We start from the raw sequence: 288,358 nt of genomic DNA on the forward strand, positions 1-288,358 counted from the left end.
AAATGTAGCTCTTCTTACTGGCCGATTGCATCAACTTAGATGCTTCTCCTGTGTTCTACTGTGCTGCTTGTATTGTCCCCACATAACCCAGCACGCGACAAGGGCTGGCAGACCATAAATGTAACCGTTTCAGAGAGAAATGCGACCAATGTGACGATCTCGCGTTATATCGATTCGATGGTGAATGACGAAACACGGAGATTTTCTAAGGTTTTTCTACATATTAACACTTTTCACATTTTCTCGTGTTACGTGGGTACCAGTCCTCGGTTCATGCAAAATCTTAAGGTCCTCGGTCATGTCCAAGGCACCAAACCGACCAATAATTCAATAATCGATAACTAAAACTATAAATGTAGCTCTTCTTACTGGGCGATTGCATCAACTTAGATGCTTCTCCTGTGTTCTACTGTGCTGCTTGTATTGTCCCCACATACCGCGGCACGCGACAAGGGCTGGCAGACCATAAATGTAACCGTTTCAGAGAGAAATGCGACCAATGTGACGATCTCGCGTTGTATCGATTCGATGGTGATTGACGAAACACGGAATTTTCTGAGGTTTTTACTACATATTAACACTTTTCACATTTTCTCGTGTTACGTGGCTGCCAGTCCTCGGTTCATGCAAAATCTTAAGGTCCTAGGTCATGTCCAAGGCACCAAACCGACCAATAATTCAATAATCGATAACTAAAACTATAAATGTAGCTCTTCTTACTGGGCGATTGCATCAACTTAGATGCTTCTCCTGTGTTCTACTGTGCTGCTTGTATTGTCCCCACATACCGCAGCACGCGACAAGGGCTGGCAGACCATAAATGTAACTGTTTCAGAGAGAAATGCGACCAATGTGACGATCTCGCGTTATATCGATTCGATGGTGAATGACGAAACACGGAGATTTTCTAAGGTTTTTACTACATATTAACACTTTTCACATTTTCTCGTGTTACGTGGCTGCCAGTCCTCGGTTCATGCAAAATCTGAAGGTCCTCGGTCATGTCCAAGGCACCAAACCGACCAATAATTCAATAATCGATAACTAAAACTATAAATGTAGCTCTTCTTACTGGGCGATTGCATCAACTTAGATGCTTCTCCTGTGTTCTACTGTGCTGCTTGTATTGTCCCCACATACCGCGGCACGCGACAAGGGCTGGCAGACCATAAATGTAACCGTTTCAGAGAGAAATGCGACCAATGTGACGATCTCGCGTTATATCGATTCGATGGTGAATGACGAAACACGGAGATTTTCTAAGGTTTTTACTACATATTAACACTTTTCACATTTTCTCGTGTTACGTGGCTGCCAGTCCTCGGTTCATGCAAAATCTTAAGGTCCTCGGTCATGTCCAAGGCACCAAACCGACCAATAACTCAGTAATCGCTAACTAAAACTATAAATGTAGCTCTTCTTACTGGGCGATTGCATCAACTTAGATGCTTCTCCTGTGTTCTACTGTGCTGCTTGTATTGTCCCCACATACCGCAGCACGTGACAAGGGCTGGCAGACCATAAATGTAACCGTTTCAGAGAGAATTGCGACCAATGTGACGCTCTCGCGTTATATCGATTCGATGGTGAATGACGAATCACGGAGATTTTCTAAGGTTTTTACTACATATTAACACTTTTCACATATTCTCGTGTTACGTGGCTGCCAGTCCTCGGTTCATGCAAAATCTTAAAGTCCTCGGTCATGTCCAAGGCACCAAACCGACCAATAATTCAATAATCGATAGCTAAAACTATAAATGTAGCTCTTCTTACTGGGCGATTGCATCAACTTAGATGCTTCTCCTGTGTTCTACTGTGAGCTTGTTTTGTCCCCACATACCGCATCACGCGACAAGGGCTGGCAGACCATAAATGTAACCGTTTCAGAGAGAAATGCGACCAATGTGACGATCTCGCGTTATATCGATTCGATGGTGAATGACGAAACACGGAGATTTTCTAAGGTTTGCTACATATTAACACTTTTCACATTTTCTCGTGTTACGTGGCTGCCAGTCCTCGGTTCATGTAAAATCTTAAGGTCCTCGGTCATGTCCAAGGCACCAAACCGACCAATAATTCGATAATCGATAACTAAAACTATAAATGTAGCTCTTCTTACTGGGCGATTGCATCAACTAAGATGCTTCTCCTGTGTTCTACTGTGCTGCTTGTATTGTCCCCACATAACCCAGCACGCGACAAGGGCTGGCAGACCATAAATGTAACCGTATCAGAGAGAAATGCGACCAATGTGACGATCTCGCGTTATATCGATTCGATGGTGAATGACGAAACACGGAGATTTTCTAAGGTTTTTACTACATATTAACACTTTTCACATTTTCTCGTGTTACGTGGCTGCCAGTCCTCGGTTCATGCAAAATCTTAAGGTCCTCGGACATGTCCAAGGCACCAAACCGACCAATAATTCAATAATCGATAGCTAAAACTATAAATGTAGCTCTTCTTACTGGGCGATTGCATCAACTTAGATGCTTCTCCTGTGTTCTACTGTGAGCTTGTATTGTCCCCACATACCGCATCACGCGACAAGGGCTGGCAGACCATAAATGTAACCGTTTCAGAGAGAAATGCGACCAATGTGACGATCTCGCGTTATATCGATTCGATGGTGAATGACGAAACACGGAGATTTTCTAAGGTTTTTACTACATATTAACACTTTTCACATTTTCTCGTGTTACGTGGCTGCCAGTCCTCGGTTCATGCAAAATCTTAAAGTCCTCGGTCATGTCCAAGGCACCAAACCGACCAATAATTCAATAATCGATAACTAAAACTATAAATGTAGCTCTTCTTACTGGGCGATTGCATCAACTTAGATGCTTCTCCTGTGTTCTACTGTGCTGCTTGTATTGTCCCCACATACCGCATCACGCGACAAGGGCTGGCAGACCATAAATGTAACCGTTTCAGAGAGAAATGCGACCAATGTGACGATCTCGCGTTATATCGATTCGATGGTGAATGACGAAACACGGAGATTTTCTAAGGTTTTTACTACATATTAACACTTTTCACATTTTCTCGTGTTACGTGGCTGCCAGTCCTCGGTTCATGCAAAATCTTAAAGTCCTCGGTCATGTCCAAGGCACCAAACCGACCAATAATTCAATAATCGATAACTAAAACTATAAATGTAGCTCTTCTTACTGGGCGATTGCATCAACTTAGATGCTTCTCCTGTGTTCTACTGTGCTGCTTGTATTGTCCCCACATACCGCAGCACGCGACAAGGGCTGGCAGACCATAAATGTAACCGTTTCAGAGAGAAATGCGACCAATGTGACGATCTCGCGTTATATCGATTCGATGGTGAATGACGAAACACGGAGATTTTCTAAGGTTTTTACTACATATTAACACTTTTCACATTTTCTCGTGTTACGTGGGTACCAGTCCTCGGTTCATGCAAAATCTTAAGGTCCTCGGTCATGTCCAAGGCACCAAACCGACCAATAATTCAATAATCGATAGCTAAAACTATAAATGTAGCTCTTCTTACTGGCCGATTGCATCAACTTAGATGCTTCTCCTGTGTTCTACTGTGCTGCTTGTATTGTCCCCACATAACCCAGCACGCGACAAGGGCTGGCAGACCATAAATGTAACTGTTTCAGAGAGAAATGCGACCAATGTGACGATCTCGCGTTATATCGATTCGATGGTGAATGACGAAACACGGAGATTTTCTAAGGTTTTTACTACATATTAACACTTTTCACATTTTCTCGTGTTACGTGGCTGCCAGTCCTCGGTTCATGCAAAATCTGAAGGTCCTCGGTCATGTCCAAGGCACCAAACCGACCAATAATTCAATAATCGATAACTAAAACTATAAATGTAGCTCTTCTTACTGGGCGATTGCATCAACTTAGATGCTTCTCCTGTGTTCTACTGTGCTGCTTGTATTATCCCCACATACCGCGGCACGCGACAAGGGCTGGCAGACCATAAATGTAACCGTTTCAGAGAGAAATGCGACCAATGTGACGATCTCGCGTTGTATCGATTCGATGGTGATTGACGAAACACGGAATTTTCTGAGGTTTTTACTACATATTAACACTTTTCACATTTTCTCGTGTTACGTGGCTGCCAGTCCTCGGTTCATGCAAAATCTTAAGGTCCTAGGTCATGTCCAAGGCACCAAACCGACCAATAATTCAATAATCGATAGCTAAAACTATAAATGTAGCTCTTCTTACTGGGCGATTGCATCAACTTAGATGCTTCTCCTGTGTTCTACTGTGAGCTTGTTTTGTCCCCACATACCGCATCACGCGACAAGGGCTGGCAGACCATAAATGTAACCGTTTCAGAGAGAAATGCGACCAATGTGACGATCTCGCGTTATATCGATTCGATGGTGAATGACGAAACACGGAGATTTTCTAAGGTTTTTACTACATATTAACACTTTTCACATTTTCTCGTGTTACGTGGCTGCCAGTCCTCGGTTCATGCAAAATCTTTAAGTCCTCGGTCATGTCCAAGGCACCAAACCGACCAATAATTCAATAATCGATAACTAAAACTATAAATGTAGCTCTTCTTACTGGCCGATTGCATCAACTTAGATGCTTCTCCTGTGTTCTACTGAGAGCTTGTATTGTCCCCACATACCGCATCACGCGACAAGGGCTGGCAGACCATAAATGTAACCGTTTCAGAGAGAAATGCGACCAATGTGACGATCTCGCGTTATATCGATTCGATGGTGAATGACGAAACACGGAAATTTTCTAAGGTTTTTACTACATATTAACACTTTTCACATTTTCTCGTGTTACGTGGGTACCAGTCCTCAGTTCATGCAAAATCTTAAGGTCCTCGGTCATGTCCAAGGCACCAAACCGACCAATAATTCAATAATCGATAACTAAAACTATAAATGTAGCTCTTCTTACTGGGCGATTGCATCAACTTAGATGCTTCTCCTGTGTTCTACTGTGCTGCTTGTATTGTCCCCACATAACCCAGCACGCGACAAGGGCTGGCAGACCATAAATGTAACCGTTTCAGAGAGAAATGCGACCAAAGTGACGATCTCGCGTTATATCGATTCGATGGTGATTGACGAAACACGGAGATTTTCTGAGGTTTTTACTACATATTAACACTTTTCACATTTTCTCGTGTTACGTGGCTGCCAGTCCTCGGTTCATGCAAAATCTTAAGGTCCTCGGTCATGTCCAAGGCACCAAACCGACCAATAATTCAATAATCGATAACTAAAACTATAAATGTAGCTCTTCTTACTGGGCGATTGCATCAACTTAGATGCTTCTCCTGTGTTCTACTGTGCTGCTTGTATTGTCCCCACATACCGCAGCACGCGACAAGGGCTGGCAGACCATAAATGTAACCGTTTCAGAGAGAAATGCGACCAATGTGACGATCTCGCGTTATATCGATTCGATGGTAAATGACGAAACACGGAGATCTTCTAAGGTTTTTACTACATATTAACACTTTTCACATTTTCTCGTGTTACGTGGCTGCCAGTCCTCGGTTCATGCAAAATCTTAAGGTCCTCGGTCATGTCCAAGGCACCAAACCGACCAATAATTCAATAATCGATAACTAAAACTATAAATGTAGCTCTTCTTACTGGGCGATTGCATCAACTTAGATGCTTCTCCTGTGTTCTACTGTGCTGCTTGTATTGTCCCCACATACCGCAGCACGCGACAAGGGCTGGCAGACCATAAATGTAACCGTTTCAGAGAGAAATGCGACCAATGTGACGATCTCGCGTTATATCGATTCGATGGTGAATGACGAAACAAGGAGATTTTCTAAGTTTTTTACTACATATTAACACTTTTCACATTTTCTCGTGTTACGTGGCTGTCAGTCCTCGGTTCATGCAAAATCTTAAGGTCCTCGGTCATGTCCGAGGCACCAAACCGACCAATAATTCAGTAATCGCTAACTAAAACTATAAATGTAGCTCTTCTTACTGGGCGATTGCATCAACTTAGATGCTTCTCCTGTGTTCTACTGTGCTGCTTGTATTGTCCCCACATACCGCAGCACGTGACAAGGGCTGGCAGACCATAAATCTAACCGTTTCAGAGAGAATTGCGACCAATGTGACGCTCTCGCGTTATATCGATTCGATGGTGAATGACGAAACACGGAGATTTTCTAAGGTTTTTACTACATATTAACACTTTTCACATTTTCTCGTGTTACGTGGCTGCCAGTCCTCGGTTCATGCAAAATCTTAAAGTCCTCGGTCATGTCCAAGGCACCAAACCGACCAATAATTCAATAATCGATAGCTAAAACTATAAATGTAGCTCTTCTTACTGGGCGATTGCATCAACTTAGATGCTTCTCCTGTGTTCTACTGTGAGCTTGTTTTGTCCCCACATACCGCATCACGCGACAAGGGCTGGCAGACCATAAATGTAACCGTTTCAGAGAGAAATGCGACCAATGTGACGATCTCGCGTTATATCGATTCGATGGTGAATGACGAAACACGGTGATTTTCTAAGGTTTTTACTACATATTAACACTTTTCACATTTTCTCGTGTTACGTGGCTGCCAGTCCTCGGTTCATGCAAAATCTTAAGGTCCTCGGTCATGTCCAAGGCACCAAACCGACCAATAATTCAATAATCGATAGCTAAAACTATAAATGTAGCTCTTCTTACTGGCCGATTGCATCAACTTAGATGCTTCTCCTGTGTTCTACTGTGCTGCTTGTATTGTCCCCACATAACCCAGCACGCGACAAGGGCTGGCAGACCATAAATGTAACCGTTTCAGAGAGAAATGCGACCAATGTGACGATCTCGCGTTATATCGATTCGATGGTGAATGACGAAACACGGAGATTTTCTAAGGTTTTTCTACATATTAACACTTTTCACATTTTCTCGTGTTACGTGGGTACCAGTCCTCGGTTCATGCAAAATCTTAAGGTCCTCGGTCATGTCCAAGGCACCAAACCGACCAATAATTCAATAATCGATAACTAAAACTATAAATGTAGCTCTTCTTACTGGGCGATTGCATCAACTTAGATGCTTCTCCTGTGTTCTACTGTGCTGCTTGTATTGTCCCCACATACCGCGGCACGCGACAAGGGCTGGCAGACCATAAATGTAACCGTTTCAGAGAGAAATGCGACCAATGTGACGATCTCGCGTTATATCGATTCGATGGTGAATGACGAAACACGGAGATTTTCTAAGGTTTTTACTACATATTAACACTTTTCACATTTTCTCGTGTTACGTGGCTGCCAGTCCTCGGTTCATGCAAAATCTTAAGGTCCTCGGTCATGTCCAAGGCACCAAACCGACCAATAACTCAGTAATCGCTAACTAAAACTATAAATGTAGCTCTTCTTACTGGGCGATTGCATCAACTTAGATGCTTCTCCTGTGTTCTACTGTGCTGCTTGTATTGTCCCCACATACCGCAGCACGTGACAAGGGCTGGCAGACCATAAATGTAACCGTTTCAGAGAGAATTGCGACCAATGTGACGCTCTCGCGTTATATCGATTCGATGGTGAATGACGAATCACGGAGATTTTCTAAGGTTTTTACTACATATTAACACTTTTCACATATTCTCGTGTTACGTGGCTGCCAGTCCTCGGTTCATGCAAAATCTTAAAGTCCTCGGTCATGTCCAAGGCACCAAACCGACCAATAATTCAATAATCGATAGCTAAAACTATAAATGTAGCTCTTCTTACTGGGCGATTGCATCAACTTAGATGCTTCTCCTGTGTTCTACTGTGAGCTTGTTTTGTCCCCACATACCGCATCACGCGACAAGGGCTGGCAGACCATAAATGTAACCGTTTCAGAGAGAAATGCGACCAATGTGACGATCTCGCGTTATATCGATTCGATGGTGAATGACGAAACAAGGAGATTTTCTAAGGTTTTTACTACATATTAACACTTTTCACATTTTCTCGTGTTACGTGGCTGCCAGTCCTCGGTTCATGTAAAATCTTAAGGTCCTCGGTCATGTCCAAGGCACCAAACCGACCAATAATTCGATAATCGATAACTAAAACTATAAATGTAGCTCTTCTTACTGGGCGATTGCATCAACTAAGATGCTTCTCCTGTGTTCTACTGTGCTGCTTGTATTGTCCCCACATAACCCAGCACGCGACAAGGGCTGGCAGACCATAAATGTAACCGTATCAGAGAGAAATGCGACCAATGTGACGATCTCGCGTTATATCGATTCGATGGTGAATGACGAAACACGGAGATTTTCTAAGGTTTTTACTACATATTAACACTTTTCACATTTTCTCGTGTTACGTGGCTGCCAGTCCTCGGTTCATGCAAAATCTTAAGGTCCTCGGACATGTCCAAGGCACCAAACCGACCAATAATTCAATAATCGATAGCTAAAACTATAAATGTAGCTCTTCTTACTTGGCGATTGCATCAACTTAGATGCTTCTCCTGTGTTCTACTGTGAGCTTGTATTGTCCCCACATACCGCATCACGCGACAAGGGCTGGCAGACCATAAATGTAACCGTTTCAGAGAGAAATGCGACCAATGTGACGATCTCGCGTTATATCGATTCGATGGTGAATGACGAAACACGGAGATTTTCTAAGGTTTTTACTACATATTAACACTTTTCACATTTTCTCGTGTTACGTGGCTGCCAGTCCTCGGTTCATGCAAAATCTTAAAGTCCTCGGTCATGTCCAAGGCACCAAACCGACCAATAATTCAATAATCGATAACTAAAACTATAAATGTAGCTCTTCTTACTGGGCGATTGCATCAACTTAGATGCTTCTCCTGTGTTCTACTGTGCTGCTTGTATTGTCCCCACATACCGCATCACGCGACAAGGGCTGGCAGACCATAAATGTAACCGTTTCAGAGAGAAATGCGACCAATGTGACGATCTCGCGTTATATCGATTCGATGGTGAATGACGAAACACGGAGATTTTCTAAGGTTTTTACTACATATTAACACTTTTCACATTTTCTCGTGTTACGTGGCTGCCAGTCCTCGGTTCATGCAAAATCTTAAAGTCCTCGGTCATGTCCAAGGCACCAAACCGACCAATAATTCAATAATCGATAACTAAAACTATAAATGTAGCTCTTCTTACTGGGCGATTGCATCAACTTAGATGCTTCTCCTGTGTTCTACTGTGCTGCTTGTATTGTCCCCACATACCGCAGCACGCGACAAGGGCTGGCAGACCATAAATGTAACCGTTTCAGAGAGAAATGCGACCAATGTGACGATCTCGCGTTATATCGATTCGATGGTGAATGACGAAACACGGAGATTTTCTAAGGTTTTTACTACATATTAACACTTTTCACATTTTCTCGTGTTACGTGGCTGCCAGTCCTCGGTTCATGCAAAATCTTAAGGTCCTCGGTCATGTCCAAGGCACCAAACCGACCAATAATTCAATAATCGATAGCTAAAACTATAAATGTAGCTCTTCTTACTGGCCGATTGCATCAACTTAGATGCTTCTCCTGTGTTCTACTGTGCTGCTTGTATTGTCCCCACATAACCCAGCACGCGACAAGGGCTGGCAGACCATAAATGTAACTGTTTCAGAGAGAAATGCGACCAATGTGACGATCTCGCGTTATATCGATTCGATGGTGAATGACGAAACACGGAGATTTTCTAAGGTTTTTACTACATATTAACACTTTTCACATTTTCTCGTGTTACGTGGCTGCCAGTCCTCGGTTCATGCAAAATCTGAAGGTCCTCGGTCATGTCCAAGGCACCAAACCGACCAATAATTCAATAATCGATAACTAAAACTATAAATGTAGCTCTTCTTACTGGGCGATTGCATCAACTTAGATGCTTCTCCTGTGTTCTACTGTGCTGCTTGTATTGTCCCCACATACCGCGGCACGCGACAAGGGCTGGCAGACCATAAATGTAACCGTTTCAGAGAGAAATGCGACCAATGTGACGATCTCGCGTTGTATCGATTCGATGGTGATTGACGAAACACGGAATTTTCTGAGGTTTTTACTACATATTAACACTTTTCACATTTTCTCGTGTTACGTGGCTGCCAGTCCTCGGTTCATGCAAAATCTTAAGGTCCTAGGTCATGTCCAAGGCACCAAACCGACCAATAATTCAATAATCGATAGCTAAAACTATAAATGTAGCTCTTCTTACTGGGCGATTGCATCAACTTAGATGCTTCTCCTGTGTTCTACTGTGAGCTTGTTTTGTCCCCACATACCGCATCACGCGACAAGGGCTGGCAGACCATAAATGTAACCGTTTCAGAGAGAAATGCGACCAATGTGACGATCTCGCGTTATATCGATTCGATGGTGAATGACGAAACACGGAGATTTTCTAAGGTTTTTACTACATATTAACACTTTTCACATTTTCTCGTGTTACGTGGCTGCCAGTCCTCGGTTCATGCAAAATCTTTAAGTCCTCGGTCATGTCCAAGGCACCAAACCGACCAATAATTCAATAATCGATAACTAAAACTATAAATGTAGCTCTTCTTACTGGGCGATTGCATCAACTTAGATGCTTCTCCTGTGTTCTACTGAGAGCTTGTATTGTCCCCACATACCGCATCACGCGACAAGGGCTGGCAGACCATAAATGTAACCGTTTCAGAGAGAAATGCGACCAATGTGACGATCTCGCGTTATATCGATTCGATGGTGAATGACGAAACACGGAGATTTTCTAAGGTTTTTACTACATATTAACACTTTTCACATTTTCTCGTGTTACGTGGCTGCCAGTCCTCGGTTCATGCAAAATCTTAAGGTCCTAGGTCATGTCCAAGGCACCAAACCGACCAATAATTCAATAATCGATAACTAAAACTATAAATGTAGCTCTTCTTACTGGGCGATTGCATCAACTTAGATGCTTCTCCTGTGTTCTACTGTCAGCTTGTATTGTCCCCACATAACCCAGCACGCGACAAGGGCTGGCAGACCATAAATGTAACCGTTTCAGAGAGAAATGCGACCAATGTGACGATCTCGCGTTATATCGATTCGATGGTGAATGACGAAACACGGAGATTTTCTAAGGTTTTTACTACATATTAACACTTTTCACATTTTCTCGTGTTACGTGGCTGCCAGTCCTCGGTTCATGCAAAATCTTAAAGTCCTCAGTCATGTCCAAGGCACCAAACCGACCAATAATTCAATAATCGATAACTAAAACTATAAATGTAGCTCTTCTTACTGGGCGATTGCATCAACTTAGATGCTTCTCCTGTGTTCTACTGTGCTGCTTGTATTGTCCCCACATACCGCATCACGCGACAAGGGCTGGCAGACCATAAATGTAACCGTTTCAGAGAGAAATGCGACCAATGTGACGATCTCGCGTTATATCGATTCGATGGTGAATGACGAAACACGGAGATTTTCTAAGGTTTTTACTACATATTAACACTTTTCACATTTTCTCGTGTTACGTGGCTGCCAGTCCTCGGTTCATGCAAAATCTTAAAGTCCTCGGTCATGTCCAAGGCACCAAACCGACCAATAATTCAATAATCGATAACTAAAACTATAAATGTAGCTCTTCTTACTGGGCGATTGCATCAACTTAGATGCTTCTCCTGTGTTCTACTGTGCTGCATGTATTGTCCCCACATACCGCAGCACGCGACAAGGGCTGGCAGACCATAAATGTAACCGTTTCAGAGAGAAATGCGACCAATGTGACGATCTCGCGTTATATCGATTCGATGGTGAATGACGAAACACGGAGATTTTCTAAGGTTTTTACTACATATTAACACTTTTCACATTTTCTCGTGTTACGTGGCTGCCAGTCCTCGGTTCATGCAAAATCTTAAAGTCCTCGGTCATGTCCAAGGCACCAAACCGACCAATAATTCAATAATCGATAACTAAAACTATAAATGTAGCTCTTCTTACTGGGCGATTGCATCAACTTAGATGCTTCTCCTGTGTTCTACTGTGCTGCTTGTATTGTCCCCACATACCGCAGCACGCGACAAGGGCTGGCAGACCATAAATGTAACCGTTTCAGAGAGAAATGCGACCAATGTGACGATCTCGCGTTATATCGATTCGATGGTGAATGACGAAACACGGAGATTTTCTAAGGTTTTTACTACATATTAACACTTTTCACATTTTCTCGTGTTACGTGGCTGCCAGTCCTCGGTTCATGCAAAATCTTAAGGTCCTAGGTCATGTCCAAGGCACCAAACCGACCAATAATTCAATAATCGATAACTAAAACTATAAATGTAGCTCTTCTTACTGGGCGATTGCATCAACTTAGATGCTTCTCCTGTGTTCTACTGTGCTGCTTGTATTGTCCCCACATACCGCAGCACGCGACAAGGGCTGGCAGACCATAAATGTAACCGTTTCAGAGAGAAATGCGACCAATGTGACGATCTCGCGTTATATCGATTCGATGGTGAATGACGAAACACGGAGGTTTTCTAAGGTTTTTACTACATATTAACCCTTGTCACATTTTCTCGTGTTACGTGGCTGCCAGTCCTCGGTTCATGCAAAATCTTAAGGTCCTCGGTCATGTCCAAGGCACCAAACCGACCAATAATTCAATAATCGATAACTAAAACTATAAATGTAGCTCTTCTTACTGGGCGATTGCATCAACTTAGATGCTTCTCCTGTGTTCTACTGTGCTGCTTGTATTGTCCCCACATACCGCAGCACGCGACAAGGGCTGGCAGACCATAAATGTAACCGTTTCAGAGAGAAATGCGACCAATGTGACGATCTCGCGTTATATCGATTCGATGGTGAATGACGAAACACGGAGATTTTCTAAGGTTTTTACTACATATTAACACTTTTCACATTTTCTCGTGTTACGTGGCTGCCAGTCCTCGGTTCATGCAAAATCTTAAGGTCCTAGGTCATGTCCAAGGCACCAAACCGACCAATAATTCAATAATCGATAACTAAAACTATAAATGTAGCTCTTCTTACTGGGCGATTGCATCAACTTAGATGCTTCTCCTGTGTTCTACTGTGCTGCTTGTATTGTCCCCACATAACCCAGCACGCGACAAGGGCTGGCAGACCATAAATGTAACCGTTTCAGAGAGAAATGCGACCAATGTGACGATCTCGCGTTATATCGATTCGATGGTGAATGATGAAACACGGAGATTTTCTAAGGTTTTTACTACATATTAACACTTTTCACATTTTCTCGTGTTACGTGGGTACCAGTCCTCGGTTCATGCTAAATCTTAAGGTCCTCGGTCATGTCCAAGGCACCAAACCGACCAATAATTCAATAATCGATAACTAAAACTATAAATGTAGCTCATCTTACTGGGCGATTGCATCAACTTAGATGCTTCTCCTGTGTTCTACTGTGCTGCTTGTATTGTCCCCACATACCGCGGCACGCGACAAGGGCTGGCGGACCATAAATGTAACCGTTTCAGAGAGAAATGCGACCAATGTGACGATCTCGCGTTATATCGATTCGATGGTGAATGACGAAACACGGAGATTTTCTGAGGTTTTTACTACATATTAACACTTTTCACATTTTCTCGTGTTACGTGGCTGCCAGTCCTCGGTTCATGCAAAATCTGAAGGTCCTCGGTCATGTCCAAGGCACCAAACCGACCAATAATTCAATAATCGATAACTAAAACTATAAATGTAGCTCTTCTTACTGGGCGATTGCATCAACTTAGATGCTTCTCCTGTGTTCTACTGTGCTGCTTGTATTGTCCCCACATACCGCAGCACGCGACAAGGGCTGGCAGACCATAAATGTAACCGTTTCAGAGAGAAATGCGACCAATGTGACGATCTCGCGTTATATCGATTCGATGGTGAATGACGAAACACGGAGATTTTCTAAGGTTTTTACTACATATTAACACTTTTCACATTTTCTCGTGTTACGTGGCTGCCAGTCGTCGGTTCATGCAAAATCTTAAGGTCCTCGGTCATGTCCAAGGCACCAAACAGACCAATAATTCAATAGTCGATAGCTAAAACTATAAATGTAGCTCTTCTTACTGGGCGATTGCATCAACTTAGATGCTTCTCCTGTGTTCTACTGTGAGCTTGTATTGTCCCCACATACCGCATCACGCGACAAGGGCTGGCAGACCATAAATGTAACCGTTTCAGAGAGAAATGCGACCAATGTGACGATCTCGCGTTATATCGATTCGATGGTGAATGACGAAACACGGAGATTTTCTAAGGTTTTTACTACATATTAACACTTTTCACATTTTCTCGTGTTACGTGGCTGCCAGTCCTCGGTTCATGCAAAATCTTAAAGTCCTCGGTCATGTCCAAGGCACCAAACCGACCAATAATTCAATAATCGATAACTAAAACTATAAATGTAGCTCTTCTTACTGGGCGATTGCATCAACTTAGATGCTTCTCCTGTGTTCTACTGTGCTGCTTGTATTGTCCCCACATACCGCAGCACGCGACAAGGGCTGGCAGACCATAAATGTAACCGTTTCAGAGAGGAATGCGACCAATGTGACGATCTCGCGTTATATCGATTCGATGGTGAATGACGAAACACGGAGATTTTCTAAGGTTTTTACTACATACTAACACTTTTCACATTTTCTCGTGTTACGTGGGTACCAGTCCTCGGTTCATGCAAAATCTTAAGGTCCTCGGTCATGTCCAAGGCACCAAACCGACCAATAATTCGATAATCGATAACTAAAACTATAAATGTAGCTCTTCTTACTGGGCGATTGCATCAACTAAGATGCTTCTCCTGTGTTCTACTGTGCTGCTTGTATTGTCCCCACATAACCCAGCACGCGACAAGGGCTGGCAGACCATAAATGTAACCGTTTCAGAGAGAAATGCGACCAATGTGACGATCTCGCGTTATATCGATTCGATGGTGAATGTCGAAACACGGAGATTTTCTAAGGTTTTTACTACATATTAACACTTTTCACATTTTCTCGTGTTACGTGGCTGCCAGTCCTCGGTTCATGCAAAATCTTAAGGTCCTCGGTCATGTCCAAGGCACAAAACCGACCAATAATTCAATAATCGATAACTAAAACTATAAATGTAGCTCTTCTTACTGGGCGATTGCATCAATGCTTCTCCTGTGTTCTACTGTGCTGCTTGTATTGTCCCCACATAACCCAGCACGCGACAAGGGCTGGCAGACCATAAATGTAACCGTTTCAGAGAGAAATGCGACCAATGTGACGATCTCGCGTTATATCGATTCGATGGTGAATGACGAAACACGGAGATTTTCTAAGGTTTTTACTACATATTAACACTTTTCACATTTTCTCGTGTTACGTGGGTACCATTCCTCGGTTCATGCAAAATCTGAAGGTCCTCGGTCATGTCCAAGGCACCAAACCGACCAATAATTCAATAATCGATAACTAAAACTATAAATGTAGCTCTTCTTACTGGGCGATTGCATCAACTTAGATGCTTCTCCTGTGTTCTACTGTGCTGCTTGTATTGTCCCCACATACCGCGGCACGCGACAAGGGCTGGCGGACCATAAATGTAACCGTTTCAGAGAGAAATGCGACCAATGTGACGATCTCGCGTTATATCGATTCGATGGTGAATGACGAAACACGGTGATTTTCTGAGGTTTTTACTACATATTAACACTTTTCACATTTTCTCGTGTTACGTGGCTGCCAGTCCTCGGTTCATGGAAAATCTTAAGGTCCTCGGTCATGTCCAAGGCACCAAACCGACCAATAATTCAATAATCGATAACTAAAACTATAAATGTAGCTCTTCTTACTGGGCGATTGCATCAACTTAGATGCTTCTCCTATGTTCTACTGTGCTGCTTGTATTGTCCCCACATACCGGAGCACGCGACTAGGGCTGGCAGACCATAAATGTAACCGTTTCAGAGAGAAATGCGAGCAATGTGACGATCTCGCGTTATATCGATTCGATGGTGAATGACGAAACACGGAGATTTTCTAAGGTTTTTACTACATATTAACACTTTTCACATTTTCTCGTGTTACGTGGCTGCCAGTCCTCGGTTCATGCAAAATCTTAAAGTCCTCGGTCATGTCCAAGGCACCAAACCGACCAATAATTCAATAGTCGATAGCTAAAACTATAAATGTAGCTCTTCTTACTGGGCGATTGCATCAACTTAGATGCTTCTCCTGTGTTCTACTGTGCTGCTTGTATTGTCCAAACATACCGCAGCACGCGACAAGGGCTGGCAGACCATAAATGTAACCGTTTCAGAGAGAAATGCGACCAATGTGACGATCTCGCGTTATATCGATTCGATGGTGAATGACGAAACACGGAGATTTTCTAAGGTTTTTACTACATATTAACACGTTTCACATTTTCTCGTGTTACGTGGCTGCCAGTCGTCGGTTCATGCAAAATCTTAAGGTCCTAGGTCATGTCCAAGGCACCAAACCGACCAATAATTCAATAATCGATAACTAAAACTATAAATGTAGCTCTTCTTACTGGGCGATTGCATCAACTTAGATGCTTCTCCTGTGTTCTACTGTGCTGCTTGTATTGTCCCCACATACCGCAGCACGCGACAAGGGCTGGCAGACCATAAATGTAACCGTTTCAGAGAGAAATGCGACCAATGTGACGATCTCGCGTTATATCGATTCGATGGTGAATGACGAAACACGGAGATTTTCTAAGGTTTTTACTACATATTAACACTTTTCACATTTTCTCGTGTTACGTGGCTGCCAGTCCTCGGTTCATGCAAAATCTTAAGGTCCTCGGTCATGTCCAAGGCACCAAACAGACCAATAATTCAATAGTCGATAGCTAAAACTATAAATGTAGCTCTTCTTACTGGGCGATTGCATCAACTTAGATGCTTCTCCTGTGTTCTACTGTGAGCTTGTATTGTCCCCACATACCGCATCACGCGACAAGGGCTGGCAGACCATAAATGTAACCGTTTCAGAGAGAAATGCGACCAATGTGACGATCTCGCGTTATATCGATTCGATGGTGAATGACGAAACACGGAGATTTTCTAAGGTTTTTACTACATATTAACACTTTTCACATTTTCTCGTGTTACGTGGCTGCCAGTCCTCGGTTCATGCAAAATCTTAAAGTCCTCGGTCATGTCCAAGGCACCAAACCGACCAATAATTCAATAATCGATAACTAAAACTATAAATGTAGCTCTTCTTACTGGGCGATTGCATCAACTTAGATGCTTCTCCTGTGTTCTACTGTGCTGCTTGTATTGTCCCCACATACCGCAGCACGCGACAAGGGCTGGCAGACCATAAATGTAACCGTTTCAGAGAGAAATGCGACCAATGTGACGATCTCGCGTTATATCGATTCGATGGTGAATGACGAAACACGGAGATTTTCTAAGGTTTTTACTACATATTAACACTTTTCACATTTTCTCGTGTTACGTGGGTACCAGTCCTCGGTTCATGCAAAATCTTAAGGTCCTCGGTCATGTCCAAGGCACCAAACCGACCAATAATTCGATAATCGATAACTAAAACTATAAATGTAGCTCTTCTTACTGGGCGATTGCATCAACTAAGATGCTTCTCCTGTGTTCTACGGTGCTGCTTGTATTGTCCCCACATAACCCAGCACGCGACAAGGGCTGGCAGACCATAAATGTAACCGTTTCAGAGAGAAATGCGACCAATGTGACGATCTCGCGTTATATCGATTCGATGGTGAATGTCGAAACACGGAGATTTTCTAAGGTTTTTACTACATATTAACACTTTTCACATTTTCTCGTGTTACGTGGCTGCCAGTCCTCGGTTCATGCAAAATCTTAAGGTCCTCGGTCATGTCCAAGGCACAAAACCGACCAATAATTCAATAATCGATAACTAAAACTATAAATGTAGCTCTTCTTACTGGGCGATTGCATCAATGCTTCTCCTGTGTTCTACTGTGCTGCTTGTATTGTCCCCACATAACCCAGCACGCGACAAGGGCTGGCAGACCATAAATGTAACCGTTTCAGAGAGAAATGCGACCAATGTGACGATCTCGCGTTATATCGATTCGATGGTGAATGACGAAACACGGAGATTTTCTAAGGTTTTTACTACATATTAACACTTTTCACATTTTCTCGTGTTACGTGGGTACCATTCCTCGGTTCATGCAAAATCTGAAGGTCCTCGGTCATGTCCAAGGCACCAAACCGACCAATAATTCAATAATCGATAACTAAAACTATAAATGTAGCTCTTCTTACTGGGCGATTGCATCAACTTAGATGCTTCTCCTGTGTTCTACTGTGCTGCTTGTATTGTCCCCACATACCGCGGCACGCGACAAGGGCTGGCGGACCATAAATGTAACCGTTTCAGAGAGAAATGCGACCAATGTGACGATCTCGCGTTATATCGATTCGATGGTGAATGACGAAACACGGTGATTTTCTGAGGTTTTTACTACATATTAACACTTTTCACATTTTCTCGTGTTACGTGGCTGCCAGTCCTCGGTTCATGGAAAATCTTAAGGTCCTCGGTCATGTCCAAGGCACCAAACCGACCAATAATTCAATAATCGATAACTAAAACTATAAATGTAGCTCTTCTTACTGGGCGATTGCATCAACTTAGATGCTTCTCCTATGTTCTACTGTGCTGCTTGTATTGTCCCCACATACCGGAGCACGCGACTAGGGCTGGCAGACCATAAATGTAACCGTTTCAGAGAGAAATGCGACCAATGTGACGATCTCGCGTTATATCGATTCGATGGTGAATGACGAAACACGGAGATTTTCTAAGGTTTTTACTACATATTAACACTTTTCACATTTTCTCGTGTTACGTGGCTGCCAGTCCTCGGTTCATGCAAAATCTTAAAGTCCTCGGTCATGTCCAAGGCACCAAACCGACCAATAATTCAATAGTCGATAGCTAAAACTATAAATGTAGCTCTTCTTACTGGGCGATTGCATCAACTTAGATGCTTCTCCTGTGTTCTACTGTGCTGCTTGTATTGTCCCCACATACCGCAGCACGCGACAAGGGCTGGCAGACCATAAATGTAACCGTTTCAGAGAGAAATGCGACCAATGTGACGATCTCGCGTTATATCGATTCGATGGTGAATGACGAAACACGGAGATTTTCTAAGGTTTTTACTACATATTAACACTTTTCACATTTTCTCGTGTTACGTGGCTGCCAGTCGTCGGTTCATGCAAAATCTTAAGGTCCTAGGTCATGTCCAAGGCACCAAACCGACCAATAATTCAATAATCGATAACTAAAACTATAAATGTAGCTCTTCTTACTGGGCGATTGCATCAACTTAGATGCTTCTCCTGTGTTCTACTGTGCTGCTTGTATTGTCCCCACATACCGCAGCACGCGACAAGGGCTGGCAGACCATAAATGTAACCGTTTCAAAGAGAAATGCGACCAATGTGACGATCTCGCGTTATATCGATTCGATGGTGAATGACGAAACACGGAGATTTTCTAAGGTTTTTACTACATATTAACACTTTTCACATTTTCTTGTGTTACGTGGGTACCAGTCCTCGGTTCATGCAAAATCTTAAGGTCCTCGGTCATGTCCAAGGCACCAAACCGACCAATAATTCAATAATCGATAACTAAAACTATAAATGTAGCTCTTCTTACTGGGCGATTGCATCAACTTAGATGCTTCTTCTGTGTTCTACTGTGCTGCTTGTATGGTCCCCACATACCGCAGCACGCGACAAGGGCTGGCAGACCATAAATGTAACCGTTTCAGAGAGAAATGCGACCAATGTGACGATCTCGCGTTATATCGATTCGATGGTGAATGACGAAACACGGAGATTTTCTAAGGTTTTTACTACATATTAACACTTTTCACATTTTCTCGTGTTACGTGGCTGCCAGTCCTCGGTTCATGCAAAATCTTAAGGTCCTCGGTCATGTCCAAGGCACCAAACCGACCAATAATTCAATAATCGATAACTAAAACTATAAATGTAGCTCTTCTTACTGGGCGATTGCATCAATGCTTCTCCTGTGTTCTACTGTGCTGCTTGTATTGTCCCCACATAACCCAGCACGCGACAAGGGCTGGCAGAACATAAATGTAACCGTTTCAGAGAGAAATGCGACCAATGTGACGATCTCGCGTTATATCGATTCGATGGTGAATGACGAAACACGGAGATTTTCTAAGGTTTTTACTACATATTAACACTTTTCACATTTTCTCGTGTTACGTGGGTACCAGTCCTCGGTTCATGCAAAATCTGAAGGTCCTCGGTCATGTCCAAGGCACCAAACCGACCAATAATTCAATAATCGATAACTAAAACTATAAATGTAGCTCTTCTTGCTGGGCGATTGCATCAACTTAGATGCTTCTCCTGTGTTCTACTGTGCTGCTTGTATTGTCCCCACATACCGCGGCACGCGACAAGGGCTGGCGGACCATAAATGTAACCGTTTCAGAGAGAAATGCGACCAATGTGACGATCTCGCGTTATATCGATTCGATGGTGAATGACGAAACACGGTGATTTTCTGAGATTTTTACTACATATTAACACTTTTCACATTTTCTCGTGTTACGTGGCTGCCAGTCCTCGGTTCATGGAAAATCTTAAGGTCCTCGGTCATGTCCAAGGCACCAAACCGACCAATAATTCAATAATCGATAACTAAAACTATAAATGTAGCTCTTCTTACTGGGCGATTGCATCAACTTAGATGCTTCTCCTATGTTCTACTGTGCTGCTTGTACTGTCCCCACATACCGGAGCACGCGACTAGGGCTGGCAGACCATAAATGTAACCGTTTCAGAGAGAAATGCGACCAATGTGACGATCTCGCGTTATATCGATTCGATGGTGAATGACGAAACACGGAGATTTTCTAAGGTTTTTACTACATATTAACACTTTTCACATTTTCTCGTGTTACGTGGCTGCCAGTCCTCGGTTCATGCAAAATCTTAAGGTCCTCGGTCATGTCCAAGGCACCAAACCGACCAATAATTCAATAGTCGATAGCTAAAACTATAAATGTAGCTCTTCTTACTGGGCGATTGCATCAACTTAGATGCTTCTCCTGTGTTCTACTGTGAGCTTGTATTGTCCCCACATACCGCATCACGCGACAAGGGCTGGCAGACCATAAATGTAACCGTTTCAGAGAGAAATGCGACCAATGTGACGATCTCGCGTTATATCGATTCGATGGTGAATGACGAAACACGGAGATTTTCTAAGGTTTTTACTACATATTAACACTTTTCACATTTTCTCGTGTTACGTGGCTGCCAGTCCTCGGTTCATGCAAAATCTTAAGGTCCTCGGTCATGTCCAAGGCACCAAACAGACCAATAATTCAATAGTCGATAGCTAAAACTATAAATGTAGCTCTTCTTACTGGGCGATTGCATCAACTTAGATGCTTCTCCTGTGTTCTACTGTGAGCTTGTATTGTCCCCACATACCGCATCACGCGACAAGGGCTGGCAGACCATAAATGTAACCGTTTCAGAGAGAAATGCGACCAATGTGACGATCTCGCGTTATATCGATTCGATGGTGAATGACGAAACACGGAGATTTTCTAAGGTTTTTACTACATATTAACACTTTTCACATTTTCTCGTGTTACGTGGCTGCCAGTCCTCGGTTCATGCAAAATCTTAAAGTCCTCGGTCATGTCCAAGGCACCAAACCGACCAATAATTCAATAATCGATAACTAAAACTATAAATGTAGCTCTTCTTACTGGGCGATTGCATCAACTTAGATGCTTCTCCTGTGTTCTACTGTGCTGCTTGTATTGTCCCCACATACCGCAGCACGCGACAAGGGCTGGCAGACCATAAATGTAACCGTTTCAGAGAGAAATGCGACCAATGTGACGATCTCGCGTTATATCGATTCGATGGTGAATGACGAAACACGGAGATTTTCTAAGGTTTTTACTACATATTAACACTTTTCACATTTTCTCGTGTTACGTGTCTGCCAGTCCTCGGTTCATGCAAAATCTTAAGGTCCTAGGTCATGTCCAAGGCACCAAACCGACCAATAATTTAATAATCGATAACTAAAACTATAAATGTAGCTCTTCTTACTGGGCGATTGCATCAACTTAGATGCTTCTCCTGTGTTCTACTGTGCTGCTTGTATTGTCCCCACATACCGCAGCACGCGACAAGGGCTGGCAGACCATAAATGTAACCGTTTCAGAGAGAAATGCGACCAATGTGACGATCTCGCGTTATATCGATTCGATGGTGAATGACGAAACACGGAGATTATCTAAGGTTTTTACTACATATTAACACTTTTCACATTTTCTCGTGTTACGTGGGTACCAGTCCTCGGTTCATGCAAAATCTTAAGGTCCTCGGTCATGTCCAAGGCACCAAACCGACCAATAATTCAATAATCGATAACTAAAACTATAAATGTAGCTCTTCTTACTGGGCGATTGCATCAACTTAGATGCTTCTTCTGTGTTCTACTGTGCTGCTTGTATTGTCCCCACATACCGCAGCACGCGACAAGGGCTGGCAGACCATAAATGTAACCGTTTCAGAGAGAAATGCGACCAATGTGACGATCTCGCGTTATATCGATTCGATGGTGAATGACGAAACACGGAGATTTTCTAAGGTTTTTACTACATATTAACACTTTTCACATTTTCTCGTGTTACGTGGCTGCCAGTCCTCGGTTCATGCAAAATCTTAAGGTCCTCGGTCATGTCCAAGGCACCAAACCGACCAATAATTCAATAATCGATAACTAAAACTATAAATGTAGCTCTTCTTACTGGGCGATTGCATCAATGCTTCTCCTGTGTTCTACTGTGCTGCTTGTATTGTCCCCACATAACCCAGCACGCGACAAGGGCTGGCAGACCATAAATGTAACCGTTTCAGAGAGAAATGCGACCAATGTGACGATCTCGCGTTATATCGATTCGATGGTGAATGACGAAACACGGAGATTTTCTAAGGTTTTTACTACATATTAACACTTTTCACATTTTCTCGTGTTACGTGGGTACCAGTCCTCGGTTCATGCAAAATCTGAAGGTCCTCGGTCATGTCCAAGGCACCAAACCGACCAATAATTCAATAATCGATAACTAAAACTATAAATGTAGCTCTTCTTACTGGGCGATTGCATCAACTTAGATGCTTCTCCTGTGTTCTACTGTGCTGCTTGTATTGTCCCCACATACCGCGGCACGCGACAAGGGCTGGCGGACCATAAATGTAACCGTTTCAGAGAGAAATGCGACCAATGTGACGATCTCGCGTTATATCGATTCGATGGTGAATGACGAAACACGGTGATTTTCTGAGGTTTTTACTACATATTAACACTTTTCACATTTTCTCGTGTTACGTGGCTGCCAGTCCTCGGTTCATGCAAAATCTTAAGGTCCTCGGTCATGTCCAAGGCACCAAACCGACCAATAATTCAATAATCGATAACTAAAACTATAAATGTAGCTCTTCTTACTGGGCGATTGCATCAACTTAGATGCTTCTCCTATGTTCTACTGTGCTGCTTGTATTGTCCCCACATACCGGAGCACGCGACTAGGGCTGGCAGACCATAAATGTAATCGTTTCAGAGAGAAATGCGACCAATGTGACGATCTCGCGTTATATCGATTCGATGGTGAATGACGAAACACGGAGATTTTCTAAGGTTTTTACTACATATTAACACTTTTCACATTTTCTCGTGTTACGTGGCTGCCAGTCCTCGGTTCATGCAAAATCTTAAGGTCCTCGGTCATGTCCAAGGCACCAAACCGACCAATAATTCAATAGTCGATAGCTAAAACTATAAATGTAGCTCTTCTTACTGGGCGATTGCATCAACTTAGATGCTTCTCCTGTGTTCTACTGTGAGCTTGGATTGTCCCGACATACCGCATCACGCGACAAGGGCTGGAAGACCATAAATGTAACCGTTTCAGAGAGAAATGCGACCAATGTGACGATCTCGCGTTATATCGATTCGATGGTGAATGACGAAACACGGAGATTTTCTAAGGTTTTTACTACATATTAACACTTTTCACATTTTCTCGTGTTACGTGGCTGCCAGTCCTCGGTTCATGCAAAATCTTTAAGTCCTCGGTCATGTCCAAGGCACCAAACCGACCAATAATTCAATAATCGATAACTAAAACTATAAATGTAGCTCTTCTTACTGGGCGATTGCATCAACTTAGATGCTTCTCCTGTGTTCTACTGTGCTGCTTGTATTGTCCCCACATACCGCGGCACGCGACAAGGGCTGGCGGACCATAAATGTAACCGTTTCAGAGAGAAATGCGACCAATGTGACGATCTCGCGTTATATCGATTCGATGGTGAATGACGAAACACGGAGATTTTCTGAGGTTTTTACTACATATTAACACTTTTCACATTTTCTCGTGTTACGTGGCTGCCAGTCCTCGGTTCATGCAAAATCTTAAGGTCCTCGGTCATGTCCAAGGCACCAAACCGACCAATAATTCAATAATCGATAACTAAAACTATAAATGTAGCTCTTCTTACTGGACGATTGCATCAACTTAGATGCTTCTCCTGTGTTCTACTGTGCTGCTTGTATTGTCCCCACATACCGGAGCACGCGACAAGGGCTGGCAGAACATAAATGTAACCGTTTCAGAGAGAAATGCGACCAATGTGACGATCTCGCGTTATATCGATTCGATGGTGAATGACGAAACACGGAGATTTTCTAAGGTTTTTACTACATATTAACACTTTTCACATTTTCTCGTGTTACGTGGCTGCCAGTCCTCGGTTCATGCAAAATCTTAAGGTCCTCGGTCATGTCCAAGGCACCACACCGACCAATAATTCAATAGTCGATAGCTAAAACTATAAATGTAGCTCTTCATACTGGGCGATTGCATCAACTTAGATGCTTCTCCTGTGTTCTACTGTGAGCTTGTATTGTCCCCACATACCGCATCACGCGACAAGGGCTGGCAGACCATAAATGTAACCGTTTCAGAGAGAAATGCGACCAATGTGACGATCTCGCGTTATATCGATTCGATGGTGAATGACGAAACACGGAGATTTTCTAAGGTTTTTACTACATATTAACACTTTTCACATTTTCTCGTGTTACGTGGCTGCCAGTCCTCGGTTCATGCAAAATCTTAAAGTCCTCGGTCATGTCCAAGGCACCAAACCGACCAATAATTCAATAATCGATAACTAAAACTAAAAATGTAGCTCTTCTTACTGGGCGATTGCATCAACTTAGATGCTTCTCCTGTGTTCTACTGTGCTGCTTGTATTGTCCCCACATACCGCGGCACGCGACAAGGGCTGGCGGACCATAAATGTAACCGTTTCAGAGAGAAATGCGACCAATGTGACGATCTCGCGTTATATCGATTCGATGGTGAATGACGAAACACGGAGATTTTCTGAGGTTTTTACTACATATTAACACTTTTCACATTTTCTCGTGTTACGTGGCTGCCAGTCCTCGGTTCATGCAAAATCTTAAGGACCTCGGTCATGTCCAAGGCACCACACCGACCAATAATTCAATAGTCGATAGCTAAAACTATAAATGTAGCTCTTCTTACTGGGCGATTGCATCAACTTAGATGCTTCTCCTGTGTTCTACTGTGAGCTTGGATTGTCCCCACATACCGCATCACGCGACAAGGGCTGGCAGACCGTAAATGTAACCGTTTCAGAGAGAAATGCGACCAATGTGACGATCTCGCGTTATATCGATTCGATGGTGAATGACGAAACACGGAGATTTTCTAAGGTTTTTACTACATATTAACACTTTTCACATTTTCTCGTGTTACGTGGCTGCCAGTCCTCGGTTCATGCAAAATCTTAAAGTCCTCGGTCATGTCCAAGGCACCAAACCGCCCAATAATTCAATAATCGATAACTAAAACTATAAATGTAGCTCTTCTTACTGGGCGATTGCATCAACTTAGATGCTTCTCCTGTGTTCTACTGTGCTGCTTGTATTGTCCCCACATACCGCAGCACGCGACAAGGGCTGGCAGACCATAAATGTAACCGTTTCAGAGAGAAATGCGACCAATGTGACGATCTCGCGTTATATCGATTCGATGGTGAATGACGAAACACGGAGATTTTCTAAGGTTTTTACTACATATTAACACTTTTCACATTTTCTCGTGTTACGTGGCTGCCAGTCCTCGGTTCATGCAAAATCTTAAGGTCCTAGGTCATGTCCAAGGCACCAAACCGACCAATAATTCAATAATCGGTAACTAAAACTATAAATGTAGCTCTTCTTACTGGGCGATTGCATCAACTTAGATGCTTCTCCTGTGTTCTACTGTGCTGCTTGTATTGTCCCCACATACCGCAGCACGCGACAAGGGCTGGCAGACCATAAATGTAACCGTTTCAGAGAGAAATGCGACCAATGTGACGATCTCGCGTTATATCGATTCGATGGTGAATGAAGAAACACGGTGATTTTCTGAGGTTTTTACTACATATTAACACTTTTCACATTTTCTCGTGTTACGTGGCTGCCAGTCCTCGGTTCATGGAAAATCTTAAGGTCCTCGGTCATGTCCAAGGCACCAAACCGACCAATAATTCAATAATCGATAACTAAAACTATAAATGTAGCTCTTCTTACTGGGCGATTGCATCAACTTAGATGCTTCTCCTGTGTTCTACTGTGCTGCTTGTATTGTCCCCACATACCGGAGCACGCGACTAGGGCTGGCAGACCATAAATGTAACCGTTTCAGAGAGAAATGCGACCAATGTGACGATCTCGCGTTATATCGATTCGATGGTGAATGACGAAACAGGGAGATTTTCTAAGGTTTTTACTACATATTAACACTTTTCACATTTTCTCGTGTTACGTGGCTGCCAGTCCACGGTTCATGCAAAATCTTAAGGTCCTCGGTCATGTCCAAGGCACCAAACCGCCCAATAATTCAATAATCGATAACTAAAACTATAAATGTAGCTCTTCTTACTGGGCGATTGCATCAACTTAGATGCTTCTCCTGTGTTCTACTGTGCTGCTTGTATTGTCCCCACATAACCCAGCACGCGACAAGGGCTGGCAGACCATAAATGTAACCGTTTCAGAGAGAAATGCGACCAATGTGACGATCTCGCGTTATATCGATTCGATGGTGAATGACGAAACACGGAGATTTTCTAAGGTTTTTACTACATATTAACACTTTTCACATTTTCTCGTGTTACGTGGCTGCCAGTCCTCGGTTCATGCAAAATCTTAAGGACCTCGGTCATGTCCAAGGCACCACACCGACCAATAATTCAATAGTCGATAGCTAAAACTATAAATGTAGCTCTTCTTACTGGGCGATTGCATCAACTTAGATGCTTCTCCTGTGTTCTACTGTGAGCTTGTATTGTCCCCACATACCGCATCACGCGACAAGGGCTGGCAGACCGTAAATGTAACCGTTTCAGAGAGAAATGCGACCAATGTGACGATCTCGCGTTATATCGATTCGATGGTGAATGACGAAACACGGAGATTTTCTAAGGTTTTTACTACATATTAACACTTTTCACATTTTCTCGTGTTACGTGGCTGCCAGTCCTCGGTTCATGCAAAATCTTAAAGTCCTCGGTCATGTCCAAGGCACCAAACCGCCCAATAATTCAATAATCGATAACTAAAACTATAAATGTAGCTCTTCTTACTGGGCGATTGCATCAACTTAGATGCTTCTCCTGTGTTCTACTGTGCTGCTTGTATTGTCCCCACATACCGCAGCACGCGACAAGGGCTGGCAGACCATAAATGTAACCGTTTCAGAGAGAAATGCGACCAATGTGACGATCTCGCGTTATATCGAGTCGATGGTGAATGACGAAACACGGAGATTTTCTAAGGTTTTTACTACATATTAACACTTTTCACATTTTCTCGTGTTACGTGGCTGCCAGTCCTCGGTTCATGCAAAATCTTAAGGTCCTAGGTCATGTCCAAGGCACCAAACCGACCAATAATTCAATAATCGGTAACTAAAACTATAAATGTAGCTCTTCTTACTGGGCGATTGCATCAACTTAGATGCTTCTCCTGTGTTCTACTGTGCTGCTTGTATTGTCCCCACATACCGCAGCACGCGACAAGGGCTGGCAGACCATGAATGTAACCGTTTCAGAGAGAAATGCGACCAATGTGACGATCTCGCGTTATATCGATTCGATGGTGAATGACGAAACACGGAGATTTTCTAAGGTTTTTACTACATATTAACACTTTTCACATTTTCTCGTGTTACGTGGGTACCAGTCCTCGGTTCATGCAAAATCTTAAGGTCCTCGGTCATGTCCAAGGCACCAAACCGACCAATAATTCAATAATCGATAACTAAAACTATAAATGTAGCTCTTCTTACTGGGCGATTGCATCAACTTAGATGCTTCTTCTGTGTTCTACTGTGCTGCTTGTATTGTCCCCACATACCGCAGCACGCGACAAGGGCTGGCAGACCATAAATGTAACCGTTTCAAAGAGAAATGCGACCAATGTGACGATCTCGCGTTATATCGATTCGATGGTGAATGACGAAACACGGAGATTTTCTAAGGTTTTTACTACATATTAACACTTTTCACATTTTCTCGTGTTACGTGGCTGCCAGTCCTCGGTTCATGCAAAATTTAAGGTCCTCGGTCATGTCCAAGGCACCAAACCGACCAATAATTCAATAATCGATAACTAAAACTATAAATGTAGCTCTTCTTACTGGGCGATTGCATCAACTTAGATGCTTCTCCTGTGTTCTACTGTGCTGCTTGTATTGTCCCCACATACCGCGGCACGCGACAAGGGCTGGCGGACCATAAATGTAACCGTTTCAGAGAGAAATGCGACCAATGTGACGATCTCGCGTTATATCGATTCGATGGTGAATGAAGAAACACGGTGATTTTCTGAGGTTTTTACTACATATTAACACTTTTCACATTTTCTCGTGTTACGTGGCTGCCAGTCCTCGGTTCATGGAAAATCTTAAGGTCCTCGGTCATGTCCAAGGCACCAAACCGACCAATAATTCAATAATCGATAACTAAAACTATAAATGTAGCTCTTCTTACTGGGCGATTGCATCAACTTAGATGCTTCTCCTGTGTTCTACTGTGCTGCTTGTATTGTCCCCACATACCGGAGCACGCGACTAGGGCTGGCAGACCATAAATGTAACCGTTTCAGAGAGAAATGCGACCAATGTGACGATCTCGCGTTATATCGATTCGATGGTGAATGACGAAACAGGGAGATTTTCTAAGGTTTTTACTACATATTAACACTTTTCACATTTTCTCGTGTTACGTGGCTGCCAGTCCACGGTTCATGCAAAATCTTAAGGTCCTCGGTCATGTCCAAGGCACCAAACCGACCAATAATTCAATAATCGATAACTAAAACTATAAATGTAGCTCTTCTTACTGGGCGATTGCATCAACTTAGATGCTTCTCCTGTGTTCTACTGTGCTGCTTGTATTGTCCCCACATAACCCAGCACGCGACAAGGGCTGGCAGACCATAAATGTAACCGTTTCATAGAGAAATGCGACCAATGTGACGATCTCGCGTTATATCGATTCGATGGTGAATGACGAAACACGGAGATTTTCTAAGGTTTTTACTACATATTAACACTTTTCACATTTTCTCGTGTTACGTGGGTACCAGTCCTCGGTTCATGCAAAATCTTAAGGTCCTCGGTCATGTCCAAGGCACCAAACCGACCAATAATTCAATAATCGATAACTAAAACTATAAATGTAGCTCTTCTTACTGGGCGATTGCATCAACTTAGATGCTTCTCCTGTGTTCTACTGTGCTGCTTGTATTGTCCCCACATACCGCAGCACGCGACAAGGGCTGGCAGACCATAAATGTAACCGTTTCAGAGAGAAATGCGACCAATGTGACGATCTCGCGTTATATCGATTCGATGGTGAATGACGAAACACGGAGATTTTCTAAGGTTTTTACTACGTATTAACACTTTTCACATTTTCTCGTGTTACGTGGCTGCCAGTCCTCGGTTCATGTAAAATCTTAAGGTCCTCGGTCATGTCCAAGGCACCAAACCGACCAATAAATCGATAATCGATAACTAAAACTATAAATGTAGCTCTTCTTACTGGGCGATTGCATCAACTAAGATGCTTCTCCTGTGTTCTACTGTGCTGCTTGTATTGTCCCCACATACCGCGGCACGCAACAAGGGCTGGCAGACCATAAATGTAACCGTTTCAGAGAGAAATGCGACCAATGTGACGATCTCGCGTTATATCGATTCGATGGTGAATGACGAAACACGGAGATTTTCTAAGGTTTTTACTACATATTAACACTTTTCACATTTTCTCGTGTTACGTGGCTGCCAGTCCTCGGTTCATGCAAAATCTTAAGGTCCTCGGTCATGTCCAAGGCCCAAACCGACCAATAATTCAATAATCGATAACTAAAACTATAAATGTAGCTCTTCTTACTGGGCGATTGCATCAACTTAGATGCTTCTCCTGTGTTCTACTGTGCTGCTTGTATTGTCCCCACATACCGCAGCACGCGACAAGGGCTGGCAGACCATAAATGTAACCGTTTCAGAGAGAAATGCGACCAATGTGACGATCTCGCGTTATATCGATTCGATGGTGAATGACGAAACACGGAGATTTTCTAAGGTTTTTACTACATATTAACACTTTTCACATTTTCTCGTGTTACTTGGGTACCAGTCCTCGGTTCATGCAAAATCTTAAGGTCCTCGGTCATGTCCAAGGCACCAAACCGACCAATAATTCAATAATCGATAACTAAAACTATAAATGTAGCTCTTCTTACTGGGCGATTGCATCAACTTAGATGCTTCTTCTGTGTTCTACTGTACTGCTTGTATTGTCCCCACATACCGCAGCACGCGACAAGGGCTGGCAGACCATAAATGTAACCGTTTCAGAGAGAAATGCGACCAATGTGACGATCTCGCGTTATATCGATTCGATGGTGAATGACGAAACACGGAGGTTCTCTAAGGTTTTTACTACATATTAACACTTTTCACATTTTCTCGTGTTACGTGGCTGCCAGTCCTCGGTTCATGCAAAATCTTAAGGTCCTCGGTCATGTCCAAGGCACCAAACCGACCAATAATTCAATAATCGATAACTAAAACTATAAATGTAGCTCTTCTTACTGGGCGATTGCATCAACTTAGATGCTTCTCCTGTGTTCTACTGTGCTGCTTGTATTGTCCCCACATACCGCAGCACGCGACAAGGGCTGGCAGACCATAAATGTAACCGTTTCAGAGAGAAATGCGACCAATGTGACGATCTCGCGTTATATCGATTCGATGGTGAATGACGAAACACGGAGATTTTCTAAGGTTTTTACTACATATTAACACTTTTCACATTTTCTTGTGTTACGTGGCTGCCAGTCCTCTGTTCATGCAAAATCTTAAGGTCCTCGGTCATGTCCAAGGCACCAAACCGACCAATAATTCAATAATCGATAACTAAAACTATAAATGTAGCTCTTCTTACTGGGCGATTGCATCAACTTAGATGCTTCTCCTGTGTTCTACTGTGCTGCTTGTATTGTCCCCACATAACCCAGCACGCGACAACGGCTGGCAGACCATAAATGTAACCGTTTCAGAGAGAAATGCGACCAATGTGACGATCTCGCGTTATATCGATTCGATGGTGAATGACGAAACACGGAGATTTTCTAAGGTTTTTACTACATATTAACACTTTTCACATTATCTCGTGTTACGTGGCTGCCAGTCCTCGGTTCATGCAAAATCTTAAGGTCCTAGGTCATGTCCAAGGCACCAAACCGACCAATAATTCAATAATCGATAACTAAAACTATAAATGTAGCTCTTCTTACTGGGCGATTGCATCAACTTAGATGCTTCTCCTGTGTTCTACTGTGCTGCTTGTATTGTCCCCACATACCGCAGCACGCGACAAGGGCTGGCAGACCATAAATGTAACCGTTTCAGAGAGAAACGCGACCAATGTGACGATCTCGCGTTATATCGATTCGATGGTGAATGACGAAACACGGAGGTTCTCTAAGGTTTTTACTACATATTAACACTTTTCACATTTTCTCGTGTTACGTGGCTGCCAGTCCTCGGTTCATGCAAAATCTTAAGGTCCTCGGTCATGTCCAAGGCACCAAACCGACCAATAATTCAATAATCGATAACTAAAACTATAAATGTAGCTCTTCTTACTGGGCGATTGCATCAACTTAGATGCTTCTCCTGTGTTCTACTGTGCTGCTTGTATTGTCCCCACATACCGCAGCACGCGACAAGGGCTGGCAGACCATAAATGTAACCGTTTCAGAGAGAAATGCGACCAATGTGACGATCTCGCGTTATATCGATTCGATGGTGAATGACGAAACACGGAGATTTTCTAAGGTTTTTACTACATATTAACACTTTTCACATTTTCTTGTGTTACGTGGCTGCCAGTCCTCTGTTCATGCAAAATCTTAAGGTCCTCGGTCATGTCCAAGGCACCAAACCGACCAATAATTCAATAATCGATAACTAAAACTATAAATGTAGCTCTTCTTACTGGGCGATTGCATCAACTTAGATGCTTCTCCTGTGTTCTACTGTGCTGCTTGTATTGTCCCCACATACCGCAGCACGCGACAACGGCTGGCAGACCATAAATGTAACCGTTTCAGAGAGAAATGCGACCAATGTGACGATCTCGCGTTTTATCGATTCGATGGTGAATGACGAAACACGGAGATTTTCTAAGGTTTTTACTACATATTAACACTTTTCACATTTTCTCGTGTTACGTGGGTACCAGTCCTCGGTTCATGCTAAATATTAAGGTCCTCGGTCATGTCCAAGGCACCAAACCGACCAATAATTCAATAGTCGATAGCTAAAACTATAAATGTAGCTCTTCTTACTGGGCGATTACATCAACTTAGATGCTTCTCCTGTGTTCTACTGTGCTGCTTGTATTGTCCCCACATACCGCAGCACGCGACAAGGGCTGGCAGACCATAAATGTAACCGTTTCAGAGAGAAATGCGACCAATGTGACGATCTCGCGTTATATCGATTCGATGGTGAATGACGAAACACGGAGGTTCTCTAAGGTTTTTACTACATATTAACACTTTTCACATTTTCTCGTGTTACGTGGCTGCCAGTCCTCGGTTCATGCAAAATCTTAAGGTCCTAGGTCATGTCCAAGGCACCAAACCGACCAATAATTCAATAATCGATAACTAAAACTATAAATGTAGCTCTTCTTACTGGGCGATTGCATCAACTTAGATGCTTCTCCTGTGTTCTACTGTGCTGCTTGTATTGTCCCCACATACCGCAGCACGCGACAAGGGCTGGCAGACCATAAATGTAACCGTTTCAGAGAGAAATGCGACCAATGTGACGATCTCGCGTTATATCGATTCGATGGTGAATGACGAAACACGGAGATTTTCTAAGGTTTTTACTACATATTAACACTTTTCACATTTTCTTGTGTTACGTGGCTGCCAGTCCTCTGTTCATGCAAAATCTTAAGGTCCTCGGTCATGTCCAAGGCACCAAACCGACCAATAATTCAATAATCGATAACTAAAACTATAAATGTAGCTCTTCTTACTGGGCGATTGCATCAACTTAGATGCTTCTCCTGTGTTCTACTGTGCTGCTTGTATTGTCCCCACATAACCCAGCACGCGACAACGGCTGGCAGACCATAAATGTAACCGTTTCAGAGAGAAATGCGACCAATGTGACGATCTCGCGTTATATCGATTCGATGGTGAATGACGAAACACGGAGATTTTCTAAGGTTTTTACTACATATTAACACTTTTCACATTATCTCGTGTTACGTGGCTGCCAGTCCTCGGTTCATGCAAAATCTTAAGGTCCTAGGTCATGTCCAAGGCACCAAACCGACCAATAATTCAATAATCGATAGCTAAAACTATAAATGTAGCTCTTCTTACTGGGCGATTGCATCAACTTAGATGCTTCTCCTGTGTTCTACTGTGCTGCTTGTATTGTCCCCACATACCGCAGCACGCGACAAGGGCTGGCAGACCATAAATGTAACCGTTTCAGAGAGAAATGCGACCAATGTGACGATCTCGCGTTATATCGATTCGATGGTGAATGACGAAACACGGAGGTTCTCTAAGGTTTTTACTACATATTAACACTTTTCACATTTTCTCGTGTTACGTGGCTGCCAGTCCTCGGTTCATGCAAAATCTTAAGGTCCTCGGTCATGTCCAAGGCACCAAACCGACCAATAATTCAATAATCGATAACTAAAACTATAAATGTAGCTCTTCTTACTGGGCGATTGCATCAACTTAGATGCTTCTCCTGTGTTCTACTGTGCTGCTTGTATTGTCCCCACATACCGCAGCACGCGACAAGGGCTGGCAGACCATAAATGTAACCGTTTCAGAGAGAAATGCGACCAATGTGACGATCTCGCGTTATATCGATTCGATGGTGAATGACGAAACACGGAGATTTTCTAAGGTTTTTACTACATATTAACACTTTTCACATTTTCTTGTGTTACGTGGCTGCCAGTCCTCTGTTCATGCAAAATCTTAAGGTCCTCGGTCATGTCCAAGGCACCAAACCGACCAATAATTCAATAATCGATAACTAAAACTATAAATGTAGCTCTTCTTACTGGGCGATTGCATCAACTTAGATGCTTCTCCTGTGTTCTACTGTGCTGCTTGTATTGTCCCCACATAACCCAGCACGCGACAACGGCTGGCAGACCATAAATGTAACCGTTTCAGAGAGAAATGCGACCAATGTGACGATCTCGCGTTATATCGATTCGATGGTGAATGACGAAACACGGAGATTTTCTAAGGTTTTTACTACATATTAACACTTTTCACATTTTCTCGTGTTACGTGGCTGCCAGTCCTCGGTTCATGCAAAATCTTAAGGTCCTCGGTCATGTCCAAGGCACCAAACCGACCAATAATTCAATAATCGATAGCTAAAACTATAAATGTAGCTCTTCTTACTGGGCGATTGCATCAACTTAGATGCTTCTCCTGTGTTCCACTGTGCTGCTTGTATTGTCCCCACATACCGCGGCACGCGACAAGGGCTGGCGGACCATAAATGTAACCGTTTCAGAGAGAAATGCGACCAATGTGACGATCTCGCGTTATATCGATTCGATGGTGAATGACGAAACACGGAGATTTTCTGAGGTTTTTACTACATATTAACACTTTTCACATTTTCTCGTGTTACGTGGCTGCCAGTCCTCGGTTCATGCAAAATCTTAATGTCCTCGGTCATGTCCAAGGCACCAAACCGACCAATAATTCAATAATCGATAACTAAAACTATAAATGTAGCTCTTCTTACTGGGCGATTGCATCAACTTAGATGCTTCTCCTGTGTTCTACTGTGCTGCTTGTATTGTCCCCACATACCGGAGCACGCGACAAGGGCTGGCAGACCATAAATGTAACCGTTTCAGAGAGAAATGCGACCAATGTGACGATCTCGCGTTACATCGATTCGATGGTGAATGACGAAACACGGAGATTTTCTAAGGTTTTTACTACATATTAACACTTTTCACATTTTCTCGTGTTACGTGGCTGCCAGTCCTCGGTTCATGCAAAATCTTAAGGTCCTCGGTCATGTCCAAGGCACCAAACCGACCAATAATTCAATACTCGATAGCTAAAACTATAAATGTAGCTCTTCTTACTGGGCGATTACATCAACTTAGATGCTTCTCCTGTGTTCTACTGTGAGCTTGTATTGTCCCCACATACCGCATCACGCGACAAGGGCTGGCAGACCATAAATGTAACCGTTTCAAAGAGAAATGCGACCAATGTGACGATCTCGCGTTATATCGATTCGATGGTGAATGACGAAACACGGAGATTTTCTAAGGTTTTTACTACATATTAACACTTTTCACATTTTCTCGTGTTACGTGGCTGCCAGTCCTCGGTTCATGCAAAATCTTAAAGTCCTCGGTCATGTCCAAGGCACCAAACCGACCAATAATTCAATAATCGATAACTAAAACTATAAATGTAGCTCTTCTTACTGGGCGATTGCATCAACTTAGATGCTTCTCCTGTGTTCTACTGTGCTGCTTGTATTGTCCCCACATACCGCAGCACGCGACAAGGGCTGGCAGACCATAAATGTAACCGTTTCAGAGAGAAATGCGACCAATGTGACGATCTCGCGTTATATCGATTCGATGGTGAATGACGAAACACGGAGATTTTCTAAGGTTTTTACTACATATTAACACTTTTCACATTTTCTCGTGTTACGTGGCTGCCAGTCCTCGGTTCATGCAAAATCTTAAGGTCCTAGGTCATGTCCAAGGCACCAAACCGACCAATAATTCAATAATCGATAGCTAAAACTATAAATGTAGCTCTTCTTACTGGGCGATTGCATCAACTTAGATGCTTCTCCTGTGTTCTACTGTGCTGCTTGTATTGTCCCCACATACCGCAGCACGCGACAAGGGCTGGCAGACCATAAATGTAACCGTTTCAGAGAGAAATGCGACCAATGTGACGATCTCGCGTTATATCGATTCGATGGTGAATGACGAAACACGGAGATTTTCTAAGGTTTTTACTACATATTAACACTTTTCACATTTTCTCGTGTTACGTGGGTACCAGTCCTCGGTTCATGCAAAATCTTAAGGTCCTCGGTCATGTCCAAGGCACCAAACCGACCAATAATTCAATAATCGATAACTAAGACTATAAATGTAGCTCTTCTTACTGGGCGATTGCATCAACTTAGATGCTTCTTCTGTGTTCTACTGTACTGCTTGTATTGTCCCCACATACCGCAGCACGCGACAAGGGCTGGCAGACCATAAATGTAACCGTTTCAGAGAGAAATGCGACCAATGTGACGATCTCGCGTTATATCGATTCGATGGTGAATGACGAAACACGGAGATTTTCTAAGGTTTTTACTACATATTCTTTTCACATTTTCTCGTGTTACGTGGCTGCCAGTCCTCGGTTCATGCAAAATCTTAAGGTCCTCGGTCATGTCCAAGGCACCAAACCGACCAATAATTAAATAATCGATAACTAAAACTATAAATGTAGCTCTTCTTACTGGGCGATTGCATCAACTTAGATGCTTCTCCTGTGTTCTACTGTGCTGCTTGTATTGTCCCCACATACCGCAGCACGCGACAAGGGCTGGCAGACCATAAATGTAACCGTTTCAGAGAGAAATGCGACCAATGTGACGATCTCGCGTTATATCGATTCGATGGTGAATGACGAAACACGGAGATTTTCTAAGGTTTTTACTACATACTAACACTTTTAACATTTTCTCGTGTTAGGTGGCTGCCAGTCCACGGTTCATGTAAAATCTTAAGGTCCTCGGTCATGTCCAAGGCACCAAACCGACCAATAATTCAATAATCGATAACTAAAACTATAAATGTAGCTCTTCTTACTGGGCGATTGCATCAACTTAGATGCTTCTCCTGTGTTCTACTGTGCTGCTTGTATTGTCCCCACATACCGCAGCACGCGACAAGGGCTGGCAGACCATAAATGTAACCGTTTCAGAGAGAAATGCGACCAATGTGACGATCTCGCGTTATATCGATTCGATGGTGAATGACGAAACACGGAGATTTTCTAAGGTTTTTACAACATATTAACACTTTTCACATTTTCTCGTGTTACGTGGCTGCCAGTCCTCGGTTCATGTAAAATCTTAAGGTCCTCGGTCATGTCCAAGGCACCAAACCGACCAATAATTCGATAATCGATAACTAAAACTATAAATGTAGCTCTTCTTACTGGGCGATTGCATCAACTAAGATGCTTCTCCTGTGTTCTACTGTGCTGCTTGTATTGTCCCCACATAACCCAGCACGCGACAAGGGCTGGCAGACCATAAATGTAACCGTTTCAGAGAGAAATGCGACCAATGTGACGATCTCGCGTTATATCGATTCGATGGTGAATGTCGAAACACGGAGATTTTCTAAGGTTTTTACTACATATTAACACTTTTCACATTTTCTCGTGTTACGTGGCTGCCAGTCCTCGGTTCATGCAAAATCTTAAGGTCCTCGGTCATGTCCAAGGCACCAAACCGACCAATAATTCAATAATCGATAACTAAAACTATAAATGTAGCTCTTCTTACTGGGCGATTGCATCAACTTAGATGCTTCATCTGTGTTCTACTGTGCTGCTTGTATTGTCCCCACATAACCCAGCACGCGACAACGGCTGGCAGACCATAAATGTAACCGTTTCAGAGAGAAATGCGACCAATGTGACGATCTCGCGTTATATCGATTCGATGGTGAATGTCGAAACACGGAGATTTTCTAAGGTTTTTACTACATATTAACACTTTTCACATTTTCTCGTGTTACGTGGCTGCCAGTCCTCGGTTCATGCAAAATCTTAAGGTCCTCGGTCATGTCCAAGGCACCAAACCGACCAATAATTCAATAATCGATAACTAAAACTATAAATGTAGCTCTTCTTACTGGGCGATTGCATCAACTTAGATGCTTCATCTGTGTTCTACTGTGCTGCTTGTATTGTCCCCACATACCGCGGCACGCGACAAGGGCTGGCGGACCATAGATGTAACCGTTTCAGAGAGAAATGCGACCAATGTGACGATCTCGCGTTATATCGATTGGATGGTGAATGACGAAACACGGAGATTTTCTGAGGTTTTTACTACATATTAACACTTTTCACATTTTCTCGTGTTACGTTGCTGCCAGTCCTCGGTTCATGCAAAATCTTAAGGTCCTCGGTCATGTCCAAGGCACCAAACCGACCAATAATTCAATAATCGATAATTAAAGCTATAAATGTAGCTCTTCTTACTGGGCGATTGCATCAACTTAGATGCTTCTCCTGTGTTCTACTGTGCTGCTTGTATTGTCCCCACATACCGGAGCACGCGACAAGGGCTGGCAGACCATAAATGTAACCGTTTCAGAGAGAAATGCGACCAATGTGACGATCTCGCGTTATATCGATTCGATGGTGAATGACGAAACACGGAGATTTTCTAAGGTTTTTACTACATATTAACACTTTTCACATTTTCTCGTGTTACATGGCTGCCAGTCCTCGGTTCATGCAAAATCTTAAGGTCCTCGGTCATGTCAAAGGCACCAAACCGACCAATAATTCAATAGTCGATAGCTAAAACTATAAATGTAGCTCTTCTTACTGGGCGATTACATCAACTTAGATGCTTCTCCTGTGTTCTACTGTGAGCTTGTATTGTCCCCACATACCGCATCACGCGACAAGGGCTGGCAGACCATAAATGTAACCGTTTCAGAGAGAAATGCGACCAATGTGACGATCTCGCGTTATATCGATTCGATGGTGAATGACGAAACACGGAGATTTTCTAAGGTTTTTACTACATATTAACACTTTTCACATTTTCTCGTGTTACGTGGCTGCCAGTCCTCGGTTCATGCAAAATCTTAAAGTCCTCGGTCATGTCCAAGGCACCAAACCGACCAATAATTCAATAATCGATAACTAAAACTATAAATGTAGCTCTTCTTACTGGGCGATTGCATCAACTTAGATGCTTCTCCTGTGTTCTACTGTGCTGCTTGTATTGTCCCCACATACCGCAGCACGCGACAAGGGCTGGCAGAACATAAATGTAACCGTTTCAGAGAGAAATGCGACCAATGTGACGATCTCGCGTTATATCGATTCGATGGTGAATGACGAAACACGGAGATTTTCTAAGGTTTTTACTACATATTAACACTTTTCACATTTTCTCGTGTTACGTGGCTGCCAGTCCTCGGTTCATGCAAAATCTTAAGGTCCTAAGTCATGTCCAAGGCACCAAACCGACCAATAATTCAATAATCGATAACTAAAACTATAAATGTAGCTCTTCTTACTGGGCGATTGCATCAACTTAGATGCTTCTCCTGTGTTCTACTGTGCTGCTTGTATTGTCCCCACATACCGCAGCACGCGACAAGGGCTGGCAGACCATAAATGTAACCGTTTCAGAGAGAAATGCGACCAATGTGACGATCTCGCGTTATATCGATTCGATGGTGAATGACGAAACACGGAGATTTTCTAAGGTTTTTACTACATATTAACACTTTTCACATTTTCTCGTGTTACTTGGGTACCAGTCCTCGGTTCATGCAAAATCTTAAGGTCCTCGGTCATGTCCAAGGCACCAAACCGACCAATAATTCAATAATCGATAACTAAAACTATAAATGTAGCTCTTCTTACTGGGCGATTGCATCAACTTAGATGCTTCTTCTGTGTTCTACTGTACTGCTTGTATTGTCCCCACATACCGCAGCACGCGACAAGGGCTGGCAGACCATAAATGTAACCGTTTCAGAGAGAAATGCGACCAATGTGACGATCTCGCGTTATATCGATTCGATGGTGAATGACGAAACACGGAGATTTTCTAAGGTTTTTACTACATATTAACACTTTTCACATTTTCTCGTGTTACGTGGGTACCAGTCCTCGGTTCATGCAAAATCTTAAGGTCCTCGGTCATGTCCAAGGCACCAAACCGACCAATAATTCAATAATCGATAACTAAAACTATAAATGTAGCTCTTCTTACTGGGCGATTGCATGAACTTAGATGCTTCTCCTGTGTTCTACTGTGCTGCTTGTATTGTCCCCACATACCGCGGCACGCGACAAGGGCTGGCAGACCATAAATGTAACCGTTTCAGAGAGAAATGCGACCAATGTGACGATCTCGCGTTATATCGATTCGATGGTGAATGACGAAACACGGTGATTTTCTGAGGTTTTTACTACATATTAACACTTTTCACATTTTCTCGTGTTACGTGGCTGCCAGTCCTCGGTTCATGCAAAATCTTAAGGTCCTCGGTCATGTCCAAGGCACCAAACCGACCAATAATTCAATAATCGATAACTAAAACTAAAAATGTAGCTCTTCTTACTGGGCGATTGCATCAACTTAGATGCTTCTCCTGTGTTCTACTGTGCTGCTTGTATTGTCCCCACATACCGGAGCACGCGACTAGGGCTGGCAGACCATAAATGTAACCGTTTCAGAGAGAAATGCGACCAATGTGACGATCTCGCGTTACATCGATTCGATGGTGAATGACGAAACACGGAGATTTTCTAAGGTTTTTACTACATATTAACACTTTTCACATTTTCTCGTGTTACGTGGCTGCCAGTCCTCGGTTCATGCAAAATCTTAAGGTCCTCGGTCATGTCCAAGGCACCAAACCGACCAATAATTCAATAATCGATAACTAAAACTATAAATGTAGCTCTTCTTACTGGGCGATTGCATCAACTTAGATGCTTCTCCTGTGTTCTACTGTGCTGCTTGTATTGTCCCCACATACCGCAGCACGCGACAAGGGCTGGCAGACCATAAATGTAACCGTTTCAGAGAGAAATGCGACCAATGTGACGATCTCGCGTTATATCGATTCGATGGTGAATGACGAAACACGGAGATTTTCTAAGGTTTTTACTACATATTAACACTTTTCACATTTTCTCGTGTTACGTGGCTGCCAGTCCTCGGTTCATGCAAAATCTTAAGGTCCTCGGTCATGTCCAAGGCACCAAACCGACCAATAAATCAATAGTCGATAGCTAAAACTATAAATGTAGCTCTTCTTACTGGGCGATTGCATCAACTTAGATGCTTCTCCTGTGTTCTACTGTGAGCTTGTATTGTCCCCACATACCGCATCACGCGACAAGGGCTGGCAGACCATAAATGTAACCGTTTCAGAGAGAAATGCGACCAATGTGACGATCTCGCGTTATATCGATTCGATGGTGAATGACGAAACACGGAGATTTTCTAAGGTTTTTACTACATATTAACACTTTTCACATTTTCTCGTGTTACGTGGCTGCCAGTCCTCGGTTCATGCAAAATCTTAAGGTCCTCGGTCATGTCCAAGGCACCAAACCGACCAATAATTCAATAATCGATAACTAAAACTATAAATGTAGCTCTTCTTACTGGGCGATTGCATCAACTTAGATGCTTCTCCTGTGTTCTACTGTGCTGCTTGTATTGTCCCCACATAACCCAGCACGCGACAACGGCTGGCAGACCATAAATGTAACCGTTTCAGAGAGAAATGCGACCAATGTGACGATCTCGCGTTATATCGATTCGATGGTGAATGACGAAACACGGAGATTTTCTAAGGTTTTTACTACATATTAACACTTTTCACATTTTCTCGTGTTACGTGGCTGCCAGTCCTCGGTTCATGCAAAATCTTAAGGTCCTCGGTCATGTCCAAGGCACCAAACCGACCAATAATTCAATAATCGATAACTAAAACTATAAATGTAGCTCTTCTTACTGGGCGATTGCATCAACTTAGATGCTTCTCCTGTGTTCTACTGTGCTGCTTGTATTGTCCCCACATACCGCAGCACGCGACAAGGGCTGGCAGACCATAAATGTAACCGTTTCAGAGAGAAATGCGACCAATGTGACGATCTCGCGTTATATCGATTCGATGGTGAATGACGAAACACGGAGATTTTCTAAGGTTTTTACTACATATTAACACTTTTCACATTTTCTCGTGTTACGTGGGTACCAGTCCTCGGTTCATGCAAAATCTTAAGGTCCTCGGTCATGTCCAAGGCACCAAACCGACCAATAATTCAATAATCGATAACTAAAACTATAAATGTAGCTCTTCTTACTGGGCGATTGCATCAACTTAGATGCTTCTCCTGTGTTCTACTGTGCTGCTTGTATTGTCCCCACATACCGCGGCACGCGACAAGGGCTGGCGGACCATAAATGTAACCGTTTCAGAGAGAAATGCGACCAATGTGACGATCTCGCGTTATATCGATTCGATGGTGAATGACGAAACACGGTGATTTTCTGAGGTTTTTACTACATATTAACACTTTTCACATTTTCTCGTGTTACGTGGCTGCCAGTCCTCGGTTCATGCAAAATCTTAAGGTCCTCGGTCATGTCCAAGGCACCAAACCGACCAATAATTCAATAATCGAAAACTAAAACTAAAAATGTAGCTCTTCTTACTGGGCGATTGCATCAACTTAGATGCTTCTCCTGTGTTCTACTCTGCTGCTTGTATTGTCCCCACATACCGGAGCACGCGACTAGGGCTGGCAGACCATAAATGTAACCGTTTCAGAGAGAAATGCGACCAATGTGACGATCTCGCGTTATATCGATTCGATGGTGAATGACGAAACACGGAGATTTTCTAAGGTTTTTACTACATATTAACACTTTTCACATTTTCTCGTGTTACGTGGCTGCCAGTCCTCGGTTCATGCAAAATCTTAAGGTCCTCGGTCATGTCCAAGGCACCAAACCGACCAATAATTCAATAATCGATAACTAAAACTATAAATGTAGCTCTTCTTACTGGGCGATTGCATCAACTTAGATGCTTCTCCTGTGTTCTACTGTGCTGCTTGTATTGTCCCCACATACCGCAGCACGCGACAAGGGCTGGCAGACCATAAATGTAACCGTTTCAGAGAGAAATGCGACCAATGTGACGATCTCGCGTTATATCGATTCGATGGTGAATGATGAAACACGGAGATTTTCTAAGGTTTTTACTACATATTAACACTTTTCACATTTTCTCGTGTTACGTGGCTGCCAGTCCACGGTTCATGCAAAATCTTAAGGTCCTCGGTCATGTCCAAGGCACCAAACCGACCAATAATTCAATAATCGATAACTAAAACTATAAATGTAGCTCTTCTTACTGGGCGATTGCATCAACTTAGATGCTTCTCCTGTGTTCTACTGTGCTGCTTGTATTGTCCCCACATACCGCAGCACGCGACAAGGGCTGGCAGACCATAAATGTAACCGTTTCAGAGAGAAATGCGACCAATGTGACGATCTCGCGTTATATCGATTCGATGGTGAATGACGAAACACGGAGATTTTCTAAGGTTTTTACTACATATTAACACTTTTCACATTTTCTCGTGTTACGTGGGTACCAGTCCTCGGTTCATGCAAAATCTTAAGGTCCTCTGTCATGTCCAAGGCACCAAACCGACCAATAATTCAATAATCGATAACTAAAACTATAAATGTAGCTCTTCTTACTGGGCGATTGCATCAACTTAGATGCTTCTCCTGTGTTCTACTGTGCTGCTTGTATTGTCCCCACATACCGCAGCACGCGACAAGGGCTGGCAGACCATAAATGTAACCGTTTCAGAGAGAAATGCGACCAATGTGACGATCTCGCGTTATATCGATTCGATGGTGAATGACGAAACACGGAGATTTTCTAAGGTTTTTACTACATATTAACACTTTTCACATTTTCTCGTGTTACTTGGGTACCAGTCCTCGGTTCATGCAAAATCTTAAGGTCCTCGGTCATGTCCAAGGCACCAAACCGACCAATAATTCAATAATCGATAACTAAAACTATAAATGTAGCTCTTCTTACTGGGCGATTGCATCAACTTAGATGCTTCTTCTGTGTTCTACTGTACTGCTTGTATTGTCCCCACATACCGCAGCACGCGACAAGGGCTGGCAGACCATAAATGTAACCGTTTCAGAGAGAAATGCGACCAATGTGACGATCTCGCGTTATATCGATTCGATGGTGAATGACGAAACACGGAGATTTTCTAAGGTTTTTACTACATATTAACACTTTTCACATTTTCTCGTGTTACGTGGGTACCAGTCCTCGGTTCATGCAAAATCTTAAGGTCCTCGGTCATGTCCAAGGCACCAAACCGACCAATAATTCAATAATCGATAACTAAAACTATAAATGTAGCTCTTCTTACTGGGCGATTGCATGAACTTAGATGCTTCTCCTGTGTTCTACTGTGCTGCTTGTATTGTCCCCACATACCGCGGCACGCGACAAGGGCTGGCAGACCATAAATGTAACCGTTTCAGAGAGAAATGCGACCAATGTGACGATCTCGCGTTATATCGATTCGATGGTGAATGACGAAACACGGTGATTTTCTGAGGTTTTTACTACATATTAACACTTTTCACATTTTCTCGTGTTACGTGGCTGCCAGTCCTCGGTTCATGCAAAATCTTAAGGTCCTCGGTCATGTCCAAGGCACCAAACCGACCAATAATTCAATAATCGATAACTAAAACTAAAAATGTAGCTCTTCTTACTGGGCGATTGCATCAACTTAGATGCTTCTCCTGTGTTCTACTGTGCTGCTTGTATTGTCCCCACATACCGGAGCACGCGACTAGGGCTGGCAGACCATAAATGTAACCGTTTCAGAGAGAAATGCGACCAATGTGACGATCTCGCGTTACATCGATTCGATGGTGAATGACGAAACACGGAGATTTTCTAAGGTTTTTACTACATATTAACACTTTTCACATTTTCTCGTGTTACGTGGCTGCCAGTCCTCGGTTCATGCAAAATCTTAAGGTCCTCGGTCATGTCCAAGGCACCAAACCGACCAATAATTCAATAATCGATAACTAAAACTATAAATGTAGCTCTTCTTACTGGGCGATTGCATCAACTTAGATGCTTCTCCTGTGTTCTACTGTGCTGCTTGTATTGTCCCCACATACCGCAGCACGCGACAAGGGCTGGCAGACCATAAATGTAACCGTTTCAGAGAGAAATGCGACCAATGTGACGATCTCGCGTTATATCGATTCGATGGTGAATGACGAAACACGGAGATTTTCTAAGGTTTTTACTACATATTAACACTTTTCACATTTTCTCGTGTTACGTGGCTGCCAGTCCTCGGTTCATGCAAAATCTTAAGGTCCTCGGTCATGTCCAAGGCACCAAACCGACCAATAAATCAATAGTCGATAGCTAAAACTATAAATGTAGCTCTTCTTACTGGGCGATTGCATCAACTTAGATGCTTCTCCTGTGTTCTACTGTGAGCTTGTATTGTCCCCACATACCGCATCACGCGACAAGGGCTGGCAGACCATAAATGTAACCGTTTCAGAGAGAAATGCGACCAATGTGACGATCTCGCGTTATATCGATTCGATGGTGAATGACGAAACACGGAGATTTTCTAAGGTTTTTACTACATATTAACACTTTTCACATTTTCTCGTGTTACGTGGCTGCCAGTCCTCGGTTCATGCAAAATCTTAAAGTCCTCGGTCATGTCCAAGGCACCAAACCGACCAATAATTCAATAATCGATAACTAAAACTATAAATGTAGCTCTTCTTACTGGGCGATTGCATCAACTTAGATGCTTCTCCTGTGTTCTACTGTGCTGCTTGTATTGTCCCCACATACCGCAGCACGCGACAAGGGCTGGCAGACCATAAATGTAACCGTTTCAGAGAGAAATGCGACCAATGTGACGATCTCGCGTTATATCGATTCGATGGTGAATGACGAAACACGGAGATTTTCTAAGGTTTTTACTACATATTAACACTTTTCACATTTTCTCGTGTTACGTGGCTGCCAGTCCTCGGTTCATGCAAAATCTTAAGGTCCTCGGTCATGTCCAAGGCACCAAACCGACCAATAATTCAATAATCGATAACTAAAACTATAAATGTAGCTCTTCTTACTGGGCGATTGCATCAACTTAGATGCTTCTCCTGTGTTCTACTGTGCTGCTTGTATTGTCCCCACATAACCCAGCACGCGACAACGGCTGGCAGACCATAAATGTAACCGTTTCAGAGAGAAATGCGACCAATGTGACGATCTCGCGTTATATCGATTCGATGGTGAATGACGAAACACGGAGATTTTCTAAGGTTTTTACTACATATTAACACTTTTCACATTTTCTCGTGTTACGTGGCTGCCAGTCCTCGGTTCATGCAAAATCTTAAGGTCCTCGGTCATGTCCAAGGCACCAAACCGACCAATAATTCAATAATCGATAACTAAAACTATAAATGTAGCTCTTCTTACTGGCCGATTGCATCAACTTAGATGCTTCTCCTGTGTTCTACTGTGCTGCTTGTATTGTCCCCACATACCGCAGCACGCGACAAGGGCTGGCAGACCATAAATGTAACCGTTTCAGAGAGAAATGCGACCAATGTGACGATCTCGCGTTATATCGATTCGATGGTGAATGACGAAACACGGAGATTTTCTAAGGTTTTTACTACATATTAACACTTTTCACATTTTCTCGTGTTACGTGGGTACCAGTCCTCGGTTCATGCAAAATCTTAAGGTCCTCGGTCATGTCCAAGGCACCAAACCGACCAATAATTCAATAATCGATAACTAAAACTATAAATGTAGCTCTTCTTACTGGGCGATTGCATCAACTTAGATGCTTCTCCTGTGTTCTACTGTGCTGCTTGTATTGTCCCCACATACCGCGGCACGCGACAAGGGCTGGCGGACCATAAATGTAACCGTTTCAGAGAGAAATGCGACCAATGTGACGATCTCGCGTTATATCGATTCGATGGTGAATGACGAAACACGGTGATTTTCTGAGGTTTTTACTACATATTAACACTTTTCACATTTTCTCGTGTTACGTGGCTGCCAGTCCTCGGTTCATGCAAAATCTTAAGGTCCTCGGTCATGTCCAAGGCACCAAACCGACCAATAATTCAATAATCGATAACTAAAACTAAAAATGTAGCTCTTCTTACTGGGCGATTGCATCAACTTAGATGCTTCTCCTGTGTTCTACTCTGCTGCTTGTATTGTCCCCACATACCGGAGCACGCGACTAGGGCTGGCAGACCATAAATGTAACCGTTTCAGAGAGAAATGCGACCAATGTGACGATCTCGCGTTATATCGATTCGATGGTGAATGACGAAACACGGAGATTTTCTAAGGTTTTTACTACATATTAACACTTTTCACATTTTCTCGTGTTACGTGGCTGCCAGTCCTCGGTTCATGCAAAATCTTAAGGTCCTCGGTCATGTCCAAGGCACCAAACCGACCAATAATTCAATAATCGATAACTAAAACTATAAATGTAGCTCTTCTTACTGGGCGATTGCATCAACTTAGATGCTTCTCCTGTGTTCTACTGTGCTGCTTGTATTGTCCCCACATACCGCAGCACGCGACAAGGGCTGGCAGACCATAAATGTAACCGTTTCAGAGAGAAATGCGACCAATGTGACGATCTCGCGTTATATCGATTCGATGGTGAATGATGAAACACGGAGATTTTCTAAGGTTTTTACTACATATTAACACTTTTCACATTTTCTCGTGTTACGTGGCTGCCAGTCCACGGTTCATGCAAAATCTTAAGGTCCTCGGTCATGTCCAAGGCACCAAACCGACCAATAATTCAATAATCGATAACTAAAACTATAAATGTAGCTCTTCTTACTGGGCGATTGCATCAACTTAGATGCTTCTCCTGTGTTCTACTGTGCTGCTTGTATTGTCCCCACATACCGCAGCACGCGACAAGGGCTGGCAGACCATAAATGTAACCGTTTCAGAGAGAAATGCGACCAATGTGACGATCTCGCGTTATATCGATTCGATGGTGAATGACGAAACACGGAGATTTTCTAAGGTTTTTACTACATATTAACACTTTTCACATTTTCTCGTGTTACGTGGGTACCAGTCCTCGGTTCATGCAAAATCTTAAGGTCCTCTGTCATGTCCAAGGCACCAAACCGACCAATAATTCAATAATCGATAACTAAAACTATAAATGTAGCTCTTCTTACTGGGCGATTGCATCAACTTAGATGCTTCTCCTGTGTTCTACTGTGCTGCTTGTATTGTCCCCACATACCGCAGCACGCGACAAGGGCTGGCAGACCATAAATGTAACCGTTTCAGAGAGAAATGCGACCAATGTGACGATCTCGCGTTATATCGATTCTATGGTGAATGACGAAACACGGAGATTTTCTAAGGTTTTTACTACATATTAACACTTTTCACATTTTCTCGTGTTACGTGGCTGCCAGTCCTCGGTTCATGCAAAATCTTAAGGTCCTCGGTCATGTCCAAGGCACCAAACCGACCAATAATTCAATAATCGATAACTAAAACTATAAATGTAGCTCTTCTTACTGGGCGATTGCATCAACTTAGATGCTTCTCCTGTGTTCTACTGTGCTGCTTGTATTGTCCCCACATACCGCAGCACGCGACAAGGGCTGGCAGACCATAAATGTAACCGTTTCAGAGAGAAATGCGACCAATGTGACGATCTCGCGTTATATCGATTCGATGGTGAATGACGAAACACGGAGATTTTCTAAGGTTTTTACTACATATTAACACTTTTCACATTTTCTCGTGTTACGTGGGTACCAGTCCTCGGTTCATGCAAAATCTTAAGGTCCTCGGTCATGTCCAAGGCACCAAACCGACCAATAATTCAATAATCGATAACTAAAACTATAAATGTAGCTCTTCTTACTGGGCGATTGCATCAACTTAGATGCTTCTCCTGTGTTCTACTGTGCTGCTTGTATTGTCCCCACATACCGCGGCACGCGACAAGGGCTGGCGGACCATAAATGTAACCGTTTCAGAGAGAAATGCGACCAATGTGACGATCTCGCGTTATATCGATTCGATGGTGAATGACGAAACACGGTGATTTTCTGAGGTTTTTACTACATATTAACACTTTTCACATTTTCTCGTGTTACGTGGCTGCCAGTCCTCGGTTCATGCAAAATCTTAAGGTCCTCGGTCATATCCAAGGCACCAAACCGACCAATAATTCAATAATCGATAACTAAAACTAAAAATATAGCTCTTCTTACTGGGCGATTGCATCAACTTAGATGCTTCTCCTGTGTTCTACTGTGCTGCTTGTATTGTCCCCACATACCGGAGCACGCGACAAGGGCTGGCAGACCATAAATGTAACCGTTTCAGAGAGAAATGCGACCAATGTGACGATCTCGCGTTATATCGATTCGATGGTGAATGACGAAACACGGAGATTTTCTAAGGTTTTTACTACATATTAACACTTTTCACATTTTCTCGTGTTACGTGGCTGCCAGTCCTCGGTTCATGCAAAATCTTAAGGTCCTCGGTCATGTCCAAGGCACCAAACCGACCAATAATTCAGTAATCGATAACTAAAACTATAAAAGTAGCTCTTCTTACTGGGCGATTGCATCAACTTAGATGCTTCTCCTGTGTTCTACTGTGCTGCTTGTATTGTCCCCACATACCGCAGCACGCGACAAGGGCTGGCAGACCATAAATGTAACCGTTTCAGAGAGAAATGCGACCAATGTGACGATCTCGCGTTATATCGATTCGATGGTGAATGACGAAACACGGAGATTTTCTAAGGTTTTTACTACATATTAACACTTTTCACATTTTCTCGTGTTACGTGGCTGCCAGTCCACGGTTCATGCAAAATCTTAAGGTCCTCGGTCATGTCCAAGGCACCAAACCGACCAATAATTCAATAATCGATAACTAAAACTATAAATGTAGCTCTTCTTACTGGGCGATTGCATCAACTTAGATGCTTCTCCTGTGTTCTACTGTGCTGCTTGTATTGTCCCCACATACCGCAGCACGCGACAAGGGCTGGCAGACCATAAATGTAACCGTTTCAGAGAGAAATGCGACCAATGTGACGATCTCGCGTTATATCGATTCGATGGTGAATGACGAAACACGGAGATTTTCTAAGGTTTTTACTACATATTAACACTTTTCACATTTTCTCGTGTTACGTGGGTACCAGTCCTCGGTTCATGCAAAATCTTAAGATCCTCGGTCATGTCCAAGGCACCAAACCGACCAATAATTCAATAATCGATAACTAAAACTATAAATGTAGCTCTTCTTACTGGGCGATTGCATCAACTTAGATGCTTCTCCTGTGTTCTACTGTGCTGCTTGTATTGTCCCCACATACCGCAGCACACGACAAGGGCTGGCAGACCATAAATGTAACCGTTTCAGAGAGAAATGCGACCAATGTGACGATCTCGCGTTATATCGATTCGATGGTGAATGACGAAACACGGAGATTTTCTAAGGTTTTTACTACATATTAACACTTTTCACATTTTCTCGTGTTACGTGGCTGCCAGTCCTCGGTTCATGTAAAATCTTAAGGTCCTCGGTCATGTCCAAGGCACCAAACCGACCAATAATTCGATAATCGATAACTAAAACTATAAATTTAGCTCTTCTTACTGGGCGATTGCATCAAGTAAGATGCTTCTCCTGTGTTCTACTGTGCTGCTTGTATTGTCCCCACATACCGCAGCACGCGACAAGGGCTGGCAGACCATAAATGTAACCGTTTCAGAGAGAATTGCGACCAATGTGACGATCTCGCGTTATATCGATTCGATGGTGAATGACGAAACACGGAGATTTTCTAAGGTTTTTACTACATATTAACACTTTTCACATTTTCTCGTGTTACGTGGCTGCCAGTCCTCGGTTCATGCAAAATCTTAAGGTCCTCGGTCATGTCCAAGGCACCAAACCGACCAATAATTCAATAATCGATAACTAAAACTATAAATGTAGCTCTTCTTACTGGCCGATTGCATCAACTTAGATGCTTCTCCTGTGTTCTACTGTGCTGCTTGTATTGTCCCCACATACCGCAGCACGCGACAAGGGCTGGCAGACCATAAATATAACCGTTTCAGAGAGAAATGCGACCAATGTGACGATCTCGCGTTATATCGATTCGATGGTGAATGACGAAACACGGAGATTTTCTAAGGTTTTTACTACATATTAACACTTTTCACATTTTCTCGTGTTACGTGGCTGCCAGTCCTCGGTTCATGCAAAATCTTAAGGTCCTCTGTCATGTCCAAGGCACCAAACCGACCAATAATTCAATAATCGATAACTAAAACTATAAATGTAGCTCTTCTTACTGGGCGATTGCATCAACTTAGATGCTTCTCCTGTGTTCTACTGTGCTGCTTGTATTGTCCCCACATACCGCAGCACGCGACAAGGGCTGGCAGACCATAAATGTAACCGTTTCAGAGAGAAATGCGACCAATGTGACGATCTCGCGTTATATCGATTCGATGGTGAATGACGAAACACGGAGATTTTCTAAGGTTTTTACTACATATTAACACTTTTCACATTTTCTCGTGTTACGTGGGTACCAGTCCTCGGTTCATGCAAAATCTTAAGGTCCTCGGTCATGTCCAAGGCACCAAACCGACCAATAATTCAATAATCGATAACTAAAACTATAAATGTAGCTCTTCTTACTGGGCGATTGCATCAACTTAGATGCTTCTTCTGTGTTCTACTGTGCTGCTTGTATTGTCCCCACATACCGCAGCACGCGACAAGGGCTGGCAGACCATAAATGTAACCGTTTCAGAGAGAAATGCGACCAATGTGACGAACTCGCGTTATATCGATTCGATGGTGAATGACGAAACACGGAGATTTTCTAAGGTTTTTACTACATATTAACACTTTTCACATTTTCTCGTGTTACGTGGCTGCCAGTCCTCGGTTCATGCAAAATCTTAAGGTCCTAGGTCATGTCCAAGGCACCAAACCGACCAATAATTCGATAATCGATAACTAAAACTATAAATATAGCTCTTCTTACTGGGCGATTGCATCAAGTAAGATGCTTCTCCTGTGTTCTACTGTGCTGCTTGTATTGTCCCCACATAACCCAGCACGCGACAAGGGCTGGCAGACCATAAATGTAACCGTTTCAGAGAGAATTGCGACCAATGTGACGATCTCGCGTTATATCGATTCGATGGTGAATGACGAAACACGGAGATTTTCTAAGGTTTTTACTACATATTAACACTTTTCACATTTTCTCGTGTTACGTGGCTGCCAGTCCTCGGTTCATGCAAAATCTTAAGGTCCTCGGTCATGTCCAAGGCACCAAACCGACCAATAATTCAATAATCGATAACTAAAACTATAAATGTAGCTCTTCTTACTGGGCGATTGCATCAACTTAGATGCTTCTCCTGTGTTCTACTGTGCTGCTTGTATTGTCCCCACATACCGCAGCACGCGACAAGGGCTGGCAGACCATAAATATAACCGTTTCAGAGAGAAATGCGACCAATGTGACGATCTCGCGTTATATCGATTCGATGGTGAATGACGAAACACGGAGATTTTCTAAGGTTTTTACTACATATTAACACTTTTCACATTTTCTCGTGTTACGTGGCTGCCAGTCCTCGGTTCATGCAAAATCTTAAGGTCCTCTGTCATGTCCAAGGCACCAAACCGACCAATAATTCAATAATCGATAACTAAAACTATAAATGTAGCTCTTCTTACTGGGCGATTGCATCAACTTAGATGCTTCTCCTGTGTTCTACTGTGCTGCTTGTATTGTCCCCACATACCGCGGCACGCGACAAGGGCTGGCAGACCATAAATGTAACCGTTTCAGAGAGAAATGCGACCAATGTGACGATCTCGCGTTATATCGATTCTATGGTGAATGACGAAACACGGAGATTTTCTAAGGTTTTTACTACATATTAACACTTTTCACATTTTCTCGTGTTACGTGGGTACCAGTCCTCGGTTCATGCAAAATCTTAAGGTCCTCGGTCATGTCCAAGGCACCAAACCGACCAATAATTCAATAATCGATAACTAAAACTATAAATGTTGCTCTTCTTACTGGGCGATTGCATCAACTTAGATGCTTCTCCTGTGTTCTACTGTGCTGCTTGTATTGTCCCCACATACCGCAGCACGCGACAAGGGCTGGCGGACCATAAATGTAACCGTTTCAGAGAGAAATGCGACCAATGTGACGATCTCGCGTTATATCGATTCGATGGTGAATGACGAAACACGGAGATTTTCTAAGGTTTTTACTACATATTAACACTTTTCACATTTTCTCGTGTTACGTGGCTGCCAGTCCTCGGTTCATGTAAAATCTTAAGGTCCTCGGTCATGTCCAAGGCACCAAACCGACCAATAATTCGATAATCGATAACTAAAACTATAAATATAGCTCTTCTTACTGGGCGATTGCATCAACTAAGATGCTTCTCCTGTGTTCTACTGTGCTGCTTGTATTGTCCCCACATAACCCAGCACGCGACAAGGGCTGGCAGACCATAAATGTAACCGTTTCAGAGAGAATTGCGACCAATGTGACGATCTCGCGTTATATCGATTCGATGGTGAATGACGAAACACGGAGATTTTCTAAGGTTTTTACTACATATTAACACTTTTCACATTTTCTCGTGTTACGTGGCTGCCAGTCCTCGGTTCATGCAAAATCTTAAGGTCCTCGGTCATGTCCAAGGCACCAAACCGACCAATAATTCAATAATCGATAACTAAAACTATAAATGTAGCTCTTCTTACTGGCCGATTGCATCAACTTAGATGCTTCTCCTGTGTTCTACTGTGCTGCTTGTATTGTCCCCACATACCGCAGCACGCGACAAGGGCTGGCAGACCATAAATGTAACCGTTTCAGAGAGAAATGCGACCAATGTGACGATCTCGCGTTATATCGATTCGATGGTGAATGACGAAACACGGAGATTTTCTAAGGTTTTTACTACATATTAACACTTTTCACATTTTCTCGTGTTACGTGGCTGCCAGTCCTCGGTTCATGCAAAATCTTAAGGTCCTCTGTCATGTCCAAGGCACCAAACCGACCAATAATTCAATAATCGATAACTAAAACTATAAATGTAGCTCTTCTTACTGGGCGATTGCATCAACTTAGATGCTTCTCCTGTGTTCTACTGTGCTGCTTGTATTGTCCCCACATACCGCAGCACGCGACAAGGGCTGGCAGACCATAAATGTAACCGTTTCAGAGAGAAATGCGACCAATGTGACGATCTCGCGTTATATCGATTCGATGGTGAATGACGAAACACGGAGATTTTCTAAGGTTTTTACTACATATTAACACTTTTCACATTTTCTCGTGTTACGTGGGTACCAGTCCTCGGTTCATGCAAAATCTTAAGGTCCTCGGTCATGTCCAAGGCACCAAACCGACCAATAATTCAATAATCGATAACTAAAACTATAAATGTAGCTCTTCTTACTGGGCGATTGCATCAACTTAGATGCTTCTTCTGTGTTCTACTGTGCTGCTTGTATTGTCCCCACATACCGCAGCACGCGACAAGGGCTGGCAGACCATAAATGTAACCGTTTCAGAGAGAAATGCGACCAATGTGACGAACTCGCGTTATATCGATTCGATGGTGAATGACGAAACACGGAGATTTTCTAAGGTTTTTACTACATATTAACACTTTTCACATTTTCTCGTGTTACGTGGCTGCCAGTCCTCGGTTCATGCAAAATCTTAAGGTCCTAGGTCATGTCCAAGGCACCAAACCGACCAATAATTCAATAATCGATAACTAAAACTATAAATGTAGCTCTTCTTACTGGGCGATTGCATCAACTTAGATGCTTCTCCTGTGTTCTACTGTGCTGCTTGTATTGTCCCCACATACCGCGGCACGCGACAAGGGCTGGCAGACCATAAATGTAACCGTTTCAGAGAGAAATGCGACCAATGTGACGATCTCGCGTTATATCGATTCTATGGTGAATGACGAAACACGGAGATTTTCTAAGGTTTTTACTACATATTAACACTTTTCACATTTTCTCGTGTTACGTGGGTACCAGTCCTCGGTTCATGCAAAATCTTAAGGTCCTCGGTCATGTCCAAGGCACCAAACCGACCAATAATTCAATAATCGATAACTAAAACTATAAATGTAGCTCTTCTTACTGGGCGATTGCATCAACTTAGATGCTTCTCCTGTGTTCTACTGTGCTGCTTGTATTGTCCCCACATACCGCGGCACGCGACAAGGGCTGGCGGACCATAAATGTAACCGTTTCAGAGAGAAATGCGACCAATGTGACGATCTCGCGTTATATCGATTCGATGGTGAATGACGAAACACGGTGATTTTCTGAGGTTTTTACTACATATTAACACTTTTCACATTTTCTCGTGTTACGTGGCTGCCAGTCCTCGGTTCATGCAAAATCTTAAGGTCCTCGGTCATATCCAAGGCACCAAACCGACCAATAATTCAATAATCGATAACTAAAACTAAAAATATAGCTCTTCTTACTGGGCGATTGCATCAACTTAGATGCTTCTCCTGTGTTCTACTGTGCTGCTTGTATTGTCCCCACATACCGGAGCACGCGACTTGGGCTGGCAGACCATAAATGTAACCGTTTCAGAGAGAAATGCGACCAATGTGACGATCTCGCGTTATATCGATTCGATGGTGAATGACGAAACACGGAGATTTTCTAAGGTTTTTACTACATATTAACACTTTTCACATTTTCTCGTGTTACGTGGCTGCCAGTCCTCGGTTCATGCAAAATCTTAAGGTCCTCGGTCATGTCCAAGGCACCAAACCGACCAATAATTCAGTAATCGATAACTAAAACTATAAAAGTAGCTCTTCTTACTGGGCGATTGCATCAACTTAGATGCTTCTCCTGTGTTCTACTGTGCTGCTTGTATTGTCCCCACATACCGCAGCACGCGACAAGGGCTGGCAGACCATAAATGTAACCGTTTCAGAGAGAAATGCGACCAATGTGACGATCTCGCGTTATATCGATTCGATGGTGAATGACGAAACACGGAGATTTTCTAAGGTTTTTACTACATATTAACACTTTTCACATTTTCTCGTGTTACGTGGCAGCCAGTCCTCGGTTCATGCAAAATCTTAAGGTCCTCTGTCATGTCCAAGGCACCAAACCGACCAATAATTCAATAATCGATAACTAAAACTATAAATGTAGCTCTTCTTACTGGGCGATTGCATCAACTTAGATGCTTCTCCTGTGTTCTACTGTGCTGCTTGTATTGTCCCCACATACCGCGGCACGCGACAAGGGCTGGCAGACCATAAATGTAACCGTTTCAGAGAGAAATGCGACCAATGTGACGATCTCGCGTTATATCGATTCTATGGTGAATGACGAAACACGGAGATTTTCTAAGGTTTTTACTACATATTAACACTTTTCACATTTTCTCGTGTTACGTGGGTACCAGTCCTCGGTTCATGCAAAATCTTAAGGTCCTCGGTCATGTCCAAGGCACCAAACCGACCAATAATTCAATAATCGATAACTAAAACTATAAATGTAGCTCTTCTTACTGGGCGATTGCATCAACTTAGATGCTTCTCCTGTGTTCTACTGTGCTGCTTGTATTGTCCCCACATACCGCGGCACGCGACAAGGGCTGGCGGACCATAAATGTAACCGTTTCAGAGAGAAATGCGACCAATGTGACGATCTCGCGTTATATCGATTCGATGGTGAATGACGAAACACGGTGATTTTCTGAGGTTTTTACTACATATTAACACTTTTCACATTTTCTCGTGTCACGTGGCTGCCAGTCCTCGGTTCATGCAAAATCTTAAGGTCCTCGGTCATATCCAAGGCACCAAACCGACCAATAATTCAATAATCGATAAGTAAAACTAAAAATATAGCTCTTCTTACTGGGCGATTGCATCAACTTAGATGCTTCTCCTGTGTTCTACTGTGCTGCTTGTATTGTCCCCACATACCGGAGCACGCGACTTGGGCTGGCAGACCATAAATGTAACCGTTTCAGAGAGAAATGCGACCAATGTGACGATCTCGCGTTATATCGATTCGATGGTGAATGACGAAACACGGAGATTTTCTAAGGTTTTTACTACATATTAACACTTTTCACATTTTCTCGTGTTACGTGGCTGCCAGTCCTCGGTTCATGCAAAATCTTAAGGTCCTCGGTCATGTCCAAGGCACCAAACCGACCAATAATTCAGTAATCGATAACTAAAACTATAAAAGTAGCTCTTCTTACTGGGCGATTGCATCAACTTAGATGCTTCTCCTGTGTTCTACTGTGCTGCTTGTATTGTCCCCACATACCGCAGCACGCGACAAGGGCTGGCAGACCATAAATGTAACCGTTTCAGAGAGAAATGCGACCAATGTGACGATCTCGCGTTATATCGATTCGATGGTGAATGACGAAACACCGAGATTTTCTAAGGTTTTTACTACATATTAACACTTTTCACATTTTCTCGTGTTACGTGGCAGCCAGTCCTCGGTTCATGCAAAATCTTAAGGTCCTCTGTCATGTCCAAGGCACCAAACCGACCAATAATTCAATAATCGATAACTAAAACTATAAATGTAGCTCTTCTTACTGGGCGATTGCATCAACTTAGATGCTTCTCCTGTGTTCTACTGTGCTGCTTGTATTGTCCCCACATACCGCAGCACGCGACAAGGGCTGGCAGACCATAAATGTAACCGTTTCAGAGAGAAATGCGACCAATGTGACGATCTCGCGTTATATCGATTCGATGGTGAATGACGAAACACGGAGATTTTCTAAGGTTTTTACTACATATTAACACTTTTCACATTTTCTCGTGTTACGTGGCAGCCAGTCCTCGGTTCATGCAAAATCTTAAGGTCCTCTGTCATGTCCAAGGCACCAAACCGACCAATAATTCAATAATCGATAACTAAAACTATAAATGTAGCTCTTCTTACTGGGCGATTGCATCAACTTAGATGCTTCTCCTGTGTTCTACTGTGCTGCTTGTATTGTCCCCACATACCGCGGCACGCGACAAGGGCTGGCAGACCATAAATGTAACCGTTTCAGAGAGAAATGCGACCAATGTGACGATCTCGCGTTATATCGATTCTATGGTGAATGACGAAACACGGAGATTTTCTAAGGTTTTTACTACATATTAACACTTTTCACATTTTCTCGTGTTACGTGGGTACCAGTCCTCGGTTCATGCAAAATCTTAAGGTCCTCGGTCATGTCCAAGGCACCAAACCTACCAATAATTCAATAATCGATAACTAAAACTATAAATGTAGCTCTTCTTACTGGGCGATTGCATCAACTTAGATGCTTCTCCTGTGTTCTACTGTGCTGCTTGTATTGTCCCCACATACCGCGGCACGCGACAAGGGCTGGCGGACCATAAATGTAACCGTTCAGAGAGAAATGCGACCAATGTGACGATCTCGCGTTATATCGATTCGATGGTGAATGACGAAACACGGTGATTTTCTGAGGTTTTTACTACATATTAACACTTTTCACATTTTCTCGTGTTACGTGGCTGCCAGTCCTCGGTTCATGCAAAATCTTAAGGTCCTCGGTCATATCCAAGGCACCAAACCGACCAATAATTCAATAATCGATAACTAAAACTAAAAATATAGCTCTTCTTACTGGGCGATTGCATCAACTTAGATGCTTCTCCTGTGTTCTACTGTGCTGCTTGTATTGTCCCCACATACCGGAGCACGCGACTTGGGCTGGCAGACCATAAATGTAACCGTTTCAGAGAGAAATGCGACCAATGTGACGATCTCGCGTTATATCGATTCGATGGTGAATGACGAAACACGGAGATTTTCTAAGGTTTTTACTACATATTAACACTTTTCACATTTTCTCGTGTTACGTGGCTGCCAGTCCTCGGTTCATGCAAAATCTTAAGGTCCTCGGTCATGTCCAAGGCACCAAACCGACCAATAATTCAGTAATCGATAACTAAAACTATAAAAGTAGCTCTTCTTACTGGGCGATTGCATCAACTTAGATGCTTCTCCTGTGTTCTACTGTGCTGCTTGTATTGTCCCCACATACCGCAGCACGCGACAAGGGCTGGCAGACCATAAATGTAACCGTTTCAGAGAGAAATGCGACCAATGTGACGATCTCGCGTTATATCGATTCGATGGTGAATGACGAAACACGGAGATTTTCTAAGGTTTTTACTACATATTAACACTTTTCACATTTTCTCGTGTTACGTGGCAGCCAGTCCTCGGTTCATGCAAAATCTTAAGGTCCTCTGTCATGTCCAAGGCACCAAACCGACCAATAATTCAATAATCGATAACTAAAACTATAAATGTAGCTCTTCTTACTGGGCGATTGCATCAACTTAGATGCTTCTCCTGTGTTCTACTGTGCTGCTTGTATTGTCCCCACATACCGCAGCACGCGACAAGGGCTGGCAGACCATAAATGTAACCGTTTCAGAGAGAAATGCGACCAATGTGACGATCTCGCGTTATATCGATTCGATGGTGAATGACGAAACACGGAGATTTTCTAAGGTTTTTACTACATATTAACACTTTTCACATTTTCTCGTGTTACGTGGGTACCAGTCCTCGGTTCATGCAAAATCTTAAGGTCCTCGGTCATGTCCAAGGCACCAAACCGACCAATAATTCAATAATCGATAACTAAAACTATAAATGTAGCTCTTCTTACTGGGCGATTGCATCAACTTAGATGCTTCTTCTGTGTTCTACTGTGCTGCTTGTATTGTCCCCACATACCGCAGCACGCGACAAGGGCTGGCAGACCATAAATGTAACCGTTTCAGAGAGAAATGCGACCAATGTGACGATCTCGCGTTATATCGATTCGATGGTGAATGACGAAACACGGAGATTTTCTAAGGTTTTTACTACATATTAACTCTTTTCACATTTTCTCGTGTTACGTGGGTACCAGTCCTCGGTTCATGCAAAATCTTAAGGTCCTCGGTCATGTCCAAGGCACCAAACCGACCAATAATTCAATAATCGATAACTAAAACTATAAATGTAGCTCTTCTTACTGGGCGATTGCATCAACTTAGATGCTTCTCCTGTGTTCTACTGTGCTGCTTGTATTGTCCCCACATACCGCGGCACGCGACAAGGGCTGGCGGACCATAAATGTAACCGTTTCAGAGAGAAATGCGACCAATGTGACGATCTCGCGTTATATCGATTCGATGGTGAATGACGAAACACGGTGATTTTCTGAGGTTTTTACTACATATTAACACTTTTCACATTTTCTCGTGTTACGTGGCTGCCAGTCCTCGGTTCATGCAAAATCTTAAGGTCCTCGGTCATGTCCAAGGCACCAAACCGACCAATAATTCAATAATCGATAACTAAAACTAAAAATATAGCTCTTCTTACTGGGCGATTGCATCAACTTAGATGCTTCTCCTGTGTTCTACTGTGCTGCTTGTATTGTCCCCACATACCGGAGCACGCGACTAGGGCCGGCAGACCATAAATGTAACCGTTTCAGAGAGAAATGCGACCAATGTGACGATCTCGCGTTATATAGATTCGATGGTGAATGACGAAACACGGAGATTTTCTAAGGTTTTTACTACATATTAACACTTTTCACATTTTCTCGTGTTACGTGGCTGCCAGTCCTCGGTTCATGCAAAATCTTAAGGTCCTCGGTCATGTCCAAGGCACCAAACCGACCAATAATTCAGTAATCGCTAACTAAAACTATAAAAGTAGCTCTTCTTACTGGGCGATTGCATCAACTTAGATGCTTCTCCTGTGTTCTACTGTGCTGCTTGTATTGTCCCCACATACCGCAGCACGCGACAAGGGCTGGCAGACCATAAATGTAACCGTTTCAGAGAGAAATGCGACCAATGTGACGATCTCGCGTTATATCGATTCGATGGTGAATGACGAAACACGGAGATTTTCTAAGGTTTTTACTACATATTAACACTTTTCACATTTTCTCGTGTTACGTGGCAGCCAGTCCTCGGTTCATGCAAAATCTTAAGGTCCTCGGTCATGTCCAAGGCACCAAACCGACCAATAATTCAATAATCGATAACTAAAACTATAAATGTAGCTCTTCTTACTGGGCGATTGCATCAACTTAGACGCTTCTCCTGTGTTCTACTGTGCTGCTTGTATTGTCCCTACATACCGCAGCACGCGACAAGGGCTGGCAGACCATAAATGTAACCGTTTCAGAGAGAAATGCGACCAATGTGACGATCTCGCGTTATATCGATTCGATGTTGAATGACGAAACACGGAGATTTTCTGAGGTTTTTACTACATATTAACACTTTTCACATTTTCTCGTGTTACGTGGCTGCCAGTCCTCGGTTCATTGAAAATCTTAAGGTCCTCGGTCATGTCCAAGGCACCAAACCGACCAATAATTCAATAATCGATAACTAAAACTATAAATGTAGCTCTTCTTACTGGGCGATTGCATCAACTTAGATGCTTCTCCTGTGTTCTACTGTGCTGCTTGTATTGTCCCCACATACCGGAGCACGCGACAAGGGCTGGCAGACCATAAAAGTAACCGTTTCAGAGAGAAATGCGACCAATGTGACGATCTCGCGTTATATCGATTCGATGGTGAATGACGAAACACGGAGATTTTCTAAGGTTTTTACTACATATTAACACTTTTCACATTTTCTCGTGTTACGTGGCTGCCAGTCCTCGGTTCATGCAAAATCTTAAGGTCCTCGGTCATGTCCAAGGCACCAAACCGACCAATAATTCAATAATCGATAACTAAAACTATAAATGTAGCTCTTCTTACTGGGCGATTGCATCAACTTAGATGCTTCTCCTGTGTTCTACTGTGCTGCTTGTATTGTCCCCACATACCGCAGCACGCGACAAGGGCTGGCAGACCATAAATGTAACCGTTTCAGAGAGAAATGCGACGAATGTGACGATCTCGCGTTATATCGATTCGATGGTGAATGACGAAACACGGAGATTTTCTAAGGTTTTTACTACATATTAACACTTTTCACATTTTCTCGTGTTACGTGGCTGCCAGTCCTCGGTTCATGTAAAATCTTAAGGTCCTCGGTCATGTCCAAGGCACCAAACCGACCAATAATTCGATAATCGATAACTAAAACTATAAATGTAGCTCTTCTTACTGGGCGATTGCATCAACTAAGATGCTTCTCCTGTGTTCTACTGTGCTGCTTGTATTGTCCCCACATAACCCAGCACGCGACAAGGGCTGGCAGACCATAAATGTAACCGTTTCAGAGAGAATTGCGACCAATGTGACGATCTCGCGTTATATCGATTCGATGGTGAATGACGAAACACGGAGATTTTCTAAGGTTTTTACTACATATTAACACTTTTCACATTTTCTCGTGTTACGTGGCTGCCAGTCCTCGGTTCATGCAAAATCTTAAGGTCCTCGGTCATGTCCAAGGCACCAAACCGACCAATAATTCAATAATCGATAACTAAAACTATAAATGTAGCTCTTCTTACTGGCCGATTGCATCAACTTAGATGCTTCTCCTGTGTTCTACTGTGCTGCTTGTATTGTCCCCACATACCGGAGCACGCGACAAGGGCTGGCAGACCATAAATGTAACCGTTTCAGAGAGAAATGCGACCAATGTGACGATCTCGCGTTATATCGATTCGATGGTGAATGACGAAACACGGAGATTTTCTAAGGTTTTTACTACATATTAACACTTTTCACATTTTCTCGTGTTACGTGGGTACCAGTCCTCGGTTCATGCAAAATCTTAAGGTCCTCGGTCATGTCCAAGGCACCAAACCGACCAATAATTCAATAATCGATAACTAAAACTATAAATGTAGCTCTTCTTACTGGGCGATTGCATCAACTTAGATGCTTCTCCTGTGTTCTACTGTGCTGCTTGTATTGTCCCCACATACCGCAGCACGCGACAAGGGCTGGCAGACCATAAATGTAACCGTTTCAGAGAGAAATGCGACCAATGTGACGATCTCGCGTTATATCGATTCGATGGTGAATGACGAAACACGGAGATTTTCTAAGGTTTTTACTACATATTAACACTTTTCACATTTTCTCGTGTTACGTGGCAGCCAGTCCTCGGTTCATGCAAAATCTTAAGGTCCTCGGTCATGTCCAAGGCACCAAACCGACCAATAATTCAATAATCGATAACTAAAACTATAAATGTAGCTCTTCTTACTGGGCGATTGCATCAACTTAGACGCTTCTCCTGTGTTCTACTGTGCTGCTTGTATTGTCCCTACATACCGCAGCACGCGACAAGGGCTGGCAGACCATAAATGTAACCGTTTCAGAGAGAAATGCGACCAATGTGACGATCTCGCGTTATATCGATTCGATGTTGAATGACGAAACACGGAGATTTTCTGAGGTTTTTACTACATATTAACACTTTTCACATTTTCTCGTGTTACGTGGCGGCCAGTCCTCGGTTCATGCAAAATCTTAAGGTCCTCGGTCATGTCCAAGGCACCAAACCGACCAATAATTCAATAATCGATAACTAAAACTATAAATGTAGCTCTTCTTACTGGGCGATTGCATCAACTTAGATGCTTCTCCTGTGTTCTACTGTGCTGCTTGTATTGTCCCCACATACCGGAGCACGCGACAAGGGCTGGCAGACCATAAATGTAACCGTTTCAGAGAGAAATGCGACCAATGTGACGATCTCGCGTTATATCGATTCGATGGTGAATGACGAAACACGGAGATTTTCTAAGGTTTTTACTACATATTAACACTTTTCACATTTTCTCGTGTTACGTGGCGGCCAGTCCTCGGTTCATGCAAAATCTTAAGGTCCTCGGTCATGTCCAAGGCACCAAACCGACCAATAATTCAATAATCGATAACTAAAACTATAAATGTAGCTCTTCTTACTGGGCGATTGCATCAACTTAGATGCTTCTCCTGTGTTCTACTGTGCTGCTTGTATTGTCCCCACATAACCCAGCACGCGACAAGGGCTGGCAGACCATAAATGTAACCGTTTCAGAGAGAAATGCGACCAATGTGACGATCTCGCGTTATATCGATTCGATGGTGAATGACGAAACACGGAGATTTTCTAAGGTTTTTACTACATATTAACACTTTTCACATTTTCTCGTGTTACGTGGCAGCCAGTCCTCGGTTCATGCAAAATCTTAAGGTCCTCGGTCATGTCCAAGGCACCAAACCGACCAATAATTCAATAATCGATAGCTAAAACTATAAATGTAGCTCTTCTTACTGGGCGATTGCATCAACTTAGACGCTTCACCTGTGTTCTACTGTGCTGCTTGTATTGTCCCTACATACCGCAGCACGCGACAAGGGCTGGCAGACCATAAATGTAACCGTTTCAGAGAGAAATGCGACCAATGTGACGATCTCGCGTTATATCGATTCGATGTTGAATGACGAAACACGGAGATTTTCTGAGGTTTTTACTACATATTAACACTTTTCACATTTTCTCGTGTTACGTGGCGGCCAGTCCTCGGTTCATGCAAAATCTTAAGGTCCTCGGTCATGTCCAAGGCACCAAACCGACCAATAATTCAATAATCGATAACTAAAACTATAAATGTAGCTCTTCTTACTGGGCGATTGCATCAACTTAGATGCTTCTCCTGTGTTCTACTGTGCTGCTTGTATTGTCCCCACATACCGCAGCACGCGACAAGGGCTGGCAGACCATAAATGTAACCGTTTCAGAGAGAAATGCGACCAATGCGACGATCTCGCGTTATATCGATTCGATGGTGAATGACGAAACACGGAGATTTTCTAAGGTTTTTACTACATATTAACACTTTTCACATTTTCTCGTGTTACGTGGCTGCCAGTCCTCGGTTCATGCAAAATCTTAAGGTCCTCGGTCATGTCCAAGGCACCAAACCGACCAATAATTCAATAATCGATAACTAAAACTATAAATGTAGCTCTTCTTACTGGGCGATTGCATCAACTTAGATGCTTCTCCTGTGTTCTACTGTGCTGCTTGTATTGTCCCCACATACCGCAGCACGCGACAAGGGCTGGCAGACCATAAATGTAACCGTTTCAGAGAGAAATGCGACCAATGTGACGATCTCGCGTTATATCGATTCGATGGTGAATGACGAAACACGGAGATTTTCTAAGGTTTTTACTACATATTAACACTTTTCACATTTTCTCGTGTTACGTGGGTACCAGTCCTCGGTTCATGCAAAATCTTAAGGTCTTCGGTCATGTCCAAGGCACCAAACCGACCAATAATTCAATAATCGATAACTAAAACTATAAATGTAGCTCTTCTTACTGGGCGATTGCATCAACTTAGATGCTTCTTCTGTGTTCTACTGTGCTGCTTGTATTGTCCCCACATACCGCAGCACGCGACAAGGGCTGGCAGACCATAAATGTAACCGTTTCAGAGAGAAATGCGACCAATGTGACGATCTCGCGTTATATCGATTCGATGGTGAATGACGAAACACGGAGATTTTCTAAGGTTTTTACTACATATTAACACTTTTCACATCTTCTCGTGTTACGTGGGTACCAGTCCTCGGTTCATGCAAAATCTTAAGGTCCTCGGTCATGTCCAAGGCACCAAACCGACCAATAATTCAATAATCGATAACTAAAACTATAAATGTAGCTCTTCTTACTGGGCGATTGCATCAACTTAGATGCTTCTCCTGTGTTCTACTGTGCTGCTTGTATTGTCCCCACATACCGCGGCACGCGACAAGGGCTGGCAGACCATAAATGTAACCGTTTCAGAGAGAAATGCGACCAATGTGACGATCTCGCGTTATATCGATTCGATGGTGAATGACGAAACACGATGATTTTCTGAGGTTTTTACTACATATTAACACTTTTCACATTTTCTCGTGTTACGTGGCTGCCAGTCCTCGGTTCATGCAAAATCTTAAGGTCCTCGGTCATGTCCAAGGCGCCAAACCGACCAATAATTCAATAACCGATAACTAAAACTAAAAATGTAGCTCTTCTTACTGGGCGATTGCATCAACTTAGATGCTTCTCCTGTGTTCTACTGTGCTGCTTGTATTGTCCCCACATACCGGAGCACGCGACTAGGGCTGGCAGACCATAAATGTAACCGTTTCAGAGAGAAATGCGACCAATGTGACGATCTCGCGTTATATCGATTCGATGGTGAATGACGAAACACGGAGATTTTCTAAGGTTTTTACTACATATTAACACTTTTCACATTTTCTCGTGTTACGTGGCTGCCAGTCCTCGGTTCATGCAAAATCTTAAGGTCCTCGGTCATGTCCAAGGCACCAAACCGACCAATAATTCAGTAATCGCTAACTAAAACTATAAATGTAGCTCTTCTTACTGGGCGATTGCATCAACTTAGATGCTTCTCCTGTGTTCTACTGTGCTGCTTGTATTGTCCCCACATACCGCAGCACGCGACAAGGGCTGGCAGACCATAAATGTAACCGTTTCAGAGAGAAATGCGACCAATGTGACGATCTCGCGTTATATCGATTCGATGGTGAATGAAGAAACACGGAGATTTTCTAAGGTTTTTACTACATATTAACACTTTTCACATTTTCTCGTGTTACGTGGCTGCCAGTCCTCGGTTCATGCAAAATCTTAAGGTCCTCGGTCATGTCCAAGGCACCAAACCGACCAATAATTCAATAATCGATAGCTAAAACTATAAATGTAGCTCTTCTTACTGGGCGATTGCATCAACTTAGATGTTTCTCCTGTGTTCTACTGTGAGCTTGTATTGTCCCCACATACCGCATCACGCGACAAGGGCTGGCAGACCATAAAGGTAACCGTTTCAGAGAGAAATGCGACCAATGTGACGATCTCGCGTTATATCGATTCGATGGTGAATGACGAAACACGGAGATTTTCTAAGGTTTTTACTACATATTAACACTTTTTACATTTTCTCGTGTTACGTGGCTGCCAGTCCTCGGTTCATGCAAAATGTTAAGGTCCTCGGTCATGTCCAAGGCACCAAACCGACCAATAATTCAATAATCGATAACTAAAACTATAAATGTAGCTCTTCTTACTGGGCGATTGCATCAACTTATATGCTTCTCCTGTGTTCTACTGTGCTGCTTGCATTGTCCCCACATACCGCAGCACTCGACAAGGGCTGGCAGACCATAAATGTAACCGTTTCAGAGAGAAATGCGACCAATGTGACGATCTCGCGTTACATCGATTCGATGGTGAATGACGAAACACGGAGATTTTCTAAGGTTTTTACTACATATTAACTCTTTTCACATTTTCTCGTGTTACGTGGCTTTCAGTCCTCGGTTCATGCAAAATCTTAAGGTCCTCGGTCATGTCCAAGGCACCAAACCGACCAATAATTCAATAATCGATAACTAAAACTATAAATGTAGCTCTTCTTACTGGGCGATTGCATCAACTTAGATGCTTCTCCTGTGTTCTACTGTGCTGCTTGTATTGTCCCCACATACCGCAGCACGCGACGAGGGCTGGCAGACCATAAATGTAACCGTTACAGAGAGAAATGCGACCAATGTGACGATCTCGCGTTATATTGATTCGATGGTGAATGACGAAACACGGAGATTTTCTAAGGTTTTTACTACATATTAACACTTTTCACATTTTCTCGTGTTACGTGGCTGCCAGTCCGCGGTTCATGCAAAATCTTAAGGTCCTCTGTCATGTCCAAGGCACCAAACCGACCAATAATTCAATAATCGATAACTAAAACTATAAATGTAGCTCTTCTTACTGGCCGATTGCATCAACTTAGATGCTTCTCCTGTGTTCTACTGTGCTGCTTGTATTGTCCCCACATACCGCAGCACGCGACAAGGGCTGGCAGACCATAAATGTAACCGTTTCAGAGAGAAGTGCGACCAATGTGACGAACTCGCGTTATATCGATTCGATGGTGAATGACGAAACACGGAGATTTTCTAAGGTTTTTACTACATATTAACACTTTTCACATTTTCTCGTGTTACGTGGCTGCCAGTCCTCGGTTCATGCAAAATCTTAAGGTCCTCGGTCATGTCCAAGGCACCAAACCGACCAATAATTCAATAATCGATAACTAAAACTATAAATGTAGCTCTTCTTACTGGGCGATTGCATCAACTTAGATGCTTCTCCTGTGTCCTACTGTGCTGCTTGTATTGTCCCCACATACCGCAGCACGCGACAAGGGCTGGCAGACCATAAATGTAACCGTTTCAGAGAGAAATGCGACCAATGTGACGATCTCACGTTATATCGATTCGATGGTGAATGACGAAACACGGAGATTTTCTAAGGTTTTTACTACATATTAACACTTTTCACATTTTCTCGTGTTACGTGGCTGCCAGTCCTCGGTTCATGCAAAATCTTAAGGTCCTCGGTCATGTCCAAGGCACCAAACCGACCAATAATTCAATAATCGATAAGTAAAACTATAAATGTAGCTCTTCTTACTGGGCGATTGCATCAACTTAGATGCTTCTCCTGTGTTCTACTGTGCTGCTTGTATTGTCCCCACATACCGGAGCACGCGACAAGGGCTGGCAGACCCTAAATGTAACCGTTTCAGAGAGAAATGCGACCAATGTGACGATCTCGCGTTATATCGATTCGATGGTGAATGACGAAACACGGAGATTTTCTAAGGTTTTTACTACATATTAACTCTTTTCACATTTTCTCGTGTTACGTGGCTTTCAGTCCTCGGTTCATGCAAAATCTTAAGGTCCTCGGTCATGTCCAAGGCACCAAACCGACCAATAATTCAATAATCGATAACTAAAACTATAAATGTAGCTCTTCTTACTGGGCGATTGCATCAACTTAGATGCTTCTCCTGTGTTCTACTGTGCTGCTTGTATTGTCCCCACATACCGCAGCACGCGACGAGGGCTGGCAGACCATAAATGTAACCGTTTCAGAGAGAAATGCGACCAATGTGACGATCTCGCGTTATATTGATTCGATGGTGAATGACGAAACACGGAGATTTTCTAAGGTTTTTACTACATATTAACCCTTTTCACATTTTCTCGTGTTACGTGGCTGCCAGTCCTCGGTTCATGCAAAATCTTAAGGTCCTCTGTCATGTCCAAGGCACCAAACCGACCAATAATTCAATAATCGATAACTAAAACTATAAATGTAGCTCTTCTTACTGGGCGATTGCATCAACTTAGATGCTTCTCCTGTGTTCTACTGTGCTGCTTGTATTGTCCCCACATACTGCAGCACGCGACAAGGGCTGGCAGACCATAAATGTAACCGTTTCAGAGAGAAATGCGACCAATGTGACGATCTCGCGTTATATCGATTCGATGGTGAATGACGAAACACGGAGATTTTCTAAGGTTTTTACTACATATTAACACTTTTCACATTTTCTCGTGTTACGTGGCTGCCAGTCCTCGGTTCATGCAAAATCTTAAGGTCCTCGGTCATGTCCAAGGCACCAAACCGACCAATAATTCAATAATCGATAACTAAAACTATAAATGTAGCTCTTCTTACTGGGCGATTGCATCAACTTAGATGCTTCTCCTGTGTTCTACTGTGCTGCTTGTATTGTCCCCACATACCGCAGCACGCGACAAGGGCTGGCAGACCATAAATGTAACCGTTTCAGAGAGAAATGCGACCAATGTGACGATCTCGCGTTATATCGATTCGATGGTGAATGACGAAACACGGAGATTTTCTAAGGTTTTTACTACACATTAACACTTTTCACATTTTCTCGTGTTACGTGGGTACCAGTCCTCGGTTCATGCAAAATCTTAAGGTCCTCGGTCATGTCCAAGGCACCAAACCGACCAATAATTCAATAATCGATAACTAAAACTATGAATGTAGCTCTTTTTACTGGGCGATTGCATCAACTTAGATGCTTCTCCTGCGTTCTACTGTGCTGCTTGTATTGTCCCCACATACCGCAGCACGCGACAAGGGCTGGCAGACCATAAATGTAACCGTTTCAGAGAGAAATGCGACCAATGTGACGATCTCGCGTTATATTGATTCGATGGTGAATGACGAAACACGGAGATTTTCTAAGGTTTTTACTACATATTAACTCTTTTCACATTTTCTCGTGTTACGTGGCGGCCAGTCCTCGGTTCATGCAAAATCTTAAGGTCCTCGGTCATGTCCAAGGCACCAAACCGACCAATAATTCAATAATCGATAACTAAAACTATAAATGTAGCTCTTCTTACTGGGCGATTGCATCAACTTAGATGCTTCTCCTGTGTTCTACTGTGCTGCTTGTATTGTCCCCACATACCGCAGCACGCGACAAGGGCTGGCAGACCATAAATGTAACCGTTTCAGAGAGAAATGCGACCAATGCGACGATCTCGCGTTATATCGATTCGATGGTGAATGACGAAACACGGAGATTTTCTAAGGTTTTTACTACATATTAACACTTTTCACATTTTCTCGTGTTACGTGGCTGCCAGTCCTCGGTTCATGCAAAATCTTAAGGTCCTCGGTCATGTCCAAGGCACCAAACCGACCAATAATTCAATAATCGATAACTAAAACTATAAATGTAGCTCTTCTTACTGGGCGATTGCATCAACTTAGATGCTTCTCCTGTGTTCTACTGTGCTGCTTGTATTGTCCCCACATACCGCAGCACGCGACAAGGGCTGGCAGACCATAAATGTAACCGTTTCAGAGAGAAATGCGACCAATGTGACGATCTCGCGTTATATCGATTCGATGGTGAATGACGAAACACGGAGATTTTCTAAGGTTTTTACTACATATTAACACTTTTCACATTTTCTCGTGTTACGTGGGTACCAGTCCTCGGTTCATGCAAAATCTTAAGGTCTTCGGTCATGTCCAAGGCACCAAACCGACCAATAATTCAATAATCGATAACTAAAACTATAAATGTAGCTCTTCTTACTGGGCGATTGCATCAACTTAGATGCTTCTTCTGTGTTCTACTGTGCTGCTTGTATTGTCCCCACATACCGCAGCACGCGACAAGGGCTGGCAGACCATAAATGTAACCGTTTCAGAGAGAAATGCGACCAATGTGACGATCTCGCGTTATATCGATTCGATGGTGAATGACGAAACACGGAGATTTTCTAAGGTTTTTACTACATATTAACACTTTTCACATCTTCTCGTGTTACGTGGGTACCAGTCCTCGGTTCATGCAAAATCTTAAGGTCCTCGGTCATGTCCAAGGCACCAAACCGACCAATAATTCAATAATCGATAACTAAAACTATAAATGTAGCTCTTCTTACTGGGCGATTGCATCAACTTAGATGCTTCTCCTGTGTTCTACTGTGCTGCTTGTATTGTCCCCACATACCGCGGCACGCGACAAGGGCTGGCAGACCATAAATGTAACCGTTTCAGAGAGAAATGCGACCAATGTGACGATCTCGCGTTATATCGATTCGATGGTGAATGACGAAACACGATGATTTTCTGAGGTTTTTACTACATATTAACACTTTTCACATTTTCTCGTGTTACGTGGCTGCCAGTCCTCGGTTCATGCAAAATCTTAAGGTCCTCGGTCATGTCCAAGGCGCCAAACCGACCAATAATTCAATAACCGATAACTAAAACTAAAAATGTAGCTCTTCTTACTGGGCGATTGCATCAACTTAGATGCTTCTCCTGTGTTCTACTGTGCTGCTTGTATTGTCCCCACATACCGGAGCACGCGACTAGGGCTGGCAGACCATAAATGTAACCGTTTCAGAGAGAAATGCGACCAATGTGACGATCTCGCGTTATATCGATTCGATGGTGAATGACGAAACACGGAGATTTTCTAAGGTTTTTACTACATATTAACACTTTTCACATTTTCTCGTGTTACGTGGCTGCCAGTCCTCGGTTCATGCAAAATCTTAAGGTCCTCGGTCATGTCCAAGGCACCAAACCGACCAATAATTCAGTAATCGCTAACTAAAACTATAAATGTAGCTCTTCTTACTGGGCGATTGCATCAACTTAGATGCTTCTCCTGTGTTCTACTGTGCTGCTTGTATTGTCCCCACATACCGCAGCACGCGACAAGGGCTGGCAGACCATAAATGTAACCGTTTCAGAGAGAAATGCGACCAATGTGACGATCTCGCGTTATATCGATTCGATGGTGAATGAAGAAACACGGAGATTTTCTAAGGTTTTTACTACATATTAACACTTTTCACATTTTCTCGTGTTACGTGGCTGCCAGTCCTCGGTTCATGCAAAATCTTAAGGTCCTCGGTCATGTCCAAGGCACCAAACCGACCAATAATTCAATAATCGATAGCTAAAACTATAAATGTAGCTCTTCTTACTGGGCGATTGCATCAACTTAGATGTTTCTCCTGTGTTCTACTGTGAGCTTGTATTGTCCCCACATACCGCATCACGCGACAAGGGCTGGCAGACCATAAAGGTAACCGTTTCAGAGAGAAATGCGACCAATGTGACGATCTCGCGTTATATCGATTCGATGGTGAATGACGAAACACGGAGATTTTCTAAGGTTTTTACTACATATTAACACTTTTTACATTTTCTCGTGTTACGTGGCTGCCAGTCCTCGGTTCATGCAAAATGTTAAGGTCCTCGGTCATGTCCAAGGCACCAAACCGACCAATAATTCAATAATCGATAACTAAAACTATAAATGTAGCTCTTCTTACTGGGCGATTGCATCAACTTATATGCTTCTCCTGTGTTCTACTGTGCTGCTTGCATTGTCCCCACATACCGCAGCACTCGACAAGGGCTGGCAGACCATAAATGTAACCGTTTCAGAGAGAAATGCGACCAATGTGACGATCTCGCGTTACATCGATTCGATGGTGAATGACGAAACACGGAGATTTTCTAAGGTTTTTACTACATATTAACTCTTTTCACATTTTCTCGTGTTACGTGGCTTTCAGTCCTCGGTTCATGCAAAATCTTAAGGTCCTCGGTCATGTCCAAGGCACCAAACCGACCAATAATTCAATAATCGATAACTAAAACTATAAATGTAGCTCTTCTTACTGGGCGATTGCATCAACTTAGATGCTTCTCCTGTGTTCTACTGTGCTGCTTGTATTGTCCCCACATACCGCAGCACGCGACGAGGGCTGGCAGACCATAAATGTAACCGTTACAGAGAGAAATGCGACCAATGTGACGATCTCGCGTTATATTGATTCGATGGTGAATGACGAAACACGGAGATTTTCTAAGGTTTTTACTACATATTAACACTTTTCACATTTTCTCGTGTTACGTGGCTGCCAGTCCGCGGTTCATGCAAAATCTTAAGGTCCTCTGTCATGTCCAAGGCACCAAACCGACCAATAATTCAATAATCGATAACTAAAACTATAAATGTAGCTCTTCTTACTGGCCGATTGCATCAACTTAGATGCTTCTCCTGTGTTCTACTGTGCTGCTTGTATTGTCCCCACATACCGCAGCACGCGACAAGGGCTGGCAGACCATAAATGTAACCGTTTCAGAGAGAAGTGCGACCAATGTGACGAACTCGCGTTATATCGATTCGATGGTGAATGACGAAACACGGAGATTTTCTAAGGTTTTTACTACATATTAACACTTTTCACATTTTCTCGTGTTACGTGGCTGCCAGTCCTCGGTTCATGCAAAATCTTAAGGTCCTCGGTCATGTCCAAGGCACCAAACCGACCAATAATTCAATAATCGATAACTAAAACTATAAATGTAGCTCTTCTTACTGGGCGATTGCATCAACTTAGATGCTTCTCCTGTGTCCTACTGTGCTGCTTGTATTGTCCCCACATACCGCAGCACGCGACAAGGGCTGGCAGACCATAAATGTAACCGTTTCAGAGAGAAATGCGACCAATGTGACGATCTCACGTTATATCGATTCGATGGTGAATGACGAAACACGGAGATTTTCTAAGGTTTTTACTACATATTAACACTTTTCACATTTTCTCGTGTTACGTGGCTGCCAGTCCTCGGTTCATGCAAAATCTTAAGGTCCTCGGTCATGTCCAAGGCACCAAACCGACCAATAATTCAATAATCGATAAGTAAAACTATAAATGTAGCTCTTCTTACTGGGCGATTGCATCAACTTAGATGCTTCTCCTGTGTTCTACTGTGCTGCTTGTATTGTCCCCACATACCGGAGCACGCGACAAGGGCTGGCAGACCCTAAATGTAACCGTTTCAGAGAGAAATGCGACCAATGTGACGATCTCGCGTTATATCGATTCGATGGTGAATGACGAAACACGGAGATTTTCTAAGGTTTTTACTACATATTAACTCTTTTCACATTTTCTCGTGTTACGTGGCTTTCAGTCCTCGGTTCATGCAAAATCTTAAGGTCCTCGGTCATGTCCAAGGCACCAAACCGACCAATAATTCAATAATCGATAACTAAAACTATAAATGTAGCTCTTCTTACTGGGCGATTGCATCAACTTAGATGCTTCTCCTGTGTTCTACTGTGCTGCTTGTATTGTCCCCACATACCGCAGCACGCGACGAGGGCTGGCAGACCATAAATGTAACCGTTTCAGAGAGAAATGCGACCAATGTGACGATCTCGCGTTATATTGATTCGATGGTGAATGACGAAACACGGAGATTTTCTAAGGTTTTTACTACATATTAACCCTTTTCACATTTTCTCGTGTTACGTGGCTGCCAGTCCTCGGTTCATGCAAAATCTTAAGGTCCTCTGTCATGTCCAAGGCACCAAACCGACCAATAATTCAATAATCGATAACTAAAACTATAAATGTAGCTCTTCTTACTGGGCGATTGCATCAACTTAGATGCTTCTCCTGTGTTCTACTGTGCTGCTTGTATTGTCCCCACATACTGCAGCACGCGACAAGGGCTGGCAGACCATAAATGTAACCGTTTCAGAGAGAAATGCGACCAATGTGACGATCTCGCGTTATATCGATTCGATGGTGAATGACGAAACACGGAGATTTTCTAAGGTTTTTACTACATATTAACACTTTTCACATTTTCTCGTGTTACGTGGCTGCCAGTCCTCGGTTCATGCAAAATCTTAAGGTCCTCGGTCATGTCCAAGGCACCAAACCGACCAATAATTCAATAATCGATAACTAAAACTATAAATGTAGCTCTTCTTACTGGGCGATTGCATCAACTTAGATGCTTCTCCTGTGTTCTACTGTGCTGCTTGTATTGTCCCCACATACCGCAGCACGCGACAAGGGCTGGCAGACCATAAATGTAACCGTTTCAGAGAGAAATGCGACCAATGTGACGATCTCGCGTTATATCGATTCGATGGTGAATGACGAAACACGGAGATTTTCTAAGGTTTTTACTACACATTAACACTTTTCACATTTTCTCGTGTTACGTGGGTACCAGTCCTCGGTTCATGCAAAATCTTAAGGTCCTCGGTCATGTCCAAGGCACCAAACCGACCAATAATTCAATAATCGATAACTAAAACTATGAATGTAGCTCTTTTTACTGGGCGATTGCATCAACTTAGATGCTTCTCCTGCGTTCTACTGTGCTGCTTGTATTGTCCCCACATACCGCAGCACGCGACAAGGGCTGGCAGACCATAAATGTAACCGTTTCAGAGAGAAATGCGACCAATGTGACGATCTCGCGTTATATTGATTCGATGGTGAATGACGAAACACGGAGATTTTCTAAGGTTTTTACTACATATTAACTCTTTTCACATTTTCTCGTGTTACGTGGCTTTCAGTCCTCGGTTCATGCAAAATCTTAAGGTCCTCGGTCATGTCCAAGGCACCAAACCGACCAATAATTCAATAATCGATAACTAAAACTATAAATGTAGCTCTTCTTACTGGGCGATTGCATCAACTTAGATGCTTCTCCTGTGTTCTACTGTGCTGCTTGTATTGTCCCCACATACCGCAGCACGCGACGAGGGCTGGCAGACCATAAATGTAACCGTTTCAGAGAGAAATGCGACCAATGTGACGATCTCGCGTTATATTGATTCGATGGTGAATGACGAAACACGGAGATTTTCTAAGGTTTTTACTACATATTAACACTTTTCACATTTTCTCGTGTTACGTGGCTGCCAGTCCTCGGTTCAGGCAAAATCTTAAGGTCCTCTGTCATGTCCAAGGCACCAAACCGACCAATAATTCAATAATCGATAACTAAAACTATAAATGTAGCTCTTCTTACTGGCCGATTGCATCAACTTAGATGCTTCTCCTGTGTTCTTCTGTGCTGCTTGTATTGTCCCCACATACCGCAGCACGCGACAAGGGCTGGCAGACCATAAATGTAACCGTTTCAGAGAGAAATGCGACCAATGTGACGATCTCGCGTTATATCGATTCGATGGTGAATGACGCAACACGGAGATTTTCTAAGGTTTTTATACATATTAACACTTTTCACATTATCTCGTGTTACGTGGCTGCCAGTCCTCGGTTCATGCAAAATCTTAAGGTCCTAGGTCATGTCCAAGGCACCAAACCGACCAATAATTCAATAATCGATAACTAAAACTATAAATGTAGCTCTTCTTACTGGGCGATTGCATCAACTTAGATGCTTCTCCTGTGTTCTACTGTGCTGCTTGTATTGTCCCCACATACCGCAGCACGCGACAAGGGCTGGCAGACCATAAATGTAACCGTTTCAGAGAGAAATGCGACCAATGTGACGATCTCGCGTTATATCGATTCGATGGTGAATGACGAAACACGGAGATTTTCTAAGGTTTTTACTACATATTAACACTTTTCACATTTTCTCGTGTTACGTGGCTGCCAGTCCTCGGTTCATGCAAAATCTTAAGGTCCTCGGTCATGTCCAAGGCACCAAACCGACCAATAATTCAATAATCGATAACTAAAACTATAAATGTAGCTCTTCTTACTGGGCGATTGTATCAACTTAGATGCTTCTCCTGTGTTCTACTGTGCTGCTTGTATTGTCCCCACATACCGCAGCACGCGACAAGGGCTGGCAGACCATAAATGTAACCGTTTCAGAGAGAAATGCGACCAATGTGACGATCTCGCGTTATATCGATTCGATGGTGAATGACGAAACACGGAGATTTTCTAAGGTTTTTACTACATATTAACACTTTTCACATTTTCTCGTGTTACGTGGCTGCCAGTCCTCGGTTCATGCAACATCTTAAGGTCCTCGGTCATGTCCAAGGCACCAAACCGACCAATAATTCAATAATCGATAACTAAAACTATAAATGTAGCTCTTCTTACTGGGCGATTGCATCAACTTAGATGCTTCTCCTGTGTTCTACTGTGCTGCTTGTATTGTCCCCACATACCGCAGCACGCGACAAGGGCTGGCAGACCATAAATGTAACCGTTTCAGAGAGAAATGCGACCAATGTGACGATCTCGCGTTATATCGATTCGATGGTGAATGACGAAACACGGAGATTTTCTAAGGTTTTTACTACATATTAACACTTTTCACATTTTCTCGTGTTACGTGGGTACCAGTCCTCGGTTCATGCAAAATCTTAAGGTCCTCGGTCATGTCCAAGGCACCAAACCGACCAATAATTCAATAATCGATAACTAAAACTATAAATGTAGCTCTTATTACTGGGCGATTGCATCAACTTAGATGCTTCTCCTGTGTTCTACTGTGCTGCTTGTATTGTCCCCACATACTGCAGCACGCGACAAGGGCTGGCACACCATAAATGTAACCGTTTCAGAGAGAAATGCGACCAATGTGACGATCTCGCGTTATATCGATTCGATGGTGAATGACGAAACAAGGAGATTTTCTAAGGTTTTTACTACATATTAACACTTTTCACATTTTCTCGTGTTACGTGGCTGCCAGTCCTCGGTTCATGCAAAATCTTAAGGTCCTCGGTCATGTCCAAGGCACCAAACCGACCAATAATTCAATAATCGATAACTAAAACTATAAATGTAGCTCTTCTTACTGGGCGATTGCATCAACTTAGATGCTTCTCCTGTGTTCTACTGTGCTGCTTGTATTGTCCCCACATACCGCAGCACGCGACGAGGGTTGGCAGACCATAAATGTAACCGTTTCAGAGAGAAATGCGACCAATGTGACGATCTCGCGTTATATTGATTCGATGGTGAATGACGAAACACGGAGATTTTCTAAGGTTTTTACTACATATTAACACTTTTCCCATTTTCTCGTGTTACGTGGCTGCCAGTCCTCGGTTCATGCAAAATCTTAAGGTCCTCGGTCATGTCCAAGGCACCAAACAGACCAATAATTCAATAATCGATAACTAAAACTATAAATGTAGCTCTTCTTACTGGGCGATTGCATCATCTTAGATGCTTCTCCTGTGTTCTACTGTGCTGCTTGTATTGTCCCCACATACCGCAGCACGCGACAAGGGCTGGCAGACCATAAATGTAACCGTTTCAGAGAGAAATGCGACCAATGTGACGATCTCGCGTTATATCGATTCGATGGTGAATGACGAAACACGGAGATTTTCTAAGGTTTTTACTACATATTAACTCTTTTCACATTTTCTCGTGTTACGTGGCTTTCAGTCCTCGGTTCATGCAAAATCTTAAGGTCCTCGGTCATGTCCAAGGCACCAAACCGACCAATAATTCAATAATCGATAACTAAAACTATAAATGTAGCTCTTCTTACTGGGCGATTGCATCAACTTAGATGCTTCTCCTGTGTTCTACTGTGCTGCTTGTATTGTCCCCACATACCGCAGCACGCGACGAGGGCTGGCAGACCATAAATGTAACCGTTTCAGAGAGAAATGCGACCAATGTGACGATCTCGCGTTATATTGATTCGATGGTGAATGACGAAACACGGAGATTTTCTAAGGTTTTTACTACATATTAACCCTTTTCACATTTTCTCGTGTTACGTGGCTGCCAGTCCTCGGTTCATGCAAAATCTTAAGGTCCTCTGTCATGTCCAAGGCACCAAACCGACCAATAATTCAATAATCGATAACTAAAACTATAAATGTAGCTCTTCTTACTGGGCGATTGCATCAACTTAGATGCTTCTCCTGTGTTCTACTGTGCTGCTTGTATTGTCCCCACATACTGCAGCACGCGACAAGGGCTGGCAGACCATAAATGTAACCGTTTCAGAGAGAAATGCGACCAATGTGACGATCTCGCGTTATATCGATTCGATGGTGAATGACGAAACACGGAGATTTTCTAAGGTTTTTACTACATATTAACACTTTTCACATTTTCTCGTGTTACGTGGCTGCCAGTCCTCGGTTCATGCAAAATCTTAAGGTCCTCGGTCATGTCCAAGGCACCAAACCGACCAATAATTCAATAATCGATAAGTAAAACTATAAATGTAGCTCTTCTTACTGGGCGATTGCATCAACTTAGATGCTTCTCCTGTGTTCTACTGTGCTGCTTGTATTGTCCCCACATACCGCAGCACGCGACAAGGGCTGGCAGACCATAAATGTAACCGTTTCAGAGAGAAATGCGACCAATGTGACGATCTCGCGTTATATCGATTCGATGGTGAATGACGAAACACGGAGATTTTCTAAGGTTTTTACTACACATTAACACTTTTCACATTTTCTCGTGTTACGTGGGTACCAGTCCTCGGTTCATGCAAAATCTTAAGGTCCTCGGTCATGTCCAAGGCACCAAACCGACCAATAATTCAATAATCGATAACTAAAACTATGAATGTAGCTCTTTTTACTGGGCGATTGCATCAACTTAGATGCTTCTCCTGCGTTCTACTGTGCTGCTTGTATTGTCCCCACATACCGCAGCACGCGACAAGGGCTGGCAGACCATAAATGTAACCGTTTCAGAGAGAAATGCGACCAATGTGACGATCTCGCGTTATATTGATTCGATGGTGAATGACGAAACACGGAGATTTTCTAAGGTTTTTACTACATATTAACTCTTTTCACATTTTCTCGTGTTACGTGGCTTTCAGTCCTCGGTTCATGCAAAATCTTAAGGTCCTCGGTCATGTCCAAGGCACCAAACCGACCAGTAATTCAATAATCGATAACTAAAACTATAAATGTAGCTCTTCTTACTGGGCGATTGCATCAACTTAGATGCTTCTCCTGTGTTCTACTGTGCTGCTTGTATTGTCCCCACATACCGCAGCACGCGACGAGGGCTGGCAGACCATAAATGTAACCGTTTCAGAGAGAAATGCGACCAATGTGACGATCTCGCGTTATATTGATTCGATGGTGAATGACGAAACACGGAGATTTTCTAAGGTTTTTACTACATATTAACACTTTTCACATTTTCTCGTGTTACGTGGCTGCCAGTCCTCGGTTCAGGCAAAATCTTAAGGTCCTCTGTCATGTCCAAGGCACCAAACCGACCAATAATTCAATAATCGATAACTAAAACTATAAATGTAGCTCTTCTTACTGGCCGATTGCATCAACTTAGATGCTTCTCCTGTGTTCTACTGTGCTGCTTGTATTGTCCCCACATACCGCAGCACGCGACAAGGGCTGGCAGACCATAAATGTAACCGTTTCAGAGAGAAATGCGACCAATGTGACGATCTCGCGTTATATCGATTCGATGGTGAATGACGCAACACGGAGATTTTCTAAGGTTTTTACTACATATTAACACTTTTCACATTATCTCGTGTTACGTGGCTGCCAGTCCTCGGTTCATGCAAAATCTTAAGGTCCTAGGTCATGTCCAAGGCACCAAACCGACCAATAATTCAATAATCGATAACTAAAACTATAAATGTAGCTCTTCTTACTGGGCGATTGCATCAACTTAGATGCTTCTCCTGTGTTCTACTGTGCTGCTTGTATTGTCCCCACATACCGCAGCACGCGACAAGGGCTGGCAGACCATAAATGTAACCGTTTCAGAGAGAAATGCGACCAATGTGACGATCTCGCGTTATATCGATTCGATGGTGAATGACGAAACGCGGGGATTTTCTAAGGTTTTTACTACATATTAACACTTTTCACATTTTCTCGTGTTACGTGGCTGCCAGTCCTCGGTTCATGCAAAATCTTAAGGTCCTCGGTCATGTCCAAGGCACCAAACCGACCAATAATTCAATAATCGATAACTAAAACTATAAATGTAGCTCTTCTTACTGGGCGATTGTATCAACTTAGATGCTTCTCCTGTGTTCTACTGTGCTGCTTGTATTGTCCCCACATACCGCAGCACGCGACAAGGGCTGGCAGACCATAAATGTAACCGTTTCAGAGAGAAATGCGACCAATGTGACGATCTCGCGTTATATCGATTCGATGGTGAATGACGAAACACGGAGATTTTCTAAGGTTTTTACTACATATTAACACTTTTCACATTTTCTCGTGTTACGTGGCTGCCAGTCCTCGGTTCATGCAACATCTTAAGGTCCTCGGTCATGTCCAAGGCACCAAACCGACCAATAATTCAATAATCGATAACTAAAACTATAAATGTAGCTCTTCTTACTGGGCGATTGCATCAACTTAGATGCTTCTCCTGTGTTCTACTGTGCTGCTTGTATTGTCCCCACATACCGCAGCACGCGACAAGGGCTGGCAGACCATAAATGTAACCGTTTCAGAGAGAAATGCGACCAATGTGACGATCTCGCGTTATATCGATTCGATGGTGAATGACGAAACACGGAGATTTTCTAAGGTTTTTACTACATATTAACACTTTTCACATTTTCTCGTGTTACGTGGGTACCAGTCCTCGGTTCATGCAAAATCTTAAGGTCCTCGGTCATGTCCAAGGCACCAAACCGACCAATAATTCAATAATCGATAACTAAAACTATAAATGTAGCTCTTATTACTGGGCGATTGCATCAACTTAGATGCTTCTCCTGTGTTCTACTGTGCTGCTTGTATTGTCCCCACATACTGCAGCACGCGACAAGGGCTGGCACACCATAAATGTAACCGTTTCAGAGAGAAATGCGACCAATGTGACGATCTCGCGTTATATCGATTCGATGGTGAATGACGAAACAAGGAGATTTTCTAAGGTTTTTACTACATATTAACACTTTTCACATTTTCTCGTGTTACGTGGCTGCCAGTCCTCGGTTCATGCAAAATCTTAAGGTCCTCGGTCATGTCCAAGGCACCAAACCGACCAATAATTCAATAATCGATAACTAAAACTATAAATGTAGCTCTTCTTACTGGGCGATTGCATCAACTTAGATGCTTCTCCTGTGTTCTACTGTGCTGCTTGTATTGTCCCCACATACCGCAGCACGCGACGAGGGTTGGCAGACCATAAATGTAACCGTTTCAGAGAGAAATGCGACCAATGTGACGATCTCGCGTTATATTGATTCGATGGTGAATGACGAAACACGGAGATTTTCTAAGGTTTTTACTACATATTAACACTTTTCCCATTTTCTCGTGTTACGTGGCTGCCAGTCCTCGGTTCATGCAAAATCTTAAGGTCCTCGGTCATGTCCAAGGCACCAAACAGACCAATAATTCAATAATCGATAACTAAAACTATAAATGTAGCTCTTCTTACTGGGCGATTGCATCAACTTAGATGCTTCTCCTGTGTTCTACTGTGCTGCTTGTATTGTCCCCACATACCGCAGCACGCGACAAGGGCTGGCAGACCATAAATGTAACCGTTTCAGAGAGAAATGCGACCAATGTGACGATCTCGCGTTATATCGATTCGATGGTGAATGACGCAACACGGAGATTTTCTAAGGTTTTTACTACATATTAACACTTTTCACATTTTCTCGTGTTACGTGGCTGCCAGTCCTCGGTTCATGCAAAATCTTAAGGTCCTCGGTCATGTCCAAGGCACCAAACCGACCAATAATTCAATAATCGATAACTAAAACTATAAATGTAGCTCTTCTTACTGGGCGATTGCATCAACTTAGATGCTTCTCCTGTGTTCTACTGTGCTGCTTGTATTGTCCCCACATACCGCAGCACGCGACAAGGGCTGGCAGACCATAAATGTAACCGTTTCAGAGAGAAATGCGACCAACGTGACGATCTCGCGTTATATCGATTCGATGGTGAATGACGAAACACGGAGATTTTCTAAGGTTTTTACTACATATTAACACTTTTCACATTTTCTCGTGTTACGTGGCTGCCAGTCCTCGGTTCATGCAAAATCTTAAGGTCCTAGGTCATGTCCAAGGCACCAAACCGACCAATAATTCAATAATCGATAACTAAAACTATAAATGTAGCTCTTCTTACTGGGCGATTGCATCAACTTAGATGCTTCTCCTGTGTTCTACTGTGCTGCTTGTATTGTCCCCACATACCGGAGCACGCGACAAGGGCTGGCAGACCATAAATGTAACCGTTTCAGAGAGAAATGCGACCAATGTGACGATCTCGCGTTATATCGATTCGATGGTGAATGACGAAACACGGAGATTTTCTAAGGTTTTTACTACATATTAACACTTTTCACATTTTCTCGTGTTACGTGGCTGCCAGTCCTCGGTTCATGCAAAATCTTAAGGTCCTAGGTCATGTCCAAGGCACCAAACCGACCAATAATTCAATAATCGATAGCTAAAACTATAAATGTAGCTCTTCTTACTGGGCGATTGCATCAACTTAGATGCTTCTCCTGTGTTCTACTGTGCTGCTTGTATTGTCCCCACATACCGCAGCACGCGACAAGGGCTGGCAGACCATAAATGTAACCGTTTCAGAGAGAAATGCGACCAATGTGACGATCTCGCGTTATATCGATTCGATGGTGAATGACGAAACACGGAGATTTTCTAAGGTTTTTACTACATATTAACAATTTTCACATTTTCTCGTGTTACGTGGCTGCCAGTCCTCGGTTCATGCAAAATCTTAAGGTCCTCGGTCATGTCCAAGGCACCAAACCGACCAATAATTCAATAATCGAAAACTAAAACTATAAATGTAGCTCTTCTTACTGGGCGATTGCATCAACTTAGATGCTTCTCCTGTGTTCTACTGTGCTGCTTGTATTGTCCCCACTTACCGCAGCACGCGACAAGGGCTGGCAGACCATAAATGTAACCGTTTCAGAGAGAAATGCGACCAATGTGACGATCTCACGTTATATCGATTCGATGGTGAATGACGAAACACGGAGATTTTCTAAGGTTTTTACTACATATTAACACTTTTCACATTTTCTCGTGTTACGTGGCTGCCAGTCCTCGGTTCATGCAAAATCTTAAGGTCCTCGTTCATGTCCAAGGCACCAAACCGACCAATAATTCAATAATCGATAAGTAAAACTATAAATGTAGCTCTTCTTACTGGGCGATTGCATCAACTTAGATGCTTCTCCTGTGTTCTACTGTGCTGCTTGTATTGTCCCCACATACCGCAGCACGCGACAAGGGCTGGCAGACCATAAATGTAACCGTTTCAGAGAGAAATGCGACCAATGTGACGATCTCGCGTTATATCGATTCGATGGTGAATGACGAAACACGGATATTTTCTAAGGTTTTTACTACATATTAACACTTTTCACATTTTCTCGTGTTACGTGGGTACCAGTCCTCGGTTCATGCAAAATCTTAAGGTCCTCGGTCATGTCCAAGGCACCAAACCGACCAATAATTCAATAATCGATAACTAAAACTATAAATGTAGCTCTTTTTACTGGGCGATTGCATCAACTTAGATGCTTCTCCTGCGTTCTACTGTGCTGCTTGTATTGTCCCCACATACCGCAGCACGCGACAAGGGCTGGCAGACCATAAATGTAACCGTTTCAGAGAGAAATGCGACCAATGTGACGATCTCGCGTTATATCGATTCGATGGTGAATGACGAAACACGGAGATTTTCTAAGGTTTTTACTACATATTAACACTTTTCATATTTTCTCGTGTTACGTGGCTGCCAGTCCTCGGTTCATGCAAAATCTTAAGGTCCTAGGTCATGTCCAAGGCACCAAACCGACCAATAATTCAATAATCGATAACTAAAACTATAAATGTAGCTCTTCTTACTGGGCGATTGCATCAACTTAGATGCTTCTCCTGTGTTCTACTGTGCTGCTTGTATTGTCCCCACATACCGCAGCACGCGACAAGGGCTGGCAGACCATAAATGTAACCGTTTCAGAGAGAAATGCGACCAATGTGACGATCTCGCGTTATATCGATTCGATGGTGAATGACGAAACACGGAGATTTTCTAAGGTTTTTACTACATATTAACACTTTTCACATTTTCTCGTGTTACGTGGCTGCCAGTCCTCGGTTCATGCAACATCTTAAGGTCCTCGGTCATGTCCAAGGCACCAAACCGACCAATAATTCAATAATCGATAACTAAAACTATAAATGTAGCTCTTCTTACTGGGCGATTGCATCAACTTAGATGCTTCTCCTGTGTTCTACTGTGCTGCTTGTATTGTCCCCACATAACCCAGCACGCGACAAGGGCTGGCAGACCATAAATGTAACCGTTTCAGAGAGAAATGCGACCAATGTGACGATCTCGCGTTATATCGATTCGATGGTGAATGACGAAACACGGAGATTTTCTAAGGTTTTTACTACATATTAACACTTTTCACATTTTCTCGTGTTACGTGGCTGCCAGTCCTCGGTTCATGCAAAATCTTAAGGTCCTAGGTCATGTCCAAGGCACCAAACCGACCAATAATTCAATAATCGATAACTAAAACTATTAATGTAGCTCTTCTTACTGGGCGATTGCATCAACTTAGATGCTTCTCCTGTGTTCTACTGTGCTGCTTGTATTGTCCCCACATAACCCAGCACGCGACAAGGGCTGGCAGACCATAAATGTAACCGTTTCAGAGAGAAATGCGACCAATGTGACGATCTCGCGTTATATCGATTCGATGGTGAATGACGAAACACGGAGATTTTCTAAGGTTTTTACTACATATTAACACTTTTCACATTTTCTCGTGTTACGTGGGTACCAGTCCTCAGTTCATGAAAAATCTTAAGGTCCTCGGTCATGTCCAAGGCACCAAACCGACCAATAATTCAATAATCGATAGCTAAATCTATAAATGTAGCTCTTCTTACTGGGCGATTGCATCAACTTAGATGCTTCTCCTGTGTTCTACTGTGCTGCTTGTATTGTCCCCACATACCGCAGCACGCGACAAGGGCTGGCAGACCATAAATGTAACCGTTTCAGAGAGAAATGCGACCAATGTGACGATCTCGCGTTATATCGATTCGATGCTGAATGACGAAACACGAAGATTTTCTAAGGTTTTTACTACATATTAACACTTTTCACATTTTCTCGTGTTACGTGGCTGCCAGTCCTCGGTTCATGCAAAATCTTAAGGTCCTCGGTCATGTCCAAGGCACCAAACCGACCAATAATTCAATAATCGATAACTAAAACTATAAATGTAGCTCTTCTTACTGGGCGATTGCATCAACTTAGATGCTTCTCCTGTGTTCTACTGTGCTGCTTGTATTGTCCCCACATACCGCAGCACGCGACAAGGGCTGGCAGACCATAAATGTAACCGTTTCAGAGAGAAATGCGACCAATGTGACGATCTCGCGTTATATCGATTCGATGGTGAATGACTAAACACGGAGATTTTCTAAGGTTTTTACTACATATTAACACTATTCACATTTTCTCGTGTTACGTAGCTGCCAGTCCTCGGTTCATGCAAAATCTTAAGGTCCTCGGTCATGTCCAAGGCACCAGACCGACCAATAATTCAATAATCGATAACTAAAACTATAAATGTAGCTCTTCTTACTGGGCGATTGCATCAACTTAGATGCTTCTCCTGTGTTCTACTGTGTTGCTTGTACTGTCCCCACATAACCCAGCACGCGACAAGGGCTGGCAGACCATAAATGTAACCGTTTCAGAGAGAAATGCGACCAATGTGACGATCTCGCGTTATATTGATTCGATGGTGAATGACGAAACACGGAGATTTTCTAAGGTTTTTACTACATATTAACACTTTTCACATTTTCTCGTGTTACGTGGCTGCCAGTCCTCGGTTCATGCAAAATCTTAAGGTCCTCTGTCATGTCCAAGGCACCAAACCGACCAATAATTCAATAATCGATAACTAAAACTATAAATGTAGCTCTTCTTACTGGCCGATTGCATCAACTTAGATGCTTCTCCTGTGTTCTACTGTGCTGCTTGTATTGTCCCCACATACCGCAGCACGCGACAAGGGCTGGCAGACCATAAATGTAACCGTTTCAGAGAGAAATGCGACCAATTTGACGATCTCGCGTTATATCGATTCGATGGTGAATGACGAAACACGGAGATTTTCTAAGGTTTTTACTACATATTAACACTTTTCACATTTTCTCGTGTTACGTGGCTGCCAGTCCTCGGTTCATGCAAATTCTTAAGGTCCTAGGTCATGTCCAAGGCACCAAACCGACCAATAATTCAATAATCGATAACTAAAACTATAAATGTAGCTCTTCTTACTGGGCGATTGCATCAACTTAGATGCTTCTCCTGTGTTCTACTGTGCTGCTTGTATTGTCCCCACATACCGCAGCACGCGACAAGGGCTGGCAGACCATAAATGTAACCGTTTCAGAGAGAAATGCGACCAATGTGACGATCTCGCGTTATATCGATTCGATGGTGAATGACGAAACACGGAGATTTTCTAAGGTTTTTACTACATATTAACACTTTTCACATTTTCTCGTGTTACGTGGCTGCCAGTCCTCGGTTCATGCAAAATCTTAAGGTCCTAGGTCATGTCCAAGGCACCAAACCGACCAATAATTCAATAATCGATAACTAAAACTATAAATGTAGCTCTTCTTACTGGGCGATTGCATCAACTTAGATGCTTCTCCTGTGTTCTACTGTGCTGCTTGTATTGTCCCCACATACCGCAGCACGCGACAAGGGCTGGCAGACCATAAATGTAACCGTTTCAGAGAGAAATGCGACCAATGTGACGATCTCGCGTTATATCGATTCGATGGTGAATGACGAAACACGGAGATTTTCTAAGGTTTTTACTACATATTAACACTTTTCACATTTTCTCGTGTTACGTGGCTGCCAGTCCTCGGTTCATGCAAAATCTTAAGGTCCTAGGTCATGTCCAAGGCACCAAACCGACCAATAATTCAATAATCGATAACTAAAACTATAAATGTAGCTCTTCTTACTGGGCGATTGCATCAACTTAGATGCTTCTCCTGTGTTCTACTGTGCTGCTTGTATTGTCCCCACATACCGCAGCACGCGACAAGGGCTGGCAGACCATAAATGTAACCGTTTCAGAGAGAAATGCGACCAATGTGACGATCTCGCGTTATATCGATTCGATGGTGAATGACGAAACACGGAGATTTTCTAAGGTTTTTACTACATATTAACACTTTTCACATTTTCTCGTGTTACGTGGCTGCCAGTCCTCGGTTCATGCAAAATCCTAAGGTCCTCGGTCATGTCCAAGGCACCAAACCGACCAATAATTCAATAATCGATAACTAAAACTATAAATGTAGCTCTTCTTACTGGGCGATTGCATCAACTTAGATGCTTCTCCTGTGTTCTACTGTGCTGCTTGTATTGTCCCCACATACCGCAGCACGCGACGAGGGCTGGCAGACCATAAATGTAACCGTTTCAGAGAGAAATGCGACCAATGTGACGATCTCGCGTTATATTGATTCGATGGTGAATGACGAAACACGGAGATTTTCTAAGGTTTTTACTACATATTAACACTTTTCACATTTTCTCGTGTTACGTGGCTGCCAGTCCGCGGTTCATGCAAAATCTTAAGGTCCTCTGTCATGTCCAAGGCACCAAACCGACCAATAATTCAATAATCGATAACTAAAACTATAAATGTAGCTCTTCTTACTGGCCGATTGCATCAACTTAGATGCTTCTCCTGTGTTCTACTGTGCTGCTTGTATTGTCCCCACATACCGCAGCACGCGACAAGGGCTGGCAGACCATAAATGTAACCGTTTCAGAGAGAAATGCGACCAATTTGACGATCTCGCGTTATATCGATTCGATGGTGAATGACGAAACACGGAGATTTTCTAAGGTTTTTACTACATATTAACACTTTTCACATTTTCTCGTGTTACGTGGCTGCCAGTCCTCGGTTCATGCAAAATCTTAAGGTCCTAGGTCATGTCCAAGGCCCCAAACCGACCAATAATTCAATAATCGATAACTAAAACTATAAATGTAGCTCTTCTTACTGGGCGATTGCATCAACTTAGATGCTTCTCCTGTGTTCTACTGTGCTGCTTGTATTGTCCCCACATACCGCAGCACGCGACAAGGGCTGGCAGACCATAAATGTAACCGTTTCAGAGAGAAATGCGACCAATGTGACGATCTCGCGTTATATCGATTCGATGGTGAATGACGAAACACGGAGATTTTCTAAGGTTTTTACTACATATTAACACTTTTCACATTTTCTCGTGTTACGTGGCTGCCAGTCCTCGGTTCATGCAAAATCTTAAGGTCCTCGGTCATGTCCAAGGCACCAAACCGACCAATAATTCAATAATCGATAACTAAAACTATAAATGTAGCTCTTCTTACTGGGCGATTGCATCAACTTAGATGCTTCTCCTGTGTTCTACTGTGCTGCTTGTATTGTCCCCACATACCGCAGCACGCGACAAGGGCTGGCAGACCATAAATGTAACCGTTTCAGAGAGAAATGCGACCAATGTGACGATCTCGCGTTATATCGATTCGATGGTGAATGACGAAACACGGAGATTTTCTAAGGTTTTTACTACATATTAACACTTTTCACATTTTCTCGTGTTACGTGGCTGCCAGTCCTCGGTTCATGCAAAATCTTAAGGTCTTCGGTCATGTCCAAGGCACCAAACCGACCAATAATTCAATAATCGATAACTAAAACTATAAATGTAGCTCTTCTTACTGGGCGATTGCATCAACTTAGATGCTTCTCCTGTGTTCTACTGTGCTGCTTGTATTGTCCCCACATACCGCAGCACGCGACAAGGGCTGGCAGACCATAAATGTAACCGTTTCAGAGAGAAATGCGACCAATGTGACGATCTCGCGTTATATCGATTCGATGGTGAATGACGAAACACGGAGATTTTCTAAGGTTTTTACTACATATTAACACTTTTCACATCTTCTCGTGTTACGTGGCTGCCAGTCCTCGGTTCATGCAAAATCTTAAGGTCCTCGGTCATGTCCAAGGCACCAAACCGACCAATAATTCAATAATCGATAACTAAAACTATAAATGTAGCTCTTCTTACTGGGCGATTGCATCAACTTAGATGCTTCTCCTGTGTTCTACTGTGCTGCTTGTATTGTCCCCACATACCGCAGCACGCGACAAGGGCTGGCAGACCATAAATATAACCGTTTCAGAGAGAAATGCGACCAATGTGACGATCCCGCGTTATATCGATTCGATGGTGAATGACGAAACACGGAGATTTTCTTAGGTTTTTACTACATATTAACACTTTTCACATATTCTCGTGTTACGTGGCTGCCAGTCCTCGGTTCATGCAACATCTTAAGGTCCTCGGTCATGTCCAAGGCACCAAACCGACCAATAATTCAATAATCGATAACTAAAACTATAAATGTAGCTCTTCTTACTGGGCGATTGCATCAACTTAGATGCTTCTCCTGTGTTCTACTGTGCTGCTTGTATTGTCCCCACATACCGCAGCACGCGACAAGGGCTGGCAGACCATAAATGTAACCGTTTCAGAGAGAAATGCGACCAATGTGACGATCTCGCGTTATATCGATTCGATGGTGAATGACGAAACACGGAGATTTTCTAAGGTTTTTACTACATATTAACACTTTTCACATTTTCTCGTGTTACGTGGCTGCCAGTCCTCGGTTCATGCAAAATCTTAAGGTCCTAGGTCATGTCCAAGGCACCAAACCGACCAATAATTCAATAATCGATAACTAAAACTATAAATGTAGCTCTTCTTACTGGGCGATTGCATCAACTTAGATGCTTCTCCTGTGTTCTACTGTGCTGCTTGTATTGTCCCCACATACCGCAGCACGCGACAAGGGCTGGCAGACCATAAATGTAACCGTTTCAGAGAGAAATGCGACCAATGTGACGATCTCGCGTTATATCGATTCGATGGTGAATGACGAAACACGGAGATTTTCTAAGGTTTTTACTACATATTAACACTTTTCACATTTTCTCGTGTTACGTGGCTGCCAGTCCTCGGTTCATGCAACATCTTAAGGTCCTCGGTCATGTCCAAGGCACCAAACCGACCAATAATTCAATAATCGATAACTAAAACTATAAATGTAGCTCTTCTTACTGGGCGATTGCATCAACTTAGATGCTTCTCCTGTGTTCTACTGTGCTGCTTGTATTGTCCCCACATACCGCAGCACGCGACAAGGGCTGGCAGACCATAAATGTAACCGTTTCAGAGAGAAATGCGACCAATGTGACGATCTCGCGTTATATCGATTCGATGGTGAATGACGAAACACGGAGATTTTCTAAGGTTTTTACTACATATTAACACTTTTCACATTTTCTCGTGTTACGTGGGTACCAGTCCTCGGTTCATGCAAAATCTTAAGGTCCTCGGTCATGTCCAAGGCACCAAACCGACCAATAATTCAATAATCGATAACTAAAACTATAAATGTAGCTCTTATTACTGGGCGATTGCATCAACTTAGATGCTTCTCCTGTGTTCTACTGTGCTGCTTGTATTGTCCCCACATACCGCAGCACGCGACAAGGGCTGGCAGACCATAAATGTAACCGTTTCAGAGAGAAATGCGACCAATGTGACGATCTCGCGTTATATCGATTCGATGGTGAATGACGAAACACGGAGATTTTCTAAGGTTTTTACTACATATTAACACTTTTCACATTTTCTCGTGTTACGTGGCTGCCAGTCCTCGGTTCATGCAAAATCTTAAGGTCCTCGGTCATGTCCAAGGCACCAAACCGACCAATAATTCAATAATCGATAACTAAAACTATAAATGTAGCTCTTCTTACTGGGCGATTGCATCAACTTAGATGCTTCTCCTGTGTTCTACTGTGCTGCTTGTATTGTCCCCACATACCGCAGCACGCGACAAGGGCTGGCAGACCATAAATGTAACCGTTTCAGAGAGAAATGCGACCAATGTGACGATCTCGCGTTATATCGATTCGATGGTGAATGACGAAACACGGAGATTTTCTAAGGTTTTTACTACATATTAACACTTTTCACATTTTCTCGTGTTACGTGGCTGCCAGTCCTCGGTTCATGCAAAATCTTAAGGTCCTCGGTCATGTCCAAGGCACCAAACCGACCAATAATTCAATAATCGATAACTAAAACTATAAATGTAGCTCTTCTTACTGGGCGATTGCATCAACTTAGATGCTTCTCCTGTGTTCTACTGTGCTGCTTGTATTGTCCCCACATACCGCAGCACGCGACAAGGGCTGGCAGACCATAAATGTAACCGTTTCAGAGAGAAATGCGACCAATGTGACGATCTCGCGTTATATCGATTCGATGGTGAATGACGAAACACGGAGATTTTCTAAGGTTTTTACTACATATTAACACTTTTCACATTTTCTCGTGTTACGTGGCTGCCAGTCCTCGGTTCATGCAAAATCTTAAGGTCTTCGGTCATGTCCAAGGCACCAAACCGACCAATAATTCAATAATCGATAACTAAAACTATAAATGTAGCTCTTCTTACTGGGCGATTGCATCAACTTAGATGCTTCTCCTGTGTTCTACTGTGCTGCTTGTATTGTCCCCACATACCGCAGCACGCGACAAGGGCTGGCAGACCATAAATGTAACCGTTTCAGAGAGAAATGCGACCAATGTGACGATCTCGCGTTATATCGATTCGATGGTGAATGACGAAACACGGAGATTTTCTAAGGTTTTTACTACATATTAACACTTTTCACATCTTCTCGTGTTACGTGGCTGCCAGTCCTCGGTTCATGCAAAATCTTAAGGTCCTCGGTCATGTCCAAGGCACCAAACCGACCAATAATTCAATAATCGATAACTAAAACTATAAATGTAGCTCTTCTTACTGGGCGATTGCATCAACTTAGATGCTTCTCCTGTGTTCTACTGTGCTGCTTGTATTGTCCCCACATACCGCAGCACGCGACAAGGGCTGGCAGACCATAAATATAACCGTTTCAGAGAGAAATGCGACCAATGTGACGATCTCGCGTTATATCGATTCGATGGTGAATGACGAAACACGGAGATTTTCTTAGGTTTTTACTACATATTAACACTTTTCACATATTCTCGTGTTACGTGGCTGCCAGTCCTCGGTTCATGCAACATCTTAAGGTCCTCGGTCATGTCCAAGGCACCAAACCGACCAATAATTCAATAATCGATAACTAAAACTATAAATGTAGCTCTTCTTACTGGGCGATTGCATCAACTTAGATGCTTCTCCTGTGTTCTACTGTGCTGCTTGTATTGTCCCCACATACCGCAGCACGCGACAAGGGCTGGCAGACCATAAATGTAACCGTTTCAGAGAGAAATGCGACCAATGTGACGATCTCGCGTTATATCGATTCGATGGTGAATGACGAAACACGGAGATTTTCTAAGGTTTTTACTACATATTAACACTTTTCACATTTTCTCGTGTTACGTGGCTGCCAGTCCTCGGTTCATGCAAAATCTTAAGGTCCTAGGTCATGTCCAAGGCACCAAACCGACCAATAATTCAATAATCGATAACTAAAACTATAAATGTAGCTCTTCTTACTGGGCGATTGCATCAACTTAGATGCTTCTCCTGTGTTCTACTGTGCTGCTTGTATTGTCCCCACATACCGCAGCACGCGACAAGGGCTGGCAGACCATAATTGTAACCGTTTCAGAGAGAAATGCGACCAATGTGACGATCTCGCGTTATATCGATTCGATGGTGAATGACGAAACACGGAGATTTTCTAAGGTTTTTACTACATATTAACACTTTTCACATTTTCTCGTGTTACGTGGCTGCCAGTCCTCGGTTCATGCAAAATCTTAAGGTCCTCGGTCATGTCCAAGGCACCAAACCGACCAATAATTCAATAATCGATAACTAAAACTATAAATGTAGCTCTTCTTACTGGGCGATTGCATCAACTTAGATGCTTCTCCTGTGTTCTACTGTGCTGCTTGTATTGTCCCCACATACCGCAGCACGCGACAAGGGCTGGCAGACCATAAATGTAACCGTTTCAGAGAGAAATGCGACCAATGTGACGATCTCGCGTTATATCGATTCGATGGTGAATGACGAAACACGGAGATTTTCTAAGGTTTTTACTACATATTAACACTTTTCACATTTTCTCGTGTTACGTGGCTGCCAGTCCTCGGTTCATGCAACATCTTAAGGTCCTCGGTCATGTCCAAGGCACCAAACCGACCAATAATTCAATAATCGATAACTAAAACTATAAATGTAGCTCTTCTTACTGGGCGATTGCATCAACTTAGATGCTTCTCCTGTGTTCTACTGTGCTGCTTGTATTGTCCCCACATACCGCAGCACGCGACAAGGGCTGGCAGACCATAAATGTAACCGTTTCAGAGAGAAATGCGACCAATGTGACGATCTCGCGTTATATCGATTCGATGGTGAATGACGAAACACGGAGATTTTCTAAGGTTTTTACTACATATTAACACTTTTCACATTTTCTCGTGTTACGTGGGTACCAGTCCTCGGTTCATGCAAAATCTTAAGGTCCTCGGTCATGTCCAAGGCACCAAACCGACCAATAATTCAATAATCGATAACTAAAACTATAAATGTAGCTCTTATTACTGGGCGATTGCATCAACTTAGATGCTTCTCCTGTGTTCTACTGTGCTGCTTGTATTGTCCCCACATACCGCAGCACGCGACAAGGGCTGGCAGACCATAAATGTAACCGTTTCAGAGAGAAATGCGACCAATGTGACGATCTCGCGTTATATCGATTCGATGGTGAATGACGAAACACGGAGATTTTCTAAGGTTTTTACTACATATTAACACTTTTCACATTTTCTCGTGTTACGTGGCTGCCAGTCCTCGGTTCATGCAAAATCTTAAGGTCCTCGGTCATGTCCAAGGCACCAAACCGACCAATAATTCAATAATCGATAACTAAAACTATAAATGTAGCTCTTCTTACTGGGCGATTGCATCAACTTAGATGCTTCTCCTGTGTTCTACTGTGCTGCTTGTATTGTCCCCACATACCGCAGCACGCGACGAGGGCTGGCAGACCATAAATGTAACCGTTTCAGAGAGAAATGCGACCAATGTGACGATCTCGCGTTATATTGATTCGATGGTGAATGACGAAACACGGAGATTTTCTAAGGTTTTTACTACATATTAACACTTTTCACATTTTCTCGTGTTACGTGGCTGCCAGTCCTCGGTTCATGCAAAATCTTTAGGTCCTCGGTCATGTCCAAGGCACCAAACAGACCAATAATTCAATAATCGATAACTAAAACTATAAATGTAGCTCTTCTTACTGGGCGATTGCATCAACTTAGATGCTTCTCCTGTGTTCTACTGTGCTGCTTGTATTGTCCCCACATACCGCAGAACGCGACAAGGGCTGGCAGACCATAAATGTAACCGTTTCAGAGAGAAATGCGACCAATGTGACGATCTCGCGTTATATCGATTCGATGGTGAATGACGCAACACGGAGATTTTCTAAGGTTTTTACTACATATTAACACTTTTCACATTTTCTCGTGTTACGTGGCTGCCAGTCCTCGGTTCATGCAAAATCTTAAGGTCCTCGGTCATGTCCAAGGCACCAAACCGACCAATAATTCAATAATCGATAACTAAAACTATAAATGTAGCTCTTCTTACTGGGCGATTGCATCAACTTAGATGCTTCTCCTGTGTTCTACTGTGCTGCTTGTATTGTCCCCACATACCGCAGCACGCGACAAGGGCTGGCAGACCATAAATGTAACCGTTTCAGAGAGAAATGCGACCAATGTGACGATCTCGCGTTATATCGATTCGATGGTGAATGACGAAACACGGAGATTTTCTAAGGTTTTTACTACATATTAACACTTTTCACATCTTCTCGTGTTACGTGGCTGCCAGTCCTCGGTTCATGCAAAATCTTAAGGTCCTCGGTCATGTCCAAGGCACCAAACCGACCAATAATTCAATAATCGATAACTAAAACTATAAATGTAGCTCTTCTTACTGGGCGATTGCATCAACTTAGATGCTTCTCCTGTGTTCTACTGTGCTGCTTGTATTGTCCCCACATACCGCAGAACGCGACAAGGGCTGGCAGACCATAAATGTAACCGTTTCAGAGAGAAATGCGACCAATGTGACGATCTCGCGTTATATCGATTCGATGGTGAATGACGCAACACGGAGATTTTCTAAGGTTTTTACTACATATTAACACTTTTCACATTTTCTCGTGTTACGTGGCTGCCAGTCCTCGGTTCATGCAAAATCTTAAGGTCCTCGGTCATGTCCAAGGCACCAAACCGACCAATAATTCAATAATCGATAACTAAAACTATAAATGTAGCTCTTCTTACTGGGCGATTGCATCAACTTAGATGCTTCTCCTGTGTTCTACTGTGCTGCTTGTATTGTCCCCACATACCGCAGCACGCGACAAGGGCTGGCAGACCATAAATGTAACCGTTTCAGAGAGAAATGCGACCAATGTGACGATCTCGCGTTATATCGATTCGATGGTGAATGACGAAACACGGAGATTTTCTAAGGTTTTTACTACATATTAACACTTTTCACATTTTCTCGTGTTATGTAGCTGCCAGTCCTCGATTCATGCAAAAGCTTAAGGTCCTCGGTCATGTCCAAGGCACCAAACCGACCAATAATTCAATAATCGATAACTAAAACTATAAATGTAGCTCTTCTTACTGGGCGATTGCATCAACTTAGATGCTTCTCCTGTGTTCTACTGTGCTGCTTGTATTGTCCCCACATAACCCAGCACGCGACAAGGGCTGGCAGACCATAAATGTAACCGTTTCAGAGAGAAATGCGACCAATGTGACGATCTCGCGTTATATCGATTCCATGGTGAATGACGAAACACGGAGATTTTCTAAGGTTTTTACTACATATTAACACTTTTCACATTTTCTCGTGTTACGTGGCTGCCAGTCCTCGGTTCATGCAAAATCTTAAGGTCCTCGGTCATGTCCAAGGCACCAAACCGACCAATAATTCAATAATCGATAACTAAAACTATAAATGTAGCTCTTCTTACTGGGCGATTGCATCAACTTAGATGCTTCTCCTGTGTTCTACTGTGCTGCTTGTATTGTCCCCACATACCGCAGCACGCGACGAGGGCTGGCAGACCATAAATGTAACCGTTTCAGAGAGAAATGCGACCAATGTGACGATCTCGCGTTATATCGATTCGATGGTGAATGACGAAACACGGAGATTTTCTAAGGTTTTTACTACATATTAACACTTTTCACATTTTCTCGTGTCACGTGGCTGCCAGTCCTCGGTTCATGCAAAATCTTAAGGTCCTCGGTCATGTCCAAGGCACCAAACCGACCAATAATTCAATAATCGATAACTAAAACTATAAATGTGGCTCTTCTTACTGGGCGATTGCATCAACTTAGATGCTTCTCCTGTGTTCTACTGTGCTGCTTGTATTGTCCCCACATACCGCAGCACGCGACAAGGGCTGGCAGACCATAAATGTAACCGTTTCAGAGAGAAATGCGACCAATGTGACGATCTCGCGTTATATCGATTCGATGGTGAATGACGCAACACGGAGATTTTCTAAGGTTTTTACTACATATTAACACTTTTCACATTTTCTCGTGTTACGTGGCTGCCAGTCCTCGGTTCATGCAAAATCTTAAGGTCCTCGGTCATGTCCAAGGCACCAAACCGACCAATTATTCAATAATCGATAACTAAAACTATAAATGTAGCTCTTCTTACTGGGCGATTGCATCAACTTAGATGCTTCTCCTGTGTTCTACTGTGCTGCTTGTATTGTCCCCACATACCGCAGCACGCGACAAGGGCTGGCAGACCATAAATGTAACCGTTTCAGAGAGAAATGCGACCAATGTGACGATCTCGCGTTATATCGATTCGATGGTGAATGACGAAACACGGAGATTTTCTAAGGTTTTTACTACATATTAACACTTTTCACATTTTCTCGTGTTACGTGGCTGCCAGTCCTCGGTTCATGCAAAATCTTAAGGTCCTCGGTCATGTCCAAGGCACCAAACCGACCAATATTTCAGTAATCGATAACTAAAACTATAAATGTAGCTCTTCTTACTGGGCGATTGCATCAACTTAGATGCTTCTCCTGTGTTCTACTGTGCTGCTTGTATTGTCCCCACATACCGCAGCACGCGACAAGGGCTGGCAGACCATAAATGTAACCGTTTCAGAGAGAAATGCGACCAATGTGACGATCTCGCGTTATATCGATTCGATGGTGAATGACGAAACACGGAGATTTTCTAAGGTTTTTACTACATATTAACACTTTTCACATTTTCTCGTGTTACGTGGCTGCCAGTCCTCGGTTCATGCAAAATCTTAAGGTCCTCGGTCATGTCCAAGGCACCAAACCGACCAATAATTCAATAATCGATAACTAAAACTATAAATGTAGCTCTTCTTACTGGGCGATTGCATCAACTAAGATGCTTCTCCTGTGTTCTACTGTGCTGCTTGCATTGTCCCCACATACCGCAGCACGCGACAAGGGCTGGCAGACCATAAATGTAACCGTTTCAGAGAGAAATGCGACCAATGTGACGATCTCGCGTTATATCGATTCGATGGTGAATGACGAAACACGGAGATTTTCTAAGGTTTTTACTACATATTAACACTTTTCACATTTTCTCGTGTTACGTGGCTGCCAGTCCTCGGTTCATGCAAAATCTTAAGGTCCTCGGTCATGTCCAAGGCACCAAACCGACCAATATTTCAGTAATCGATAACTAAAACTATAAATGTAGCTCTTCTTACTGGGCGATTGCATCAACTTAGATGCTTCTCCTGTGTTCTACTGTGCTGCTTGTATTGTCCCCACATACCGCAGCACGCGACAAGGGCTGGCAGACCATAAATGTAACCGTTTCAGAGAGAAATGCGACCAATGTGACGATCTCGCGTTATATCGATTCGATGGTGAATGACTAAACACGGAGATTTTCTAAGGTTTTTACTACATATTAACACTATTCACATTTTCTCGTGTTACGTAGCTGCCAGTCCTCGGTTCATGCAAAATCTTAAGGTCCTCGGTCATGTCCAAGGCACCAGACCGACCAATAATTCAATAATCGATAACTAAAACTATAAATGTAGCTCTTCTTACTGGGCGATTGCATCAACTTAGATGCTTCTCCTGTGTTCTACTGTGCTGCTTGTACTGTCCCCACATAACCCAGCACGCGACAAGGGCTGGCAGACCATAAATGTAACCGTTTCAGAGAGAAATGCGACCAATGTGACGATCTCGCGTTATATTGATTCGATGGTGAATGACGAAACACGGAGATTTTCTAAGGTTTTTACTACATATTAACACTTTTCACATATTCTCGTGTTACGTGGGTACCAGTCCTCGGTTCATGCAAAATCTTAAGGTCCTCGGTCATGTCCAAGGCAGCAAACCGACCAATAATTCAATAATCGATAACTAAAACTATAAATGTAGCTCTTGTTACTGGGCGATTGCATCAACTTAGATGCTTCTCCTGTGTTCTACTGTGCTGCTTGTATTGTCCCCACATACCGCAGCACGCGACAAGGGCTGGCAGACCATAAATGTAACCGTTTCAGAGAAAAATGCGACCAATGTGACGATCTCGCGTTATATCGATTCGATGGTGAATGACGAAACACGGAGATTTTCTAAGGTTTTCACTACATATTAACACTTTTCACATTTTCTCATGTTACGTGGCTGCCAGTCCTCGGTTCATGCAAAATCTTAAGGTCCTCGGTCATGTCCAAGGCACCAAACCGACCGATAATTCAATAATCGATAACTAAAACTATAAATGTAGCTCTTCTTACTGGGCGATTGCATCAACTTAGATGCTTCTCCTGTGTTCTACTGTGCTGCTTGTATTGTCCCCACATACCGCAGCACGCGACAAGGGCTGGCAGACCATAAATGTAACCGTTTCAGAGAGAAATGCGACCAAGGTGACGATCTCGCGTTATATCGATTCGATGGTGAATGACGAAACACGGAGATTTTCTAAGGTTTTTACTACATATTAACACTTTTCACATTTTCTCGTGTTACGTGGCTGCCAGTCCTCGGTTCATGCAAAATCTTAAGGTCCTCGGTCATGTCCAAGGCACCAAACCGACCAATAATTCAATAATCGATAACTAAAACTATTAATGTAGCTCTTCTTACTGGGCGATTGCATCAACTTAGATGCTTCTCCTGTGTTCTACTGTGCTGCTTGTATTGTCCCCACATAACCCAGCACGCGACAAGGGCTGGCAGACCATAAATGTAACCGTTTCAGAGAGAAATGCGACCAATGTGACGATCTCGCGTTATATCGATTCGATGGTGAATGACGAAACACGGAGATTTTCTAAGGTTTTTACTACATATTAACACTTTTCACATTTTCTCGTGTTACGTGGGTACCAGTCCTCAGTTCATGAAAAATCTTAAGGTCCTCGGTCATGTCCAAGGCACCAAACCGACCAATAATTCAATAATCGATAGCTAAATCTATAAATGTAGCTCTTCTTACTGGGCGATTGCATCAACTTTGATGCTTCTCCTGTGTTCTACTGTGCTGCTTGTATTGTCCCCACATACCGCAGCACGCGACAAGGGCTGGCAGACCATAAATGTAACCGTTTCAGAGAGAAATGCGACCAATGTGACGATCTCGCGTTATATCGATTCGATGCTGAATGACGAAACACGAAGATTTTCTAAGGTTTTTACTACATATTAACACTTTTCACATTTTCTCGTGTTACGTGGCTGCCAGTCCTCGGTTCATGCAAAATCTTAAGGTCCTCGGTCATGTCCAAGGCACCAAACCGACCAATAATTCAATAATCGATAACTAAAACTATAAATGTAGCTCTTCTTACTGGGCGATTGCATCAACTTAGATGCTTCTCCTGTGTTCTACTGTGCTGCTTGTATTGTCCCCACATACCGCAGCACGCGACAAGGGCTGGCAGACCATAAATGTAACCGTTTCAGAGAGAAATGCGACCAATGTGACGATCTCGCGTTATATCGATTCGATGGTGAATGACTAAACACGGAGATTTTCTAAGGTTTTTACTACATATTAACACTATTCACATTTTCTCGTGTTACGTAGCTGCCAGTCCTCGGTTCATGCAAAATCTTAAGGTCCTCGGTCATGTCCAAGGCACCAGACCGACCAATAATTCAATAATCGATAACTAAAACTATAAATGTAGCTCTTCTTACTGGGCGATTGCATCAACTTAGATGCTTCTCCTGTGTTCTACTGTGCTGCTTGTACTGTCCCCACATAACCCAGCACGCGACAAGGGCTGGCAGACCATAAATGTAACCGTTTCAGAGAGAAATGCGACCAATGTGACGATCTCGCGTTATATTGATTCGATGGTGAATGACGAAACACGGAGATTTTCTAAGGTTTTTACTACATATTAACACTTTTCACATATTCTCGTGTTACGTGGGTACCAGTCCTCGGTTCATGCAAAATCTTAAGGTCCTCGGTCATGTCCAAGGCAGCAAACCGACCAATAATTCAATAATCGATAACTAAAACTATAAATGTAGCTCTTGTTACTGGGCGATTGCATCAACTTAGATGCTTCTCCTGTGTTCTACTGTGCTGCTTGTATTGTCCCCACATACCGCAGCACGCGACAAGGGCTGGCAGACCATAAATGTAACCGTTTCAGAGAAAAATGCGACCAATGTGACGATCTCGCGTTATATCGATTCGATGGTGAATGACGAAACACGGAGATTTTCTAAGGTTTTTACTACATATTAACACTTTTCACATTTTCTCATGTTACGTGGCTGCCAGTCCTCGGTTCATGCAAAATCTTAAGGTCCTCGGTCATGTCCAAGGCACCAAACCGACCAATAATTCAATAATCGATAACTAAAACTATAAATGTAGCTCTTCTTACTGGGCGATTGCATCAACTTAGATGCTTCTCCTGTGTTCTACTGTGCTGCTTGTATTGTCCCCACATACCGCAGCACGCGACAAGGGCTGGCAGACCATAAATGTAACCGTTTCAGAGAGAAATGCGACCAATGTGACGATCTCGCGTTATATCGATTCGATGGTGAATGACGAAACACGGAGATTTTCTAGGGTTTTTACTACATATTAACACTTTTCACATTTTCTCGTGTTACGTGGCTGCCAGTCCTCGGTTCATGCAAAATCTTAAGGTCCTCGGTCATGTCCAAGGCACCAAACCGACCAATAATTCAATAATCGATAACTAAAACTATTAATGTAGCTCTTCTTACTGGGCGATTGCATCAACTTAGATGCTTCTCCTGTGTTCTACTGTGCTGCTTGTATTGTCCCCACATAACCCAGCACGCGACAAGGGCTGGCAGACCATAAATGTAACCGTTTCAGAGAGAAATGCGACCAATGTGACGATCTCGCGTTATATCGATTCGATGGTGAATGACGAAACACGGAGATTTTCTAAGGTTTTTACTACATATTAACACTTTTCACATTTTCTCGTGTTACGTGGGTACCAGTCCTCAGTACATGAAAAATCTTAAGGTCCTCGGTCATGTCCAAGGCACCAAACCGACCAATAATTCAATAATCGATAACTAAAACTATAAATGTAGCTCTTCTTACTGGGCGATTGCATCAACTTAGATGCTTCTCCTGTGCTCTACTGTGCTGCTTGTATTGTCCCCACATACCGCAGCACGCGACAAGGGCTGGCAGACCATAAATGTAACCGTTTCAGAGAGAAATGCGACCAATGTGACGATCTCGCGTTATATCGATTCGATGGTGAATGACGAAACACGGAGATTTTCTAAGGTTTTTACTACATATTAACACTTTTCACATTTTCTCGTGTTACGTGGCTGCCAGTCCTCGGTTCATGCAAAATCTTAAGGTCCTCGGTCATGTCCAAGGCACCAAACCGACCAATAATTCAATAATCGACAACTAAAACTATAAATGTGGCTCTTCTTACTGGGCGATTGCATCAACTTAGATGCTTCTCCTGTGCTGCTTGTATTGTCCCCACATACCGCAGCACGCGACAAGGGCTGGCAGACCATAAATGTAACCGTTTCAGAGAGAAATGCGACCAATGTGACGATCTCGCGTTATATCGATTCGATGGTGAATGACGCAACACGGAGATTTTCTAAGGTTTTTACTACATATTAACACTTTTCACATTTTCTCGTGTTACGTGGCTGCCAGTCCTCGGTTCATGCAAAATCTTAAGGCCCTCGGTCATGTCCAAGGCGCCAAACCGACCAATAATTCAATAATCGATAACTAAAACTATAAATGTAGCTCTTCTTACTGGGCGATTGCATCAACTTAGATGCTTCTCCTGTGTTCTACTGTGCTGCTTGTATTGTCCCCACATACCGCAGCACGCGACAAGGGCTGGCAGACCATAAATGTAACCGTTTCAGAGAGAAATGCGACCAATGTGACGATCTCGCGTTATATCGATTCGATGGTGAATGACGAAACACGGGGATTTTCTAAGGTTTTTACTACATATTAACACTTTTCACATTTTCTCGTGATACGTGGGTACCAGTCCTCGGTTCATGCAAAATCTTAAGGTCCTCGGTCATGTCCAAGGCACCAAACCGACCAATAATTCAATAATCGATAACTAAAACTATAAATGTAGCTCTTCTTACTGGGCGATTGCATCAACTTAGATGCTTCTCCTGTGTTCTACTGTGCTGCTTGTATTGTCCCCACATACCGCAGCACGCGACAAGGGCTGGCAGACCATAAATGTAACCTTTTCAGAGAAAAATGCGACCAATGTGACGATCTCGCGTTATATCGATTCGATGGTGAATGACGAAACACGGAGATTTTCTAAGGTTTTTACTACATATTAACACTTTTCACATTTTCTCATGTTACGTGGCTGCCAGTCCTCGGTTCATGCAAAATCTTAAGGTCCTCGGTCATGTCCAAGGCACCAAACCGACCAATAATTCAATAATCGATAACTAAAACTATAAATGTAGCTCTTCTTACTGGGCGATTGCATCAACTTAGATGCTTCTCCTGTGTTCTACTGTGCTGCTTGTATTGTCCCCACATACCGCAGCACGCGACAAGGGCTGGCAGACCATAAATGTAACCGTTTCAGAGAGAAATGCGACCAAGGTGACGATCTCGCGTTATATCGATTCGATGGTGAATGACGAAACACGGAGATTTTCTTAGGTTTTTACTACATATTAACACTTTTCACATTTTCTCGTGTTACGTGGCTGCCAGTCCTCGGTTCATGCAAAATCTTAAGGTCCTCGGTCATGTCCAAGGCACCAAACCGACCAATAATTCAATAATCGATAGCTAAAACTATAAATGTAGCTCTTCTTACTGGGCGATTGCATCAACTTAGATGTTTCTCCTGTGTTCTACTGTGCTGCTTGTATTGTCCCCACATACCGCATACGCGACAAGGGCTGGCAGACCATAAATGTAACCGTTTCAGAGAGAAATGCGACCAATGTGACGATCTCGCGTTATATCGATTCGATGGTGAATGACTAAACACGGAGATTTTCTAAGGTTTTTACTACATATTAACACTTTTCACATTTTCTCGTGTTACGTGGCTGCCAGTCCTCGGTTCATGCAAAATCTTAAGGTCCTCGGTCATGTCCAAGGCACCAAACCGACCAATAATTCAATAATCGATTACTAAAACTATAAATGTAGCTCTTCTTACTGGGCGATTGCATCAACTTAGATGCTTCTCCTGTGTTCTACTGTGCTGCTTGTACTGTCCCCACATAACCCAGCACGCGACAAGGGCTGGCAGACCATAAATGTAACCGTTTCAGAGAGAAATGCGACCAATGTGACGATCTCGCGTTATATTGATTCGATGGTGAATGACGAAACACGGAGATTTTCTAAGGTTTTTACTACATATTAACACTTTTCACATATTCTCGTGTTACGTGGGTACCAGTCCTCGGTTCATGCAAAATCTTAAGGTCCTCGGTCATGTCCAAGGCAGCAAACCGACCAATAATTCAATAATCGATAACTAAAACTATAAATGTAGCTCTTGTTACTGGGCGATTGCATCAACTTAGATGCTTCTCCTGTGTTCTACTGTGCTGCTTGTATTGTCCCCACATACCGCAGCACGCGACAAGGGCTGGCAGACCATAAATGTAACCGTTTCAGAGAAAAATGCGACCAATGTGACGATCTCGCGTTATATCGATTCGATGGTGAATGACGAAACACGGAGATTTTCTAAGGTTTTTACTACATATTAACACTTTTCACATTTTCTCATGTTACGTGGCTGCCAGTCCTCGGTTCATGCAAAATCTTAAGGTCCTCGGTCATGTCCAAGGCACCAAACCGACCAATAATTCAATAATCGATAACTAAAACTATAAATGTAGCTCTTCTTACTGGGCGATTGCATCAACTTAGATGCTTCTCCTGTGTTCTACTGTGCTGCTTGTATTGTCCCCACATACCGCAGCACGCGACAAGGGCTGGCAGACCATAAATGTAACCGTTTCAGAGAGAAATGCGACCAATGTGACGATCTCGCGTTATATCGATTCGATGGTGAATGACGAAACACGGAGATTTTCTAGGGTTTTTACTACATATTAACACTTTTCACATTTTCTCGTGTTACGTGGCTGCCAGTCCTCGGTTCATGCAAAATCTTAAGGTCCTCGGTCATGTCCAAGGCACCAAACCGACCAATAATTCAATAATCGATAACTAAAACTATTAATGTAGCTCTTCTTACTGGGCGATTGCATCAACTTAGATGCTTCTCCTGTGTTCTACTGTGCTGCTTGTATTGTCCCCACATAACCCAGCACGCGACAAGGGCTGGCAGACCATAAATGTAACCGTTTCAGAGAGAAATGCGACCAATGTGACGATCTCGCGTTATATCGATTCGATGGTGAATGACGAAACACGGAGATTTTCTAAGGTTTTTACTACATATTAACACTTTTCACATTTTCTCGTGTTACGTGGGTACCAGTCCTCAGTACATGAAAAATCTTAAGGTCCTCGGTCATGTCCAAGGCACCAAACCGACCAATAATTCAATAATCGATAACTAAAACTATAAATGTAGCTCTTCTTACTGGGCGATTGCATCAACTTAGATGCTTCTCCTGTGCTCTACTGTGCTGCTTGTATTGTCCCCACATACCGCAGCACGCGACAAGGGCTGGCAGACCATAAATGTAACCGTTTCAGAGAGAAATGCGACCAATGTGACGATCTCGCGTTATATCGATTCGATGGTGAATGACGAAACACGGAGATTTTCTAAGGTTTTTACTACATATTAACACTTTTCACATTTTCTCGTGTTACGTGGCTGCCAGTCCTCGGTTCATGCAAAATCTTAAGGTCCTCGGTCATGTCCAAGGCACCAAACCGACCAATAATTCAATAATCGACAACTAAAACTATAAATGTGGCTCTTCTTACTGGGCGATTGCATCAACTTAGATGCTTCTCCTGTGCTGCTTGTATTGTCCCCACATACCGCAGCACGCGACAAGGGCTGGCAGACCATAAATGTAACCGTTTCAGAGAGAAATGCGACCAATGTGACGATCTCGCGTTATATCGATTCGATGGTGAATGACGCAACACGGAGATTTTCTAAGGTTTTTACTACATATTAACACTTTTCACATTTTCTCGTGTTACGTGGCTGCCAGTCCTCGGTTCATGCAAAATCTTAAGGCCCTCGGTCATGTCCAAGGCGCCAAACCGACCAATAATTCAATAATCGATAACTAAAACTATAAATGTAGCTCTTCTTACTGGGCGATTGCATCAACTTAGATGCTTCTCCTGTGTTCTACTGTGCTGCTTGTATTGTCCCCACATACCGCAGCACGCGACAAGGGCTGGCAGACCATAAATGTAACCGTTTCAGAGAGAAATGCGACCAATGTGACGATCTCGCGTTATATCGATTCGATGGTGAATGACGAAACACGGGGATTTTCTAAGGTTTTTACTACATATTAACACTTTTCACATTTTCTCGTGATACGTGGGTACCAGTCCTCGGTTCATGCAAAATCTTAAGGTCCTCGGTCATGTCCAAGGCACCAAACCGACCAATAATTCAATAATCGATAACTAAAACTATAAATGTAGCTCTTCTTACTGGGCGATTGCATCAACTTAGATGCTTCTCCTGTGTTCTACTGTGCTGCTTGTATTGTCCCCACATACCGCAGCACGCGACAAGGGCTGGCAGACCATAAATGTAACCTTTTCAGAGAAAAATGCGACCAATGTGACGATCTCGCGTTATATCGATTCGATGGTGAATGACGAAACACGGAGATTTTCTAAGGTTTTTACTACATATTAACACTTTTCACATTTTCTCATGTTACGTGGCTGCCAGTCCTCGGTTCATGCAAAATCTTAAGGTCCTCGGTCATGTCCAAGGCACCAAACCGACCAATAATTCAATAATCGATAACTAAAACTATAAATGTAGCTCTTCTTACTGGGCGATTGCATCAACTTAGATGCTTCTCCTGTGTTCTACTGTGCTGCTTGTATTGTCCCCACATACCGCAGCACGCGACAAGGGCTGGCAGACCATAAATGTAACCGTTTCAGAGAGAAATGCGACCAAGGTGACGATCTCGCGTTATATCGATTCGATGGTGAATGACGAAACACGGAGATTTTCTTAGGTTTTTACTACATATTAACACTTTTCACATTTTCTCGTGTTACGTGGCTGCCAGTCCTCGGTTCATGCAAAATCTTAAGGTCCTCGGTCATGTCCAAGGCACCAAACCGACCAATAATTCAATAATCGATAGCTAAAACTATAAATGTAGCTCTTCTTACTGGGCGATTGCATCAACTTAGATGTTTCTCCTGTGTTCTACTGTGCTGCTTGTATTGTCCCCACATACCGCATACGCGACAAGGGCTGGCAGACCATAAATGTAACCGTTTCAGAGAGAAATGCGACCAATGTGACGATCTCGCGTTATATCGATTCGATGGTGAATGACTAAACACGGAGATTTTCTAAGGTTTTTACTACATATTAACACTTTTCACATTTTCTCGTGTTACGTGGCTGCCAGTCCTCGGTTCATGCAAAATCTTAAGGTCCTCGGTCATGTCCAAGGCACCAAACCGACCAATAATTCAATAATCGATTACTAAAACTATAAATGTAGCTCTTCTTACTGGGCGATTGCATCAACTTAGATGCTTCTCCTGTGTTCTACTGTGCTGCTTGTATTGTCCCCACATACCGCAGCACGCGACAAGGGCTGGCAGACCATAAATGTAACCGTTTCAGAGAGATATGCGACCAATGTGACGATCTCGCGTTATATCGATTCGATGGTGAATGACGAAACACGGAGATTTTCTAAGGTTTTTACTACATATTAACACTTTTCACATCTTCTCGTGTTACGTGGCTGCCAGTCCTCGGTTCATGCAAAATCTTAAGGTCCTCGGTCATGTCCAAGGCACCAAACCGACCAATAATTCAATAATCGATAACTAAAACTATAAATGTAGCTCTTCTTACTGGGCGATTGCATCAACTTAGATGCTTCTCCTGTGTTCTACTGTGCTGCTTGTATTGTCCCCACATACCGCAGCACGCGACAAGGGCTGGCAGACCATAAATGTAACCGTTTCAGAGAGAAATGCGACCAATGTGACGATCTCGCGTTATATCGATTCGATGGTGAATGACGAAACACGGAGATTTTCTAAGGTTTTTACTACATATTAACACTTTTCACATTTTCTCGTGTTACGTGGCTGCCAGTCCTCGGTTCATGCAAAATCTTAAGGTCCTCGGTCATGTCCAAGGCACCAAACCGACCAATAATTCAATAATCGATAACTAAAACTATAAATGTAGCTCTTCTTACTGGGCGATTGCATCAACTTAGATGCTTCTCCTGTGTTCTACTGTGCTGCTTGTATTGTCCCCACATACCGCGGCACGCGACAAGGGCTGGCGGACCATAAATGTAACCGTTTCAGAGAGAAATGCGACCAATGTGACGATCTCGCGTTATATCGATTCGATGGTGAATGACGAAACACGGAGATTTTCTAAGGTTTTTACTACATATTAACACTTTTCACATTTTCTCGTGTTACGTGGCTGACAGTCCTCGGTTCATGCAAAATCTTAAGGTCCTCGGTCATGTCCAAGGCACCAAACCGACCAATAATTCAATAATCGATAACTAAAACTATAAATGTAGCTCTTCTTACTGGGCGATTGCATCAACTTAGATGCTTCTCCTGTGTTCTACTGTGCTGCTTGTATTGTCCCCACATACCGCAGCACGCGACAAGGGCTGGCAGACCATAAATGTAACCGTTTCAGAGAGAAATGCGACCAATGTGACGATCTCGCGTTATATCGATTCGATGGTGAATGACGAAACACGGAGATTTTCTAAGGTTTTTACTACATATTAACACTTTTCACATTTTCTCGTGTTACGTGGCTGCCAGTCCTCGGTTCATGCAAAATCTTAAGGTCCTCGGTCATGTCCAAGGCACCAAACCGACCAATAATTCAATAATCGATAACTAAAACTATAAATGTAGCTCTTACTACTGGGCGATTGCATCAACTTAGATGCTTCTCCTGTCTTCTACTGTGCTGCTTGTATTGTCCCCACATACCGCGGCACGCGACGAGGGCTGGCGGACCATAAATGTAACCGTTTCAGAGAGAAATGCGAACACTGTGACGATCTCGCGTTATATCGATTCGATGGTGAATGACGAAACACGGAGATTTTCTAAGGTTTTTACTACATATTAACACTTTTCACATTTTCTCGTGTTACGTGGCTGCCAGTCCTCGGTTCATGCAAAATCTTAAGGTCCTCGGTCATGTCCAAGGCACCAAACCGACCAATAATTCAATAATCGATAACTAAAACTATAAATGTAGCTCTTCTTACTGGGCGATTGCATCAACTTAGATGCTTCTCCTGTGTTCTACTGTGCTGCTTGTATTGTCCCCACATACCGGAGCACGCGACAAGGGCTGGCAGACCATAAATGTAACCGTTTCAGAGAGAAATGCGACCAATGTGACGATCTCGCGTTATATTGATTCGATGGTGAATGACGAAACACGGAGATTTTCTAAGGTTTTTACTACATATTAACACTTTTCACATTTTCTCGTGTTACGTGGCTGCCAGTCCTCGGTTCATGCAAAATCTTAAGGTCCTAGGTCATGTCCAAGGCACCAAACCGACCAATAATTCAATAATCGATAACTAAAACTATAAATGTAGCTCTTCTTACTGGGCGATTGCATCAACTTAGATGCTTCTCCTGTGTTCTACTGTGCTGCTTGTATTGTCCCCACATACCGCAGCACGCGACAAGGGCTGGCAGACCATAAATGTAACCGTTTCAGAGAGAAATGCGACCAATGTGACGATCTCGCGTTATATCGATTCGATGGTGAATGACGAAACACGGAGATTTTCTAAGGTTTTTACTACATATTAACACTTTTCACATTTTCTCGTGTTACGTGGCTGCCAGTCCTCGGTTCATGCAAAATCTTAAGGTCCTCGGTCATGTCCAAGGCACCAAACCGACCAATATTTCAATAATCGATAACTAAAACTATAAATGTAGCTCTTCTTACTGGGCGATTGCATCAACTTAGATGCTTCTCCTGTGTTCTACTGTGAGCTTGTATTGTCCCCACATACCGCAGCACGCGACAAGGGCTGGCAGACCATAAATGTAACCGTTTCAGAGAGAAATGCGACCAATGTGACGATCTCGCGTTATATCGATTCGATGGTGAATGACGAAACACGGAGATTTTCTAAGGTTTTTACTACATATTAACACTTTTCACATTTTCTCGTGTTACGTGGCTGCCAGTCCTCGGTTCATGCAAAATCTTAAGGTCCTCGGTCATGTCCAAGGCACCAAACCGACCAATAATTCAATAATCGATAACTAAAACTATAAATGTAGCTCTTGTTACTGGGCGATTGCATCAACTTAGATGCTTCTCCTGTGTTCTACTGTGCTGCTTGTATTGTCCCCACATAACCCAGCACGCGACAAGGGCTGGCAGACCATAAATGTAACCGTTTCAGAGAGAAATGCGACCAATGTGACGATCTCGCGTTATATCGATTCGATGGTGAATGACGAAACACGGAGAGTTTCTAAGGTTTTTACTACATATTAACACTTTTCACATTTTCTCGTGGTACGTGGGTACCAGTCCTCGGTTCATGCTAAATCTTAAGGTCCTCGGTCATGTCCAAGGCACCAAACCGACCAATAATTCAATAATCGATAACTAAAACTATAAATGTAGCTCTTCTTACTGGGCGATTGCATCAACTTAGATGCTTCTCCTGTGTTCTACTGTGCTGCTTGTATTGTCCCCACATACCGCGGCACGCGACAAGGGCTGGCAGACCATAAATGTAACCGTTTCAGAGAGAAATGCGACCAATGTGACGATCTCGCGTTATATCGATTCGATGGTGAATGACGAAACACGGAGATTTTCTAAGGTTTTTACTACATATTAACACTTTTCACATTTTCTCGTGTTACGTGGCTGCCAGTCCTAGGTTCATGCAAAATCTTAAGGTCCTCGGTCATGTCCAAGGCACCAAACCGACCAATAATTCAATAATCGATTACTAAAACTATAAATGTAGCTCTTCTTACTGGGCGATTGCATCAACTTAGATGCTTCTCCTGTGTTCTACTGTGCTGCTTGTATTGTCCCCACATACCGCAGCACGCGACAAGGGCTGGCAGACCATAAATGTAACCGTTTCAGAGAGATATGCGACCAATGTGACGATCTCGCGTTATATCGATTCGATGGTGAATGACGAAACACGGAGATTTTCTAAGGTTTTTACTACATATTAACACATTTCACATTTTCTCGTGTTACGTGGCTGCCAGTCCTCGGTTCATGCAAAATCTTAAGGTCCTCGGTCATGTCCAAGGCACCAAACCGACCAATAATTCAATAATCGATAACTAAAACTATAAATGTAGCTCTTCTTACTGGGCGATTGCATCAACTTAGATGCTTCTCCTGTGTTCTACTGTGCTGCTTGTATTGTCCCCACATACCGCAGCACGCGACAAGGGCTGGCAGACCATAAATGTAACCGTTTCAGAGAGAAATGCGACCAATGTGACGATCTCGCGTTATATCGATTCGATGGTGAATGACGAAACACGGAGATTTTCTAAGGTTTTTACTACATATTAACACTTTTCACATTTTCTCGTGTTACGTGGCTGCCAGTCCTCGGTTCATGCAAAATCTTAAGGTCCTCGGTCATGTCCAAGGCACCAAACCGACCAATAATTCAATAATCGATAACTAAAACTATAAATGTAGCTCTTCTTACTGGGCGATTGCATCAACTTAGATGCTTCTCCTGTGTTCTACTGTGCTGCTTGTATTGTCCCCACATACCGCGGCACGCGACAAGGGCTGGCGGACCATAAATGTAACCGTTTCAGAGAGAAATGCGACCAATGTGACGATCTCGCGTTATATCGATTCGATGGTGAATGACGAAACACGGAGATTTTCTAAGGTTTTTACTACATATTAACACTTTTCACATTTTCTCGTGTTACGTGGCTGACAGTCCTCGGTTCATGCAAAATCTTAAGGTCCTCGGTCATGTCCAAGGCACCAAACCGACCAATAATTCAATAATCGATAACTAAAACTATAAATGTAGCTCTTCTTACTGGGCGATTGCATCAACTTAGATGCTTCTCCTGTGTTCTACTGTGCTGCTTGTATTGTCCCCACATACCGGAGCACGCGACAAGGGCTGGCAGACCATAAATGTAACCGTTTCAGAGAGAAATGCGACCAATGTGACGATCTCGCGTTATATTGATTCGATGGTGAATGACGATACACGGAGATTTTCTAAGGTTTTTACTACATATTAACACTTTTCACATTTTCTCGTGTTACGTGGCTGCCAGTCCTCGGTTCATGCAAAATCTTAAGGTCCTCGGTCATGTCCAAGGCACCAAACCGACCAATAATTCAATAATCGATAACTAAAACTATAAATGTAGCTCTTATTACTGGGCGATTGCATCAACTTAGATGCTTCTCCTATCTTCTACTGTGCTGCTTGTATTGTCCCCACATACCGCGGCACGCGACGAGGGCTGGCGGACCATAAATGTAACCGTTTCAGAGAGAAATGCGAACAATGTGACGATCTCGCGTTATATCGATTCGATGGTGAATGACGAAACACGGAGATTTTCTAAGGTTTTTACTACATATTAACACTTTTCACATTTTCTCGTGTTACGTGGGTACCAGTCCTCGGTTCATGCAAAATCTTAAGGTCCTCGGTCATGTCCAAGGGACCAAACCGACCAATAATTCAATAATCGATAACTAAAACTATAAATGTAGCTCTTCTTACTGGGCGATTGCATCAACTTAGATGCTTCTCCTGTGTTCTACTGTGCTGCTTGTATTGTCCCCACATACCGGAGCACGCGACAAGGGCTGGCAGACCATAAATGTAACCGTTTCAGAGAGAAATGCGACCAATGTGACGATCTCGCGTTATATTGATTCGATGGTGAATGACGAAACACGGAGATTTTCTAAGGTTTTTACTACATATTAACACTTTTCACATTTTCTCGTGTTACGTGGCTGCCAGTCCTCGGTTCATGCAAAATCTTAAGGTCCTAGGTCATGTCCAAGGCACCAAACCGACCAATAATTCAATAATCGATAACTAAAACTATAAATGTAGCTCTTCTTACTGGGCGATTGCATCAACTTAGATGCTTCTCCTGTGTTCTACTGTGCTGCTTGTATTGTCCCCACATACCGCAGCACGCGACAAGGGCTGGCAGACCATAAATGTAACCGTTTCAGAGAGAAATGCGACCAATGTGACGATCTCGCGTTATATCGATTCGATGGTGAATGACGAAACACGGAGATTTTCTAAGGTTTTTACTACATATTAACACTTTTCACATTTTCTCGTGTTACGTGGCTGCCAGTCCTCGGTTCATGCAAAATCTTAAGGTCCTCGGTCATGTCCAAGGCACCAAACCGACCAATATTTCAATAATCGATAACTAAAACTATAAATGTAGCTCTTCTTACTGGGCGATTGCATCAACTTAGATGCTTCTCCTGTGTTCTACTGTGAGCTTGTATTGTCCCCACATACCGCAGCACGCGACAAGGGCTGGCAGACCATAAATGTAACCGTTTCAGAGAGAAATGCGACCAATGTGACGATCTCGCGTTATATCGATTCGATGGTGAATGACGAAACACGGAGATTTTCTAAGGTTTTTACTACATATTAACACTTTTCACATTTTCTCGTGTTACGTGGCTGCCAGTCCTCGGTTCATGCAAAATCTTAAGGTCCTCGGTCATGTCCAAGGCACCAAACCGACCAATAATTCAATAATCGATAACTAAAACTATAAATGTAGCTCTTCTTACTGGGCGATTGCATCAACTTAGATGCTTCTCCTGTGTTCTACTGTGCTGCTTGTATTGTCCCCACATAACCCAGCACGCGACAAGGGCTGGCAGACCATAAATGTAACCGTTTCAGAGAGAAATGCGACCAATGTGACGATCTCGCGTTATATCGATTCGATGGTGAATGACGAAACACGGAGATTTTCTAAGGTTTTTACTACATATTAACACTTTTCACATTTTCTCGTGTTACGTGGCTGCCATTCCTCGGTTCATGTAATATCTTAAGGTCCTCGGTCATGTCCAAGGCACCAAACCGACCAACAATTCGATAATCGATAACTAAAACTATAAATGTAGCTCTTCTTACGGGGCGATTGCATCAACTAAGATGCTTCTCCTGTGTTCTACTGTGCTGCTTGTATTGTCCCCACATACCGCAGCACGCGACAAGGGCTGGCAGACCATAAATGTAACCGTTTCAGAGAGAAATGCGACCAATGTGACGATCTCGCGTTATATCGATTCGATGGTGAATGACGAAACACGGAGATTTTCTAAGGTTTTTACTACATATTAACACTTTTCACATTTTCTCGTGTTACGTGGCTGCCAGTCCTCGGTTCATGCAAAATCTTAAGGTCCTCGGTCATGTCCAAGGCACCAAACCGACCAATAATTCAATAATCGATAACTAAAACTATAAATGTAGCTCTTCTTAGTGGGCGATTGCATCAACTTAGATGCTTCTCCTGTGTTCTACTGTGCTGCTTGTATTGTCCCCACATACCGCAGCACGCGACAAGGGCTGGCAGACCATAAATGTAACCGTTTCAGAGAGAAATGCGACCAATGTGACGATCTCGCGTTATATCGATTCGATGGTGAATGACGAAACACGGAGATTTTCTAAGGTTTTTACTACATATTAACACTTTTCACATTTTCTCGTGTTACGTGGCTGCCAGTCCTCGGTTCATGCAACATCTTAAGGTCCTCGGTCATGTCCAAGGCACCAAACCGACCAATAATTCAATAATCGATAACTAAAACTATAAATGTAGCTCTCCTTACTGGGCGATTGCATCAACTTAGATGCTTCTCCTGTGTTCTACTGTGCTGCTTGTATTGTCCCCACATACCGCAGCACGCGACAAGGGCTGGCAGATCATAAATGTAACCGTTTCAGAGAGAAATGCGACCAATGTGACGATCTCGCGTTATATCGATTCGATGGTGAATGACGAAACACGGAGATTTTCTAAGGTTTTTACTACATATTAACACTTTTCACATTTTCTCGTGTTACGTGGCTGCCAGTCCTCGGTTCATGCAAAATCTTAAGGTCCTCGGTCATGTCCAAGGCACCAAACCGACCAATAATTCAATAATCGATAACTAAAACTATAAATGTAGCTCTACTTACTGGGCGATTGCATCAACTTAGATGCTTCTCCTGTCTTCTACTGTGCTGCTTGTATTGTCCCCACATACCGCAGAACGCGACAAGGGCTGGCGGACCATAAATGTAACCGTTTCAGAGAGAAATGCGAACAATGTGACGATCTCGCGTTATATCGATTCGATGGTGAATGACGAAACACGGAGATTTTCTAAGGTTTTTACTACATATTAACACTTTTCACATTTTCTCGTGTTACGTGGCTGCCAGTCCTCGGTTCATGCAAAATCTTAAGGTCCTCGGTCATGTCCAAGGCACCAAACCGACCAATAATTCAATAATCGATAACTAAAACTATAAATGTAGCTCTTCTTACTGGGCGATTGCATCAACTTAGATGCTTCTCCTGTGTTCTACTGTGCTACTTGTATTGTCCCCACATAACCCAGCACGCGACAAGGGCTGGCAGACCATAAATGTAACCGTTTCAGAGAGAAATGCGACCAATGTGACGATCTCGCGTTATATCGATTCGATGGTGAATGACGAAACACGGAGAGTTTCTAAGGTTTTTACTACATATTAACATTTTTCACATTTTCTCGTGTTACGTGGGTACCAGTCCTCGGTTCATGCTAAATCTTAAGGTCCTCGGTCATGTCCAAGGCACCAAACCGACCAATAATTCAATAATCGATAACTAAAACTATAAATGTAGCTCTTCTTACTGGGCGATTGCATCAACTTAGATGCTTCTCCTGTGTTCTACTGTGCTGCTTGTATTGTCCTTACATACCGCGGCACGCGACAAGGTCTGTCGGACCATAAATGTAACCGTTTCAGAGAGAAATGCGACCAATGTGACGATCTCGCGTTATATCGATTCGATGGTGAATGACGAAACACGGAGATTTTCTAAGGTTTTTACTACATATTAACACTTTTCACATTTTCTCGTGTTACGTGGCTGCCAGTCCTAGGTTCATGCAAAATCTTAAGGTCCTCGGTCATGTCCAAGGCACCAAACCGACCAATAATTCAATAATCGATAACTAAAACTATAAATGTAGCTCTTCTTACTGGGCGATTGCATCAACTTAGATGCTTCTCCTGTGTTCTACTGTGCTGCTTGTATTGTCCCCACATACCGGAGCACGCGACAAGGGCTGGCAGACCATAAATGTAACCGTTTCAGAGAGAAATGCGACCAATGTGACGATCTCGCGTTATATCGATTCGATGGTGAATGACGAAACACGGAGATTTTCTAAGGTTTTTACTACATATTAACACTTTTCACATTTTCTCGTGTTACGTGGCTGCCAGTCCTCGGTTCATGCAAAATCTTAAGGTCCTCGGTCATGTCCAAGGCACCAAACCGACCAATAATTCAATAATCGATAACTAAAACTATAAATGTAGCTCTTCTTACTGGGCGATTGCATCAACTTAGATGCTTCTCCTGTGTTCTACTGTGCTGCTTGTATTGTCCCCACATACCGCAGCACGCGACAAGGGCTGGCAGACCATAAATGTAACCGTTTCAGAGAGAAATGCGACCAATGTGACGATCTCGCGTTATATTGATTCGATGGTGAATGACGAAACACGGAGATTTTCTAAGGTTTTTACTACATATTAACACTTTTCACATTTTCTCGTGTTACGTGGCTGCCAGTCCCCGGTTCATGCAATATCTTAAGGTCCTCGGTCATGTCCAAGGCACCAAACCGACCAATAACTCGATAATCGATAACTAAAACTATAAATGTAGCTCTTCTTACTGGGCGATTGCATCAACTAAGATGCTTCTCCTGTGTTCTACTGTGCTGCTTGTATTGTCCCCACATACCGCAGCACGCGACAAGGGCTGGCAGACCATAAATGTAACCGTTTCAGAGAGAAATGCGACCAATGTGACGATCTCGCGTTATATCGATTCGATGGTGAATGACGAAACACGGAGATTTTCTAAGGTTTTTACTACATATTAACACTTTTCACATTTTCTCGTGTTACGTGGCTGCCAGTCCTCGGTTCATACAAAATCTTAAGGTCCTCGGTCATGTCCAAGGCACCAAACCGACCAATAATTCAATAATCGATAACTAAAACTATAAATGTAGCTCTTCTTACTGGGCGATTGCATCAACTTAGATGCTTCTCCTGTGTTCTACTGTGCTGCTTGTATTGTCCCCACATACCGCAGAACGCGACAAGGGCTGGCAGACCATAAATGTAACCGTTTCAGAGAGAAATGCGACCAATGTGACGATCTCGCGTTATATCGATTCGATGGTGAATGACGAAACACGGAGATTTTCTAAGGTTTTTTCTACATATTAACACTTTTCACATTTTCTCGTGGGCTGCCATTCCTCGGTTCATGTAATATCTTAAGGTCCTCGGTCATGTCCAAGGCACCAAACCGACCAATAATTCAATAATCGATAACTAAAACTATAAATGTAGCTCTTCTTACTGGGCGATTGCATCAACTAAGATGCTTCTCCTGTGTTCTACTGTGCTGCTTGTATTGTCCCCACATACCGCAGCACGCGACAAGGGCTGGCAGACCATAAATGTAACCGTTTCAGAGAGAAATGCGACCAATGTGACGATCTCGCGTTATATCGATTCGATGGTGAATGACGAAACACGGAGATTTTCTAAGGTTTTTACTACATATTAACACTTTTCACATTTTCTCGTGTTACGTGGCTGCCAGTCCTCGGTTCATGCAAAATCTTAAGGTCCTCGGTCATGTCCAAGGCACCAAACCGACCAATAATTCAATAATCGATAACTAAAACTATAAATGTAGCTCTTCTTACTGGGCGATTGCATCAACTTAGATGCTTCTCCTGTGTTCTACTGTGCTGCTTGTATTGTCCCCACATACCGCAGCACGCGACAAGGGCTGGCAGACCATAAATGTAACCGTTTCAGAGTGAAATGCGACCAATGTGACGATCTCGCGTTATATCGATTCGATGGTGAATGACGAAACACGGAGATTTTCTAAGGTTTTTACTGCATATTAACACTTTTCACATTTTCTCGTGTTACGTGGCTGCCAGTCCTCGGTTCATGCAAAATCTTAAGGTCCTCGGTCATGTCCAAGGCACCAAACCGACCAATAATTCAATAATCGATAACTAAAACTATAAATGTAGCTCTTATTACTGGGTGATTGCATCAACTTAGATGCTTCTCCTGTCTTCTACTGTGCTGCTTGTATTGTCCCCACCTACCGCGGCACGCGACAAGGGCTGGCGGACCATAAATGTAACCGTTTCAGAGAGAAATGCGAACAATGTGACGATCTCGCGTTATATCGATTCGATGGTGAATGACGAAACACGGAGATTTTCTAAGGTTTTTACTACATATTAACACTTTTCACATTTTCTGGTGTTACGTGGCTGCCAGTCCTCGGTTCATGCAAAATCTTAAGGTCCTCGGTCATGTCCAAGGCACCAAACCGACCAATAATTCAATAATCGATAACTAAAACTATAAATGTAGCTCTTCTTACTGGGCGATTGCATCAACTTAGATGCTTCTCCTGTGTTCTACTGTTCTGCTTGTATTGTCCCCACATACCGGAGCACGCGACAACGGCTGGCAGACCATAAATGTAACCGTTTCAGAGAGAAATGCGACCAATGTGACGATCTCGCGTTATATTGATTCGATGGTGAATGACGAAACACGGAGATTTTCTAAGGTTTTTACTACATATTAACACTTTTCACATTTTCTCGTGTTACGTGGCTGCCAGTCCTCGGTTCATGCAAAATCTTTAGGTCCTAGGTCATGTCCAAGGCACCAAACCGACCAATAATTCAATAATCGATAACTAAAACTATAAATGTAGCTCTTCTTACTGGGCGATTGCATCAACTTAGATGCTTCTCCTGTGTTCTACTGTGCTGCTTGTATTGTCCCCACATACCGCAGCACGCGACAAGGGCTGGCAGACCATAAATGTAACCGTTTCAGAGAGAAATGCGACCAATGTGACGATCTCGCGTTATATCGATTCGATGGTGAATGACGAAACACGGAGATTTTCTAAGGTTTTTACTACATATTAACACTTTTCACATTTTCTCGTGTTACGTGGCTGCCAGTCCTCGGTTCATGCAAAATCTTAAGGTCCTCGGTCATGTCCAAGGCACCAAACCGACCAATATTTCAATAATCGATAACTAAAACTATAAATGTAGCTCTTCTTACTGGGCGATTGCATCAACTTAGATGCTTCTCCTGTGTTCTACTGTGAGCTTGTATTGTCCCCACATACCGCAGCACGCGACAAGGGCTGGCAGACCATAAATGTAACCGTTTCAGAGAGAAATGCGACCAATGTGACGATCTCGCGTTATATCGATTCGATGGTGAATGACGAAACACGGAGATTTTCTAAGGTTTTTACTACATATTAACACTTTTCACATTTTCTCGTGTTACGTGGCTGCCAGTCCTCGGTTCATGCAAAATCTTAAGGTCCTCGGTCATGTCCAAGGCACCAAACCGACCAATAATTCAATAATCGATAACTAAAACTATAAATGTAGCTCTTCTTACTGGGCGATTGCATCAACTTAGATGCTTCTCCTGTGTTCTACTGTGCTGCTTGTATTGTCCCCACATAACCCAGCACGCGACAAGGGCTGGCAGACCATAAATGTAACCGTTTCAGAGAGAAATGCGACCAATGTGACGATCTCGCGTTATATCGATTCGATGGTGAATGACGAAACACGGAGATTTTCTAAGGTTTTTACTACATATTAACACTTTTCACATTTTCTCGTGTTACGTGGCTGCCATTCCTCGGTTCATGTAATATCTTAAGGTCCTCGGTCATGTCCAAGGCACCAAACCGACCAACAATTCGATAATCGATAACTAAAACTATAAATGTAGCTCTTCTTACGGGGCGATTGCATCAACTAAGATGCTTCTCCTGTGTTCTACTGTGCTGCTTGTATTGTCCCCACATACCGCAGCACGCGACAAGGGCTGGCAGACCATAAATGTAACCGTTTCAGAGAGAAATGCGACCAATGTGACGATCTCGCGTTATATCGATTCGATGGTGAATGACGAAACACGGAGATTTTCTAAGGTTTTTACTACATATTAACACTTTTCACATTTTCTCGTGTTACGTGGCTGCCAGTCCTCGGTTCATGCAAAATCTTAAGGTCCTCGGTCATGTCCAAGGCACCAAACCGACCAATAATTCAATAATCGATAACTAAAACTATAAATGTAGCTCTTCTTAGTGGGCGATTGCATCAACTTAGATGCTTCTCCTGTGTTCTACTGTGCTGCTTGTATTGTCCCCACATACCGCAGCACGCGACAAGGGCTGGCAGACCATAAATGTAACCGTTTCAGAGAGAAATGCGACCAATGTGACGATCTCGCGTTATATCGATTCGATGGTGAATGACGAAACACGGAGATTTTCTAAGGTTTTTACTACATATTAACACTTTTCACATTTTCTCGTGTTACGTGGCTGCCAGTCCTCGGTTCATGCAACATCTTAAGGTCCTCGGTCATGTCCAAGGCACCAAACCGACCAATAATTCAATAATCGATAACTAAAACTATAAATGTAGCTCTCCTTACTGGGCGATTGCATCAACTTAGATGCTTCTCCTGTGTTCTACTGTGCTGCTTGTATTGTCCCCACATACCGCAGCACGCGACAAGGGCTGGCAGATCATAAATGTAACCGTTTCAGAGAGAAATGCGACCAATGTGACGATCTCGCGTTATATCGATTCGATGGTGAATGACGAAACACGGAGATTTTCTAAGGTTTTTACTACATATTAACACTTTTCACATTTTCTCGTGTTACGTGGCTGCCAGTCCTCGGTTCATGCAAAATCTTAAGGTCCTCGGTCATGTCCAAGGCACCAAACCGACCAATAATTCAATAATCGATAACTAAAACTATAAATGTAGCTCTACTTACTGGGCGATTGCATCAACTTAGATGCTTCTCCTGTCTTCTACTGTGCTGCTTGTATTGTCCCCACATACCGCAGAACGCGACAAGGGCTGGCGGACCATAAATGTAACCGTTTCAGAGAGAAATGCGAACAATGTGACGATCTCGCGTTATATCGATTCGATGGTGAATGACGAAACACGGAGATTTTCTAAGGTTTTTACTACATATTAACACTTTTCACATTTTCTCGTGTTACGTGGCTGCCAGTCCTCGGTTCATGCAAAATCTTAAGGTCCTCGGTCATGTCCAAGGCACCAAACCGACCAATAATTCAATAATCGATAACTAAAACTATAAATGTAGCTCTTCTTACTGGGCGATTGCATCAACTTAGATGCTTCTCCTGTGTTCTACTGTGCTACTTGTATTGTCCCCACATAACCCAGCACGCGACAAGGGCTGGCAGACCATAAATGTAACCGTTTCAGAGAGAAATGCGACCAATGTGACGATCTCGCGTTATATCGATTCGATGGTGAATGACGAAACACGGAGAGTTTCTAAGGTTTTTACTACATATTAACATTTTTCACATTTTCTCGTGTTACGTGGGTACCAGTCCTCGGTTCATGCTAAATCTTAAGGTCCTCGGTCATGTCCAAGGCACCAAACCGACCAATAATTCAATAATCGATAACTAAAACTATAAATGTAGCTCTTCTTACTGGGCGATTGCATCAACTTAGATGCTTCTCCTGTGTTCTACTGTGCTGCTTGTATTGTCCTTACATACCGCGGCACGCGACAAGGTCTGTCGGACCATAAATGTAACCGTTTCAGAGAGAAATGCGACCAATGTGACGATCTCGCGTTATATCGATTCGATGGTGAATGACGAAACACGGAGATTTTCTAAGGTTTTTACTACATATTAACACTTTTCACATTTTCTCGTGTTACGTGGCTGCCAGTCCTAGGTTCATGCAAAATCTTAAGGTCCTCGGTCATGTCCAAGGCACCAAACCGACCAATAATTCAATAATCGATAACTAAAACTATAAATGTAGCTCTTCTTACTGGGCGATTGCATCAACTTAGATGCTTCTCCTGTGTTCTACTGTGCTGCTTGTATTGTCCCCACATACCGGAGCACGCGACAAGGGCTGGCAGACCATAAATGTAACCGTTTCAGAGAGAAATGCGACCAATGTGACGATCTCGCGTTATATCGATTCGATGGTGAATGACGAAACACGGAGATTTTCTAAGGTTTTTACTACATATTAACACTTTTCACATTTTCTCGTGTTACGTGGCTGCCAGTCCTCGGTTCATGCAAAATCTTAAGGTCCTCGGTCATGTCCAAGGCACCAAACCGACCAATAATTCAATAATCGATAACTAAAACTATAAATGTAGCTCTTCTTACTGGGCGATTGCATCAACTTAGATGCTTCTCCTGTGTTCTACTGTGCTGCTTGTATTGTCCCCACATACCGCAGCACGCGACAAGGGCTGGCAGACCATAAATGTAACCGTTTCAGAGAGAAATGCGACCAATGTGACGATCTCGCGTTATATTGATTCGATGGTGAATGACGAAACACGGAGATTTTCTAAGGTTTTTACTACATATTAACACTTTTCACATTTTCTCGTGTTACGTGGCTGCCAGTCCCCGGTTCATGCAATATCTTAAGGTCCTCGGTCATGTCCAAGGCACCAAACCGACCAATAACTCGATAATCGATAACTAAAACTATAAATGTAGCTCTTCTTACTGGGCGATTGCATCAACTAAGATGCTTCTCCTGTGTTCTACTGTGCTGCTTGTATTGTCCCCACATACCGCAGCACGCGACAAGGGCTGGCAGACCATAAATGTAACCGTTTCAGAGAGAAATGCGACCAATGTGACGATCTCGCGTTATATCGATTCGATGGTGAATGACGAAACACGGAGATTTTCTAAGGTTTTTACTACATATTAACACTTTTCACATTTTCTCGTGTTACGTGGCTGCCAGTCCTCGGTTCATACAAAATCTTAAGGTCCTCGGTCATGTCCAAGGCACCAAACCGACCAATAATTCAATAATCGATAACTAAAACTATAAATGTAGCTCTTCTTACTGGGCGATTGCATCAACTTAGATGCTTCTCCTGTGTTCTACTGTGCTGCTTGTATTGTCCCCACATACCGCAGAACGCGACAAGGGCTGGCAGACCATAAATGTAACCGTTTCAGAGAGAAATGCGACCAATGTGACGATCTCGCGTTATATCGATTCGATGGTGAATGACGAAACACGGAGATTTTCTAAGGTTTTTTCTACATATTAACACTTTTCACATTTTCTCGTGGGCTGCCATTCCTCGGTTCATGTAATATCTTAAGGTCCTCGGTCATGTCCAAGGCACCAAACCGACCAATAATTCGATAATCGATAACTAAAACTATAAATGTAGCTCTTCTTACTGGGCGATTGCATCAACTAAGATGCTTCTCCTGTGTTCTACTGTGCTGCTTGTATTGTCCCCACATACCGCAGCACGCGACAAGGGCTGGCAGACCATAAATGTAACCGTTTCAGAGAGAAATGCGACCAATGTGACGATCTCGCGTTATATCGATTCGATGGTGAATGACGAAACACGGAGATTTTCTAAGGTTTTTACTACATATTAACACTTTTCACATTTTCTCGTGTTACGTGGCTGCCAGTCCTCGGTTCATGCAAAATCTTAAGGTCCTCGGTCATGTCCAAGGCACCAAACCGACCAATAATTCAATAATCGATAACTAAAACTATAAATGTAGCTCTTCTTACTGGGCGATTGCATCAACTTAGATGCTTCTCCTGTGTTCTACTGTGCTGCTTGTATTGTCCCCACATACCGCAGCACGCGACAAGGGCTGGCAGACCATAAATGTAACCGTTTCAGAGTGAAATGCGACCAATGTGACGATCTCGCGTTATATCGATTCGATGGTGAATGACGAAACACGGAGATTTTCTAAGGTTTTTACTGCATATTAACACTTTTCACATTTTCTCGTGTTACGTGGCTGCCAGTCCTCGGTTCATGCAAAATCTTAAGGTCCTCGGTCATGTCCAAGGCACCAAACCGACCAATAATTCAATAATCGATAACTAAAACTATAAATGTAGCTCTTATTACTGGGTGATTGCATCAACTTAGATGCTTCTCCTGTCTTCTACTGTGCTGCTTGTATTGTCCCCACCTACCGCGGCACGCGACAAGGGCTGGCGGACCATAAATGTAACCGTTTCAGAGAGAAATGCGAACAATGTGACGATCTCGCGTTATATCGATTCGATGGTGAATGACGAAACACGGAGATTTTCTAAGGTTTTTACTACATATTAACACTTTTCACATTTTCTGGTGTTACGTGGCTGCCAGTCCTCGGTTCATGCAAAATCTTAAGGTCCTCGGTCATGTCCAAGGCACCAAACCGACCAATAATTCAATAATCGATAACTAAAACTATAAATGTAGCTCTTCTTACTGGGCGATTGCATCAACTTAGATGCTTCTCCTGTGTTCTACTGTTCTGCTTGTATTGTCCCCACATACCGGAGCACGCGACAAGGGCTGGCAGACCATAAATGTAACCGTTTCAGAGAGAAATGCGACCAATGTGACGATCTCGCGTTATATTGATTCGATGGTGAATGACGAAACACGGAGATTTTCTAAGGTTTTTACTACATATTAACACTTTTCACATTTTCTCGTGTTACGTGGCTGCCAGTCCTCGGTTCATGCAAAATCTTTAGGTCCTAGGTCATGTCCAAGGCACCAAACCGACCAATAATTCAATAATCGATAACTAAAACTATAAATGTAGCTCTTCTTACTGGGCGATTGCATCAACTTAGATGCTTCTCCTGTGTTCTACTGTGCTGCTTGTATTGTCCCCACATACCGCAGCACGCGACAAGGGCTGGCAGACCATAAATGTAACCGTTTCAGAGAGAAATGCGACCAATGTGACGATCTCGCGTTATATCGATTCGATGGTGAATGACGAAACACGGAGATTTTCTAAGGTTTTTACTACATATTAACACTTTTCACATTTTCTCGTGTTACGTGGCTGCCAGTCCTCGGTTCATGCAAAATCTTAAGGTCCTCGGTCATGTCCAAGGCACCAAACCGACCAATATTTCAATAATCGATAACTAAAACTATAAATGTAGCTCTTCTTACTGGGCGATTGCATCAACTTAGATGCTTCTCCTGTGTTCTACTGTGAGCTTGTATTGTCCCCACATACCGCAGCACGCGACAAGGGCTGGCAGACCATAAATGTAACCGTTTCAGAGAGAAATGCGACCAATGTGACGATCTCGCGTTATATCGATTCGATGGTGAATGACGAAACACGGAGATTTTCTAAGGTTTTTACTACATATTAACACTTTTCACATTTTCTCGTGTTACGTGGCTGCCAGTCCTCGGTTCATGCAAAATCTTAAGGTCCTCGGTCATGTCCAAGGCACCAAACCGACCAATAATTCAATAATCGATAACTAAAACTATAAATGTAGCTCTTCTTACTGGGCGATTGCATCAACTTAGATGCTTCTCCTGTGTTCTACTGTGCTGCTTGTATTGTCCCCACATACCGCGGCACGCGACAAATGCGACCAATGTGACGATCTCGCGTTATATCGATTCGATGGTGAATGACGAAACACGGAGATTTTCTAAGGTTTTTACTACATATTAACACTTTTCACATTTTCTCGTGTTACGTGGCTGCCAGTCCTAGGTTCATGCAAAATCTTAAGGTCCTCGGTCATGTCCAAGGCACCAAACCGACCAATAATTCAATAATCGATAACTAAAACTATAAATGTAGCTCTTCTTACTAGGCGATTGCATCAACTTAGATGCTTCTCCTGTGTTCTACTGTGCTGCTTGTATTGTCCCCACATACCGGAGCACGCGACAAGGGCTGGCAGACCATAAATGTAACCGTTTCAGAGAGAAATGCGACCAATGTGACGATCTCGCGTTATATCGATTCGATGGTGAATGACGAAACACGGAGATTTTCTAAGGTTTTTACTACATATTAACACTTTTCACATTTTCTCGTGTTACGCGGCTGCCAGTCCTCGGTTCATGCAAAATCTTAAGGTCCTCGGTCATGTCCAAGGCACCAAACCGACCAATAATTCAATAATCGATAACTAAAACTATAAATGTAGCTCTTCTTACTGGGCGATTGCATCAACTTAGATGCTTCTCCTGTGTTCTACTGTGCTGCTTGTATTGTCCCCACATACCGCAGCACGCGACAAGGGCTGGCAGACCATAAATGTAACCGTTTCAGAGAGAAATGCGACCAATGTGACGATCTCGCGTTATATCGATTCGATGGTGAATGACGAAACACGGAGATTTTCTAAGGTTTTTACTACATATTAACACTTTTCACATTTTCTCGTGTTACGTGGCTGCCAGTCCCCGGTTCATGTAATATCTTAAGGTCCTCGGTCATGTCCAAGGCACCAAACCGACCAATAATTCGATAATCGATAACTAAATCTATAAATGTAGCTCTGCTTACTGGGCGATTGCATCAACTAAGATGCTTCTCCTGTGTTCTACTGTGCTGCTTGTATTGTCCCCACATACCGCAGCACGCGACAAGGGCTGGCAGACCATAAATGTAACCGTTTCAGAGAGAAATGCGACCAATGTGACGATCTCGCGTTATATCGATTCGATGGTGAATGACGAAACACGGAGATTTTGTAAGGTTTTTACTACATATTAACACTTTTCACATTTTCTCGTGTTACGTGGGTGCCAGTCCTCGGTTCATGCAAAATCTTAAGGTCCTAGGTCATGTCCAAGGCACCAAACCGACCAATAATTCAATAATCGATAACTAAAACTATAAATGTAGCTCTTCTTACTGGGCGATTGCATCAACTTAGATACTTCTCCTGTGTTCTACTGTGCTGCTTGTATTGTCCCAACATACCGCAGCACGCGACAAGGGCTGGCAGACCATAAATGTAACCGTTTCAGAGAGAAATGCGACCAATGTGACGATCTCGCGTTATATCGATTCGATGGTGAATGACGAAACACGGAGTATTTCTAAGGTTTTTACTACATATTAACACTTTTCACATTTTCTCGTGTTACGTGGCTGCCAGTCCTCAGTTAATACAAAATCTTAAGGTCCTCGGTCATGTCCAAGGCACCAAACCGACCAATAATTCAATAATCGATAACTAAAAGTATAAATGTAGCTCTTCTTACTGGGCGATTGCATCAACTTAGATGCTTCTCCTGTGTTCTACTGTGCTGCTTGTATTGTCCCCACATACCGCAGCACGCGACAAGGGCTGGTAGACCATAAATGTAACCGTTTCAGAGAGAAATGCGACCAATGTGACGATCTCGCGTTATATCGATTCGATGGTGAATGACGAAACACGGAGATTTTCTAAGGTTTTTACTACATATTAACACTTTTCACATTTTCTGGTGTTACGTGGCTGCCAGTCCTCGGTTCATGCAAAATCTTAAGGTCCTCGGTCATGTCCAAGGCACCAAACCGACCAATAATTCAATAATCGATAACTAAAACAATAAATGTAGCTCTTCTTACTGGGCGATTGCATCAACTTAGATGCTTCTCCTGTGTTCTACTGTGCTGCTTGTATTGTCCCCACATACCGCAGCACGCGACAAGGGCTGGCAGACCATAAATGTAACCGTTTCAGAGAGAAATGCGACCAATGTGACGATCTCGCGTTATATCGATTCGATGGTGAATGACGAAACACGGAGATTTTCTAAGGTTTTTACTACATATTAACACTTTTCACATTTTCTCGTGTTACGTGGCTGCCAGTCCTCGGTTCATGCAAAATCTTAAGCTCCTCGGTCATGTCCAAGGCACCAAACCGACCAATAATTCAATAATCGATAACTAAAACTATAAATGTAGCTCTTCTTACTGGGCGATTGCATCAACTTAGATGCTTCTCCTGTGTTCTACTGTGCTGCTTGTATTGTCCCCACATAACCCAGCACGCGACAAGGGCTGGCAGACCATAAATGTAACCGTTTCAGAGAGAAATGCGACCAATGTGACGATCTCGCGTTATATCGATTCGATGGTGAATGACGAAACACGGAGATTTTCTAAGGTTTTTACTACATATTAACACTTTTCACATTTTCTCGTGTTACGTGGCTGCCAGTCCTCGGTTCATGCAAAATCTTAAGGTCCTCGGTCATGTCCAAGGCACCAAACCGACCAATAATTCAATAATCGATAACTAAAACTATAAATGTAGCTCTTCTTACTGGGCGATTGCATCAACTTAGATGCTTCTCCTGTGTTCTACTGTGCTGCTTGTATTGTCCCCACATACCGCAGCACGCGACAAGGGCTGGCAGACCATAAATGTAACCGTTTCAGAGAGAAATGCGACCAATGTGACGATCTCGCGTTATATCGATTCGATGGTGAATGACGAAACACGGAGATTTTCTAAGGTTTTTACTACATATTAACACTTTTCACATTTTCTCGTGTTACGTGGCTGCCAGTCCTCGGTTCATGCAAAATCTTAAGGTCCTCGGTCATGTCCAAGCCACCAAACCGACCAATAATTCAATAATCGATAACTAAAACTATAAATGTAGCTCTTCTTACTGGGCGATTGCATCAACTTAGATGCTTCTCCTGTGTTCTACTGTGAGCTTGTATTGTCCCCACATACCGCAGCACGCGACAAGGGCTGGCAGACCATAAATGTAACCGTTTCAGAGAGAAATGTGACCAATGTGACGATCTCGCGTTATATCGATTCGATGGTGAATGACGAAACACGGAGATTTTCTAAGGTTTTTACTACATATTAACACTTTTCACATTTTCTGGTGTTACGTGGCTGCCAGTCCTCGGTTCATGCAAAATCTTAAGGTCCTCGGTCATGTCCAAGGCACCAATCCGACCAATAATTCAATAATCGATAACTAAAACTATAAATGTAGCACTTCTTACTGGGCGATTGCATCAACTTAGATGCTATTCCTGTGTTCTACTGTGCTGCTTGTATTGTCCCCACATAACCCAGCACGCGACAAGGGCTGGCATACCATAAATGTAACCGTTTCAGAGAGAAATGCGACCAATGTGACGATCTCGCGTTATATCGATTCGATGGTGAATGACGAAACACGGAGATTTTCTAAGGTTTTTACTACATATTAACACTTTTCACATTTTCTCGTGTTACGTGGGTACCAGTCCTCGGTTCATGCTAAATCTTAAGGTCCTCGGTCATGTCCAAGGCACCAAACCGACCAATAATTCAATAATCGATAACTAAAACTATAAATGTAGCTCTTCTTACTGGGCGATTGCATCAACTTAGATGCTTCTCCTGTGATCTACTGTGCTGCTTGTATTGTCCCCACATACCGCGGCACGCGACAAGGGCTGTCGGACCATAAATGTAACCGTTTCAGAGAGAAATGCGACCAATGTGACGATCTCGCGTTATATCGATTCGATGGTGAATGACGAAACACGGAGATTTTCTAAGGTTTTTACTACATATTAACACTTTTCACATTTTCTCGTGTTACGTGGCTGCCAGTCCTCGGTTCATGCAAAATCTTAAGGTCCTCGGTCATGTCCAAGGCACCAAACCGACCAATAATTCAATAATCGATAACTAAAACTATAAATGTAGCTCTTCTTACTGGGCGATTGCATCAACTTAGATGCTTCTCCTGTGTTCTACTGTGCTGCTTGTATTGTCCCCACATACCGGAGCACGCGACAAGGGCTGGCAGACCATAAATGTAACCGTTTCAGAGAAAAATGCGACCAATGTGACGATCTCGCGTTATATCGATTCGATGGTGAATGACGAAACACGGAGATTTTCTAAGGTTTTTACTACATATTAACACTTTTCACATTTTCTCGTGTTACGTAGCTGCCAGTCCTCGGTTCATGCAAAATCTTAAGGTCCTCGGTCATGTCCAAGGCACCAAACCGACCAATAATTCAATAATCGATAACTAAAACTATAAATGTAGCTCTTCTTACTGGGCGATTGCATCAACTTAGATGCTTCTCCTGTGTTCTACTGTGCTGCTTGTATTGTCCCCACATACCGCAGCACGCGACAAGGGCTGGCAGACCATAAATGTAACCGTTTCAGAGAGAAATGCGACCAATGTGACGATCTCGCGTTATATCGATTCGATGGTGAATGACGAAACACGGAGATTTTCTAAGGTTTTTACTACATATTAACACTTTTCACATTTTCTCGTGTTACGTGGCTGCCATTCCTCGGTTCATGTAATATCTTAAGGTCCTCGGTCATGTCCAAGGCACCAAACCGACCAATAATTCGATAATCGATAACTAAAACTATAAATGTAGCTCTTCTTACTGGGCGATTGCATCAACTAAGATGCTTCTCCTGTGTTCTACTGTGCTGCTTGTATTGTCCCCACATACCGCAGCACGCGACAAGGGCTGGCAGACCATAAATGTAACCGTTTCAGAGAGAAATGCGACCAATGTGACGATCTCGCGTTATATCGATTCGATGGTGAATGACGAAACACGGAGATTTTCTAAGGTTTTTACTACATATTAACACTTTTCACATTTTCTCGTGTTACGTGGCTGCCAGTCCTCGGTTCATGCAAAATCTTAAGGTCCTCGGTCATGTCCAAGGCACCAAACCGACCAATAATTCAATAATCGATAACTAAAACTATAAATGTAGCTCTTCTTAGTGGGCGATTGCATCAACTTAGATGCTTCTCCTGTGTTCTACTGTGCTGCTTGTATTGTCCCCACATACCGCAGCACGCGACAAGGGCTGGCAGACCATAAATGTAACCGTTTCAGAGAGAAATGCGACCAATGTGACGATCTCGCGTTATATCGATTCGATGGTGAATGACGAAACACGGAGATTTTCTAAGGTTTTTACTACATATTAACACTTTTCACATTTTCTCGTGTTACGTGGCTGCCAGTCCTCGGTTCATGCAACATCTTAAGGTCCTCGGTCATGTCCAAGGCACCAAACCGACCAATAATTCAATAATCGATAACTAAAACTATAAATGTAGCTCTCCTTACTGGGCGATTGCATCAACTTAGATGCTTCTCCTGTGTTCTACTGTGCTGCTTGTATTGTCCCCACATACCGCAGCACGCGACAAGGGCTGGCAGACCATAAATGTAACCGTTTCAGAGAGAAATGCGACCAATGTGACGATCTCGCGTTATATCGATTCGTTGGTGAATGACGAAACACGGAGATTTTCTAAGGTTTTTACTACATATTAACACTTTTCACATTTTCTCGTGTTACGTGGCTGCCAGTCCTCGGTTCATGCAAAATCTTAAGGTCCTAGGTCATGTCCAAGGCACCAAACCGACCAATAATTCAATAATCGATAACTAAAACTATAAATGTAGCTCTTCTTACTGGGCGATTGCATCAACTTAGATGCTTCTCCTGTGTTCTACTGTGCTGCTTGTATTGTCCCCACATACCGCAGCACGCGACAAGGGCTGGCAGACCATAAATGTAACCGTTTCAGAGAGAAATGCGACCAATATGACGATCTCGCGTTATATCGATTCGATGGTGAATGACGAAACACGGAGATTTTCTAAGGTTTTTACTACATATTAACACTTTTCACATTTTCTGGTGTTACGTGGCTGCCAGTCCTCGGTTCATGCAAAATCTTAAGGTCCTCGGTCATGTCCAAGGCACCAAACCGACCAATAATTCAATAATCGATAACTAAAACAATAAATGTAGCTCTTCTTACTGGGCGATTGCATCAACTTAGATGCTTCTCCTGTGTTCTACTGTGCTGCTTGTATTGTCCCCACATACCGCAGCACGCGACAAGGGCTGGCAGACCATAAATGTAACCGTTTCAGAGAGAAATGCGACCAATGTGACGATCTCGCGTTATATCGATTCGATGGTGAATGACGAAACACGGAGATTTTCTAAGGTTTTTACTACATATTAACACTTTTCACATTTTCTCGTGTTACGTGGCTGCCAGTCCTCGGTTCATGCAAAATCTTAAGGTCCTCGGTCATGTCCAAGGCACCAAACCGACCAATATTTCAATAATCGATAACTAAAACTATAAATGTAGCTCTTCTTACTGGGCGATTGCATCAACTTAGATGCTTCTCCTGTGTTCTACTGTGAGCTTGTATTGTCCCCACATACCGCAGCACGCGACAAGGGCTGGCAGACCATAAATGTAACCGTTTCAGAGAGAAATGCGACCAATGTGACGATCTCGCGTTATATCGATTCGATGGTGAATGACGAAACACGGAGATTTTCTAAGGTTTTTACTACATATTAACACTTTTCACATTTTCTCGTGTTACGTGGCTGCCAGTCCTCGGTTCATGCAAAATCTTAAGGTCCTCGGTCATGTCCAAGGCACCAAACCGACCAATAATTCAATAATCGATAACTAAAACTATAAATGTAGCTCTTCTTACTGGGCGATTGCATCAACTTAGATGCTTCTCCTGTGTTCTACTGTGTTGCTTGTATTGTCCCCACATAACCCAGCACGCGACAAGGGCTGGCAGACCATAAATGTAACCGTTTCAGAGAGAAATGCGACCAATGTGACGATCTCGCGTTATATCGATTCGATGGTGAATGACGAAACACGGAGATTTTCTAAGGTTTTTACTACATATTAACACTTTTCACATTTTCTCGTGTTACGTGGCTGCCAGTCCTCGGTTCATGCAAAATCTTAAGGTCCTCGGTCATGTCCAAGGCACCAAACCGACCAATAATTCAATAATCGATAACTAAAACTATAAATGTAGCTCTTCTTACTGGGCGATTGCATCAACTTAGATGCTTCTCCTGTGTTCTACTGTGCTGCTTGTATTGTCCCCACATACCGCAGCACGCGACGAGGGCTGGCAGACCATAAATGTAACCGTTTCAGAGAGAAATGCGACCAATGTGACGATCTCGCGTTATATCGATTCGATGGTGAATGACGAAACACGGAGATTTTCTAAGGTTTTTACTACATATTAACACTTTTCACATTTTCTCGTGTTACGTGGCTGCCAGTCCTCGGTTCATGCAAAATCTTAAGGTCCTCGGTCATGTCCAAGCCACCAAACCGACCAATAATTCAATAATCGATAACTAAAACTATAAATGTAGCTCTTCTTACTGGGCGATTGCATCAACTTAGATGCTTCTCCTGTGTTCTACTGTGAGCTTGTATTGTCCCCACATACCGCAGCACGCGACAAAGGCTGGCAGACCATAAATGTAACCGTTTCAGAGAGAAATGTGACCAATGTGACGATCTCGCGTTATATCGATTCGATGGTGAATGACGAAACACGGAGATTTTCTAAGGTTTTTACTACATATTAACACTTTTCACATTTTCTCGTGTTACGTGGCTGCCAGTCCTCGGTTCATGCAAAATCTTAAGGTCCTCGGTCATGTCCAAGGCACCAATCCGACCAATAATTCAATAATCGATAACTAAAACTATAAATGTAGCACTTCTTACTGGGCGATTGCATCAACTTAGATGCTATTCCTGTGTTCTACTGTGCTGCTTGTATTGTCCCCACATAACCCAGCACGCGACAAGGGCTGGCAGACCATAAATGTAACCGTTTCAGAGAGAAATGCGACCAATGTGACGATCTCGCGTTATATCGATTCGATGGTGAATGACGAAACACGGAGATTTTCTAAGGTTTTTACTACATATTAACACTTTTCACATTTTCTCGTGTTACGTGGCTGCCAGTCCCCGGTTCATGTAATATCTTAAGGTCCTCGGTCATGTCCAAGGCACCAAACAGACCAATAATTCGATAATCGATAACTAAAACTATACATGTAGCTCTTCTTACTGGGCGATTGCATCAACTAAGATGCTTCTCCTGTGTTCTACTGTGCTGCTTGTATTGTCCCCACATACCGCAGCACGCGACAAGGGCTGGCAGACCATAAATGTAACCGTTTCAGAGAGAAATGCGACCAATGTGACGATCTCGCGTTATATCGATTCGATGGTGAATGACGAAACACGGAGATTTTCTAAGGTTTTTACTACATATTAACACTTTTCACATTTTCTCGTGTTACGTGGCTGCCAGTCCTCGGTTCATGCAAAATCTTAAGGTCCTAGGTCATGTCCAAGGCACCAAACCGACCAATAATTCAATAATCGATAACTAAAACTATAAATGTAGCTCTTCTTACTGGGCGATTGCATCAACTTAGATACTTCTCCTGTGTTCTACTGTGCTGCTTGTATTGTCCCAACATACCGCAGCACGCGACAAGGGCTGGCAGACCATAAATGTAACCGTTTCAGAGAGAAATGCGACCAATGTGACGATCTCGCGTTATATCGATTCGATGGTGAATGACGAAACACGGAGATTTTCTAAGGTTTTTACTACATATTAACACTTTTCACATTTTCTCGTGTTACGTGGCTGCCAGTCCTCAGTTCATACAAAATCTTAAGGTCCTCGGTCATGTCCAAGGCACCAAACCGACCAATAATTCAATAATCGATAACTAAAACTATAAATGTAGCTCTTCTTACTGGGCGATTGCATCAACTTAGATGCTTCTCCTGTGTTCTACTGTGCTGCTTGTATTGTCCCCACATACCGCAGCACGCGACAAGGGCTGGCAGACCATAAATGTAACCGTTTCAGAGAGAAATGCGACCAATGTGACGATCTCGCGTTATATCGATTCGATGGTGAATGACGAAACACGGAGATTTTCTAAGGTTTTTACTACATATTAACACTTTTCACATTTTCTCGTGTTACGTGGCTGCCATTCCTCGGTTCATGTAATATCTTAAGGTCCTCGGTCATGTCCAAGGCACCAAACCAACCAATAATTCGATAATCGATAACAAAAACTATAAATGTAGCTCTTCTTACTGGGCGATTGCATCAACTAAGGTGCTTCTCCTGTGTTCTACTGTGCTGCTTGTATTGTCCCCACATACCGCAGCACGCGACAAGGGCTGGCAGACCATAAATGTAACCGTTTCAGAGAGAAATGCGACCAATGTGACGATCTCGCGTTATATCGATTCGATGGTGAATGACGAAACACGGAGATTTTCTAAGGTTTTTACTACATATTAACACTTTTCACATTTTCTCGTGTTACGTGGCTGCCAGTCCTCGGTTCATGCAAAATCTTAAGGTCCTCGGTCATGTCCAAGGCACCAAACCGACCAATAATTCAATAATCGATAACTAAAACTATAAATGTAGCTCTTCTTACTGGGCGATTGCATCAACTTAGATGCTTCTCCTGTGTTCTACTGTGCTGCTTGTATTGTCCCCACATACCGCAGCACGCGACAAGGGCTGGCAGACCATAAATGTAACCGTTTCAGAGAGAAATGCGACCAATGTGACGATCTCGCGTTATATCGATTCGATGGTGAATGACGAAACACGGAGATTTTCTAAGGTTTTTACTACATATTAACACTTTTCACATTTTCTCGTGTTACGTGGCTGCCAGTCCTCGGTTCATGCAAAATCTTAAGGTCCTCGGTCATGTCCAAGGCACCAAACCGACCAATAATTCAATAATCGATAACTAAAACTATAAATGTAGCTCTCCTTACTGGGCGATTGCATCAACTTAGATGCTTCTCCTGTGTTCTACTGTGCTGCTTGTATTGTCCCCACATACCGCAGCACGCGACAAGGGCTGGCAGACCATAAATGTAACCGTTTCAGAGAGAAATGCGACCAATGTGACGATCTCGCGTTATATCGATTCGTTGGTGAATGACGAAACACGGAGATTTTCTAAGGTTTTTACTACATATTAACACTTTTCACATTTTCTCGTGTTACGTGGCTGCCAGTCCTCGGTTCATGCAAAATCTTAAGGTCCTAGGTCATGTCCAAGGCACCAAACCGACCAATAATTCAATAATCGATAACTAAAACTATAAATGTAGCTCTTCTTACTGGGCGATTGCATCAACTTAGATGCTTCTCCTGTGTTCTACTGTGCTGCTTGTATTGTCCCCACATACCGCAGCACGCGACAAGGGCTGGCAGACCATAAATGTAACCGTTTCAGAGAGAAATGCGACCAATGTGACGATCTCGCGTTATATCGATTCGATGGTGAATGACGAAACACGGAGATTTTCTAAGGTTTTTACTACATATTAACACTTTTCACATTTTCTGGTGTTACGTGGCTGCCAGTCCTCGGTTCATGCAAAATCTTAAGGTCCTCGGTCATGTCCAAGGCACCAAACCGACCAATAATTCAATAATCGATAACTAAAACAATAAATGTAGCTCTTCTTACTGGGCGATTGCATCAACTTAGATGCTTCTCCTGTGTTCTACTGTGCTGCTTGTATTGTCCCCACATACCGCAGCACGCGACAAGGGCTGGCAGACCATAAATGTAACCGTTTCAGAGAGAAATGCGACCAATGTGACGATCTCGCGTTATATCGATTCGATGGTGAATGACGAAACACGGAGATTTTCTAAGGTTTTTACTACATATTAACACTTTTCACATTTTCTCGTGTTACGTGGCTGCCAGTCCTCGGTTCATGCAAAATCTTAAGGTCCTCGGTCATGTCCAAGGCACCAAACCGACCAATAATTCAATAATCGATAACTAAAACAATAAATGTAGCTCTTCTTACTGGGCGATTGCATCAACTTAGATGCTTCACCTGTGTTCTACTGTGCTGCTTGTATTGTCCCCACATACCGCAGCACGCGACAAGGGCTGGCAGACCATAAATGTAACCGTTTCAGAGAGAAATGCGACCAATGTGTCGATCTCGCGTTATATCGATTCGATGGTGAATGACGAAACACGGAGATTTTCTAAGGTTTTTACTACATATTAACACTTTTCACATTTTCTCGTGTTACGTGGCTGCCAGTCCTCGGTTCATGCAAAATCTTAAGGTCCTCGGTCATGTCCAAGGCACCAAACCGACCAATAATTCAATAATCGATAACTAAAACTATAAATGTAGCTCTTCTTACTGGGCGATTGCATCAACTTAGATGCTTCTCCTGTGTTCTACTGTGCTGCTTGTATTGTCCCCACATACCGCAGCACGCGACAAGGGCTGGCAGACCATAAATGTAACCGTTTCAGAGAGAAATGCGACCAATGTGACGATCTCGCGTTATATCGATTCGATGGTGAATGACGAAACACGGAGATTTTCTAAGGTTTTTACTACATATTAACACTTTTCACATTTTCTCGTGTTACGTGGCTGCCAGTCCTCGGTTCATGCAAAATCTTAAGGTCCTCGGTCATGTCCAAGGCACCAAACCGACCAATAATTCAATAATCGATAACTAAAACTATAAATGTAGCTCTTCTTACTGGGCGATTGCATCAACTTAGATGCTTCTCCTGTGTTCTACTGTGCTGCTTGTATTGTCCCCACATAACCCAGCACGCGACAAGGGCTGGCAGACCATAAATGTAACCGTTTCAGAGAGAAATGCGACCAATGTGACGATCTCGCGTTATATCGATTCGATGGTGAATGACGAAACACGGAGATTTTCTAAGGTTTTTACTACATATTAACACTTTTCACATTTTCTCGTGTTACGTGGCTGCCAGTCCTCGGTTCATGCAACATCTTAAGGTCCTCGGTCATGTCCAAGGCACCAAACCGACCAATAATTCAATAATCGATAACTAAAAGTATAAATGTAGCTCTTCTTACTGGGCGATTGCATCAACTTAGATGCTTCTCCTGTGTTCTACTGTGCTGCTTGTATTGTCCCCACATAACCCAGCACGCGACAAGGGCTGGCAGACCATAAATGTAACCGTTTCAGAGAGAAATGCGACCAATGTGACGATCTCGCGTTATATCGATTCGATGGTGAATGACGAAACACGGAGATTTTCTAAGGTTTTTACTACATATTAACACTTTTCACATTTTCTCGTGTTACGTGGCTGCCAGTCCTCGGTTCATGCAAAATCTTAAGGTCCTCGGTCATGTCCAAGGCACCAAACCGACCAATAATTCAATAATCGATAACTAAAACTATAAATGTAGCTCTTCTTACTGGGCGATTGCATCAACTTAGATGCTTCTCCTGTGTTCTACTGTGCTGCTTGTATTGTCCCCACATACCGCAGCACGCGACAAGGGCTGGCAGACCATAAATGTAACCGTTTCAGAGAGAAATGCGACCAATGTGACGATCTCGCGTTATATCGATTCGATGGTGAATGACGAAACACGGAGATTTTCTAAGGTTTTTACTACATATTAACACTTTTCACATTTTCTCGTGTTACGTGGCTGCCAGTCCTCGGTTCATGCAAAATCTTAAGGTCCTCGGTCATGGTCAAGCCACCAAACCGACCAATAATTCAATAATCGATAACTAAAACTATAAATGTAGCTCTTCTTACTGGGCGATTGAATCAACTTAGATGCTTCTCCTGTGTTCTACTGTGAGCTTGTATTGTCCCCACATACCGCAGCACGCGACAAGGGCTGGCAGACCATAAATGTAACCGTGTCAGAGAGAAATGTGACCAATGTGACGATCTCGCGTTATATCGATTCGATGGTGAATGACGAAACACGGAGATTTTCTAAGGTTTTTACTACATATTAACACTTTTCACATTTTCTCGTGTTACGTGGCTGCCAGTCCTCGGTTCATGCAAAATCTTAAGGTCCTCGGTCATGTCCAAGGCACCAAACCGACCAATAATTCAATAATCGATAACTAAAACTATAAATGTAGCTCTTCTTACTGGGCGATTGCATCAACTTAGATGCTATTCCTGTGTTCTACTGTGCTGCTTGTATTGTCCCCACATAACCCAGCACGCGACAAGGGCTGGCAGACCATAAATGTAACCGTTTCAGAGAGAAATGCGACCAATGTGACGATCTCGCGTTATATCGATTCGATGGTGAATGACGAAACACGGAGATTTTCTAATGTTTTTACTACATATTAACACTTTTCACATTTTCTCGTGTTACGTGGGTACCAGTCCTCGGTTCATGCTAAATCTTAAGGTCCTCGGTCATGTCCAAGGCACCAAACCGACCAATAATTCAATAATCGATAACTAAAACTATAAATGTAGCTCTTCTTACTGGGCGATTGCATCAACTTAGATGCTTCTCCTGTGATCTACTGTGCTGCTTGTATTGTCCCCACATACCGCGGCACGCGACAAGGGCTGTCGGACCATAAATGTAACCGTTTCAGAGAGAAATGCGACCAATGTGACGATCTCGCGTTATATCGATTCGATGGTGAATGACGAAACACGGAGATTTTCTAAGGTTTTTACTACATATGAACACTTTTCACATTTTCTCGTGTTACGTGGCTGCCAGTCCTCGGTTCATGCAAAATCTTAAGGTCCTCGGTCATGTCCAAGGCACCAAACCGACCAATAATTCAATAATCGATAACTAAAACTATAAATGTAGCTCTTCTTACTGGGCGATTGCATCAACTTAGATGCTTCTCCTGTGTTCTACTGTGCTGCTTGTATTGTCCCCACATACCGGAGCACGCGACAAGGGCTGTCGGACCATAAATGTAACCGTTTCAGAGAGAAATGCGACCAATGTGACGATCTCGCGTTATATCGATTCGATGGTGAATGACGAAACACGGAGATTTTCTAAGGTTTTTACTACATATTAACACTTTTCACATTTTCTCGTGTTACGTAGCTGCCAGTCCTCGGTTCATGCAAAATCTTAAGGTCCTCAGTCATGTCCAAGGCACCAAACCGACCAATAATTCAATAATCGATAACTAAAACTATAAATGTAGCTCTTCTTACTGGGCGATTGCATCAACTAAGATGCTTCTCCTGTGTTCTACTGTGCTGCTTGTATTGTCCCCACATACCGCAGCACGCGACAAGGGCTGGCAGACCATAAATGTAACCGTTTCAGAGAGAAATGCGACCAATGTGACGATCTCGCGTTATATCGATTCGATGGTGAATGACGAAACACGGAGATTTTCTAAGGTTTTTACTACATATTAACACTTTTCACATTTTCTCGTGTTACGTGGCTGCCAGTCCTCGGTTCATGCAAAATCTTAAGGTCCTCGGTCATGTCCAAGGCACCAAACCGACCAATAATTCAATAATCGATAACTAAAACTATAAATGTAGCTCTTCTTACTGGGCGATTGCATCAACTTAGATGCTTCTCCTGTGTTCTACTGTGCTGCTTGTATTGTCCCCACATAACCCAGCACGCGACAAGGGCTGGCAGACCATAAATGTAACCGTTTCAGAGAGAAATGCGACCAATGTGACGATCTCGCGTTATATCGATTCGATGGTGAATGACGAAACACGGAGATTTTCTAAGGTTTTTACTACATATTAACACTTTTCACATTTTCTCGTGTTACGTGGCTGCCAGTCCTCGGTTCATGCAAAATCTTAAGGTCCTCGGTCATGTCCAAGGCACCAAACCGACCAATAATTCAATAATCGATAACTAAAACTATAAATGTAGCTCTTCTTACTGGGCGATTGCATCAACTTAGATGCTTCTCCTGTGTTCTACTGTGCTGCTTGTATTGTCCCCACATACCGCAGCACGCGACAAGGGCTGGCAGACCATAAATGTAACCGTTTCAGAGAGAAATGCGACCAATGTGACGATCTCGCGTTATATCGATTCGATGGTGAATGACGAAACACGGAGATTTTCTAAGGTTTTTACTACATATTAACACTTTTCACATTTTCTCGTGTTACGTGGCTGCCAGTCCTCGGTTCATGCAAAATCTTAAGGTCCTCGGTCATGGTCAAGCCACCAAACCGACCAATAATTCAATAATCGATAACTAAAACTATAAATGTAGCTCTTCTTACTGGGCGATTGAATCAACTTAGATGCTTCTCCTGTGTTCTACTGTGCTGCTTGTATTGTCCCCACATACCGCAGCAGGCGACAAGGGCTGGCAGACCATAAATGTAACCGTGTCAGAGAGAAATGTGACCAATGTGACGATCTCGCGTTATATCGATTCGATGGTGAATGACGAAACACGGAGATTTTCTAAGGTTTTTACTACATATTAACACTTTTCACATTTTCTCGTGTTACGTGGCTGCCAGTCCTCGGTTCATGCAAAATCTTAAGGTCCTCGGTCATGTCCAAGGCACCAAACCGACCAATAATTCAATAATCGATAACTAAAACTATAAATGTAGCTCTTCTTACTGGGCGATTGCATGAACTTAGATGCTATTCCTGTGTTCTACTGTGCTGCTTGTATTGTCCCCACATAACCCAGCACGCGACAAGGGCTGGCAGACCATAAATGTAACCGTTTCAGAGAGAAATGCGACCAATGTGACGATCTCGCGTTATATCGATTCGATGGTGAATGACGAAACACGGAGATTTTCTAATGTTTTTACTACATATTAACACTTTTCACATTTTCTCGTGTTACGTGGGTACCAGTCCTCGGTTCATGCTAAATCTTAAGGTCCTCGGTCATGTCCAAGGCACCAAACCGACCAATAATTCAATAATCGATAACTAAAACTATAAATGTAGCTCTTCTTACTGGGCGATTGCATCAACTTAGATGCTTCTCCTGTGATCTACTGTGCTGCTTGTATTGTCCCCACATAGCGCGGCACGCGACAAGGGCTGTCGGACCATAAATGTAACCGTTTCAGAGAGAAATGCGACCAATGTGACGATCTCGCGTTATATCGATTCGATGGTGAATGACGAAACACGGAGATTTTCTAAGGTTTTTACTACATATTAACACTTTTCACATTTTCTCGTGTTACGTGGCTGCCAGTCCTCGGTTCATGCAAAATCTTAAGGTCCTCGGTAATGTCCAAGGCACCAAACCGACCAATAATTCAATAATCGATAACTAAAACTATAAATGTAGCTCTTCTTACTGGGCGATTGCATCAACTTAGATGCTTCTCCTGTGTTCTACTGTGCTGCTTGTATTGTCCCCACATACCGGAGCACGCGACAAGGGCTGGCAGACCATAAATGTAACCGTTTCAGAGAGAAATGCGACCAATGTGACGATCTCGCGTTATATCGATTCGATGGTGAATGACGAAACACGGAGATTTTCTAAGGTTTTTACTACATATTAACACTTTTCACATTTTCTCGTGTTACGTGGCTGCCAGTCCTCGGTTCATGCAAAATCTTAAGGTCCTCAGTCATGTCCAAGGCACCAAACCGACCAATAATACAATAATCGATAACTAAAACTATAAATGTAGCTCTTCTTACTGGGCGATTGCATCAACTTAGATGCTTCTCCTGTGTTCTACTGTGCTGCTTGTATTGTCCCCACATACCGCAGCACGCGACAAGGGCTGGCAGACCATAAATGTAACCGTTTCAGAGAGAAATGCGACCAATGTGACGATCTCGCGTTATATCGATTCGATGGTGAATGACGAAACACGGAGATTTTCTAAGGTTTTTACTACATATTAACACTTTTCACATTTTCTCGTGTTACGTGGCTGCCAGTCCCCGGTTCATGTAATATCTTAAGGTCCTCGGTCATGTCCAAGGCACCAAACCGACCAATAATTCGATAATCGATAACTAAAACTATAAATGTAGCTCTTCTTACTGGGCGATTGCATCAACTAAGATGCTTCTCCTGTGTTCTACTGTGCTGCTTGTATTGTCCCCACATACCGCAGCACGCGACAAGGGCTGGCAGACCATAAATGTAACCGTTTCAGAGAGAAATGCGACCAATGTGACGATCTCGCGTTATATCGATTCGATGGTGAATGACGAAACACGGAGATTTTCTAAGGTTTTTACTACATATTAACACTTTTCACATTTTCTCGTGTTACGTGGCTGCCAGTCCTCGGTTCATGCAAAATCTTAAGGTCCTCGGTCATGTCCAAGGCACCAAACCGACCAATAATTCAATAATCGATAACTAAAACTATAAATGTAGCTCTTCTTACTGGGCGATTGCATCAACTTAGATGCTTCTCCTGTGTTCTACTGTGCTGCTTGTATTGTCCCCACATACCCGAGCACGCGACAAGGGCTGGCAGACCATAAATGTAACCGTTTCAGAGAGAAATGCGACCAATGTGACGATCTCGCGTTATATCGATTCGATGGTGAATGACGAAACACGGAGATTTTCTAAGGTTTTTACTACATATTAACACTTTTCACATTTTCTCGTGTTACGTAGCTGCCAGTCCTCGGTTCATGCAAAATCTTAAGGTCCTCGGTCATGTCCAAGGCACCAAACCGACCAATAATTCAATAATCGATAACTAAAACTATAAATGTAGCTCTTCTTACTGGGCGATTGCATCAACTTAGATGCTTCTCCTGTGTTCTACTGTGCTGCTTGTATTGTCCCCACATACCGCAGCACGCGACAAGGGCTGGCAGACCATAAATGTAACCGTTTCAGAGAGAAATGCGACCAATGTGACGATCTCGCGTTATATCGATTCGATGGTGAATGACGAAACACGGAGATTTTCTAAGGTTTTTACTACATATTAACACTTTTCACATTTTCTCGTGTTACGTGGCTGCCAGTCCTCGGTTCATGCAAAATCTTAAGGTCCTCGGTCATGTCCAAGCCACCAAACCGACCAATAATTCAATAATCGATAACTAAAACTATAAATGTAGCTCTTCTTACTGGGCGATTGAATCAACTTAGATGCTTCTCCTGTGTTCTACTGTGAGCTTGTATTGTCCCCACATACCGCAGCACGCGACAAGGGCTGGCAGACCATAAATGTAACCGTTTCAGAGAGAAATGTGACCAATGTGACGATCTCGCGTTATATCGATTCGATGGTGAATGACGAAACACGGAGATTTTCTAAGGTTTTTACTACATATTAACACTTTTCACATTTTCTCGTGTTACGTGGCTGCCAGTCCTCGGTTCATGCAAAATCTTAAGGTCCTCGGTCATGTCCAAGGCACCAAACCGACCAATAATTCAATAATCGATAACTAAAACTATAAATGTAGCTCTTCTTACTGGGCGATTGCATCAACTTAGATGCTATTCCTGTGTTCTACTGTGCTGCTTGTATTGTCCCCACATAACCCAGCACGCGACAAGGGCTGGCAGACCATAAATGTAACCGTTTCAGAGAGAAATGCGACCAATGTGACGATCTCGCGTTATATCGATTCGATGGTGAATGACGAAACACGGAGATTTTCTAATGTTTTTACTACATATTAACACTTTTCACATTTTCTCGTGTTACGTGGGTACCAGTCCTCGGTTCATGCTAAATCTTAAGGTCCTCGGTCATGTCCAAGGCACCAAACCGACCAATAATTCAATAATCGATAACTAAAACTATAAATGTAGCTCTTCTTACTGGGCGATTGCATCAACTTAGATGCTTCTCCTGTGATCTACTGTGCTGCTTGTATTGTCCCCACATACCGCGGCACGCGACAAGGGCTGTCGGACCATAAATGTAACCGTTTCAGAGAGAAATGCGACCAATGTGACGATCTCGCGTTATATCGATTCGATGGTGAATGACGAAACACGGAGATTTTCTAAGGTTTTTACTACATATTAACACTTTTCACATTTTCTCGTGTTACGTGGCTGCCAGTCCTCGGTTCATGCAAAATCTTAAGGTCCTCGGTCATGTCCAAGGCACCAAACCGACCAATAATTCAATAATCGATAACTAAAACTATAAATGTAGCTCTTCTTACTGGGCGATTGCATCAACTTAGATGCTTCTCCTGTGTTCTACTGTGCTGCTTGTATTGTCCCCACATACCGGAGCACGCGACAAGGGCTGGCAGACCATAAATGTAACCGTTTCAGAGAGAAATGCGACCAATGTGACGATCTCGCGTTATATCGATTCGATGGTGAATGACGAAACACGGAGATTTTCTAAGGTTTTTACTACATATTAACACTTTTCACATTTTCTCGTGTTACGTAGCTGCCAGTCCTCGGTTCATGCAAAATCTTAAGGTCCTCAGTCATGTCCAAGGCACCAAACAGACCAATAATTCAATAATCGATAACTAAAACTATAAATGTAGCTCTTCTTACTGGGCGATTGCATCAACTAAGATGCTTCTCCTGTGTTCTACTGTGCTGCTTGTATTGTCCCCACATACCGCAGCACGCGACAAGGGCTGGCAGACCATAAATGTAACCGTTTCAGAGAGAAATGCGACCAATGTGACGATCTCGCGTTATATCGATTCGATGGTGAATGACGAAACACGGAGATTTTCTAAGGTTTTTACTACATATTAACACTTTTCACATTTTCTCGTGTTACGTGGCTGCCAGTCCTCGGTTCATGCAAAGTCTTAAGGTCCTCGGTCATGTCCAAGGCACCAAACCGACCAATAATTCAATAATCGATAACTAAAACTGTAAATGTAGCTCTTCTTACTGGGCGATTGCATCAACTTAGATGCTTCTCCTGTGTTCTACTGTGCTGCTTGTATTGTCCCCACATACCGGAGCACGCGACAAGGGCTGGCAGACCATAAATGTAACCGTTTCAGAGAGAAATGCGACCAATGTGACGATCTCGCGTTATATCGATTCGATGGTGAATGACGAAACACGGAGATTTTCTAAGGTTTTTACTACATATTAACACTTTTCACATTTTCTCGTGTTACGTGGCTGCCAGTCCTCGGTTCATGCAAAATCTTAAGGTCCTCAGTCATGTCCAAGGCACCAAACCGACCAATAATACAATAATCGATAACTAAAACTATAAATGTAGCTCTTCTTACTGGGCGATTGCATCAACTTAGATGCTTCTCCTGTGTTCTACTGTGCTGCTTGTATTGTCCCCACATACCGCAGCACGCGACAAGGGCTGGCAGACCATAAATGTAACCGTTTCAGAGAGAAATGCGACCAATGTGACGATCTCGCGTTATATCGATTCGATGGTGAATGACGAAACACGGAGATTTTCTAAGGTTTTTACTACATATTAACACTTTTCACATTTTCTCGTGTTACGTGGCTGCCAGTCCCCGGTTCATGTAATATCTTAAGGTCCTCGGTCATGTCCAAGGCACCAAACCGACCAATAATTCGATAATCGATAACTAAAACTATAAATGTAGCTCTTCTTACTGGGCGATTGCATCAACTAAGATGCTTCTCCTGTGTTCTACTGTGCTGCTTGTATTGTCCCCACATACCGGAGCACGCGACAAGGGCTGGCAGACCATAAATGTAACCGTTTCAGAGAGAAATGCGACCAATGTGACGATCTCGCGTTATATCGATTCGATGGTGAATGACGAAACACGGAGATTTTGTAAGGTTTTTACTACATATTAACACTTTTCACATTTTCTCGTGTTACGTAGCTGCCAGTCCTCGGTTCATGCAAAATCTTAAGGTCCTCGGTCATGTCCAAGGCACCAAACCGACCAATAATTCAATAATCGATAACTAAAACTATAAATGTAGCTCTTCTTACTGGGCGATTGCATCAACTTAGATGCTTCTCCTGTGTTCTACTGTGCTGCTTGTATTGTCCCCACATACCGCAGCACGCGACAAGGGCTGGCAGACCATAAATGTAACCGTTTCAGAGAGAAATGCGACCAATGTGACGATCTCGCGTTATATCGATTCGATGGTGAATGACGAAACACGGAGATTTTCTAAGGTTTTTACTACATATTAACACTTTACACATTTTCTCGTGTTACGTGGCTGCCAGTCCCCGGTTCATGTAATATCTTAAGGTCCTCGGTCATGTCCAAGGCACCAAACCGACCAATAATTCGATAATCGATAACTAAAACTATAAATGTAGCTCTTCTTACTGGGCGATTGCATCAACTAAGATGCTTCTCCTGTGTTCTACTGTGCTGCTTGTATTGTCCCCACATACCGCAGCACGCGACAAGGGCTGGCAGACCATAAATGTAACCGTTTCAGAGAGAAATGCGACCAATGTGACGATCTCGCGTTATATCGATTCGATGGTGAATGACGAAACACGGAGATTTTCTAAAGTTTTTACTACATATTAACACTTTTCACATTTTCTCGTGTTACGTGGCTGCCAGTCCTCGGTTCATGCAAAATCTTAAGGTCCTCGGTCATGTCCAAGGCACCAAACCGACCAATAATTCAATAATCGATAACTAAAACTATAAATGTAGCTCTTCTTACTGGGCGATTGCATCAACTTAGATGCTTCTCCTGTGTTCTACTGTGCTGCTTGTATTGTCCCCACATACCGGAGCACGCGACAAGGGCTGGCAGACCATAAATGTAACCGTTTCAGAGAGAAATGCGACCAATGTGACGATCTCGCGTTATATCGATTCGATGGTGAATGACGAAACACGGAGATTTTCAAAGGTTTTTACTACATATTAACACTTTTCACATTTTCTCGTGTTACGTAGCTGCCAGTCCTCGGTTCATGCAAAATCTTAAGGTCCTCGGTCATGTCCAAGGCACCAAACCGACCAATAATTCAATAATCGATAACTAAAACTATAAATGTAGCTCTTCTTACTGGGCGATTGCATCAACTTAGATGCTTCTCCTGTGTTCTACTGTGCTGCTTGTATTGTCCCCACATACCGCAGCACGCGACAAGGGCTGGCAGACCATAAATGTAACCGTTTCAGAGAGAAATGCGACCAATGTGACGATCTCGCGTTATATCGATTCGATGGTGAATGACGAAACACGGAGATTTTCTAAGGTTTTTACTACATATTAACACTTTTCACATTTTCTCGTGTTACGTGGCTGCCAGTCCCCGGTTCATGTAATATCTTAAGGTCCTCGGTCATGTCCAAGGCACCAAACCGACCAATAATTCGATAATCGATAACTAAAACTATAAATGTAGCTCTTCTTACTGGGCGATTGCATCAACTAAGATGCTTCTCCTGTGTTCTACTGTGCTGCTTGTATTGTCCCCACATACCGCAGCACGCGACAAGGGCTGGCAGACCATAAATGTAACCGTTTCAGAGAGAAATGCGACCAATGTGACGATCTCGCGTTATATCGATTCGATGGTGAATGACGAAACACGGAGATTTTCTAAGGTTTTTACTACATATTAACACTTTTCACATTTTCTCGTGTTACGTGGCTGCCAGTCCTCGGTTCATGCAAAATCTTAAGGTCCTAGGTCATGTCCAAGGCACCAAACCGACCAATAATTCAATAATCGATAACTAAAACTATAAATGTAGCTCTTCTTACTGGGCGATTGCATCAACTTAGATGCTTCTCCTGTGTTCTACTGTGCTGCTTGTATTGTCCCCACATACCGGAGCACGCGACAAGGGCTGGCAGACCATAAATGTAACCGTTTCAGAGAGAAATGCGACCAATGTGACGATCTCGCGTTATATCGATTCGATGGTGAATGACGAAACACGGAGATTTTCTAAGGTTTTTACTACATATTAACACTTTTCACATTTTCTCGTGTTACGTGGCTGCCAGTCCCCGGTTCATGTAATATCTTAAGGTCCTCGGTCATGTCCAAGGCACCAAACCGACCAATAATTCGATAATCGATAACTAAAACTATAAATGTAGCTCTTCTTACTGGGCGATTGCATCAACTAAGATGCTTCTCCTGTGTTCTACTGTGCTGCTTGTATTGTCCCCACATACCGCAGCACGCGACAAGGGCTGGCAGACCATAAATGTAACCGTTTCAGAGAGAAATGCGACCAATGTGACGATCTCGCGTTATATCGATTCGATGGTGAATGACGAAACACGGAGATTTTCTAAGGTTTTTACTACATATTAACACTTTTCACATTTTCTCGTGTTACGTGGCTGCCAGTCCTCGGTTCATGCAAAATCTTAAGGTCCTAGGTCATGTCCAAGGCACCAAACCGACCAATAATTCAATAATCGATAACTAAAACTATAAATGTAGCTCTTCTTACTGGGCGATTGCATCAACTTAGATGCTTCTCCTGTGTTCTACTGTGCTGCTTGTATTGTCCCCACATACCGCAGCACGCGACGAGGGCTGGCAGACCATAAATGTAACCGTTTCAGAGAGAAATGCGACCAATGTGACGATCTCGCGTTATATCGATTCGATGGTGAATGACGAAACACGGAGATTTTCTAAGGTTTTTACTACATATTAACACTTTTCACATTTTCTCGTGTTACGTGGCTGCCAGTCCTCGGTTCATACAAAATCTTAAGGTCCTCGGTCATGTCCAAGGCACCAAACCGACCAATAATTCAATAATCGATAACTAAAACTATAAATGTAGCTCTTCTTACTGGGCGATTGCATCAACTTAGATGCTTCTCCTGTGTTCTACTGTGCTGCTTGTATTGTCCCCACATACCGCAGCACGCGACAAGGGCTGGCAGACCATAAATGTAACCGTTTCAGAGAGAAATGCGACCAATGTGACGATCTCGCGTTATATCGATTCGATGGTGAATGACGAAACACGGAGAATTTCTAAGGTTTTTACTACATATTAACACTTTTCACATTTTCTCGTGTTACGTGGCTGCCAGTCCTCGGTTCATGTAATATCTTAAGGTCCTCGGTCATGTCCAAGGCACCAAACCGACCAATAATTCGATAATCGATAACTAAAACTATAAATGTAGCTCTTCTTACTGGGCGATTGCATCAACTAAGATGCTTCTCCTGTGTTCTACTGTGCTGCTTGTATTGTCCCCACATACCGCAGCACGCGACAAGGGCTGGCAGACCATAAATGTAACCGTTTCAGAGAGAAATGCGACCAATGTGACGATCTCGCGTTATATCGATTCGATGGTGAATGACGAAACACGGAGATTTTCTAAGGTTTTTACTACATATTAACACTTTTCACATTTTCTCGTGTTACGTGGCTGCCAGTCCTCGGTTCATGCAAAATCTTAAGGTCCTAGGTCATGTCCAAGGCACCAAACCGACCAATAATTGAATAATCGATAACTAAAACTATAAATGTAGCTCTTCTTACTGGGCGATTGCATCAACTTAGATGCTTCTCCTGTGTTCTACTGTGCTGCTTGTATTGTCCCCACATACCGCAGCACGCGACAAGGGCTGGCAGACCATAAATGTAACCGTTTCAGAGAGAAATGCGACCAATGTGACGATCTCGCGTTATATCGATTCGATGGTGAATGACGAAACACGGAGATTTTCTAAGGTTTTTACTACATATTAACACTTTTCACATTTTCTGGTGTTACGTGGCTGCCAGTCCTCGGTTCATGCAAAATCTTAAGGTCCTCGGTCATGTCCAAGGCACCAAACCGACCAATAATTCAATAATCGATAACTAAAACAATAAATGTAGCTCTTCTTACTGGGCGATTGCATCAACTTAGATGCTTCTCCTGTGTTCTACTGTGCTGCTTGTATTGTCCCCACATACCGCAGCACGCGACAAGGGCTGGCAGACCATAAATGTAACCGTTTCAGAGAGAATTGCGACCAATGTGACGATCTCGCGTTATATCGATTCGATGGTGAATGACGAAACACGGAGATTTTCTAAGGTTTTTACTACATATTAACACTTTTCACATTTTCTCGTGTTACGTGGCTGCCAGTCCTCGGTTCATGCAAAATCTTAAGGTCCTCGGTCATGTCCAAGGCACCAAACCGACCAATAATTCAATAATCGATAACTAAAACTATAAATGTAGCTCTTCTTACTGGGCGATTGCATCAACTTAGATGCTTCTCCTGTGTTCTACTGTGCTGCTTGTATTGTCCCCACATACCGCAGCACGCGACAAGGGCTGGCAACCCATAAATGTAACCGTTTCAGAGAGAAATGCGACCAATGTGACGATCTCGCGTTATATCGATTCGATGGTGAATGACGAAACACGGAGATTTTCTAAGGTTTTTACTACATATTAACACTTTTCACATTTTCTGGTGTTACGTGGCTGCCAGTCCTCGGTTCATGCAAAATCTTAAGGTCCTCGGTCATGTCCAAGGCACCAAACCGACCAATAATTCAATAATCGATAACTAAAACTATAAATGTAGCTCTTCTTACTGGGCGATTGCATCAACTTAGATGCTTCTCCTGTGTTCTACTGTGCTGCTTGTATTGTCCCCACATACCGCAGCACGCGACAAGGGCTGGCAGACCATAAATGTAACCGTTTCAGAGAGAAATGCGACCAATGTGACGATCTCGCGTTATATCGATTCGATGGTGAATGACGAAACACGGAGATTTTCTAAGGTTTTTACTACATATTAACACTTTTCACATTTTCTCGTGTTACGTGGCTGCCAGTCCTCGGTTCATGCAAAATCTTAAGGTCCTCGGTCATGTCCAAGGCACCAAACCGACCAATAATTCAATAATCGATAACTAAAACAATAAATGTAGCTCTTCTTACTGGGCGATTGCATCAACTTAGATGCTTCTCCTGTGTTCTACTGTGCTGCTTGTATTGTCCCCACATACCGCAGCACGCGACAAGGGCTGGCAGACCATAAATGTAACCGTTTCAGAGAGAATTGCGACCAATGTGACGATCTCGCGTTATATCGATTCGATGGTGAATGACGAAACACGGAGATTTTCTAAGGTTTTTACTACATATTAACACTTTTCACATTTTCTCGTGTTACGTGGCTGCCAGTCCTCGGTTCATGCAAAATCTTAAGGTCCTCGGTCATGTCCAAGGCACCAAACCGACCAATAATTCAATAATCGATAACTAAAACAATAAATGTAGCTCTTCTTACTGGGCGATTGCATCAACTTAGATGCTTCTCCTGTGTTCTACTGTGCTGCTTGTATTGTCCCCACATACCGCAGCACGCGACAAGGGCTGGCAACCCATAAATGTAACCGTTTCAGAGAGAAATGCGACCAATGTGACGATCTCGCGTTATATCGATTCGATGGTGAATGACGAAACACGGAGATTTTCTAAGGTTTTTACTACATATTAACACTTTTCACATTTTCTGGTGTTACGTGGCTGCCAGTCCTCGGTTCATGCAAAATCTTAAGGTCCTCGGTCATGTCCAAGGCACCAAACCGACCAATAATTCAATAATCGATAACTAAAACTATAAATGTAGCTCTTCTTACTGGGCGATTGCATCAACTTAGATGCTTCTCCTGTGTTCTACTGTGCTGCTTGTATTGTCCCCACATACCGCAGCACGCGACAAGGGCTGGCAGACCATAAATGTAACCGTTTCAGAGAGAAATGCGACCAATGTGACGATCTCGCGTTATATCGATTCGATGGTGAATGACGAAACACGGAGATTTTCTAAGGTTTTTACTACATATTAACACTTTTCACATTTTCTCGTGTTACGTGGCTGCCAGTCCTCGGTTCATGCAAAATCTTAAGGTCCTCGGTCATGTCCAAGGCACCAAACCGACCAATAATTCAATAATCGATAACTAAAACAATAAATGTAGCTCTTCTTACTGGGCGATTGCATCAACTTAGATGCTTCTCCTGTGTTCTACTGTGCTGCTTGTATTGTCCCCACATACCGCAGCACGCGACAAGGGCTGGCAGACCATAAATGTAACCGTTTCAGAGAGAATTGCGACCAATGTGACGATCTCGCGTTATATCGATTCGATGGTGAATGACGAAACACGGAGATTTTCTAAGGTTTTTACTACATATTAACACTTTTCACATTTTCTCGTGTTACGTGGCTGCCAGTCCTCGGTTCATGCAAAATCTTAAGGTCCTCGGTCATGTCCAAGGCACCAAACCGACCAATAATTCAATAATCGATAACTAAAACTATAAATGTAGCTCTTCTTACTGGGCGATTGCATCAACTTAGATGCTTCTCCTGTGTTCTACTGTGCTGCTTGTATTGTCCCCACATACCGCAGCACGCGACAAGGGCTGGCAACCCATAAATGTAACCGTTTCAGAGAGAAATGCGACCAATGTGACGATCTCGCGTTATATCGATTCGATGGTGAATGACGAAACACGGAGATTTTCTAAGGTTTTTACTACATATTAACACTTTTCACATTTTCTCGTGTTACGTGGCTGCCAGTCCTCGGTTCATGCAAAATCTTAAGGTCCTCGGTCATGTCCAAGGCACCAAACCGACCAATAATTCAATAATCGATAACTAAAACTATAAATGTAGCTCTTCTTACTGGGCGATTGCATCAACTTAGATGCTTCTCCTGTGTTCTACTGTGCTGCTTGTATTGTCCCCACATACCGCAGCACGCGACAAGGGCTGGCAGACCATAAATGTAACCGTTTCAGAGAGAAATGCGACCAATGTGACGATCTCGCGTTATATCGATTCGATGGTGAATGACGAAACACGGAGATTTTCTAAGGTTTTTACTACATATTAACACTTTTCACATTTTCTCGTGTTACGTGGCTGCCAGTCCTCGGTTCATGCAAAATCTTAAGGTCCTCGGTCATGTCCAAGGCACCAAACCGACCAATAATTCAATAATCGATAACTAAAACAATAAATGTAGCTCTTCTTACTGGGCGATTGCATCAACTTAGATGCTTCTCCTGTGTTCTACTGTGCTGCTTGTATTGTCCCCACATACCGCAGCACGCGACAAGGGCTGGCAGACCATAAATGTAACCGTTTCAGAGAGAAATGCGACCAATGTGACGATCTCGCGTTATATCGATTCGATGGTGAATGACGAAACACGGAGATTTTCTAAGGTTTTTACTACATATTAACACTTTTCACATTTTCTCGTGTTACGTGGCTGCCAGTCCTCGGTTCATGCAACATCTTAAGGTCCTCGGTCATGTCCAAGGCACCAAACCGACCAATAATTCAATAATCGATAACTAAAACTATAAATGTAGCTCTTCTTACTGGGCGATTGCATCAACTTAGATGCTTCTCCTGTGTTCTACTGTGCTGCTTGTATTGTCCCCACATAACCCAGCACGCGACAAGGGCTGGCAGACCATAAATGTAACCGTTTCAGAGAGAAATGCGACCAATGTGACGATCTCGCGTTATATCGATTCGATGGTGAATGACGAAACACGGAGATTTTCTAAGGTTTGTACTACATATTAACACTTTTCACATTTTCTCGTGTTACGTGGCTGCCAGTCCTCGGTTCATGCAAAATCTTAAGGTCCTCGGTCATGTCCAAGGCACCAAACCGACCAATAATTCAATAATCGATAACTAAAACTATAAATGTAGCTCTTCTTACTGGGCGATTGCATCAACTTAGATGCTTCTCCTGTGTTCTACTGTGCTGCTTGTATTGTCCCCACATACCGCAGCACGCGACAAGGGCTGGCAGACCATAAATGTAACCGTTTCAGAGAGAAATGCGACCAATGTGACGATCTCGCGTTATATCGATTCGATGGTGAATGACGAAACACGGAGATTTTCTAAGGTTTTTACTACATATTAACACTTTTCACATTTTCTCGTGTTACGTGGCTGCCAGTCCTCGGTTCATGCAACATCTTAAGGTCCTCGGTCATGTCCAAGGCACCAAACCGACCAATAATTCAATAATCGATAACTAAAACTATAAATGTAGCTCTTCTTACTGGGCGATTGCATCAACTTAGATGCTTCTCCTGTGTTCTACTGTGCTGCTTGTATTGTCCCCACATACCGCAGCACGCGACGAGGGCTGGCAGACCATAAATGTAACCGTTTCAGAGAGAAATGCGACCAATGTGACGACTCGCGTTATATCGATTCGGTGGTGAATGACGAAACACGGAGATTTTCTAAGGTTTTTACTACATATTAACACTTTTCACATTTTCTCGTGTTACGTGGCTGCCAGTCCTCGGTTCATGCAAAATCTTAAGGTCCTCGGTGATGTCCAAGGCACCAAACCGACCAATAATTCAATAATCGATAACTAAAACTATAAATGTAGCTCTTCTTACTGGGCGATTGCATCAACTTAGATGCTTCTCCTGTGTTCTACTGTGCTGCTTGTATTGTCCCCACATACCGCAGCACGCGACAAGGGCTGGCAGACCATAAATGTAACCGTTTCAGAGAGAAATGCGACCAATGTGACGATCTCGCGTTATATCGATTCGATGGTGAATGACGCAACACGGAGATTTTCTAAGGTTTTTACTACATATTAACACTTTTCACATTTTCTCGTGTTACGTGGCTGCCAGTCCTCGGTTCATGCAAAATCTTAAGGTCCTCGGTCATGTCCAAGGCACCAAACCGACCAATAATTCAATAATCGATAACTAAAACTATAAATGTAGCTCTTCTTACTGGGCGATTGCATCAACTTAGATGCTTCTCCTGTGTTCTACTGTGCTGCTTGTATTGTCCCCAAATAACCCAGCCCGTGACAAGGGCTGGCAGACCATAAATGTAACCGTTTCAGAGAGAAATGCGACCAATGTGACGATCTCGCGTTATATCGATTCGATGGTGAATGACGAAACATGGAGATTTTCTAAGGTTTTTACTACATATTAACACTTTTCACATTTTCTCGTGTTACGTGGGTACCAGTCCTCGGTTCATGCAAAATCTTAAGGTCCTCGGTCATGTCCAAGGCACCAAACCGACCAATAATTCAATAATCGATAACTAAAGCTATAAATGTAGCTCTTCTTACTGGGCGATTGCATCAACTAAGATGCTTCTCCTGTGTTCTACTGTGAGCTTGTATTGTTCCCACATACCGCAGCACGCGACAAGGGCTGGCAGACCATAAATGTAACCGTTTCAGAGAGAAATGCGACCAATGTGACGATCTCGCGTTATATCGATTCGAAGGTGAATGACGAAACACGGAGATTTTCTAAGGTTTATACTGCATATTAACACTTTTCACATTTTCTCGTGTTACGTGGCTGCCAGTCCTCGGTTCATGCAAAATCTTAAGGTCCTCGGTCATGTCCAAGACACCAAACCGACCAATAATTCAATAATCGATAACTAAAACTATAAATGTAGCTCTTCTTACTGGGCGATTGCATCAACTTAGATGCTTCTCCTGTGTTCTACTGTGCTGCTTGTATTGTCCCCACATACCGCAGCACGCGACAAGGGCTGGCAGACCATAAATGTAACCGTTTCAGAGAGAATTGCGACCAATGTGACGATCTCGCGTTATATCGATTCGATGGTGAATGACGAAACACGGAGATTTTCTAAGGTTTTTACTACATATTAACACTTTTCACATTTTCTCGTGTTACGTGGCTGCCAGTCCTCGGTTCATGCAAAATCTTAAGGTCCTCGGTCATGTCCAAGGCACCAAACCGACCAATAATTCAATAATCGATAACTAAAACAATAAATGTAGCTCTTCTTACTGGGCGATTGCATCAACTTAGATGCTTCTCCTGTGTTCTACTGTGCTGCTTGTATTGTCCTCACATACCGCAGCACGCGACAAGGGCTGGCAGACCATAAATGTAACCGTTTCAGAGAGAAATGCGACCAATGTGACGATCTCGCGTTATATCGATTCGATGGTGAATGACGAAACACGGAGATTTTCTAAGGTTTTTACTACATATTAACACTTTTCACATTTTCTGGTGTTACGTGGCTGCCAGTCCTCGGTTCATGCAAAATCTTAAGGTCCTCGGTCATGTCCAAGGCACCAAACCGACCAATAATTCAATAATCGATAACTAAAACAATAAATGTAGCTCTTCTTACTGGGCGATTGCATCAACTTAGATGCTTCTTCTGTGTTCTACTGTGCTGCTTGTATTGTCCCCACATACCGCAGCACGCGACAAGGGCTGGCAGACCATAAATGTAACCGTTTCAGAGAGAAATGCGACCAATGTGACGATCTCGCGTTATATCGATTCGATGGTGAATGACGAAACACGGAGATTTTCTAAGGTTTTTACTACATATTAACACTTTTCACATTTTCTCGTGTTACGTGGCTGCCAGTCCTCGGTTCATGCAAAATCTTAAGGTCCTCGGTCATGTCCAAGGCACCAAACCGACCAATAATTCAATAATCGATAACTAAAACAATAAATGTAGCTCTTCTTACTGGGCGATTGCATCAACTTAGATGCTTCTCCTGTGTTCTACTGTGCTGCTTGTATTGTCCCCACATACCGCAGCACGCGACAAGGGCTGGCAGACCATAAATGTAACCGTTTCAGAGAGAAATGCGACCAATGTGACGATCTCGCGTTATATCGATTCGATGGTGAATGACGAAACACGGAGATTTTCTAAGGTTTTTACTACATATTAACACTTTTCACATTTTCTCGTGTTACGTGGCTGCCAGTCCTCGGTTCATGCAAAATCTTAAGGTCCTCGGTCATGTCCAAGGCACTAAACCGACCAATAATTCAATAATGGATAACTAAAACTATAAATGTAGCTCTTCTTACTGGGCGATTGCATCAACTTAGATGCTTCTCCTGTGTTCTACTGTGCTGCTTGTATTGTCCCCACATACCGCAGCACGCGACAAGGGCTGGCAGACCATAAATGTAACCGTTTCAGAGAGAAATGCGACCAATGTGACGATCTCGCGTTATATCGATTCGATGGTGAATGACGAAACACGGAGATTTTCTAAGGTTTTTACTACATATTAACACTTTTCACATTTTCTCGTGTTACGTGGCTGCCAGTCCTCGGTTCATGCAACATCTTAAGGTCCTCGGTCATGTCCAAGGCACCAAACCGACCAATAATTCAATAATCGATAACTAAAACTATAAATGTAGCTCTTCTTACTGGGCGATTGCATCAACTTAGATGCTTCTCCTGTGTTCTACTGTGCTGCTTGTATTGTCCCCACATAACCCAGCACGCGACAAGGGCTGGCAGACCATAAATGTAACCGTTTCAGAGAGAAATGCGACCAATGTGACGATCTCGCGTTATATCGATTCGATGGTGAATGACGAAACACGGAGATTTTCTAAGGTTTTTACTACATATTAACACTTTTCACATTTTCTCGTGTTACGTGGCTGCCAGTCCTCGGTTCATGCAAAATCTTAAGGTCCTCGGTCATGTCCAAGGCACCAAACCGACCAATAATTCAATAATCGATAACTAAAACAATAAATGTAGCTCTTCTTACTGGGCGATTGCATCAACTTAGATGCTTCTCCTGTGTTCTACTGTGCTGCTTGTATTGTCCCCACATACCGCAGCACGCGACAAGGGCTGGCAGACCATAAATGTAACCGTTTCAGAGAGAAATGCGACCAATGTGACGATCTCGCGTTATATCGATTCGATGGTGAATGACGAAACACGGAGATTTTCTAAGGTTTTTACTACATATTAACACTTTTCACATTTTCTCGTGTTACGTGGCTGCCAGTCCTCGGTTCATGCAACATCTTAAGGTCCTCGGTCATGTCCAAGGCACCAAACCGACCAATAATTCAATAATCGATAACTAAAACTATAAATGTAGCTCTTCTTACTGGGCGATTGCATCAACTTAGATGCTTCTCCTGTGTTCTACTGTGCTGCTTGTATTGTCCCCACATACCGCAGCACGCGACGAGGGCTGGCAGACCATAAATGTAACCGTTTCAGAGAGAAATGCGACCAATGTGACGATCTCGCGTTAAATCGATTCGGTGGTGAATGACGAAACACGGTGATTTTCTAAGGTTTTTACTAAATATTAACACTTTTCACATTTTCTCGTGTTACGTGGCTGCCAGTCCTCGGTTCATGCAAAATCTTAAGGTCCTCGGTCATGTCCAAGGCACCAAACCGACCAATAATTCAATAATCGATAACTAAAACTATAAATGTAGCTCTTCTTACTGGGCGATTGCATCAACTTAGATGCTTCTCCTGTGTTCTACTGTGCTGCTTGTATTGTCCCCACATATAGCAGCACGCGACAAGGGCTGGCAGACCATAAATGTAACCGTTTCAGAGAGAAATGCGACCAATGTGACGATCTCGCGTTATATCGATTCGATGGTGAATGACGAAACACGGAGATTTTCTAAGGTTTTTACTACATATTAACACTTTTCACATTTTCTCGTGTTACGTGGCTGCCAGTCCTAGGTTCATGCAAAATCTTAAGGTCCTCGGTCATGTCCAAGGCACCAAACCGACCAATAATTCAATAATCGATAACTAAAACTATAAATGTAGCTCTTCTTACTATGCGATTGCATCAACTTAGATGCTTCTCCTGTGCTCTACTGTGCTGCTTGTATTGTCCCCACATACCGCAGCACGCGACAAGGGCTGGCAGACCATAAATGTAACCGTTTCAGAGAGAAATGCGACCAATGTGACGACTCGCGTTATATCGATTCGATGGTGAATGACGAAACATGGAGATTTTCTAAGGTTTTTACTACATATTAACACTTTTCACATTTTCTCGTGTTACGTGGGTACCAGTCCTCGGTTCATGCAAAATCTTAAGGTCCTCGGTCATGTCCAAGGCACCAAACCGACCAATAATTCAATAATCGATAACTAAAGCTATAAATGTAGCTCTTTTTACTGGGCGATTGCATCAACTAAGATGCTTCTCCTGTGTTCTACTGTGAGCTTGTATTGTTCCCACATACCGCAGCACGCGACAAGGGCTGGCAGACCATAAATGTAACCGTTTCAGAGAGAAATGCGACCAATGTGACGATCTCGCGTTATATCGATTCGAAGGTGAATGACGAAACACGGAGATTTTCTAAGGTTTTTACTACATATTAACACTTTTCACATTTTCTCGTGTTACGTGGCTGCCAGTCCTCGGTTCATGTAAAATCTTAAGGTCCTCGGTCATGTCCAAGGCACCAAACCGACCAATAATTCAATAATCGATAACTAAAACTATAAATGTAGCTCTTCTTACTGGGCGATTGCATCAACTTAGATGCTTCTCCTGTGTTCTACTGTGTTGCTTGTATTGTCCCCACATAACCCAGCACGCGACAAGGGCTGGCAGACCATAAATGTAACCGTTTCAGAGAGAAATGCGACCAATGTGACGATCTCGCGTTATATCGATTCGATGGTGAATGACGAAACACGGAGATTTTCTAAGGTTTTTACTAAATATTAACACTTTTCACATTTTCTCGTGTTACGTGGCTGCCAGTCCTCGGTTCATGCAAAATCTTAAGGTCCTCGGTCATGTCCAAGGCACCAAACCGACCAATAATTCAATAATCGATAACTAAAACTATAAATATAGCTCTTCTTACTGGGCGATTGCATCAACTTAGATGCTTCTCCTGTGTTCTACTGTGCTGCTTGTATTGTCCCCACATATCGCAGCACGCGACGAGGGCTGGCAGACCATAAATGTAACCGTTTCAGAGAGAAATGCGACCAATGTGACGATCTCGCGTTATATCGATTCGATGGTGAATGACGAAACACGGAGATTTTCTAAGGTTTTTACTACATATTAACGCTTTTCACATTTTCTCGTGTTACGTGGCTGCCAGTCCTCGGTTCATGCAAAATCTTATTTCCTCGGTCATGTCCAAGGCACCAAACCGACCAATAATTCAATAATCGATAACTAAAACTATAAATGTAGCTCTTCTTACTGGGCGATTGCATCAACTTAGATGCTTCTCCTGTGTTCTACTGTGCTGCTTGTATTGTCCCCACATACCGCAGCACGCGACAAGGGCTGGCAGACCATAAATGTAACCGTTTCAGAGAGAAATGCGACCAATGTGACGATCTCGCGTTATATCGATTCGATGGTGAATGACGAAACACGGAGATTTTCTAAGGTTTTTACTACATATTAACACTTTTCACATCTTCTCGTGTTACGTGGCTGCCAGTCCTCGGTTCATGCAAAATCTTAAGGTCCTCGGTCATGTCCAAGGCACCAAACCGACCAATAATTCAATAATCGATAACTAAAACTATAAATGTAGCTCTTCTTACTGGGCGATTGCATCAACTTAGATGCTTCTCCTGTGTTCTACTGTGCTGCTTGTATTGTCCCCACATACCGCAGCACGCGACAAGGGCTGGCAGACCATAAATGTAACCGTTTCAGAGAGAAATGCGACCAATGTGACGATCTCGCGTTATATCGATTCGATGGTGAATGACGAAACACGGAGATTTTCTAAGGTTTTTACTACATATTAACACTTTTCACATTTTCTCGTGTTACGTGGCTGCCAGTCCTCGGTTCATGCAAAATCTTAAGGTCCTCGGTCATGTCCAAGGCACCAAACCGACCAATAATTCAATAATCAATAACTAAAACTATAAATGTAGCTCTTCTTACTAGGCGATTGCATCAACTTAGATGCTTCTCCTGTGTTCTACTGTGCTGCTTGTATTGTCCCCAAATAACCCAGCCCGCGACAAGGGCTGGCAGACCATAAATGTAACCGTTTCAGAGAGAAATGCGACCAATGTGACGATCTCGCGTTATATCGATTCGATGGTGAATGACGAAACATGGAGATTTTCTAAGGTTTTTACTACATATTAACACTTTTCACATTTTCTCGTGTTACGTGGGTACCAGTCCTCGGTTCATGCAAAATCTTAAGGTCCTCGGTCATGTCCAAGGCACCAAACCGACCAATAATTCAATAATCGATAACTAAAACTATAAATGTAGCTCTTCTTACTGGGCGATTGCATCAACTTAGATGCTTCTCCTGTGTTCTACTGTGCTGCTTGTATTGTCCCCACATATCGCAGCACGCGACGAGGGCTGGCAGACCATAAATGTAACCGTTTCAGAGAGAAATGCGACCAATGTGACGATCTCGCGTTATATCGATTCGATGGTGAATGACGAAACACGGAGATTTTCTAAGGTTTTTACTACATATTAACACTTTTCACATTTTCTCGTGTTACGTGGCTGCCAGTCCTCGGTTCATGCAAAATCTTATTTCCTCGGTCATGTCCAAGGCACCAAACCGACCAATAATTCAATAATCGATAACTAAAACTATAAATGTGGCTCTTCTTACTGGGCGATTGCATCAACTTAGATGCTTCTCCTGTGTTCTACTGTGCTGCTTGTATTGTCCCCACATACCGCAGCACGCGACAAGGGCTGGCAGACCATAAATGTAACCGTTTCAGAGAGAAATGCGACCAATGTGACGATCTCGCGTTATATCGATTCGATGGTGAATGACGAAACACGGAGATTTTCTAAGGTTTTTACTACATATTAACACTTTTCACATTATCTCGTGTTACGTGGCTGCCAGTCCTCGGTTCATGCAAAATCTTAAGGTCCTCGGTCATGTCCAAGGCACCAAACCGACCAATAATTCAATAATCGATAACTAAGACTATAAATGTAGCTCTTCTTACTGGGCGATTGCATCAACTTAGATGCTTCTCCTGTGTTCTACTGTGCTGTTTGTATTGTCCCCACATACCGCAGCACGCGACAAGGGCTGGCAGACCATAAATGTAACCGTTTCAGAGAGAAATGCGACCAATGTGACGATCTCGCGTTATATCGATTCGATGGTGAATGACGAAACACGGAGATTTTCTAAGGTTTTTACTAAATATTAACACTTTTCACATTTTCTCGTGTTACGTGGCTGCCAGTCCTCGGTTCATGCAAAATCTTAAGGTCCTCGGTCATGTCCAAGGCACCAAACCGACCAATAATTCAATAATCGATAACTAAAACTATAAATGTAGCTCTTCTTACTGGGCGATTGCATCAACTTAGATGCTTCTCCTGTGTTCTACTGTGCTGCTTGTATTGTCCCCACATAACCCAGCACGCGACAAGGGCTGGCAGACCATAAATGTAACCGTTTCAGAGAGAAATGCGACCAATGTGACGATCTCGCGTTATATCGATTCGATGGTGAATGACGAAACACGGAGATTTTCTAAGGTTTTTACAACATATTAACACTTTTCACATTTTCTCGTGTTACGTGGGTACCAGTCCTCAGTTCATGCAAAATCTTAAGGTCCTCGGTCATGTCCAAGGCACCAAACCGACCAATAATTCAATAATCGATAGCTAAAACTATAAATGTAGCTCTTCTTACTGGGCGATTGCATCAACTTAGATGCTTCTCCTGTGTTCTACTGTGCTGCTTGTATTGTCCCCACATATAGCAGCACGCGACAAGGGCTGGCAGACCATAAATGTAACCGTTTCAGAGAGAAATGCGACCAATGTGACGATCTCGCGTTATATCGATTCGATGGTGAATGACGAAACACGGAGATTTTCTAAGGTTTTTACTACATATCAACACTTTTCACATTTTCTCGTGTTACGTGGCTGCCAGTCCTCGGTTCATGCAAAATCTTAAGGTCCTCGGTCATGTCCAAGGCACCAAACCGACCAATAATTCAATAATCGATAACTAAAACTATAAATGTAGCTCTTCTTACTATGCGATTGCATCAACTTAGATGCTTCTCCTGTGCTCTACTGTGCTGCTTGTATTGTCCCCACATACCGCAGCACGCGACAAGGGCTGGCAGACCATAAATGTAACCGTTTCAGAGAGAAATGCGACCAATGTGACGATCTCGCGTTATATCGATTCGATGGTGAATGACGAAATACGGAGATTTTCTAAGGTTTTTACTACATATTAACACTTTTCACATTTTCTCGTGTTACGTGGCTGCCAGTCCTCGGTTCATGCAAAATCTTAAGGTCCTCGGTCATGTCCAAGGCACCAAACCGACCAATAATTCAATAATCGATAACTAAAACTATAAATGTGGCTCTTCTTACTGGGCGATTGCATCAACTTAGATGCTTCTCCTGTGTTCTACTGTGCTGCTTGTATTGTCCCCACATACCGCAGCTCGCGACAAGGGCTAGCAGACCATAAATGTAACCGTTTCAGGGAGAAATGCGACCAATGTGACGATCTCGCGTTATATCGATTCGATGGTGAATGACGAAACACGGAGATTTTCTAAGGTTTTTACTACATATTAACACTTTTCACATTTTCTCGTGTTACGTGGCTGCCAGTCCTCGGTTCATGCAAAATCTTAAGGTCCTCGGTCATGTCCAAGGCACCAAACTGACCAATAATTCATTAATCGATAACTAAAACTATAAATGTAGCTCTTCTTACTGGGCGATTGCATCAACTTAGATGCTTCTCCTGTGTTCTACTGTGCTGCTTGTATTGTCCCCACATAACCCAGCATGCGACAAGGGCTGGCAGACCATAAATGTAACCGTTTCAGAGAGAAATGCGGCCAATGTGACGATCTCGCGTTATATCGATTCGATGGTGAATGACGAAACACGGAGATTTTCTAAGGTTTTTACTACATATTAACACTTTTCACATTTTCTCGTGTTACGTGGGTACCAGTCCTCGGTTCATGCAAAATCTTAAGGTCCTCGGTCATGTCCAAGGCACCAAACCGACCAATAATTCAATAATCGATAACTAAAACTATAAATGTAGCTCTTCATACTGGGCGATTGCATCAACTTAGATGCTTCTCCTGTGTTCTACTGTGCTGCTTGTATTGTCCCCACATACCGCAGCACGCGACAAGGGCTGGCAGACCATAAATGTAACCGTTTCAGAGAGAAATGCGACCAATGTGACGATCTCGCGTTATATCGATTCGATGGTGAATGACGAAACACGGAGATTTTCTAAGGTTTTTACTACATATTAACACTTTTCACACTTTCTCGTGTTACGTGGCTGCCAGTCCTCGGTTCATGCAAAATCTTAAGGTCCTCGGTCATGTCCAAGGCACCAAACCGACCAATAATTCAATAATCGATAACTGAAACTATAAATGTAGCTCTTCTTACTGGGCGATTGCATCAACTTAGATGCTTCTCCTGTGTTCTACTGTGCTGCTTGTATTGTCCCCACATACCGCAGCACGCGACAAGGGCTGGCAGACCATAAATGTAACCGTTTCAGAGAGAAATGCGACCAATGTGACGATCTCGCGTTATATCGATTCGATGGTGAATGACGCAATACGGAGATTTTCTAAGGTTTTTACTACATATTAACACTTTTCACATTTTCTCGTGTTACGTGGCTGCCAGTCCTCGGTTCATGCAAAATCTTAAGCTCCTCGGTCATGTCCAAGGCACCAAACCGACCAATAATTCAATAATCGATAACTAAAACTATAAATGTAGCTCTTCTTACTGGGCGATTGCATCAACTTAGATGCTTCTCCTGTGTTCTACTGTGAGCTTGTATTGTCCCCACATACCGCAGCACGCGACAAGGGCTGGCAGACCATAAATGTAACCGTTTCAGAGAGAAATGCGACCAATGTGACGATCTCGCGTTATATCGATTCGATGGTGAATGACGAAACACGGAGATTTTCTAAGGTTTTTACTACATATTAACACTTTTCACATTTTCTCGTGTTACGTGGCTGCCAGTCCTCGGTTCATGTAAAATCTGAAGGTCCTCGATCATGTCCAAGGCACCAAACCGACCAATAATTCGATAATCGATAACTAAAACTATAAATGTAGCTCTTCTTACTGGGCGATTGCATCAACTAAGATGCTTCTCCTGTGTTCTACTGTGCTGCTTGTATTGTCCCCACATACCGCAGCACGCGACAAGGGCTGGCAGACCATAAATGTAACCGTTTCAGAGAGAAATGCGACCAATGTGACGATCTCGCGTTATATCGATTCGACGGTGAATGACGAAACACGGAGATTTTCTAAGGTTTTTACTACATATTAACACTTTTCACATTTTCTCGTGTTACGTGGGTACCAGTCCTCAGTTCATGAAAAATCTTAAGGTCCTCGGTCATGTCCAAGGCACCAAACCGACCAATAATTCAATAATCGATAACTAAAACTATAAATGTAGCTCTTCTTACTGGGCGATTGCATCAACTTAGATGCTTCTCCTGTGTTCTACTGTGCTGCTTGTATTGTCCCCACATACCGCAGCACGCGACAAGGGCTGGCAGATCATAAATGTAACCGTTTCAGAGAGAAATGCGACCAATGTGACGATCTCGCGTTATATCGATTCGATGGTGAATGACGAAACACGGAGATTTTCTAAGGTTTTTACTACATATTAACACTTTTCACATTTTCCCGTGTTACGTGGCTGCCAGTCCTCGGTTCATGCAAAATCTTAAGGCCCTCGGTCATGTCCAAGGCACCAAACCGACCAATAATTCAATAATCGATAACTAAAACTATAAATGTAGCTCTTCTTACTATGCGATTGCATCAACTTAGATGCTTCTCCTGTGCTCTACTGTGCTGCTTGTATTGTCCCCACATACCGCAGCACGCGACAAGGGCTGGCAGACCATAAATGTAACCGTTTCAGAGAGAAATGCGACCAATGTGACGATCTCGCGTTACATCGATTCGATGGTGAATGACGCAACACGGTGATTTTCTAAGGTTTTTACTACATATTAACACTTTTCACATTTTCTCGTGTTACGTGGCTGCCAGTCCTCGGTTCATGCAAAATCTTAAGGTCCTCGGTCATGTCCAAGGCACCAAACCGACCAATAATTCAATAATCGATAACTAAAACTATAAATGTAGCTCTTCTTACTGGGCGATTGCATCAACTTAGATGCTTCTCCTGTGTTCTACTGTGCTGCTTGTATTGTCCCCACATACCGCAGCTCGCGACAAGGGCTGGCAGACCATAAATGTAACCGTTTCAGAGAGAAATGCGACCAATGTGACGATCTCGCGTTATATCGATTCGATGGTGAATGACGAAACACGGAGATTTTCTAAGGTTTTTACTACATATTAACACTTTTCACATTTTCTCGTGTTACGTGGCTGCCAGTCCTCGGTTCATGCAAAATCTTAAGGTCCTAAGTCATGTCCAAGGCACCAAACCGACCAATAATTCAATAATCGATAACTAAAACTATAAATGTAGCTCTTCTTACTATGCGATTGCATCAACTTAGATGCTTCTCCTGTGCTCTACTGTGCTGCTTGTATTGTCCCCACATACCGCAGCACGCGACAAGGGCTGGCAGACCATAAATGTAACCGTTTCAGAGAGAAATGCGACCAATGTGACGATCTCGCGTTATATCGATTCGATGGTGAATGACGAAATACGGAGATTTTCTAAGGTTTTTACTACATATTAACACTTTTCACATTTTCTCGTGTTACGTGGCTGCCAGTCCTCGGTTCATGCAAAATCTTAAGGTCCTCGGTCATGTCCAAGGCACCAAACCGACCAATAATTCAATAATCGATAACTAAAACTATAAATGTGGCTCTTCTTACTGGGCGATTGCATCAACTTAGATGCTTCTCCTGTGTTCTACTGTGCTGCTTGTATTGTCCCCACATACCGCAGCTCGCGACAAGGGCTAGCAGACCATAAATGTAACCGTTTCAGAGAGAAATGCGACCATTGTGACGATCTCGCGTTATATCGATTCGATGGTGAATGACGAAACACGGAGATTTTCTAAGGTTTTTACTACATATTAACACTTTTCACATTTTCTCGTGTTACGTGGCTGCCAGTCCTCGGTTCATGCAAAATCTTAAGGTCCTCGGTCATGTCCAAGGCACCAAACTGACCAATAATTCAATAATCGATAACTAAAACTATAAATGTAGCTCTTCTTACTGGGCGATTGCATCAACTTAGATGCTTCTCCTGTGTTCTACTGTGCTGCTTGTATTGTCCCCACATAACCCAGCATGCGACAAGGGCTGGCAGACCATAAATGTAACCGTTTCAGAGAGAAATGCGGCCAATGTGACGATCTCGCGTTATATCGATTCGATGGTGAATGACGAAACACGGAGATTTTCTAAGGTTTTTACTACATATTAACACTTTTCACATTTTCTCGTGTTACGTGGGTACCAGTCCTCGGTTCATGCAAAATCTTAAGGTCCTCGGTCATGTCCAAGGCACCAAACCGACCAATAATTCAATAATCGATAACTAAAACTATAAATGTAGCTCTTCATACTGGGCGATTGCATCAACTTAGATGCTTCTCCTGTGTTCTACTGTGCTGCTTGTATTGTCCCCACATACCGCAGCACGCGACAAGGGCTGGCAGACCATAAATGTAACCGTTTCAGAGAGAAATGCGACCAATGTGACGATCTCGCGTTATATCGATTCGATGGTGAATGACGAAACACGGAGATTTTCTAAGGTTTTTACTACATATTAACACTTTTCACACTTTCTCGTGTTACGTGGCTGCCAGTCCTCGGTTCATGCAAAATCTTAAGGTCCTCGGTCATGTCCAAGGCACCAAACCGACCAATAATTCAATAATCGATAACTAAAACTATTAATGTAGCTCTTCTTACTATGCAATTGCATCAACTTAGATGCTTCTCCTGTGCTCTACTGTGCTGCTTGTATTGTCCCCACATACCGCAGCACGCGACAAGGGCTGGCAGACCATAAATGTAACCGTTTCAGAGAGAAATGCGACCAATGTGACGATCTCGCGTTACATCGATTCGATGGTGAATGACGCAACACGGAGATTTTCTAAGGTTTTTACTACATATTAACACTTTTCACATTTTCTCGTGTTACGTGGCTGCCAGTCCTCGGTTCATGCAAAATCTTAAGGTCCTCGGTCATGTCCAAGGCACCAAACCGACCAATAATTCAATAATCGATAACTAAAACTATAAATGTAGCTCTTCTTACTGGGCGATTGCATCAACTTAGATGCTTCTCCTGTGTTCTACTGTGCTGCTTGTATTGTCCCCACATACCGCAGCTCGCGACAAGGGCTGGCAGACCATAAATGTAACCGTTTCAGAGAGAAATGCGACCAATGTGACGATCTCGCGTTATATCGATTCGATGGTGAATGACGAAACACGGAGATTTTCTAAGGTTTTTACTACATATTAACACTTTTCACATTTTCTCGTGTTACGTGGCTGCCAGTCCTCGGTTCATGCAAAATCTTAAGGTCCTCGGTCATGTCCAAGGCACCAAACCGACCAATAATTCAATAATCGATAACTAAAACTATAAATGTAGCTCTTCTTACTATGCGATTGCATCAACTTAGATGCTTCTCCTGTGCTCTACTGTGCTGCTTGTATTGTCCCCACATACCGCAGCACGCGACAAGGGCTGGCGGACCATAAATGTAACCGTTTCAGAGAGAAATGCGACCAATGTGACGAACTCGCGTTATATCGATTCGATGGTGAATGACGAAATACGGAGATTTTCTAAGGTTTTTACTACATATTAACACTTTTCACATTTTCTCGTGTTACGTGGCTGCCAGTCCTCGGTTCATGCAAAATCTTAAGGTCCTCGGTCATGTCCAAGGCACCAAACCGACCAATAATTCAATAATCGATAACTAAAACTATAAATGTGGCTCTTCTTACTGGGCGATTGCATCAACTTAGATGCTTCTCCTGTGTTCTACTGTGCTGCTTGTATTGTCCCCACATAACCCAGCATGCGACAAGGGCTGGCAGACCATAAATGTAACCGTTTCAGAGAGAAATGCGGCCAATGTGACGATCTCGCGTTATATCGATTCGATGGTGAATGACGAAACACGGAGATTTTCTAAGGTTTTTACTACATATTAACACTTTTCACATTTTCTCGTGTTACGTGGGTACCAGTCCTCGGTTCATGCAAAATCTTAAGGTCCTCGGTCATGTCCAAGGCACCAAACCGACCAATAATTCAATAATCGATAACTAAAACTATAAATGTAGCTCTTCATACTGGGCGATTGCATCAACTTAGATGCTTCTCCTGTGTTCTACTGTGCTGCTTGTATTGTCCCCACATACCGCAGCACGCGACAAGGGCTGGCAGACCATAAATGTAACCGTTTCAGAGAGAAATGCGACCAATGTGACGATCTCGCGTTATATCGATTCGATGGTGAATGACGAAACACGGAGATTTTCTAAGGTTTTTACTACATATTAACACTTTTCACACTCTCTCGTGTTACGTGGCTGCCAGTCCTCGGTTCATGCAAAATCTTAAGGTCCTCGGTCATGTCCAAGGCACCAAACCGACCAATAATTCAATAATCGATAACTAAAACTATAAATGTAGCTCTTCTTACTGGGCGATTGCATCAACTTAGATGCTTCTCCTGTGTTCTACTGTGCTGCTTGTACTGTCCCCACATACCGCAGCACGCGACAAGGGCTGGCAGACCATAAATGTAACCGTTTCAGAGAGAAATGCGACCAATGTGACGATCTCGCGTTATATCGATTCGATGGTGAATGACGCAATACGGAGATTTTCTAAGGTTTTTACTACATATTAACACTTTTCACATTTTCTCGTGTTACGTGGCTGCCAGTCCTCGGTTCATGCAAAATCTTAAGGTCCTCGGTCATGTCCAAGGCACCAAACCGACCAATAATTCAATAATCGATAACTAAAACTATAAATGTAGCTCTTCTTACTGGGCGATTGCATCAACTTAGATGCTTCTCCTGTGTTCTACTGTGAGCTTGTATTGTCCCCACATACCGCAGCACGCGACAAGGGCTGGCAGACCATAAATGTAACCGTTTCAGAGAGAAATGCGACCAATGTGACGATCTCGCGTTATATCGATTCGATGGTGAATGACGAAACACGGAGATTTTCTAAGGTTTTTACTACATATTAACACTTTTCACATTTTCTCGTGTTACGTGGCTGCCAGTCCTCGGTTCATGTAAAATCTGAAGGTCCTCGATCATGTCCAAGGCACCAAACCGATCAATAATTCGATAATCGATAACTAAAACTATAAATGTAGCTCTTCTTACTGGGCGATTGCATCAACTAAGATGCTTCTCCTGTGTTCTACTGTGCTGCTTGTATTGTCCCCACATACCGCAGCACGCGACAAGGGCTGGCAGACCATAAATGTAACCGTTTCAGAGAGAAATGCGACCAATGTGACGATCTCGCGTTATATCGATTCGACGGTGAATGACGAAACACGGAGATTTTCTAAGGTTTTTACTACATATCAACACTTTTCACATTTTCTCGTGTTACGTGGGTACCAGTCCTCAGTTCATGAAAAATCTTAAGGTCCTCGGTCATGTCCAAGGCACCAAACCGACCAATAATTCAATAATCGATAACTAAAACTATAAATGTAGCTCTTCTTACTGGGCGATTGCATCAACTTAGATGCTTCTCCTGTGTTCTACTGTGCTGCTTGTATTGTCCCCACATACCGCAGCACGCGACAAGGGCTGGCAGATCATAAATGTAACCGTTTCAGAGAGAAATGCGACCAATGTGACGATCTCGCGTTATATCGATTCGATGGTGAATGACGAAACACGGAGATTTTCTAAGGTTTTTACTACATATTAACACTTTTCACATTTTCTCGTGTTACGTGGCTGCCAGTCCTCGGTTCATGCAAAATCTTAAGGCCCTCGGTCATGTCCAAGGCACCAAACCGACCAATAATTCAATAATCGATAACTAAAACTATAAATGTAGCTCTTCTTACTATGCGATTGCATCAACTTAGATGCTTCTCCTGTGCTCTACTGTGCTGCTTGTATTGTCCCCACATACCGCAGCACGCGACAAGGGCTGGCAGACCATAAATGTAACCGTTTCAGAGAGAAATGCGACCAATGTGACGATCTCGCGTTACATCGATTCGATGGTGAATGACGCAACACGGTGATTTTCTAAGGTTTTTACTACATATTAACACTTTTCACATTTTCTCGTGTTACGTGGCTGCCAGTCCTCGGTTCATGCAAAATCTTAAGGTCCTCGGTCATGTCCAAGGCACCAAACCGACCAATAATTCAATAATCGATAACTAAAACTATAAATGTAGCTCTTCTTACTGGGCGATTGCATCAACTTAGATGCTTCTCCTGTGTTCTACTGTGCTGCTTGTATTGTCCCCACATACCGCAGCTCGCGACAAGGGCTGGCAGACCATAAATGTAACCGTTTCAGAGAGAAATGCGACCAATGTGACGATCTCGCGTTATATCGATTCGATGGTGAATGACGAAACACGGAGATTTTCTAAGGTTTTTACTACATATTAACACTTTTCACATTTTCTCGTGTTACGTGGCTGCCAGTCCTCGGTTCATGCAAAATCTTAAGGTCCTCGGTCATGTCCAAGGCAACAAACCGACCAATAATTCAATAATCGATAACTAAAACTATAAATGTAGCTCTTCTTACTGGGCGATTGCATCAACTTAGATGCTTCTCCTGTGTTCTACTGTGCTGCTTGTATTGTCCCCACATAGCGCAGCACGCGACAAGGGCTGGCAGACCATAAATGTAACCGTTTCAGAGAGAAATGCGACCAATGTGACGATCTCGCGTTATATCGATTCGATGGTGAATGACGAAACACGGAGATTTTCTAAGGTTTTTACTACATATTAACACTTTTCAAATTTTCTCGTGTTACGTGGCTGCCAGTCCTCGGTTCATGCAAAATCTTAAGGTCCTCGGTCATGTCCAAGGCACCAAACCGACCAATAATTCAATAATCGATAACTAAAACTATAAATGTAGCTCTTCTTACTGGGCGATTGCGTCAACTTAGATGCTTCTCCTGTGTTCTACTGTGAGCTTGTACTGTCCCCACATACCGCAGCACGCGACAAGGGCTGGCAGACCATAAATGTAACCGTTTCAGAGAGAAATGCGACCAATGTGACGATCTCGCGTTATATCGATTCGATGGTGAATGACGAAACACGGAGATTTTCTAAGGTTTTTACTACATATTAACACTTTTCACATTTTCTCGTGTTACGTGGCTGCCAGTCCTCGGTTCATGTAAAATCTGAAGGTCCTCGATCATGTCCAAGGCACCAAACCGACCAATAATTCGATAATCGATAACTAAAACTATAAATGTAGCTCTTCTTACTGGGCGATTGCATCAACTAAGATGCTTCTCCTGTGTTCTACTGTGCTGCTTGTATTGTCCCCACATACCGCAGCACGCGACAAGGGCTGGCAGACCATAAATGTAACCGTTTCAGAGAGAAATGCGACCAATGTGACGATCTCGCGTTATATCGATTCGATGGTGAATGACGAAACACGGAGATTTTCTAAGGTTTTTACTACATATTAACACTTTTCACATTTTCTCGTGTTACGTGGGTACCAGTCCTCAGTTCATGAAAAATCTTAAGGTCCTCGGTCATGTCCAAGGCACCAAACCGACCAATAATTGAATAATCGATAACTAAAACTATAAATGTAGCTCTTCTTACTGGGCGATTGCATCAACTTAGATGCTTCTCCTGTGTTCTACTGTGCTGCTTGTATTGTCCCCACATACCGCAGCACGCGACAAGGGCTGGCAGACCATAAATGTAACCGTTTCAGAGAGAAATGCGACCAATGTGACGATCTCGCGTTATATCGATTCGATGGTGAATGACGAAACACGGAGATTTTCTAAGGTTTTTACTACATATTAACACTTTTCACATTTTCTCGTGTTACGTGGCTGCCAGTCCTCGGTTCATGCAAAATCTTAAGGTCCTCGGTCATGTCCAAGGCACCAAACCGACCAATAATTCAATAATCGATAACTAAAACTATAAATGTAGCTCTTCTTACTGGGCGATTGCATCAACTTAGATGCTTCTCCTGTGTTCTACTGTGCTGCTTGTATTGTCCCCACATACCGCAGCACGCGACAAGGGCTGGCAGACCATAAATGTAACCGTTTCAGAGAGAAATGCGACCAATGTGACGATCTCGCGTTATATCGATTCGATGGTGAATGACGAAACACGGAGATTTTCGAAGGTTTTTACTACATATTAACACTTTTCACATTTTCTCGTGTTACGTGGCTGCCAGTCCTCGGTTCATGCAAAATCTTAAGGTCCTCGGTCATGTCCAAGGCACCAAACCGACCAATAATTCAATAATCGATAACAAAAACTATAAATGTAGCTCTTCTTACTGGGCGATTGCATCAACTTAGATGCTTCTCCTGTGTTCTACTGTGCTGCTTGTATTGTCCCCACATAACCCAGCACGCGACAAGGGCTGGCAGACCATAAATGTAACCGTTTCAGAGAGAAATGCGACCAATGTGACGATCTCGCGTTATATCGATTCGATGGTGAATGACGAAACACGGAGATTTTCTAAGGTTTTTACTACATATTAACACTTTTCACACTCTCTCGTGTTACGTGGCTGCCAGTCCTCGGTTCATGCAAAATCTTAAGGTCCTCGGTCATGTCCAAGGCACCAAACCGACCAATAATTCAATAATCGATAACTAAAACTATAAATGTAGCTCTTCTTACTGGGCGATTGCATCAACTTAGATGCTTCTCCTGTGTTCTACTGTGCTGCTTGTACTGTCCCCACATACCGCAGCACGCGACAAGGGCTGGCAGACCATAAATGTAACCGTTTCAGAGAGAAATGCGACCAATGTGACGATCTCGCGTTATATCGATTCGATGGTGAATGACGCAATACGGAGATTTTCTAAGGTTTTTACTACATATTAACACTTTTCACATTTTCTCGTGTTACGTGGCTGCCAGTCCTCGGTTCATGCAAAATCTTAAGGTCCTCGGTCATGTCCAAGGCACCAAACCGACCAATAATTCAATAATCGATAACTAAAACTATAAATGTAGCTCTTCTTACTGGGCGATTGCATCAACTTAGATGCTTCTCCTGTGTTCTACTGTGCTGCTTGTATTGTCCCCACATAACCCAGCACGCGACAAGGGCTGGCAGACCATAAATGTAACCGTTTCAGAGAGAAATGCGACCAATGTGACGATCTCGCGTTATATCGATTCGATGGTGAATGACGAAACACGGAGATTTTCTAAGGTTTTTACTACATATTAACACTTTTCACATTTTCTCGTGTTACGTGGCTGCCAGTCCTCGGTTCATGCAAAATCTTAAGGTCCTCGGTCATTTCCAAGTCACCAAACCGACCAATAATTCCATAATCGATAACTAAAACTGTAAATGTAGCTCTTCTTACTGGGCGATTGCATTAACTTAGATGCTTCTCCTGTGTTCTACTGTGCTGCTTGTATTGTCCCCACATACCGCGGCACGCGACAAGGGCTGGCAGACCATAAATGTAACCGTTTCAGAGAGAAATGCGACCAATGTGACGATCTCGCGTTATATCGATTCGATGGTGAATGACGAAACACGGAGATTTTCTAAGGTTTTTACTACATATTAACACTTTTCACATTTTCTCGTGTTACGTGGCTGCCAGTCCTCGGTTCATGCAAAATCTTAAGGTCCTCGGTCATGTCCAAGGCACCAAACCGACCAATAATTCAATAATCGATAACTAAAACTATAAATGTAGCTCTTCTTACTGGGCGATTGCATCAACTTAGATGCTTCTCCTGTGTTCTACTGTGCTGCTTGTATTGTCCCCACATACCGCAGCACGCGACAAGGGCTGGCAGACCATAAATGTAACCGTTTCAGAGAGAAATGCGACCAATGTGACGATCTCTCGTTATATCGATTCGATGGTGAATGACGAAACACGGAGATTTTCTAAGGTTTTTACTACATATTAACACTTTTCACATTTTCTCGTGTTACGTGGCTGCCAGTCCTCGGTTCATGCAAAATCTTAAGGTCCTCGGTCATGTCCAAGGCACCAAACCGACCAATATTTCAGTAATCGATAACTAAAACTATAAATGTAGCTCTTCTTACTGGGCGATTGCATCAACTTAGATGCTTCTCCTGTGTTCTACTGTGCTGCTTGTATTGTCCCCACATACCGCAGCACGCGACAAGGGCTGGCAGACCATAAATGTAACCGTTTCAGAGAGAAATGCGACCAATGTGACGATCTCGCGTTATATCGATTCGATGGTGAATGACGAAACACGGAGATTTTCTAAGGTTTTTACTACATATTAACACTTTTCACATTTTCTCGTGTTACGTGGCTGCCAGTCCTCGGTTCATGCAAAATCTTAAGGTCCTCGGTCATGTCCAAGGCACCAAACCGACCAATAATTCAATAATCGATAGCTAAAACTATAAATGTAGCTCTTCTCACTGGGCGATTGCATCAACTTAGATGCTTCTCCTGTGTTCTACTGTGCTGCTTGTATTGTCCCCACATACCGCAGCACGCGACAAGGGCTGGCAGACCATAAATGTAACCGTTTCAGAGAGAAATGCGACCAATGTGACGATCTCGCGTTATATCGATTCGATGGTGAATGACGAAACACGGAGATTTTCTAAGGTTTTTACTACATATTAACACTTTTCACATTTTCTCGTGTTACGTGGTTGCCAGTCCTCGGTTCATGCAAAATCTTAAGGTCCTCGGTCATGTCCAAGGCACCAAACCGACCAATAATTCAATAATCGATAACTAAAACTATAAATGTAGCTCTTCTTACTGGGCGATTGCATCAACTTAGATACTTCTCCTGTGTTCTACTGTGCTGCTTGTATTGTCCCCACATACCGCAGCACGCGACAAGGGCTGGCAGACCATAAATGTAACCGTTTCAGAGAGAAATGCGACCAATGTGACGATCTCGCGTTATATCGATTCGATGGTGAATGACGAAACACGGAGATTTTCTAAGGTTTTTACTACATATTAACACTTTTCACATTTTCTCGTGTTACGTGGCTGCCAGTCCTCGGTTCATGCAAAATCTTAAGGTCCTCGGTCATGTCCAAGGCACCAAACCGACCAATAATTCAATAATCGATAGCTAAAACTATAAATGTAGCTCTTCTCACTGGGCGATTGCATCAACTTAGATGCTTCTCCTGTGTTCTACTGTGCTGCTTGTATTGTCCCCACATACCGCAGCACGCGACAAGGGCTGGCAGACCATAAATGTAACCGTTTCAGAGAGAAATGCGACCAATGTGACGATCTCGCGTTATATCGATTCGATGGTGAATGACGAAACACGGAGATTTTCTAAGGTTTTTACTACATATTAACACTTTTCACATTTTCTCGTGTTATGTGGCTGCCAGTCCTCGGTTCATGCAAAATCTTAAGGTCCTCGGTCATGTCCAAGGCACCAAACCGACCAATAATTCAATAATCGATAACTAAAACTATAAATGTAGCTCTTCTTACTGGGCGATTGCATCAACTTAGATGCTTCTCCTGTGTTCTACTGTGAGCCTGTATTGTCCCCACATACCGCAGCACGCGACAAGGGCTGGCAGACCATAAATGTAACCGTTTCAGAGAGAAATGCGACCAATGTGACGATCTCGCGTTATATCGATTCGATGGTGAATGACGAAACACGGAGATTTTCTAAGGTTTTTACTACATATTAACACTTTTCACATTCTCTCGTGTTACGTGGCTGCCAGTCCTCGGTTCATGCAAAATCTTAAGGTCCTCGGTCATGTCCAAGGCACCAAACCGACCAATAATTCAATAATCGATAACTAAAACTATAAATGTAGCTCTTCTTACTGGGCGATTGCATCAACTTAGATGCTTCTCCTGTGTTCTACTGTGCTGCTTGTATTGTCCCCACATACCGCAGCACGCGACAAGGGCTGGCAGACCATAAATGTAACCGTTTCAGAGAGAAATGCGACCAATGTGACGATCTCGCGTTATATCGATTCGATGGTGAATGACGAAACACGGACATTTTCTAAGGTTTTTACTACATATTAACACTTTTCACATTTTCTCGTGTTACGTGGCTGCCAGTCCTCGGTTCATGCAAAATCTTAAGATCCTCGGTCATGTCCAAGGCACCAAACCGACCAATAATTCAATAATCGATAACTAAAACTATAAATGTAGCTCTTCTTACTGGGCGATTGCATCAACTTAGATGCTTCTCCTGTGTTCTACTGTGCTGCTTGTATTGTCCCCACATAACCCAGCACGCGACAAGGGCTGGCAGACCATAAATGTAACCGTTTCAGAGAGAAATGCGACCAATGTGACGATCTCGCGTTATATCGATTCGATGGTGAATGACGAAACACGGAGATTTTCTAAGGTTTTTACTACATATTAACACTTTTCACATTTTCTCGTGTTACGTGGCTGCCAGTCCTCGGTTCATGCAAAATCTTAAGGTCCTCGGTCATGTCCAAGGCACCAAACCGACCAATAATTCAATAATCGATAACTAAAACTATAAATGTAGCTCTTCTTACTGGGCGATTGCATCAACTTAGATGCTTCTCCTGTGTTCTACTGTGCTGCTTGTATTGTCCCCACATACCGCAGCACGCAACAAGGGCTGGCAGACCATAAATGTAACCGTTTCAGAGAGAAATGCGACCAATGTGACGATCTCGCGTTATATCGATTCGATGGTGAATGGCGAAACACGAAGATTTTCTAAGGTTTTTACTACATATTAACACTTTTCACATTTTCTCGTGTTACGTGGCTGCCAGTCCTCGGTTCATGCAAAATCTTAAGGTCCTCGGTCATGTCCAAGGCACCAAACCGAGCAATAATTCAATAATCGATAACAAAAACTATAAATGTAGCTCTTCTTACTGGGCGATTGCATCAACTTGGATGCTTCTCCTGTGTTCTACTGTGCTGCTTGTATTGTCCCCACATAACCCAGCACGCGACAAGGGCTGGCAGACCATAAATGTAACCGTTTCAGAGAGAAATGCGACCAATGTGACGATCTCGCGTTATATCGATTCGATGGTGAATGACGAAACACGGCGATTTTCTAAGGTTTTTACTACATATTAACACTTTTCACATTTTCTCGTGTTACGTGGCTGCCAGTCCTCGGTTCATGCAAAATCTTAAGGTCCTCGGTCATGTCCAAGGCACCAAACCGACCAATAATTCAATAATCGATAACTAAAACTGTAAATGTAGCTCTTCTTACTGGGCGATTGCATTAACTTAGATGCTTCTCCTGTGTTCTACTGTGCTGCTTGTATTGTCCCCACGTACCGCGGCACGCGACAAGGGCTGGCAGACCATAAATGTAACCGTTTCAGAGAGAAATGCGACCAATGTGACGATCTCGCGTTATATCGATTCGATGGTGAATGACGAAACACGGAGATTTTCTAAGGTTTTTACTACATATTAACACTTTTCACATTTTCTCGTGTTACGTGGCTGCCAGTCCTCGGTTCATGCAAAATCTTAAGGTCCTCGGTCATGTCCAAGGCACCAAACCGACCAATAATTCAATAATCGATAACTAAAACTATAAATGTAGCTCTTCTTACTGGGCGATTGCATCAACTTAGATGCTTCTCCTGTGTTCTACTGTGCTGCTTGTATTGTCCCCACATACCGCAGCACGCGACAAGGGCTGGCAGACCATAAATGTAACCGTTTCAGAGAGAAATGCGACCAATGTGACGATCTCGCGTTATATCGATTCGATGGTGAATGACGAAACACGGCGATTTTCTAAGGTTTTTACTACATATTAACACTTTTCACATTTTCTCGTGTTACGTGGCTGCCAGTCCTCGGTTCATGCAAAATCTTAAGGTCCTCGGTCATGTCCAAGGCACCAAACCGACCAATAATTCAATAATCGATAACTAAAACTGTAAATGTAGCTCTTCTTACTGGGCGATTGCATTAACTTAGATGCTTCTCCTGTGTTCTACTGTGCTGCTTGTATTGTCCCCACGTACCGCGGCACGCGACAAGGGCTGGCAGACCATAAATGTAACCGTTTCAGAGAGAAATGCGACCAATGTGACGATCTCGCGTTATATCGATTCGATGGTGAATGACGAAACACGGAGATTTTCTAAGGTTTTTACTACATATTAACACTTTTCACATTTTCTCGTGTTACGTGGCTGCCAGTCCTCGGTTCATGCAAAATCTTAAGGTCCTCGGTCATGTCCAAGGCACCAAACCGACCAATAATTCAATAATCGATAACTAAAACTATAAATGTAGCTCTTCTTACTGGGCGATTGCATCAACTTAGATGCTTCTCCTGTGTTCTACTGTGCTGCTTGTATTGTCCCCACATACCGCAGCACGCGACAAGGGCTGGCAGACCATAAATGTAACCGTTTCAGAGAGAAATGCGACCAATGTGACGATCTCGCGTTATATCGATTCGATGGTGAATGACGAAACACGGAGATTTTCTAAGGTTTTTACTACATATTAACACTTTTCACATTTTCTCGTGTTACGTGGCTGCCAGTCCTCGGTTCATGCAAAATCTTAAGGTCCTCGGTCATGTCCAAGGCACCAAACCGACCAATAATTCAATAATCGATAGCTAAAACTATAAATGTAGCTCTTCTCACTGGGCGATTGCATCAACTTAGATGCTTCTCCTGTGTTCTACTGTGCTGCTTGTATTGTCCCCACATACCGCAGCACGCGACAAGGGCTGGCAGACCATAAATGTAACCGTTTCAGAGAGAAATGCGACCAATGTGACGATCTCGCGTTATATCGATTCGATGGTGAATGACGAAACACGGAGATTTTCTAAGGTTTTTACTACATATTAACACTTTTCACATTTTCTCGTGTTACGTGGCTGCCAGTCCTCGGTTCATGCAAAATCTTAAGGTCCTCGGTCATGTCCAAGGCACCAAACCGACCAATAATTCAATAATCGATAACTAAAACTATAAATGTAGCTCTTCTTACTGGGCGATTGCATCAACTTAGATGCTTCTCCTGTGTTCTACTGTGAGCTTGTATTGCCCCACATACCGCAGCACGCGACAAGGGCTGGCAGACCATAAATGTAACCGTTTCAGAGAGAAATGCGACCAATGTGACGATCTCGCGTTATATCGATTCGATGGTGAATGACGAAACACGGAGATTTTCTAAGGTTTTTACTACATATTAACACTTTTCACATTTTCTCGTGTTACGTGGCTGCCAGTCCTCGGTTCATGCAAAATCTTAAGGTCCTCGGTCATGTCCAAGGCACCAAACCGACCAATAATTCAATAATCGATAACTAAAACTATAAATGTAGCTCTTCTTACTGGGCGATTGCATCAACTTAGATGCTTCTCCTGTGTTCTACTGTGCTGCTTGTATTGTCCCCACATACCGCAGCACGCGACAAGGGCTGGCAGACCATAAATGTAACCGTTTCAGAGAGAAATGCGACCAATGTGACGATCTCTCGTTATATCGATTCGATGGTGAATGACGAAACACGGAGATTTTCTAAGGTTTTTACTACATATTAACACTTTTCACATTTTCTCGTGTTACGTGGCTGCCAGTCCTCGGTTCATGCAAAATCTTAAGGTCCTCGGTCATGTCCAAGGCACCAAACCGACCAATAATTCAATAATCGATAACTAAAACTATAAATGTAGCTCTTCTTACTGGGCGATTGCATCAACTTAGATGCTTCTCCTGTGTTCTACTGTGCTGCTTGTATTGTCCCCACATACCGCAGCACGCAACAAGGGCTGGCAGACCATAAATGTAACCGTTTCAGAGAGAAATGCGACCAATGTGACGATCTCGCGTTATATCGATTCGATGGTGAATGGCGAAACACGAAGATTTTCTAAGGTTTTTACTACATATTAACACTTTTCACATTTTCTCGTGTTACGTGGCTGCCAGTCCTCGGTTCATGCAAAATCTTAAGGTCCTCGGTCATGTCCAAGGCACCAAACCGACCAATAATTCAATAATCGATAACAAAAACTATAAATGTAAATCTTCTTACTGGGCGATTGCATCAACTTAGATGCTTCTCCTGTGTTCTACTGTGCTGCTTGTATTGTCCCCACATACCGCAGCACGCGACAAGGGCTGGCAGACCATAAATGTAACCGTTTCAGAGAGAAATGCGACCAATGTGACGATCTCGCGTTATATCGATTCGATGGTGAATGACGAAACACGGAGATTTTCTAAGGTTTTTACTACATATTAACACTTTTCACATTTTCTCGTGTTACGTGGCTGCCAGTCCTCGGTTCATGCAAAATCTTAAGGTCCTCGGTCATGTCCAAGGCACCAAACCGACCAATAATTCAATAATCGATAACTAAAACTGTAAGTGTAGCTCTTCTTACTGGGCGATTGCATTAACTTAGATGCTTCTCCTGTGTTCTACTGTGCTGCTTGTATTGTCCCCACGTACCGCGGCACGCGACAAGGGCTGGCAGACCATAAATGTAACCGTTTCAGAGAGAAATGCGACCAATGTGACGATCTCGCGTTATATCGATTCGATGGTGAATGACGAAACACGGAGATTTTCTAAGGTTTTTACTACATATTAACACTTTTCACATTTTCTCGTGTTACGTGGCTGCCAGTCCTCGGTTCATGCAAAATCTTAAGGTCCTCGGTCATGTCCAAGGCACCAAACCGACCAATAATTCAATAATCGATAACTAAAACTATAAATGTAGCTCTTCTTACTGGGCGATTGCATCAACTTAGATGCTTCTCCTGTGTTCTACTGTGCTGCTTGTATTGTCCCCACATACCGCAGCACGCGACAAGGGCTGGCAGACCATAAATGTAACCGTTTCAGAGAGAAATGCGACCAATGTGACGATCTCGCGTTATATCGATTCGATGGTGAATGACGAAACACGGAGATTTTCTAAGGTTTTTACTACATATTAACACTTTTCACATTTTCTCGTGTTACGTGGCTGCCAGTCCTCGGTTCATGCAAAATCTTAAGGTCCTCGGTCATGTCCAAGGCACCAAACCGACCAATAATTCAATAATCGATAGCTCAAACTATAAATGTAGCTCTTCTCACTGGGCGATTGCATCAACTTAGATGCTTCTCCTGTGTTCTACTGTGCTGCTTGTATTGTCCCCACATACCGCAGCACGCGACAAGGGCTGGCAGACCATAAATGTAACCGTTTCAGAGAGAAATGCGACCAATGTGACGATCTCGCGTTATATCGATTCGATGGTGAATGACGAAACACGGAGATTTTCTAAGGTTTTTACTACATATTAACACTTTTCACATTTTCTCGTGTTACGTGGCTGCCAGTCCTCGGTTCATGCAAAATCTTACGGTCCTCGGTCATGTCCAAGGCACCAAACCGACCAATAATTCAATAATCGATAACTAAAACTATAAATGTAGCTCTTCTTACTGGGCGATTGCATCAACTTAGATGCTTCTCCTGTGTTGTACTGTGAGCTTGTATTGCCCCACATACCGCAGCACGCGACAAGGGCTGGCAGACCATAAATGTAACCGTTTCAGAGAGAAATGCGACCAATGTGACGATCTCGCGTTATATCGATTCGATGGTGAATGACGAAACACGGAGATTTTCTAAGGTTTTTACTACATATTAACACTTTTCACATTTTCTCGTGTTACGTGGCTGCCAGTCCTCGGTTCATGCAAAATCTTAAGGTCCTCGGTCATGTCCAAGGCACCAAACCGACCAATAATTCAATAATCGATAACTAAAACTATAAATGTTGCTCTTCTTACTGGGCGATTGCATCAACTTAGATGCTTCTCCTGTGTTCTACTGTGCTGCTTGTATTGTCCCCACATACCGCAGCACGCGACAAGGGCTGGCAGACCATAAATGTAACCGTTTCAGAGAGAAATGCGACCAATGTGACGATCTCGCGTTATATCGATTCGATGGTGAATGACGAAACACGGAGATTTTCTAAGGTTTTTACTACATATTAACACTTTTCACATTTTCTCGTGTTACGTGGCTGCCAGTCCTCGGTTCATGCAAAATCTTAAGGTCCTCGGTCATGTCCAAGGCACCAAACCGACCAATAATTCAATAATCGATAACTAAAACTATAAATGTAGCTCTTCTTACTGGGCGATTGCATCAACTTAGATGCTTCTCCTGTGTTCTACTGTGAGCCTGTATTGTCCCCACATACCGCAGCACGCGACAAGGGCTGGCAGACCATAAATGTAACCGTTTCAGAGAGAAATGCGACCAATGTGACGATCTCGCGTTATATCGATTCGATGGTGAATGACGAAACACGGAGATTTTCTAAGGTTTTTACTACATATTAACACTTTTCACATTTTCTCGTGTTACGTGGCTGCCAGTCCTCGGTTCATGCAAAATCTTAAGGTCCTCGGTCATGTCCAAGGCACCAAACCGACCAATAATTCAATAATCGATAACTAAAACTATAAATGTAGCTCTTCTTACTGGGCGATTGCATCAACTTAGATGCTTCTCCTGTGTTCTACTGTGCTGCTTGTATTGTCCCCACATACCGCAGCACGCGACAAGGGCTGGCAGACCATAAATGTAACCGTTTCAGAGAGAAATGCGACCAATGTGACGATCTCGCGTTATATCGATTCGATGGTGAATGACGAAACACGGAGATTTTCTAAGGTTTTTACTACATATTAACACTTTTCACATTTTCTCGTGTTACGTGGCTGCCAGTCCTCGGTTCATGCAAAATCTTAAGATCCTCGGTCATGTCCAAGGCACCAAACCGACCAATAATTCAATAATCGATAACTAAAACTATAAATGTAGCTCTTCTTACTGGGCGATTGCATCAACTTAGATGCTTCTCCTGTGTTCTACTGTGCTGCTTGTATTGTCCCCACATAACCCAGCACGCGACAAGGGCTGGCAGACCATAAATGTAGCCGTTTCAGAGAGAAATGCGACCATTGTGACGATCTCGCGTTATATCGATTCGATGGTGATTGACGAAACACGGAGATTTTCTAAGGTTTTTACTACATATTAACACTTTTCACATTTTCTCGTGTTACGTGGCTGCCAGTCCTCGGTTCATGCAAAATCTTAAGGTCCTCGGTCATGTCCAAGGCACCAAACCGACCAATAATTCAATAATCGATAACTGAAACTATAAATGTAGCTCTTCTTACTGGGCGATTGCATCAACTAAGATGCTTCTCCTGTGTTCTACTGTGCTGCTTGTATTGTCCCCACATACCGCAGCACGCGACAAGGGCTGGCAGACCATAAATGTAACCGTTTCAGAGAGAAATGCGACCAATGTGACGATCTCGCGTTATATCGATTCGATGGTGAATGACGAAACACGGAGATTTTCTAAGGTTTTTACTACATATTAACACTTTTCACACTTTCTCGTGTTACGTGGCTGCCAGTCCTTGGTTCATGCAAAATCTTAAGGTCCTCGGTCATGTCCAAGGCACCAAACCGACCAATAATTCAATAATCGATAACTAAAACTATAAATGTAGCTCTTCTTACTGGGCGATTGCATCAACTTAGATGCTTCTCCTGTGTTCTACTGTGCTGCTTGTATTGTCCCCACATACCGCAGCACGCGACAAGGGCTGGCAGACCATAAATGTAACCGTTTCAGAGAGAAATGCGACCAATGTGACGATCTCGCGTTATATCGATTCGATGGTGAATGACGAAACACGGAGATTTTCTAAGGTTTTTACTACATATTAACACTTTTCACATTTTCTCGTGTTACGTGGCTGCCAGTCCTCGGTTCATGCAAAATCTTAAGGTCCTCGGTCATGTCCAAGGCACCAAACAGACCAATAATTCAATAATCGATAACTAAAACTATAAATGTAGCTTTTCTTAATGGGCGATTGCATCAACTTAGATGCTTCTCCTGTGTTCTACTGTGCTGCTTGTATTGTCCCCACATAACCCAGCACGCGACAAGGGCTGGCAGACCATAAATGTAACCGTTTCAGAGAGAAATGCGACCAATGTGACGATCTCGCGTTATATCGATTCGATGGTGAATGACGAAACACGGAGATTTTCTAAGGTTTTTACTACATATTAACACTTTTCACATTTTCTCGTGTTACGTGGCTGCCAGTCCTCGGTTCATGCAAAATCTTAAGGTCCTCGGTCATGTCCAAGGCACCAAACCGACCAATAATTCAATAATCGATAACTGAAACTATAAATGTAGCTCTTCTTACTGGGCGATTGCATCAACTTAGATGCTTCTCCTGTGTTCTACTGTGCTGCTTGTATTGTCCCCACATACCGCAGCACGCGACAAGGGCTGGCAGACCATAAATGTAACCGTTTCAGAGAGAAATGCGACCAATGTGACGATCTCTCGTTATATCGATTCGATGGTGAATGACGAAACACGGAGATTTTCTAAGGTTTTTACTACATATTAACACTTTTCACATTTTCTCGTGTTACGTGGCTGCCAGTCCTCGGTTCATGCAAAATCTTAAGGTCCTCGGTCATGTCCAAGGCACCAAACCGACCAATAATTCAATAATCGATAACTAAAACTATAAATGTAGCTCTTCTTACTGGGCGATTGCATCAACTTAGATGCTTCTCCTGTGTTCTACTGTGCTGCTTGTATTGTCCCCACATACCGCAGCACGCGACAAGGGCTGGCAGACCATAAATGTAACCGTTTCAGAGAGAAATGCGACCAATGTGACGATCTCGCGTTATATCGATTCGATGGTGAATGACGAAACACGGAGATTTTCTAAGGTTTTTACTACATATTAACACTTTTCACATTTTCTCGTGTTACGTGGCTGCCAGTCCTCGGTTCATGCAAAATCTTAAGGTCCTCGGTCATGTCCAAGGCACCAAACCGACCAATAATTCAATAATCGATAACTAAAACTATAAATGTAGCTCTTCTTACTGGGCGATTGCATCAACTTAGATGCTTCTCCTGTGTTCTACTGTGCTGCTTGTATTGTCCCCACATACCGCAGCACGCGACAAGGGCTGGCAGACCATAAATGTAACCGTTTCAGAGAGAAATGCGACCAATGTGACGATCTCGCGTTATATCGATTCGATGGTGAATGACGAAACACGGAGATTTTCTAAGGTTTTTACTACATATTAACACTTTTCACATTTTCTCGAGTTACGTGGCTGCCAGTCCTCGGTTCATGCAAAATCTTAAGGTCCTCGGTCATGTCCAAGGCACCAAACCGACCAATAATTCAGTAATCGCTAACTAAAACTATAAATGTAGCTCTTCTTACTGGGCGATTGCATCAACTTAGATGCTTCTCCTGTGTTCTACTGTGCTGCTTGTATTGTCCCCACATACCGCAGCACGCGACAAGGGCTGGCAGACCATAAATGTAACCGTTTCAGAGAGAAATGCGACCAATGTGACGATCTCGCGTTATATCGATTCGATGGTGAATGACGAAACACGGAGATTTTCTAAGGTTTTTACTACATATTAACACTTTTCACATTTTCTCGTGTTACGTGGCTGCCAGTCCTCGGTTCATGCAAAATCTTAAGGTCCTCGGTCATGTCCAAGGCACCAAACCGACCAATAATTCAATAATCGATAACTAAAACTATAAATGTAGCTCTTCTTACTGGGCGATTGCATCAACTTAGATGCTTCTCCTGTGTTGTACTGTGAGCTTGTATTGCCCCACATACCGCAGCACGCGACAAGGGCTGGCAGACCATAAATGTAACCGTTTCAGAGAGAAATGCGACCAATGTGACGATCTCGCGTTATATCGATTCGATGGTGAATGACGAAACACGGAGATTTTCTAAGGTTTTTACTACATATTAACACTTTTCACATTTTCTCGTGTTACGTGGCTGCCAGTCCTCGGTTCATGCAAAATCTTAAGGTCCTCGGTCATGTCCAAGGCACCAAACCGACCAATAATTCAATAATCGATAACTAAAACTATAAATGTTGCTCTTCTTACTGGGCGATTGCATCAACTTAGATGCTTCTCCTGTGTTCTACTGTGCTGCTTGTATTGTCCCCACATACCGCAGCACGCGACAAGGGCTGGCAGACCATAAATGTAACCGTTTCAGAGAGAAATGCGACCAATGTGACGATCTCGCGTTATATCGATTCGATGGTGAATGACGAAACACGGAGATTTTCTAAGGTTTTTACTACATATTAACACTTTTCACATTTTCTCGTGTTACGTGGCTGCCAGTCCTCGGTTCATGCAAAATCTTAAGGTCCTCGGTCATGTCCAAGGCACCAAACCGACCAATAATTCAATAATCGATAACTAAAACTATAAATGTAGCTCTTCTTACTGGGCGATTGCATCAACTTAGATGCTTCTCCTGTGTTCTACTGTGAGCCTGTATTGTCCCCACATACCGCAGCACGCGACAAGGGCTGGCAGACCATAAATGTAACCGTTTCAGAGAGAAATGCGACCAATGTGACGATCTCGCGTTATATCGATTCGATGGTGAATGACGAAACACGGAGATTTTCTAAGGTTTTTACTACATATTAACACTTTTCACATTTTCTCGTGTTACGTGGCTGCCAGTCCTCGGTTCATGCAAAATCTTAAGGTCCTCGGTCATGTCCAAGGGACCAAACCGACCAATAATTCAATAATCGATAACTAAAACTATAAATGTAGCTCTTCTTACTGGGCGATTGCATCAACTTAGATGCTTCTCCTGTGTTCTACTGTGCTGCTTGTATTGTCCCCACATACCGCAGCACGCGACAAGGGCTGGCAGACCATAAATGTAACCGTTTCAGAGAGAAATGCGACCAATGTGACGATCTCGCGTTATATCGATTCGATGGTGAATGACGAAACACGGAGATTTTCTAAGGTTTTTACTACATATTAACACTTTTCACATTTTCTCGTGTTACGTGGCTGCCAGTCCTCGGTTCATGCAAAATCTTAAGATCCTCGGTCATGTCCAAGGCACCAAACCGACCAATAATTCAATAATCGATAACTAAAACTATAAATGTAGCTCTTCTTACTGGGCGATTGCATCAACTTAGATGCTTCTCCTGTGTTCTACTGTGCTGCTTGTATTGTCCCCACATAACCCAGCACGCGACAAGGGCTGGCAGACCATAAATGTAGCCGTTTCAGAGAGTAATGCGACCATTGTGACGATCTCGCGTTATATCGATTCGATGGTGAATGACGAAACACGGAGATTTTCTAAGGTTTTTACTACATATTAACACTTTTCACATTTTCTCGTGTTACGTGGCTGCCAGTCCTCGGTTCATGCAAAATCTTAAGGTCCTCGGTCATGTCCAAGGCACCAAACAGACCAATAATTCAATAATCGATAACTGAAACTATAAATGTAGCTCTTCTTACTGGGCGATTGCATCAACTAAGATGCTTCTCCTGTGTTCTACTGTGCTGCTTGTATTGTCCCCACATACCGCAGCACGCGACAAGGGCTGGCAGACCATAAATGTAACCGTTTCAGAGAGAAATGCGACCAATGTGACGATCTCGCGTTATATCGATTCGATGGTGAATGACGAAACACGGAGATTTTCTAAGGTTTTTACTACATATTAACACTTTTCACATTTTCTCGTGTTACGTGGCTGCCAGTCCTTGGTTCATGCAAAATCTTAAGGTCCTCGGTCATGTCCAAGGCACCAAACCGACCAATAATTCAATAATCGATAACTAAAACTATAAATGTAGCTCTTCTTACTGGGCGATTGCATCAACTTAGATGCTTCTCCTGTGTTCTACTGTGCTGCTTGTATTGTCCCCACATACCGCAGCACGCGACAAGGGCTGGCAGACCATAAATGTAACCGTTTCAGAGAGAAATGCGACCAATGTGACGATCTCGCGTTATATCGATTCGATGGTGAATGACGAAACACGGAGATTTTCTAAGGTTTTTACTACATATTAACACTTTTCACATTTTCTCGTGTTACGTGGCTGCCAGTCCTCGGTTCATGCAAAATCTTAAGGTCCTCGGTCATGTCCAAGGCACCAAACCGACCAATAATTCAATAATCGATAACTAAAACTATAAATGTAGCTCTTCTTACTGGGCGATTGCATCAACTTAGATGCTTCTCCTGTGTTCTACTGTGCTGCTTGTATTGTCCCCACATACCGCAGCACGCAACAAGGGCTGGCAGACCATAAATGTAACCGTTTCAGAGAGAAATGCGACCAATGTGACGATCTCGCGTTATATCGATTCGATGGTGAATGGCGAAACACGAAGATTTTCTAAGGTTTTTACTACATATTAACACTTTTCACATTTTCTCGTGTTACGTGGCTGCCAGTCCTCGGTTCATGCAAAATCTTAAGGTCCTCGGTCATGTCCAAGGCACCAAACCGACCAATAATTCAATAATCGATAACAAAAACTATAAATGTAAATCTTCTTACTGGGCGATTGCATCAACTTAGATGCTTCTCCTGTGTTCTACTGTGCTGCTTGTATTGTCCCCACATACCGCAGCACGCGACAAGGGCTGGCAGACCATAAATGTAACCGTTTCAGAGAGAAATGCGACCAATGTGACGATCTCGCGTTATATCGATTCGATGGTGAATGACGAAACACGGAGATTTTCTAAGGTTTTTACTACATATTAACACTTTTCACATTTTCTCGTGTTACGTGGCTGCCAGTCCTCGGTTCATGCAAAATCTTAAGGTCCTCGGTCATGTCCAAGGCACCAAACCGACCAATAATTCAATAATCGATAACTAAAACTGTAAGTGTAGCTCTTCTTACTGGGCGATTGCATTAACTTAGATGCTTCTCCTGTGTTCTACTGTGCTGCTTGTATTGTCCCCACGTACCGCGGCACGCGACAAGGGCTGGCAGACCATAAATGTAACCGTTTCAGAGAGAAATGCGACCAATGTGACGATCTCGCGTTATATCGATTCGATGGTGAATGACGAAACACGGAGATTTTCTAAGGTTTTTACTACATATTAACACTTTTCACATTTTCTCGTGTTACGTGGCTGCCAGTCCTCGGTTCATGCAAAATCTTAAGGTCCTCGGTCATGTCCAAGGCACCAAACCGACCAATAATTCAATAATCGATAACTAAAACTATAAATGTAGCTCTTCTTACTGGGCGATTGCATCAACTTAGATGCTTCTCCTGTGTTCTACTGTGCTGCTTGTATTGTCCCCACATACCGCAGCACGCGACAAGGGCTGGCAGACCATAAATGTAACCGTTTCAGAGAGAAATGCGACCAATGTGACGATCTCGCGTTATATCGATTCGATGGTGAATGACGAAACACGGAGATTTTCTAAGGTTTTTACTACATATTAACACTTTTCACATTTTCTCGTGTTACGTGGCTGCCAGTCCTCGGTTCATGCAAAATCTTAAGGTCCTCGGTCATGTCCAAGGCACCAAACCGACCAATAATTCAATAATCGATAGCTCAAACTATAAATGTAGCTCTTCTCACTGGGCGATTGCATCAACTTAGATGCTTCTCCTGTGTTCTACTGTGCTGCTTGTATTGTCCCCACATACCGCAGCACGCGACAAGGGCTGGCAGACCATAAATGTAACCGTTTCAGAGAGAAATGCGACCAATGTGACGATCTCGCGTTATATCGATTCGATGGTGAATGACGAAACACGGAGATTTTCTAAGGTTTTTACTACATATTAACACTTTTCACATTTTCTCGTGTTACGTGGCTGCCAGTCCTCGGTTCATGCAAAATCTTACGGTCCTCGGTCATGTCCAAGGCACCAAACCGACCAATAATTCAATAATCGATAACTAAAACTATAAATGTAGCTCTTCTTACTGGGCGATTGCATCAACTTAGATGCTTCTCCTGTGTTGTACTGTGAGCTTGTATTGCCCCACATACCGCAGCACGCGACAAGGGCTGGCAGACCATAAATGTAACCGTTTCAGAGAGAAATGCGACCAATGTGACGATCTCGCGTTATATCGATTCGATGGTGAATGACGAAACACGGAGATTTTCTAAGGTTTTTACTACATATTAACACTTTTCACATTTTCTCGTGTTACGTGGCTGCCAGTCCTCGGTTCATGCAAAATCTTAAGGTCCTCGGTCATGTCCAAGGCACCAAACCGACCAATAATTCAATAATCGATAACTAAAACTATAAATGTTGCTCTTCTTACTGGGCGATTGCATCAACTTAGATGCTTCTCCTGTGTTCTACTGTGCTGCTTGTATTGTCCCCACATACCGCAGCACGCGACAAGGGCTGGCAGACCATAAATGTAACCGTTTCAGAGAGAAATGCGACCAATGTGACGATCTCGCGTTATATCGATTCGATGGTGAATGACGAAACACGGAGATTTTCTAAGGTTTTTACTACATATTAACACTTTTCACATTTTCTCGTGTTACGTGGCTGCCAGTCCTCGGTTCATGCAAAATCTTAAGGTCCTCGGTCATGTCCAAGGCACCAAACCGACCAATAATTCAATAATCGATAACTAAAACTATAAATGTAGCTCTTCTTACTGGGCGATTGCATCAACTTAGATGCTTCTCCTGTGTTCTACTGTGAGCCTGTATTGTCCCCACATACCGCAGCACGCGACAAGGGCTGGCAGACCATAAATGTAACCGTTTCAGAGAGAAATGCGACCAATGTGACGATCTCGCGTTATATCGATTCGATGGTGAATGACGAAACACGGAGATTTTCTAAGGTTTTTACTACATATTAACACTTTTCACATTTTCTCGTGTTACGTGGCTGCCAGTCCTGGGTTCATGCAAAATCTTAAGGTCCTCGGTCATGTCCAAGGCACCAAACCGACCAATAATTCAATAATCGATAACTAAAACTATAAATGTAGCTCTTCTTACTGGGCGATTGCATCAACTTAGATGCTTCTCCTGTGTTCTACTGTGCTGCTTGTATTGTCCCCACATACCGCAGCACGCGACAAGGGCTGGCAGACCATAAATGTAACCGTTTCAGAGAGAAATGCGACCAATGTGACGATCTCGCGTTATATCGATTCGATGGTGAATGACGAAACACGGAGATTTTCTAAGGTTTTTACTACATATTAACACTTTTCACATTTTCTCGTGTTACGTGGCTGCCAGTCCTCGGTTCATGCAAAATCTTAAGATCCTCGGTCATGTCCAAGGCACCAAACCGACCAATAATTCAATAATCGATAACTAAAACTATAAATGTAGCTCTTCTTACTGGGCGATTGCATCAACTTAGATGCTTCTCCTGTGTTCTACTGTGCTGCTTGTATTGTCCCCACATAACCCAGCACGCGACAAGGGCTGGCAGACCATAAATGTAGCCGTTTCAGAGAGAAATGCGACCATTGTGACGATCTCGCGTTATATCGATTCGATGGTGAATGACGAAACACGGAGATTTTCTAAGGTTTTTACTACATATTAACACTTTTCACATTTTCTCGTGTTACGTGGCTGCCAGTCCTCGGTTCATGCAAAATCTTAAGGTCCTCGGTCATGTCCAAGGCACCAAACCGACCAATAATTCAATAATCGATAACTGAAACTATAAATGTAGCTCTTCTTACTGGGCGATTGCATCAACTAAGATGCTTCTCCTGTGTTCTACTGTGCTGCTTGTATTGTCCCCACATACCGCAGCACGCGACAAGGGCTGGCAGACCATAAATGTAACCGTTTCAGAGAGAAATGCGACCAATGTGACGATCTCGCGTTATATCGATTCGATGGTGAATGACGAAACACGGAGATTTTCTAAGGTTTTTACTACATATTAACACTTTTCACACTTTCTCGTGTTACGTGGCTGCCAGTCCTTGGTTCATGCAAAATCTTAAGGTCCTCGGTCATGTCCAAGGCACCAAACCGACCAATAATTCAATAATCGATAACTAAAACTATAAATGTAGCTCTTCTTACTGGGCGATTGCATCAACTTAGATGCTTCTCCTGTGTTCTACTGTGCTGCTTGTATTGTCCCCACATACCGCAGCACGCGACAAGGGCTGGCAGACCATAAATGTAACCGTTTCAGAGAGAAATGCGACCAATGTGACGATCTCGCGTTATATCGATTCGATGGTGAATGACGAAACACGGAGATTTTCTAAGGTTTTTACTACATATTAACACTTTTCACATTTTCTCGTGTTACGTGGCTGCCAGTCCTCGGTTCATGCAAAATCTTAAGGTCCTCGGTCATGTCCAAGGCACCAAACAGACCAATAATTCAATAATCGATAACTAAAACTATAAATGTAGCTTTTCTTAATGGGCGATTGCATCAACTTAGATGCTTCTCCTGTGTTCTACTGTGCTGCTTGTATTGTCCCCACATAACCCAGCACGCAACAAGGGCTGGCAGACCATAAATGTAACCGTTTCAGAGAGAAATGCGACCAATGTGACGATCTCGCGTTATATCGATTCGATGGTGAATGACGAAACACGGAGATTTTCTAAGGTTTTTACTACATATTAACACTTTTCACATTTTCTCGTGTTACGTGGCTGCCAGTCCTCGGTTCATGCAAAATCTTAAGGTCCTCGGTCATGTCCAAGGCACCAAACCGACCAATAATTCAATAATCGATAACTGAAACTATAAATGTAGCTCTTCTTACTGGGCGATTGCATCAACTTAGATGCTTCTCCTGTGTTCTACTGTGCTGCTTGTATTGTCCCCACATACCGCAGCACGCGACAAGGGCTGGCAGACCATAAATGTAACCGTTTCAGAGAGAAATGCGACCAATGTGACGATCTCTCGTTATATCGATTCGATGGTGAATGACGAAACACGGAGATTTTCTAAGGTTTTTACTACATATTAACACTTTTCACATTTTCTCGTGTTACGTGGCTGCCAGTCCTCGGTTCATGCAAAATCTTAAGGTCCTCGGTCATGTCCAAGGCACCAAACCGACCAATAATTCAATAATCGATAACTAAACCTATAAATGTAGCTCTTCTTACTGGGCGATTGCATCAACTTAGATGCTTCTCCTGTGTTCTACTGTGCTGCTTGTATTGTCCCCACATACCGCAGCACGCGACAAGGGCTGGCAGACCATAAATGTAACCGTTTCAGAGAGAAATGCGACCAATGTGACGATCTCGCGTTATATCGATTCGATGGTGAATGACGAAACACGGAGATTTTCTAAGGTTTTTACTACATATTAACACTTTTCACATTTTCTCGTGTTACGTGGCTGCCAGTCCTCGGTTCATGCAAAATCTTAAGGTCCTCGGTCATGTCCAAGGCACCAAACCGACCAATAATTCAATAATCGATAACTAAAACTATAAATGTAGCTCTTCTTACTGGGCGATTGCATCAACTTAGATGCTTCTCCTGTGTTCTACTGTGCTGCTTGTATTGTCCCCACATACCGCAGCACGCGACAAGGGCTGGCAGACCATAAATGTAACCGTTTCAGAGAGAAATGCGACCAATGTGACGATCTCGCGTTATATCGATTCGATGGTGAATGACGAAACACGGAGATTTTCTAAGGTTTTTACTACATATTAACACTTTTCACATTTTCTCGAGTTACGTGGCTGCCAGTCCTCGGTTCATGCAAAATCTTAAGGTCCTCGGTCATGTCCAAGGCACCAAACCGACCAATAATTCAGTAATCGCTAACTAAAACTATAAATGTAGCTCTTCTTACTGGGCGATTGCATCAACTTAGATGCTTCTCCTGTGTTCTACTGTGCTGCTTGTATTGTCCCCACATACCGCAGCACGCGACAAGGGCTGGCAGACCATAAATGTAACCGTTTCAGAGAGAAATGCGACCAATGTGACGATCTCGCGTTATATCGATTCGATGGTGAATGACGAAACACGGAGATTTTCTAAGGTTTTTACTACATATTAACACTTTTCACATTTTCTCGTGTTACGTGGCTGCCAGTCCTCGGTTCATGCAAAATCTTAAGGTCCTCGGTCATGTCCAAGGCACCAAACCGACCAATAATTCAATAATCGATAACTAAAACTATAAATGTAGCTCTTCTTACTGGGCGATTGCATCAACTTAGATGCTTCTCCTGTGTTGTACTGTGAGCTTGTATTGCCCCACATACCGCAGCACGCGACAAGGGCTGGCAGACCATAAATGTAACCGTTTCAGAGAGAAATGCGACCAATGTGACGATCTCGCGTTATATCGATTCGATGGTGAATGACGAAACACGGAGATTTTCTAAGGTTTTTACTACATATTAACACTTTTCACATTTTCTCGTGTTACGTGGCTGCCAGTCCTCGGTTCATGCAAAATCTTAAGGTCCTCGGTCATGTCCAAGGCACCAAACCGACCAATAATTCAATAATCGATAACTAAAACTATAAATGTTGCTCTTCTTACTGGGCGATTGCATCAACTTAGATGCTTCTCCTGTGTTCTACTGTGCTGCTTGTATTGTCCCCACATACCGCAGCACGCGACAAGGGCTGGCAGACCATAAATGTAACCGTTTCAGAGAGAAATGCGACCAATGTGACGATCTCGCGTTATATCGATTCGATGGTGAATGACGAAACACGGAGATTTTCTAAGGTTTTTACTACATATTAACACTTTTCACATTTTCTCGTGTTACGTGGCTGCCAGTCCTCGGTTCATGCAAAATCTTAAGGTCCTCGGTCATGTCCAAGGCACCAAACCGACCAATAATTCAATAATCGATAACTAAAACTATAAATGTAGCTCTTCTTACTGGGCGATTGCATCAACTTAGATGCTTCTCCTGTGTTCTACTGTGAGCCTGTATTGTCCCCACATACCGCAGCACGCGACAAGGGCTGGCAGACCATAAATGTAACCGTTTCAGAGAGAAATGCGACCAATGTGACGATCTCGCGTTATATCGATTCGATGGTGAATGACGAAACACGGAGATTTTCTAAGGTTTTTACTACATATTAACACTTTTCACATTTTCTCGTGTTACGTGGCTGCCAGTCCTCGGTTCATGCAAAATCTTAAGGTCCTCGGTCATGTCCAAGGGACCAAACCGACCAATAATTCAATAATCGATAACTAAAACTATAAATGTAGCTCTTCTTACTGGGCGATTGCATCAACTTAGATGCTTCTCCTGTGTTCTACTGTGCTGCTTGTATTGTCCCCACATACCGCAGCACGCGACAAGGGCTGGCAGACCATAAATGTAACCGTTTCAGAGAGAAATGCGACCAATGTGACGATCTCGCGTTATATCGATTCGATGGTGAATGACGAAACACGGAGATTTTCTAAGGTTTTTACTACATATTAACACTTTTCACATTTTCTCGTGTTACGTGGCTGCCAGTCCTCGGTTCATGCAAAATCTTAAGATCCTCGGTCATGTCCAAGGCACCAAACCGACCAATAATTCAATAATCGATAACTAAAACTATAAATGTAGCTCTTCTTACTGGGCGATTGCATCAACTTAGATGCTTCTCCTGTGTTCTACTGTGCTGCTTGTATTGTCCCCACATAACCCAGCACGCGACAAGGGCTGGCAGACCATAAATGTAACCGTTTCAGAGAGTAATGCGACCATTGTGACGATCTCGCGTTATATCGATTCGATGGTGAATGACGAAACACGGAGATTTTCTAAGGTTTTTACTACATATTAACACTTTTCACATTTTCTCGTGTTACGTGGCTGCCAGTCCTCGGTTCATGCAAAATCTTAAGGTCCTCGGTCATGTCCAAGGCACCAAACCGACCAATAATTCAAGAATCGATAACTGAAACTATAAATGTAGCTCTTCTTACTGGGCGATTGCATCAACTAAGATGCTTCTCCTGTGTTCTACTGTGCTGCTTGTATTGTCCCCACATACCGCAGCACGCGACAAGGGCTGGCAGACCATAAATGTAACCGTTTCAGAGAGAAATGCGACCAATGTGACGATCTCGCGTTATATCGATTCGATGGTGAATGACGAAACACGGAGATTTTCTAAGGTTTTTACTACATATTAACACTTTTCACATTTTCTCGTGTTACGTGGCTGCCAGTCCTTGGTTCATGCAAAATCTTAAGGTCCTCGGTCATGTCCAAGGCACCAAACCGACCAATAATTCAATAATCGATAACTAAAACTATAAATGTAGCTCTTCTTACTGGGCGATTGCATCAACTTAGATGCTTCTCCTGTGTTCTACTGTGCTGCTTGTATTGTCCCCACATACCGCAGCACGCGACAAGGGCTGGCAGACCATAAATGTAACCGTTTCAGAGAGAAATGCGACCAATGTGACGATCTCGCGTTATATCGATTCGATGGTGAATGACGAAACACGGAGATTTTCTAAGGTTTTTACTACATATTAACACTTTTCACATTTTCTCGTGTTACGTGGCTGCCAGTCCTCGGTTCATGCAAAATCTTAAGGTCCTCGGTCATGTCCAAGGCACCAAACAGACCAATAATTCAATAATCGATAACTAAAACTATAAATGTAGCTTTTCTTAATGGGCGATTGCATCAACTTAGATGCTTCTCCTGTGTTCTACTGTGCTGCTTGTATTGTCCCCACATAACCCAGCACGCGACAAGGGCTGGCAGACCATAAATGTAACCGTTTCAGAGAGAAATGCGACCAATGTGACGATCTCGCGTTATATCGATTCGATGGTGAATGACGAAACACGGAGATTTTCTAAGGTTTTTACTACATATTAACACTTTTCACATTTTCTCGTGTTACGTGGCTGCCAGTCCTCGGTTCATGCAAAATCTTAAGGTCCTCGGTCATGTCCAAGGCACCAAACCGACCAATAATTCAATAATCGATAACTGAAACTATAAATGTAGCTCTTCTTACTGGGCGATTGCATCAACTTAGATGCTTCTCCTGTGTTCTACTGTGCTGCTTGTATTGTCCCCACATACCGCAGCACGCGACAAGGGCTGGCAGACCATAAATGTAACCGTTTCAGAGAGAAATGCGACCAATGTGACGATCTCTCGTTATATCGATTCGATGGTGAATGACGAAACACGGAGATTTTCTAAGGTTTTTACTACATATTAACACTTTTCACATTTTCTCGTGTTACGTGGCTGCCAGTCCTCGGTTCATGCAAAATCTTAAGGTCCTCGGTCATGTCCAAGGCACCAAACCGACCAATAATTCAATAATCGATAACTAAACCTATAAATGTAGCTCTTCTTACTGGGCGATTGCATCAACTTAGATGCTTCTCCTGTGTTCTACTGTGCTGCTTGTATTGTCCCCACATACCGCAGCACGCGACAAGGGCTGGCAGACCATAAATGTAACCGTTTCAGAGAGAAATGCGACCAATGTGACGATCTCGCGTTATATCGATTCGATGGTGAATGACGAAACACGGAGATTTTCTAAGGTTTTTACTACATATTAACACTTTTCACATTTTCTCGTGTTACGTGGCTGCCAGTCCTCGGTTCATGCAAAATCTTAAGGTCCTCGGTCATGTCCAAGGCACCAAACCGACCAATAATTCAATAATCGATAACTGAAACTATAAATGTAGCTCTTCTTACTGGGCGATTGCATCAACTTAGATGCTTCTCCTGTGTTCTACTGTGCTGCTTGTATTGTCCCCACATACCGCAGCACGCGACAAGGGCTGGCAGACCATAAATGTAACCGTTTCAGAGAGAAATGCGACCAATGTGACGATCTCTCGTTATATCGATTCGATGGTGAATGACGAAACACGGAGATTTTCTAAGGTTTTTACTACATATTAACACTTTTCACATTTTCTCGTGTTACGTGGCTGCCAGTCCTCGGTTCATGCAAAATCTTAAGGTCCTCGGTCATGTCCAAGGCACCAAACCGACCAATAATTCAATAATCGATAACTAAACCTATAAATGTAGCTCTTCTTACTGGGCGATTGCATCAACTTAGATGCTTCTCCTGTGTTCTACTGTGCTGCTTGTATTGTCCCCACATACCGCAGCACGCGACAAGGGCTGGCAGACCATAAATGTAACCGTTTCAGAGAGAAATGCGACCAATGTGACGATCTCGCGTTATATCGATTCGATGGTGAATGACGAAACACGGAGATTTTCTAAGGTTTTTACTACATATTAACACTTTTCACATTTTCTCGTGTTACGTGGCTGCCAGTCCTCGGTTCATGCAAAATCTTAAGGTCCTCGGTCATGTCCAAGGCACCAAACCGACCAATAATTCAATAATCGATAACTAAAACTATAAATGTAGCTCTTCTTACTGGGCGATTGCATCAACTTAGATGCTTCTCCTGTGTTCTACTGTGCTGCTTGTATTGTCCCCACATACCGCAGCACGCGACAAGGGCTGGCAGACCATAAATGTAACCGTTTCAGAGAGAAATGCGACCAATGTGACGATCTCGCGTTATATCGATTCGATGGTGAATGACGAAACACGGAGATTTTCTAAGGTTTTTACTACATATTAACACTTTTCACATTTTCTCGAGTTACGTGGCTGCCAGTCCTCGGTTCATGCAAAATCTTAAGGTCCTCGGTCATGTCCAAGGCACCAAACCGACCAATAATTCAGTAATCGCTAACTAAAACTATAAATGTAGCTCTTCTTACTGGGCGATTGCATCAACTTAGATGCTTCTCCTGTGTTCTACTGTGCTGCTTGTATTGTCCCCACATACCGCAGCACGCGACAAGGGCTGGCAGACCATAAATGTAACCGTTTCAGAGAGAAATGCGACCAATGTGACGATCTCTCGTTATATCGATTCGATGGTGAATGACGAAACACGGAGATTTTCTAAGGTTTTTACTACATATTAACACTTTTCACATTTTCTCGTGTTACGTGGCTGCCAGTCCTCGGTTCATGCAAAATCTTAAGGTCCTCGGTCATGTCCAAGGCACCAAACCGACCAATAATTCAATAATCGATAGCTAAAACTATAAATGTAGCTCTTCTCACTGGGCGATTGCATCAACTTAGATGCTTCTCCTGTGTTCTACTGTGCTGCTTGTATTGGCCCCACATACCGCAGCACGCGACAAGGGCTGGCAGACCATAAATGTAACCGTTTCAGAGAGAAATGCGACCAATGTGACGATCTCGCGTTATATCGATTCGATGGTGAATGACGAAACACGGAGATTTTCTAAGGTTTTTACTACATATTAACACTTTTCACATTTTCTCGTGTTACGTGGCTGCCAGTCCTCGGTTCATGCAAAATCTTAAGGTCCTCGGTCATGTCCAAGGCACCAAACCGACCAATAATTCAATAATCGATAACTAAAACTATAAATGTAGCTCTTCTTACTGGGCGATTGCATCAACTTAGATGCTTCTCCTGTGTTCTACTGTGAGCTTGTATTGTCCCCACATACCGCAGCACGCGACAAGGGCTGGCAGACCATAAATGTAACCGTTTCAGAGAGAAATGCGACCAATGTGACGATCTCGCGTTATATCGATACGATGGTGAATGACGAAACACGGAGATTTTCTAAGGTTTTTACTACATATTAACACTTTTCCCATTTTCTCGTGTTACGTGGCTGCCAGTCCTCGGTTCATGCAAAATCTTAAGGTCCTCGGTCATGTCCAAGGCACCAAACCGACCAATAATTCAATAATCGATAACTAAAACTATAAATGTAGCTCTTCTTACTGGGCGATTGCATCAACTTAGATGCTTCTCCTGTGTTCTACTGTGCTGCTTGTATTGTCCCCACATACCGCAGCACGCGACAAGGGCTGGCAGACCATAAATGTAACCGTTTCAGAGAGAAATGCGACCAATGTGACGGTCTCCCGTTATATCGATTCGATGGTGAATGACGAAACACGTAGATTTTCTAAGGTTTTTACTACATATTAACACTTTTCACATTTTCTCGTGTTACGTGGCTGCCAGTCCTCGGTTCATGCAAAATCTTAAGGTCCTCGGTCATGTCCAAGGCACCAAACCGACCAATAATTCAATAATCGATAACTAAAACTATAAATGTAGCTCTTCTTACTGGGCGATTGCATCAACTTAGATGCTTCTCCTGTGTTCTACTGTGCTGCTTGTATTGTCCCCACATACCGCAGCACGCGACAAGGGCTGGCAGACCATAAATGTAATCGTTTCAGAGAGAAATGCGACCAATGTGACGATCTCGCGTTATATCGATTCGATGGTGAATGACGAAACACGGAGATTTTCTAAGGTTTTTACTACATATTAACACTTTTCACATTTTCTCGTGTTACGTGGCTGCCAGTCCTCGGTTCATGCAAAATCTTAAGGTCCTCGGTCATGTCCAAGGCACCAAACCGACCAATAATTCAATAATCGATAACTAAAACTATAAATGTAGCTCTTCTTACTAGGCGATTGCATCAACTTAGATGCTTCTCCTGTGTTCTACTGTTCTGCTTGTATTGTCCCCACATACCGCAGCACGCGACAAGGGCTGGCAGACCATAAATGTAACCGTTTCAGAGAGAAATGCGACCAATGTGACGATCTCGCGTTATATCGATTCGATGGTGAATGACGAAACACGGAGATTTTCTAAGGTTTTTACTACATATTAACACTTTTCACATTTTCTCGTGTTACGTGGCTGCCAGTCCTCGGTTCATGCAAAATCTTAAGGTCCTCGGTCATGTCCAAGGCACCAAACCGACCAATAATTCAATAATCGATAACTAAAACTATAAATGTAGCTCTTCTTACTGGGCGATTGCATCAACTTAGATGCTTCTCCTGTGTTCTACTGTGCTGCTTGTATTGTCCCCACATACCGCAGCACGCGACAAGGGCTGGCAGACCATAAATGTAACCGTTTCAGAGAGAAATGCGACCAATGTGACGATCTCGCGTTATATCGATTCGATGGTGAATGACGAAACACGGAGATTTTCTAAGGTTTTTACTACATATTAACACTTTTCACATTTTCTCGTGTTACGTGGCTGCCAGTCCTCGGTTCATGTAAAATCTTAAGGTCCTCGGTCATGTCCAAGGCACCAAACCGACCAATAATTCAATAATCGATAACTAAAACTATAAATGTAGCTCTTCTTACTGGGCGATTGCATCAACTAAGATGCTTCTCCTGTGTTCTACTGTGCTGCTTGTATTGTCCCCACATACCGCAGCACGCGACAAGGGCTGGCAGACCATAAATGTAACCGTTTCAGAGAGAAATGCGACCAATGTGACGATCTCGCGTTATATCGATTCGATGGTGAATGACGAAACACGGAGATTTTCTACGGTTTTTACTACATATTAACACTTTTCACATTTTCTCGTGTTACGTGGCTGCCAGTCCTCGGTTCATGCAAAATCTTAAGGTCCTCGGTCATGTCCAAGGCACCAAACCGACCAATAATTCAATAATCGATAACTAAAACTATAAATGTAGCTCTTCTTACTGGGCGATTGCATCAACTTAGATGCTTCTCCTGTGTTCTACTGTGCTGCTTGTATTGTCCCCACATACCGCAGCACGCGACAAGGGCTGGCAGACCATAAATGTAACCGTTTCAGAGAGAAATGCGACCAATGTGACGATCTCGCGCTATATCGATTCGATGGTGAATGACGAAACACGGAGGTTTTCTAAGGTTTTTACTACATATTAACACTTTTCACATTTTCTCGTGTTACGTGGCTGCCAGTCATCGGTTCATGCAAAATCTTAAGGTCCTCGGTCATGTCCAAGGCACCAAACCGACCAATAATTCAATAATCGATAACTAAAACTATAAATGTAGCTCTTCTTACTGGGCGATTGCATCAACTTAGATGCTTCTCCTGTGTTCTACTGTGCTGCTTGTATTGTCCCCACATACCGCAGCACGCGACAAGGGCTGGCAGACCATAAATGTAACCGTTTCAGAGAGAAATGCGACCAATGTGACGATCTCGCGTTATATCGATTCGATGGTCAATGACGAAACATAGAGATTTTCTAAGGTTTTTACTACATATTAACACTTTTCACATTTTCTCGTGTTACGTGGCTGCCAGTCCTCGGTTCATGCAAAATCTTAAGGTCCTCGGTCATGTCCAAGGCACCAAACCGACCAATAATTCAATAATCGATAACTAAAACTATAAATGTAGCTCTTCTTACTAGGCGATTGCATCAACTTAGATGCTTCTCCTGTGTTCTACTGTGCTGCTTGTATTGTCCCCAGATACCGCAGCACGCGACAAGGGCTGGCAGACCATAAATGTAACCGTTTCAGAGAGAAATGCGACCAATGTGACGATCTCGCGTTATATCGATTCGATGGTGAATGACGAAACACGGAGATTTTCTAAGGCTTTTACTACATATTAACACTTTTCACATTTTCTCGTGTTACGTGGCTGCCAGTCCTCGGTTCATGCAAAATCTTAAGGTCCTCGGTCATGTCCAAGGGACCAAACCGACCAATAATTCAATAATCGATAACTAAAACTATAAATGTAGCTCTTCTTACTGGGCGATTGCATCAACTTAGATGCTTCTCCTGTGTTCTACTGTGCTGCTTGTATTGTCCCCACATACCGCAGCACGCGACAAGGGCTGGCAGACCATAAATGTAACCGTTTCAGAGAGAAATGCGACCAATGTGACGATCTCGCGTTATATCGATTCGATGGTGAACGACGAAACACAGAGATTTTCTAAGGTTTTTACTACATATTAACACTTTTCACATTTTCTCGTGTTACGTGGCTGCCAGTCCTCGGTTCATGCAAAATCTTAAGGTCCTCGGTCATGTCCAAGGCACCAAACAGACCAATAATTCAATAATCGATAACTAAAACTATAAATGTAGCTTTTCTTACTGGGCGATTGCATCAACTTAGATGCTTCTCCTGTGTTCTACTGTGCTGCTTGTATTGTCCGCACATAACCCAGCACGCGACAAGGGCTGGCAGACCATAAATGTAACCGTTTCAGAGAGAAATGCGACCAATGTGACCATCTCTCGTTATATCGATTCGATGGTGAATGACGAAACACGGAGATTTTCTAAGGTTTTTACTACATATTAACACTTTTCACATTTTCTCGTGTTACGTGGCTGCCAGTCCTCGGTTCATGCAAAATCTTAAGGTCCTCGGTCATGTCCAAGGCACCAAACCGACCAATAATTCAATAATCGATAACTGAAACTATAAATGTAGCTCTTCTTACTGGGCGATTGCATCAACTTAGATGCTTCTCCTGTGTTCTACTGTGCTGCTTGTATTGTCCCCACATACCGCAGCACGCGACAAGGGCTGGCAGACCATAAATGTAACCGTTTCAGAGAGAAATGCGACCAATGTGACGATCTCTCGTTATATCGATTCGATGGTGAATGACGAAACACGGAGATTTTCTAAGGTTTTTACTACATATTAACACTTTTCACATTTTCTCGTGTTACGTGGCTGCCAGTCCTCGGTTCATGCAAAATATTAAGGTCCTCGGTCATGTCCAAGGCACCAAACCGACCAATAATTCAATAATCGATAACTAAACCTATAAATGTAGCTCTTCTTACTGGGCGATTGCATCAACTTAGATGCTTCTCCTGTGTTCTACTGTGCTGCTTGTATTGTCCCCACATACCGCAGCACGCGACAAGGGCTGGCAGACCATAAATGTAACCGTTTCAGAGAGAAATGCGACCAATGTGACGATCTCGCGTTATATCGATTCGATGGTGAATGACGAAACACGGAGATTTTCTAAGGTTTTTACTACATATTAACACTTTTCACATTTTCTCGTGTTACATGGCTGCCAGTCCTCGGTTCATGCAAAATCTTAAGGTCCTCGGTCAATTCCAAGGCACCAAACCGACCAATAATTCAATAATCGATAACTAAAACTATAAATGTAGCTCTTCTTACTGGGCGATTGCATCAACTTAGATGCTTCTCCTGTGTTCTACTGTGCTGCTTGTATTGTCCCCACATACCGCAGCACGCGACAAGGGCTGGCAGACCATAAATGTAACCGTTTCAGAGAGAAATGCGACCAATGTGACGATCTCGCGTTATATCGATTCGATGGTGAATGACGAAACACGGAGATTTTCTAAGGTTTTTACTACATATTAACACTTTTCACATTTTCTCGTGTTACGTGGCTGCCAGTCCTCGGTTCATGCAAAATCTTAAGGTCCTCGGTCATGTCCAAGGCACCAAACCGACCAATAATTCAATAATCGATAACTAAAACTATAAATGTAGCTCTTCTTACTGGGCGATTGCATCAACTTAGATGCTTCTCCTGTGTTCTACTGTGCTGCTTGTATTGTCCCCACATACCGCAGCACGCGACAAGGGCTGGCAGACCATAAATGTAACCGTTTCAGAGAGAAATGCGACCAATGTGACGATCTCGCGTTATATCGATTCGATGGTGAATGACGAAACACAGAGATTTTCTAAGGTTTTTACTACATATTAACACTTTTCACATTTTCTCGTGTTACGTGGCTGCCAGTCCTCGGTTCATGCAAAATCTTAAGGTCCTCGGTCATGTCCAAGGCACCAAACCGACCAATAATTCAATAATCGATAACTAAAACTATAAATGTAGCTCTTCTTACTAGGCGATTGCATCAACTTAGATGCTTCTCCTGTGTTCTACTGTGCTGCTTGTATTGTCCCCACATACCGCAGCACGCGACAAGGGCTGGCAGACCATAAATGTAACCGTTTCAGAGAGAAATGCGACCAATGTGACGATCTCGCGTTATATCGATTCGATGGTGAATGACGAAACACGGAGATTTTCTAAGGTTTTTACTACATATTAACACTTTTCACATTTTCTCGTGTTACGTGGCTGCCAGTCCTCGGTTCATGCAAAATCTTAAGGTCCTCGGTCATGTCCAAGGCACCAAACAGACCAATAATTCAATAATCGATAACTAAAACTATAAATGTAGCTTTTCTTATTGGGCGATTGCATCAACTTAGATGCTTCTCCTGTGTTCTACTGTGCTGCTTGTATTGTCCCCACATAACCCAGCACGCGACAAGGGCTGGCAGACCATAAATGTAACCGTTTCAGAGAGAAATGCGACCAATGTGACGATCTCGCGTTATATCGATTCGATGGTGAATGACGAAACACGGAGATTTTCTAAGGTTTTTACTACATATTAACACTTTTCACATTTTCTCGTGTTACGTGGCTGCCAGTCCTCGGTTCATGCAAAATCTTAAGGTCCTCGGTCATGTCCAAGGCACCAAACCGACCAATAATTCATTAATCGATAACTGAAACTATAAATGTAGCTCTTCTTACTGGGCGATTGCATCAACTTAGATGCTTCTCCTGTGTTCTACTGTGCTGCTTGTATTGTCCCCACATACCGCAGCACGCGACAAGGGCTGGCAGACCATAAATGTAACCGTTTCAGAGAGAAATGCGACCAATGTGACGATCTCTCGTTATATCGATTCGATGGTGAATGACGAAACACGGAGATTTTCTAAGGTTTTTACTACATATTAACACTTTTCACATTTTCTCGTGTTACGTGGCTGCCAGTCCTCGGTTCATGCAAAATCTTAAGGTCCTCGGTCATGTCCAAGGCACCAAACCGACCAATAATTCAATAATCGATAACTAAACCTATAAATGTAGCTCTTCTTACTGGGCGATTGCATCAACTTAGATGCTTCTCCTGTGTTCTACTGTGCTGCTTGTATTGTCCCCACATACCGCAGCACGCGACAAGGGCTGGCAGACCATAAATGTAACCGTTTCAGAGAGAAATGCGACCAATGTGACGATCTCGCGTTATATCGATTCGATGGTGAATGACGAAACACGGAGATTTTCTAAGGTTTTTACTACATATTAACACTTTTCACATTTTCTCGTGTTACGTGGCTGCCAGTCCTCGGTTCATGCAAAATCTTAAGGTCCTCAGTCATGTCCAAGGCACCAAACCGACCAATAATTCAGTAATCGCTAACTAAAACTATAAATGTAGCTCTTCTTACTGGGCGATTGCATCAACTTAGATGCTTCTCCTGTGTTCTACTGTGCTGCTTGTATTGTCCCCACATACGGCAGCACGCGACAACTCCTGGCAGACCATAAATGTGACCGTTTCAGAGAGAAATGCGACCAATGTGACGATCTCGCGTTATATCGATTCGATGGTGAATGACGAAACACGGAGATTTTCTAAGGTTTTTACTACATATTAACACTTTTCACATTTTCTCGTGTTACGTGGCTGCCAGTCCTCGGTTCATGCAAAATCTTAAGGTCCTCGGTCATGTCCAAGGCACCAAACCGACCAATAATTCAATAATCGATAACTAAACCTATAAATGTAGCTCTTCTTACTGGGCGATTGCATCAACTTAGATGCTTCTCCTGTGTTCTACTGTGAGCTTGTATTGTCCCCACATACCGCAGCACGCGACAAGGGCTGGCAGACCATAAATGTAACCGTTTCAGAGAGAAATGCGACCAATGTGACGATCTCGCGTTATATCGATTCGATGGTGAATGACGAAACACGGAGATTTTCTAAGGTTTTTACTACATATTAACACTTTTCACATTTTCTCGTGTTACGTGGCTGCCAGTCCTCGGTTCATGCAAAATCTTAAGGTCCTCGGTCATGTCCAAGGCACCAAACCGACCAATAATTCAATAATCGATAACTAAACCTATAAATGTAGCTCTTCTTACTGGGCGATTGCATCAACTTAGATGCTTCTCCTGTGTTCTACTGTGCTGCTTGTATTGTCCCCACATACCGCAGCACGCGACAAGGGCTGGCAGACCATAAATGTAACCGTTTCAGAGAGAAATGCGACCAATGTGACGGTCTCGCGTTATATCGATTCGATGGTGAATGACGAAACACGGAGATTTTCTAAGGTTTTTACTACATATTAACACTTTTCACATTTTCTCGTGTTACGTGGCTGCCAGTCCTCGGTTCATGCAAAATCTTAAGGTCCTCGGTCATGTCCAAGGCACCAAACCGACCAATACTTCAATAATCGATAACTAAAACTATAAATGTAGCTCTTCTTACTAGGCGATTGCATCAACTTAGATGCTTCTCCTGTGTTCTACTGTTCTGCTTGTATTGTCCCCACATACCGCAGCACGCGACAAGGGCTGGCAGACCATAAATGTAACCGTTTCAGAGAGAAATGCGACCAATGTGACGATCTCGCGTTATATCGATTCGATGGTGAATGACGAAACACGGAGATTTTCTAAGGTTTTTACTACATATTAACACTTTTCACATTTTCTCGTGTTACGTGGCTGCCAGTCCTCCGTTCATGCAAAATCTTAAGGTCCTCGGTCATGTCCAAGGCACCAAACCGACCAATAATTCAATAATCGATAACTAAAACTATAAATGTAGCTCTTCTTACTGGGCGATTGCATCAACTTAGATGCTTCTCCTGTGTTCTACTGTGCTGCTTGTATTGTCCCCACATACCGCAGCACGCGACAAGGGCTGGCAGACCATAAATGTAACCGTTTCAGAGAGAAATGCGACCAATGTGACGATCTCGCGTTATATCGATTCGATGGTGAATGAAGAAACACGGAGATTTTCTAAGGTTTTTACTACATATTAACACTTTTCACATTTTCTCGTGTTACGTGGCTGCCAGTCCTCGGTTCATGTAAAATCTTAAGGTCCTCGGTCATGTCCAAGGCACCAAACCGACCAATAATTCAATAATCGATAACTAAAACTATAAATGTAGCTCTTCTTACTGGGCGATTGCATCAACTAAGATGCTTCTCCTGTGTTCTACTGTGCTGCTTGTATTGTCCCCACATACCGCAGCACGCGACAAGGGCTGGCAGACCATAAATGTAACCGTTTCAGAGAGAAATGCGACCAATGTGACGATCTCGCGTTATATCGATTCGATGGTGAATGACGAAACACGGAGATTTTCTACGGTTTTTACTACATATTAACACTTTTCACATTTTCTCGTTTTACGTGGCTGCCAGTCCTCGGTTCATGCAAAATCTTAAGGTCCTCGGTCATGTCCAAGGCACCAAACCGACCAATAATTCAATAATCGATAACTAAAACTATAAATGTAGCTCTTCTTACTAGGCGATTGCATCAACTTAGATGCTTCTCCTGTGTTCTACTGTGCTGCTTGTATTGTCCCCACATACCGCAGCACGCGACAAGGGTTGGCAGACCATAAATGTAACCGTTTCAGAGAGAAATGCGACCAATGTGACGATCTCGCGTTATATCGATTCGATGGTGAATGACGAAACACGGAGATTTTCTAAGGTTTTTACTACATATTAACACTTTTCACATTTTCTCGTGTTACGTGGCTGCCAGTCCTCGGTTCATGCAAAATCTTAAGGTCCTCGGTCATGTCCAAGGGACCAAACCGACCAATAATTCAATAATCGATATCTAAAACTATAAATGTAGCTCTTCTTACTGGGCGATTGCATCAACTTAGATGCTTCTCCTGTGTTCTACTGTGCTGCTTGTATTGTCCCCACATACCGCAGCACGCGACAAGGGCTGGCAGACCATAAATGTAACCGTTTCAGAGAGAAATGCGACCAATGTGACGATCTCGCGTTATATCGATTCGATGGTGAATGACGAAACACAGAGATTTTCTAAGGTTTTTACTACATATTAACACTTTTCACATTTTCTCGTGTTACGTGGCTGCCAGTCCTCGGTTCATGCAAAATCTTAAGGTCCTCGGTCATGTCCAAGGCACCAAACCGACCAATAATTCAATAATCGATAACTAAAACTATAAATGTAGCTCTTCTTTCTAGGCGATTGCATCAACTTAGATGCTTCTCCTGTGTTCTACTGTGCTGCTTGTATTGTCCCCACATACCGCAGCACGCGACAAGGGCTGGCAGACCATAAATGTAACCGTTTCAGAGAGAAATGCGACCAATGTGACGATCTCGCGTTATATCGATTCGATTGTGAATGACGAAACACAGAGATTTTCTAAGGTTTTTACTACATATTAACACTTTTCACATTTTCTCGTGTTACGTGGCTGCCAGTCCTCGGTTCATGCAAAATCTTAAGGTCCTCGGTCATGTCCAAGGCACCAAACCGACCAATAATTCAATAATCGATAACTAAAACTATAAATGTAGCTCTTCTTACTGGGCGATTGCATCAACTTAGATGCTTCTCCTGTGTTCTACTGTGCTGCTTGTATTGTCCCCACATACCGCAGCACGCGACAAGGGCTGGCAGACCATAAATGTAGCCGTTTCAGAGAGAAATGCGACCAATGTGACGATCTCGCGTTATATCGATTCGATGGTGAATGACGAAACACGGAGATTTTCTAAGGTTTTTACTACATATTAACACTTTTCACATTTTCTCGTGTTACGTGGCTGCCAGTCCTAGGTTCATGTAAAATCTTAAGGTCCTCGGTCATGTCCAAGGCACCAAACCGACCAATAATTCAATAATCGATAACTAAAACTATAAATGTAGCTCTTCTTACTGGGCGATTGCATCAACTTAGATGCTTCTCCTGTGTTCTACTGTGCTGCTTGTATTGTCCCCACATACCGCAGCACGCGACAAGGGCTGGCAGACCATAAATGTAACCGTTTCAGAGAGAAATGCGACCAATGTGACGATCTCACGTTATATCGATTCGATGGTGAATGACGAAACACGGATATTTTCTAAGGTTTTTACTACATATTAACACTTTTCACATTTTCTCGTGTTACGTGGCTGCCAGTCCTAGGTTCATGCAAAATCTTAAGGTCCTCGGTCATGTCCAAGGCACCAAACCGACCAATAATTCAATAATCGATAACTAAAACTATAAATGTAGCTCTTCTTACTGGGCGATTGCATCAACTTAGATGCTTCTCCTGTGTTCTACTGTGCTGCTTGTATTGTCCCCACATACCGCAGCACGCGACAAGGGCTGGCAGACCATAAATGTAACCGTTTCAGAGAGAAATGCGACCAATGTGACGATCTCGCGTTATATCGATTCGATGGTGAATGACGAAACACGGAGATTTTCTATGGTTTTTACTACATATTAACACTTTTCACATTTTCTCGTGTTACGTGGCTGCCAGTCCTCGGTTCATGCAAAATCTTAAGGTCCTCGGTCATGTCCAAGGCACCAAACCGACCAATAATTCAATAATCGATAACTAAAACTATAAATGTAGCTCTTCTTACTGGGCGATTGCATCAACTTAGATGCTTCTCCTGTGTTCTACTGTGCTGCTTGTATTGTCCCCACATACCGCAGCACGCGACAAGGGCTGGCAGACCATAAATGTAACCGTTTCAGAGAGAAATGCGACCAATGTGACGATCTCGCGTTATATCGATTCGATGGTGAATGACGAAACACGGAGATTTTCTAAGGTTTTTACTACATATTAACACTTTTCACATTTTCTTGTGTTACGTGGCTGCCAGTCCTCGGTTCCTGCAAAATCTTAAGGTCCTCGGTCATGTCCAAGGCACCAAACCGACCAATAATTCAATAATCGATAACTAAAACTATAAATGTAGCTCTTCTTACTGGGCGATTGCATCAACTTAGATGCTTCTCCTGTGTTCTACTGTGCTGCTTGTATTGTCCCCACATACCGCAGCACGCGACAAGGGCTGGCAGACCATAAATGTAACCGTTTCAGAGAGAAATGCGACCAATGTGACGATCTCGCGTTATATCGATTCGATGGTGAATGACGAAACACGGAGATTTTCTAAGGTTTTTACTACACATTAACACTTTTCACATTTTCTCGTGTTACGTGGCTGCCAGTCCTCGGTTCATGCAAAATCTTAAGGTCCTCGGTCATGTCCAAGGCACCAAACCGACCAATAATTCAGTAATCGATAACTAAAACTATAAATGTAGCTCTTCTTACTGGGCGATTGCATCAACTTAGATGCTTCTCCTGTGTTCTACTGTGAGCTTGTATTGTCCCCACATACCGCAGCACGCGACAAGGGCTGGCAGACCATAAATGTAACCGTTTCAGAGAGAAATGCGACCAATGTGACGATCTCGCGTTATATCGATTCGATGGTGAATGACGAAACACGGAGATTTTCTAAGGTCTTTACTACATATTAACACTTTTCACATTTTCTCGTGTTACGTGGCTGCCAGTCCTCGGTTCATGCAAAATCTTAAGGTCCTCGGTCATGTCCAAGGCACCAAACCGACCAATAATTCAATAATCGATAACTAAAACTATAAATGTAGCTCTCCTTACTGGGCGATTGCATCAACTTACATGCTTCTCCTGTGTTCTACTGTGCTGCTTGTATTGTCCCCACATAACCCAGCACGCGACAAGGGCTGGCAGACCATAAATGTAACCGTTTCAGAGAGAAATGCGACCAATGTGACGATCTCGCGTTATATCGATTCGATGGTGAATGAAACACGGAGATTTTCTAAGGTTTTTACTACATATTAACACTTTTCACATTTTCTCGTGTTACGTGGGTACCAGTCCTCGGTTCATGCAAAATCTTAAGGTCCTCGGTCATGTCCAAGGCACCAAACCGACCAATAATTCAATAATCGATAACTAAAACTATAAATGTAGCTCTTCTTACTGGGCGATTGCATCAACTTAGATGCTTCTCCTGTGTTCTACTGTGCTGCTTGCATTGTCCCCACATACCGCAGCACGCGACAAGGGCTGGCAGACCATAAATGTAACCGTTTCAGAGAGAAATGCGACCAATGTGACGATCTCGCGTTATATCGATTCGATGGTGAATGACGAAACACGGATATTTTCTAAGGTTTTTACTACATATTAACACTTTTCACATTTTCTCGTGTTACGTGGCTGCCAGTCCTCGGTTCATGCAAAATCTTAAGGTCCTCGGTCATGTCCAAGGCACCAAACCGACCAATAATTCAATAATCGATAACTAAAACTATAAATGTAGCTCTTGTTACTGGGCGATTGCATCAACTAAGATGCTTCTCCTGTGTTCTACTGTGCTGCTTGTATTGTCCCCACATACCGCAGCACGCGACAAGGGCTGGCAGACCATAAATGTAACCGTTTCAGAGAAATGCGGCCAATGTGACGATCTCGCGTTATATCGATTCGATGGTGAATGACGAAACACGGAGATTTTCTAAGGTTTTTACTACATATTAACACTTTTCACATTTTCTCGTGTTACGTGGCTGCCAGTCCTCGGTTCATGCAAAATCTTAAGGTCCTCGGTCATGTCCAAGGCACCAAACCGACCAATAATTCAATAATCGATAACTAAAACTATAAATGTAGCTCTTCTTACTGGGCGATTGCATCAACTTAGATGCTTCTCCTGTGTTCTACTGTGCTGCTTGTATTGTCCCCACATAACCCAGCACGCGACAAGGGCTGGCAGACCATAAATGTAACCGTTTCAGAGAGAAATGCGACCAATGTGACGATCTCGCGTTATATCGAATCGATTGTGAATGACGAAACACGGAGATTTTCTAAGGTTTTTACTACATATTAACACTTTTCACATTTTCTTGTGTTACGTGGCTGCCAGTCCTCGGTTCCTGCAAAATCTTAAGGTCCTCGGTCATGTCCAAGGCACCAAACCGACCAATAATTCAATAATCGATAACTAAAACTATAAATGTAGCTCTTCTTACTGGGCGATTGCATCAACTTAGATGCTTCTCCTGTGTTCTACTGTGCTGCTTGTATTGTCCCCACATACCGCAGCACGCGACAAGGGCTGGCAGACCATAAATGTAACCGTTTCAGAGAGAAATGCGACCAATGTGACGATCTCGCGTTATATCGATTCGATGGTGAATGACGAAACACGGAGATTTTCTAAGGTTTTTACTACACATTAACACTTTTCACATTTTCTCATGTTACGTGGCTGCCAGTCCTCGGTTCATGCAAAATCTTAAGGTCCTCGGTCATGTCCAAGGCACCAAACCGACCAATAATTCAGTAATCGATAACTAAAACTATAAATGTAGCTCTTCTTACTGGGCGATTGCATCAACTTAGATGCTTCTCCTGTGTTCTACTGTGAGCTTGTATTGTCCCCACATACCGCAGCACGCGACAAGGGCTGGCAGACCATAAATGTAACCGTTTCAGAGAGAAATGCGACCAATGTGACGATCTCGCGTTATATCGATTCGATGGTGAATGACGAAACACGGAGATTTTCTAAGGTCTTTACTACATATTAACACTTTTCACATTTTCTCGTGTTACGTGGCTGCCAGTCCTCGGTTCATGCAAAATCTTAAGGTCCTCGGTCATGTCCAAGGCACCAAACCGACCAATAATTCAATAATCGATAACTAAAACTATAAATGTAGCTCTCCTTACTGGGCGATTGCATCAACTTACATGCTTCTCCTGTGTTCTACTGTGCTGCTTGTATTGTCCCCACATAACCCAGCACGCGACAAGGGCTGGCAGACCATAAATGTAACCGTTTCAGAGAGAAATGCGACCAATGTGACGATCTCGCGTTATATCGATTCGATGGTGAATGAAACACGGAGATTTTCTAAGGTTTTTACTACATATTAACACTTTTCACATTTTCTCGTGTTACGTGGGTACCAGTCCTCGGTTCATGCAAAATCTTAAGGTCCTCGGTCATGTCCAAGGCACCAAACCGACCAATAATTCAATAATCGATAACTAAAACTATAAATGTAGCTCTTCTTACTGGGCGATTGCATCAACTTAGATGCTTCTCCTGTGTTCTACTGTGCTGCTTGCATTGTCCCCACATACCGCAGCACGCGACAAGGGCTGGCAGACCATAAATGTAACCGTTTCAGAGAGAAATGCGACCAATGTGACGATCTCGCGTTATATCGATTCGATGGTGAATGACGAAACACGGAGATTTTCTAAGGTTTTTACTACATATTAACACTTTTCACATTTTCTCGTGTTACGTGGCTGCCAGTCCTCGGTTCATGCAAAATCTTAAGGTCCTCGGTCATGTCCAAGGCACCAAACCGACCAATAATTCAATAATCGATAACTAAAACTATAAATGTAGCTCTTGTTACTGGGCGATTGCATCAACTAAGATGCTTCTCCTGTGTTCTACTGTGCTGCTTGTATTGTCCCCACATACCGCAGCACGCGACAAGGGCTGGCAGACCATAAATGTAACCGTTTCAGAGAAATGCGGCCAATGTGACGATCTCGCGTTATATCGATTCGATGGTGAATGACGAAACACGGAGATTTTCTAAGGTTTTTACTACATATTAACACTTTTCACATTTTCTCGTGTTACGTGGCTGCCAGTCCTCGGTTCATGCAAAATCTTAAGGTCCTCGGTCATGTCCAAGGCACCAAACCGACCAATAATTCAATAATCGATAACTAAAACTATAAATGTAGCTCTTCTTACTGGGCGATTGCATCAACTTAGATGCTTCTCCTGTGTTCTACTGTGCTGCTTGTATTGTCCCCACATAACCCAGCACGCGACAAGGGCTGGCAGACCATAAATGTAACCGTTTCAGAGAGAAATGCGACCAATGTGACGATCTCGCGTTATATCGAATCGATTGTGAATGACGAAACACGGAGATTTTCTAAGGTTTTTACTACATATTAACACTTTTCACATTTTCTGGTGTTACGTGGCTGCCAGTCCTCGGTTCATGCAAAATCTTAAGGTCCTCGGTCATGTCCAAGGCACCAAACCGACCAATAATTCAATAATCGATAACTAAAACTATAAATGTAGCTCTTCTTACTGGGCGATTGCATCAACTTAGATGCTTCTCCTGTGTTCTACTGTGCTGCTTGTATTGTCCCCACATACCGCAGCACGCGACAAGGGCTGGCAGACCATAAATGTAACCGTTTCAGAGAGAAATGCGACCAATGTGACGATCTCGCGTTATATCGATTCGATGGTGAATGACGAAACACAGAGATTTTCTAAGGTTTTTACTACATATTAACACTTTTCACATTTTCTCGTGTTACGTGGCTGCCAGTCCTCGGTTCATGCAAAATCTTAAGGTCCTCGGTCATGTCCAAGGCACCAAACCGACCAATAATTCAATAATCGATAACTAAAACTATAAATGTAGCTCTTCTTACTGGGCGATTGCATCAACTTAGATGCTTCTCCTGTGTTCTACTGTGCTGCTTGTATTGTCCCCACATACCGCAGCACGCGACAAGGGCTGGCAGACCATAAATGTAACCGTTTCAGAGAGAAATGCGACCAATGTGACGATCTCGCGTTATATCGATTCGATGGTGAATGACGAAACACGGAGATTTTCTAAGGTTTTTACTACACATTAACACTTTTCACATTTTCTTGTGTTACGTGGCTGCCAGTCCTCGGTTCATGCAAAATCTTAAGGTCCTCGGTCATGTCCAAGGCACCAAACCGACCAATAATTCAGTAATCGATAACTAAAACTATAAATGTAGCTCTTCTTACTGGGCGATTGCATCAACTTAGATGCTTCTCCTGTGTTCTACTGTGAGCTTGTATTGTCCCCACATACCGCAGCACGCGACAAGGGCTGGCAGACCATAAATGTAACCGTTTCAGAGAGAAATGCGACCAATGTGACGATCTCGCGTTATATCGATTCGATGGTGAATGACGAAACACGGAGATTTTCTAAGGTTTTTACTACATATTACAACTTTTCACATTTTCTCGTGTTACGTGGCTGCCAGTCCTCGGTTCATGCAAAATCTTAAGGTCCTCGGTCATGTCCAAGGCACCAAACCGACCAATAATTCAATAATCGATAACTAAAACTATAAATGTAGCTCTTCTTACTGGGCGATTGCATCAACTTAGATGCTTCTCCTGTGTTCTACTGTGCTGCTTGTATTGTCCCCACATAACCCAGCACGCGACAAGGGCTGGCAGACCATAAATGTAACCGTTTCAGAGAGAAATGCGACCAATGTGACGATCTCGCGTTATATCGATTCGATGGTGAATGAAACACGGAGATTTTCTAAGGTTTTTACTACATATTAATACTTTTCACATTTTCTCGTGTTACGTGGGTACCAGTCCTCGGTTCATGCAAAATCTTAAGGTCCTCGGTCATGTCCAAGGCACCAAACCGACCAATAATTCAATAATCGATAACTAAAACTATAAATGTAGCTCTTCTTACTGGGCGATTGCATCAACTTAGATGCTTCTCCTGTGTTCTACTGTGCTGCTTGTATTGTCCCCACATACCGCAGCACGCGACAAGGGCTGGCAGACCATAAATGTAACCGTTTCAGAGAGAAATGCGACCAATGTGACGATCTCGCGTTATATCGATTCGATGGTGAATGACGAAACACGGAGATTTTCTAAGGTTTTTACTACATATTAACACTTTTCACATTTTCTCGTGTTACGTGGCTGCCAGTCCTCGGTTCATGCAAAATCTTAAGGTCCTCGGTCATGTCCAAGGCACCAAACCGACCAATAATTCAATAATCGATAACTAAAACTATAAATGTAGCTCTTCTTACTGGGCGATTGCATCAACTTAGATGCTTCTCCTGTGTTCTACTGTGCTGCTTGTATTGTCCCCACATACCGCAGCACGCGACAAGGGCTGGCAGACCATAAATGTAACCGTTTCAGAGAGAAATGCGACCAATGTGACGATCTCGCGTTATATCGATTCGATGGTGAATGAAGAAACACGGAGATTTTCTAAGGTTTTTACTACACATTAACACTTTTCACATTTTCTCGTGTTACGTGGCTGCCAGTCCTCGGTTCATGCAAAATCTTAAGGTCCTCGGTCATGTCCAAGGCACCAAACCGACCAATAATTCAATAATCGATAACTAAAACTATAAATGTAGCTCTTGTTACTGGGCGATTGCATCAACTAAGATGCTTCTCCTGTGTTCTACTGTGCTGCTTGTATTGTCCCCACATACCGCAGCACGCGACAAGGGCTGGCAGACCATAAATGTAACCGTTTCAGAGAAATGCGGCCAATGTGACGATCTCGCGTTATATCGATTCGATGGTGAATGACGAAACACGGAGATTTTCTAAGGTTTTTACTACATATTAACACTTTTCACATTTTCTCGTGTTACGTGGCTGCCAGTCCTCGGTTCATGCAAAATCTTTAGGTCCTAGGTCATGTCCAAGGCACCAAACCGACCAATAATTCAATAATCGATAACTAAAACTATAAATGTAGCTCTTCTTACTGGGCGATTGCATCAACTTAGATGCTTCTCCTGTGTTCTACTGTGCTGCTTGTATTGTCCCCACATAACCCAGCACGTGACAAGGGCTGGCAGACCATAAATGTAACCGTTTCAGAGAGAAATGCGACCAATGTGACGATCTCGCGTTATATCGATTCGATGGTGAATGACGAAACACGGAGATTTTCTAAGGTTTTTACTACATATTAACACTTTTCACATTTTCTCGTGTTACGTGGCTGCCAGTCCTCGGTTCATACAAAATCTTAAGGTCCTCGGTCATGTCCAAGGCACCAAACCGACCAATAATTCAATAATCGATAACTAAAGCTGTAAATGTAGCTCTTCTTACTGGGCGATTGCATCAACTTAGATGCTTCTCCTGTGTTCTACTGTGCTGCTTGTGTTGTCCCCACATACCGCAGCACGCGACAAGGGCTGGCAGACCAATGTAACCGTTTCAGAGAGAAATGCGACCAATGTGACGATCTCGCGTTATATCGATTCGATGGTGAATGACGAAACACGGAGATTTTCTAAGGTTTTTACTACATATTAACACTTTTCACATTTTCTCGTGTTACGTGGCTGCCAGTCCTCGGTTCATGCAAAATCTTAAGGTCCTAGGTCATGTCCAAGGCACCAAACCGACCAATAATTCAATAATCGATAACTAAAACTATAAATGTAGCTCTTCTTACTGGGCGATTGCATCAACTTAGATGCTTCTCCTGTGTTCTACTGTGCTGCTTGTATTGTCCCCACATAACCCAGCACGCGACAAGGGCTGGCAGACCATAAATGTAACCGTTTCAGAGAGAAATGCGACCAATGTGACGATCTCGCGTTATATCGATTCGATGGTGAATGACGAAACACGGAGATTTTCTAAGGTTTTTACTACATATTAACACTTTTCACATTTTCTCGTGTTACGTGGCTGCCAGTCCTCGGTTCATGCAAAATCTTAAGGTCCTCGGTCATGTCCAAGGCACCAAACCGACCTATAATTCAATAATCGATAACTAAAACTATAAATGTAGCTCTTCTTACTGGGCGATTGCATCAACTTAGATGCTTCTCCTGTGTTCTACTGTGCTGCTTGTATTGTCCCCACATAACCCAGCACGCGACAAGGGCTGGCAGACCATAAATGTAACCGTTTCAGAGAGAAATGCGACCAATGTGACGATCTCGCGTTATATCGAATCGATTGTGAATGACGAAACACGGAGATTTTCTAAGGTTTTTACTACATATTAACACTTTTCACATTTTCTGGTGTTACGTGGCTGCCAGTCCTCGGTTCATGCAAAATCTTAAGGTCCTCGGTCATGTCCAAGGCACCAAACCGACCAATAATTCAATAATCGATAACTAAAACTATAAATGTAGCTCTTCTTACTGGGCGATTGCATCAACTTAGATGCTTCTCCTGTGTTCTACTGTGCTGCTTGTATTGTCCCCACATACCGCAGCACGCGACAAGGGCTGGCAGACCATAAATGTAACCGTTTCAGAGAGAAATGCGACCAATGTGACGATCTCGCGTTATATCGATTCGATGGTGAATGACGAAACACGGAGATTTTCTACGGTTTTTACTACATATTAACACTTTTCACATTTTCTCGTGTTACGTGGCTGCCAGTCCTCGGTTCATGCAAAATCTTAAGGTCCTCGGTCATGTCCAAGGCACCAAACCGACGAATAATTCAATAATCGATAACTAAAACTATAAATGTAGCTCTTCTTACTGGGCGATTGCATCAACTTAGATGCTTCTCCTGTGTTCTACTGTGCTGCTTGTATTGTCCCCACATACCGCAGCACGCGACAAGGGCTGGCAGACCATAAATGTAACCGTTTCAGAGAGAAATGCGACCAATGTGACGATCTCGCGTTATATCGAATCGATTGTGAATGACGAAACACGGAGATTTTCTAAGGTTTTTACTACATATTAACACTTTTCACATTTACTCGTGTTACGTGGCTGCCAGTCCTCGGTTCATGCAAAATCTTAAGGTCCTCGGTCATGTCCAAGGCACCAAACCGACCAATAATTCAATAATCGATAACTAAAACTATAAATGTAGCTCTTCTTACTGGGCGATTGCATCAACTTAGATGCTTCTCCTGTGTTCTACTGTGCTGCTTGTATTGTCCCCACATACCGCAGCACGCGACAAGGGCTGGCAGACCATAAATGTAACCGTTTCAGAGAGAAATGCGACCAATGTGACGATCTCGCGTTATATCGATTCGATGGTGAATGACGAAACACGGAGATTTTCTACGGTTTTTACTACATATTAACACTTTTCACATTTTCTCGTGTTACGTGGCTGCCAGTCCTCGGTTCATGCAAAATCTTAAGGTCCTCGGTCATGTCCAAGGCACCAAACCGACCAATAATTCAATAATCGATAACTAAAACTATAAATGTAGCTCTTCTTACTGGGCGATTGCATCAACTTAGATGCTTCTCCTGTGCTCTACTGTGCTGCTTGTATTGTCCCCACATACCGCAGCACGCGACAAGGGCTGGCAGACCATAAATGTAACCGTTTCAGAGAGAAATGCGACCAATGTGACGATCTCGCGTTATATCGATTCGATGGTGAATGACGAAACACGGAGATTTTCTAAGGTTTTTACTACATATTAACACTTTTCACATTTTCTCGTGTTACGTGGCTGCCAGTCCTCGGTTCATGCAAAATCTTAAGGTCCTCGGTCATGTCCAAGGAACCAAACCGACCAATAATTCAATAATCGATAACTAAAACTATAAATGTAGCTCTTCTTACTGGGCGATTGCATCAACTTAGATGCTTCTCCTGTGTTCTACTGTGCTGCTTGTATTGTCCCCACATACCGCAGCACGCGACAAGGGCTGGCAGACCATAAATGTAACCGTTTCAGAGAGAAATGCGACCAATGTGACGATCTCGCGTTATATCGATTCGATGGTGAATGACGAAACACGGAGATTTTCTAAGGTTTTTACTACACATTAACACTTTTCACATTTTCTTGTGTTACGTGGCTGCCAGTCCTCGGTTCATGCAAAATCTTAAGGTCCTCGGTCATGTCCAAGGCACCAAACCGACCAATAATTCAGTAATCGATAACTAAAACTATAAATGTAGCTCTTCTTACTGGGCGATTGCATCAACTTAGATGCTTCTCCTGTGTTCTACTGTGAGCTTGTATTGTCCCCACATACCGCAGCACGCGACAAGGGCTGGCAGACCATAAATGTAACCGTTTCAGAGAGAAATGCGACCAATGTGACGATCTCGCGTTATATCGATTCGATGGTGAATGACGAAACACGGAGATTTTCTAAGGTTTTTACTACATATTACAACTTTTCACATTTTCTCGTGTTACGTGGCTGCCAGTCCTCGGTTCATGCAAAATCTTAAGGTCCTCGGTCATGTCCAAGGCACCAAACCGACCAATAATTCAATAATCGATAACTAAAACTATAAATGTAGCTCTTCTTACTGGGCGATTGCATCAACTTAGATGCTTCTCCTGTGTTCTACTGTGCTGCTTGTATTGTCCCCACATAACCCAGCACGCGACAAGGGCTGGCAGACCATAAATGTAACCGTTTCAGAGAGAAATGCGACCAATGTGACGATCTCGCGTTATATCGATTCGATGGTGAATGAAACACGGAGATTTTCTAAGGTTTTTACTACATATTAACACTTTTCACATTTTCTCGTGTTACGTGGGTACCAGTCCTCGGTTCATGCAAAATCTTAAGGTCCTCGGTCATGTCCAAGGCACCAAACCGACCAATAATTCAATAATCGATAACTAAAACTATAAATGTAGCTCTTCTTACTGGGCGATTGCATCAACTTAGATGCTTCTCCTGTGTTCTACTGTGCTGCTTGTATTGTCCCCACATACCGCAGCACGCGACAAGGGCTGGCAGACCATAAATGTAACCGTTTCAGAGAGAAATGCGACCAATGTGACGATCTCGCGTTATATCGATTCGATGGTGAATGACGAAACACGGAGATTTTCTAAGGTTTTTACTACATATTAACACTTTTCACATTTTCTCGTGTTACGTGGCTGCCAGTCCTCGGTTCATGCAAAATCTTAAGGTCCTCGGTCATGTCCAAGGCACCAAACCGACCAATAATTCAATAATCGATAACTAAAACTATAAATGTAGCTCTTCTTACTGGGCGATTGCATCAACTTAGATGCTTCTCCTGTGTTCTACTGTGCTGCTTGTATTGTCCCCACATACCGCAGCACGCGACAAGGGCTGGCAGACCATAAATGTAACCGTTTCAGAGAGAAATGCGACCAATGTGACGATCTCGCGTTATATCGATTCGATGGTGAATGAAGAAACACGGAGATTTTCTAAGGTTTTTACTACACATTAACACTTTTCACATTTTCTCGTGTTACGTGGCTGCCAGTCCTCGGTTCATGCAAAATCTTAAGGTCCTCGGTCATGTCCAAGGCACCAAACCGACCAATAATTCAATAATCGATAACTAAAACTATAAATGTAGCTCTTGTTACTGGGCGATTGCATCAACTAAGATGCTTCTCCTGTGTTCTACTGTGCTGCTTGTATTGTCCCCACATACCGCAGCACGCGACAAGGGCTGGCAGACCATAAATGTAACCGTTTCAGAGAAATGCGGCCAATGTGACGATCTCGCGTTATATCGATTCGATGGTGAATGACGAAACACGGAGATTTTCTAAGGTTTTTACTACATATTAACACTTTTCACATTTTCTCGTGTTACGTGGCTGCCAGTCCTCGGTTCATGCAAAATCTTTAGGTCCTAGGTCATGTCCAAGGCACCAAACCGACCAATAATTCAATAATCGATAACTAAAACTATAAATGTAGCTCTTCTTACTGGGCGATTGCATCAACTTAGATGCTTCTCCTGTGTTCTACTGTGCTGCTTGTATTGTCCCCACATAACCCAGCACGTGACAAGGGCTGGCAGACCATAAATGTAACCGTTTCAGAGAGAAATGCGACCAATGTGACGATCTCGCGTTATATCGATTCGATGGTGAATGACGAAACACGGAGATTTTCTAAGGTTTTTACTACATATTAACACTTTTCACATTTTCTCGTGTTACGTGGCTGCCAGTCCTCGGTTCATACAAAATCTTAAGGTCCTCGGTCATGTCCAAGGCACCAAACCGACCAATAATTCAATAATCGATAACTAAAGCTGTAAATGTAGCTCTTCTTACTGGGCGATTGCATCAACTTAGATGCTTCTCCTGTGTTCTACTGTGCTGCTTGTGTTGTCCCCACATACCGCAGCACGCGACAAGGGCTGGCAGACCAATGTAACCGTTTCAGAGAGAAATGCGACCAATGTGACGATCTCGCGTTATATCGATTCGATGGTGAATGACGAAACACGGAGATTTTCTAAGGTTTTTACTACATATTAACACTTTTCACATTTTCTCGTGTTACGTGGCTGCCAGTCCTCGGTTCATGCAAAATCTTAAGGTCCTAGGTCATGTCCAAGGCACCAAACCGACCAATAATTCAATAATCGATAACTAAAACTATAAATGTAGCTCTTCTTACTGGGCGATTGCATCAACTTAGATGCTTCTCCTGTGTTCTACTGTGCTGCTTGTATTGTCCCCACATAACCCAGCACGCGACAAGGGCTGGCAGACCATAAATGTAACCGTTTCAGAGAGAAATGCGACCAATGTGACGATCTCGCGTTATATCGATTCGATGGTGAATGACGAAACACGGAGATTTTCTAAGGTTTTTACTACATATTAACACTTTTCACATTTTCTCGTGTTACGTGGCTGCCAGTCCTCGGTTCATGCAAAATCTTAAGGTCCTCGGTCATGTCCAAGGCACCAAACCGACCTATAATTCAATAATCGATAACTAAAACTATAAATGTAGCTCTTCTTACTGGGCGATTGCATCAACTTAGATGCTTCTCCTGTGTTCTACTGTGCTGCTTGTATTGTCCCCACATAACCCAGCACGCGACAAGGGCTGGCAGACCATAAATGTAACCGTTTCAGAGAGAAATGCGACCAATGTGACGATCTCGCGTTATATCGAATCGATTGTGAATGACGAAACACGGAGATTTTCTAAGGTTTTTACTACATATTAACACTTTTCACATTTTCTGGTGTTACGTGGCTGCCAGTCCTCGGTTCATGCAAAATCTTAAGGTCCTCGGTCATGTCCAAGGCACCAAACCGACCAATAATTCAATAATCGATAACTAAAACTATAAATGTAGCTCTTCTTACTGGGCGATTGCATCAACTTAGATGCTTCTCCTGTGTTCTACTGTGCTGCTTGTATTGTCCCCACATACCGCAGCACGCGACAAGGGCTGGCAGACCATAAATGTAACCGTTTCAGAGAGAAATGCGACCAATGTGACGATCTCGCGTTATATCGATTCGATGGTGAATGACGAAACACGGAGATTTTCTACGGTTTTTACTACATATTAACACTTTTCACATTTTCTCGTGTTACGTGGCTGCCAGTCCTCGGTTCATGCAAAATCTTAAGGTCCTCGGTCATGTCCAAGGCACCAAACCGACCAATAATTCAATAATCGATAACTAAAACTATAAATGTAGCTCTTCTTACTGGGCGATTGCATCAACTTAGATGCTTCTCCTGTGCTCTACTGTGCTGCTTGTATTGTCCCCACATACCGCAGCACGCGACAAGGGCTGGCAGACCATAAATGTAACCGTTTCAGAGAGAAATGCGACCAATGTGACGATCTCGCGTTATATCGATTCGATGGTGAATGACGAAACACGGAGATTTTCTAAGGTTTTTACTACATATTAACACTTTTCACATTTTCTCGTGTTACGTGGCTGCCAGTCCTCGGTTCATGCAAAATCTTAAGGTCCTCGGTCATGTCCAAGGCACCAAACCGACGAATAATTCAATAATCGATAACTAAAACTATAAATGTAGCTCTTCTTACTGGGCGATTGCATCAACTTAGATGCTTCTCCTGTGTTCTACTGTGCTGCTTGTATTGTCCCCACATACCGCAGCACGCGACAAGTGCTGGCAGACCATAAATGTAACCGTTTCAGAGAGAAATGCGACCAATGTGACGATCTCGCGTTATATCGATTCGATGGTGAATGACGAAACACGGAGATTTTCTAAGGTTTTTACTACACATTAACACTTTTCACATTTTCTTGTGTTACGTGGCTGCCAGTCCTCGGTTCATGCAAAATCTTAAGGTCCTCGGTCATGTCAAAGGCACCAAACCGACCAATAATTCAGTAATCGATAACTAAAACTATAAATGTAGCTCTTCTTACTGGGCGATTGCATCAACTTAGATGCTTCTCCTGTGTTCTACTGTGAGCTTGTATTGTCCCCACATACCGCAGCACGCGACAAGGGCTGGCAGACCATAAATGTAACCGTTTCAGAGAGAAATTCGACCAATGTGACGATCTCGCGTTATATCGATTCGATGGTGAATGACGAAACACGGAGATTTTCTAAGGTTTTTACTACATATTAACACTTTTCACATTTACTCGTGTTACGTGGCTGCCAGTCCTCGGTTCATGCAAAATCTTAAGGTCCTCGGTCATGTCCAAGGCACCAAACCGACCAATAATTCAATAATCGATAACTAAAACTATAAATGTAGCTCTTCTTACTGGGCGATTGCATCAACTTAGATGCTTCTCCTGTGTTCTACTGCGCTGCTTGTATTGTCCCCACATAACCCAGCACGCGACAAGGGCTGGCAGACCATAAATGTAACCGTTTCAGAGAGAAATGCGACCAATGTGACGATCTCGCGTTATATCGATTCGATGGTGAATGAAACACGGAGATTTTCTAAGGTTTTTACTACATATTAACACTTTTCACATTTTCTCGTGTTACGTGGGTACCAGTCCTCGGTTCATGCAAAAACTTAAGGTCCTCGGTCATGTCCAAGGCACCAAACCGACCAATAATTCAATAATCGATAACTAAAACTATAAATGTAGCTCTTCTTACTGGGCGATTGCATCAACTTAGATGCTTCTCCTGTGTTCTACTGTGCTGCTTGTATTGTCCCCACATACCGCAGCACGCGACAAGGGCTGGCAGACCATAAATGTAACCGTTTCAGAGAGAAATGCGACCAATGTGACGATCTCGCGTTATATCGATTCGATGGTGAATGACGAAACACGGAGATTTTCTAAGGTTTTTACTACATATTAACACTTTTCACATTTTCTCGTGTTACGTGGCTGCCAGTCCTCGGTTCATGCAAAATCTTAAGGTCATCGGTCATGTCCAAGGCACCAAACCGACCAATAATTCAATAATCGATAACTAAAACTATAAATGTAGCTCTTCTTACTGGGCGATTGCATCAACTAAGATGCTTCTCCTGTGTTCTACTGTGCTGCTTGTATTGTCCCCACATACCGCAGCACGCGACAAGGGCTGGCAGACCATAAATGTAACCGTTTCAGAGAAATGCGGCCAATGTGACGATCTCGCGTTATATCGATTCGATGGTGAATGACGAAACACGGAGATTTTCTAAGGTTTTTACTACATATTAACACTTTTCACATTTTCTCGTGTTACGTGGCTGCCAGTCCTCGGTTCATGCAAAATCTTTAGGTCCTAGGTCATGTCCAAGGCACCAAACCGACCAATAATTCAATAATCGATAACTAAAACTATAAATGTAGCTCTTCTTACTGGGCGATTGCATCAACTTAGATGCTTCTCCTGTGTTCTACTGTGCTGCTTGTATTGTCCCCACATAACCCAGCACGTGACAACGGCTGGCAGACCATAAATGTAACCGTTTCAGAGAGAAATGCGACCAATGTGACGATCTCGCGTTATATCGATTCGATGGTGAATGACGAAACACGGAGATTTTCTAAGGTTTTTACTACATATTAACACTTTTCACATTTTCTCGTGTTACGTGGCTGCCAGTCCTCGGTTCATGCAAAATCTTAAGGTCCTCGGTCATGTCCAAGGCACCAAACCGACCAATAATTCAATAATCGATAACTAAAACTATAAATGTAGCTCTTCTTACTGGGCGATTGCATCAACTTAGATGCTTCTCCTGTGTTCTACTGTGCTGCTTGTATTGTCCCCACATACCGCAGCACGCGACAAGGGCTGGCAGACCATAAATGTAACCGTTTCAGAGAGAAATGCGACCAATGTGACGATCTCGCGTTATAACGATTCGATGGTGAATGACGAAACACGGAGATTTTCTAAGGTTTTTACTACATATTAACACTTTTCACATTTTCTCGTGTTACGTGGCTGCCAGTCCTCGGTTCATGCAAAATCTTAAGGTCCTCGGTCATGTCCAAGGCACCAAACCGACCAATAATTCAATAATCGATAACTAAATCTATAAATGTAGATCTTCTTACTGGGCGATTGCATCAACTTAGATGCTTCTCCTGTGTTCTACTGTGCTGCTTGTATTGTCCCCACATAACCCAGCACGCGACAAGGGCTGGCACACCATAAATGTAACCGTTTCAGAGAGAAATGCGACCAATGTGACGATCTCGCGTTATATCGATTCGATGGTGAATGACGAAACACGGAGATTTTCTAAGGTTTTTACTACATATTAACACTTTTCACATTTTCTCGTGTTACGTGGCCGCCAGTCCTCGGTTCATGTAAAATCTTAAGGTCCTCGGTCATGTCCAAGGCACCAAACCGACCAATAATTCAATAATCGATAACTAAACCTATAAATGTAGCTCTTCTTACTGGGCGAATGCATCAACTTAGATGCTTCTCCTGTGTTCTACTGTGCTGCTTGTATTGTCCCCACATACCGCAGCACGCGACAAGGGCTGGCAGACCATAAATGTAACCGTTTCAGAGAGAAATGCGACCAATGTGACGATCTCGCGTTATATCGATTCGATGGTGAATGACGAAACACGGAGATTTTCTAAGGTTTTTACTACATATTAACACTTTTCACATTTTCTCGTGTTACGTGGCTGCCAGTCCTCGGTTCATGCAAAATCTTAAGGTCCTCGGTCATGTCCAAGGCACCAAACCGACCAATAATTCAATAATCGATAACTAAAACTATAAATGTAGCTCTTCTTACTGGGCGATTGCATCAACTTAGATGCTTCTCCTGTGTTCTACTGTGCTGCTTGTATTGTCCCCACATACCGCAGCACGCGACAAGGGCTGGCAGACCATAAATGTAACCGTTTCAGAGAGAAATGCGACCAATGTGACGATCTCGCGTTATATCGATTCGATGGTGAATGACGAAACACGGAGATTTTCTACGGTTTTTACTACATATTAACACTTTTCACATTTTCTCGTGTTACGTGGCTGCCAGTCCTCGGTTCATGCAAAATCTTAAGGTCCTCGGTCATGTCCAAGGCACCAAACCGACCAATAATTCAATAATCGATAACTAAATCTATAAATGTAGCTCTTCTTACTGGGCGATTGCATCAACTTAGATGCTTCTCCTGTGTTCTACTGTGCTGCTTGTATTGTCCCCACATAACCCAGCACGCGACAAGGGCTGGCACACCATAAATGTAACCGTTTCAGAGAGAAATGCGACCAATGTGACGATCTCGCGTTATATCGATTCGATGGTGAATGACGAAACACGGAGATTTTCTAAGGTTTTTACTACATATTAACACTTTTCACATTTTCTCGTGTTACGTGGCCGCCAGTCCTCGGTTCATGTAAAATCTTAAGGTCCTCGGTCATGTCCAAGGCACCAAACCGACCAATAATTCAATAATCGATAACTAAACCTATAAATGTAGCTCTTCTTACTGGGCGAATGCATCAACTTAGATGCTTCTCCTGTGTTCTACTGTGCTGCTTGTATTGTCCCCACATACCGCAGCACGCGACAAGGGCTGGCAGACCATAAATGTAACCGTTTCAGAGAGAAATGCGACCAATGTGACGATCTCGCGTTATATCGATTCGATTGTGAATGACGAAACACGGAGATTTTCTAAGGTTTTTACTACATATTAACACTTTTCACATTTTCTCGTGTTACGTGGCTGCCAGTCCTCGGTTCATGCAAAATCTTAAGGTCCTAGGTCATGTCCAAGGCACCAAACCGACCAATAATTCAATAATCGATAACTAAAACTATAAATGTAGCTCTTCTTACTGGGCGATTGCATCAACTTAGATGCTTCTCCTGTGTTCTACTGTGAGCTTGTATTGTCCCCACATACCGCAGCACGCGACAAGGGCTGGCAGACCATAAATGTAACCGTTTCAGAGAGAAATGCGACCAATGTGACGATCTCGCGTTATATCGATTCGATGGTGAATGAAGAAACACGGAGATTTTCTAAGGTTTTTACTACATATTAACACTTTTCACATTTTCTCGTGTTACGTGGCTGCCAGTCCTCGGTTCATGCAAAATCTTAAGGTCCTCGGTCATGTCCAAGGCACCAAACCGACCAATTATTCAATAATCGATAACTAAAACTATAAATGTAGCTCTTCTTACTGGGCGATTGCATCAACTTAGATGCTTCTCCTGTGTTCTACTGTGCTGCTTGTATTGTCCCCACATAACCCAGCACGCGACAAGGGCTGGCAGACCATAAATCTAACCGTTTCAGAGAGAAATGCGACCAATGTGACGATCTCGCGTTATATCGATTCGATGGTGAATGACGAAACACGGAGATTTTCTAAGGTTTTTACTACATATTAACACTTTTCGCATTTTCTGGTGTTACGTGGCTGCCAGTCCTCGGTTCATGCAAAATCTTAAGGTCATCGGTCATGTCCAAGGCACCAAACCGACCAATAATTCAATAATCGATAACTAAAACTATAAATGTAGCTCTTCTTACTGGGCGATTGCATCAACTTAGATGCTTCTCCTGTGTTCTACTGTGCTGCTTGTATTGTCCCCACATACCGCAGCACGCGACAAGGGCTGGCAGACCTTAAATGTAACCGTTTCAGAGAGAAATGCGACCAATGTGACGATCTCGCGTTATATCGATTCGATGGTGAATGACGAAACACGGAGATTTTCTACGGTTTTTACTACATATTAACACTTTTCACATTTTCTCGTGTTACGTGGCTGCCAGTCCTCGGTTCATGCAAAATCTTAAGGTCCTCGGTCATGTCCAAGGCACCAAACCGACCAGTAATTCAATAATCGATAACTAAAACTATAAATGTAGCTCTTCTTACTGGGCGATTGCATCAACTTAGATGCTTCTCCTGTGTTCTACTGTGCTGCTTGTATTGTCCCCACATACCGCAGCACGCGACAAGGGCTGGCAGACCATAAATGTAACCGTTTCAGAGAGAAATGCGACCAATGTGACGATCTCGCGTTATATCGATTCGATGGTGAATGACGAAACACGGAGATTTTCTAAGGTTTTTACTACATATTAACACTTTTCACATTTTCTCGTGTTACGTGGCTGCCAGTCCTCGGTTCATGCAAAATCTTAAGGTCCTCGGTCATGTCCAAGGCACCAAACCGACCAATAATTCAGTAATCGATAACTAAAACTATAAATGTAGCTCTTCTTACTGGGCGATTGCATCAACTTAGATGCTTCTCCTGTGTTCTACTGTGCTGCTTGTATTGTCCCCACATACCGCAGCACGCGACAAGGGCTGGCAGACCATAAATGTAACCGTTTCAGAGAGAAATGCGACCAATGTGACGATCTCGCGTTATATCGATTCGATGGTGAATGACGAAACACGGAGATTTTCTAAGGTTTTTACTACATATTAACACTTTTCACATTTTCTCGTGTTACGTGGCTGCCAGTCCTCGGTTCATGCAAAATCTTAAGGTCCTCGGTCATGTCCAAGGCACCAAACCGACCAATAATTCAATAATCGATAACTAAAACTATAAATGTAGCTCTTCTTACTGGGCGATTGCATCAACTTAGATGCTTCTCCTGTGTTCTACTGTGCTGCTTGTATTGTCCCCACATACCGCAGCACGCGACAAGGGCTGGCAGACCATAAATGTAACCGTTTCAGAGAGAAATGCGACCAATGTGACGATCTCGCGTTATAACGATTCGATGGTGAATGACGAAACACGGAGATTTTCTAAGGTTTTTACTACATATTAACACTTTTCACATTTTCTCGTGTTACGTGGCTGCCAGTCCTCGGTTCATGCAAAATCTTAAGGTCCTCGGTCATGTCCAAGGCACCAAACCGACCAATAATTCAATAATCGATAACTAAATCTATAAATGTAGCTCTTCTTACTGGGCGATTGCATCAACTTAGATGCTTCTCCTGTGTTCTACTGTGCTGCTTGTATTGTCCCCACATAACCCAGCACGCGACAAGGGCTGGCACACCATAAATGTAACCGTTTCAGAGAGAAATGCGACCAATGTGACGATCTCGCGTTATATCGATTCGATGGTGAATGACGAAACACGGAGATTTTCTAAGGTTTTTACTACATATTAACACTTTTCACATTTTCTCGTGTTACGTGGCCGCCAGTCCTCGGTTCATGTAAAATCTTAAGGTCCTCGGTCATGTCCAAGGCACCAAACCGACCAATAATTCAATAATCGATAACTAAACCTATAAATGTAGCTCTTCTTACTGGGCGAATGCATCAACTTAGATGCTTCTCCTGTGTTCTACTGTGCTGCTTGTATTGTCCCCACATACCGCAGCACGCGACAAGGGCTGGCAGACCATAAATGTAACCGTTTCAGAGAGAAATGCGACCAATGTGACGATCTCGCGTTATATCGATTCGATGGTGAATGACGAAACACGGAGATTTTCTAAGGTTTTTACTACATATTAACACTTTTCACATTTTCTCGTGTTACGTGGCTGCCAGTCCTCGGTTCATGCAAAATCTTAAGGTCCTAGGTCATGTCCAAGGCACCAAACCGACCAATAATTCAATAATCGATAACTAAAACTATAAATGTAGCTCTTCTTACTGGGCGATTGCATCAACTTAGATGCTTCTCCTGTGTTCTACTGTGAGCTTGTATTGTCCCCACATACCGCAGCACGCGACAAGGGCTGGCAGACCATAAATGTAACCGTTTCAGAGAGAAATGCGACCAATGTGACGATCTCGCGTTATATCGATTCGATGGTGAATGACGAAACACGGAGATTTTCTAAGGTTTTTACTACATATTAACACTTTTCACATTTTCTCGTGTTACGTGGCTGCCAGTCCTCGGTTCATGCAAAATCTTAAGGTCCTCGGTCATGTCCAAGGCACCAAACCGACCAATAATTCAATAATCGATAACTAAAACTATAAATGTAGCTCTTCTTACTGGGCGATTGCATCAACTTAGATGCTTCTCCTGTGTTCTACTGTGCTGCTTGTATTGTCCCCACATAACCCAGCACGCGACAAGGGCTGGCAGACCATAAATCTAACCGTTTCAGAGAGAAATGCGACCAATGTGACGATCTCGCGTTATATCGATTCGATGGTGAATGACGAAACACGGAGATTTTCTAAGGTTTTTACTACATATTAACACTTTTCACATTTTCTGGTGTTACGTGGCTGCCAGTCCTCGGTTCATGCAAAATCTTAAGGTCCTCGGTCATGTCCAAGGCACCAAACCGACCAATAATTCAATAATCGATAACTAAAACTATAAATGTAGCTCTTCTTACTGGGCGATTGCATCAACTTAGATGCTTCTCCTGTGTTCTACTGTGCTGCTTGTATTGTCCCCACATACCGCAGCACGCGACAAGGGCTGGCAGACCATAAATGTAACCGTTTCAGAGAGAAATGCGACCAATGTGACGATCTCGCGTTATATCGATTCGATGGTGAATGACGAAACACGGAGATTTTCTAAGGTTTTTACTACATATTAACACTTTTCACATTTTCTCGTGTTACGTGGGTACCAGTCCTCGGTTCATGCAAAATCTTAAGGTCCTCGGTCATGTCCAAGGCACCAAACCGACCAATAATTCAATAATCGATAACTAAAACTATAAATGTAGCTCTTCTTACTGGGCGATTGCATCAACTTAGATGCTTCTCCTGTGTTCTACTGTGCTGCTTGTATTGTCCCCACATACCGCAGCACGCGACAAGGGCTGGCAGACCATAAATGTAACCGTTTCAGAGAGAAATGCGACCAATGTGACGATCTCGCGTTATATCGATTCGATGGTGAATGACGAAACACGGAGATTTTCTAAGGTTTTTACTACATATTAACACTTTTCACATTTTCTCGTGTTACGTGGCTGCCAGTCCTCGGTTCATGCAAAATCTTAAGGTCCTAGGTCATGTCCAAGGCACCAAACCGACCAATAATTCAATAATCGATAACTAAAACTATAAATGTAGCTCTTCTTACTGGGCGATTGCATCAACTTAGATGCTTCTCCTGTGTTCTACTGTGCTGCTTGTATTGTCCCCACATAATCCAGCACGTGACAAGGGCTGGCAGACCATAAATGTAACCGTTTCAGAGAGAAATGCGACCAATGTGACGATCTCGCGTTATATCGATTCGAAGGTGAATGACGAAACACGGAGATTTTCTAAGGTTTTTACTACATATTAACACTTTTCACATTTTCTCGTGTTACGTGGCTGCCAGTCCTCGGTTCATGCAAAATCTTAAGGTCCTCGGTCATGTCCAAGGCACCAAACCGACCAATAATTCAATAATCGATAACTAAAACTATAAATGTAGCTCTTCTTACTGGGCGATTGCATCAACTTAGATGCTTCTCCTGTGTTCTACTGTGCTGCTTGTATTGTCCCCACATACCGCAGCACGCGACAAGGGCTGGAGGACCATAAATGTAACCGTTTCAGAGAGGAATGCGACCAATGTGACGATCTCGAGTTATATCGATTCGATGGTGAATGACGAAACACGGAGATTTTCTAAGGTTTTTACTACATATTAACACTTTTCACATTTTCTCGTGTTACGTGGCTGCCAGTCCTCGGTTCATGCAAAATCTTAAGGTCCTAGGTCGTGTCCTAAGCACCAAACCGACCAATAATTCAATAATCGATAACTAAAACTATAAATGTAGCTCTTCTTACTGGGCGATTGCATCAACTTAGATGCTTCTCCTGTTTTCTACTGTGCTGCTTGTATTGTCCCCACATAACCCAGCACGCGACAAGGGCTGGCAGACCATAAATGTAACCGTTTCAGAGAGAAATGCGACCAATGTGACGATCTCGCGTTATATCGATTCGATGGTGAATGACGAAACACGGAGATTTTCTACGGTTTTTACTACATATTAACACTTTTCACATTTTCTCGTGTTACGTGGCTGCCAGTCCTCGGTTCGTGCAAAATCTTAAGGTCCTCGGTCATGTCCAAGGCACCACACCGACCAATAATTCAATAATCGATAACTAAAACTATAAATGTAGCTCTTCTTACTGGGCGATTGCATCAACTTAGATGCTTCTCCTGTGTTCTACTGTGCTGCTTGTATTGTCCCCACATACCGCAGCACGCGACAAGGGCTGGCAGACCATAAATGTAACCGTTTCAGAGAGAAATGCGACCAATGTGACGATCTCGCGTTATATCGATTCGATGGTGAATGACGAAACACGGAGATTTTCTAAGGTTTTTACTACATATTAACACTTTTCACATTTTCTCGTGTTACGTGGCTGCCAGTCCTCGGTTCATGTAAAATCTTAAGGTCCTCGGTCATGTCCAAGGCACCAAACCGACCAATAATTCGATAATCGATAACTAAAACTATAAATGTAGCTCTTCTTACTGGGCGACTGCATCAACTAACATGCTTCTCCTGTGTTCTACTGTGCTGCTTGTATTGTCCCCACATACCGCAGCACGCGACAAGGGCTGGCAGACCATAAATGTAACCGTTTCAGAGAGAAATGCGACCAATGTGACGATCTCGCGTTATATCGATTCGATGGTGAATGACGAAACACGGAGATTTTCTAAGGTTTTTACTACATATTAACACTTTTCACATTTTCTCGTATTACGTGGCTGCCAGTCCTCGGTTCATGCAAAATCTTAAGGTCCTCGGTCATGTCCAAGGCACCAAACCGACCAATAATTCAATAATCGATAACTAAAACTATAAATGTAGCTCTTCTTACTGGGCGATTGCATCAACTTAGATGCTTCTCCTGTGTTCTACTGTGCTGCTTGTATTGTCCCCACATACCGCAGCACGCGACAAGGGCTGGCAGACCATAAATGTAACCGTTTCAGAGAGAAATGCGACCAATGTGACGATCTCGCGTTATATCGATTCGATGGTGAATGACGAAACACGGAGATTTACTAAGGTTTTTACTACATATTAACACTTTTCACATTTTCTCGTGTTACGTGGGTACCAGTCCTCGGTTCATGCAAAATCTTAAGGTCCTCGGTCATGTCCAAGGCACCAAACCGACCAATAATTCAATAATCGATAACTAAAACTATAAATGTAGCTCTTCTTACTGGGCGATTGCATCAACTTAGATGCTTCTCCTGTGTTCTACTGTGCTGCTTGTATTGTCCCCACATACCGCAGCACGCGACAAGGGCTGGCAGACCATAAATGTAACCGTTTCAGAGAGAAATGCGACCATTGTGACGATCTCGAGTTATATCGATTCGATGGTGAATGACGAAACACGGAGATTTTCTAAGGTTTTTACTACATATTAACACTTTTCACATTTTCTCGTGTTACGTGGCTGCCAGTCCTCGGTTCATGCAAAATCTTAAGGTCCTAGGTCATGTCCTAAGCACCAAGCCGACCAATAATTCAATAATCGATAACTAAAACTATAAATGTAGCTCTTCTTACTGGGCGATTGCATCAACTTAGATGCTTCTCCTGTTTTCTACTGTGCTGCTTGTATTGTCCCCACATAACCCAGCACGCGACAAGGGCTGGCAGACCATAAATGTAACCGTTTCAGAGAGAAATGCGACCAATGTGACGATCTCGCGTTATATCGATTCGATGGTGAATGACGAAACACGGAGATTTTCTACGGTTTTTACTACATATTAACACTTTTCACATTTTCTCGTGTTACGTGGCTGCCAGTCCTCGGTTCGTGCAAAATCTTAAGGTCCTCGGTCATGTCCAAGGCACCAAACCGACCAATAATTCAATAATCGATAACTAAAACTATAAATGTAGCTCTTCTTACTGGGCGATTGCATCAACTTAGATGCTTCTCCTGTGTTCTACTGTGCTGCTTGTATTGTCCCTACATACCGCAGCACGCGACAAGGGCTGGCAGACCATAAATGTAACCGTTTCAGAGAGAAATGCGACCAATGTGACGATCTCGCGTTATATCGATTCGATGGTGAATGACGAAACACGGAGATTTTCTAAGGTTTTTACTACTTATTAACACTTTTCACATTTTCTCGTGTTACGAGGCTGCCAGTCCTCGGTTCATGCAAAATCTTAAGGTCCTCGGTCATGTCCAAGGCACCAAACCGACCAATAATTCAGTAATCGATAACTTAAACTATAAATGTAGCTCTTCTTACTGGGCGATTGCATCAACTTAGATGCTTCTCCTGTGTTCTACTGTGCTGCTTGTATTGTCCCCACATACCGCAGCACGCGACAAGGGCTGGCAGACCATAAATGTAACCGTTTCAGAGAGAAATGCGACCAATGTGACGATCTCGCGTTATATCGATTCGATGGTGAATGACGAAACATGGAGATTTTCTAAGGTTTTTACTACATATTAACACTTTTCACATTTTCTCGTGTTACGTGGCTGCCAGTCCTCGGTTCATGCAAAATCTTAAGGTCCTCGGTCATGTCCGAGGCACCAAACCGACCAATAATTCAGTAATCGATAACTAAAGCTATAAATGTAGCTCTTCTTACTGGGCGATTGCATCAACTTAGATGCTTCTCCTGTGTTCTACTGTGCTGCTTGTATTGTCCCCACATAACCCAGCACGCGACAAGGGCTGGCAGACCATAAATGTAACCGTTTCAGAGAGAAATGCGACCAATGTGACGATCTCGCGTTATATCGATTCGAAGGTGAATGACGAAACACGGAGATTTTCTAAGGTTTTTACTACATATTAACACTTTTCACATTTTCTCGTGTGACGCGGCTGCCAGTCCTCGGTTCATGCAAAATCTTAAGGTCCTCGGTCATGTCCAAGGCACCAAACCGACCAATAATTCAATAATCGATAACTAAAACTATAAATGTAGCTCTTCTTACTGGGCGATTGCATCAACTTAGATGCTTCTCCTGTGTTCTACTGTGCTGCTTGTATTGTCCCCACATACCGCAGCACGCGACAAGGGCTGGCAGACCATAAATGTAACCGTTTCAGAGAGAAATGCGACCAATGTGACGATCTCGCGTTATATCGATTCGATGGTGAATGACGAAACACGGAGATTTTCTAAGGTTTTTACTACATATTAACACTTTTCACATTTTCTCGTGTTACGTGGCTGCCAGTCCTCGGTTCATGCAAATTCTTAAGGTCCTCGGTCATATCCAAGGAACCAAACCGACCAATAATTCAATAATCGATAACTAAAACTATAAATGTAGCTCTTCTTACTGGGCGATTGCATCAACTTAGATGCTTCTCCTGTGTTCTACTGTGCTGCTTGTATTGTCCCCACATACCGCAGCACGCGACAAGGGCTGGCAGACCATAAATGTAACCGTTTCAGAGAGAAATGCGACCAATGTGACGATCTCGCGTTATATCGATTCGATGGTGAATGACGAAACACGGAGATTTTCTAAGGTTTTTACTACATATTAACACTTTTCACATTTTCTCGTGTTACGTGGCTGCCAGTCCTCGGTTCATGTAAAATCTTAAGGTCCTCGGTCATGTCCAAGGCACCAAACCGACCAATAATTCGATAATCGATAACTAAAACTATAAATGTAGCTCTTCTTACTGGGCGATTGCATCAACTAAGATGCTTCTCCTGTGTTCTACTGTGCTGCTTGTATTGTGCCCACATTCCGCAGCACGCGACAAGGGCTGGCAGACCATAAATGTAACCGTTTCAGAGAGAAATGCGACCAATGTGACGATCTCGCGTTATATCGATTCGAAGGTGAATGAAGAAACACGGAGATTTTCTAAGGTTTTTACTACATATTAACACTTTTCACATTTTCTCGTGTTACGTGGCTGCCAGTCCTCGGTTCTTGCAAAATCTTAAGGTCCTCGGTCATGTCCAAGGCACCAAACCGACCAATAATTCAATAATCGATAACTAAAACTATAAATGTAGCCCTTCTTACTGGGCGATTGCATCAACTTAGATGCTTCTCCTGTGTTCTACTGTGCTGCTTGTATTGTCCCCACATAACCCAGCACGCGACAAGGGCTGGCAGACCATAAATGTAACCGTTTCAGAGAGAAATGCGACCAATGTGACGATCTCGCGTTATTTCGATTCGATGGTGAATGACGACACACGGAGATTTTCTAAGGTTTTTACTACATATTAACACTTTTCACATTTTCTCGTGTTACGTGGCTGCCAGTCCTCGGTTCATGCAAAATCTTAAGGTCCTCGGTCATGTCCAAGGCACCAAACCGACCAATAATTCAATAATCGATAACTAAAACTATAAATGTAGCTCTCCTTACTGGGCGATTGCATCAACTAAGATGCTTCTCCTGTGTTCTACTGTGAGCTTGTATTGTTCCCACATACCGCAGCACGCGACAAGGGCTGGCAGACCATAAATGTAACCGTTTCAGAGAGAAATGCGACCAATGTGACGATCTCGCGTTATATCGATTCGAAGGTGAATGACGAAACACGGAGATTTTCTAAGGTTTTTACTACATATTAACACTTTTCACATTTTCTCGTGTTACGTGGCTGCCAGTCCTCGGTTCATGCAAAATCTTAAGGTCCTCGGTCATGTCCAAGGCACCAAACCGACCAATAATTCAATAATCGATAACTAAAACTATAAATGTAGCTCTTCTTACTGGGCGATTGCATCAACTTAGATGCTTCTCCTGTGTTCTACTGTGCTGCTTGTATTGTCCCCACACACCGCAGCACGCGACAAGGGCTGGCAGACCATAAATGTAACCGTTTCAGAGAGAAATGCGACCAATGTGACGATCTCGCGTTATATCGATTCGATGGTGAATGACGAAACACGGAGATTTTCTAAGGTTTTTACTACATATTAACACTTTTCACATTTTCTCGTGTTACGTGGCTGCCAGTCCTCGGTTCATGCAAAATCTTAAGGTCCTCGGTCATGTCCAAGGCACCAAACCGACCAATAATTCAATAATCGATAACTAAAACTATAAATGTAGCTCTTCTTACTGGGCGATTGCATCAACTAAGATGCTTCTCCTGTGTTCTACTGTGTGCTTGTATTGTTCCCACATACTGCAGCACGCGACAAGGGCTGGCAGACCATAAATGTAACCGTTTCAGAGAGAAATGCGACCAATGTGACGATCTCGCGTTATATCGATTCGAAGGTGAATGACGAAACACGGAGATTTTCTAAGGTTTTTACTACATATTAACACTTTTCACATTTTCTCGTGTTACGTGGCTGCCAGTCCTCGGTTCATGCAAAATCTTAAGGTCCTCGGTCATGTCCAAGGCACCAAACCGACCAATAATTCAATAATCGATAACTAAAACTATAAATGTAGCTCTTCTTACTGGGCGATTGCATCAACTTAGATGCTTCTCCTGTGTTCTACTGTGCTGCTTGTATTGTCCCCACATAACCCAGCACGCGACAAGGGCTGGCAGACCATAAATGTAACCGTTTCAGAGAGAAATGCGACCAATGTGACGATCTCGCGTTATATCGATTCGATGGTGAATGACGAAACACGGAGATTTTCTAAGGTTTTTACTACATATTAACACATTTCACATTTTCTCGTGTTACGTGACTGCCAGTCCTCGGTTCATGCAAAATCTTAAGGTCCTCGGTCATGTCCAAGGCACCAAACCGACCAATAATTCAATAATCGATAACTAAAACTATAAATGTAGCTCTTCTTACTGGGCGATTGCATCAACTTAGATGCTTCTCCTGTGTTCTACTGTGCTGCTTGTATTGTCCCCACATACCGCAGCACGCGACAAGGGCTGGCAGACCATAAATGTAACCGTTTCAGAGAGAAATGCGACCAATGTGACGATCTCGCGTTATATCGATTCGATGGTGAATGACGAAACACGGAGATTTTCTAAGGTTTTTACTACATATTAACACTTTTCACATTTTCTCGTGTTACGTCACTGCCAGTCCTCGGTTCATGCAAAATCTTAAGGTCCTCGGTCATGTCCAAGGCACCAAACCGACCAATAATTCAATAATCGATAACTAAAACTATAAATGTAGCTCTTCTTACTGGGCGATTGCATCAACTTAGATGCTTCTCCTGTGTTCTACTGTGCTGCTTGTATTGTCCCCACATACCGCAGCACGCGACAAGGGCTGGCAGACCATAAATGTAACCGTTTCAGAGAGAAATGCGACCAATGTGACGATCTCGCGTTATATCGATTCGATGGTGAATGACGAAACACGGAGATTTTCTAAGGTTTTTACTACATATTAACACTTTTCACATTTTCTCGTATTACGTGGCTGCCAGTCCTCGGTTCATGCAAAATCTTAAGGTCCTAGGTCATGTCCAAGGCACCAAACCGACCAATAATTCAATAATCGATAACTAAAACTATAAATGTAGCTCTTCTTACTGGGCGATTGCATCAACTTAGATGCTTCTCCTGTGTTCTACTGTGCTGCTTGTATTGTCCCCACATACCGCAGCACGCGACAAGGGCTGGCAGACCATAAATGTAACCGTTTCAGAGAGAAATGCGACCAATGTGACGATCTCGCGTTATATCGATTCGATGGTGAATGACGAAACACGGAGATTTTCTAAGGTTTTTACTACATATTAACACTTTTCACATTTTCTCGTCTTACGAGGCTGCTAGTCCTCGGTTCATGCAAAATCTTATGGTCCTCGGTCATGTACAAGGCACTAAACCGACCAATAATTCAATAATCGATAACTAAAACTATAAATGTAGCTCTTCTTACTGGGCGATTGCATCAACTTAGATGCTTCTCCTGTGTTCTACTGTGCTGCTTGTATTGTCCCCACATACCGCAGCACGCGACAAGGGCTGGCAGACCATAAATGTAACCGTTTCAGAGAGAAATGCGACCAATGTGACGATCTCGCGTTATATCGATTCGATGGTGAATGACGAAACACGGAGATTATCTAAGGTTTTTACTACATATTAACACTTTTCACATTTTCTCGTGTTACGTGGCTGCCAGTCCTCGGTTCATGCAAAATCTTAAGGTCCTCGGTCATGTCCAAGGCACCAAACCGACCAATAATTCAATAATCGATAACTAAAACTATAAATGTAGCTCTTCTTACTGGGCGATTGCATCAACTTAGATGCTTCTCCTGTGTTCTACTGTGCTGCTTGTATTGTCCCCACATACCGCAGCACGCGACAAGGGCTGGCAGACCATAAATGTAACCGTTTCAGAGAGAAATGCGACCAATGTGACGATCTCGCGTTATATCGATTCGATGGTGAATGACGAAACACGGAGATTTTCTAAGGTTTTTACTACATATTAACACTTTTCACATTTTCTCGTGTTACGTGGCTGCCAGTCCTCGGTTCATGCAAAATCTTAAGGTCCTCGGTCATGTCCGAGGCACCAAACCGACCAATAATTCAGTAATCGATAACTAAAGCTATAAATGTAGCTCTACTTACTGGGCGATTGCATCAACTTAGATGCTTCTCCTGTGTTCTACTGTGCTGCTTGTATTGTCCCCACATAACCCAGCACGCGACAAGGGCTGGCAGACCATAAACGTAACCGTTTCAGAGAGAAATGCGACCAATGTGACGATCTCGCGTTATATCGATTCGATGGTGAATGACGAAACACGGAGATTTTCTAAGGTTTTTACTACATATTAACACTTTTCACATTTTCTCGTGTTACGTGGCTGCCAGTCCTCGGTTCATGCAAAATCTTAAGGTCCTCGGTCATGTCCAAGGCACCAAACCGACCAATAATTCAATAATCGATAACTAAAACTATAAATGTAGCTCTTCTTACTGGGCGATTGCATCAACTAAGATGCTTCTCCTGTGTTCTACTGTGCTGCTTGTATTGTTCCCACATACCGCAGCACGCGACAAGGGCTGGCAGACCATAAATGTAACCGTTTCAGAGAGAAATGCGACCAATGTGACGATCTCGCGTTATATCGATTCGAAGGTGAATGACGAAACACGGAGATTTTCTAAGGTTTTTACTACATATTAACACATTTCACATTTTCTCGTGTTACGTGGCTGCCAGTCCTCGGATCATGCAAAATCTTAAGGTCCTCGGTCATGTCCAAGGCACCAAACCGACCAATAATTCAATAATCGATAACTAAAACTATAAATGTAGCTCTTCTTACTGGGCGATTGCATCAACTTAGATGCTTCTCCTGTGTTCTACTGTGCTGCTTGTATTGTCCCCACACACCGCAGCACGCGACAAGGGCTGGCAGACCATAAATGTAACCGTTTCAGAGAGAAATACCAATGTGACGATCTCGCGTTATATCGATTCGATGGTGAATGACGAAACACGGAGATTTTCTGAGGTTTTTACTACATATTAACACTTTTCACATTTTCTCGTGTTACGTGGCTGCCAGTCCTCGGTTCATGCAAAATCTTAAGGTCCTCGGTCATGTCCAAGGCACCAAACCGACCAATAATTCAATAATCGATAACTAAAACTATAAATGTAGCTCTTCTTACTGGGCGATTGCATCAACTAAGATGCTTCTCCTGTGTTCTACTGTGAGCTTGTATTGTTCCCACATACCGCAGCACGCGACAAGGGCTGGCAGACCATAAATGTAACCGTTTCAGAGAGAAATGCGACCAATGTGACGATCTCGCGTTATATCGATTCGAAGGTGAATGACGAAACACGGAGATTTTCTAAGGTTTTTACTACATATTAACACTTTTCACATTTTCTCGTGTTACGTGACTGCCAGTCCTCGGTTCATGCAAAATCTTAAGGTCCTCGGTCATGTTCAAGGCACCAAACCGACCAATAATTCAATAATCGATAACTAAAACTATAAATGTAGCTCTTCTTACTGGGCGATTGCATCAACTTAGATGCTTCTCCTGTGTTCTACTGTGCTGCTTGTATTGTCCCCACATACCGCAGCACGCGACAAGGGCTGGCAGACCATAAATGTAACCGTTTCAGAGAGAAATGCGACCAATGTGACGATCTCGCGTTATATCGATTCGATGGTGAATGACGAAACACGGAGATTTTCTAAGGTTTTTACTACAAATTAACACTTATCACATTTTCTCGTGTTACGTGGCTGCCAGTCCTCGGTTCATGCAAATTCTTAAGGTCCTCGGTCATGTCCAAGGCACCAAACCGACCAATAATTCAATAATCGATAACTAAAACTATAAATGTAGCTCTTCTTACTGGGCGATTGCATCAACTTAGATGCTTCTCCTGTGTTCTACTGTGCTGCTTGTATTGTCCCCACATACCGCAGCACGCGACAAGGGCTGGCAGACCATAAATGTAACCGTTTCAGAGAGAAATGCGACCAATGTGACGATCTCGCGTTATATCGATTCGATGGTGAATGACGAAACACGGAGATTTTCTAAGGTTTTTACTACATATTAACACTTTTCACATTTTCTCGTGTTACGTGGCTGCCAGTCCTCGGTTCATGCAAAATCTTAAGGTCCTCGGTCATGTCCAAGGCACCAAACCGACCAATAATTCAATAACCGATAACTAAAACTATAAATGTAGCTCTTCTTACTGGGCGATTGCATCAACTTAGATGCTTCTCCTGTGTTCTACTGTGCTGCTTGTATTGTCCCAACATACCGCAGCACGCGACAAGGGCTGGCAGACCATAAATGTAACCGTTTCAGAGAGAAATGCGACCAATGTGACGATCTCGCGTTATATCGATTCGATGGTGAATGACGAAACACGGAGATTTTCTAAGGTTTTTACTACATATTAACACTTTTCACATTTTCTCGTGTTACGTCGCTGCCAGTCCTCGGTTCATGCAAAATCTTAAGGTCCTCGGTCATGTCCAAGGCACCAAACCGACCAATAATTCAATAATCGATAACTAAAACTATAAATGTAGCTCTTCTTACTGGGCGATTGCATCAACTAAGATGCTTCTCCTGTGTTCTACTGTGCTGCTTGTATTGTCCCCACATAACCCAGCACGCGACAAGGGCTGGCAGACCATAAATGTAACCGTTTCAGAGAGAATGCGACCAATGTGACGATCTCGCGTTATATCGATTCGATGGTGAATGACGAAACACGGAGATTTTCTAAGGTTTTTACTACATATTAACACTTTTCACATTTTCTCGTGTTACGTGGCTGCCAGTCCTCGGTTCATGCAAAATCTTAAGGTCCTAGGTCATGTCCAAGGCACCAAACAGACCAATAATTCAATAATCGATAACTAAAACTATAAATGTAGCTCTTCTTACTGGGCGATTGCATCAACTTAGATGCTTCTCCTGTATTCTACTGTGTTGCTTGTATTGTCCCCACAAGACCCAGCACGCGACAAGGGCTGGCAGACCATAAATGTAACCGTTTCAGAGAGAAATGCGACCAATGTGACGATCTCGCGTTATATCGATTCGATGGTGAATGACGAAACACGGAGATTTTCTAAGGTTTTTACTACATATTAACACTTTTCACATTTTCTCGTGTTACGTGGCTGCCAGTCCTCGGTTCGTGCAAAATCTTAAGGTCCTCGGTCATGTCCAAGGCACGAAACCGACCAATAATTCAATAATCGATAACTAAAACTATAAATGTAGCTCTTCTTACTGGGCGATTGCATCAACTTAGATACTTCTCCTGTGTTCTACTGTGCTGCTTGTATTGTCCCCACATACCGCAGCACGCGACAAGGGCTGGCAGACCATAAATGTAACCGTTTCAGAGAGAAATGCGACCAATGTGACGATCTCGCGTTATATCGATTCGATGGTGAATGACGAAACACGGAGATTTTCTAAGGTTTTTACTACATATTAACACTTTTCACATTTTCTCGTGTTACGTGGCTGCCAGTCCTCGGTTCATGCAAAATCTTAAGGTCCTCGGTCATGTCCGAGGCACCAAACCGACCAATATTTCAGTAATCGATAACTAAAGCTATAAATGTAGCTCTTCTTACTGGGCGATTGCATCAACTTAGATGCTTCTCCTGTGTTCTACTGTGCTGCTTGTATTGTCCCCACATACCGCAGCACGCGACAAGGGCTGGCAGACCATAAATGTAACCGTTTCAGAGAGAAATGCGACCAATGTAACGATCTCGCGTTATATCGATTCGATGGTGAATGACGAAACACGGAGATTTTCTAAGGTTTTACTACATATTAACACTTTTCACATTTTCTCGTGTTACGTGGCTGCCAGTCCTCGGTTCATGCAAAATCTTAAGGTCCTCGGTCATGTCCAAGGCACCAAACCGACCAATAATTCAATAATCGATAACTAAAACTATAAATGTAGCTCTTCTTACTGGGCGATTGCATCAACTTAGATGCTTCCCCTGTGTTCTACTGTGCTGCTTGTATTGTCCCCACATACCGCAGCACGCGACAAGGGCTGGCAGACCATAAATGTAACCGTTTCAGAGAGAAATGCGACCAATGTGACGATCTCGCGTTATATCGATTCGATGGTGAATGACGAAACACGGAGGTTTTCTAAGGTTTTTACTACATATTAACACTTTTCACATTTTCTCGTGTTACGTGGCTGCCAGTCCTCGGTTCATGTAAAACCTTAAGGTCCTCGGTCATGTCCAAGGCACCAAACCGACCAATAATTCGATAATCGATAACTAAAACTATAAATGTAGCTCTTCTTACTGGGCGATTGCATCAACTAAGATGCTTCACCTGTGTTCTACTGTGCTGCTTGTATTGTCCCCACATACCGCAGCACGCGACATGGGCTGGCAGACCATAAATGTAACCGTTTCAGAGAGAAATGCGACCAATGTGACGATCTCGCGTTATATCGATTCTATGGTGAATGACGAAACACGGAGATTTTCTAAGGTTTTTACTACATATTAACACTTTTCACATTTTCTCGTGTTACGTGGCTGCCAGTCCTCGGTTCATGCAAAATCTTAAGGTCCTCGGTCATGTCCAAGGCACCAAACCGACCAATAATTCAATAATCGATAACTAAAACTATAAATGTAGCTCTTCTTACTGGGCGATTGCTTCAACTTAGATGCTTCTCCTGTGTTCTACTGTGCTGCTTGTATTGTCCCCACATAACCCAGCACGCGACAAGGGCTGGCAGACCATAAATGTTACCGTTTCAGAGAGAAATGCGACCAATGTGACGATCTCGCGTTATATCGATTCGATGGTGAATGACGAAACACGGAGATTTTCTAAGGTTTTTACTACATATTAACACTTTTCACATTTTCTCGTGTTACGTGGCTGCCAGTCCTCGGTTCATGCAAAATCTTAAGGTCCTCGGTCATGTCCAAGGCACCAAACCGACCAATAATTCAATAATCGATAACTAAAACTATAAATGTAGCTCTTCTTACTGGGCGATTGCATCAACTTAGATGCTTCTCCTGTGTTCTACTGTGCTGCTTGTATTGTCCCCACATACCGCGGCACGCGACAAGGGCTGGCAGACCATAAATGTAACCGTTTCAGAGAGAAATGCGACCAATGTGACGATCTCGCGTTATATCGATTCGATGGTGAATGACGAAACACGGAGATTTTCTAAGGTTTTTACTACATATTAACACTTTTCACATTTTATCGTGTTACGTGGCTGCCAGTCCTCGGTTCATGCAAAATCTTAAGGTCCTCGGTCATGTCCAAGGCACCAAACCGACCAATAATTCAATAATCGATAACTAAAACTATAAATGTAGCTCTTCTTACTGGGCGATTGCATCAACTTAGATGCTTCCCCTGTGTTCTACTGTGCTGCTTGTATTGTCCCCACATACCGCAGCACGCGACAAGGGCTGGCAGACCATAAATGTAACCGTTTCAGAGAGAAATGCGACCAATGTGACGATCTCGCGTTATATCGATTCGATGGTGAATGACGAAACACGGAGGTTTTCTAAGGTTTTTACTACATATTAACACTTTTCACATTTTCTCGTGTTACGTGGCTGCCAGTCCTCGGTTCATGTAAAACCTTAAGGTCCTCGGTCATGTCCAAGGCACCAAACCGACCAATAATTCGATAATCGACAACTAAAACTATAAATGTAGCTCTTCTTACTGGGCGATTGCATCAACTAAGATGCTTCACCTGTGTTCTACTGTGCTGCTTGTATTGTCCCCACATACCGCAGCACGCGACATGGGCTGGCAGACCATAAATGTAACCGTTTCAGAGAGAAATGCGACCAATGTGACGATCTCGCGTTATATCGATTCTATGGTGAATGACGAAACACGGACATTTTCTAAGGTTTTTACTACATATTAACACTTTTCACATTTTCTCGTGTTACGTGGCTGCCAGTCCTCGGTTCATGCAAAATCTTAAGGTCCTCGGTCATGTCCAAGGCACCAAACCGACCAATAATTCAATAATCGATAACTAAAACTATAAATGTAGCTCTTCTTACTGGGCGATTGCTTCAACTTAGATGCTTCTCCTGTGTTCTACTGTGCTGCTTGTATTGTCCCCACATAACCCAGCACGCGACAAGGGCTGGCAGACCATAAATGTTACCGTTTCAGAGAGAAATGCGACCAATGTGACGATCTCGCGTTATATCGATTCGATGGTGAATGACGAAACACGGAGATTTTCTAAGGTTTTTACTACATATTAACACTTTTCACATTTTCTCGTGTTACGTGGCTGCCAGTCCTCGGTTCATGCAAAATCTTAAGGTCCTCGGTCATGTCCAAGGCACCAAACCGACCAATAATTCTATAATCGATAACTAAAACTATAAATGTAGCTCTTCTTACTGGGCGATTGCATCAACTTAGATGCTTCTCCTGTGTTCTACTGTGCTGCTTGTATTGTCCCCACATAACCCAGCACGCGACAAGGGCTGGCAGACCATAAATGTAACCGTTTCAGAGAGAAATGCGACCAATGTGACGATCTCGCGTTATATCGATTCGATGGTGAATGACGAAACACGGAGATTTTCTAAGGTTTTTACTACATATTAACACTTTTCACATTTTCTCGTGTTACGTGGCTGCCAGTCCTCGGTTCATGCAAAATCTTAAGGTCCTCGGTCATGTCCAAGGCACCAAACCGACCAATAATTCAATAATCGATAACTAAAACTATAAATGTAGCTCTTCTTACTGGGCGATTGCATCAACTTAGATGCTTCTCCTGTGTTCTACTGTGCTGCTTGTATTGTCCCCACATACCGCAGCACGCGACAAGGGCTGGCAGACCATAAATGTAACCGTTTCAGAGAGAAATGCGACCAATGTGACGATCTCGCGTTATATCGATTCGAAGGTGAATGAAGAATCACGGAGATTTTCTAAGGTTTTTACTACATATTAACACTTTTCACATTTTCTCGTGTTACGCGGCTGCCAGTCCTCGGTTCATGCAAAATCTTAAGGTCCTCGGTCATGTCCAAGGCACCAAACCGACCAATAATTCAATAATCGATAACTAAAACTATAAATGTAGCTCTTCTTACGGGGCGATTGCATCAACTTAGATGCTTCTCCTGTGTTCTACTGTGCTGCTTGTATTGTCCCCACATACCGCAGCACGCGACAAGGGCTGGCAGACTATAAATGTAACCGTTTCAGAGAGAAATGCGACCAATGTGACGATCACGCGTTATATCGATTCGATGGTGAATGACGAAACACGGAGATTTTCTAAGGTTTTTACTACATATTAACACTTTTCACATTTTCTCGTGTTACGTGGCTGCCAGTCCTCGGTTCATGCAAAATCTTAAGGTCCTCGGTCATGTCCAAGGCACCAAACCGACCAATAATTCAATAATCGATAACTAAAACTATAAATGTAGCTCTTCTTACTGGGCGATTGCATCAACTTAGATGCTTCTCCTGTGTTCTACTGTGCTGCTTGTATTGTCCCCACATAACCCAGCACGCGACAAGGGCTGGCAGACCATAAATGTAACCGTTTCAGAGAGAAATGCGACTAATGTGACGATCTCGCGTTATATCGATTCGATGGTGAATGACGAAACACGGAGATTTTCTAAGGTTTTTACTACATATTAACACTTTTCACATTTTCTCGTGTTACGTGGCTGCCAGTCCTCGGTTCATGCTAAATCTTAAGGTCCTCGGTCATGTCCAAGGCACCAAACCGACCAATAATTCAATAATCGATAACTAAAACTATAAATGTAGCTCTTCTTACTGGGCGATTGCATCAACTTGGATGCTTCTCCTGTGTTCTACTGTGCTGCTTGTATTGTCCCCACATACCGCAGCACGCGACAAGGGCTGGCAGACCATAAATGTAACCGTTTCAGAGAGAAATGCGACCAATGTGACGATCTCGCGTTATATCGATTCGATGGTGAATGACGAAACACGGAGATTTTCTAAGGTTTTTACTACATATTAACACTTTTCACATTTTCTCGTGTTACGTGGCTGCCAGTCCTCGGTTCATGCAAAATCTTAAGGTCCTCGGTCATGTCCAAGGCACCAAACCGACCAATAATTCAATAATCGATAACTAAAACTATAAATGTAGCTCTTCTTACTGGGCGATTGCATCAACTTAGATGCTTCTCCTGTGTTCTACTGTGCTGCTTGTATTGTCCCCACATACCGCAGCACGCGACAAGGGCTGGCAGACCATAAATGTAATCGTTTCAGAGAGAAATGCGACCAATGTGACGATCTCGCGTTATATCGATTCGATGGTGAATGACGAAACACGGAGATTTTCTAAGGTTGTTACTACATATTAACACTTTTCACATTTTCTCGTGTTTCGTGCATGCCAGTCCTCGGTTCATGTAAAATCTTAAGGTCCTCGATCATGTCCAAGGCACCAAACCGACCAATAATTCGATAATCGATAACTAAAACTATAAATGTAGCTCTTCTTACTGGGCGATTGCATCAACTAAGATGCTTCTCCTATGTTCTACTGTGCTGTTTGTATTGTCCCCACATACCGCAGCACGCGACAAGGGCTGGCAGACCATAAATGTAACCGTTTCAGAGAGAAATGCGACCAATGTGACGATCTCGCGTTATATCGATTCGATGGTGAATGACGAAACACGGAGATTTTCTAAGGTTTTTACTACATATTAACACTTTTCACATTTTCTCGTGTTACGTGGCTGCCAGTCCTCGGTTCATGCAAAATCTTAAGGTCCTCGGTCATGTCCAAGGCACGAAACCGACCAATAATTCAATAATCGATAACTAAAACTATAAATGTAGCTCTTCTTACTGGGCGATTGCATCAACTTAGATGCTTCTCCTGTGTTCTACTGTGCTGCTTGTATTGTCCCCACATAAACCAGCACGCGACAAGGGCTGGCAGACCGTAAATGTAACCGTTTCAGAGAGAAATGCGACCAATGTGACGATCTCGCGTTATATCGATTCGATGGTGAATGACGAAACACGGAGATTTTCTAAGGTTTTTACTACATATTAACACTTTTCACATTTTCTCGTGTTACGTGACTGCCAGTCCTCGGTTCATGCAAAATCTTAAGGTCCTCGGTCATGTCCAAGGCAACAAACCGACCAATAATTCAATAATCGATAACTAAAACTATAAATGTAGCTCTTCTTACTGGGCGATTGCATCAACTTAGATGCTTCTCCTGTGTTCTACTGTGCTGCTTGTATTGTCCCCACATACCGCAGCACGCGACAAGGGCTGGCAGACCATAAATGTAACCGTTTCAGAGAGAAATGCGACCAATGTGACGATCTCGCGTTATATCGATTCGATGGTGAATGACGAAACACGGAGATTTTCTAAGGTTTTTACTACATATTAACACTTTTCACATTTTCTCGTGTTACGTGACTGCCAGTCCTCGGTTCATGCAAAATCTTAAGGTCCTCGGTCATGTCCAAGGCAACAAACCGACCAATAATTCAATAATCGATAACTAAAACTATAAATGTAGCTCTTCTTACTGGGCGATTGCATCAACTTAGATGCTTCTCCTGTGTTCTACTGTGCTGCTTGTATTGTCCCCACATACCGCAGCACGCGACAAGGGCTGGCAGACCATAAATGTAACCGTTTCAGAGAGAAATGCGACCAATGTGACGATCTCGCGTTATATCGATTCGATGGTGAATGACGAAACACGGAGATTTTCTAAGGTTTTTACTACATATTAACACTTTTCACATTTTCTCGTGTTACGTGGCTGCCAGTCCTCGGTTCATGCAAAATCTTAAGGTCCTAGGTCATGTCCAAGGCACCAAACCGACCAATAATTCAATAATCGATAACTAAAACTATAAATGTATCTCTTCTTACTGGGCGATTGCATCAACTTAGATGCTTCTCCTGTGTTCTACTGTGCTGCTTGTATTGTCCCCACATAACCCAGCACGCGACAAGGGGTGGCAGACCATAAATGTAACCGTTTCAGAGAGAAATGCGACCAATGTGACGATCTCGCGTTATATCGATTCGATGGTGAATGACGAAACACGGAGATTTTCTAAGGTTTTTACTACATATTAACACTTTTCACATTTTCTCGTGTTACGTGGCTGCCAGTCCTCGGTTCATGCAAAATCTTAAGGTCCTCGGTCATGTCCAAGGCACGAAACCGACCAATAATTCAATAATCGATAGCTAAAACTATAAATGTAGCCCTTCTTACTGGGCGATTGCATCAACTTAGATGCTTCTCCTGTGTTCTACTGTGCTGCTTGTATTGTCCCCACATACCACAGCACGCGACAAGGGCTGGCAGACCATAAATGTAATCGTTTCAGAGAGAAATGCGACCAATGTGACGATCTCGCGTTATATCGATTCGATGGTGAATGACGAAACACGGAGATTTTCTAAGGTTTTTACTACATATTAACACTTTTCACATTTTCTCGTGTTTCGTGGCTGCCAGTCCTCGGTTCATGTAAAATCTTAAGGTCCTCGATCATGTCCAAGGCACCAAACCGACCAATAATTCGATAATCGATAACTAAAACTATAAATGTAGCTCTTCTTACTGGGCGATTGCATCAACTTAGATGCTTCTCCTGTGTTCTACTGTGCTGCTTGTATTGTCCCCACATACCGCAGCACGCGACAAGGGCTGGCAGACCATAAATGTAACCGTTTCAGAGAGAAATGCGACCAATGTGACGATCTCGCGTTATATCGATTCGATGGTGAATGACGAAACACGGAGATTTTCTAAGGTTTTTACTACATATTAACACTTTTCACATTTTCTCGTGTTACGTGGCTGCCAGTCCTCGGTTCATGCAAAATCTTAAGGTCCTCGGTCATGTCCAAGGCAACAAACCGACCAATAATTCAATAATCGATAACTAAAACTATAAATGTAGCTCTTCTTACTGGGCGATTGCATCAACTTAGATGCTTCTCCTGCCTTCTACTGTGCTGCTTGTATTGTCCCCACATAACCCAGCACGCAACAAGGGCTGGCAGACCGTAAATGTAACCGTTTCAGAGAGAAATGCGACCAATGTGACGATCTCGCGTTATATCGATTCGATGGTGAATGACGAAACACGGAGATTTTCTAAGGTTTTTACTACATATTAACACTTTTCACATTTTCTCGTGTTACGTGGCTGCCAGTCCTCGGTTCATGCAAAATCTTAAGGTCCTCGGTCATGTCCAAGGCACCAAACCGACCAATAATTCAATAATCGATAACTAAAACTATAAATGTAGCTCTTCTTACTGGGCGATTGCATCAACTTAGATGCTTCTCCTGTGTTCTACTGTGCTGCTTGTATTGTCCCCACATAACCCAGCACGCGACAAGGGCTGGCAGACCATAAATGTAACCGTTTCAGAGAGAAATGCGACCAATGTGACGATCTCGCGTTATATCGATTCGATGGTGAATGACGAAACACGGAGATTTTCTAAGGTTTTTACTACATATTAACACTTTTCACATTTTCTCGTGTTATGTGGCTGCCAGTCCTCGGTTCATGCAAAATCTTAAGGTCCTCGGTCATGTCCAAGGCACCAAACCGACCAATAATTCAATAATCGATAGCTAAAACTATAAATTTAGCTCTTCTTACTGGGCGATTGCATCAACTTAGATGCTTCTCCTGTGTTCTACTGTGCTGCTTGTATTGTCCCCACATACCGCAGCACGCGACAAGGGCTGGCAGACCATAAATGTAACCGTTTCAGAGAGAAATGCGACCAATGTGACGATCTCGCGTTATATCGATTCGATGGTGAATGACGAAACACGGAGATTTTCTAAGGTTTTTACTACATATTAACACTTTTCACATTTTCTCGTGTTACGTGGCTGCCAGTCCTCGGTTCATGCAAAATCTTAAGGTCCTCGGTCATGTCCAAGGCACCAAACCGACCAATAATTCAATAATCGATAACTAAAACTATAAATGTAGCTCTTCTTACTGGGCGATTGCATCAACTTAGATGCTTCTCCTGTGTTCTACTGTGCTGCTTGTATTGTCCCCACATACCGCAGCACGCGACAAGGGCTGGCAGACCATAAATGTAACCGTTTCAGAGAGAAATGCGACCAATGTGACGATCTCGCGTTATATCGATTCGATAGTGAATGACGAAACACGGAGATTTTCTAAGGTTTTTACTACATATTAACACTTTTCACATTTTCTCGTGTTACGTGGCTGCCAGTCCTCGGTTCATGTATAATCTTAAGGTCCTCGATCATGTCCAAGGCACCAAACCGACCAATAATTCGATAATCGATAACTAAAACTATAAATGTAGCTCTTCTTACTGGGCGATTGCATCAACTAAGATGCTTCTCCTGTGTTCTACTGTGCTGCTTGTATTGTCCCCACATACCGCAGCACGCGACAAGGGCTGGCAGACCATAAATGTAACCGTTTCAGAGAGAAATGCGACCAATGTGACGATCTCGCGTTATATCGATTCGATGGTGAATGACGAAACACGGAGATTTTCTAAGGTTTTTACTACATATTAACACTTTTCACATTTTCTCGTGTTACGCGGCTGCCAGTCCTCGGTTCATGCAAAATCTTAAGGTCCTCGGTCATGTCCAAGGCACCAAACCGACCAATAATTCAATAATCGATAACTAAAACTATAAATGTAGCTCTTCTTACTGGGCGATTGCATCAACTTAGATGCTTCTCCTGTGTTCTACTGTGCTGCTTGTATTGTCCCCACATAACCCAGCACGCGACAAGGGCTGGCAGACCGTAAATGTAACCGTTTCAGAGAGAAATGCGACCAATGTGACGATCTCGCGTTATATCGATTCGATGGTGAATGACGAAACACGGAGATTTTCTAAGGTTTTTACTACATATTAACACTTTTCACATTTTCTCGTGTTACGTGACTGCCAGTCCTCGGTTCATGCAAAATCTTAAGGTCCTCGGTCATGTCCAAGGCACCAAACCGACCAATAATTCAATAATCGATAACTAAAACTATAAATGTAGCTCTTCTTACTGGGCGATTGCATCAACTTAGATGCTTCTCCTGTGTTCTACTGTGCTGCTTGTATTGTCCCCACATACCGCAGCACGCGACAAGGGCTGGCAGACCATAAATGTAACCGTTTCAGAGAGAAATGCGACCAATGTGACGATCTCGCGTTATATCGATTCGATGGTGAATGACGAAACACGGAGATTTTCTAAGGTTTTTACTACATATTAACACTTTTCACATTTTCTCGTATTATGTGGCTGCCAGTCCTCGGTTCATGCAAAATATTAAGGTCATAGGTCATGTCCAAGGCACCAAACCGACCAATAATTCAATAATCGATAACTAAAACTATAAATGTAACTCTTCTTACTGGGCGATTGCATCAACTTAGATGCTTCTCCTGTGTTCTACTTTGCTGCTTGTATTGTCCCCACATAACCCAGCACGCGACAAGGGCTGGCAGACCATAAATGTAACCGTTTCAGAGAGAAATGCGACCAATGTGACGATCTCGCGTTATATCGATTCGAAGGTGAATGAAGAAACACGGAGATTTTCTAAGGTTTTTACTACATATTAACACTTTTCACATTTTCTCGTGTTACGTGGCTGCCAGTCCTCGGTTCATGCAAAATCTTAAGGTCCTCGGTCATGTCCAAGGCACCAAACCGACCAATAATTCAATAATCGATAACTAAAACTATAAATGTAGCTCTTCTTACTGGGCGATTGCATCAACTTAGATGCTTCTCCTGTGTTCTACTGTGCTGCTTGTATTGTCCCCACATACCGCAGCACGCGACAAGGGCTGGCAGACCATAAATGTAACCGTTTCAGAGAGAAATGCGACCAATGTGACGATCACGCGTTATATCGATTCGATGGTGAATGACGAAACACGGAGATTTTCTAAGGTTTTTACTACATATTAACACTTTTCACATTTTCTCGTGTTACGTGGCTGCCAGTCCTCGGTTCATGCAAAATCTTAAGGTCCTCGGTCATGTCCAAGGCACCAAACCGACCAATAATTCAATAATCGATAACTAAAACTATAAATGTAGCTCTTCTTACTGGGCGATTGCATCAACTTAGATGCTTCTCCTGTGTTCTACTGTGCTGCTTGTATTGTCCCCACATACCGCAGCACGCGACAAGGGCTGGCAGACCATAAATGTAACCGTTTCAGAGAGAAATGCGACCAATGTGACGATCTCGCGTTATATCGATTCGATGGTGAATGACGAAACACGGAGATTTTCTAAGGTTTTTACTACATATTAACACTTTTCACATTTTCTCGTGTTACGTGGCTGCCAGTCCTCGGTTCATGCAAAATCTTAAGGTCCTCGGTCGTGTCCAAGGCACCAAACCGACCAATAATTCAATAATCGATAACTAAAACTATAAATGTAGCTCTTCTTACTGGGCGATTGCATCAACTTAGATGCTTCTCCTGTGTTCTACTGTGCTGCTTGTATTGTCCCCACATACCGCAGCACGCGACAAGGGCTGGCAGACCATAAATGTAACCGTTTCAGAGAGAAATGCGACCAATGTGACGATCTCGCGTTATATCGATTCGATGGTGAATGACGAAACACGGAGATTTTCTAAGGTTTTTACTACATATTAACACTTTTCACATTTTCTCGTGTTACGTGGCTGCCAGTCCTCGGTTCATGCAAAATCTTAAGGTCCTCGGTCATGTCCAAGGCACCAAACCGACCAATAATTCAGTTATCGATAACTAAAACTATAAATGTAGCTCTTCTTACTGGGCGATTGCATCAACTTAGATGCTTCTCCTGTGTTCTACTGTGCTGCTTGTATTGTCCCCACATAACCCAGCACGCGACAAGGGCTGGCAGACCGTAAATGTAACCGTTTCAGAGAGAAATGCGACCAATGTGACGATCTCGCGTTATATCGATTCGATGGTGAATGACGAAACACGGAGATTTTCTAAGGTTTTTACTACATATTAACACTTTTCACATTTTCTCGTGTTACGTGACTGCCAGTCCTCGGTTCATGCAAAATCTTAAGGTCCTCGGTCATGTCCAAGGCAACAAACCGACCAATAATTCAATAATCGATAACTAAAACTATAAATGTAGCTCTTCTTACTGGGCGATTGCATCAACTTAGATGCTTCTCCTGTGTTCTACTGTGCTGCTTGTATTGTCCCCACATACCGCAGCACGCGACAAGGGCTGGCAGACCATAAATGTAACCGTTTCAGAGAGAAATGCGACCAATGTGACGATCTCGCGTTATATCGATTCGATGGTGAATGACGAAACACGGAGATTTTCTAAGGTTTTTACTACATATTAACACTTTTCACATTTTCTCGTATTACGTGGCTGCCAGTCCTCGGTTCATGCAAAATATTAAGGTCCTAGGTCATGTCCAAGGCACCAAACCGACCAATAATTCAATAATCGATAGCTAAAACTATAAATGTCGCTCCTCTTACTGGGCGATTGCATCAACTTAGATGCTTCTCCTGTGTTCTACTTTGCTGCTTGTATTGTCCCCACATAACCCAGCACGCGACAAGGGCTGGCACACCATAAATGTAACCGTTTCAGAGAGAAATGCGACCAATGTGACGATCTCGCGTTATATCGATTCGAAGGTGAATGAAGAAACACGGAGATTTTCTAAGGTTTTTACTACATATTAACACTTTTCACATTTTCTCGTGTTACGTGGCTGCCAGTCCTCGGTTCATGCAAAATCTTAAGGTCCTCGGTCATGTCCAAGGCACCAAACCGACCAATAATTCAATAATCGATAACTAAAACTATAAATGTAGCTCTTCTTACTGGGCGATTGCATCAACTTAGATGCTTCTCCTGTGTTCTACTGTGCTGCTTGTATAGTCCCCACATACCGCAGCACGCGACAAGGGCTGGCAGACCATAAATGTAACCGTTTCAGAGAGAAATGCGACCAATGTGACGATCACGCGTTATATCGATTCGATGGTGAATGACGAAACACGGAGATTTTCTAAGGTTTTTACTACATATTAACACTTTTCACATTTTCTCGTGTTACGTGGCTGGCAGTCCACGGTTCATGTAAAATCTTAAGGTCCTCGGTCATGTCCAAGGCACCAAACCGACCAATAATTCGATAATCGATAACTAAAACTACAAATGTAGCTCATCTTACTGGGCGATTGCATCAACTAAGATGCTTCTCCTGTGATCTACTGTGCTGCTTGTATTGTCCCCACATGCAGCAGCACGCGACAAGGGCTGGCAGACCATAAATGTAACCGTTTCAGAGAGAAATGCGACCAATGTGACGATCTCGCGTTATATCGATTCGATGGTGAATGACGAAACACGGAGATTTTCTAAGGTTTTTACTACATATTAACACTTTTCACATTTTCTCGTGTTACGTGGCTGCCAGTCCTCGGTTCATGCAAAATCTTAAGGTCCTCGGTCATGTCCAAGGCACCAAACCGACCAATAATTCAATAATCGATAGCTAAAACTATAAATGTAGCTCTTCTTACTGGGCGATTGCATCAACTTAGATGCTTCTCCTGTGTTCTACTGTGCTGCTTGTATTGTACCCACATACCGCAGCACGCGACAAGGGCTGGCAGACCATAAATGTAACCGTTTCAGAGAGAAATGCGACCAATGTGACGATCTCGCGTTATATCGATTCGATGGTGAATGACGAAACACGGAGATTTTCTAAGGTTTTTACTACATATTAACACTTTTCACATTTTCTCGTGTTACGTGGCTGCCAGTCCACGGTTCATGCAAAATCTTAAGGTCCTCGGTCATGTCCGAGGCACCAAACCGACCAATAATTCAGTAATCGATAACTAAAGCTATAAATGTAGCTCTTCTTACTGGGCGATTGCATCAACTTAGATGCTTCTCCTGTGTTCTACTGTGCTGCTTGTATTGTCCCCACATACCGCAGCACGCGACAAGGGCTGGCAGACCATAAATGTAACCGTTTCAGAGAGAAATGCGACCAATGTGACGATCTCGCGTTATATCGATTCGATGGTGAATGACGAAACACGGAGATTTTCTAAGGTTTTTACTACATATTAACACTTTTCACATTTTCTCGTATTACGTGGCTGCCAGTCCTCGGTTCATGCAAAATATTAAGGTCCTAGGTCATGTCCAAGGCACCAAACCGACCAATAATTCAATAATCGATAGCTAAAACTATAAATGTAGCTCTTCTTACTGGGCGATTGCATCAACTTAGATGCTTCTCCTGTGTTCTACTTTGCTGCTTGTATTGTCCCCACATAACCCAGCACGCGACAAGGGCTGGCAGACCATAAATGTAACCGTTTCAGAGAGAAATGCGACCAATGTGACGATCTCGCGTTATATCGATTCGAAGGTGAATGAAGAAACACGGAGATTTTCTAAGGTTTTTACTATATATTAACACTTTTCACATTTTCTCGTGTTACATGGCTGCCAGTCCTCGGTTCATGCAAAATCTAAAGGTCCTCGGTCATGTCCAAGGCACCAAACCGACCAATAATTCAATAATCGATAACTAAAACTATAAATGTAGCTCTTCTTACTGGGCGATTGCATCAACTTAGATGCTTCTCCTGTGTTCTACTGTGCTGCTTGTATTGTCCCCACATACCGCAGCACGCGACAAGGGCTGGCAGACCATAAATGTAACCGTTTCAGAGAGAAATGCGACCAATGTGACGATCACGCGTTATATCGATTCGATGGTGAATGACGAAACACGGAGATTTTCTAAGGTTTTTACTACATATTAACACTTTTCACATTTTCTCGTGTTACGTGGCTGCCAGTCCTCGGTTCATGCAAAATCTTAAGGTCCTCGGTCATGTCCAAGGCAACAAACCGACCAATAATTCAATAATCGATAACTAAAACTATAAATGTAGCTCTTCTTACTGGGCGATTGCATCAACTTAGATGCTTCTCCTGTGTTCTACTGTGCTGCTTGTATTGTCCCCACATACCGCAGCACGCGACAAGGGCTGGCAGACCATAAATGTAACCGTTTCAGAGAGAAATGCGACCAATGTGACGATCTCGCGTTATATCGATTCGATGGTGAATGACGAAACACGGAGATTTTCTAAGGTTTTTACTACATATTAACACTTTTCACATTTTCTCGTGTTACGTGGCTGCCAGTCCTCGGTTCATGCAAAATCTTAAGGTCCTCGGTCATGTCCATGGCACCAAACCGACCAATAATTCAATAATCGATAACTAAAACTATAAATGTAGCTCTTCTTACTGGGCGATTGCATCAACTTAGATGCTTCTCCTGTGTTCTACTGTGCTGCTTGTATTGTCCCCACATACCGCAGCACGCGACAAGGGCTGGCAGACCATAAATGTAACCGTTTCAGAGAGAAATGCGACCAATGTGACGATCTCGCGTTATATCGATTCGATGGTGAATGAAGAAACACGGAGATTTTCTAAGGTTTTTACTATATATTAACACTTTTCACATTTTCTCGTATTACGTGGCTGCCAGTCCTCGGTTCATGCAAAATATTAAGGTCCTAGGTCATGTCCAAGGCACCAAACCGACCAATAATTCAATAATCGATAGCTAAAACTATAAATGTAGCTCTTCTTACTGGGCGATTGCATCAACTTAGATGCTTCTCCTGTGTTCTACACTGCTGCTTGTATTGTCCCCACATAACCCAGCACGCGAGAAGGGCTGGCAGACCATAAATGTAACCGTTTCAGAGAGAAATGCGACCAATGTGACGATCTCGCGTTATATCGATTCGATGGTGAATGACGAAACACGGAGATTTTCTAAGGTTTTTACTACATATTAACACTTTTCACATTTTCTCGTGTTACGTGGCTGCCAGTCCTCGGTTCATGCAAAATCTTAAGGTCCTCGGTCATGTCCAAGGCACCAAACCGACCAATAATTCAATACTCGATAACTAAAAGTATAAATGTAGCTCTTCTTACTGGGCGATTGCATCAACTTAGATGCTTCTCCTGTGTTCTACTGTGCTGCTTGTATTGTCCCCACATAACCCAGCACGCGACAAGGGCTGGCAGACCATAAATGTAACCGTTTCAGAGAGAAATGCGACCAATGTGACGATCTCGCGTTATATCGATTCGAAGGTGAATGAAGAAACACGGAGATTTTCTAAGGTTTTTACTATATATTAACACTTTTCACATTTTCTCGTGTTACATGGCTGCCAGTCCTCGGTTCATGCAAAATCTAAAGGTCCTCGGTCATGTCCAAGGCACCAAACCGACCAATAATTCAATAATCGATAACTAAAACTATAAATGTAGCTCTTCTTACTGGGCGATTGCATCAACTTAGATGCTTCTCCTGTGTTCTACTGTGCTGCTTGTATTGTCCCCACATACCGCAGCACGCGACAAGGGCTGGCAGACCATAAATGTAACCGTTTCAGAGAGAAATGCGACCAATGTGACGATCACGCGTTATATCGATTCGATGGTGAATGACGAAACACGGAGATTTTCTAAGGTTTTTACTACATATTAACACTTTTCACATTTTCTCGTGTTACGTGGCTGCCAGTCCTCGGTTCATGCAAAATCTTAAGGTCCTCGGTCATGTCCAAGGCACCAAACCGACCAATAATTCAATAATCGATAACTAAAACTATAAATGTAGCTCTTCTTACTGGGCGATTGCATCAACTTAGATGCTTCTCCTGTGTTCTACTGTGCTGCTTGTATTGTCCCCACATACCGCAGCACGCGACAAGGGCTGGCAGACCATAAATGTAACCGTTTCAGAGAGAAATGCGACCAATGTGACGATCTCGCGTTATATCGATTCGATGGTGAATGACGAAACACGGAGATTTTCTAAGGTTTTTACTACATATTAACACTTTTCACATTTTCTCGTGTTACGTGGCTGCCAGTCCTCGGTTCATGCAAAATCTGAAGGTCCTCGGTCATGTCCAAGGCACCAAACCGACCAATAATTCAATAATCGATAACTAAAACTATAAATGTAGCTCTTCTTACTGGGCGATTGCATCAACTTAGATGCTTCTCCTGTGTTCTACTGTGCTGCTTGTATTGTCCCCACATACCGCAGCACGCGACAAGGGCTGGCAGACCATAAATGTAACCGTTTCAGAGAGAAATGCGACCAATGTGACGATCTCGCGTTATATCGATTCGATGGTGAATGACGAAACACGGAGATTTTCTAAGGTTTTTACTACATATTAACACTTTTCACATTTTCTCGTGTTACGTGGCTGCCAGTCCTCGGTTCATGCAAAATCTTAAGGTCCTAGGTCATGTCCAAGGCACCAAACCGACCAATAATTCAATAATCGATAACTAAAACTATAAATGTAGCTCTTCTTACTGGGCGATTGCATCAACTTAGATGCTTCTCCTGTGTTCTACTGTGCTGCTTGTATTGTCCCCACATACCGCAGCACGCGACAAGGGCTGGCAGACCATAAATTAAACCGTTTCAGAGAGAAATGCGACCAATGTGACGATCTCGCGTTATATCGATTCGATGGTCAATGACGAAAGACGGAGATTTTCTAAGGTTTTTACTACATATTAACACTTTTCACATTTTCTCGTGTTTCGTGGCTGCCAGTCCTCGGTTCATGTAAAATCTTAAGGTCCTCGATCATGTCCAAGGCACCAAACCGACCAATAATTCGATAATCGATAGCAAAAACTATAAATGTAGCTCTTCTTACTGGGCGATTGCATCAACTTAGATGCTTCTCCTGTGTTCTACTGTGCTGCTTGTATTGTCCCCACATACCGCAGCACGCGACAAGGGCTGGCAGACCATAAATGTAACCGTTTCAGAGAGAAATGCGACCAATGTGACGATCTCGCGTTATATCGATTCGATGGTGAATGACGAAACACGGAGATTTTCTAAGGTTTTTACTACATATTAACACTTTTCACATTTTCTCGTATTACGTGGCTGCCAGTCCTCGGTTCATGCAAAATATTAAGGTCCTAGGTCATGTCCAAGGCACCAAACCGACCAATAATTCAATAATCGATAACTAAAACTATAAATGTAGCTCTTCTTACTGGGCGATTGCATCAACTTAGATGCTTCTCCTGTGTTCTACACTGCTGCTTGTATTGTCCCCACATAACCCAGCACGCGAGAAGGGCTGGCAGACCATAAATGTAACCGTTTCAGAGAGAAATGCGACCAATGTGACGATCTCGCGTTATATCGATTCGATGGTGAATGACGAAACACGGAGATTTTCTAAGGTTTTTACTACATATTAACACTTTTCACATTTTCTCGTGTTACGTGGCTGCCAGTCCTCGGTTCATGCAAAATCTTAAGGTCCTAGGTCATGTCCAAGGCACCAAACCGACCAATAATTCAATAATCGATAACTAAAAGTATAAATGTAGCTCTTCTTACTGGACGATTGCATCAACTTAGATGCTTCTCCTGTGTTCTACTGTGCTGCTTGTATTGTCCTTACATAACCCAGCACGCGACAAGGGCTGGCAGACCATAAATGTAACCGTTTCAGAGAGAAATGCGACCAATGTGACGATCTCGCGTTATATCGATTCGATGGTGAATGACGAAACACGGAGATTTTCTAAGGTTTTTACTACATATTAACACTTTTCACATTTTATCGTGTTACGTGGCTGCCAGTCCTCGGTTCATGCAAAATCTTAAGGTCCTCGGTCATGTCCAAGGCACGAAACCGACCAATAATTCAATAATCGATAACTAAAACTATAAATGTAGCTCTTCTTACTGGGCGATTGCATCAACTTAGATGCTTCTCCTGTGTTCTACTGTGCTGCTTGTATTGTCCCCACATACCGCAGCACGCGACAAGGGCTGGCAGACCATAAATGTAACCGTTTCAGAGAGAAATGCGACCAATGTGACGATCTCGCGTTATATCGATTCGATGGTGAATGACGAAACACGGAGATTTTCTAAGGTTTTTACTACATATTAACACTTTTCACATTTTCTCGTATTACGTGGCTGCCAGTCCTTGGTTCATGCAAAATATTAAGGTCCTAGGTCATGTCCAAGGCACCAAACCGACCAATAATTCAATAATCGATAACTAAAAGTATAAATGTAGCTCTTCTTACTGGGCGATTGCATCAACTTAGATGCTTCTCCTGTGTTCTACTTTGCTGCTTGTATTGTCCCCACATAACCCAGCACGCGACAAGGGCTGGCAGACCATAAATGTAACCGTTTCAGAGAGAAATGCGACCAATGTGACGATCTCGAGTTATATCGAACCGAAGGTGAATGACGAAATACGGAGATTTTCTAAGGTTTTTACTACATATTAACACTTTTCACATTTTCTCGTGTTACGTGGCTGCCAGTCCTCGGTTCATGCAAAATCTTAAGGTCCTCGGTCATGTCCAAGGCACCAAACCGACCAATAATTCAATAATCGATAACTAAAACTATAAATGTAGCTCTTCTTACTGGGCGATTGCATCAACTTAGATGCTTCTCCTGTGTTCTACTGTGCTGCTTGTATTGTCCCCACATACCGCAGCACGCGACAAGGGCTGGCAGACCATAAATGTAACCGTTTCAGAGAGAAATGCGACCAATGTGACGATCTCGCGTTATATCGATTCGATGGTGAATGACGAAACACGGAGATTTTCTAAGGTTTTTACTACATATTAACACTTTTCACATTTTCTCGTGTTACGTGGCTGCCAGTCCTCGGTTCATGCAAAATCTTAAGGTCCTCGGACATGTCCAAGGCACCAAACCGACCAATAATTCAATAATCGATAACTAAAACTATAAATGTAGCTCTTCTTACTGGGCGATTGCATCAACTTAGATGCTTCTCCTGTGTTCTACTGTGCTGCTTGTATTGTCCCCACATACCGCAGCACGCGACAAGGGCTGGCAGACCATAAATGTAACCGTTTCAGAGAGAAATGCGACCAATGTGACGATCTCGCGTTATATCGATTCGATGGTGAATGACGAAACACGGAGATTTTCTAAGGTTTTTTCTACATATTAACACTTTTCACATTTTCTCGTGTTACGTGGCTGCCAGTCCTCGGTTCATGCAAAATCTTAAGGTACTCGGTCATGTCCAAGGCACCAAACCGACCAATAATTCAATAATCGATAACTAAAACTATAAATGTAGCTCTTCTTACTGGGCGATTGCATCAACTTAGATGCTTCTCCTGTGTTCTACTGTGCTGCTTGTATTGTCCCCACATACCGCGGCACGCGACAAGGGCTGGCAGACCATAAATGTAACCGTTTCAGAGAGAAATGCGACCAATGTGACGATCTCGCGTTATATCGATTCGATGGTGAATGACGAAACACGGAGATTTTCTAAGGTTTTTACTACATATTAACACTTTTCACATTTTCTCGTGTTACGTGGCTGCCAGTCCTCGGTTCATGTAAAATCTTAAGGTCCTCGGTCATGTCCAAGGCACCAAACCGACCAATAATTCGATAATCGATAACTAAAACTACAAATGTAGCTCTTCTTACTGGGCGATTGCATCAACTAAGATGCTTCTCCTGTGATCTACTGTGCTGCTTGTATTGTCCCCACATATAGCAGCACGCGACAAGGGCTGGCAGACCATAAATGTAACCGTTTCAGAGAGAAATGCGACCAATGTGACGATCTCGCGTTATATCGATTCGATGGTGAATGACGAAACACGGAGATTTTCTAAGGTTTTTACTACATATTAACACTTTTCACATTTTCTCGTGTTACGTGACTGCCAGTCCTCGGTTCATGCAAAATCTTAAGGTCCTCGGTCATGTCCAAGGCACCAAACCGACCAATAATTCAATAATCGATAACTAAAACTATAAATGTAGCTCTTCTTACTGGGCGATTGCATCAACTTAGATGCTTCTCCGGTGATCTACTGTGCTGCTTGTATTGTCCCCACATACCGCAGCACGCGACAAGGGCTGGCAGACCATAAATGTAACCGTTTCAGAGAGAAATGCGACCAATGTGACGATCTCGCGTTATATCGATTCGATGGTGAATGACGAAACACGGAGATTTTCTAAGGTTTTTACTACATATTAACACTTTTCACATTTTCTCGTATTACGTGGCTGCCAGTCCTCGGTTCATGCAAAATATTAAGGTCCTAGGTCATGTCCAAGGCACCAAACCGACCAATAATTCAATAATCGATAGCTAAAACTATAAATGTAGCTCTTCTTACTGGGCGATTGCATCAACTTAGATGCTTCTCCTGTGTTCTACTGTGCTGCTTGTATTGTCCCCACATACCGCAGCACGCGACAAGGGCTGGCAGACCATAAATGTAACCGTTTCAGAGAGAAATGCGACCAATGTGACGATCTCGCGTTATATCGATTCGATGGTGAATGACGAAACACGGAGATTTTCTAAGGTTTTTACTACATATTAACACTTTTCACGTTTTCTCGTGTTACGTGGCTGCCAGTCCTCGGTTCATGTATAATCTTAAGGTCCTCGGTCATGTCCAAGGCACCAAACCGACCAATAATTCGATAATCGATAACTAAAACTATAAATGTAGCTCTTCTTACTGGGCGATTGCATCAACTTAGATGCTTCTCCTGTGTTCTACTGTGCTGCTTGTATTGTCCCCACATACCGCAGCACGCGACAAGGGCTGGCAGACCATAAATGTAACCGTTTCAGAGAGAAATGCGACCAATGTGACGATCTCGCGTTATATCGATTCGATGGTGAATGACGAAACACGGAGATTTTCTAAGGTTTTTACTACATATTAACACTTTTCACATTTTCTCGTGTTACGTGGCTGCCAGTCCTCGGTTCATGCAAAATCTTAAGGTCCTCAGTCATGTCCAAGGCACCAAACCGACCAATAATTCAATAATCGATAACTAAAACTATAAATGTAGCTCTTCTTACTGGGCGATTGCATCAACTTAGATGCTTCTCCTGTGTTCTACTGTGCTGCTTGTATTGTCCCCACATACCGCAGCACGCGACAAGGACTGGCAGACCATAAATGTAACCGTTTCAGAGAGAAATGCGACCAATGTGACGATCTCGCGTTATATCGATTCGATGGTGAATGACGAAACACGGAGATTTTCTAAGGTTTTTACTACATATTAACACTTTTCACATTTTCTCGTGTTACGTGGCTGCCAGTCCTCGGTTCATGTAAAATCTTAAGGTCCTCGGTCATGTCCAAGGCACCAAACCGACCAATAATTCGATAATCGATAGCTAAAACTATAATTGTAGCTCTTCTTACTGGGCGATTGCATCAACTAAGATGCTTCTCCTGTGTTCTACTGTGCTGCTTGTATTGTCCCCACATACCGCAGCACGCGACAAGGGCTGGCAGACCATAAATGTAACCGTTTCAGAGAGATATGCGACCAATGTGACGATCTCGCGTTATATCGATTCGATGGTGAATGACGAAACACGGAGATTTTCTAAGGTTTTTACTACATATTAACACTTTTCACATTTTCTCGTGTTACGTGGCTGCCAGTCCTCGGTTCATGCAAAATCTTAAGGTCCTAGGTCATGTCCAAGGCACCAAACCGACCAATAATTCAATAATCGATAACTAAAACTATAAATGTAGCTCTTCTTCTTGGGCGATTGCATCAACTTAGATGCTTCTCCTGTGTTCTACTTTGCTGCTTGTATTGTCCCCACATAACCCAGCACGCGACAAGGGCTGGCAGACCATAAATGTAACCGTTTCAGAGAGAAATGCGACCAATGTGACGATCTCGCGTTATATCGATTCGATGGTGAATGACGAAACACGGAGATTTTCTAAGGTTTTTACTACATATTAACACTTTTCACATTTTCTCGTGTTACGTGGCTGCCAGTCCTCGGTTCATGTAAAATCTTAAGGTCCTCGGTCATATCCAAGGCACCAAACCGACCAATAATTCGATAATCGATAACTAAAACTAAAAATGTAGCTCTTCTTACTGGGCGATTGCATCAACTAAGATGCTTCTCCTGTGTTCTACTGTGCTGCTTGTATTGTCCCCACATACCGCAGCACGCGACAAGGGCTGGCAGACCATAAATGTAACCGTTTCAGAGAGAAATGCGACCAATGTGACGATCTCGCGTTATATCGATTCGATGGTGAATGACGAAACACGGAGATTTTCTAAGGTTTTTACTACATATTAACACTTTTCACGTTTTCTCGTGTTACGTGGCTGCCAGTCCTCGGTTCATGTAAAATCTTAAGGTCCTCGGTCATGTCCAAGGCACCAAACCGACCAATAATTCGATAATCGATAACTAAAACTATAATTGTAGCTCTTCTTACTGGGCGATTGCATCAACTAAGATGCTTCTCCTGTGTTCTACTGTACTGCTTGTATTGTCCCCACATACCGCAGCACGCGACAAGGGCTGGCAGACCATAAATGTAACCGTTTCAGAGAGAAATGCGACCAATGTGACGATCTCGCGTTATATCGATTCGATGGTGAATGACGAAACACGGAGATTTTCTAAGGTTTTTACTATATATTAACACTTTTCACATTTTCTCGTGTTACGTGGCTGCCAGTCCTCGGTTCATACAAAATCTTAAGGTCCTAGGTCATGTCCAAGGCACCAAACCGACCAATAATTCAATAATCGATAACTAAAACTATAAATGTAGCTCTTCTTGTTGGGCGATTGCATCAACTTAGATGCTTCTCCTGTGTTCTACTTTGCTGCTTGTATTGTCCCCACATAACCCAGCACGCGACAAGGGCTGGCAGACCATAAATGTAACCGTTTCAGAGAGAAATGCGACCAATGTGACGATCTCGCGTTATATCGATTCGATGGTGAATGACGAAACACGGAGATTTTCTAAGGTTTTTACTACATATTAACACTTTTCACATTTTCTCGTATTACGTGGCTGCCAGTCCTCGGTTCATGCAAAATCTTAAGGTCCTCGGTCATGTCCAAGGCACCAAACCGACCAATAATTCAATAATCGATAACTAAAACTATAAATGTAGCTCTTCTTACTGGGCGATTGCATCAACTTAGATGCTTCTCCTGTGTTCTACTGTGAGCTTGTATTGTCCCCACATACCGCAGCACGCGACAAGGGCTGGCAGACCATAAATGTAACCGTTTCAGAGAGAAATGCGACCAATGTGACGATCTCGCGTTATATCGATTCGATGGTGAATGACGAAACACGGAGATTTTCTAAGGTTTTTACTACATATTAAATCTTTTCACGTTTTCTCGTGTTACGTGGGTACCAGTCCTCGGTTCATGTAAAATCTTAAGGTCCTCGGTCATGTCCAAGGCACCAAACCGACCAATAATTCGATAATCGATAACTAAAACTATAAATGTAGCTCTTATTACTGGGCGATTGCATCAACTTAGATGCTTCTCCTGTGTTCTACTGTGCTGCTTGTATTGTCCCCACATACCGCAGCACGCGACAAGGGCTGGCAGACCATAAATGTAACCGTTTCAGAGAGAAATGCGACCAATGTGACTATCTCGCGTTATATCGATTCGATGGTGAATGACGAAACACGGAGATTTTCTAAGGTTTTTACTACATATTAACACTTTTCACATTTTCTCGTGTTACGTGGCTGCCAGTCCTCGGTTCATGCAAAATCTTAAGGTTCTCGGTCATGTCCAAGGCACCAAACCGACCAATAATTCAATAATCGATAACTAAAACTATAAATGTAGCTCTTCTTGTTGGGCGATTGCATCAACTTAGATGCTTCTCCTGTGTTCTACTGTGCTGCTTGTATTGTCCCCACATAACCCAGCACGCGACAAGGGCTGGCAGACCATAAATGTAACCGTTTCAGAGAGAAATGCGACCAATGTGACGATCTCGCGTTATATCGATTCGATGGTGAATGACGAAACACGGAGATTTTCTAAGGTTTTTACTACATATTAACACTTTTCACATTTTCTCGTGTTACGTGGCTGCCAGTCCTCGGTTCATGCAAAATCTTAAGGTCCTCGGTCATGTCCAAGGCACCAAACCGACCAATAATTCAATAATCGATAACTAAAACTATAAATGTAGCTCTTCTTACTGGGCGATTGCATCAACTTAGATGCTTCTCCTGTGTTCTACTGTGAGCTTGTATTGTCCCAACATACCGCAGCACGCGACAAGGGCTGGCAGACCATAAATGTAACCGTTTCAGAGAGAAATGCGACCAATGTGACGATCTCGCGTTATATCGATTCGATGGTGAATGACGAAACACGGAGATTTTCTAAGGTTTTTACTACATATTAACACTTTTCACATTTTCTCGTGTTACGTGGGTACCAGTCCTCGGTTCATGCAAAATCTTAAGGTCCTAGGTCATGTCCAAGGCACCAAACGGACCAATAATTCAATAATCGATAACTAAAACTATAAATGTAGCTCTTCTTACTGGGCGATTGCATCAACTTAGATGCTTCGCCTGTGTTCTACTGTGAGCTTGTATTGTCCCCACATACCGCAGCACGCGACAAGGGCTGGCAGACCATAAATGTAACCGTTTCAGAGAGAAATGCGACCAATGTGACGATCTCGCGTTATATCGATTCGATGGTGAATGACGAAACACGGAGATTTTCTAAGGTTTTTACTACATATTAACACTTTTCACATTTTCTCGTGTTACGTGGCTGCCAGTCCTCGGTTCATGCAAAATCTTAAGGTCCTCAGTCATGTCCAAGGCACCAAACCGACCAATAATTCAATAATCGATAACTAAAACTATAAATGTAGCTCTTCTTACTGGGCGATTGCATCAACTTAGATGCTTCTCCTGTGTTCTACTGTGCTGCTTGTATTGTCCCCACATACCGCAGCACGCGACAAGGGCTGGCAGACCATAAATGTAACCGTTTCAGAGAGAAATGCGACCAATGTGACGATCTCGCGTTATATCGATTCGATGGTGAATGACGAAAGACGGAGATTTTCTAAGGTTTTTACTACATATTAACACTTTTCACATTTTCTCGTGTTACGTGGCTGCCAGTCCTCGGTTCATGTAAAATCTTAAGGTCCTCGGTCATGTCCAAGGCACCAAACCGACCAATAATTCGATAATCGATAACTAAAACTATAATTGTAGCTCTTCTTACTGGGCGATTGCATCAACTAAGATGCTTCTCCTGTGTTCTACTGTGCTGCTTGTATTGTCCCCACATACCGCAGCACGCGACAAGGGCTGGCAGACCATAAATGTAACCGTTTCAGAGAGATATGCGACCAATGTGACGATCTCGCGTTATATCGATTCGATGGTGAATGACGAAACACGGAGATTTTCTAAGGTTTTTACTACATATTAACACTTTTCACATTTTCTCGTGTTACGTGGCTGCCAGTCCTCGGTTCATACAAAATCTTAAGGTCCTAGGTCATGTCCAAGGCACCAAACCGACCAATAATTCAATAATCGATAACTAAAACAATAAATGTAGCTCTTCTTGTTGGGCGATTGCATCAACTTAGATGCTTCTCCTGTGTTCTACTTTGCTGCTTGTATTGTCCCCACATAACCCAGCACGCGACAAGGGCTGGCAGACCATAAATGTAACCGTTTCAGAGAGAAATGCGACCAATGTGACGATCTCGCGTTATATCGATTCGATGGTGAATGACGAAACACGGAGATTTTCTAAGGTTTTTACTACATATTAACACTTTTCACATTTTCTCGTGTTACGTGGCTGCCAGTCCTCGGTTCATGCAAAATCTTAAGGTCCTCGGTCATGTCCAAGGCACCAAACCGACCAATAATTCAATAATCGATAACTAAAACTATAAATGTAGCTCTTCTTACTGGGCGATTGCATCAACTTAGATGCTTCTTCTGTGTTCTACTGTGCTGCTTGTATTGTCCCCACATAACCCAGCACGTGACAAGGGCTGGCAGACCATAAATGTAACCGTTTCAGAGAGAAATGCGACCAATGTGACGATCTCGCGTTATATCGATTCGATGGTGAATGACGAAACACGGAGATTTTCTAAGGTTTTTACTACATATTAACACTTTTCACATTTTCTCGTGTTACGTGGCTGCCAGTCCTCGGTTCATGTAAAATCTTAAGGTCCTCGGTCATGTCCAAGGCACCAAACCGACCAATAATTCGATAATCGATAACTAAAACTATAAATGTAGCTCTTCTTACTGGGCGATTGCATCAACTTAGATGCTTCTCCTGTGTTCTACTGTGCTGCTTGTATTGTCCCCACATACCGCAGCACGCGACAAGGGCTGGCAGACCATAAATGTAACCGTTTCAGAGAGAAATGAGACCAATGTGACGATCTCGCGTTATATCGATTCGATGGTGAATGACGAAACACGGAGATTTTCTAAGGTTTTTACTACATATTAACACTTTTCACATTTTCTCGTGTTACGTGGCTGCCAGTCCTCGGTTCATGCAAAATCTTAAGGTCCTCGGTCATGTCCAAGGCACCAAACCGACCAATAATTCAATAATCGATAACTAAAACTATAAATGTAGCTCTTCTTACTGGGCGATTGCATCAACTTAGATGCTTCTCCTGTGTTCTACTGTGAGCTTGTATTGTCCCCACATACCGCAGCACGCGACAAGGGCTGGCAGACCATAAATGTAACCGTTTCAGAGAGAAATGCGACCAATGTGACGATCTCGCGTTATATCGATTCGATGGTGAATGACGAAACACGGAGATTTTCTAAGGTTTTTACTACATATTAACACTTTTCACATTTTCTCGTGTTACGTGGCTGCCAGTCCTCGGTTCATGCAAAATCTTAAGGTCCTAGGTCATGTCCAAGGCACCAAACCGACCAATAATTCAATAATCGATAACTAAAACTATAAATGTAGCTCTTCTTACTGGGCGATTGCATCAACTTAGATGCTTCTCCTGTGTTCTACTGTGCTGCTTGTATTGTCCCCACATAACCCAGCACGTGACAAGGGCTGGCAGACCATAAATGTAACCGTTTCAGAGAGAAATGCGACCAATGTGACGATCTCGCGTTATATCGATTCGATGGTGAATGACGAAACACGGAGATTTTCTAATGTTTTTACTACATATTAACACTTTTCACATTTTCTCGTGTTACGTGGCTGCCAGTACTCGGTTCATGCAAAATCTTAAGGTTCTCGGTCATGTCCAAGGCACCAAACCGACCAATAATTCAATAATCGATAACTAAAACTATAAATGTAGCTCTTCTTACTGGGCGATTGCATCAACTTAGATGCTTCTCCTGTGTTCTACTGTGATGCTTGTCTTGTCCCCACATACCGCAGCACGCGACAAGGGCTGGCAGACCATAAATGTAACCGTTTCAGAGAGAAATGCGACCAATGTGACGATCTCGCGTTATATCGATTCGATGGTGAATGACGAAACACGGAGATTTTCTAAGGTTTTTACTACATATTAACACTTTTCACATTTTCTCGTGTTACGTGGCTGCCAGTCCTCGGTTCATGCAAAATCTTAAGGTCCTAGGTCATGTCCAAGGCACCAAACCGACCAATAATTCAATAATCGATAACTAAAACTATAAATGTAGCTCTTCTTGTTGGGCGATTGCATCAACTTAGATGCTTCTCCTGTGTTCTACTGTGCTGCTTGTATTGTCCCCACATAACCCAGCACGCGACAAGGGCTGGCAGACCATAAATGTAACCGTTTCAGAGAGAAATGCGACCAATGTGACGATCTCGCGTTATATCGATTCGATGGTGAATGACGAAACACGGAGATTTTCTAAGGTTTTTACTACATATTAACACTTTTCACATTTTCTCGTGTTACGTGGCTGCCAGTCCTCGGTTCATGCAAAATCTTAAGGTCCTCGATCATGTCCAAGGCACCAAACCGACCAATAATTCAATAATCGATAACTAAAACTATAAATGTAGCTCTTCTTACTGGGCGATTGCATCAACTTAGATGCTTCTCCTGTGTTCTACTGTGAGCTTGTATTGTCCCCACATACCGCAGCACGCGACAAGGGCTGGCAGACCATAAATGTAACCGTTTCAGAGAGAAATGCGTCCAATGTGACGATCTCGCGTTATATCGATTCGATGGTGAATGACGAAACACGGAGATTTTCTAAGGTTTTTACTACATATTAACACTTTTCACATTTTCTCGTGTTACGTGGGTACCAGTCCTCGGTTCATGCAAAACCTTAAGGTCCTAGGTCATGTCCAAGGCACCAAACCGACCAATAATTCAATAATCGATAACTAAAACTATAAATGTAGCTCTTCTTACTGGGCGATTGCATCAACTTAGATGCTTCTCCTGTGTTCTACTGTGCTGCTTGTATTGTCCCCACATACCGCAGCACGCGACAAGGGCTGGCAGACCATAAATGTAACCGTTTCAGAGAGAAATGCGACCAATGTGACGATCTCGCGTTATATCGATTCGATGGTGAATGACGAAACACGGAGATTTTCTAAGGTTTTTACTACATATTAACACTTTTCACATTTTCTCGTGTTACGTGGCTGCCAGTCCTCGGTTCATGTAAAATCTTAAGGTCCTCGGTCATGTCCAAGGCACCAAACCGACCAATAATTCGATAATCGATAACTAAAACTATAAATGTAGCTCTTCTTACTGGGCGATTGCATCAACTTAGATGCTTCTCCTGTGTTCTACTGTGCTGCTTGTATTGTCCCCACATACCGCAGCACGCGACAAGGGCTGGCAGACCATAAATGTAACCGTTTCAGAGAGAAATGCGACCAATGTGACGATCTCGCGTTATATCGATTCGATGGTGAATGACGAAACACGGAGATTTTCTAAGGTTTTTACTACATATTAAATCTTTTCACGTTTTCTCGTGTTACGTGGGTACCAGTCCTCGGTTCATGTAAAATCTTAAGGTCCTCGGTCATGTCCAAGGCACCAAACCGACCAATAATTCGATAATCGATAACTAAAACTATAAATGTAGCTCTTCTTACTGGGCGATTGCATCAACTTAGATGCTTCTCCTGTGTTCTACTGTGCTGCTTGTATTGTCCCCACATACCGCAGCACGCGACAAGGGCTGGCAGACCATAAATGTAACCGTTTCAGAGAGAAATGCGACCAATGTGACTATCTCGCGTTATATCGATTCGATGGTGAATGACGAAACACGGAGATTTTCTAAGGTTTTTACTACATATTAACACTTTTCACATTTTCTCGTGTTACGTGGCTGCCAGTCCTCGGTTCATGCAAAATCTTAAGGTTCTCGGTCATGTCCAAGGCACCAAACCGACCAATAATTCAATAATCGATAACTAAAACTATACATGTAGCTCTTCTTGTTGGGCGATTGCATCAACTTAGATGCTTCTCCTGTGTTCTACTGTGCTGCTTGTCTTGTCCCCACATACCGCAGCACGCGACAAGGGCTGGCAGACCATAAATGTAACCGTTTCAGAGAGAAATGCGACCAATGTGACGATCTCGCGTTATATCGATTCGATGGTGAATGACGAAACACGGAGATTTTCTAAGGTTTTTACTACATATTAACACTTTTCACATTTTCTCGTGTTACGTGGCTGCCAGTCCTCGGTTCATGCAAAACCTTAAGGTCCTCGGTCATGTCCAAGGCACCAAACCGACCAATAATTCAATAATCGATAACTAAAACTATAAATGTAGCTCTTCTTACTGGGCGATTGCATCAACTTAGATGCTTCTCCTGTGTTCTACTGTGAGCTTGTATTGTCCCCACATACCGCAGCACGCGACAAGGGCTGGCAGACCATAAATGTAACGGTTTCAGAGAGAAATGCGACCAATGTGACGATCTCGCGTTATATCGATTCGATGGTGAATGACGAAACACGGAGATTTTCTAAGGTTTTTACTACATATTAACACTTTTCACATTTTCTCGTGTTACGTGGGTACCAGTCCTCGGTTCATGCAAAATCTTAAGGTCCTAGGTCATGTCCAAGGCACCAAACCGACCAATAATTCAATAATCGATAACTAAAACTAAAAATGTAGCTCTTCTTACTGGGCGATTGCATCAACTTAGATGCTTCTCCTGTGTTCTACTGTGCTGCTTGTATTGTCCCCACATAACCCAGCACGTGACAAGGGCTGGCAGACCATAAATGTAACCGTTTCAGAGAGAAATGCGACCAATGTGACGATCTCGCGTTATATCGATTCGATGGTGAATGACGAAACACGGAGATTTTCTAAGGTTTTTACTACATATTAACACTTTTCACATTTTCTCGTGTTACGTGGCTGCCAGTCCTCGGTTCATGCAAAATCTTAAGGTTCTCGGTCATGTCCAAGGCACCAAACCGAGCAATAATTCAATAATCGATAACTAAAACTATAAATGTAGCTCTTCTTACTGGGCGATTGCATCAACTTAGATGCTTCTCCTGTGTTCTACTGTGATGCTTGTCTTGTCCCCACATACCGCAGCACGCGACAAGGGCTGGCAGACCATAAATGTAACCGTTTCAGAGAGAAATGCGACCAATGTGACGATCTCGCGTTATATCGATTCGATGGTGAATGACGAAACACGGAGATTTTCTAAGGTTTTTACTACATATTAACACTTTTCACATTTTCTCGTGTTACGTGGCTGCCAGTCCTCGGTTCATGCAAACTCTTAAGGTCCTCGGTCATGTCCAAGGCACCAAACCGACCAATAATTCAATAATCGATAACTAAAACTATAAATGTAGCTCTTCTTACTGGGCGATTGCATCAACTTAGATGCTTCTCCTGTGTTCTACTGTGAGCTTGTATTGTCCCCACATACCGCAGCACGCGACAAGGGCTGGCAGACCATAAATGTAACCGTTTCAGAGAGAAATGCGACCAATGTGACGATCTCGCGTTATATCGATTCGATGGTGAATGACGAAATACGGAGATTTTCTAAGGTTTTTACTACATATTAACACTTTTCACATTTTCTCGTGTTACGTGGCTGCCAGTCCTCGGTTCATGCAAAATCTTAAGGTCATGTCCAAGGCACCAAACCGACCAATAATTCAATAATCGATAACTAAAACTATAAATGTAGCTCTTCTTACTGGGCGATTGCATCAACTTAGATGCTTCTCCTGTGTTCTACTGTGCTGCTTGTATTGTCCCCACATAACCCAGCACGTGACAAGGGCTGGCAGACCATAAATGTAACCGTTTCAGAGAGAAATGCGACCAATGTGACGATCTCGCGTTATATCGATTCGATGGTGAATGACGAAACACGGAGATTTTCTAAGGTTTTTACTACATATTAACACTTTTCACATTTTCTCGTGTTACGTGGCTGCCAGTCCTCGGTTCATGCAAAATCTTAAGGTCCTCGGTCATGTCCAAGGCACCAAACCGACCAATAATTCAATAATCGATAACTAAAACTATAAATGTAGCTCTTCTTACTGGGCGATTGCATCAACTTAGATGCTTCTCCTGTGTTCTACTGTGCTGCTTGTATTGTCCCCACATACCGCAGCACGCGACAAGGGCTGGCAGACCATAAATGTAACCGTTTCAGAGAGAAATGCGACCAATGTGACGATCTCGCGTTATATCGATTCGATGGTGAATGACGAAACACGGAGATTTTCTAAGGTTTTTACTACATATTAACACTTTTCACATTTTTTCGTGTTACGTGGCTGCCAGTCCTCGGTTCATGCAAAATCTTAAGGTTCTCGGTCATCTCCAAGGCACCAAACCGAGCAATAATTCAATAATCGATAACTAAAACTATAAATGTAGCTCTTCTTACTGGGCGATTGCATCAACTTAGATGCTTCTCCTGTGTTCTACTGTGATGCTTGTCTTGTCCCCACATACCGCAGCACGCGACAAGGGCTGGCAGACCATAAATGTAACCGTTTCAGAGAGAAATGCGACCAATGTGACGATCTCGCGTTATATCGATTCGATGGTGAATGACGAAACACGGAGATTTTCTAAGGTTTTTACTACATATTAACACTTTTCACATTTTCTCGTGTTACGTGGCTGCCAGTCCTCGGTTCATGTAAAATCTTAAGGTCCTCGGTCATGTCCAAGGCACCAAACCGACCAATAATTCGATAATCGATAACTAAAACTATAAATGTAGCTCTTCTTACTGGGCGATTGCATCAACTTAGATGCTTCTCCTGTGTTCTACTGTGCTGCTTGTATTGTCCCCACATACCGCAGCACGCGACAAGGGCTGGAAGACCATAAATGTAACCGTTTCAGAGAGAAATGCGAGCAATGTGACGATCTCGCGTTATATCGATTCGATGGTGAATGACGAAACACGGAGATTTTCTAAGGTTTTTACTACATATTAACACTTTTCACGTTTTCTCGTGTTACGTGGCTGCCAGTCCTCGGTTCATGTAAAATCTTAAGGTCCTCGGTCATGTCCAAGGCACCAAACCGACCAATAATTCGATAATCGATAACTAAAACTATAAATGTAGCTCTTCTTACTGGGCGATTGCATCAACTTAGATGCTTCTCCTGTGTTCTACTGTGCTGCTTGTATTGTCCCCACATACCGCAGCACGCGACAAGGGCTGGCAGACCATAAATGTAACCGTTTCAGAGAGAAATGCGACCAATGTGACGATCTCGCGTTATATCGATTCGATGGTGAATGACGAAACACGGAGATTTTCTAAGGTTTTTACTACATATTAACACTTTTCACATTTTCTCGTGTTACGTGGCTGCCAGTCCTCGGTCCATGTAAAATCTTAAGGTCCTCGGTCATGTCCAAGGCACCAAACCGACCAATAATTCGATAATCGATAACTAAAACTATAAATGTAGCTCTTCTTACTGGGCGATTGCATCAACTTAGATGCTTCTCCTGTGTTCTACTGTGCTGCTTGTATTGTCCCCACATACCGCAGCACGCGACAAGGGCTGGCAGACCATAAATGTAACCGTTTCAGAGAGAAATGCGACCAATGTGACGATCTCGCGTTATATCGATTCGATGGTGAATGACGAAACACGGAGATTTTCTAAGGTTTTTACTACATATTAACACTTTTCACATTTTCTCGTGTTACGTGGCTTCCAGTCCTCGGTTCATGCAAAATCTTAAGGTCCTCGGTCATGTCCAAGGCACCAAACCGACCAATAATTCAATAATCGATAACTAAAACTATAAATGTAGCTCTTCTTACTGGGCGTTTGCATCAACTTAGATACTTCTCCTGTGTTCTACTGTGCTGCTTGTATTGTCCCCACATACCGCAGCACGCGACAAGTGCTGGCAGACCATAAATGTAACCGTTTCAGAGAGAAATGCGACCAATGTGACGATCTCGCGTTATATCGATTCGATGGTGAATGACGAAACACGGAGATTTTCTAAGGTTTTTACTACATATTAACACTTTTCACATTTTCTCGTGTTACGTGGCTGCCAGTCCTCGGTTCATGTAAAATCTTAAGGTCCTCGGTCATGTCCAAGGCACCAAACCGACCAATAATTCGATAATCGATAACTAAAAGTATAATTGTAGCTCTTCTTACTGGGCGATTGCATCAACTAAGATGCTTCTCCTGTGTTCTACTGTGCTGCTTGTATTGTCCCCACATACCGCAGCACGCGACAAGGGCTGGCAGACCATAAATGTAACCGTTTCAGAGAGAAATGCGACCAATGTGACGATCTCGCGTTATATCGATTCGATGGTGAATGACGAAACACGGAGATTTTCTAAGGTTTTTACTACATATTAACACTTTTCACATTTTCTCGTGTTACGTGGCTGCCAGTCCTCGGTTCATGCAAATTTTAAGGTCCTAGGTCATGTCCAAGGCACCAATCCGACCAATAATTCAATAATCGATAACTAAAACTATAAATGTAGCTCCTCTTACTGGGCGATTGCATCAACTTAGATGCTTCTCCTGTGTTCTACTTTGCTGCTTGTACTGTCCCCACATAACCCAGCACGCGACAAGGGCTGGCAGACCAGAAATGTAACCGTTTCAGAGAGAAATGCGACCAATGTGACGATCTCGCATTATATCGATTCGATGGTGAATGACGAAACACGGAGATTTTCTAAGGTTTTTACTACATATTAACACTTTTCACATTTTCTCGTGTTACGTGGCTGCCAGTCCTCGGTTCATGCAAAATCTTAAGGTCCTCGGTCATGTCCAAGGCACCAAACCGACCAATAATTCAATAATCGATAACTAAAACTATAAATGTAGCTCTTCTTACTGGGCGATTGCATCAACTTAGATGCTTCTCCTGTGTTCTACTGTGCTGCTTGTATTGTCCCCACATACCGCAGCACGCGACAAGGGCTGGCAGACCATAAATGTAACCGTTTCAGAGAGAAATGCGACCAATGTGACGATCTCGCGTTATATCGATTCGATGGTGAATGACGAAACACGGAGATTTTCTAAGGTTTTTACTACATATTAACACTTTTCACATTTTCTCGTGTTACGTGGCTGCCAGTCCTCGGTTCATGCAAAATCTTAAGGTCCTCGGTAATGTCCAAGGCACCAAACCGACCAATAATTCAATAATCGATAACTAAAACTATAAATGTAGCTCTTCTTACTGGGCGATTGCATCAACTTAGATGCTTCTCCTGTGTTCTACTGTGCTGCTTGTATTGTCCCCACATACCGCAGCACGCGACAAGGGCTGGCAGACCATAAATGTAACCGTTTCAGAGAGAAATGCGACCAATGTGACGATCTCGCGTTATATCGATTCGATGGTGAATGACGAAACACGGAGATTTTCTAAGGTTTTTACTACATATTAACACTTTTCACGTTTTCTCGTGTTATGTGGCTGCCAGTCCTCGGTTCATGTAAAATCTTAAGGTCCTCGGTCATGTCCAAGGCACCAAACCGACCAATAATTCAATAATCGATAACTAAAACTATAAATGTAGCTCTTCTTACTGGGCGATTGCATCAACTTAGATGCTTCTCCTGTGTTCTACTGTGAGCTTGTATTGTCCCCACATACCGCAGCACGCGACAAGGGCTGGCAGACCATAAATGTAACGGTTTCAGAGAGAAATGCGACCAATGTGACGATCTCGCGTTATATCGATTCGATGGTGAATGACGAAACACGGAGATTTTCTAAGGTTTTTACTACATATTAACACTTTTCACATTTTCTCGTGTTACGTGGGTACCAGTCCTCGGTTCATGCAAAATCTTAAGGTCCTAGGTCATGTCCAAGGCACCAAACCGACCAATAATTCAATAATCGATAACTAAAACTATAAATGTAGCTCTTCTTACTGGGCGATTGCATCAACTTAGATGCTTCTCCTGTGTTCTACTGTGCTGCTTGTATTGTCCCCACATAACCCAGCACGTGACAAGGGCTGGCAGACCATAAATGTAACCGTTTCAGAGAGAAATGCGACCAATGTGACGATCTCGCGTTATATCGATTCGATGGTGAATGACGAAACACGGAGATTTTCTAAGGTTTTTACTACATATTAACACTTTTCACATTTTCTCGTGTTACGTGGCTGCCAGTCCTCGGTTCATGCAAAATCTTAAGGTTCTCGGTCATGTCCAAGGCACCAAACCGAGCAATAATTCAATAATCGATAACTAAAACTATAAATGTAGCTCTTCTTACTGGGCGATTGCATCAACTTAGATGCTTCTCCTGTGTTCTACTGTGATGCTTGTCTTGTCCCCACATACCGCAGCACGCGACAAGGGCTGGCAGACCATAAATGTAACCGTTTCAGAGAGAAATGCGACCAATGTGACGATCTCGCGTTATATCGATTCGATGGTGAATGACGAAACACGGAGATTTTCTAAGGTTTTTACTACATATTAACACTTTTCACATTTTCTCGTGTTACGTGGCTGCCAGTCCTCGGTTCATGCAAACTCTTAAGGTCCTCGGTCATGTCCAAGGCACCAAACCGACCAATAATTCAATAATCGATAACTAAAACTATAAATGTAGCTCTTCTTACTGGGCGATTGCATCAACTTAGATGCTTCTCCTGTGTTCTACTGTGAGCTTGTATTGTCCCCACATACCGCAGCACGCGACAAGGGCTGGCAGACCATAAATGTAACCGTTTCAGAGAGAAATGCGACCAATGTGACGATCTCGCGTTATATCGATTCGATGGTGAATGACGAAATACGGAGATTTTCTAAGGTTTTTACTACATATTAACACTTTTCACATTTTCTCGTGTTACGTGGCTGCCAGTCCTCGGTTCATGCAAAATCTTAAGGTCATGTCCAAGGCACCAAACCGACCAATAATTCAATAATCGATAACTAAAACTATAAATGTAGCTCTTCTTACTGGGCGATTGCATCAACTTAGATGCTTCTCCTGTGTTCTACTGTGCTGCTTGTATTGTCCCCACATAACCCAGCACGTGACAAGGGCTGGCAGACCATAAATGTAACCGTTTCAGAGAGAAATGCGACCAATGTGACGATCTCGCGTTATATCGATTCGATGGTGAATGACGAAACACGGAGATTTTCTAAGGTTTTTACTACATATTAACACTTTTCACATTTTCTCGTGTTACGTGGCTGCCAGTCCTCGGTTCATGCAAAATCTTAAGGTCCTCGGTCATGTCCAAGGCACCAAACCGACCAATAATTCAATAATCGATAACTAAAACTATAAATGTAGCTCTTCTTACTGGGCGATTGCATCAACTTAGATGCTTCTCCTGTGTTCTACTGTGCTGCTTGTATTGTCCCCACATACCGCAGCACGCGACAAGGGCTGGCAGACCATAAATGTAACCGTTTCAGAGAGAAATGCGACCAATGTGACGATCTCGCGTTATATCGATTCGATGGTGAATGACGAAACACGGAGATTTTCTAAGGTTTTTACTACATATTAACACTTTTCACATTTTTTCGTGTTACGTGGCTGCCAGTCCTCGGTTCATGCAAAATCTTAAGGTTCTCGGTCATGTCCAAGGCACCAAACCGAGCAATAATTCAATAATCGATAACTAAAACTATAAATGTAGCTCTTCTTACTGGGCGATTGCATCAACTTAGATGCTTCTCCTGTGTTCTACTGTGATGCTTGTCTTGTCCCCACATACCGCAGCACGCGACAAGGGCTGGCAGACCATAAATGTAACCGTTTCAGAGAGAAATGCGACCAATGTGACGATCTCGCGTTATATCGATTCGATGGTGAATGACGAAACACGGAGATTTTCTAAGGTTTTTACTACATATTAACACTTTTCACATTTTCTCGTGTTACGTGGCTGCCAGTCCTCGGTTCATGTAAAATCTTAAGGTCCTCGGTCATGTCCAAGGCACCAAACCGACCAATAATTCGATAATCGATAACTAAAACTATAAATGTAGCTCTTCTTACTGGGCGATTGCATCAACTTAGATGCTTCTCCTGTGTTCTACTGTGCTGCTTGTATTGTCCCCACATACCGCAGCACGCGACAAGGGCTGGCAGACCATAAATGTAACCGTTTCAGAGAGAAATGCGACCAATGTGACGATCTCGCGTTATATCGATTCGATGGTGAATGACGAAACACGGAGATTTTCGAAGGTTTTTACTACATATTAACACTTTTCACGTTTTCTCGTGTTACGTGGCTGCCAGTCCTCGGTTCATGTAAAATCTTAAGGTCCTCGGTCATGTCCAAGGCACCAAACCGACCAATAATTCGATAATCGATAACTAAAACTATAAATGTAGCTCTTCTTACTGGGCGATTGCATCAACTTAGATGCTTCTCCTGTGTTCTACTGTGCTGCTTGTATTGTCCCCACATACCGCAGCACGCGACAAGGGCTGGCAGACCATAAATGTAACCGTTTCAGAGAGAAATGCGACCAATGTGACGATCTCGCGTTATATCGATTCGATGGTGAATGACGAAACACGGAGATTTTCTAAGGTTTTTACTACATATTAACACTTTTCACATTTTCTCGTGTTACGTGGCTGCCAGTCCTCGGTCCATGTAAAATCTTAAGGTCCTCGGTCATGTCCAAGGCACCAAACCGACCAATAATTCGATAATCGATAACTAAAACTATAAATGTAGCTCTTCTTACTGGGCGATTGCATCAACTTAGATGCTTCTCCTGTGTTCTACTGTGCTGCTTGTATTGTCCCCACATACCGCAGCACGCGACAAGGGCTGGCAGACCATAAATGTAACCGTTTCAGAGAGAAATGCGACCAATGTGACGATCTCGCGTTATATCGATTCGATGGTGAATGACGAAACACGGAGATTTTCTAAGGTTTTTACTACATATTAACACTTTTCACGTTTTCTCGTGTTACGTGGCTGCCAGTCCTCGGTTCATGTAAAATCTTAAGGTCCTCGGTCATGTCCAAGGCACCAAACCGACCAATAATTCGATAATCGATAACTAAAACTATAAATGTAGCTCTTCTTACTGGGCGATTGCATCAACTTAGATGCTTCTCCTGTGTTCTACTGTGCTGCTTGTATTGTCCCCACATACCGCAGCACGCGACAAGGGCTGGCAGACCATAAATGTAACCGTTTCAGAGAGAAATGCGACCAATGTGACGATCTCGCGTTATATCGATTCGATGGTGAATGACGAAACACGGAGATTTTCTAAGGTTTTTACTACATATTAACACTTTTCACATTTTCTCGTGTTACGTGGCTGCCAGTCCTCGGTTCATGTAAAATCTTAAGGTCCTCGGTCATGTCCAAGGCACCAAACCGACCAATAATTCGATAATCGATAACTAAAAGTATAATTGTAGCTCTTCTTACTGGGCGATTGCATCAACTAAGATGCTTCTCCTGTGTTCTACTGTGCTGCTTGTATTGTCCCCACATACCGCAGCACGCGACAAGGGCTGGCAGACCATAAATGTAACCGTTTCAGAGAGAAATGCGACCAATGTGACGATCTCGCGTTATATCGATTCGATGGTGAATGACGAAACACGGAGATTTTCTAAGGTTTTTACTACATATTAACACTTTTCACATTTTCTCGTGTTACGTGGCTGCCAGTCCTCGGTTCATGCAAATTTTAAGGTCCTAGGTCATGTCCAAGGCA

The sequence above is a fragment of the Schistocerca nitens genome, chromosome 12 (genome assembly GCF_023898315.1).
Source record: "Schistocerca nitens isolate TAMUIC-IGC-003100 chromosome 12, iqSchNite1.1, whole genome shotgun sequence".
Classification (NCBI taxonomy): domain Eukaryota; kingdom Metazoa; phylum Arthropoda; class Insecta; order Orthoptera; family Acrididae; genus Schistocerca; species Schistocerca nitens.